General features: G+C 40.4%; 32 protein-coding genes, 1 long non-coding RNA gene, 2 other non-coding genes and 4 pseudogenes across 47 annotated transcripts; 20 read left to right on the plus strand and 19 right to left on the minus strand.

Annotated features, from left to right (window-relative positions):
- The first annotated feature begins 1,172 nt into the window (after positions 1-1,172).
- On the plus strand, positions 1,173-3,226 carry LOC103987937 (WUSCHEL-related homeobox 6-like). Its single transcript, XM_009406409.3, has 3 exons — positions 1,173-1,781; positions 2,203-2,378; positions 2,827-3,226. Exons 1-3 carry the CDS (start codon positions 1,226-1,228, stop codon positions 2,842-2,844), a joined length of 750 nt encoding a protein of 249 aa, XP_009404684.2. The 5' UTR covers positions 1,173-1,225; the 3' UTR covers positions 2,845-3,226.
- Positions 3,227-4,557: 1,331 nt separating this feature from the next.
- LOC135677451 (protein PHYTOCHROME KINASE SUBSTRATE 4-like) lies at positions 4,558-5,451 on the plus strand. The gene has a single exon (XM_065189811.1). It carries the CDS (start codon positions 4,558-4,560, stop codon positions 5,449-5,451), a length of 894 nt encoding a protein of 297 aa, XP_065045883.1.
- A 4,569-nt stretch (positions 5,452-10,020) lies between these two features.
- LOC135676368 (protein ETHYLENE-INSENSITIVE 3-like 1a) lies at positions 10,021-14,261 on the minus strand. Its single transcript, XM_065187480.1, has 2 exons — positions 14,037-14,261; positions 10,021-12,332 (listed from the first exon to the last, which is right to left on the minus strand). The coding sequence occupies exon 2, from the start codon at positions 12,264-12,266 to the stop codon at positions 10,359-10,361; it is 1,908 nt and encodes a 635-aa protein (XP_065043552.1). The 5' UTR covers positions 12,267-12,332; positions 14,037-14,261; the 3' UTR covers positions 10,021-10,358.
- A 6,495-nt stretch (positions 14,262-20,756) lies between these two features.
- LOC135676369 (RNA-binding protein P-like) lies at positions 20,757-27,710 on the minus strand. 3 transcript variants are annotated; one of them, XM_065187484.1, is made up of 2 exons: positions 26,168-27,710; positions 20,757-21,287 (listed from the first exon to the last, which is right to left on the minus strand). In XM_065187484.1, exon 1 carries the CDS (start codon positions 27,660-27,662, stop codon positions 26,178-26,180), a length of 1,485 nt encoding a protein of 494 aa, XP_065043556.1. In that variant the 5' UTR covers positions 27,663-27,710; the 3' UTR covers positions 20,757-21,287; positions 26,168-26,177. The 3 variants fall into 3 exon arrangements, with proteins under 3 accessions (XP_065043556.1, XP_065043555.1, XP_065043554.1); XM_065187483.1 differs by lacking the exon at positions 20,757-21,287 and adding an exon at positions 23,756-24,025; XM_065187482.1 differs by lacking the exon at positions 20,757-21,287 and adding an exon at positions 23,756-24,036.
- Positions 27,711-28,125: 415 nt separating this feature from the next.
- Positions 28,126-37,726, minus strand: LOC135583930 (tRNA-specific adenosine deaminase TAD2-like). 3 transcript variants are annotated; one of them, XR_010514256.1, is made up of 10 exons: positions 37,575-37,726; positions 36,715-36,780; positions 35,635-35,672; positions 35,109-35,175; positions 33,900-34,059; positions 33,721-33,817; positions 32,868-32,968; positions 30,264-30,700; positions 29,204-30,095; positions 28,126-29,027 (listed from the first exon to the last, which is right to left on the minus strand). XR_010514256.1 is itself a non-coding variant. In XM_065187485.1 (8 exons), the coding sequence occupies exons 2-8, from the start codon at positions 36,778-36,780 to the stop codon at positions 31,301-31,303; spliced, it is 576 nt and encodes a 191-aa protein (XP_065043557.1). In that variant the 5' UTR covers positions 37,575-37,721; the 3' UTR covers positions 30,941-31,300. The 3 variants fall into 3 exon arrangements, 2 of the variants coding, with proteins under 2 accessions (XP_065043557.1, XP_065043558.1); XM_065187485.1 differs by lacking the exons at positions 28,126-29,027; positions 29,204-30,095; positions 30,264-30,700 and adding an exon at positions 30,941-31,347 and having other exon boundaries at positions 37,575-37,721; XM_065187486.1 differs by lacking the exons at positions 28,126-29,027; positions 29,204-30,095; positions 30,264-30,700 and adding an exon at positions 30,941-31,347 and having other exon boundaries at positions 37,579-37,699.
- On the plus strand, positions 29,530-30,358 carry LOC135677452 (ABSCISIC ACID-INSENSITIVE 5-like protein 2). Its single transcript, XM_065189812.1, has 3 exons — positions 29,530-29,961; positions 30,060-30,131; positions 30,281-30,358. The coding sequence occupies exons 1-3, from the start codon at positions 29,530-29,532 to the stop codon at positions 30,356-30,358; spliced, it is 582 nt and encodes a 193-aa protein (XP_065045884.1).
- A 2,090-nt stretch (positions 37,727-39,816) lies between the features above and the next one.
- On the minus strand, positions 39,817-42,647 carry LOC135676371 (F-box protein At4g18380-like). The gene is made up of 2 exons (XM_065187489.1): positions 41,747-42,647; positions 39,817-41,418 (listed from the first exon to the last, which is right to left on the minus strand). Exon 2 carries the CDS (start codon positions 41,340-41,342, stop codon positions 40,188-40,190), a length of 1,155 nt encoding a protein of 384 aa, XP_065043561.1. The 5' UTR covers positions 41,343-41,418; positions 41,747-42,647; the 3' UTR covers positions 39,817-40,187.
- A 3,780-nt stretch (positions 42,648-46,427) lies between these two features.
- LOC135676372 (calmodulin-like) lies at positions 46,428-50,788 on the minus strand. The gene is made up of 2 exons (XM_065187490.1): positions 50,509-50,788; positions 46,428-47,072 (listed from the first exon to the last, which is right to left on the minus strand). Exons 1-2 carry the CDS (start codon positions 50,582-50,584, stop codon positions 46,699-46,701), a joined length of 450 nt encoding a protein of 149 aa, XP_065043562.1. The 5' UTR covers positions 50,585-50,788; the 3' UTR covers positions 46,428-46,698.
- A 2,111-nt stretch (positions 50,789-52,899) lies between these two features.
- Positions 52,900-52,972, plus strand: TRNAA-CGC (transfer RNA alanine (anticodon CGC)). The gene has a single exon. It is a non-coding gene; the product is annotated as a tRNA-Ala (tRNA).
- Positions 52,973-54,737: 1,765 nt separating this feature from the next.
- TRNAA-CGC (transfer RNA alanine (anticodon CGC)) lies at positions 54,738-54,810 on the plus strand. The gene has a single exon. It is a non-coding gene; the product is annotated as a tRNA-Ala (tRNA).
- A 273-nt stretch (positions 54,811-55,083) lies between these two features.
- On the plus strand, positions 55,084-60,036 carry LOC103987945 (calcium-dependent protein kinase 2-like). Its single transcript, XM_009406420.3, has 8 exons — positions 55,084-55,853; positions 57,101-57,244; positions 57,318-57,470; positions 58,104-58,219; positions 58,809-58,976; positions 59,093-59,220; positions 59,336-59,435; positions 59,536-60,036. Exons 1-8 carry the CDS (start codon positions 55,208-55,210, stop codon positions 59,626-59,628), a joined length of 1,548 nt encoding a protein of 515 aa, XP_009404695.2. The 5' UTR covers positions 55,084-55,207; the 3' UTR covers positions 59,629-60,036.
- A 3,292-nt stretch (positions 60,037-63,328) lies between these two features.
- LOC135676370 (F-box protein At2g32560-like) lies at positions 63,329-67,860 on the plus strand. Its single transcript, XM_065187487.1, has 5 exons — positions 63,329-64,628; positions 64,992-65,071; positions 65,385-65,563; positions 65,739-65,813; positions 67,437-67,860. Exons 1-5 carry the CDS (start codon positions 63,948-63,950, stop codon positions 67,622-67,624), a joined length of 1,203 nt encoding a protein of 400 aa, XP_065043559.1. The 5' UTR covers positions 63,329-63,947; the 3' UTR covers positions 67,625-67,860.
- Positions 67,861-68,218: 358 nt separating this feature from the next.
- Positions 68,219-73,623, minus strand: LOC103987947 (calcium/calmodulin-dependent serine/threonine-protein kinase 1). The gene is made up of 11 exons (XM_009406423.3): positions 72,509-73,623; positions 71,546-71,676; positions 71,349-71,390; positions 71,120-71,228; positions 70,889-70,967; positions 70,486-70,782; positions 70,304-70,413; positions 69,503-69,610; positions 69,367-69,429; positions 69,101-69,268; positions 68,219-68,900 (listed from the first exon to the last, which is right to left on the minus strand). Exons 1-11 carry the CDS (start codon positions 72,989-72,991, stop codon positions 68,763-68,765), a joined length of 1,728 nt encoding a protein of 575 aa, XP_009404698.2. The 5' UTR covers positions 72,992-73,623; the 3' UTR covers positions 68,219-68,762.
- Positions 73,624-79,075: 5,452 nt separating this feature from the next.
- LOC103987948 (tubulin beta-1 chain) lies at positions 79,076-82,239 on the minus strand. The gene is made up of 4 exons (XM_009406424.3): positions 82,125-82,239; positions 81,154-81,553; positions 80,568-80,837; positions 79,076-79,940 (listed from the first exon to the last, which is right to left on the minus strand). The coding sequence occupies exons 2-4, from the start codon at positions 81,545-81,547 to the stop codon at positions 79,261-79,263; spliced, it is 1,344 nt and encodes a 447-aa protein (XP_009404699.1). The 5' UTR covers positions 81,548-81,553; positions 82,125-82,239; the 3' UTR covers positions 79,076-79,260.
- A 1,374-nt stretch (positions 82,240-83,613) lies between these two features.
- LOC135676373 (uncharacterized) lies at positions 83,614-91,611 on the minus strand (annotated as a pseudogene). Its single transcript, XR_010514257.1, has 6 exons — positions 91,345-91,611; positions 91,154-91,245; positions 90,454-90,550; positions 88,258-89,117; positions 88,047-88,180; positions 83,614-87,324 (listed from the first exon to the last, which is right to left on the minus strand). The product of XR_010514257.1 is annotated as an uncharacterized LOC135676373 (transcript).
- A 24-nt stretch (positions 91,612-91,635) lies between these two features.
- LOC103988438 (WAT1-related protein At5g07050-like) lies at positions 91,636-93,592 on the plus strand (annotated as a pseudogene).
- Positions 93,593-96,931: 3,339 nt separating this feature from the next.
- Positions 96,932-98,130, minus strand: LOC103988439 (E3 ubiquitin-protein ligase SGR9, amyloplastic-like). The gene has a single exon (XM_009406968.3). The coding sequence runs from the start codon at positions 97,891-97,893 to the stop codon at positions 97,081-97,083; it is 813 nt and encodes a 270-aa protein (XP_009405243.3). The 5' UTR covers positions 97,894-98,130; the 3' UTR covers positions 96,932-97,080.
- Positions 98,131-100,100: 1,970 nt separating this feature from the next.
- On the minus strand, positions 100,101-101,616 carry LOC135676376 (uncharacterized GPI-anchored protein At5g19250-like). Its single transcript, XM_065187494.1, has 2 exons — positions 101,294-101,616; positions 100,101-100,745 (listed from the first exon to the last, which is right to left on the minus strand). Exons 1-2 carry the CDS (start codon positions 101,361-101,363, stop codon positions 100,231-100,233), a joined length of 585 nt encoding a protein of 194 aa, XP_065043566.1. The 5' UTR covers positions 101,364-101,616; the 3' UTR covers positions 100,101-100,230.
- Positions 101,617-105,860: 4,244 nt separating this feature from the next.
- On the plus strand, positions 105,861-108,154 carry LOC135676375 (gibberellin receptor GID1C-like). The gene is made up of 2 exons (XM_065187493.1): positions 105,861-106,292; positions 106,913-108,154. The coding sequence occupies exons 1-2, from the start codon at positions 106,254-106,256 to the stop codon at positions 107,912-107,914; spliced, it is 1,041 nt and encodes a 346-aa protein (XP_065043565.1). The 5' UTR covers positions 105,861-106,253; the 3' UTR covers positions 107,915-108,154.
- A 3,987-nt stretch (positions 108,155-112,141) lies between these two features.
- LOC135676374 (probably inactive leucine-rich repeat receptor-like protein kinase IMK2) lies at positions 112,142-114,566 on the minus strand. Its single transcript, XM_065187491.1, has one exon. It carries the CDS (start codon positions 113,520-113,522, stop codon positions 112,314-112,316), a length of 1,209 nt encoding a protein of 402 aa, XP_065043563.1. The 5' UTR covers positions 113,523-114,566; the 3' UTR covers positions 112,142-112,313.
- Positions 114,567-114,718: 152 nt separating this feature from the next.
- On the minus strand, positions 114,719-121,163 carry LOC103987953 (autophagy-related protein 18g). The gene is made up of 9 exons (XM_009406428.3): positions 120,706-121,163; positions 118,241-118,702; positions 117,712-118,143; positions 117,355-117,600; positions 116,440-117,258; positions 116,180-116,346; positions 115,847-115,938; positions 115,166-115,762; positions 114,719-115,078 (listed from the first exon to the last, which is right to left on the minus strand). The coding sequence occupies exons 1-9, from the start codon at positions 120,874-120,876 to the stop codon at positions 115,074-115,076; spliced, it is 2,991 nt and encodes a 996-aa protein (XP_009404703.2). The 5' UTR covers positions 120,877-121,163; the 3' UTR covers positions 114,719-115,073.
- Positions 121,164-122,703: 1,540 nt separating this feature from the next.
- LOC135676382 (BTB/POZ and MATH domain-containing protein 1-like) lies at positions 122,704-128,989 on the minus strand. Its single transcript, XM_065187500.1, has 4 exons — positions 128,297-128,989; positions 126,104-126,452; positions 124,295-124,571; positions 122,704-123,047 (listed from the first exon to the last, which is right to left on the minus strand). Exons 1-4 carry the CDS (start codon positions 128,746-128,748, stop codon positions 122,872-122,874), a joined length of 1,254 nt encoding a protein of 417 aa, XP_065043572.1. The 5' UTR covers positions 128,749-128,989; the 3' UTR covers positions 122,704-122,871.
- A 447-nt stretch (positions 128,990-129,436) lies between these two features.
- LOC135676377 (protein HUA2-LIKE 3-like) lies at positions 129,437-149,246 on the plus strand. Its single transcript, XM_065187495.1, has 11 exons — positions 129,437-129,880; positions 130,510-130,586; positions 136,442-138,532; positions 140,856-141,324; positions 144,419-144,527; positions 144,612-144,724; positions 144,805-144,992; positions 147,376-147,853; positions 147,940-148,393; positions 148,483-148,662; positions 148,941-149,246. The coding sequence occupies exons 1-11, from the start codon at positions 129,758-129,760 to the stop codon at positions 148,964-148,966; spliced, it is 4,308 nt and encodes a 1,435-aa protein (XP_065043567.1). The 5' UTR covers positions 129,437-129,757; the 3' UTR covers positions 148,967-149,246.
- A 312-nt stretch (positions 149,247-149,558) lies between these two features.
- Positions 149,559-158,404, plus strand: LOC135676380 (diphosphomevalonate decarboxylase MVD2, peroxisomal-like). Its single transcript, XM_065187497.1, has 11 exons — positions 149,559-149,611; positions 149,867-150,302; positions 150,467-150,665; positions 150,915-150,978; positions 151,201-151,264; positions 151,365-151,445; positions 152,392-152,478; positions 152,782-152,939; positions 153,088-153,136; positions 154,417-154,541; positions 154,622-158,404. Exons 1-11 carry the CDS (start codon positions 149,574-149,576, stop codon positions 154,842-154,844), a joined length of 1,524 nt encoding a protein of 507 aa, XP_065043569.1. The 5' UTR covers positions 149,559-149,573; the 3' UTR covers positions 154,845-158,404.
- LOC135676378 (isoamylase 2, chloroplastic-like) lies at positions 155,724-158,404 on the plus strand. The gene has a single exon (XM_065187496.1). It carries the CDS (start codon positions 155,724-155,726, stop codon positions 158,310-158,312), a length of 2,589 nt encoding a protein of 862 aa, XP_065043568.1. The 3' UTR covers positions 158,313-158,404.
- A 152-nt stretch (positions 158,405-158,556) lies between these two features.
- Positions 158,557-166,784, plus strand: LOC135676381 (diphosphomevalonate decarboxylase 2-like). The gene is made up of 10 exons (XM_065187499.1): positions 158,557-161,992; positions 162,157-162,355; positions 162,606-162,669; positions 162,892-162,955; positions 163,056-163,136; positions 164,082-164,168; positions 164,472-164,629; positions 164,778-164,826; positions 166,109-166,233; positions 166,314-166,784. Exons 1-10 carry the CDS (start codon positions 161,777-161,779, stop codon positions 166,531-166,533), a joined length of 1,263 nt encoding a protein of 420 aa, XP_065043571.1. The 5' UTR covers positions 158,557-161,776; the 3' UTR covers positions 166,534-166,784.
- A 394-nt stretch (positions 166,785-167,178) lies between these two features.
- Positions 167,179-170,285, plus strand: LOC135676379 (isoamylase 2, chloroplastic-like; annotated as a pseudogene).
- A 122-nt stretch (positions 170,286-170,407) lies between these two features.
- LOC103988440 (cocosin 1-like) lies at positions 170,408-172,855 on the plus strand (annotated as a pseudogene).
- An 11,172-nt stretch (positions 172,856-184,027) lies between these two features.
- LOC135676384 (uncharacterized) lies at positions 184,028-188,338 on the plus strand. The gene is made up of 13 exons (XM_065187502.1): positions 184,028-184,279; positions 185,302-185,439; positions 185,558-185,639; positions 185,753-185,829; positions 186,338-186,444; positions 186,667-186,778; positions 186,911-187,027; positions 187,118-187,209; positions 187,312-187,378; positions 187,464-187,542; positions 187,618-187,709; positions 187,797-187,940; positions 188,015-188,338. The coding sequence occupies exons 1-13, from the start codon at positions 184,127-184,129 to the stop codon at positions 188,036-188,038; spliced, it is 1,284 nt and encodes a 427-aa protein (XP_065043574.1). The 5' UTR covers positions 184,028-184,126; the 3' UTR covers positions 188,039-188,338.
- A 145-nt stretch (positions 188,339-188,483) lies between these two features.
- On the minus strand, positions 188,484-195,352 carry LOC135676383 (acetyl-coenzyme A synthetase, chloroplastic/glyoxysomal-like). Its single transcript, XM_065187501.1, has 18 exons — positions 194,997-195,352; positions 194,656-194,799; positions 194,412-194,567; positions 194,206-194,328; positions 193,957-194,125; positions 193,422-193,504; positions 193,178-193,279; positions 193,009-193,097; positions 192,808-192,898; positions 192,441-192,554; positions 191,406-191,482; positions 191,241-191,319; positions 191,022-191,090; positions 190,718-190,893; positions 190,480-190,536; positions 190,252-190,342; positions 190,069-190,167; positions 188,484-188,983 (listed from the first exon to the last, which is right to left on the minus strand). The coding sequence occupies exons 1-18, from the start codon at positions 195,216-195,218 to the stop codon at positions 188,798-188,800; spliced, it is 2,127 nt and encodes a 708-aa protein (XP_065043573.1). The 5' UTR covers positions 195,219-195,352; the 3' UTR covers positions 188,484-188,797.
- Positions 195,353-196,564: 1,212 nt separating this feature from the next.
- LOC103987960 (nascent polypeptide-associated complex subunit beta) lies at positions 196,565-200,461 on the minus strand. Of its 2 annotated transcripts, none has more exons than XM_065187505.1 (6): positions 200,396-200,461; positions 198,366-198,433; positions 198,042-198,190; positions 197,898-197,954; positions 197,705-197,743; positions 196,565-196,980 (listed from the first exon to the last, which is right to left on the minus strand). In XM_065187505.1, the coding sequence occupies exons 2-6, from the start codon at positions 198,431-198,433 to the stop codon at positions 196,808-196,810; spliced, it is 486 nt and encodes a 161-aa protein (XP_065043577.1). In that variant the 5' UTR covers positions 200,396-200,461; the 3' UTR covers positions 196,565-196,807. The 2 variants fall into 2 exon arrangements, with proteins under 2 accessions (XP_065043577.1, XP_009404711.2); XM_009406436.3 differs by lacking the exon at positions 200,396-200,461 and adding an exon at positions 199,886-199,983 and having other exon boundaries at positions 196,649-196,980.
- A 52-nt stretch (positions 200,462-200,513) lies between these two features.
- Positions 200,514-202,971, plus strand: LOC135676385 (glyceraldehyde-3-phosphate dehydrogenase A, chloroplastic-like). The gene is made up of 5 exons (XM_065187503.1): positions 200,514-200,701; positions 200,781-200,900; positions 201,098-201,402; positions 201,482-201,726; positions 202,297-202,971. The coding sequence occupies exons 1-5, from the start codon at positions 200,660-200,662 to the stop codon at positions 202,797-202,799; spliced, it is 1,215 nt and encodes a 404-aa protein (XP_065043575.1). The 5' UTR covers positions 200,514-200,659; the 3' UTR covers positions 202,800-202,971.
- Positions 202,972-207,130: 4,159 nt separating this feature from the next.
- LOC135676386 (probable BOI-related E3 ubiquitin-protein ligase 2) lies at positions 207,131-208,684 on the minus strand. Its single transcript, XM_065187506.1, has 3 exons — positions 208,497-208,684; positions 207,899-208,301; positions 207,131-207,797 (listed from the first exon to the last, which is right to left on the minus strand). The coding sequence occupies exons 1-3, from the start codon at positions 208,553-208,555 to the stop codon at positions 207,246-207,248; spliced, it is 1,014 nt and encodes a 337-aa protein (XP_065043578.1). The 5' UTR covers positions 208,556-208,684; the 3' UTR covers positions 207,131-207,245.
- A 13,839-nt stretch (positions 208,685-222,523) lies between these two features.
- On the plus strand, positions 222,524-227,372 carry LOC103987964 (respiratory burst oxidase homolog protein B). Of its 2 annotated transcripts, XM_009406441.3 has the most exons (11): positions 222,526-223,425; positions 223,597-223,756; positions 223,859-223,907; positions 224,030-224,143; positions 224,256-224,687; positions 224,773-225,159; positions 225,262-225,473; positions 225,556-225,658; positions 225,818-225,888; positions 226,114-226,676; positions 226,926-227,372. In XM_009406441.3, exons 1-11 carry the CDS (start codon positions 222,816-222,818, stop codon positions 227,033-227,035), a joined length of 2,811 nt encoding a protein of 936 aa, XP_009404716.2. In that variant the 5' UTR covers positions 222,526-222,815; the 3' UTR covers positions 227,036-227,372. The 2 variants fall into 2 exon arrangements, 1 of the variants encoding a protein (XP_009404716.2); XR_010514258.1 differs by lacking the exon at positions 225,818-225,888 and having other exon boundaries at positions 222,524-223,425.
- Positions 227,373-228,859: 1,487 nt separating this feature from the next.
- LOC135677721 (uncharacterized) lies at positions 228,860-229,927 on the plus strand. Its single transcript, XM_065190099.1, has one exon. The coding sequence runs from the start codon at positions 229,103-229,105 to the stop codon at positions 229,757-229,759; it is 657 nt and encodes a 218-aa protein (XP_065046171.1). The 5' UTR covers positions 228,860-229,102; the 3' UTR covers positions 229,760-229,927.
- A 4,392-nt stretch (positions 229,928-234,319) lies between these two features.
- Positions 234,320-238,777, plus strand: LOC135676387 (uncharacterized). The gene is made up of 4 exons (XM_065187507.1): positions 234,320-234,768; positions 234,873-235,482; positions 235,577-235,699; positions 237,136-238,777. Exons 2-4 carry the CDS (start codon positions 235,027-235,029, stop codon positions 238,426-238,428), a joined length of 1,872 nt encoding a protein of 623 aa, XP_065043579.1. The 5' UTR covers positions 234,320-234,768; positions 234,873-235,026; the 3' UTR covers positions 238,429-238,777.
- An 86-nt stretch (positions 238,778-238,863) lies between these two features.
- On the minus strand, positions 238,864-240,012 carry LOC135676388 (uncharacterized). Its single transcript, XM_065187508.1, has one exon. The coding sequence runs from the start codon at positions 239,594-239,596 to the stop codon at positions 239,030-239,032; it is 567 nt and encodes a 188-aa protein (XP_065043580.1). The 5' UTR covers positions 239,597-240,012; the 3' UTR covers positions 238,864-239,029.
- Positions 240,013-240,637: 625 nt separating this feature from the next.
- LOC135677722 (uncharacterized) lies at positions 240,638-241,552 on the minus strand. Its single transcript, XR_010514738.1, has 3 exons — positions 241,273-241,552; positions 241,113-241,188; positions 240,638-240,863 (listed from the first exon to the last, which is right to left on the minus strand). It is a non-coding gene; the product is annotated as an uncharacterized LOC135677722 (long non-coding RNA).
- A 23,601-nt stretch (positions 241,553-265,153) lies between these two features.
- LOC135583979 (nudix hydrolase 13, mitochondrial-like) lies at positions 265,154-267,925 on the minus strand. 6 transcript variants are annotated; one of them, XM_065187514.1, is made up of 8 exons: positions 267,451-267,469; positions 267,237-267,335; positions 267,082-267,144; positions 266,764-266,959; positions 266,555-266,672; positions 266,379-266,462; positions 265,605-265,754; positions 265,154-265,523 (listed from the first exon to the last, which is right to left on the minus strand). In XM_065187514.1, exons 4-8 carry the CDS (start codon positions 266,796-266,798, stop codon positions 265,347-265,349), a joined length of 564 nt encoding a protein of 187 aa, XP_065043586.1. In that variant the 5' UTR covers positions 266,799-266,959; positions 267,082-267,144; positions 267,237-267,335; positions 267,451-267,469; the 3' UTR covers positions 265,154-265,346. The 6 variants fall into 6 exon arrangements, with proteins under 6 accessions (XP_065043586.1, XP_065043584.1, XP_065043582.1 ...); XM_065187512.1 differs by lacking the exons at positions 266,764-266,959; positions 267,082-267,144 and having other exon boundaries at positions 267,451-267,925; XM_065187510.1 differs by lacking the exons at positions 266,764-266,959; positions 267,082-267,144 and having other exon boundaries at positions 267,267-267,331; positions 267,451-267,838.
- Between the last annotated feature and the right edge of the window lie 1,202 nt (positions 267,926-269,127).

Consider the following 269,127-nt stretch of genomic DNA (forward strand, 5'->3'; position numbering starts at 1 on the left):
AGGAAGTGTAATGGGGAATCTTCATGACAGGGATCATCTTTGTTTGAGTAGAGCGAGTTCATGACATTCTCATCTTTGACAGTGCAATTGCTTAAAGTATGACAACCTGACAAACAAACATCACTCACTTGACCTTTTTGACTAAGGTCACCAACCAAGATGCTTCTGTTTGCTTAATGAAGCATCATCTCCTGTCTCATGCCCTCGTTTCTAGGGTGATGTTTAGTATTGGTGAAAGTGCATGGATGACAGATTTCTCTTGCTGATTATTCTGATTCCATTCGGGCGGTTTGTCCATTTGCCGCCGTATGATGGATCCACACACACACATCAGTAAATTATAAGGATGATTTTGTTCCACGGTAACTCCAAGAGGAGCAGCAGAACTGCTGTATGTTAAGCTGGGAATAGTTCTGATGACCAGAAGAAGATGAAGACTGCACCTCTCTCGATGCGATCATGTTATCCTGTTTCGGGTACTGGGAATGTCGATCGATGGCCTGCCTTGTACTGATTTGTTGCATGGAGTTACGTAGCAGTCATGCATGGTGAGCTGAGCTGCGGTAAAACTCCCATGGAGAGGAAGACGACCGACTCTCCCACAGATTTATCTCGAGGACAAGGACAAACCATGCGTAATGGTGAACGCGACAGAGGCGACACCAACAGGCCTCCCCAGTCTCCGCTGTCACATCGGGTTCTGATGTGATAAGACGGCAAAGCCAGCCGAACTTTGGGCCAACCCTATGCCTCCATCCTTCGCCACACCGCGTATATGCTTCTGCTGCTTTCGTCTGAACCTGTCATTTCCTTCTTCCCATGGGTTCTCTGTGCCCATGCGTGCGACGTCAGCCCTAATGATTCGGTGCTGCGGTTCTTTGACCATTCGGTCTCTCGGTCCTCCCACATCCCCACGCTTCGCAGCACCCCCTTCACACTGCAATTGGACACTCAACATAGGAAACATTAGACTTCCAAGGTCAATGTTGACCAAAAGAGCCCACATTGCATGCAATATTTCATGAGAACCATGCGGAAGATAAAAGGTAGACGGTGTCATTTTGGTCATTTGAGTTTGTCCTAAGCAAAAGAAGACAGCCCCTTATCCTCTCCAACAAAGCTATCTATAAATACCTCACCCCACGCTTGTGCTGTTCAGGCATATGCGCATAGTGTTCGATCTTTTTCGATCTTTCTCTCTCTTCTCCCATCTCTTGCACTCGCCATGGACGGCCGGAACGGCAGCCCAAACCGCGGTCTCGCCGGCGCGGAGCCCGTGCGCTCCCGCTGGACCCCGAAGCCGGAGCAGATCCTCATCCTGGAGTCCATCTTCAACAGCGGCATGGTTAACCCCCCCAAGGATGAGACGGTGAGGATCCGCAAGCTCCTCGAGAAGTTCGGCTCCGTCGGCGACGCCAACGTCTTCTACTGGTTCCAGAACCGGCGGTCAAGGTCCCGCCGCCGGCAGCGGCAGCTGCAAGCCGCGGGCCTCGCGGCGGATCCCGGAGCTGCGATGCACGCACGCCAGGTCGGTGGTGCAGCTCTGTATGAACCGACCTCGACCGGCATGTCATCGAACAACTCGTCTGGTGGAGGCAGGCTCTTTGCTTGCTCTTCTTCTGCTTCTTCTTCTTCTTCTTCCTCCTCCTCATCCTCTAGCCTTGTGGGGGATGATGGAGGTGCCGATGATCTCTTCTTCTCTCGCCAGATGAGCTTCATGGAGAGTTGCCAGAATCCTTTTATGTGCTATCCTGACGTCGCTCCAATGAACTATCAGCCTGGTTAGCGCATGGCTTTGTGCTTACTCCTTTTGCATAAGATTTTAGTGGGTGCTCATTGGAGATATATAGTAGTAAGATTTACTTACACATATCACAACTAAATTAGGATTATATTTATTGTTTGGTTCTCGAATTCGACAGCTCGATAAAAAGGATTATGTCGACCTAAAAGCAAATGATTTGTGTTTCTCTGCTCAACTAAAAGGAGCTCCTTCTTTTGGAGTCAGAAAGAAGCATGTTAGCAATCACTCTCAGCATCAACTAAATCGATCGTTTCATGTTTTCTATCGATGATACCTGTTCTTCTCCTAATGTCTTCTTGTTGTTTTCTTCTGTTGCATCGATGAGAAGCATGCTAAAGATTATTTTGAGGCAATAACAAGTGAAATATTGAGTTCACCAACTGCATGTTTGAATGCAGGGACCATCACTGTCTTCATCAATGGGATCCCATCAGAAGTTCCAAGAGGACCTATAGACTTGAGAGCTATGTTTGGCCAAAATGTGATGCTCGTCCACTCCTCCGGAGAGCTTCTTCCCATCAATGAATACGGAATTCTACTGCAGAGCTTGCAGATGGGTGACAGCTACTTCTTGGTGAGCTTCTCAAAACAATTAATGCTTCTAATATCCATTTCTCTCTCTCTCTCTCTCTCTCTCTCTCTCTGTGTGCACATGTGTGTATACACACATATCTTCATGTTTATCCGAAGAACAATACATACCCCATGGTGTGAATAGTAGTACATGGAAATGTGATCTACTTCATTCCAGCTGAATGATCAGATTTTATATCACATATAAAAGTTTTTATCTTTATTTGATGCTTGTGTGTTATTTATGATTTGGAACTATATGCTATGCCATCAAAATAAGTTACTTCTTATCCATCTTCAAGCTTAGAAAGTCTCAAATATATGATATTTCACTTAGAGACCATTTAGTATTCCATGTTCAGTGGAGCTAATATTGGTCTGAACACTTCTGCTTTCATGCAATTGTAAAGTTCATGAGAAAGATTAATATGATTTTTACCTCTTGACAGGTATCAACATCTACTTAATCCATGAGAAATGGCATCAGCAGAATCAAATGCCTCTTCCAGTGATCACAATTTCAGAAGCAATCTCACCTCTTGTCATAATTTAATGATCTACCACATCCTTATGTGTCTAATTATTACCATGGCTGAAGCTGTTTGTAGCTTTCCTATTATTATTTATCATTATGGTGTTGTATGCACTTGATAGTGTTTGCTGGAATACAGAAATCTTAATTGTATTTGCACCTTTGTTTCTTCAATTGCATTGGCAGAGTGCATCAAAAACACTACATCTTGGAACTACAGATCTCCCAAGTGTTCTGGATCTTACAATTAATTTGATCGAAGGAGATCACATATGTAAGAGGATGGATGTCTGATGTCTTCAATAAAATTGTATGCTTCAAATTAGTTTTTGTTTGGGTACAGAAGTCCACTGCAAACTCTGTTTTCATTTTGTTGAAAGTTCATTTCACATTCTATCTACATGAGTTGCCAACTTTAGCATTCTCTATTACATGTGGATCATCTTATCTAAGCCTCTTTGAGCAGCATCTAATTTACTTTAGAGGTGAAGAGTAAATTTCATGACACAGTGAAACTTTCATTGCTTTTGAGACCCACATATTGGCCTTGTCTTTGCTACTGTTTAGGTCCTACACAGGGATGGACATGAAAGAGAAGTACAATAAAACAGAGATGTTTAAGACCTTGTAGTTTTCTGATGACTCAACAAGGAACAGGTGTTCTCTTCTTGCTAAGAGGAGAGACAGGAGTTTTCTTTTGAGAAAGAAAGGGTTCAGGAACTGTTTAGAACAATTGGTCATAAAGAATTCAAATGAGCCAACAAACAATTTTGCGGCTGAGAACAAATGCACTGCTTTAACATCATTTGGTTCATATGAAAATTTGATGAAGAAGATGAGATGAAATGCTGCTCTCTCTGGTAGCTTTCAGCAGAGCAAAGTGGCCTTGATCTCATACAGTTCTTCACCTTTGTCTGAGCTCAACAAGACAGAGTTAATTATCTGAAACAAAAGCCATGCAGAGGTTAACACACAGTTGCTTCATTCCTTCTTTTTCATGTATCCAATGTATTGTTCTACCCAAAGATTCTTCCCTTCCATCCTGGCTTACTGATTCAGATTCATATGAGGATCTTACATGATCTCACATGGAATCTTGGGGGAAAATGTAGCGGATAATGATCTCTCAGATGCAATCAAGGAATCTTAATCTTCTTATTGACTTGATGCAGCTGGTAAATAAAGTTTTACATGTCACATTACAAGGTTGCATTTTTGAAGTAAAACTGAACTCTACATAAGCTTCTCAGTAGCTTCAGCCATCTGCTGAATTGTACAGTCTTCAATTCGCTGCGTCTTCCCGAACTAACATCTCTCTCGTTCCGCCTTGAGAGAGGCATATCAGTGTCACGGAGAGAGCAAGCTTTGTGCAAACCACCTTCCAAAGCAGTCTCTCTTTCATCTCTCTCCCGCCAAAACCGCACCTCAGGTAACCCCCATCTGCTCGGGTGTTCCCCGATCCGACACCGCGGCCGGCGCAGACCACCGCTTTGGCCGCTGTGTGGACGACGCCGAGATCAGCATCTTCGACGCCGAGCGCTACTACAACGAAGGCCACGGCGGCATTAGCGGGACCGTGATTCTCGACGGAGCGGGCAAAAGGTGCAACCTTTCCACCCATGGAGGGAGTTCTCGTTCTCCTCGACCGATGGCTACGCGAGGCACGGCCGAACGCGTTCGTTCTACTCGACTCCGACAGGCTCGTCGGAGGCCAGCTGGAATAGCCAGTCGGGGCTCCTCTCACACCCCGCCGTGCTCCATCGCTGTCGCCGCGAGCGCCTTGCTCTTGAACGAACCAGCGAAGCCGCCGTCCTTCCCCGCTTGCCGTCTCTTCGGCCGCAACTGCCCGTGTTATGGGAGGAAGTCCGTCGACGTTGATGAGACGTGCTCGGAACCCAAGAGCTCGATTCGCTCTGGTTCGGATTTGAACGCGTCGTCCACCGCCAAAAATCACTGCTTTAGAACAGGGGAAATGGGCCTCAATAGCTTCCCGGACAGAGTGATGCCGGAAGAGATCAAGAACGAGTTTGGCTTCGAGGAGATGATCCTGGATGGTGAATTCCAGCAGCTTATTCGGCTATTCCCATGTCTTCTCCTGCCCCGTGTTGAATCCGTCCTCTTTGAACAACCTCGCCGAAGAGCCACCACGAGAATCCCTGGAGGTCTTCTGGCCAACCAGGCATACCGCAGCAGCGCTGAGCACACCACCGGATTCACAACTTGCCGCCGTGGTTTTCCCATTCTCCGACCCAGTAAACCGCCGAAGTTTCACCCGAATCCCCCGCCAGACGACGACGTGGCGAGCTACACAAGCTCAGACCTTTTCGAGATCGAAAACTTCTCCACCCGGACGACCTACCGCCGACCCGACTCCCTCGACTCCCGCGACCATCTCCGTGGGGGCCTTGAGGCGGAGGTACCGCCACCGTCCAATGCGCCCAGCGAGGCGAGCGTCGAGTGGAGCGTCACCACCGCTCCTTCCGGGAGGAGCGCGAGCGCTGCGCCGCCACGGGCGGGAGGCGGAGATGCCGCGGTCTTCTGAGCTGCCGAAACGACAAAGGCGGTCAGCGTCGGCCCAATCCCGCTGCGATTAACATCTCCGGTCTGATCGAATGCGGTGCGCAAACCCAAACCCGGTTCGAACACCCTAAACCAGTGACGTGTGTTGTCATGATTTCTATTTGGATTCTCTCATTAATAATAATCTAACGCTGAAAATTATTGGATTCTCTCATTAATAATAATCTAATGCTGAAAATTATTGACTTTCGTAATCTCTCTCTCTCTCTCTCTCTCTCTCTCTCTCTCTCTATATATATATATATATATATATATATATATATATATATATATATATATATATATATATATATATTTATAACGTTTAGATACTGCTATTTAATCTATTGACTGTATGCTGTGTGTCCTGCGGAGTACACATCTTCTGATACGTACACCAACACGAAGGTAACTCCAACAAGGCCAAATACCCTCAACTTTGTGCGGCTACAGCTATCGATTTCCAGATTCAATGTGTCACCGTCTTGTTATACCTGCCTGCATTGACAACATTGCTTGATTAGATTTCCATGGCTGCACGACACCTGTTTGTATAAATGCACCATCCAGCACCAGGCTAACAGAAGACTCCAAACAGGTGGGTCTCAATCAGATTCCACGTTGCCCCGAATCATGGAAGGGTTTGATGTGGTTCTTGAGCTTAGAGAAGACCACCTCCATGAATCATGTCATTTTGCTCACCTAACTGGCATGTGGAGTCAGCCTCATGTCTCTCTGGAGCAGGACAAGCAGCCTGGAAACAGATCCATGCTTCTTTGTGTACGAGGATATATGATTCTGCTTTGCACCTTCACATGTGGGTGACCTGCTCAGGGCCTACTGATATGGGGTAAACCTTTAATCTTTTACTCGATTTGAAGAATGAGTTGAACAACCATGACTTCTGAAACTTGCATGTTTTAGTTACTGTACATATATTTTGTTTACATTGTGTTGTTGCTGGTTGTTCTTCTGGTCATTATTTTGACATTAGTTATCTGTAGTGTCATGACCAAAAGTATCTTGAGTTGCATTCTAGTGACATATATCTATATGTATATATTCAGCTTTTTGGAGTAATTATAGTTCTAGTTCAGTTCACAAACACAGCTAAAGCTTTGCCTACTGTATGTGCATCAATCATGCATAATACAGAATTTCTGTATAATTAATGCATTTGTACCTGAAGTAGAAATGTGATACTTTCAGATTGTGTGCGCGCGCCATGGAATAGTTATACTTCATGGGTAGTTAGTACTTGAAACATTTACCAGCTTCCAGTGCTATCTAAAAGAAATAGAAGAAGAAAAATCTTATCCATGTTAGTTTGAACAGAACTAAGAACTCACAAAAATGACTGCTTACAGTTGTGCCATAAGTTTCTCAACCATCCACAATAATCTTCATGAGATGCAGAGAACTTACATGTCTTAGATGAGTAGGTTGGCTGGATATAGATTATAAGTTTGATACTCACTTAATTTTGAAAGATTTTGTAGCAGTAGCCCCAGAGTAACAGCACTCCAGTGAAATGAACTGTCCAAGCAGTAAACTTTAGATGTTTTGCTATGGAAAGAAAGAAAAAAGTATACCGTACGATCGATGGATTTAACATTGTCCAACCTTCACAAACAATGAACCACACCATTGCTATTGGACTGATTTTTATCTGGTTTTGCCTTTTGTGAGCTGGTTTCCTGATCGCATTCACATCACAAAATTGCCTGAACAATGACTCTTTGATACCTAATACATTGTTTTAGATATTGAAGAACCAATCATTCTGATGCCATGTTGTTGACATTGAAATAAGGGTAACATAAATCTCCAGTTCTGAAGACTCTCATCATTATATTGTTAGTTGTTTCATTTACTCTAGAGTAGATTACATAAGACAATGTGATCATTATATGTTGAGGGAGATTAAGAGATTATAAAGGCCATCCATGAGTTTGGTCCCTTCATGAGGTAGTTCCTGCACAGTCTAGTTATTACTGTTTTATGAGAATTAAAAGAGAGGGACATTAATTCCCACACAGAATACCTGGTCAAACACTTGGGCTCTTGAACCTTTAAAATTATCATCTTAATATATGTTCTGAAGTTGTTTTATGCATCATGACTTGCACTAGTGGAGCAGCCAATCCACTAGACAAGCAAATTAGCAGCAAACAAACCAATACCTGAACGCACTACTTCTTGCAAGATGGAGAGTCAATTAAATATTCACAGAGAGACGAGAAGTAGTATTGCAACTTAAACCTGTCACAAACTACTACTCTTACTCCTGTAATTAATACACAGTAAGAGGCACAGTTCTTAGAGGTTCCAATCCTTTTTGTTCTGCATTTTTTTGCAATTTGGTGGTTTTAACTTTGTCTCAGAAAAAGAAAAACACTATTTTATCTTTTGTTTTATAGTTAGAGTTGATGCAACCCTATTTTATCTTTTGTTTTATAGTTAGAGCTGATGCTCCCTCTTCAGAACCAAACATGGGCCAAGAAATCGGAAGACTTTCTACTCTGTGTCAGCTTGATGGTCTACAGTAGTCGATAACTGTAGGGATTATTAGCCCAGGAGTACCCACATGAAACCTTGTCTTGAATTCCATGGTGAAGGTTCCATTGTGGCACTCCTGATGACACACAATAAAGGTCACTAATATCTATAAAGACATCAATTATAGTTTAAATCATAGCTTAAAAGAATTATAAATGACAGAATTTTTGTAGGTTGATAGGTTTAATTGCTACAATGTTGACAAAATCAACACCTAATAAGTATATATTCTCTAACCTATTGTGTTCCTCTAATTAAATTGAAAGTTGTAGAAAGCCACTTTGCTGACTTCAGCTCTAAGCAGATAATGCATGTTGTTTATAGTTGCTCATCAGCCAATTAGGATGTAATTCTAGAGCCAAATGTAAACCACATCTCTGTAAGTCATACATGTTGGAATTGAATTCTTTATCTAGAACTGAACTTTCATATAGATTATTAGCTCACATCCTTATCAAATGAGTCATTTAGTAATCAGGTGTCCATGTTGTTGATGCTGAAACTTCTCTGACACAGTCTAAACCCTAGAGACATGTTCTTTGAGTTTATCTGCAGATCACAGCAATGAGGGCCAAGAGATGTTATATTCTGATCATGTATTGGACCAACAGAAAATTATATCCAATCAATGTCTGCCAAAGAAAGAAAACCACAGTTGAGGACAAGATGGGTCTGAGCAAAACCAGTGGCTGTAGTGTGTTTGCAGCCACTGATGAAAGCAATCCTCCTATCACATCTTGAACAACTGGGACTGGAATGGGCTGTCACTTGCTATATAAAGGTTTGCTTATAGAATCTTTCTTCCCCAGTATGCATAGGATGAAGTGATAGTTAGGTTCAGACCAATAGAATTTGTGTTCTCTAATCTCTTTGGACCAGTCTCCCATTTTGATCAATTTTTTGACATGATTATAGAAGTGGAATACATATTAAAATGAATCAAATGATGATAGTGTTCCATGTAAAAGACACCATACAGTCACATCTCAAGGGACTTGAATGTGTATCAACTCTTCAAGCTCTCGAAGGGAGCCACATATTTTGGAATGTGCCCCTTGAGCATATCCTCAAGGTGGCCCATGCACAACTCTACCCTGTTCATATATGGCTCCAAGTTGATTGACCTCATCCTCATCATTTACAAGAACATTTCACGTGTTGCAGAAATGCTATGCTTCTCACAGAAATCTCAATCTCAACCTTTTGGATTGCCCCTTCCCTAGCATGGCCCTCCCGAGTCATGAAGTAATAAGATCATATCTAATCTCATGTTAATTTTGAGAGTTAGAAAATCAAGATGTTGTAAGGGGTCCATCCTAGAACAGACACTTCCTTGCGAGTTTCTGTGCTCGTAACGATGAAAACAAATAATGATTTATGTCATGATATATGAGAGAAACATTGATCCCGAAACGAAGGGAGTTTTGATAAGATCATATTTAGTCTCATATTAGTTATGTCTCTATCTCCTAGAGTTTGGGGGGCTTATCCTAGAGAGGATAATTCCTCGGGTGCTTGCACCAGATAAAACCTATCTCTAAGAAGAAGAGTCACATCAGGAAGGTCAGGTAGGACTTGGCAGGTTTTAAAAGGCACTTTAAGACTTTGAGCTGCCAAACTTTGCTTTATCAACAGAACTGCAGAACAGGAGGAATTAGATGGCCTATGCAACATCAAGCATTGTGGTGAGTTTTGAGATATGGGGACTAACAGCAACAACATGAAGTTGTGCTTCAGAAGGTTTTCTCCCAGCCTTCATAAATCAAGCGATAATTGGAACATCCATAAGGTAATAATAACCAGAGCACATAAATCAAAGACTTTATTCAAGTATTTTCAGCTGGATTAAGTCCATAAGGCAATAGTAATACCGAATTGAACAAGGTATAGAAAGGTATGACAGTCATACCTTCCGATGAAGACATTTAGGCACAAGAATCATTTGTTTGTAACCAATACTAGAAGACATTAAAGTTATGCAAAACAATCCATATTGACCTAAACAACAGCAAAATTACATTTTAATTACCACAACATAAAGTTTATACATAAGTTGTCTATCGAGATTCTATTGAGAGATTGGATCAAACTACTTGGTTCATCAGTTCCTGCGATTCATACAAACCCTACAACATGTACTCTCTCCAAGTCACTCTGAAATACTAATTCTTGCATGGTCTACTAAAGAAGAAGAAACTGTGATATAGTGCAGCGAGATCACCTGAACACGAGGTTTCTATATTGAGAATCTACTCCACTGCATCATGCACGATACTTTGATCATATGATCCATTGGCTCATATTATCTTGGTCAGGTCATGACCACTTATTTCAGTAGAACCAGCTGGATCCATCATGCTTCTGCAGTGAACCCCCCATTCCTCTCTGCGATACATCAGAATAATCCATTGCAGGTATGTTTAAGCCAGATCTGAATCTGAAGCCACCACTTAATTCATTGGGTTGGTTGCTGAATTGTTGCCCGAATGGCATCATGTCCTCACGGAGGAAGAACTGTGGTTGCTGAACCAAGCTGCCAACTTGTTCGAAGAGACTGCCACCCGTTCCTGTCTCCTGCCTGAAGAAGTTGTCTTCCATCTGAATTCTGCTCTGGAGAGAATTTGACCCTTCCAACACAGAAACGCTTCCCAAAGTCAAGTTCTTGTTACCATTAACATTGTTGTCGTAGAAACCCATCAACTCATTGATCGACTTTTGTCCATCAGAAGGAATTCCCAAATCAGAGACATGTACAGGATTGAGGCTTGACCCGAGCCGAGTTGCATTAGGTTGAGCATTTGATGACATAGGAACAACCGGGGGCTTGCTCTCATTCACCTGAAAGTTGTCAGATAGCATCGTGAGAGATTGAGGAAATGTGTTCTGATACTTGCAGAGGTACTGGTGTCTGTTTCGAGCATTCCTGTCTGTAAATCCTTGGCGAAAATCATGGTGTGGGCACTTTGCATTATCGCAGGTGTAAACGCGCTGGTTCAGCATCAGTTGTGGCTCAGCAGCAGTTCTCTTTTGGATGAAATCACAGTTGATCTCTTCTTTCATTGGCACGGAGATGACAAACTTCTCGTTCCCCATGGTTGCACTCAGGCTAAAAGTATTTCCATCGGCAGCAGGATTCTGAATTACTGCATCTTCGCTCTTGCCTTCATCAGCACCTTCTATATCATAATCGCTGCAGCTGCTGTTGAAGGAGATGGCACTCCCGGAGGATGGGGGAGGGCAAGTATTCGGGTGCAGCTTCAAATACACATCCTCTTCCTGCTTCACAACAGCAAGCCATGTTGCGATCTCCTTAGCAGTCATCTTGTCTTGAAGGCACTTAGACTGCCTGACTAGCCGACGAATCTTTTCGATATCAGGAGACATATGCTTGATCACCGCAGTCAAGACGCTAACTTTCCAAGCCTTCTTCAGATCATGTGGTTTCTTGTATGGTGGCGGGCCCTGATCTTTCGGAAAACCCAATTCAGGCCACCACTCCTCCCTTCCAGTAGGCCACCACGGCGGTGCAACTCCCTTCTCCAGGGGGAACCTCCGCTGCGGTGGGTCGCAGTGCTGCATAAGAGCTGACAGGAGAGAGCCCAACGTGGTGTCCTGAAGCTCCTGCAAAGAATGAGGGCTCACAGTCCCAGGGATCGTCTCACTACTGGATCCAGGGATGGCATTATCGGCCTGGTACTTGGCTATAGCCGCAGGTCCGTTCCTGTCAAACCTGACCTTCTCCTTCCACCAACCTCTAAGGTTGTCAGAGGCGCCGCTAACCGGTTTGCCCTTCTCTGGAATAATACCATAAACGAATCCCTGAGCTTGGCATACCTCCATCATTTTCAGCATGTACTTAAGGATCCCGTCCTGTGCACGAGACATCTTCTTTCGGCGGGCTTGCTCCTGCGACTGATGCTGCTTTGCCGTGTCCCCTTGCTCCTTGTTTTTGTTCTGTTGTTGTTCCCTCAAACGCTTCAAGCGCATCCGATCCCTCCACATGCGTCGTTCGAGCTCTTCTACGTCGATATCTTCATCACTTTCTTCATCACCAGCCTCAGCAAAGTTTTCGGGAGGAGGATCTACCAGGTCTCCCTCTCCCACTATGCATTCACCCAATGAAGGCTGATGGAGGAGGCTACCATAACTAAGATTCTTCTCATCATTCGAGGCGAAAAGTTGCGCGTAATTAGGACCTCCAGGATACACCATGCCCTCCATTAATAGCCCCCCCATCATCGCTATCAGCCGAGGCGATCAGATCAGGTCTATGTACTCAGAGTCAAATGGCAGATGCAATATTCACTGCAAGAGCATGAGAAATAAAGTTCAGGCAGCGGTAATCCTCAACCATATCATGTTGTCGGGTGATATTATTATCTAGAAAACATGTGACATTAAGCAATTTGATGAAAACACATGATGAATTTTCTTAACTTAGCCAAAGAATCTATTCCCATATCGCCAAAGTTAATATGCATTTATTAAATTCATTACATGGAAATCAAGAATCATCACGTTTTCCACAAGTAACATAAATGAGAAACACGCTCCGCGAGTTCATCTCGGAAGAAATATATTTTGTAGATGGCATTAGTAGTAAGTAGTCTACGACAAGCAACCAACAAAGGTCGTACAAGGAAACAATTCGGTTCAGCATCTCGCCGGGCACATAGAAAGATACAGAGCGAGAAAATACTTTCTAAACAGATCTTAAAACACAAAGAATTCTATAAGCTACTCTCTATCCGAAAACGACAAACTCAGATTAGAACAGCAGCAAGCTTTACAGCCACAGCTCATGATTTATGATCCTCGTAAAAGAATCGGCATCAGATCTGATCCGCCAAATTCTTGATCAGAACAATTGACAATTCCGGATGATCAATTATTACTGTAAATTGAGAATCACTACCACCAACCAATTGCCTTATTTTATGTGGATCAGAGAATGATCAGAAGGCCATGTTTCAAGATCAGAAAAAGGATATGGCAACCTTTGTCTCCACATAGTGTTGCTGATACTGAACAAGCACATGAACAGTTCCCAATCCAGCATAAAGATTATATTCCATTGTCATACAAATTCAACAAGATGCAGCAAAATCAATCAAAAGATAACATCCCCCTTTACCAAATCTAAGAAAGAAAACATCTATGAAAGACCCAGCAGGAACAGTACAATGAATATAGGAAACATAGACAAATAGATGAACACTTTGTTGCTATCCATAGAACATGTAAAAGGAAGGAAGGAAAACTAACAATATCCCAATCAGTATGAACCGAAAATGGAAGTAAATTTGGCCACATAAACAAGTATCCAAGTTTCAAATCCATTCCCGAGATCAAACAGAACCAATATGCTCATCAACTCGGTGGATCTTATCAGATGCAACATGATATAGAGGTGGAGATTTTGTATGCAAGACAGCAGGAAATAACGAAGATGAGAAGAAGCAGAAGAAGAACATGCTCAAACTTCACTCAGAACTTCTCTTCCTCACTGAGACCCAAAAAGGGACTCTAATTCGTGTCTTTAGATCGAACTAAATCCTTTTTCTGCTTGTGGCGAATGAAGCAAGCACTAAATGGCCGAAAAAATCTGTTTTTTCTCTTGTAGAAAACAAAAAAAAGGAAAAAAAAATGTCAACTTTGAAGGATTTTGTTGAGAGTTTTATCGATTCGTTTCATTATCGCTTTAAGTTTTCAACAGCAACAGAGAGATAGAACGACAAGAAAAGCAGAGAGATCGATGATCTGTAGAAAAAACAGGGGAAGGAAAGGCTTGGAGCAACCAAATCGACGCCAGAATCCTTAAACCACCGATCCACAGAAGGCAGAGAAGAAAGCAAGCAACCCTAGAGATCAAAGCAGAAATCTCAGCTACTCTCGAAAACCGAGAAAAGAAAAGGAAGAGCTGACTACGAGAAAGCCGAAACCAAACAGAGGTAGAAATCAATCGAAAAAGGAGTCGCCTTTACGAGCCAAGAGGACGCAAAATCGCACCTTTTAGCTTCTATTCCCGTTTCTGGTCTCCCCTTACGCTAATATTAGCCCATACTCGCTCATCTCCAACTCCGAGCAAATTTTAGATGGGCAACAGAGATCACAGATTTTTTATCAGAGGAGGAAAGAAGCGGAGCTGGTGCTCTTCCCTTCCGTCGCTTTATAGCCCTTCACTCTTCTTTGCCTCCTGCGTTCTCTCTCTTCCTTTTTCTCTCCGTTTCTCGCCAGTGGAAGGTGGGCTTGTCGGGGTCGCATGTGAAGCGATAGAGGTCGCTGATATCGACGGGAGAGAGAGAGAGAGAACGGGTTAAAAAGAAAGAAGGAAATGCTAAGTGATGTGAGGTTGATTGGATGTGGATAAAAGTTGTCCAGTAGTGGAGACGGAAATCTAAGACGGAGCCAAAAGCCTACAGTGATGGAGTCGACGTTGCTGCAATGCCTGCCTTCCTGGAGTCTTCCCCTGGATTCATTGAATGCCATGGATTGCACTGCCTGCCACTGCTCCAGGAAGGGATCAAAAATGAGGTTGGTGGTAATCATCAGACACCAAAAAGCAATCTTTCTAACTTCATCTTCCGCAGATTTTGTTCATCTTGATACCAGTCTCAGAGTGTCGACAACTGGCTGTTCCAAGAAGTCCCTCCTACATGAACACCTTCCAACAGCTCAAACATGCAAGAAATCCAGAGTTCCTAGTTAAATCCTCCTCTTCTGTCTCAGAACAATGGTTGAAGATAAATTGTCATATCATACTCAGGCTGTGTGTGATGTAGGTAACCAACCAAGGAACCATTTTCTTCACATTATTGGACCAGAACTGTACCTCTCTGGTAAACACCCAATTAACTATTCAGATAGATACACATCATCCTATGCTCGAAAGGATGGGAAGAAGTTATTTCTAACCAGTGATGCATTACACAAGAAATACCAAAAGATTCTACAAGTTTTATGAATCCTAAATAGTCGCAATGTAAATGTCTTTGCAGGGTATATACACCACTTATTATTTGAGGACTTGTAGTATTCAGTTGAATTTTTGTACCATCCATTCAACATTAAATTTGGACCATATGGAAAGGGGGAAGAGAAAAAAGCTGGCCAGTCTTGACTAAGCTTGTGTGGCCTGCCTCATGATGAAGACTTCGATGATAAGAATGGAAGGCATGTGCAATGGGACTCCGTGGCAGCAGGCGACATCAAGACATTGACACCCAAATTGAGGTATTGGACCACTAAAATGCTGCAGTCTTCCCATGTCGACGTACCACAAGCCACAAACAAGAAGGCCAGAGTTGTGAGCAGTAGTAGTAACTCGGTGCCGACTGGGACAAGAGTGTGGATTTAATGCCCTTAAATGAGCTAAGATTGTTGTGTTTTTGCTGCTGCTGCTGCTGTAAGGGAGATGAAGATTACATTACATCCTCTGGGGATGATCAACTTAGGAATTATATTATCTTCTTTTCTGTTTATGTTTCTGATTAGGTGTTTCATCCACTTTTTTGTGTGGATGAGATGTTCTCTCTCTCTCTCTCTCTCTCTCTCTCTCTCTCTCTCTGTCTCTGTGTGCATCTGTGTATCTATCTATACTTTAATGCAGGGCGAAGTAGAGATTTAGGTGTCGGCAGGGGCTAAACATGGGAAATGTTTGAATTGTTGTTTTCTTGTTTACTTTGGATTGCATTTCCAACCAAAACCTGTGTTCATCAAAGAGTAAGAAGATGCCAAGAAATTATCATATTAGAGCTTCCCAAAATGAACAAAGCAGTGAATTCTTATTAGTCAGATGCTTACTGGTTCTTGAAGTCGACTCGATCTTGATTACAAGCATGACATTTGGTGGGTGGGGATTCAGTTGGACTCCCTCATCTTGACTAGAATTCTCCAGCAATAATAACACAGGATCCTGTGGAAAAGCAAATTGTTCCTACTCTTTTGTCTGAATTGGATGGTACAAGTGTAAAGGGTTTGCCATCCATTTCCTTTTGATCAAGGAAAGAAATCTTTGGTGATGAAGCAGCACATACAAAGGAAGAATACATTGTGAGATGAGAGCAAGGATTGTTTAGCATCCTTCAGCAAAGCAAAAAAAATTGAGGCTCTCATCGAATTCTTCTCGAGTAAAGGAACAAAAAAAAAAAAAAGATTTTGAATAAGATCAGTGATTTCTTCAGCTTACTCTTGAACTTGATAGATAATATGATGATTAGTTATAAGATCATTGAAGAATTTTATTTGATATACCTCCTACCACCAAAATAGATCTACAATTAGAAATCCAAACTGCAGCAGATGCACATGTTGTTCTGTCCAATCTGCTAGTAGTAGTCCAGCCACCCCCAGTTTGTCATGACAGATAGGAAAACATACAGAGGATGACATGATTTAGATGATTGAATTTTGTATGCCTTTGCACATGATTCTTATTACTAAAAGTATAAGATGATTGAGAGACCCTCAGAATTCAGGTCCACATCATTTATCAGTTGCACTTGTCTACAGATGATGATGAATTTCTAGATTCAAACTACAGCAGGTCAAAATGTTCTTGCCTACAAAATATTTCAAGTTGAAATGACATTTGGTTGCAAACCATTAGCCCCAATGCATAGGGAGGATATATCAAGAATGAGCTCTCAAGATGCAGAAGGTGATGTTCTTGCCTGCACCAAGCCTCACCTTACCGGTAATATATCTGAGAAGTTCGGCATCTGATCCAATCATTTTGAGACCTAGCAGATGGCATCTGTCATCTGAACATAAAAAAAGAAATATTGTGATGGAAAAATGCAACAAAATAATATTTTATTCTTCGTTCTCTGAAGCCTGTTGGATGGAGCTGAACACATTGCAGACATGATGAAATAAATATCAGGGATCAAGCCATGTGCAACTAAAAAAGAATGTCTTAGAGAAACTAAAAGAAATGTCTTCCTGCAGTGCTGCACCCTGATCATGGCAATGCACCAAAGATGTTAATTAATTGCAGTGCATTAAAATTTTATGAGTTACCTTTTTATTGCTTCATGGAGGGAATTCAGTTCTATGATTGATTTTTGTTTAGTTTCTATGTAACAAAACTATTACAATCACAAGTTTCCCTAAACCAAACTTACATTTAAAGGTCCAAAAGACCAGTCTCATCGACCATTTGATTTTGTGTTGAAGATTAAAGAGAAAAATTCTAAGCTAGTTTTACGGTATCGGCGTCTTGACACAGGTAGCCTTGTCTGTTCAGTGAAGATCAAGGATCATCCATAGCTCTCTCCTAAGTTTCTTCTGATACAAAACTCTGAAGTTGTTTGAAGAAATGGTTTAATATCACTTGCTAAATCTGGAGGTTCTTGGGCTTTGAAATAATGATTTAATTGGAACCTTTTCTAATGCTTCACTTGTGCATTCCATAAGTATTCATGGTTGGAGTCGAAAGGATGATACTAACTTGCTTTGGTTGACAACAACTCTTCATCAGAAAATGTTGACAGTTGATTAGCAGACACATCAAAGATTGCTAATTGCAATCACACAACTTGCTTAGAGTTTAATTCCAAATAAAATGAATTTTTAGCTTCAAAGCAGAAATCAAACTAATCTAGTGTTGAACTATTCGTCCCGAACTCGTATGACAGAAACAAAAGATGGTGTGATTGTTTTCGGTCAACCAAATCAAATTTTAGAATGCAATTTAGTCAATCTAAACGATCTGTTCAGAGTCGACTAAAATAGAAGGCCAACTCAAATTCTGCTCAAGATAAACCACAATCTTTTTAGCAGAATTTTGATGCCACATTCAGGATCAAGTAGATAAAAAGAACTCTATCATTTGGTCCCTGTGAAAGATCAGGAAGAACGACGTATGGTTTAGATGAAGTCATTAAGCTATAAAAGGTAAAAGCCAAAAGATCGTGCCAAAGTATACCGGTAATGCGTAAACTTATGCATTCTGAATCAAGAAGGAATCTAATGAAGAAAGTGAGGTGGATTGATGTACTCCACAATTATGCAACAGGCAGTATGGACATGTAGTTAAATAGACTTGAAGAACAAAGTAAATCACCACCGAGAGGAAAAATCATGAATTTCTGAAAGCAAGAACAGTTAACGTGCAAATCCACCATAATAGTCATAAACCAAGTTGATACAAACTCCGTTCTTATCGTGTTCTCACATAAGAGGGTTTAGTCGAAGACAATCAGGTTGATGTGAGTTATCATGCGATTAAACACATGAATCTCTGAATCAATATATGCATGTCACAATAGCATTTCTGCGAGATGATCAGCGATATATTCCTAAGGTTGTTCTCCATGTCATTCAACTGAAGCAGTATGAAGAAGGCTAGGTAGCCTTGAATGATAACAAGGAGCACTCCAAGAGAATGACAGCGAGGTGAGCTTCGTTTGATGCTTGCTAAACGGAAGAAACAAAGCATAGTGCATGTGTGATGTGTGTCTCCAGATTCTAGCTCATCTCTTTGGCTCACTGCCCCAGAGACCTCATAGTACTCTTAAAAACTTTTATGGCACATGCCATAGAACCTGAGAAGATGCAATTTAAGATGTTTGAGGAACAAAGACATGTGGGAGATTGTGAGAGAGAGGATTAAACTAAACAGGAGATGTATAAAGGGTTGATCAGGTTGATGCTCATTAGATCTCTCAAGATTTGGTTGTATCCCTGTTCCCTCGGTCCATTGCATTGTCTCAAAGCTTGGTGATGCCGGCAATGATATTTAATACAGGAAGCAAATGGCTCAGGAGAGCATGGGAAGCAAAACCAAACATGTCCATGTTCACACCCCTGTTTGGCTGTATTTTTTGGGCTCCTCCCTAATTGACTGTCATGCGTTCGTATTATCTTTAACTTTAGGGAACATTTGCACTATGACTCGGTTAAGATGAGCTCTGTGGGGCTCTCTCTTGCAGAATCACAGGACAAGGGGTTGGCCATTAGTCAGAACATATTATGTTGTTGGTGTTGAGTCTTCTTTTCCTTGGTGTCGAGTGCCCACCAAAGAAAAGCTATACTGCCACTGATACTTCTTTTCTTTTGCTCCCATATTGCTGCAGCTACTCTTAGTTGCCACTTTGGTGGTGACCCTATTGTTTTGCTTTCCTCTACCAGCATGGATAAGAACAACTAAGAAAAATGGAACTCTCTAAGACAAATTACATTTGTGCATATTGATGTGACTATGGAGCCACCCTCGTTACTGTCAAGATGATTCATGTCAGCACACGTTATTGGATTAACGAACGGAACTTGTTCACATAGCAACATACGATCGATTCTTATAGTAAGCAAATGGCTCTCCTCAGGCTGACACGATTTATTTGGTGCATACATGGCAAGCGTTGGCTTGGATTATAAAGGTTCAATGAAAACACGGATGCTCAGAAAAGGGAGCAGATACCTTGCTGTCTATGTTGCTGGAGAGCCAATCAAGTACCTCGTACAAACCCTCACCAGATGTTGCGCGAGTGCTCTGTATATACCTGCGCATAATAAGTCCAGAAATCGAAATCCTCGTCTCCTTCGCAAACAGGCGGCTAAAGAGTTTTGCAAAGGTAAGCCCCATCGTTTTCTTCGCTATTCTATCAGAAGCGAACCGTACACCCACGGATCTAAGCAAGAACACGAATGGCGCATTGGATTTGGCCAAGAAATCAAGTTCAAGATATTAAAGAGGGGCAAAATACTACAAGGTCTACACGAATAGGCTGCGATCCGAAATCAACAAGGAGAAAAAGAGACTGGCCAACCGATCAATCAAGAATCTCCAAACTAAAGGCATCCGCGATTCAAAAGGACTGTAACCGATACTCAAAAGCGATCTTCTGAGCCAACAACCAAGAAATAGAGGAGGGAGTTGTGGCTACCTGAGATCTCGAAGATCGGATGGTGGAGGAGGCAAGGATCGAGGTGAACTAAAACTGAATCTCCCGACTTAGAGGACGATTAGAGGGATGAAGGAAATCGGCAGGGACAGTGCGCTCGATGTAGGCCACATCCTCCAGTCATGTACTCAGTCGGGGCGAACGTTATCTAACAGACTGTTACAAGTAATTATCAGTTGTTGCAGTCATATAATTCGGTTACAAGTAAACCCCTCATCTAGCAGACAGTTTTGTGTTAAATTTGACTCAAATTATCAAATGATTTAAGTTAATCCTCAGACCAAGTGTCAGATTTATTCTCATAAACGCAGATCCATACTACCGGCCAAAAGATAAATCATCTGAAATGGTCCAAAGACATCAACTCCTACTTGGGACACTGATGAACACATTTTATGCATGAAAATTCCAGAAAACTGATAATTTCTCACGGGCTACATTACCACACCAAGTTTCTAATACATGCAACTCAGCACCGTATGATATCAAAACAATTGACACACATACATATGTAGGTCATCATAATCGTTATAAGATGTAATACTTGCTTCAATGATGCTGGAAGAATTGTCTTTTGAGATCATTAGATAACACGAATGAGAACACATCAATAAATTTCATGAATAGAAAACAAAAAAGAATATCGACCAGTTAGTTTCTATATGAATTCCTCAACACCAGTTCAAAGGTTGCCTTACCAGTTAGGTTAGTAGGCACAAATACCACAACCACAATTATTCTTTTGAACCCTCGACATCCAACTTGTGCTGGTTATGAGCACAAGAAAGTGGGCGAGTGACGAACTGGCAACTGAACAATCATATATCAAGTCCTGTTTCATCCTCACAAATTTGGATTCAATCATATCTTTTGAAATAATTATCTCACTGCCGACAGCCAAATTTGATAAATAGCATTAATCAAGAACGAACAGATCAGTCATATATCTCATCATCCCCACATAATGACTAACCATGCATATTAAAGAACACATTTTTCCCTTTTACCTTGACGCATGCATCATCTCTATCACCAACTTGAGAATGGCCAAGCAATTTACATAACCTGCATGCTTCACGCACTGTAGAAAATTCTTGCTGTAAAGGAATTCCCCATTATGTTATAAACATTTTCAGTAAATAATAATTAGCCATTAATACTAGTTTCAAAAGGAAAAGTGAACATTTGTTTTATGCCACCGCAAATTTCAAACTGTGGCATGGCCCATAGAAGATCAACTCCCAACAACAACCAATACTCCAATGATGCCACAAATCGACCAACAGCCTCATCTAATCTTGGGAAAATCTGGTTTAATTTCTAACAAATGGGGTTAAAGATGAAAGACAGCACCCTAGAAGAGTAAATAATTTCAGGCGGGTTTGCATATCTTATAGCTAAAGCATAGATATACCACAAAAAATCATCCTTCAAAAACTTCTTCAAATGTCATTACGAAAAGATCTAAACAACGGAGACAAAATCCTCAGCAATCAATCAATTCCATAATTACCTACAAACAATCAATCAATTAGCTTCATAAGACCTTATGCATTTAGTTTCACCTAAAGAAACAGCATTCCAAAATACCACTGCAAATCTTCTATCTACATTTTGAAACCAAGACTTCCAAATTTATTTGTCTTTAAAGGGTGATCCAGTGCTTAATTTAGAAATCACTAAAAGAGCATTAAAAATGATCTTAGTGTTCTGACTGATTCTGAAAATCATTAAACACATTTCCACTAAAATCTTCAGTTATTTTCAAAGGAGAAATAACGTCAAATTGATATGATGGACATGTCTAACATCTACAGAAACATCACAAGCACCAAATATTATTTCCATAGGCTCTCCAAAAGGGAGAAATTTTTCTAAACAATAAAAAAAATAACAACAAAATCAAACTAATTTTTTTTTCTGTCAACACATGCTATCTAACTGTTAGATATTTTTTACTGGGTCATATCTTTTTAAATACCCAAAAAATGATTCAAATAACCTTCAGCCATTTCATCCTACTCCTTGACTCCCAGCTGAATTTTGTTAAACTTAGTGATCTACGAAGACTAATGTTCATCATTACAAAAAAGTGACAGCAATGAAAACTTTAAACCACTTGATGTTCTAGCTTCATACCTCATGCTGTGATAATAAATGCTTATCTCTGTAGAATCCAAATCAGAGGGACCACATCAAGCTACATTGTAATTTCCACAAAGATGGAATACTTTGAAAGTTCAGTAGCTATATAACTGGTGGTCAAACAATTTGGTTTAAGGGCCCCTCAAAAGAAAGAAAAAGCAGAGATTCCAAATAGAACAGTATAGATGGGATTAAGAAGTCATTGCAGCATTAGATAACACCATCTCAAACGAGACAAACATGTGAATTTAAGGATCCATTCAGTGACATATGATACATCACAGGAATATTGCCCTAAACAAACAATCAAAACAGATTTAAATGATGTTAATTTGACCAGAGTTGACCCTAAAACAAAGCTCAAATGTGGGAAAAGTTCCATATAACCATCTCCACATAGTTACAAAGTAAGGGCTTTCGCTAGCATTGCTGCAGCCCAGGAATTTGTTGAAATTAAAGGAGAGCTGTTCAGCTAGAATAGATGCACCTTAGATTAATAAACAGCAATAGCAAAATATAAACACTCTCGGTTTAACCAAAGATATTGCCCTAAACAGAGCTCAGTGGCAGGAAAAAGAATCATGTATGCAACCCAAAATGGCTGACACGTTAAGGCTTGCTTATCATTGTTATGTTATGGAAATGAAGTGTTTCAGTAGATCAAACAGAAAGAGAACTGAGAAGGGAGACAGAGAGGAACAGAGATGAGATGAGAAGGAATACTGGTCCAGGGCAAAGACAAAATTACTTCGTCATGTAAAACAATTTCACCACATATGAAACAAAGCCAACCACAAGTATTTAGTATTGGATATACCAAGATTCTCGATGTCTTAGATCAGGATATCTGTAACTCGAATCAAATATATCATCAACATCCTGCTATCCCTTACAAGGACCAGCAGCCTTTCAAGCCCTAAAACATTTTCAATCCAGTTAAAATACATCTATATCAATCACAATTGATGGATCATGTTGAGAAACTAATAACAGCAATGTATGTTGGCCACTAGTGCACACTTCTAAAGGTTCCTAGATGGACTCAAATAATGAATCCATGAAATGATTTACCTGATCAATATTAACCATTGAAGCAGAACCATAAAAACAACAGTTTTAACATGACCAAACCCACCCAATCAGAACACTAGATTATACAGCGTGCAAATTGCACAGGGAGCAAACCAAAGCGTTGAGACTTCTCCATACCATCCAATCCAGTTTCAGGTGTCTAATAACTGGGTGCATCAATATACCAACAAGTACAATAAAGGTATCACTAAATCAAATAAAAGAAAGGCCTCACATGAAAGAGATGAAGTGATGGAAAGCTTAATCATGAATCAATTAGCAAACACATCAAAATTGGGACTTAGAACAAAACTGAACCTGAACAAGCATTACAAACCACAACATTTGAACTATTTCACCATAAAATAACCAGCATTTTCAAAATACAAAAGTAGGTTTCAAACGTTTCATACTCACATTTTGCAAAACATGCATATAATAATAATTAAAAAAAACCAACACCATCAACTTAAAATCAACTTTTTAAGAAAATTACATACAGAAACCAAGCCAAATAAATAAAATGCTAATGGTATCTTACCAATTAAAATAAATACCTGTAACTAGAAAAAATTAATAATATAGTCAACAAATCAGAAAAAACAGTTTAATAAACTAGAAAGGTCAATAATCTTTAAATCCGCAAGGTTCTTTTACAATTTAGCAACAAGTCATTTATAGGGCTTTTAGAAGCAAATATAGTAGCTCAAAATACTGCATAAGTGGAAAGGATAAAAGAAATTTAAGTATCACAAGGTGGTTCCAAAAACTTGAGTTTAAAATTCATTGCAAACTACAGAAAAGATGCATTTCATTGAGCGCAGAAGCAGGAACTCCAGAAGGATCATCTGCCCAGAACAAAATAGATTTATGCACCTACAAAGGATCTGCAATATAAGGAAGTGTGAAATTATAAAAAACCAAGCTTCGAACTAAAGAACTGTGCATGAAAAAAATTACTGCCAAGAAAACTTATCCATTCAAATCCACAATTAATGGATGGAAGTTACAAAAGGCAATAACAATTTGATAAAAAGGCTGTATAAGATAAAAATGAAATAATCAAATGGAACCTGATAGAATCAAAATTGAACAAGAAAATCCAAACAATATGATAGCTAATGTAGGAAGCTTGGCAATAAGTATTTTGTATAAGGGAAAAAGATGAAAGAGGATATGACTTCAAACTATTGATGCAACTGGATATGCAAATCATGCAATTAACCAGTTTTGATGCCAACTGTGAAAGACAATAAAGTTTCCAAATATGCATAAAAACTAGAAAACCAAAGGTTGTCAAGATGGTTGGCATCTTACATTTTCTAATTACTTGTCAAACAGACAACAAAAATTTAGCCTCAAAAGATTTTGGAAAGCTAGAATCAGCTGTGTTTTTTCTACCAGAAAATAATTCTAGATGAAAGCAGATAATCGGGAAAGAAAACAAATGCAAGACATTTGATGCTGAGAAATGCCAAATGTCAACTGAAGCTTTGACTAATATTACTCATAAAACTTGCTAGACCACACCATTCCACTAACGAGTTCACAATCAAAGCACAGAGACAATAGTACATGTTCACGACAAAAGAGCATATTGAAGACATTATTGCAAATTAAAATTCTTTTAACATCCAATCAATCAGTTACTTAACACCTCATCAACATTTTGCTAGGCATTCATCACAGAGATAACCTAGTAATATTTCTATGTTACAAATGCAATTAGTTGGAATGTTGAATGCTTGAGATTTGAAGGTTAACAGTAAACAAATAATCAATATTAAAGAAGAAAGAAATTGTTCAAACTAAGTTATTTATTTGAAGCAAATTAGAGTAAAGAATTCTTATAATTATTTGCCCCGATGTATCTGCTGAGTATTCCATGATGGCACTAGTATAGTATCATATCATCCAAATTCTGTCGAACTTACACAAGCATTTCAAGTGATAAAAATTTTCAAATCACCCACTGCAATACATTTAAAAAGTTACTGTATGATCCTATAAAAATATTGTTTAACTTTGACATGTCCATAACAAGCAAGTGAATTGAACTTGTTACTCCTTTTTCGCTTCTTCAAATATTCTACTTCGTTTTGTAAATCAAAGCTCTTTAATGGGATAGATATCACATTATTCATTTAAAATTAAAAGAAGACACAATGTAATTGTTCAAAGAAAAACAAATTGAAGCAGATGGATGCATAACAATCAGAAGCAACTCTGTTTTCAGAGGAAATGGAAATGAAGAGAGGGGAAAAGAGAACCAATGCAGGATATATAGAGAACGATGGTGTGTATTCTTGCATGGAAATTTTCACAGAGAACACTTTTCACTTAAAAGACCTCCTTTCTGGTGCTTCCTTGACAGAGTAATCAACCTTTTATAGCTTAATTATTTAATTCTCCTGATTTTTTTTATTTTTTTCCAAATAACATTTTCAATATATTACATGATTGAAAATATAAGGTTACATGCAACAATACATATAAATAGTAGTCATAACAAGATCTAAAATATTCTCTATATCTTTATGTAGATATTTTTATCCTTTTTATAATTTTATAATGATTAATATCTATCAATTCTCAGTTCAAAATTTTTTTACAACCGACGTGATTGTATCGTCATCAGCCAATACTGATACTGATTAATAAAGGTCATATTGCCACCTTTATAAACGTCTAGACACATAGTTCGTTCCTATACGACCACGAATTAGTTCGTAGACCAATCCTAAAAATAAAATTATCTTGACCAATCGGGAAAGAACTTCCTATTGAAGTAGAAGATAGCCATGACGAGAAACAGCAGCAAATAGATAGATAGGACAACTCTTCTGGACTTTTTACACTATATCATTATGTATATGTATATTGATGTTTAAAAAAATTGAAAGAAATGTAGCGGATGATAAAAAAATCATAACGGTAAGACATCTAAAATTGCTTCTAACTGTGATTCAAGTAAATGAGATGGAATTGTCAAAAATTGGAGTTAGCTAAACATTATACCTGCACTTAACTAACGACCCAGGTAAGGGCCTAGGCCACCCATTTGCCCAAATCCTGTTTGGTTCCTTCCAGCGCCTCCCTGTCCAATCGAAGCATTCCCATATCCACCCTGCGTATGTGCCTGTGAGCCATATCCTCCGATCACCCCCGTATTAATGTTTCCCCCAAGGCCACCACCATAACCACTGTTCAATCCATGCCCAGAGCTGTTTGCCAATGATCCAGGAACTCCCTGGTTCACGACTGATCCTGCCACAAGGTTCGTCAAGCCCAAACCAGCTCCTTGAGTCGCAAGGAATGCAGTCAGAGCCTGCCCCAATGCAGGATTCAACCCTGCTGCTGCAGCCACTGCAGCAGCAGCTGGTTGAGAAGCCTGGTTGAAACCCAATCCACTCGCTGAAGGGGCCATCAGGTGCCCAGCACCTGAGGCACTAGACAGATGACTACCGACACCTCCCAAATACCCGGGCTTGTCAGTCCTCGAAAAGTGTGAACCAAGCAGTCCACCAGCAACCTGATGCAAGCCACCATGGTGAGCCGCTGTAGCCTGAAACTGGAACCCCAGCTTGTTTGGCTTCGGTCCATCGATTGCCTTCTGGCAATGCAGAATGTGACCATCGAAATTCTTGTGGGGCTCCTCCAATGCTTTCTTTGCACTCTCAATCGTCTTGTAAACAAATAAAGCAAACCCCTTGGGCTTCCCGGTCAGCTTATCCAACCCTAGTGGCCCCTCCTCGATCTCCCCAAACTTGGCAAAGAACTGTAACAGCTTCTGGGGATCGATCTCCGCCCCAACGTTGCTGACAAAAATCTTCCTCTGGGTGTACTCCGACACCGGCGGTGCTGGTGGTGGCACAGGACCAGCGGACGCGAGCTGGCACGCGGTCACGCGGTTGCCGATCTTCTTCTGAGGCTGCTCGAGGGCGCGGCGGGCGCCGGCACGGTGCTTAAAGAGGATGAAGCCATAACCCTTGGACTTGCCGGTCGCCTTGTCCATGACCGCGTTGCAGTCCTCGATCTCGCCATATTGGCGAAAGGCGGCGGTGAGCGTCTCTGCGTTGGTGTCCCAACCGAGGCCATGGACGAAAATCTTGCGGTGGGCAGGGTCCAGGTCGGCGATGCGGTGGATCTCCGCCAGCACGTCCGGGTGCCTCACAGCGGCGTCGCGAAGGAGCTCGACCAGGTGGTCCCTGGGGAATGGCTCGAGGAGCTTCTGGATCGAGGTCGGATCGTTCTCCACCACCTCCTCCGCGTCGTTGCCGACACCGACGCCCCCGGCGGAGGCGCCACCAAGGTCTTCAGAGGCCGCGTCGGATTGGGCGTTCTCATGGACCGGAGGGTTCGCATCGGCTCCGGTCGGGGTTCGTTCCTCCTGGGACTCATCGATCGGAACATCCGGGCCGGACTCTTCTTGGACGGGCTCCTCCTTGGGTTCTACGACGGGCGCGGGCGCTTTGACGGCAGAGGAAGGCGTGAGCTTTCGCTTCTTGGCCATGGCAGCAGAGTCGACGACGGCAAGCCCTTTAGGGTTAGGGTTTGGCGCGGCAACACGACAATATAATATAATGGATAAAGGCGAACAACGTCACGTGGCGCAGGGTAATGTGGCTCGGAACAGAGTTCATCCAACGGCCAGAATTCGATCATTACTTGGCTCAACTCCTGTCTAATTAGGGGGGCTGTCGAACCGGCCTTTGCGTGGATACGGTTCGGCCCAACAGCTGACGAAGTCCCGCTCATTCATATCGTAGTCCCATTTAGTTATAATAGTATGTTCGCTGTTGTGTTGACTCGTATTAAAGACAATGGTCAAAGGTTGACCATTATTTGTTGAAATCCTAACATTCATAACCTTCATAATTTGTGGCCCATCGACTCTCTCTCTCTCTCTCTCTCTCTCTCTCTCTCTCTCTCTCAGGAACACAAAAAAACAGAAAAATGGACTTGAAATTAACATAAAGAAACAGCAATATTGTTCCGATTTAAAATTCTTTTTTTTTTCTATTCTGATGTTGTCTCAATTTATGACATTTATGAAAATGTTAATTCATTGACGCATGTTCTTGTGCATTCAAAATGGCAAGCAGTAAATGGAACTCACAGATTAGGAAGCTAAGACAGGTTCTTCAGTCGCTTTGATGGTGTAAGCTCCTTCAACCATCTCCTCAGTCATCGATCGAACTTCTCTTTCGGTCATTGGATGGAATTGTTCGACGCATGATGACGACGAGCGGATGTCTTCGACACAAGCACTCTGGTCTGGTGACCTTTTCATCTGGCTTGGGCTAACCTTGCATATGCCAAAACAGGCCACTCCAATGTTGCTCACGTCGCCATCATCTCGGGGTACGTCTTAGTGAAGGGAGACCATTTTAATCTGCTCGTCGCCTACTTCGATGGCCTTGTCCTCCGGTGTCTGCTGATTTAGGCCTTTGTGGCGTGGCAGCTCAGAGAAGTGCTCTCCGATGCGAGGACAGACTCCAATGGCATTACACAGAGGCGCACCTGTCATTTAAGCTAATTGTGCAGGCGATTACCAAGGTAGATGAAGGCCGTACCTGCGTTCATGGGAACTCGCATGCTTGACCTTGAACTTGACCTTTCTCAGATCAAGGTCATCCCCTAGCATTAGAAAACCGGCGTTCGAGAGGTGGGTTTCAGATCCATTGTCCTTTCTGCACCGGGAGCACTGTACTTTGAGGAAGAGGACGGGAGATAAAAGGGCGGAACCAACCAATGACGAGGGAGGTTCATGGTCTAGTTGCTGCTCCACTGGAATAAAGATGAGCGGTTCTCGGACGTGTCCTTGCACTGAGCAATGGCATCTCCTCACGGCTCAAGGACGAGGAGTCCATAAAAGCTGGAAGATGGTGGGAGACTCTGTCGTTAGATGATGCACACATGTGACTCGAATGCTTGGCTGTCATCGGAGGAAATCTTTGGAACATGGTATTTTAGTGGGAACAGTGAGAAAGAGAGAGAGAGAGAGAGAGAGAGAGAGAGACATCACCATGAGCGCAACATATGTCCACTGACCTTATGTAGGAGAGAGAGCTCCTTGGTGTAGAATTGAGAATTCAGGTGGGAGAACTCCTGCAGAAGACCAGTTCAGATGTCTTCTGTGTTCCTCTGGCTGATTACAATCTTGGATTTGATTAGTTCCTCTTCATTGGATGTTTTGTTTTGGTCTTGCAGATCGGAGGGGTGTCGAGTCTTGCGTGCAATCTTTGGTGGATTTGGTCGAGCACTGAGAGCAAAGGAAGTTGATGAATGAGGTTCGGGACGAGGGCAACTGAGGGCGGTGGCGACCGACAGAGATTGGTGAGCTCCAAAGCCGCCAGGGTGGGCCTATGAACCGGGCAATGATGGAAGCCGACAGAGGCTGCGGCTGCGAGGGAAGCATTCCGGCGCCTCATGCAGTGAACAGGACGATGGCGGACGAGGTGGAGAGGGACATCCGACAACGGAGGAGGAAGGAGAGTAGAGAGCAGCAGCCTGCGCTGGGTGAGATGATCCTAGAAGACTTCCTGGTGAATGCCGAGGTGGGAGCTGAAGACTCTTGTATTGCCTTCATGCCTCGCGAGCACTGGTTGCAGCATCGCCATTGTGATCACCATCATCAACAGCTGCAAGCTTCAGCGTTGGCCAGTGACAACCCAGCGACGTCCGATCCGCAGACGCCAGGGCGGAAGAGGGCGGCAGGAGGAGAAGTCTCAGAGAAGACCACGGAAAGGAGGCACAAGAGGCTGATCAAGAACCGGGAGTCAGCTGCACGGTCGCGAGCAAGGAAGCAGGTGGGTCACTCTACTTCCCCACCGTGGAGTCATCTACAGCGAAGGCAAGGTGTTGGCTTCCTCTTCTCCGTTTTAAGGTTGCTTCACTCTTTACACAGGCTTACATGAATGAGCTGGAGAACAAGATCTCCCTCCTACAAGAAGAGAATGAGAGGTTGAAGAAACAGAAGGTAAGACAAAAGATTAAGAAAAATCTTAATTTCAAAAGGATTTGATTCAACTTTAATAAAAAAAGCTCATACCACCATTATACTTCATGAACTAACATATATACATATTTGCTGGTGAAGGGTTATATTTACCTTTGTTTTATTTGCAGGAATTGGAATCAGCAATTCATGAACCACAACCAGAAACAAAATACCAGCTCCGCCGAACGAGATCAGTTCCTTTCTGATCTTTATTTTGTGGTACAGATGCTTGTATTTTGTGTTGTTTGAGCTCTCAATAAGTTTCATGGCAAGTCTTGTGGTCTTGGCTTTCAGGATGGGCTTCATTGTGAATGAAGCATTGCCTTTTTAGCATCAAGGAGTGATCGAAGTTTCTGCTTGCTAGTTTTCCTGTGAATTGCAGGCATACATAGGGCTCAAAGAGAAGGCATGGAAGTGTTCTTTACCAGGCTGTACAAATCATAAACTCTTCAAGGATGCATTTCCATGTCCAGGTCCCCTGAATAGAACCTTTCAATGCATAGACTCCAGCGAGAGACTAAAAGCAGCTTAAATCATATGTAAATGACCTGCAATGATAAGTATTTACATTAGAGAGCAACTAAAGCAGCTTAAATCATATATAATGACCTGCAATGATGGTATTTACATTGGAGAGTAAAAACAACAACAATGAGAGTCGGTATTGACATACCTATCTGATAGAGCAAGTCACCTGAGAATAATGCATAAGATTCAATTTGTAGAACTCATTATGCACAGAAATTATACTTTTAATTTGAAATACTTCAGTTCTTTCACAATAATAATGCAAGCAAAACAAATTTCACCTGTATAAAATCAGTCAGATAATGCTGCTTATGAGACAATTAATATAACTTTCTCTGAAAACATACAATTAAAAACTTAAGTTACATGATTTGGGTCCTTCGACTCTAAATTTTAATTGACTATGTTCCTTGTAAGAAAAGCACGAGGGTAACAGCTTAAGCTTAAGGCAATCATCAACTGATAAGGACGATTGTCTTGGTGCATTCAGCTGTCCTCGTGTGGAATGTATCACGCTTATGATCCCCAATGTCTCTCTCAAAAGCTTTTCAACATACAAGAAGCTGTACCAGATACATGGAGTTCGGGAAATGTGACATCAATGAATAAGAAAGTCAACTTTATTCTGTTGATTGAGGCATTCGGACAGGTCGGTGAGGCTTTGGAGCTGCAATACACATGATAAAATTTTGACAACATTATATTGCTGTAAAACAATTTAATTTAAAGGAAAAAGGTTAGTTTAGATTAAAAAAGGAACAAGACCAAACAATGTGGTCTTTGAAAAGTCGATTCACAATGATAACTAGAAGGAAGTAGCGGACCACATACTCGGATCTACCAACATAACAATCCTCTCTCATTTATTTGCTGTTTGGGTTGGAAATCTGTCATGTTATTTGTGTAGGTCATCAAGAAAATCTCAAAGTTGCATACACATGGATTAGTTCATTACATAGGACGTGACTCACAAATTGGTTTCTACTTCAAGTATGCTAATAAAAGTTGGTGAACTGAGGTCAAAATATTAATTTGCAAGTCTTTGTGCTTCACTGGATAAGCATCAAATCCATTCTTACACCATCCTGTTCATGTCACCTGCAGATGATGTTAAGGTGAATATGGGTCTTACAAAAGAACAAAAAACTGGTTTAAGATGCAAATTTTGTTCTACCATGCAGGTTAACATGGCAAAGTATCATGTTGGAGAACATGGATAAAGATTTTGATAGATGATGGAACTCGGGATAGGTGGCATTCTCACAAGAGAACGTTCAGAACAAACATGAGGCATTGTAAGGAGAAAGACCTGAAGCTTGAAACTTAGCAATTGAAAGGAGAAACAACATCAAATTATGGATGAAGCATGATAGATCATGAGGTGATGTACCATCTTCAGGGAAGTTGACTTTCAGGAGGTTTTCCTCCATAAAATAAGTACAAAAAAATATAAGGAGATGGAAATGAACCAGAAGATTATAACTGGTTGAAAAAAATGAGTACAAATCTTAAATTGATGTGAGAATACTATGCTGATCTAAAATTGATGTGAGAATACAAATCTTAGGCGAGTTTATAAAGTGAAGATGTTTCAAACTTTCAACATTCAAGCATTGACAGCCTTGCTACTGTATTGCAATCATGATGTTCCAGCAAAACTAAGGCCTTCATGAGTACAACTCGGCAAATCAATCAAACTGGCTAATCAAACTAAGGCCTTCACCATAAGAAAATAAAGAGTGATGAATAATTTTTGAAACACAATCATAAAGCCAAAGACCAAAGAAACCAATTGTCAGGCAAAGTAACACCAACCACAGGAACCTTGAAATGAGAAGTTTCATTTTTGATCCGGAATGGTAAAGTCAAATGGGAAATCCTTTGCCTTCAGAGGCTGCTCTCTGAATGTGGTGATTATTTAGTATAGCAAAGTGAAAATTATCAAGAGAGATAATATGTTGTCCTTGCGACACCGTGTTCAATATGAGTTTTATAAAGTTTACAGGAGCATATCCAGAATTTCAATGTGAGACGAGGTCCACATTAATTTGATTAATGAATTGGTAATTATGGAAGTAGGTCATCAAAATAATTAAGGGTCTCAGAGTGAATATATTGATAATAAAAGACAAATCAGAAAAGATGAAGTTAATCAATAAATGAAAGGACTATGTCGGTAAGAAGTACCATTGGGATTTCCTTGTTCATAGAAATTTCGGAAAAGTGCAACAGCTTCTTCTGACATTAGACCTCCAGTACATTTGAAACTCTTTGCTTGTAAATCACCTCTGCCACAGAACAACCAATAACAGTTATAATTTAACAAAGCAGTAAAATCTTTCATCGAGAGAAAGCAACAAGAATGGAACATTCACTGGGAGATATTCTATTCTATGTAGTTTCCTTAAGGTGGCTGATCAAAGTACATGAAGAGGACAGTTGAGGGGGCACACACACATGCTCAATTAGCTTCACTGGTATCCAGAAGAAGCTATAATTTATAACCTGAAGTATACAAGTACAAAGCTCTTTAAATTTTATTTACTGGTAAGAACAGGACATCCAAGAGAAACTCCAGCAGCTTGGATATAAGAAACTTACAAATAAGAAGAACAATGTTGTTTACATCCAATAAAAACTCCAAGCAATTTGGATAGAAGAAACAAATACAAAGAACAGACAGCAGCTTCAGAAGATTTATTATTCAACATGAAATTGACAATAAAGTATAAAAATGAAAAAAATGCCATATAAAGCATGTTTGCAAGTCAGAAGGCTAATCCAGCTACCATCCTCGATTCATTCAAGCGGTCCTCAAGCAAATTCAAGATCCATGGGGTAAATTAACCTGCCTCTGGAAGGTGCTAAATTTCTATGACCTTAAGCACAACCATAAAAAAACAAAGAAAATATTTCATGCTATTATTTTCCTAGACAACGAAAATATAAACAAGTATTATGGAACTCAGAAAAACAATATTAATTTTTCATTAAAAGAAAAAGACCAAAAATAAGAAGTGATGACAGTTTAGAAGTAAACCTGGACAATTTTTCAGAAGCACTTTCATGTAGGGATAAGACAGATCCACAACCTCCAAATTTATCATTGGAACAACCGTAAAATACTTTTCCTATTCCTAAAAAAGGAGTATCAAGAGTAATGACAAACTAAGATGTGAATGGAAGAATATCAAGCTGAAGAAGGTAGAATGAGCAAACCAAGAATGGACAAAGCCGTTGCACACATTATGCATGGTTCACATGTAACATATAGATCACATCTTGAAAATTTCTCTGCAACTTCTGATTGACCAAGACCAATCTTTTGCCACTCCTCAAGTAACGCATCAATAGCTTCCATTTCTGCATGTCTAGTAGCCTGAACATATGATGGTGATAACATTCACATTACCCTTCCTAAGATCACAGGAAGTAATTTCTCAGATACATATAAGAACTACAGTCTTCCACAATAATAAGTTAGGCAAGTTATAAGTAAGCTTTCTCAGATGCACAACAGCACACTGTGGTAGACAATCAAGGAAAAAAGAACAAAAATTGCTGGGCTTTTCCCAGAAAGACAACTAATAACAGTGAGGATACATGAGTAGAGAAGCAGAGTGTTGACAGATCACACTCTGCTGGATCCTTTCCATTTCAAGAGAGCTAAGAGAAGGGTGAGTATATTGACAATGTAAAAGAAAAATATTACCAGGACCATTGGTTAAAAGAATTCGCTTTTAATAATTGCACACAGCTTTTCCATCAAATAAATTCTGGTGTTATGAAAAGACCACTTTAGATTCTTGTATACTAACATAATATAATTCCTTTTGCTATTGATACTATTCGAGTTCAACAAGAGTGAACTTATATGTCATATATTACATATCCTGTAGAATCGATACCATTAGTTAATTACATATGTTAATGATGGTAAGATGGTGAGTGAATCATATAATCAATTAATGTCATTCATATATCAAAACTTTGTAATAGAAGGTTTTCAATGTGAGGAATATACTGAGAGTACATAGATTATATATCTAAGGAGAAAGAAATCGTGTAGTTAACATCAGTTATCTTGACTAACAGGAAGTAAATAATATTTTGACTGATTTTAACTTTCAGCCCATGACTTACATTGACATATTGTATGCACCTGTGCTGATGGTTCGACAAACACTTAAAAGTTCATAAAAATTATCCAGAAACACATTTATGTTCTGCAACAATTGTGCACATATTGAACCTAAAACTCGGATGGAACATAAATCTACATCAGAGTTAAATTTCCAATAAATAATTGATTTTTTTTAGTTTTTAGGAGTACAGAGAACCCATTGTTGGTCGACTCAATGACAAAAAGAAAAAAAAAGGTTGCTATACATAAAGATCATAATAGAAATCAACTAATTGCATACATACATTTCGTGTTGCTGAGGTACGGTTGCTACCCGAGGCTATGACTTTTCCATCCTCCACAATAACACATCTAGTAATTCAAGAAAAGATGTTCAATGATAGGATGGAATCAATTAAAATAATCATACACACAGTGCTAGAATTTGAATCCTCATTAATATACTCTAAAAATTTTAATGAGACAGACGCATGATGTCCATCTGTATCTCTAATTCCAGAAACAATTTAGTGCATGTGATAGGTTCATGATCTCTTATGTGACAAAGTATCATTCTTTTTTGCACCAAATTATATTATTAACAAGAACTTGTAAAATGTTTTCAAGTAGATAATAGTAAGAATCAGTGCACAACATTCAACCAAGTGACTAATACAACCTGAAAAGACAGGAAATGGTCATTACAAAGAAAGAAGGATTATGTTATGTAAGCTCCAAATGCATTATAACAAGATCCTCCACCATTCTTTTAAAAAAAAATTGGAAAAAAACTATTAAATAAAATCTCTTGAAAGAGGAATATAAACTTACCCAACTGGAACTTCTAGGTTTTCGAGAGCAAACCTGGCCTGACAGATATAAGAAGAAAAACGGAACAGAAATCAGTCTCCATTTTTCAAAAACATAATATATAAAATATTTGAGCAAACACCAAATAATTTTAGGTTCTATGACACTAAACCATACTAATGTACATAGCACGAATTGATCATGGCTGGTAAAGTATTATGGTTCTGAAGTTCCCATATAGGAGCGTCAATGGTTTGTGTTCATGGTTGTGTTGAGACAAGCACCAAGAACCCTATTTAAGAAAAGTGTGAAAGATACAAGGAAAAGATAATTTAAAGGTCCATGTGCCAAGAAAAATTATCTGTACCCAGTGGTTCATGACCACATTCATGAGATCAGCATGTCAAAACACTATAACACATAGGCCATAACCATCAAAACCAAGCAAATTTAGTTCTAATACAAGTATCCACAAACACAATCTCTATGACATGTGCCTGATCCAATAGTTAAACCTATAGTAAGTTCAATGAAGATATATCCATCCAAGTTAGCATCAGAATTTAGTTATCATAGACCTTAAGACTATACTTTGAAGATAAATATAATCAATACACTTAGATCTGTTCTAATGTGAACTTACGTCAACTTCTGTGTAGAAAAAAATTATAAGCACAAAACATAACAATTTCTCAATCATACATCTTTATTTTTAAAAGCATTATGTGATTTAACATTCAATATTTGTTAGGAAAGGGAGAAATACAGGAGAATGATAATCCTTTCCAGTTTCAGATTATAATAGTAACGGCAAACTAACAAGAAAATCAAAACATAAAGCACAGCAGAAGATAATTCACAAAACAAGAGTATATGGATAATGGACTTGACTTTCAAGCCTAACAAGAAAACACTTATTCCAGGTTGCACTTTGAGTTATAAATGCAAAGATGACAGTCAAAACGTAACACCAAGATATATAACACAGAAATTAATGCAAGAGGTAGAAGGAGAAATGTAGAGTGCCTGACAACAAGAAATTTTAATATAATCAGCACGTAAAGCTATAACTTCTCAAGATTAATTTAAAGTTCAAGATACCTGCTCCAAGGCAAGCTCCATGAATCTCAGTTCAGTTAACAAATCATGTCCTGTTTCCAGTGCCATCTGACGGCATAACACGGGAGTGTTAACTTAGATGCACAAAACCAAAACTAACAAATTTGCTTGAAAGAACAAACTATTGCAATCAGACATTTGATAGTTACATTGTAAGTCAGGAATTTTGTCAAACAGCTGGAGTACACAACAAACAGAACCATTTCTAAAGTGTTAAAGACCTTCGATTATAATAGGATTCAAGTTTTGCTGTTGAGTTGTTGAAGACAGAACAACTTAGACCTTTAACCCGTGTTTAGGCAGGATAGAAAAGTCCAATAATGATATCATATAAATCTAGCTTCCAAGAGTATAACAATAGAAGATTTCCAAATTGTTGAACTAAAACACAATGCAATTGAATGAACCAACTCATACAATGAGGGACGGACGGGACAGAGAGGCCAGAGGGAGGAAAGTAATTCTCTCGGTGAACGTCAACTCTAAAGCTGCATGGTTCCGCAAGATTTGAGCATGTGAATGCAGAGAATTGCTGAGTTCATCATGTATAAGTATAACCTTTTCCCCTTAAATCCGAATATCTGAGCAACGGAGACCTAAGCAAGTTTTAGAGAGGGGAGGAGAGGGCAGAACAAAAGAGGGGAAGAGAGGAGGGCATAGGAGAGGGGAGAAAGCGGGAGGAGAAGAGAGGAGGTACGTGGATGAAACAGGAGAGGGGCAGAGAGGAAAACACAGGCGAGCTAAGGTGAAGAGAGGGGAGGAGACCTTACGATCAACCAGACCTCCAAGGTAGGAGAAGATAGGGGGAGGAGACGGAAGAGAGGAGAGAAGAAAAATAGTACCGACAGTTGTCCAACGGAAGCGGCTCGGCCAGCGTCGCCGGCAGCTGAAACGCTAGGGATCGCTCGTCGCTCGTCCCGTGCACGGTGCGTCGGCTTGTGGTCTTTTATAGGAGCCCGATGAGTCGACTCGGACGAGGCGATCGTTTGCACCGAGTCGACTCGCAAGAGGACCCGATGCCACGAGACCCACGTTTGAAAGGCGCAGCCGACTCGTCAGGCTTGATCTGGGCCGTATGATCGCACGAACCTACGGCCCAGATCGCGAGTTTGATAACCTTGAATTAACAGCTTCCCCGTGGATCATCTTTTGCAGCATCAAATGCTAAATAAATATTATGGAGAAAAATGTTATTGGCATATTAATAACAAATGATGTCTCTTTGAAAGTATTCACAATCTTTGGACTCTACTATTAGATAAACATACCATTGAATCTCTCGAATCACAACTAAAACCTAAATTAAGCATCGAAAAGTTCGAGGAATAATCCGATATGAAATTGATGATCAAAAGAAATATTAACATGAAAATAAGGTGTGATTTTTTTTTTTACATATTTATGGTGATCTCATTTTTCAAGTTATTGTTAAGAGTGGCATTACATTTAGCTTAGATATGTCATTACAACAGCAGCCTCTTTAAGCTGCTACTTCTGTCTGCATGTTATCCTAATGCTCCTCTCTCTTCTCTCATGGTGATAGAGGAGGGAGAGATCATCATGATACGATAACTCAACTATTTTATTGAGCTAAGACATAACTTTAGTTAAATTAAGAGTATTTTAATTTTTTTTAATTTATTTTTACACCTCTAATGTTAATCATTTTATCACTCTCTCTCCTTACAATTGAACTCTATACATTCACATTTACATCCTACAATAATTGTTTTTTAGCAAGTCTCGATATGAAGGATTAAACAAAAGAATTGGGGCTTGATTAACATTGATCATGCCATTTTCTAATAACATTGTCAGAGTATGAGAGCCAATTGAGTTGGAGTAAATGATGGCTTCTTGTGATCATGCACAAGCCTCAAATTCTCCATATGGATTTATTTGGTCAACCTAACTCAGATTTCATTTTGAGATGACAATTTAAGTGGACATAATTAAGTTTATATCCACAAATATTTAACTGCAGGCTAATTGAATCAAGTTCATGCCATCTTAACTTTACTCTGGTCAATCACTATTCATAAGACCATCTTATTGATTCACTGATGTGGACTTTCTTCACACCATCTCTCTCTCTCTCTCTCTCTCTCTCTCTGTGAAGCAGACCAGAGTGACCACAAAAGCTCAGACATTGACATGCATTAGTGAATTGAGGCCTGGGTGAATGGGAGTCATGTGAGATCATTATGCACATCAGTGCAGTAGCAGTTGCAAACAACTGTACTATTATATTGTTACCATGTCATCCTCACATATAGTCAGCACCTGACTGCAAGTAGAAGCTTGAAACCTGTATCTACACTCATAAAAAAAGTAGTACAATTGTTAGTAAGTCAACTCTGTACAGTGTCTTTGTGGCATCCAGGGTTACATCTTACCAAATGCTACATAACATTGATTTCATTATGTATTTAATGCACATAGTATAGTAATATTCCTAGTCCTTTCACCAAGAAGCATCTAACAAGTCACATTGTTGTAACCAAACCATGTTTTTGCTGTCCACAGATTGTTTAGGTTGTCAAACTCTGAAAACAAAAGCCACAACAGATTATATGCTCATCTACAAGATTTTAGATCTGGTGCAGAGTGAGGTGGGTAGCTGCTTGGAATGAGCCTACAAACCCATGATGTTGAAATAAGAACAAAAGAAGAAGAAGAAAATTTCAAGTGAAATGAAGGAAGAAAACAAAACATGTCTGTTCTAAGGTGCATATTTACCAGGTTAGGAATAGAGAGATTGAAATGTATTGATGGCAAGAACAGAGCAAGCACCTAAGACACAAGAGGAATGGCAGATATCACAGCTCAAGCAGATGGAGCAGGAAGAACAATATTTAGCTCTAACAAAACAAAAGCACATCAAGCTGAAGCTGTTAAAATTTCTTAGTAGAAGGTAGATGTACAAAAGAGCTAAGAGATTGTTTCTCAATGATATGTGCCATTCCAAGATAAAACAGAAAGAAAATATACAATGAAAACAAGTATTGGTAGTAGTGTTCTTCTTCGAGTGTGTTTTCCCCTTGAGATGTCATTGTGAGGTTTGAAATTATCTGACAAGAAACAGGAGCAGTTAAAAGAGCCTTAGATATTATGCAGAGGTGGGTGATAAGTCATACTCTCACTCTATAGTACACAACTGATACTGAAACTTTGTGGGGGCAACACATTAGTATAGCCCAAAACACAACATGCTCAGCGTTGAGATGAGAATTCATGACTGGTACTCCATTTTATGCACTATAACATGTAGATCAGTAAATCAAAACATTCTTACTGTACAGGAATGCAGGAATGGAGGAAAATTGGATGGCTACTGCAAATGCTGATGCCTCTGTTCCTGAGGAAATGGCACTCTGCAACTGGTTCCACATAAACAAACAAAACGAACCACCGCGAGCCATAGGAAGAGAACGAAGGCAAGAGGCCGAATTGATTCAAAAACCATTCATCTCCAAGAGATAAGTTCGTCTCTTCAGTAGTGCCTTCGCTGCAGCCTGAAATGGCCCGTCAAATGCCCCACAAACAAATGCCTCAGCGTCCTTCCTGCTACAATTGCCGCTGGTGGTGCCCTCTTCTGCGGGCTTGATAGCCACCAGCGTGGCTCCCTGCAATGCCATTCCCTCGGGCAGCTCCAAGTATGGAGTGTATCTCAGCTTCATGTTTGATGCAGGCACCTGAGTCCTATTTGATGATGCAGAGGCTGCCAATGGCTTCTCTCTGAACTCTTTCAGCTGCTCCGCTCCCATGGTCAATGTTCCCTGGCCATCGGCGTCCGTCAAGACCACACTTCTCAACGTGGGGTGATCCCTAATTATCTGTCGGAGAAGATAGTGCCTTGTGGAAGCAGCAATCAAGGAGCTGATAGTCCAAACAACCCGCAACTTCAGACCTCCATTCGTATAGAACGGCTCCGGTATGCTCCCAGTGTCTTCCACTGACCCCTCCAGATTGGCTGAAGAAGGCCTGCGATCCATCTTGGTCCCACCCAATATCACACAGTTCTGAAGGGTGCTTCCGAACTCCGCTCTCCACTTCAAGAAGACGCCATCTTCCGTTCCGACGTCGCCAGCAGGGAGCTCGATACTCAGGTTGCGGACATGGGTGAACTTCTTGAGGACTTGCGCAGGGGAATGACGGGAGAGATGCGGCAAAAGAGGCTTATGCCCGGCAGTAAAGTTCTGGAGGTGTTGAAAGGGCTTGAGAATAGCGAACAGCATGAGCTTCAAGAGATGTGCAAGGAGGTTTCGAGGTTTAGGGGAAGACAGGGTCAACGCCTCCTCGGCGTCACCATCCACCGACACATCTCGGTCGATCCTAACAGACACGTCGTGAACCTGGGGGACCAGGATGTTGAAGCGTTTTGACACGGCCAAGCAGCGGCCGAGGGACCGGATATCGGCGACCTTGTTGAAGATGAGGAGGACAAGGGAGTCTGGAATTTGATCGAAGTGGTCCTGGTAGAGGGAGGGGTCTGCATGGATTCGGGATTTGGACTGCATGTTCCCTTGTTGGGCAATCAAGCACTCTCTTTGGACGCTCGCGAACAAAGATCCTCCGATGGATTTCCTCCTGTTCAACTCAAATGTCATGGTTACATTGACGATGAAAGCAAGCTGAGATCTTTTTTCCACCGGGACAAAGGAAGGAATGCACCGATCTAATGATCTGCATAACAAAAGATAACAATCCCATAATTGTGATCGATTTCAACGCCCAAAAAAGAACCTTTTTTTCTCAACACTAGCAGGTTAAAAGGAAGCCCTTCTCAGGAACGGTGACCGACGGAAAATTTCAACCTTGGACGCCGAACCTCAAAATCAAGAGTTTTGGAAGGAAAACATAGCTCCAGAAAACAAACTCGCATCGTTCCTTGATGACGAGTTCAAATCTTTTTGAACCGAATAGACCAACATTAGATAGACGATTGGCCACAAGCTCGAAATCCAAGAAGAGCAGACAAAAGAAACATGGCTTAAAGTGCAACAGAAATTACCTCAAAAATCGCCGACGGCTGCAACCTCGGAAGCTCTCAACTCCCACGAAAGTCCAATCTTTGTCCGCAAAACCACTTCCCCAAGGATCCGAAACCACGCAGCTTCGCCGAGCTTCGACTGACTCGAACGAAGCCAAATCTCAACCTGATCCGCGAGAAGGCAGATCTCGGAGAGTAGCAGAAGCAACACGAGGCGAATCTAGGGATCGATCACGGGATTTCGATGAACGGAGTAGGGCTTGGGGGAGGAGGAAGTGCTCGACATTTATGGATCTCTCTGGGTTCACCGACCCGCAGGTTTTCGTTATACCAGAGGATACGGAACATGACGAAGACACGTTAACGGCGCGACGACCGAGCGTAACGGCGCACCGAACCTGGTAAGATATTTTGAGCCGCTGCTGTCCCATCGAATCGATAACGCGGACTGTTATGTCACGCTGTAACGAATCGATATATATCTTTAATTTCACTATCCTTAAATCTAATATTTTTATCATTAAGCTCTATATAGAATAATAGTTTTGGTTAAATTAATATATTTAAATTATTATTTATAATTTCTATTATAACCTTTTGGAATTTTTTAATATATGGCATCACTAAAATCTCCTTAAAATACATCTATAATCCTACAAAAAATTCATCATAAAAACCTAAATAGACATTATCCTTGTACAATCCAAAGAGTTATATACTATAATAACATCTCCATTTGATCTTGAGTGTTTTTCTAGCAACATTATGTTCAACATTATTATAAGGTTGAGAACTATCAAATCGAATTGTTTATTATTTTAAAATATGATAAATATTTTGTGAAGGTAAATTATTTCTCCAATTTTTAGACTTGCATTTCTATTGCAAAATCTATATGATTACAATGTCAATCATTAGAAATAATATATCAAAAATAAAAAATAAAAAATAATAGAATCCGAAAAGAATCAATATGCATGGCCTTTCTTCTATACTTGGAGGCACAATTTCTTTGCCTCCAATTTTGATCTTTAATGTGATGGAGGACCTTAACATTGTATCAAGATCCATCCTCATATATGGTAATAAATATTCTCCCAAATATAAACAGCACATTATTTATCAGCTCCTTTTCATTCTCTCCATTCTGGAAACACAAAACTCTGCAACTTATCCATGGGTTTGTTGTGTGCATGAAAAACCCTGAGCATCTTGTATTTTCCTGATCAAGATTCTGTGTACACCACCCCCTGATTAGCTTGCTAGAACCTAACTTTTGAAGGATGATTGATATATGTATACCTACACAAGTCTCCCTTGGTGAATCTGTAGGACAGATGTGTCGAAATGGTGCTCCTCATGTTTAGACAAATGACTTTGCCACCTGGGGACTATCTGGGTCTTGTCCAGAGACAGCAAATTCAAATCTAACCTATCCAATGATGCAAGATAAGCTTTTGATTTCTGTGGAGATTTAAGTAAACCCAAGGGGGTTAGATCAAGTAGCTGGTTCTGAAATTGAGGCCTTGAAGTGGTTTAGCATTACTACCAAGCATCAGGTAGATGACCTACAATGCATGAGATAATATTTACTAACATGCAGCTTGTATGAGTAGGCTGCCTAGGAGTTGGGAAACCTTTTTTTTTTAGCCTTTCAATGTACATAAAAGACTTGAGAAATTTAAAGAGATCATACTTTGTAAGATTTCAAATTGAAAGCCAAAAAACTCTGAGCCTAAGTAGATGAAATAAGAAAAGTGAAGGCTTGTAGTTTATGCTTACCCACAACAAAAGCACAGAGATTTCTGTGTCCTTGCTTCATATCTAAAACTACTTGTTTGCAGATGGACAAGGTTAAACCATCACATCTTCCAAGTTATTGCCTCTGCTCACCATGAACTCTGTAATTACTGCACCAAATAAAAGAAACAGTTAAACTCAGGAAGGATGAGAACTTTTAACTGAGCTAAAATGTTCCACATGATCAAGTCAAATTCTGAGCATCTTCATGAATAACACAATAATTCAGGAAGGATGAGAGAAAGACAGAGATGATTGTCAAGAAAGATATACGGTTGAACAACGACATCGATCCAACTACCATCCAGATCAGCAAGCTGAGTTGCTCTTGTTTGAGCATGTCAGAAACAACCAACTAGCTTTGCAGTTCGAACACACATCCTTATCACCAACCTAATCAGCATCAGTGCAGCTTGGTTGCAAGTGCCAGGGAGGGAATCTCATCAAAGTCTGGTCCTGGAAGCATTGTTGCTGGCTAAGTGGTGGTCGCTTTCCACTTTTCTGAACTTTCACTTGAGAAAAAGAAGGGGAAGTTTGAATTGGTTGTGAGAAATAAGGCTGTCCAGAACTCGGACATACTCATGTAAAGATCACGATGCTGTCAAGCAGAAGCATCTCAGTGAATAATGGCAGAGCAGTTGGAAAGAGAAACCTCAGGCTTGCATCTCACACTCTTCTTACTATGATGTCCCTTGGCATTGTCACCAACTTCCTATCAGTGCCTTCTTTGTGGAAATAAAAGCAAGTGCTCACATGCTTTCGGTGTCCTCTCATCTTGTAGGTTAAGAAAAGATTGCTGCTTCCAGAAGAGCCACAGTTAAAATAATGTGATACTTTGGAAAAGCATTAGCTGCACTGCTTTGTTCAAGGACAAGAGAATATAGTGGAAGAAGAAACAGACAATCTAGGCTGGTGTTTACCTTGTGGAAAAAGGAAAAATCTTGATCAACCACAGGCAAAAACCAAGGATGGTAAGAAGTTAGCAAGTTCTGGCTTACAAGAAATGCTTGAAGGATCCAGCTGCAATTTCATTTTTGTCAGAAAGAAACATTGTCATTGTCATATAAATTTTCTCACTACTGATATAGGCAACAAATAAATGAGTAAATAGTCAGTCGAGAAGAAAATTTTCTCAAAAGCAGGCTTCAAATTGCATTTGCAAATGTGTCCAAATCAATTTCCACAACATATCTAAAATGAGTTAGCATAGTTCGAATATGATCAACAGAATTCTAAGCAGTTTGAGACAGATGACTTGAGATCCAAGAAATCGAATGGGTAGGAAACAACCATTCCTCATGTATGAAAATATAGAAATCTACAAACAAAAATTTGAACTTTGATAAGAACTAGGGAAGAAAATGCCAGTTGAGTGATATAGAGGGCAGTCCAAAGCATCTAAAAATGCAAAAGGCAGCAGCTCATACATCCATCTCCAGAAACAGACATTGATTAATGAAGACCAGAGCCACAGATAATTCGTATCTATCATCCTTGAAAATCTTGTTATAACTTTTCATCCTGAGTTGGGTAGAGGTAGTGAAGATAACTGAGACATCAAAAGCATGTAAGAAAAGATAATTCCCATACAGCAACACGATCGAAGGGCTTCAGAAACAAACTGTTTCCTATCTTTCCATTATCCAGGGGACTTCTGTTGAATTAAAAACACTATGAAGGGAAACAAACATTGATGCAAGTCGAGCAATCCAAATACAGGAGTGAATGCTTCAGTAACCAAGAACAATTCACCAGGCCCATTGAAATGCCTGGCCAAACATATGCCCAAGTTACAGTGCTCCTATATCTTTTGAACTGGCAAAGATAAGATTGTATCTGCCAGTTTGTTTTCACCAAACATAAAGGAATTGTAGAGTTGTTGGAATTCTTGTATTGTTCAGTCGTATTTGGGTCTTTCAAACACAAGAGACTTCTCTTTGAGCAGCTTTGTATATATGTCTTCACCTTCTCATGGCTAAACATTCTTAGAGAAAGGAATAAGTATCATGATTCTATCTGGAAGTCCATGAGAGGCCAAGTCTCACCACTTGTTCTCATAAGGTATACTTTTTGTTGGTGGGCTGACAGCATTCCATCTCTCGTTCAGAGTTCCAAAGCCATGGACACAGACCATTGGGCTGATTTTTATGAGACTATAAGTGCCATGTTTATGTATGCAGATATGCATCATTATGCAAAATTTGGAATTAAAAATTATTTATTGAATTAATTGCATTGTGTAACTTTCTAACTCTGCCTCCCTAGTTATTCATACATTAGCAGTTAGTGGTGTGCTTCTAATTGACCATTTAAGCATTTTATTTTCCTTATAATCCCCATTTAGCACTATTACATTTTTCCAGTTCTTCAACTTTTATCTGGTTAATTATTTGCTTATGTTTCTGCAGACTATTTATGAGAACTTTTGGTACCATTATAGTGAGGAGGAGAATCCAATTACTAGAAAAGGAAACAGAACCATATGAGCGAAAATTGAACTGACCAAATGCAACCTAGCTATGCTCCTCAGTCCATGCTCAAAAAACACAGAAATGGTATGCCCATCTGGACCATAATTTCAGATTAGAACTTCAGACCCTGCTTCAAATGATGGAATAGAAAGCAGTTAAACCAATTGATATGTGACAAGATGAGCAGACATATAGAATCCACCAATATAAATAATGAAGCATACATAATACCTGGTAAAAGCAAGCTGCAGTCTTTGTAGCATTACCTCCAGTAGCTGGCAGAATTAACAAGAAACTATGGAGGTTTAAGATAGTCCATCTAATTGCAAAGATTTTTAAGTGCTATGAGTAAGACAACCATCACAAGGCAGCAGTTTGATAAATAAATATGATAGCAAGTGAAAATGAATTTGCATATAAGAAGCCAAGGCTTGATGAAAAATTAAAGCAGAACATCTTCAATGCTTTTTAGGGTGAATCGTTTAGAATATGATGAGATGGAGACAATCAGTACATATTGGTCTTCATAGAGATGCAAGTGAGACCTGAGAATTCTGGAATAAAGAGACAAATCAACAGAAACAAGATAAGACATAGTCTAACAAGGCACAACCACCACAAGAGATAGGAGAATATATAAGAGAAGGTTTTCCTACTAGTGTGCAATGATTTTTTCCCAACATTTATCTTATCTTGTGGGATTCACTTTGCCATCATGACTTTAACAAATTCGTCATAGTTGATCTGACCATCACCATCAACATCAGCCTCTCGAATCATCTCATCAACCTCCTCATCAGTCAGCTTCTCACCAAGGTTAGTCATGACATGACGGAGTTCTGCAGCGGAGATGAAACCATTCTGATCCTTGTCAAATACTCGGAAGGCCTCTTTCAGCTCCTCCTCTGAGTCAGTATCCTTCATCTTGCGAGCCATTAAGTTGAGGAATTCCGGGAAGTCAATTGTACCATTGCCGTCTGCATCAACCTCATTGATCATGTCCTGTAGCTCAGCTTCGGTAGGATTCTGGCCAAGAGAACGCATCACAGTTCCCAGCTCCTTAGTTGTAATGCAACCTATTTAAATTCCAGCAAAAAAAGATGCTATATTAAAGTATCCACATGAAGAGTGAACTTGATAATTCCAAACATTCTTTTGGGTTGTTATCAATTTTAAGGGCAAGTTACTCAAAGATCTACCCTTGTTCCATCCAAACTAGCATACATCGTTCACGGGGAACTGGAAACTTGCATGTCAATAAAAAGGAATAACATTATTATAATACTAAACTAGTAGTTTAACAATTTTTGAAAGCACAAGTGTAACTTTGAGGTAGATAATTGAAAGGCAAGGTCAAGCTTTAAGAGTGCAGATATTTTTCCTTTGGATGTGGAGTGATCAAGCCTAGCAAATGATGTTCTTCACGTTTCTTTTAATAATACAAACCAAGATTCATTCATCCATGAATACTCTCAGGAAACAAAAAAGTTGTTTAGAATATTTCTCCCTAGTACATCACTAGTCGTACGTGACATTGGACCATACTCCCAAACAACAGCTACATGTGACATGCAATAGATGTTTAAAAACAATATCTGCTAGAGTGTTGAAAAGTCTACCGAGAGATGCTCTTGACAAAAATCCAATGGATTACACTGATTTGACAAAAAGCAACGATCCAATGAATCATAAGGATTAAACAAAAAAACATGGCTCATTGAGTCCATGAGCCACTCTCTCTACATATCTGCCTCACCATAGAAACCCACTTATTTCACCTAGAATTCATTCCTAATGATTCTTTCATCAAAACTAACACAGCTTAGTCAAACGAATACGCGGATATTGATGGTACGCCTCATAATTCTCCTGAATACAATTCAAATTATTGAGTACTATTGAATCCATATTTATATGAAAAACCTATGAAAAAATCAATGAAAAGTTTCAGAAATTTTCAGGTCATGAAGAAACTACCAGAAGTAATTTTCTTTAACTTACAATAAAGATTAATCAAACCCATCAATGATAAGTTTCACAATTTCATGTCAAGAACAAAGTATCATAAGTAATATTCCTAATCAAGGATAAACTTTTACTTTCATCTTGCTAAGCTACAAGTTAAGTAAGTTGAATAACAGCCATCCTTCATTAGAAAAAGTAGATAAAAAGGAAGAGTTGCAATGATTCAACAAATATGAAGATAATCTGATCACTGACAATGATGCCACCTGGAGTCTGGCTCATGGTGAAAGCTGTGAGATTTCCATATATTCCTGTGCACAAGCACATATTTTCTAACAGGCAGTACACTACAAAATCTAGCATGTTCAGCAGTGAGAATTTCTACAAGTGTTTATCTGGTAACAAAAAAGTAATTAATTGCATATCCCAACATAAGGAACGTATGCTACATGGACTACCTCAGTAATAAATATTACTTGGAATTTGAAAACAACCTTGATGATAATACCAAAATATTTGTGTGGCCTTTGGTTTTTGTTTCATATAACATAACCAGATGATCCTGATCAGATGGTTGCAAAAGACATGATTGCAATTTGTCTCTTCCATTATGTTTTAAGAAAGAAAAGAAAACTAATTATGCTTCCTCATACAAAGTATCCCTAGAATATTGAATGACAAAATTTGAGACAGACATGCAGGAAGGACATGGCCAATCACAAGTGGTAGCCTCCCAAACTTTGCTAACCAATTTGTTGGTTTATAACATCCTTCCATTATGAGAAGAGAAAACAGGAAAGGAAATCCAGTGTGTGTTGTGCAAGGCAAGTAGATATTTCATATCTTCCGGATAAGATTATCAGTTGCACCAAGTCCTACTTTACAACTATTAAAAATTAGTTTACCTGTTTACTAAATGGTTATGGGGGGAAAAAAGGCAAAAAGAAGATCTACTAACATTTCTATCATGAATCACTTGTTAAAAGAAAAAAAACATGTTGAAAGTTACAAGCATCATAGAAAAAACAGAAATCACTAGTTCCACCAAGAAACCAGTGTCTACTAGTCATTTTATCAGGATTTGTTGAGAAACTGATTGATCATCTGTTGGTCTGGCATGGAAGATAACTAGCATGATATGCGCATGTCATTGCGTGCTGGGTCATAATGTGCACATGCTAACCTGTATAGCTAGGCATGATACACATGTAATATACCAGACACCACTGACTCTATTATTTCTACTGCTACAAAAGCTCTTATCATCGACAACTCTGCATGATGATCTCTTCTGCCAACTTCTGCAAAACCCAGTAGAGTGGAACTCTTATCTTTTGCCAATCTCTGAATAACCAATCTAATCTCTTAATCTAATAAGGTTAGGCTGCACTTGCACTTGTGAGAGTTCTAAATGAATTCCTATGTTGTATGCAGAGGGTTATAAGCTTTTAATTGCTGTAAGAACCGAAGGGATAAATAACTAAAATGTAATGTCGAATTGTGTTGTAAATGGGTGAATTAGTGAAATGCAAAGGTTAGGTGTGGTGCTGTAAGTATAAATAAATTCAACATATGCAACATGAGACACATGTATTCCTCTAAACAGTTTGCACATAAAAATAATGGTAAATTATTTGGTCCGGGCATGAAGTCTAATAACTATTGAACCCTTATCATATTCTGTGAATAGACCCTCTTTGACATATATCCAATAATCCAAAAGAGTGACAACGCATGCCTCTCACAATATGGCCAAGTATATGTTCCGGACAAAAAGTAATTTCACATCATTGACATGTGAAAAACGTAAAGTCAAGCGTATCAGTCACTCATCTGAGCAAATGCCACCAAATGCCAACCATATGACGAGTGGACGAGTTTATCCGGACGGCCATGTCAATCGTCCACACTTCATATTTTCCCTATTATACTACTACGGTTTACGCCAAATTAAACAAAGATGCAAGAGGAGATCAAACAGCCACATGGATCCTATCGTTTATTAAAAAGTTAATAGTGTCCATTAGATATGTACTGTGACAGCGAATGCAAAGACATAACCATCAACATAGTCCACCACACAACAAGAAAAGAGCGGTCACCCACGAAACCTGATCTTGATGAGATCGAAATCGATCAGGAATTAATGCATGAACACCTAGAGTAACTATAGCTGAAATATACCAAATTATACAAAATGTTCAAATCAAAAGGAGAGGAAGGTCCTCTAAGGTTTAAATCGATTGCATCTTAAACAACCTAGCCATGTCTATCTACGACAGGAAAGATACCCATATAAGACATTCTGAAACACGGATCACAACACAAAAGATCAAAGCGAACCGATCGAGCAATCCAAAACACAACAAAAGCATCAAGGATCCACATCCCAAGATACCAGAAAAAGAGAAAAGAAAATCATCAATCAAAAACGAAGATTTCGACAGACAAAACCCTGGATCGGCAAGCAAGATTCGATCCCAAGAACTCTCGAATCGATAAAGAAAATGATTGAAAGGAATCAAGGGATCGAAAAATGGGTCTGACCATCGCCATCTTTGTCGAACAAGCTGAAGGCCTCCTTGAACTCGGAGATCTGCTCGTCGGTGAGCTGCTCCGCCATGGCTCCTCCACCCAGCAACGATCGACCTCAACAGAGATCGAGATGGAGAGATCTCTTGGTGGGACGAAGAAGCGATCGATATCAAGATGGAGAGAGAAGAGGGAAAGGCCTCGAGCGCTTCTGCCCTCGAGTTCGGAAGAGGTTTCGGTTTTGGTCTACCTCGCTCTCCCCTTCCCCGGCGTCCAAGTAAAGGCCCCACCGTCTTGAACGGACTTCACGCTACCGTCATCTGACACGAAACGAACCCTATTCTCCTTTCCGCTAACGGTTCGTCAAAAACTCCGTTATATACAACAGCACAAATAATAAAGCTATTAAGTGCATGAATAAAATAATTTTCATGAATAAGATGAACATCATGTTTTATTATTATTAAGTATACGTGGAGTTGTGATAAGGGACCATTTGATGCCCTTTGAGTTTTAAAAAGAAGACCCTATGCTCCTCGATCAATGTAGAACTAAATGGTCTTATCAACGCTCCCTCCCGTAGCTCGGTCGAGGTGCAGGCCAAGGGTCCTTCTTTTAATGCCAATCTAATAAAGGATTATTTGGTTGGGCGGTCATGGGTGTAGCTTGTAGGCTCACAAGGAATTGTTCGATTTGAGCGATGGGCGTATCTGTACGATTTTACCCTTTCGGAGTATGTAAACACTAAAAAGAGCCTCTAAGGAGGTTTCGGTTTTGGTCTACCTCGTACTCCCCTTCCCCGATGTCCAAGTAAAAGCCCCACCATCTTGAATGAACTTTATGCTATCGTCAGCTGACACGAAATGAACCCTATTCTCCTTTCTGCTAACGGTTTATCAAAAACTTCGTTACATACAACGGTATAAACAATAAAGCTATTAAGTGCATGAATAAAATAAATTCATGAATAAGATGAACATCATGTTTTATTATTATTACATAATCTTGTGAGTGGAGTTGTGATAAGGGACCATTTGGTACCCTTTTGGAGCATGTGAACTCTAAAAAGGAGACTTCATACTCCTCAATCAATATAGGACTAAATGGTCTTGTCAGTGCTCCCTCCCGTAGCTCGGTCGAGGTGCAGACCGAGGGCCCTCCTTTTAACACCAATCTGATAAGGGATCATTTGGTTGGTCAATCATTGGTACGGTCCGTAGGTTCGTAAGGAATTATTCGCTTTGGGCGATGGGCATACCTATACGATTTTACCCTTTCGGAGCATGTGAACTTAAAAAGAGTCATATCATATTTTATTATTACATAATCTTATGGGAGGAGTTGTGATAAGGGACCATTTGGTGCCCTTTCGAAGCATGTGAGCTCTAAAAAGGAGACCACATACTCCTCAATCAATATAGGACTAAATGATCTTATCAAATGATTGGTCGGTCATTGGTGCGGCCTGTTGGCTAGCGAGAAATTATCGACTTTGAGCGATGGGCGTACTTGTATGATTTTACTCTTTCCGAGCATGTGAGCTCTGAAAAAAACCACTAAGGGTAAAGGAGACATGACGGACTTAAGAGCCCTTTGGTTCTCATACTCTTTAACCAATGTGAGACTAAATGACCTTATGAAGTTAAAACTATTAGTTTTGTAGTAGTCATAATAATTTATGATAATAAATTAATTATTTTAGATTGACTATATGTATTCCTTTTGTGATAGATTTATAAAAAATAATATGTTTAGTTAAATTTTAAAATATATGTATCTATTTATAATATTTAGATATAACTTGTCTTCATCTTAATATTCTTATCTCAACTATATAATATTTACACTTAGTGGTTCTAAAAAGAACACTAAGTGTAAAGGAGACCCGACGGACTTTTGAGACCTTGGTTCTCGTACTCCTCGACCAATATAGGACTAAATGACCTTATGAAGTTGAAACTATTAGTTTTGTAGTAATCATAATAATTTATGACAACAAATTAACCCATAGCAATCTCATCTCATTTATATATTTATATTGGCTTAATCATTTTAGATTGACTATATGTATTCCTTTTGTGATAGATTTGTAAAAAATAATATATTTAGTTAAATTTTAAAATATATGTATCTATTTATAATATTTAGTTATAACTTATCTTCATCTTAATATTCTTATCTCAACTATATAAATCTTTTACATATTTATTATTCATAAAATATCCTTGTCTAATAATTTTATTTTTTTACTTTTTTTATTAATCTAAAATGTAGTCCATCATCACATTGTCTTTCTCAATTTTAATCGTTTAATTTATATAAATAATGTATTTATCAATCTCTTTATTAAATCTGGTTAGCTAATATTTGCTTTAAATATATTCAATAAGAACACTCAATCACCTTGGGGGTGTAGCTCATATGGTAGAGCGCTCGCTTCGCATGCGAGAGGCACGGGGTTCAATTCCCTGCACCTCCAGTATTTTTAATCTTTTTTTTTGGTTGAAGAGTTTCCCTACTTAATTAATGTCTCTATGCAATTTTTTTGGAACCAACCCTAATGATTAGTGCTGTAAAGCCAAGTTTATACGAAGTTATTAGTGCTGGAAGGTCAACAGTTAGTCAAACCCCAACAATCTTAACCTTTAGGTGGAGTTGTGATAAGGGACCATTTGATGCCCTTTGAGCTCTAAAAAGAAGACCCCATGCTCCTCAATCAATGTAGGATTAAATAGTTTTATCAGTGCTCCCTCCCGTAGCTCGGCCGAGGTATAAGTCAAGGGTCCTCCTTTTAATACCAATATGATAAGGGACTATTTGGTTGGCCAGTCATGGGTGTAGCCTGTAGGCTTGTGAGGAATTGTTCGATTTGAGCGATGGGCGTACCTGTACGATTTTATCTTTCGAAGCATGTGAGCTCTAAAAAGAGCCTCTAAGAAGGTTTCGGTTTTGGTCTACCTTGTGCTCCCCTTCCCCGACGTCCAAGTAAAGGGCCCCACCATCTTGAATGGAATTTATGCTACCGTTAGCTGACACAAAATGAACCATATTCTCCTTTCCACTAACGGTTCATCAAAAACTTCTTTATATACAACAGCACAAATAATAAAGCTATTAAGTGCATGAATAAAATAAATTCATGAATAAGATGAACATCATGTTTTATTATTATTACATAATCTTATGGGTGGAGTTGTGATAAGGGACCATTTGGTACCTTTTGAGCATATGAGCTCTAAAACGGAGACTTCATACTCCTCAATTAATGTAGGACTAAATGATAAGGTGCTCCCTCCCGTAGCTCGGCCAAGGTGCAGGCCGAGGGCCCTCCTTTTAACGCCAATCTGATAAGGGACCATTTGGTTGGCCAATCATTAGTGCGGTCCGTAGGCTCGCAAGGAATTATTCGCTTTGGGCGATGGGCATACCTGTACGGTTTTGCCCTTTCGGAGCATGTGAGCTCTAAAAAGAGTCACATCATGTTTTATTATTATATAATCTTATGGGAGGAGTTGTGATAAGGGACCATTTGGTGCCCTTTCGGAGCTTGTGAGCTCTAAAAAGAGTTACATCATGTTTTATTATTATATAATCTTATGGGAGGAGTTGTGATAATGGACCATTTGGTGCCCTTTCGGAGCTTGTGAGCTCTAAAAAGGAGACCCCATGCTCCTCAATCAATATAAGACTAAATGGTCTTATCAAATGATTGGCCGGTCATTTGTGCGGCTCATAGGCTCACGATAAATTATCCATTTTGGACGATGGGCGTACCGTATGATTTTACCCTTTCCGAATATGTGAGCTATGAAAAAGGCCACTAAGGGTAAAGGAGACCTAACAGACTTATGAGCCCTTGGTTCTCATATTCTTTAATCAATGTGAGACTAAATGACCTTATGAAATTGAAACTATTAGTTTTGTAGTAATCATAATAATTTATGATAATAAATTAATTATTTTAGATTGACTATATGTATTCCTTTTGTGATAGATTTATAAAAAATAATATGTTTAGTTATATTTTAAAATATATGTATCTATTTATAATATTTAGATATAACTTGTCTTCATCTTAATATTCTTATCTCAACTATATAAATCTTTTACATATTTATTATTCATAAAATATCATTGTCTAATAATTTTATTTTTTCTTTTTTTTATTATTCTAGATAAGTAAATCTGGTTAGCTAATGTTTACTTAAAATAGAATTAATAAGACTTGAATGCCATTTCAAGTTGGGGGTGTAGCTCATATGGTAGAGCGCTCGCTTCGCATGCGAGAGGCACGGGGTTCGATTCCCCGCACCTCCATTTCTTTCTACTTATTTATTTTTAGTTGAAGAGTTTCCCTACTTAATTAATGTCTCTATGCAATATTTTTGGAACCAACCCGAATGATTAGTGCTGTAAAGCCCAGTTTATACGAAGTTATTAGTGCTATAAAGTCAACAGTTAGTCAAACCCCAACAATCTTAACCTTTAACAGCAAGCAATTAATTAAATCCTTTCGAATCGAACAAAAGGAATCCCTATAAATAGACACAACAGAACAATCAATTCCCGCCAATCTCTCCTCACCTTCGCTTGTCATCCATCCCTTTCCCCCCTCCTCATAATCTTCACGCACGCAAACCGCCTTCTTTCCGTCCCTCCCGCTCCGTCCCCGTGCCCTCCTCTCCCCTCCCTTCCGACCCACCTCCATCCCGCCATGGGCAATTGCTTCAACAAGGAAGAAACTCCCAGCACTTCCAACGATCCCAGCCCTTCCACCACCGATGGCGCCTCCAACCCTGCCTCCGTCGTCCCTGTCTCCCCCTCCCCTCCGCCCGCCAAGACCGGCCCCATCGGCCCGGTGCTCGGTCGCCCCATGGAAGACATCCGGACCATGTACTCCATCGGGAAGGAGCTCGGGCGGGGCCAATTCGGCGTGACGCACCGCTGCACCCACAAGGCCACCGGTGAGGAGCTTGCCTGCAAGACCATCGCCAAGCGGAAGCTCCGGACCAAGGAGGACATCGAGGACGTGAGGAGGGAGGTGCAGATCATGTACCACCTGTCGGGACAGCCCAACATCGTCGATCTGAAGGGGGCTTACGAGGACAAGCACTCGGTGCACCTAGTCATGGAGCTGTGCGCCGGAGGGGAGCTATTTGACCGGATCATCACGAGGGGACACTACACGGAGCGGGCGGCGGCGGCGCTGCTGCGGACGATCGTGCAGGTAGTCCACACGTGCCATTCCCTGGGGGTGATTCATAGAGACCTCAAGCCAGAGAACTTTCTGTTGTTGAACGAGGACGAGGATGCGCCGCTCAAGGCTACGGACTTTGGACTCTCCGTCTTCTTCAAGGAAGGTCCGGTGGTGTTTCTCATGCATATCTCTTTTCCTCTCTTTTCTCTCATTTCATCCTATTTTTTCTCTAGACATCCGCTGCAACGCCATCAAAGATCACAATATCCATGGTTAATCATAGAGGAAACTAAATATCAAGTAATGAACCGAAAGAAAACAGGGCCAGGGATGCCTTGCTTTTTCTCAAAACATCCATTCAACTCATTTAAATTTAGAAGCAAAAAAAATTGTTTAAAATTTTCTTATGCTGTATACCTAATGCTCTTGCCTTCCAATTGTTTGCAACAATTCTTCTGAGACCGTCACAATTAAATCTAGCTTTTTAAACATTCTCCACAAGCGACCTGACAGTCGATCATAAATCAGTTAGCTTGAACTCCGAAAACTTATCATTCTAATACTCGGGCCTACAAGCAAATGTGTATTGACTTCTATGTTAGAAACTACTTGCTTCCCTTGCTTTGAGTTTGATCCATTTCACATACTTCAATCACTGTTAAGAGAAACCTTAACAATTGCAATCCCAAATTTCCTGATTTCCTAAAACAAAGTGTCCAAGCCTGAACAACTGCATGAACAGTGAGTTGCATTCTGGCAAGATTGCATACAATCATTGGCATTCTCGTCTGCAATATCTATAATTCATTGCAGTAACGACTTATTATGCATCGGTTGATCTGGCTCTTCTAGGCAGTCACATTTACTGGTATGCTGTAGGAATTCAGATGGGCAAAATTCGTGCATGCATGTAGCATCAGTTCCTTCCTCAAGTAAAGATGAGTGACTTATCCTGATATTGGAATATTTTCAATAAATTCTGCAATGCTGTTTTCTGTAAACTCCAATTTATCATACCATGTGTTGCTTTGTTAGAAAAAGATTAATCACCATATGCTGCTTATGCTGTTGACCTGAATAACTAAGCAAAATAAGCCCCCAATTTTTTTTAAATTTTAGTGATGACCTTTTGAAGGCACTAATATCTATGCTAGGTAATAACTTTAGGTCAACAAAGTCCTACAAAGTTGAGGCATTCATATTATAAGCAGAAAAGATGTATGCTGGGTGTTGCTTATAATGGTTCTCAAGTATCTTTAGAATTATACTCTGCAAGACGCTTGTCTGATCTCTGTAACAGTATTTCTTCATCTGAAGGCTACAACTTCAGTATTTTGTTTATGTTGTTATTTAAGCTTGTCCTAATTGCGGAATCATATGTTTGCATCTGAAAGTCTCTCTCACGAACAGGTGAAGTGTTCAAAGATATTGTTGGCAGCGCATATTACATTGCACCTGAAGTCCTCAAAAAGAAATATGGACCAGAAGCAGACATTTGGAGCACTGGGGTTATGCTATATATTCTTCTATGTGGCGGGCCCCCCTTTTGGGCTGGTAATATTACTTTGTTCATCTTATGAAACATTATGAAAAAGGATAATATTTCTCACAGTTTTCCTTCTTACAGAATCAGAACATGGGATCTTTGAAGCTATTCTACGAGGACAGATTGATTTCACAAGTGATCCATGGCCCAATATCTCACCTGGTGCCAAGGATCTAGTGAGAAAGATGCTAAATTTGGATCCCACAGAGAGGCTAACAGCATTCCAAGTTCTTAGTAATATAACTTCTTTATTTATATCGAAACATTGCTTTTCTAAATTATTGGTTTTACATGAAGCTTAAGGCATGATCATTGAAATTTGAAAATACAAATTATTTTTTCTTCCCACTTGTTATTGACATATGTCAGTTGTGGCATGTGAAGTGTGTCACTTTGCAACCATAATTATAGAACAATATTATGTTGTTTCCAACAACACTGAAGTTTTGACTTAAAAGGTTATTTCACTTAAATCTTTATGCATTCTGTGTTAGGTTTGCATGTTATAAAAGTACCCAAGCATACTCTGCTTATTTTTTGGTTTTTACCTCTTTTATTCTTGAGGGTAAACCTTTTACCTCGTCAATGTTATTTATCATGTAACTTGTGATTTACAATGCCTTATTAGCATCTTCCCTGTGCAAATAGTGAACATCTTAGTTGCCTGAAAAATCTGACTTTTGAAACATATTCATTTTCAGTTGGACATTTTCCTTTTGATTCTATATCCTAATTAGATGAGATTCTCCCAATGTGACAGTAATGATGGGCTAGAAGGGGCACAACGTCTTCCTTTTTAATGTATTATAATAGTTCATATTTGTTTGCAGGTATGAATCTTTTGACTATGTGAATGTTGCATTGCAGACCATCCTTGGATCAAAGAAGATGGAGAAGCACCTGATACACCACTTGACAGTGCTGTTTTCAACAGGCTTAAGCATTTTAGAGCAATGAACCAGTTCAAGAAAGCTGCTCTGAAGGTAGTTCCTTGCTTTGCATGCACATAATACTGACTAGATGATTACTATTTCAGGGAGCAAGTTTATAGCCACAGAAAGTACCGGGATGACTATTTTTCTTCCCACTTCATCAAGATATAGCTGTAGAATATGTTTCATGTTGCTAAAACATAACCTTGACTGGAAACACCACTTCCATCTCTAAAAGTAGCCTTTGGTGATAGAAGAAATTTCATTGCTAGGACCCTTTGATGATGGAAATTTTTTAATGCTGAAGACTAATTTTGTTGTTGCACCATATCAAACTGAATAAATCATGGTACAATGAGTGACCTAATAGCCATGACAATTTAAACTTGGATCTGATGGTGAATTCAAATTCTTTTATCATGATATCCTAAAGGGTATCTCTTTGTTTCGAACCTTAGTTCAAATGTCGCAACAAATTTTGCTTTCTGATGTGCCAAGGCATAACAGGCTTAGTAAACTTAAACAGTCTCCTAGAAGTATGAAGAGTATAGGACATTTAGAAGGCAAATTGCTAGGTATTCATAATCAAGTATTTGTACCCTTTTCATGTACTCCTACTCGTTTCCTTTGTGATGTATAGATAATAGCAGGGTGCTTATCAGAGGAAGAGATCAAAGGGTTAAAAGAGATGTTCAAGAACATGGACTCGGACAATAGTGGAACCATCACTGTCGAAGAGTTGAAAGAAGGTCTTACGAAGCAAGGAACAAAATTATCTGAAGACGAAGTCAAACAGTTACTGGAAGCAGTAAGCGGCAAATATATTTGTTATCTTATTGGCCAAAAGTGCATCCACGAGGAAGGAATCTAATGTTTTCTCTCTTCTCTTTTACTTTTGTGAATAATGATGTTGCATTGACATAGGCTGATGCAGATGGCAATGGAACTATTGACTATGATGAATTTATTACAGCCACAGTGCACATGAACAGGATGGATAGAGAGGAGCACCTCTACAAGGCATTCCAGTACTTCGATAAAGATAATAGCGGGTAATTCGAACAAGCCTGGAGGCAAACACAAGTTGTTGATAACGAAATAATCTTTTAGCCGACATAGCAGTTTGTATTGAACTTTTGTAATTGCTTTCTTCTGCTTTCACTTCAGTTACATCACAAGGGAGGAACTTGAACAAGCTCTCAAAGAGAAGGGAATGTATGACGGGCAGGAAATTAAGGATATCATCACTGAAGCTGATGCCGACAATGTAAGTATTACTGCAGACCTGACATGGCAACAACCAAGTGGCTTTTGCGATAGCTGTTTCACGGTGGAAGAGACTAATACATTTCACTTGTTATACACAGGATGGAAGAATCAACTACGATGAGTTCGTGGCGATGATGCGAAAGGGGAACCCTGAACCCAACCCAAAGAAGAGAAGGGATGTATTCATTTGACACAAAAGGGAAGGGGGATGAATGCTGATGAGAGAACATGGTACTGATATCCTCCATGTCTTGGCATTGTGGGTAAAGTGTTTGAAAGCACATCCAGAAGGGAAGCAGGCAATCATGAAATGGAACATCCAAAATCTACCTAACGGAAGCTATTCATGGAATCCATGGAGAAATATTGATTGAGATGGCGAAACCAAGGAAGTAACCAACCATAATTGCAGATATAGCCCAAAAGTGCTGGTTTTTTTCCACCTCACTTTTGTCAGGCAAAGTCATGTTATATAATGGAACTCACAGAAAGAAAAAAAAAAAAGAATGTTTCAGTAATCTCATTTATCTGAACTGTAAATGGATCTTATAATGGGAAGCTCAGCTTCAATTTATATCAATCATAACTTTAAATTTGTATGGTTTGTCTACGACAATAGCTTGTCACACCTTTTGAAAAGGTTGGAGATATGAATTGCATGTTGATCTTTCTATTTTCAACCTTCTGTAAAAGTCAAAATCGTGATGTGCTTCTTGGAGCAAGCAAAATCTTTTGGCAGATACAATTGAAGATGTTAGCTATTTTAGATTACTTTAGGATCTTAGGATGATATCTCGTCAACAACGTTTATCCTTTGCCAAAAAATCTCCAAGAAGTGGGAAACAAAAGTGAAACGTAATTGGAGTCTCGTTGACAAGTGATTAGAACACACTACTTCGGCAACGTTGACTTCGACCTCCGGTTCACCGTTGACTCTAGCTGGATTTTGGTTCTCACACTGTGCGTTGTACCAACGTGCATAAGACGAGAGCGCAAAACGGAAACGGTGGGTGGGTGGGTGAAGCATTACATCGAACAGCTGAAGGCTCCGATCCTCCGCTTCTCCATCTATGTGTTCTTCTCGCCCACCACCTCGTTTCCTTCCTCCTCGTTCCCCTGCGATCTCTCTCGCCCTCGCCTCCTGTCCAGGTCCTCCTTGTTTCCTGTGTTTAACTTGGTAAATTAGTAGGCAACTCATTCATTGCACTCACAATCGAACGTCTTATTCCTTGAGACCCAAAATTGTCACTTTCTTCCAGATTGATATGAGGAAGGAACTCATACGGATGTCTGAGGATGATTCAGATATTTCTTACTACCTGCATGACTGCATCGTTTAATTTGCTGCACTTGTGTTCCATTTCTTTGGGTGGTTTTGTTGGTGTTCTTTCATTGAAAGGAGCAAATAGATACTGTTAGGTAATTTATTGGTAGATTACTTGATGTCGATGCTTGGTGTAGTCTTACACAAATAGGCAACTCATTGAACACGCTCTCCAGTGTTCTAACATCAGTGACTATATTATCATGTAATTTTCTATGATATCTATAGGTAATTAAGACCATAATAATCTTATACAAATAGGCAACTCACTGAACACACTACTCTCCAGTTTTCTAACACCGGTGACTATACTATCATGTAATCTTCTATGATATCTATATGTAATTAAGACCACAATTGAAGGTAATGACAAACTCCAAGTGTATTAACATCTATTGCAAACCATGTATCATTGTGTCCATCAAAGTTGATCCATCTTTTTGTTGTGTTTGACTTTATGCTTTGAGTTAAAAATGTCAAAGTTTGAAAGCTTATGCCATTGGAAACTTTTCTTTGAGCAGTTCTTGGTTACAAGGAGGACAGAGTGGTTAATGAGTTCCATTGCCACTGATAAGGCAAGTCCCTACTGTTCCCTGGAGCTTGACTGAGATAGGCTTTTGCATTTTTGATGCACAGGCAAATGAATCAGATTCCACTAATTGCAGGCTGATGCAATGTGCTGCTGGTCTTCATCTCCAGAAGGAAAAGTTCTTAGGTGACACCTTAAACAAATGACAAGTGCCAGGAATCCCAAAGCTAGCTAGTTGATTCTCTATCAAACCCTTCAAAATCTTTGGAAGGCCCACAAATATCTCCCATGACTAGGGCATGTTCTCCTTGCCTCTGTCACAACCTTTCCTCTCAAAAGGTGGATGCTCAAGTGTGCATTTGCAGATGCAATTATGCCATTTAGCAAGCACCAAGCCTCACTCTATCCATTGGCATGTTGGCTTTCCACCATCTTCCTGTAACTCTATCCAAACCACAGCAGACTGGTACTTTCTTACACCACCAACCTTGTAACCTGCACAAGCTTTTGTCAAACATTGGTCAGAATCTCATATCTTGCTGCAGATTATCAACATTATAAGTTTGCACAACATTAGGCCCTGCCCCACTTTGGTTCCCCTTAGCAGAGGCTAGTTCCTTGGCAATCCAATCTCCTGAAATATAATGGTTTTGGCAATCCCTTTAGAATAGCTTGTGTCAATTAATAAATTACTTGATTCTTAAAGATGGCCACTCTCTTTATGAAGTCATCCATTCACCATTGTGGACTCCATGCTGGACTGTTTCCACCATAGGAGACCAAGCAGAATGATGATGGGGAATTTGTGCATCTCCTGAGCCTTACTTTTTCTATTAGTCTACCATCTTTAGTGCACCTAAGATTTTGAGGATAAAGACAATCCAGCTCAAGATCCCAATACCCTGACCAAGTACACTTGTTGAGAAAACAATTAACTGGGAAGAAAGGTGACAAAGAAATCTTGAAATTGTTCATGAATTGACTGCTACTTCCCCCATGTTGAAGCTTTGGTCAAATTTGAGGACTACTTGACCAAGTCACTTGTTCATTGATTACCTACATGTTAAACACATGGCTTCCTCCAGAGACATTCCTTTTGCTAAGCCTACTTTTTTAACATTGTGACTAATGTAGTGACTGGATCTGCATTTTCCTATGAATGTTCATACATTGAGATTATCATGTCAGTATTAGTTATTTCAGTATCATCTGTTTCAATTTAAAAATTCTTCAGTTGAACATTATTAGCACCAAAACAATAGGAAAAGCTTGTCAGTTCTTTGCTTGGTGCATCATTAGTCACATACAAGAATGATGAGAGTGATGCAATGGACTCCTTGATATGGTATGAGCTCACTGAAATGCATGTGCAAAGTACTGCTGGTCACTACAGCAATATATCTTTTGACAAGCTGTATTATTATTCTGTAGTAGATGGTCACTTTCAGTGTATAAAGTAATTCATCTAAAGGTCATATCCATCCATGCTTTGTCCAGTGCTTAAATGGCAACTACATGATCACAAACCATGTAATGTTTTATCTTGATCAATTTATAAAACTTCAGGCTAGCTCAAACCAGAGTAGATCAAGGATTTATGAAGCAGAAAGAGAGAGGTCATGGCTAAACTATGGCATGCATCCATTATCAGTCCTAAATCATCCATCCAACTTTACTTCATTGCTGTAGATGTCATCTGACTCAATCAAAGATGTCTGATAAATGTAAGATGGAGACACAGCAGGAGGAACCTTGCAGGCTTCCAATGCCCAATCAGCACAAGAAACTTTTACTCATCCCACCAGCAACAAGAAGACATGGTCCTTCCTCTTCCACATCAGTGATGTGCCCAGTTGTGACTTGAGCTAGTATCTCTACCAACCACATAAGCCATTGGTGGCTGAAAGAGAGAGAGAGAGAGAGAGAGAGGTGCGCATGTGTTTCTTGATAATGATTGGCTACCTTATTTTCTAATGCAGCCTGACATAACCAAAGAAAAGTAAAAGGTTAAACTCGCTCTCAGCCATTTATAGCTGATGTCCCATGTATGATTAGATAATAGTCAATTAATCCTTCTTTCAGTCTGTCTCTCCTCACCGTTTCTTTAATCTGTGATTCCCCAGGGAAGGGAAGGGAAGAAAGAGAGGGAGGGAGAGAGATTTGGCGCTGGTGGAGCTGAGGATTTGGTAGGTTGGGAGGAAGATACTGATGAACTGAGAGGAGGGGCCACCCCCACCACCATTTTCTATGTTCAGCTCCATCTTCTTCTCTTCCAATCCTCTCTTCCTGACCCCCATCACCCAGCTTATTCTTCAAGCTCTGTCCTTCTCACACCTCTGCAATCCTGGTGTTGGCTGCACCCGATCTCCTCTCTTCCATTACCTCTCATCTCCTCGTCCCTTTTCTTGTTTGTTTCATAATTCTTGCGCTCCCAAACCTGTGTTTTGGGCTTCTTTGATCCGAAAGTTGCTGCGATGGAGCTCTAGTGGGCTTCGTCGCGTCAGCACCGAGCCATTCCTCGTTCCGATACGCCTCAAATCTTTGTCAAGCCGCTGCCTTTCGAGCAATTGGGAGTTGTTTGTCTTTCTTTCTTTGATCTTCATGTGGAGAACCCAATCGAGCACCCATCGGGAAGATCTCGCGGCTTCACCTCTCTGATGCTCTTCTTCTTCTTCATCATGTCATCTTTCCCCTTCTTTCTCCTCCTCTCCAAGTCTCTTCCGTTGCAGCCCCTGCCTCCATGGGCCGGTGAGGTGAGACTGCTCTCTGTCTTGTTCTGGCAGGAGTTATTGTCCTCTCTGCTGCATTTGTTCGACAAGTGTAAGCCGATTAGTGCTCGAAAGTTTGGTGCTTTATCGTCGGTCACGACGCCTCCAAGGAAGATATGTGGCCAAAGGGTGGAGAATGCGGAGGAGATGTCGGTCTTGGATTTGCCAGAGCTGGCCCTGGAATGCATTCTGGGGAAGTTGTCACCGGCCGGGCTGTCTAACATGGCAGCTGTTTGTAGCTCTTTGAGAGAGAGGTGCAGAAGCGATCACCTCTGGGAGAAGCACATGAAGGAGAAATGGGAGAGAATGATTGGCGACGCAGCACGCAGAGATTGGAAGCTCTACTTGGCTTCGAGAGAGGACTCTTCGGCAGGCATCGCCGGCAGCAACAGCAGCAAGAAGTGGGTGGTCAGTGTGCTCTCTCGTGTGTGGCATATTTCCTGGCTGAAATCTAGGATTGATGGTGGTAGCAAGACCAAGAATCCTCTGCCTGATGACTCCATTATGTCCTGGTACCAGTCACTGGAGAGTGGCAAGTTCTGGTTCCCAGCTCAGGTTTACAACAGGGAGGTAATCATCTGTATAAATTCACCAGTACCAATAAGTTTGATGTGCAATTTCCATCCCTTTGCGCATGCATATGCTTTATGTCTTACAAGCATTAGGTTCTGATTCCTTGTGCCTGTACATTAAATTAGGCAAGATTATGATATAGATGGTGGATTCATAGTGTCAAGTTGCTAGTGATCATTATTTGTTTAATTAATATGTGAGATACATGATCATGTTTCATGTCATAAACTCCCATCTTCATGTGTTCTGTCTGAATATTTTGCTGCTTAATATTTACAACTTTTGCTGTCCTAGAAAAACTGTTTATAGCTCTTCTCCTTTTAGCTTAAATTACTAAGAGTTTGCAATGCTTCTCTGCAGCATGGGCATGTGGGGTTTATGTTATCGTGCTACGATGCTGCAGTTAGATATGATTGCCAGACAGACACTTTTCATGCAAGGTATCCATAGATTGGCCTCATTGAATGCAAAGTTTCTGCTCTTTGTGTAAAATGTTTTTGTTAAGATGCTAGCGCATCATACAAATTAAAGCTTGGTAAGTACTAAAACTGAAAATATGAGCATGAAATCACAAAAGTTTCTTACAACTTAAAGCTTTGGTAAGTATTGAAACTGAAAATATGAGCATGAAATCACTGAAGTTTACATTCATGAATTTTCGAAAGGTAAATTATGCAGTCTTGTAGTATGTATGTGTATAACTGGATTTAATACCTGTACATAGCTTTTGATATCTATCATCATCACTTGTAGGTACCCGCCACATGGACGGCGAACTACAGTCGTGGAGGAGGGAGTGCAGTGGGATAGGCTAAGGGCCCCCCCTGTTGAGACTCCTGCTCATGATCTTCATATCTCGGACTGCCTCGATGATTTACGTCCTGGCGATCATATTGAGATTCAATGGAGGAGGAGCAAGGAGTTTCCATATGGTGGGTGCTTTAGCATTGATCTACCTTCCTGGTTGTGATGAAATCAATGTAGCACATTAAGTTTTTCATTTTGTCTTTACTTCAATACAAAGACTCAATTTCTTATTTGTAAGAAGTGTCATACAGTTCAGATATTTAGGAGAATAAGTCAACAATGTCTCATTATGTTTTGCAGGCTGGTGGTATGGAGTAGTTGGTCACTTGGAACCTTGTGATGGAAATGAGCATTTCTGCTGGTGTCATCTTAGCGGTAAGTAAATTTATGCTGTTGTATATCCCAGGGTTGATCTTTTGCTTCCTAGATGTTAGTGATAAAAGGTCTGGCTAGAAGTTCATAATTTGCGCAACCTTTAAATCTTATGGAATTTTACTGAACACCGTCCTTGGATCAGAAATTTCTTAAACGGAGTTATTATAAATAGTAGATTAAACTTTATTGTGGAAGACTAAAGAGTCTTAGGGTGCTTCTCCCTTGTTTTCTTTCAGTATATCAAATCAGGATGGTCTATGAGCTGTTCTTTGAAGTTGCTCAAGTTGTTGTGGGAGTTCTCTTTTATATGACTCTTATCAATCTTTTTTTCTTATCTATTCGCTCTTTGACTATTGCTTTTTGGATACCATTTAGATTTTATTTACATTTGGTGCTGCCTTTTCTTTCAGAAAATGATGGCATGCAAGCAATTATCATTTTCGCACGTTCATTTAGATTTTATTTATCTTTGATGCATCTCGAATAATTATGACTTCTGTCTTCAACCTTTGTTAACTTACATACACAAGAATAGCATGCAAGTCTTTTCATCTTCCAGTTCAATCAGGCATCATGCATCCTTTACTTTTTTATGATAGCATATCTGACAATTACGTCAATTGGTTTTGGCCTTATGAAATCATGCTTAAGCATTATTGTAAAATAAATGAATTAAAAAGAGAAACAAAGTCTGCCTGCATTATCATACATTTCTCCTCGGTTAAGTTCATTTCAGCTGGTAATTATAAGATGATTGGCACTTGTTCTAAATCATTCGTGCACAAAGCATTTCATTTTAGGAGCTTGCTCCCAAACACCTTATCAGGATCGACTCTAAAAAGGGCAGCCCAATGCAGGGCCAAATCTGCCTTACGTTTGCAGCAGAGTAATTGTTTCCATTGCAGTTATTTCTTTGAGATATGCACGTCTGAGATTTTTAATCGTACATTCATATTCAAATTCTTGCTGCATTCTCCTCCAGTCATCCAAAAAACAGAAGTATCTTTGCAAGTGATGACTCCTCTGCCATTACTTCCTGATTTTTCTTGGTCTTAATCTACTGTTGATGGATAAGATTGTCTTTTTTTGGTTTTGGTGAATAATGGCATTCGTGAATTCCCTAAACTTAATTTTCTGTATTATTCATCAAAAAATTCACAATGATAGAAGTACTTAGGTTTGGTGCGAACTTTGATTAGCACAAGCTCTCTATCGACAGCCACACTTTACTTTTTTGACATTCTAGGAGTTCATTTGAAATAAAAACAAAATTTGGTGACTGAGGTGAGGCAGGAATAAGAAAACTGGCTTGTAGTATATTGATAGGTTGACTTCAGTACCGTCCACCTCATGTAACTTCCGAGTGCATGAACTTCAAATTTGCCAAACTATTAGCCTTCGTAATGTTATTAAAAGCTAAACTATTAGCCTTTGTAATGTTATTAAAAGCTAAACTATTAGCCTTTGTAATGTTATTAGCCTTGGTAGAATATGTGTATATGCCTTAAGCACTGCACTAAGCTTATTTTATCTCTATCAGTGCGCTGTAGGTTCTCTGATGGTTGTGATTATGATTCATCTTGAAGTAGCTAAAGTTCAATCATTTGTTATGTGATTTACCAGACACTGTTGTCTTAGAATTCAACCAGTACACACCTGGTTCGAGGTGGAGACGAGCATCAATCAACCCGAAGGATCACAGAGAAGGGGGTAATGAAACAGATGGATTTTTTGGAGGAATAAGAAAACTCAAAAGCAAGGATGAAATATCCAAGTGGAGACAGCTTTGGCCGGCAGATGCTTTGGAGTAGACTTCATCAAAGTCCTGGTTCAAGCATCATCTGTGCATACTCCATCATGCCCAAAACACGACGGAGGACGTAAAAATTATTGCTGCACTATCCATCAGTTGTAGAGATGATTAGTAGCAAACATAGCTGAAAAGCTATGAGATCGAGCCTGATGGCAATCTGCAGCTTGTTCTTGCAGATTATGGATCGTTGTTGGACACAAGGAATTCAATGTAAATTACATATTTAGCTTCTCATTTTTTCCGTTCCAACTCGAGCATTTTACGATCTTGATTGATAGTTTTAAGTTGCTGGTGAAACCCCAAGTCCTTTGAACTACTCTCTGCCAAGTTTTTGTGATCTGTTTCTGGGGTTTCAGGTTTCATGCACCAAGACATTGCAGGTTCTTTGTTCCATCAGCAACTCCACCTATTCATTCCATGAACTGCAAATGGATTGGCATTAAAGCTTTTATCATTCTTTATCTTAGATTTAGTCAGACATTGTTATTAAGCTAGAACAACAAATTTTACCAATAAGATATTTTATTACAAGCTAAAACAGTATACAGATTTTTTTTATTGCTGGACACTCGATTTTGCAAGACAAATATCATCAGCATAAGGCAAGTGGTGGCATTATCAATCATAATTTGAAATTTAGAGATGAACTCAGCAACCAATGTGTTTTAGGTGATTCAACAAACCTAAGTCTGTACCTCTAATCTTACAGTATAAACTCCCAACTTATTCTGCAGGAATTCTGCATTCTCATGCCTGAGATAGTATCCTCTATCTTTCTCGATGCGACGCATGTAACCGTGCAAAGACCTTGTTGACAGTAAAAAGAAAGTATTACAAGCTGGTCAGCAGGCCTCCATTTCCTTCAACCTTCGTCTACACATGCTGTTCTTATCTGTACATTCTTCTGGACAACCATTATAACACTAATCATCAATATGGCTAAACGCGAAGCATCTTACACAGAGGAAGTTTTCATGTGTGTCACCATGGCTATGCTATGATGATCTTGGTTTGGCTGGTCTCCTCGATCAACCTCATTAGGGGCATGCATAGATTGTCTTCGGTCTACTTCAGTCGACTCATTAAGCAATCAGCCACTGCTGCCTTATTCTCCGTGCCTGATGAAGAATGTTCTGCTAAGATTTTGGAATTGAGCGTGAAGAAACCCCATGAAGAAGTTTAACAAATCCCAGGAGGCTCAGTTTCCCATCAGAATGCTTTATCCAGTCCTGGAGGACAACGTGAACGGGAACCGACGGACTAAGGCCGAGTTCCTGTGCATGCATAGTAAAGATTGCCGCTATCAGGTACATTGCAAAAGTAGTAAAGAATGACAACAGCTAGCGCTTGTGAGTGCCAAGTAGAATGACTGCCATTAAATGAGGATTTGAATCCAAGTAATTAAAGGATCGATTGGATTTTTTTAACATATGTGCTGTATAAAAAATGTGAGGCAAATAGACATGATATGTACCGATGCAAGTTCCTCGATCATGATAGGCCTGTTCCCATCCTTCTCAAAGAATTCATATCCATGACGAGCATGCTGTTCCCAAGTATCCAGTGCTTCCATCTGAAGCACGCTTATGGCTGCGGCAACAAATTCTTCGAAATCTAGTTTTCTGTATTGAAGAGAACTCACCTAATTCCAAAAGAACCAATGGAGGATGAATTGCTAAGTTTGTAACATTAACTGACAGAATTTTGTTAAGGTAATCAGTGTGTTCCAAAGAGGAATACCGTGTTGACATAATCAAGAACTTTTGAGTCCTTCATTGCTTCTGTCGAATTTCTCGACAAGGCCTGCAAAAATAAAAATAAATTTAAAGATCTATGATTAAGGAACTTGGTGCTTATTTCAATATGAGTAACTAACCGTCTTTAAGTTTTGAAGGGAGATGTAGCCACTCTTGTTTGGCCCTAACAAAGCAAATTGTTCTCGAAGGCAATAGAGCTGATCTACTGTCAACGTCTTGGCGAGAGCCTGTTGCGTATGAAAGAATCAATAGACAACGAAGGCAGGTTTTTTTTCTTTTCTTTTTCTTTAAGTTTTTTGGTGGCTGGCATATACTCTTCGAATTGGTAGATGGCATGGTGCAGAAAAGCAAACCAGAACATATGAATACTCTAAAGTCAAACTAGTCTTCATACTAAACTGTATTCGATTACATTTTTCTGATAATCTAAATTCATCCTATTATCAGCATTAAAAATGCTTAGACATATATATGAGCTTAAACTATGTATTAATGTTAGACTATTTTACTGAGTTTCCCAGCCGATGTACTTGTCATTTACCTGTGTGCGCCATGTTCTCTTAAATTCTAAAAATTACTAACAGCACTTATTACATGATTACATAAAACTACCGTAATAGTTACATGTGTATATTTGTGAGTCTAATCATGACATATTTCAAACCCTTGAAAATTTCTGCTAAGATGCAATTTGACCCTTTGAAGACCAAATAATATTTTCATTATCTTATCTCAAAAAGCCTGGACGGTATGTAAATTGAATTTAAACTTGGGCTCATCCTTCCTCCACATGACCTAACTCATTCTTTGAAGGTTTCATTAGTTGATATAAGGCAGAGTGAGAAGGTACAAAAATCTCAATGTTCCAAAAAGTTACAAGACAATAATTTCTTCATTGTCAACTGAAAGATAGCGCATACCCTCAATGCTGATTTCCTCAGAGAAGAAGAACATATATAAGCTTTTACAAGCTTGTAGACAATAATATCAAGAGGAATCTTAACTTCAGGATTCCGCAGCCAAGGATGACCTGAGATCAGGTGATTACAGTTATTAACCAGCTTATTCCTTTTAATAAACTATACCAAGGTAATAAACTTACAAAGGGCCTGGGCAGCAGTCATTCTCTTACGATAGTCCTTATTCAGCAATTTCTTGACAAAATCTTTAGCTTGAGAAGACAAAGAAGGCCATGGAGCCTCATCAAAAGTTGGTTCTGCTTTCAGAACAGCTCGAAATATACCTGATTCCGTGCGTGCCCAAAAAGGGCGACTTCCGCAGAGTAATATATATGCAATGACACCAATACTCCACATGTCTGCCTCAGTTCCATAAGATCTATGAAGAACTTCAGGAGCAACATAATATGCACTTCCAACAATATCATTCAGTCTCTCATCTGTAAATCCAGTGATGTCAACATTGTTAGTTTACGATCTAGAACAAAAAAGAAATATCTAGAGGTGAAAACTTTATCAAGTTACTAAAATATTTTAATGACCAACCTGGCTTGACGAAGTCTGACAAACCAAAATCAATGGCCTTCAAAGTAGACTTTTCACCCTCTGAAGTAAAAAGAAAGTTCTAAACCAACAAAGTAGGAACCTGAGTTACCAAGATGGTGAAAATAAAAACTTAACATGAAGAAATGACCAAAGATTCATCAGAACACCCTTCTCAAGTTAAGACTTCTTAACGTGAAAAATTCTGGCATTCCAGTTTATAAAAGCAACTACCTCTGGCTTGAGGTCTCGGTGAACAACTCCTTGAAGGTGACAGAATGATACAGCACTCAAAATCTGCACGATGACAGCTTTTGCGTCTTCTTCTGAATACTTCCCTCCCCTATAAATTAAAAAATTATTATTATTGAACCTCCTTATTCAAGCCCAGCAAAGGGGTTGTTACAACACCAACATCCTTGGAAAGGTAATTGACAGATACAATTCTAAATACATAATTTACCTCGAGAGAATCCTTTCTAGTAATTCACCACCTTTGCATAACCTGTTCCAAAGAAAGTAGACTCAAATTGATCAAACATCGAGCGAGTTGTTTTAAATAATCAGCCGCACACAGTAGTTGAATCTATGCCCCTTCTAAGCCATGAACAAATATGGCACTAGAACCTCGAAGAAACATGAAAAGCAGCGTACACTTACTCCATCACGATATACACATTATCTTCATCCTCGAAGGAATCATAGAACTGCACTAGATTCTTATGTCCTGTGAGACAACTCAATATTCTCACTTCTCTCCGCACATCTTCAATGGCAATAGCAGTTGTCATCTGCAAAGTATTTCCACATGTGACTAGACAGAGGAAATGTGTGTTTTTCCACTAATTTAAATGAATGTTAAAGTTACGTGAAATATGCGACAGAGGATAACTGTTGAGGACAATATGCTTCAGTGGCCAAGCTCAAAGAAACAACTAGCTGTGCCTTAGGTAGATGACAACCAGCACAAAATTGTCATCAACAGAATGAAGATTTAACTACATGGAAAAGAATATTAAGCTGCATCCAAGTAATCACATCTGACGAAACTTCTATATGCCAGCATTCATGATGAAACAGAGGATCTCGGCTGCTTGCTCCCACATACTTCACATCTTGATCCTTTCCAAAGAAAAAGTCCAGTGAGTGGTGGCAAAAATGAGAAAACCTTTCCTGTATCAGCCATGTAAAAACATACTTGGCGGTAGAAGAGGAGAAGCGTACAAGAACATTCATGCACATGGGAGGACAACAGTGAGTTCCACTGTAAAAGTGGAAGCATCTTCCATCTTACCCCATTCAAAGACAGTGTCCAGTAAGTGGGAGAAAATGTGAAGAACAGGAGAATGCATGTGAAATTATTCATGTGTGTGGAAGGACAACACTGACTACCACTTTCTTCCCCAACCAGTGGATCTTACAAAAAATTATCCAGATCCTAAAATAAGTAGAGAAGAAAAAGAAATGCCCATTCCACAGAGAGCCCACAGTATCTGGTGAGACTGGATGAATGCCAATGAGATTACATGCTGAATTCCATAGATAACGTAAAGATGCATGCCAAAGGTTTCAGACAATGAATAGAGAAACGTAAGCACAGATCAACCGCAATAAAACACCAACCTTTGCCTTTGGAATAACCTTCACAGCCACCTCCTCCCCCTTCATATCACCCTTCTTCACCTTTGCGGTGCACGTATAACCAAAATGCCCGCGCCCAATCTCCTCGCCAAGCTCAAATTTTGAGAACAACTGCTTCGAGAAACCGAAGTTCTTATCCAAGCCGACTTCGACCTCGCTCCCCTCGGGGATCGGTGCCTCGTTGGGCTTCACCGAGCCATGTCTACGAGCGAGTAGGGCCTTAATGTGCTTTGCGGGCGACGGAGGAGGGAACGGCCGCTTGAGGAATCGCAGTGGCGTCGAGGTCACGCTTGAATTGGCCGGCGAGTTCTTGTAATAGCCCGGAAGGGGGCTTGGGCTGCAGAAGGGGAACTTGGGTTGCCGCGGGGTGCCTGGAACGGTTGTAGGCTCCTCGGTGTTGGGGACTGGCTCGCCCTCTTCCTGGGATTCCGGGATTTGTAGTGGCTTTCCATGGCAACCTCCCATGGAGTCTAAATCCAAGTCCAAGGAAAAAGATCAAATCTTGGAGAAGATCAGACTCTGGTATGGAGCTCCAAGTGTCAGGATCCAGTAAAACCGATCAGAAACTGAAGCATCAGCAGTCGGTAGAACATCTTCGCTTTGCAACAACAACCACGAATCCAAGTACAGAAACAAGGGGCAGAAAGAAATCCAATCCTCAAAGGAGAAGACTCAGATTCACACGCGAAAAAGACTACCAAAGAAGTGGGAAGAAAAATCAAAATTTTGGGAGGGATGAGCAGGAAAAGAGAAGACCGGAGCAAAGCTTCCAGCTTTCAGGAGTAGAGAGGAGAAAAGGAAGAAGCTTTCAAACGAAAGGAGTCACAGGAAGTGAAGAACAAAGGATCAACGATGGACCAAGATTGCAGATCTTTGGGAATTGCAGAGGAGAAAGGGCTGTTGGATTCCCTTGCCCAAGTGGGAAGATGCTGAAGAGAAGGGTGTTTGAAGGTGGGAGCGAAGCAAAAGAGAGGAGGGGAGATGGCGAAGAGGTAAAGGAGTCGCCTTTCTTTTGCTTTTACAGCTTTGAGGAGGTGATTGATGATGGCATCTGTTTTATGTCATTTGGAAGGAAATGCCACATCTCAATGTTGGCAGCTTGGGATTCTGTCTCACCCCTTTTTAAGCTGCCCAGAACAAAGAAGTTGCTGTTGCACTTGTTAATTTCCTGTGCACCTCAGTGATTAAGCTTGAGAAGAAGACAATTGAGTTGTTGTTATCTATTAAATATGAACTTAGATTTATCTACAAGTTAAAAGTGAAATCATATAAAAATATATTGAAAAAATAATTATAAATATAGATTAAACAGATGAATCGAATTATGACATTTGATCTAAAGAGTAGATGAGCCATACATGAAAAGCCACATCAAATCCACAGGATATGTCAGAGAGCAAGTTGGCATTCTGAAAGATCAATAGCTCAGCAGCCTTCATCACCCATGTGGCATTGCTAAGACATTTGCACATTACATTGCCTCTTCCTCCTCATTCTTCATTCAACTCAGGGCAAGCAGTGGAAGAAATTGCCTGATGATTTAGGAATGTGATAGGAAGAAGAAAGTGGTTCAGCAACCACTGCTTTTACAATACAAATTGTTGTACCAATCATGTGCTGCAATAGGAGACACATTTGCTTGGGGCAATTATTGGAATTCAAACAAGCCCACCCCTCTCAGAATCCAGAGAATTTTCTTGGATCAAAAGAATAGTGGTTGTCATATGGTGTCCTTGGGCAAAGTGATCTCTGTGGCAGATAAGATCACATATGTAAAGCCAAACCACATTGGCTTGCTCTCTGGTCTTAGGAAGGAACTCATGGAGAAGTAGAATGTGTCAGAGTCAGAGCCTAAACTAAAGCTTCAACTGGGGTTTGCAATGGTGGTAGCATAGGGAAGAGCAGAACCAAGAGGCTAATGTCAGACAAGGAGGCAAACCCTAGAAGCTAGGACTAGAAAAACTAAAGCTGTTCCAGGCAACTTTGATGCCATTGCAAGAAGCTCCTGAAAACCCTAAATGATTTTTTTCACATCAAGGGTTGACACTTCTGATCCAATTAGACAGCACAAGGAGGATTGATTCTATTAGAGTTCCATGTATGAAGTTACTTCATCACTAAGTAAAAAGGTACTGAGCATGTCCTTTCTCTCAGTGTTACTGTGAGAGGACTCCTTTCTGTGATGCAATTTAATTATCCCCACAATTGTGGTAGCCATTGGGTAATGAACTTTTTGATGGATGCAAGCAAGAAGAAGATGCAACACCTGCCACAGGTTGGACCATGACAGTGAGCTCTTTCCTTGGGCAGTGATTCTTAGTCCTTACACTTGAGATAGTGTCTGTGGGTTGTGAGATGTCTCCCTTCCATACTAATTTAAACACTTTGTTTAAGGTTTTAGATTAGATTGAAGTAAAAAATGTTAAGATTTTAATACAGTTATATAAAATATTTCCTACTGTGTCTCTTAGTAAATCTATTGCACTATATCAGTGAATAGAATAGAATCAAGAGACTGACAGGGTTGATATTAGCTCCATGATGGACCATCCAACTGAGTAAAGAGCTCCCTTGTGGGGCACAAGTATCATTAAAAGCTGGAGTTGGTCCTCTGCCAGGATAATTAACTGTCCATAAATTATTGTACTGTAGTTTACAGCAGAACTCATTACCCTGGAAACAAGCATCAATTCTTCTTTGAGTTCATCCATCAATGGCTTCCAGCAGGTTACTGATCTTACTCCTGCCACACAGTTCTGTCAATCGGTTACTCTGCCTGAGATCATTTCTCAGACTACAATCATTGTCGTGCTCATTAAAGAATCCAGAGGTGCAGGCAGTGATGGTAGCTCTTTAAGTCGAGAGATTTGCTATGGTCTCTTTACCTTTACTTTCGACTGTGATACTGATTCATCCTTCCAGTTGCTCACTTTTGCTTCACCTTTGACTACAAATCTACCATTTTATAGTGCCACCATCATTTGAAAGCTTGTTTGATGCATGTTGTATCTAAAGATTAGAGCTTGGTGGTGGCAAACCCTGTCGCAGCCTGTTAAACCTCATTCAACCTAATCCACTACAATCTGGCATATGTAGGTAGGCTTGTCTGAGTATAATTTGAGGTAGATCTTGGACATCTTTATAATCAAAATGCAGTTGATGTCAGCTATGACTGATGCACCAATTCATGCTTAACAGGAGAGGGGATCACAGCATGAGGACAAACACTTGAAGATAGAATTTGTTAGCCACTAAAGGTATTAGAAACATGGAAAACTGGAAGATGTTGAAAAGGAAGTTCCAGCAGCACAATATTCCAATGTTGCAAGCTCTGCAAGCAGATATCTCACTCATCTTCATACAGTAACATGGGAAGTAGAGGGTAATCAACAGTCCTAAAATGAATGATGGAGATGTAGCAGTTACATTTGCAGTGGACATGGGTTGGGTTTCAATTCAGCAACAGTTAGGGTTGAGTCCAATCCAACTCCCAAATTGCAATGCTGATAAGCTTTTGAACAATCTCAACCAAGTTTGTCTTGTTTGTTTGATTATTATGACAATGGGAGAAGACCTCAATAGGGAAAGAAAAAAATCTAAAGATTAATAATCGAATACAAATCGAAAAGATCGATATAAGATTTATGTAATCTGACACTCCTTACTTATGTTCACATAGAAAAAAAGAAAAAAAAAAAAACAAGTACTTGAAGTATCTTCTCTTGATGCTTGAATTCCTCATCCTCAAAGATACTAGCTTTAAAAATCTAGAAATACTCATCAACCCCAATATATAAAGGTCAAGATTGATTACATGTAAGATGTCTCATAAGATTGAAAGGGAAGAACACAAAGAACTGTAGACCATACCAAATAAAGAGTAAAAATAAATAAATAAAGGATTTTACTCTATCACCATCCAAAAAGTATAAAAGGGGTGAGACTTCACTTGCAGATTGTTGAGCATGAAAAAGAGTATGTGTTCTATAAATTGACATCTTCCAAGAAAGCCATCATGAGGGGACTTGTCAGATTGCTGAGCAGCTGAGGACTGCAGGGGCTTGTCTTGCTCTGTATCCTCTGCTGCTCTTCCTCATCAGACAGACCCTCCTCTTTAGCTCATCTATTCTGACCTTTCTAGGTTGACTTTGATGAACACAAGGAGGACAAGAGGATTGAACAAGGTGGACTGAGTTTGGGTTCCATAGTCCTGTAGTGTTTGATAGCAAATCCCATCTGATCCAATCTTGATGAACAAGTCTTTTTATGTTCTCATTAATTACACCATTCCAGAAAAAAGAAAGAGAAAAAAAATATTTATGTCCAATTAGAATTCTACCTGTGGAGCTCAACTAATCAAAATCCATCACATTGATAGGTGTTTGAAGGAAGAACAGATATTTATTGTTTTAAGATTATTTTCTAAACTTGTATGCTAATTAAGAGAATCATACTCAAGAATCATCGGAGATCCGTTTCTAAAGATGTGACGATGTTCGACAAATGTGATGGATTGATTTAATTTTTATTGACACAGCTCGATGATCAATTTTGACACTATAACAATGTAGTATATTATATCACTCTCAGATTAATATCTTAGTATTTAATTGAGTAGGAGATGAAGATTAACTCTTGTTTCATTGAAAATTTTGATTATTTATGTGAGATAAAAAAAATTGAGTATGGAAGATTTAATTATTTGCATTCTAGCACACAAAAATGCATGTAAAACTTATGATAATATATATATATATATATATATATATATATATATATATATATATATATATATATATATATATATGATACAAATTATATATGATACGATTTCATATAACTCGTATGAAATATATACAATACGATTTCATATATGAAATACGATTTCATATATGAAATACGATTTCATATATGGTCGTATGAAATATATGACCATACCAAATACGATTTCATATATACAAATTATATATGATACGATTTCATACAAATTATATATTTATACGATTTCATATATAATTTGTATCATATATATATATATATATATATATATATATATATATATATATATATATATATATATATGATACAAATTATATATGATACGATTTCGTATCATACAAATTATATATGATACGATTTCATTATCAACAGAAGTTTCTTTGTTGCACATAACCCGTGTTCGATGGGCGCTTTTAGATTAGCACAAGCGCTTAGAGAGCACGATTTTTAGCGTGCCCTGATGAGATATCTTCATATTTCACTTTTCAGGGTTTAATGAGCAAATATAATTTGTAGAGGATTAATATGCAAATGTGAAAAAAGGCCGTTTCCGAATACAAATTACTACACTCTTAATATTATTCAATATAGTCCAAAAGACACATCGAAATTTCACTTAAGGGATTAATTAATACAGTGGATGAAAAGGTAAAATGGAACAGGGACTAATCTGAAAAATGTCATATTTAGATAATAGATCGAGTGTCGCGGTCGATGCGCCGCGATGCTTTTTTTTCTCCTTCGATGTTGGAAAGAGGGAAGACAAATTTTGCAGCTTTGCGGCTTGGATTTTCGATTCCGTTCTTTCCCCAGTCTGGGGAGGATTTGGGCTCGTCCAAAAGGGGGAAATCACAAAGAAAAGTGATCCATTTTGATCGGTGAGAGATGGGGAGAGAGGTGTCGAAGACGTTCTTCCCCTCCTCTCCTTGCCAAGAAATTTAGATTCTTTTTTGTGCAATTAACTGAAGAAACCTCCGTCGAGGGAAAAAAAATCCCTTCTTTTTGTGCTCCTCCTTGGAAAGAAACAATTTTTCTTCGTTAAAGCTGAGATGAAGATTTGACGGCGCAAGGTAACGTCGATTTTAACTGATTTGATCGGCATAAAGAAGGACCGATACCTGTCCGAGTTCTCCGTCCGCGGTCAAAATTCGATCTTTGGGGTCGTTCTCCATTCGAGGACCACCTCGACTGTGTTCTTGTCTCTGGCACAGTCATCGCTGGCATGGCAAGCTCGTCCGGATCGATCCACTACCGGAGGAAGTTCTTCCGGAGTGCAGCCCAGTTGATTGGCTCAATTTGTCTTGTAAATGCAGTGATCCATTTGTTATTCATATGATGCATGCAGCCGACGATACAAGTAATGGAGTTATTGGCTGTACTCTAAACAGCTCAATTATACACTTCCACCAAGGGGAGACTGAGAAGCCCCAGTTGACTCCATTTTAATGGTTTATCATAAGATTCTGGAGATTCTGACTTCACCAACTACCTATTGCCCTTCTTTGTAATTTCTAAAAAAATAATTCAGACTTCCATGTAAGATTGTTTTATAAAGCCATTGCGTTAATGGAGATTTCTCCAGGTTCTGTAAGAGCTGATCATTGCATCCAAAATCTTAATGGAGGCCAAACATTCCACACTGGCATTAAGACATCAAATACTGGGCAGAAAATACTCGAGCACACCCTTTCGAATCGAGCACCAGCACTCATCGGCATCAAATACTGGCATCGCCCTGACAGCAATAGCAGATAATTATCTTACACCACATACTTGAACGATCATCTGATTCATTAACATACACATGCATATTAAGCAATATGTCATCATAGCAACGGATTCAGGTACATTAGCTGCTACAGTACCAGAGAAGTGCATAGCTACTACTGGCACGTAATATCAAAAGCAATACCACAAGATAATCGCTACATGCAGCAACTTGTTCGGTCTACATATCACATCTCTTGGGGTATTTCCTCCTCCTCGTCCTCGTAATCACCCTCTTCGTCGGCAGTGGCATCCTGATACTGCTGGTACTCTGATACGAGGTCGTTCATGTTGCTCTCAGCTTCAGTGAACTCCATCTCATCCATACCCTCCCCGGTGTACCAGTGCAAGAAAGCCTTTCTCCTAAACATGGCAGTGAACTGCTCACTCACCCTCCTAAACATTTCCTGAATCGATGTCGAGTTCCCAATGAAGGTGGATGCCATAGAGAGACCCCTAGGTGGTATGTCACACACACTGGACTTCACATTGTTGGGAATCCACTCCACAAAGTAGGATGAGTTCTTGTTCTGGACATTGATCATCTGCTCATCAACTTCTTTAGTACTCATTTTGCCTCTGAACATAGCAGAGGCTGTGAGATAGCGACCATGGCGAGGATCAGCAGCACACATCATGTTCTTAGCATCCCACATCTGTTGGGTCAGCTCGGGGACAGTCAGGGCACGGTACTGTTGTGATCCCCGTGAGGTCAAGGGTGCAAAACCAACCATAAAGAAGTGGAGACGAGGGAAGGGGATCAGATTCACAGCCAGCTTTCGGAGGTCAGAATTGAGTTGCCCAGGGAACCGGAGGCAGCATGTGACACCGCTCATGGTTGCAGATATCAAGTGATTCAAGTCTCCAACTGATAAGAGCAACCAAGATATAAGATTCCAAGTACCAGTTTTGCCAACAATAAACACAAATATTATACAAACAATGAATGCAAATAAAAAGCATAACAAGTCAAAGACACTACAGGAAATAACACGACCAAACCAAACAATTCAGGTTGGTTGTTTTCATTCAGTTTACACCAGTTCAACAGTGCTGCCATGTACTTTTTGTAAATTGGCTCATTAACTACTAAACCTACTGGTGTAACATGTCCTGACAATAGATGAGCATGGAGGAAAAAAGCAGTGCCGTTGTAGCATATTTTATAAACCACAATTTCGAAAAGTGCTTAAGTTGTAAAGCATGAAACTATATCTTTTCAACATCACAGAAATGTGATGTTTACTTATAGAGGGGTGAAAAAAAAAAAAGGGTTTTGTTTCTCATAAAGTGCCATTGTGGCCTTCCTCCGCATAAATGCTGTTGTATCATCTTCACGACAACATAACTATTAAACGTGCTATCATTATCAAGAAAACGACTCTGGCACAAAAGCAACTCCTCTTTTTGTTGCTAAATTGAAATAAAAACCATAATTCATAGTTTAACCACAAGTTTGAACAAGGATAAGAAAACATTCAATGGTGTGACTTACAGCTGGGAGTGGTTAACTTGAGAGTGCGGAAGCATATATCATAAAGTGCCTCATTATCCAGTACCATGCATTCGTCTGCATTCTCAACTAACTGGTGGACGGAAAGGGTTGCATTGTAGGGCTCAACAACGGTGTCTGAAACCTTGGGTGAAGGGAAAACAGAGAAGGTGAGCATCATCCGATCAGGATACTCCTCCCTGATCTTTGATATCAACAGAGTTCCCATTCCAGAACCAGTTCCTCCACCAAGAGAGTGGCATACTTGGAATCCTGAAAAGAAAAACACATCTACTATGAGTGAAAGTGCATTTTAAGTGTTAAATATGTGTAATAAACAAGCTCATGATATCTAAACAGTAAAGAAAACATCACATTCTACCAACTTTTGTAATAGCAAACAAAAGAATAAAAATGCCAAGATTAGAGAAATTTCTTAAGATTAAGTGCATTTCTACAAAGAAATTGAAGTTTAGGCGATAAGAAAGGGTTGAGTTCACTCTGAAGTATCAATAAGTATTGCTTTGATTTCATGGGATAACAAATCAAATCAAAAAGATATCAGAATGCAGAGAGAAGGCAATTATACCCTGAAGGCAGTCACAGTTCTCAGCCTCCTTCCTCACCACATCGAGAACCGAGTCAATTAGCTCAGCTCCTTCAGTGTAGTGACCCTTAGCCCAGTTGTTTCCAGCACCAGACTGACCGAAGACAAAGTTATCGGGGCGGAAGATCTGGCCATAGGTCCCAGTTCGTACGCTGTCCATGGTACCAGGCTCCAGATCCATCAGCACGGCCCTGGGGACGTACCTCCCACAGGAAGCCTCATTGTAGTACACGTTGACACGCTCCAGCTGGAGATCTGACGTCCCAGTGTACCTCCCGGTGGGATCGATCCCATGCTCATCACACACCACTTCCCAGAACTTAGACCCGATCTGATTTCCGCACTGACCGCCCTGGACGTGGAGGATTTCTCTCATTGTTGCCTAAATCAAAGAAAACGAAGCAAGATTAGGACTGACAACGGAATCGGTTTCCGAAGGTTCTCCAAAACCCTCAGAGAATTCAAACCCTAATATTCAATTGAAGCGTAAGACAACAGATCCAAGCATATTCACCCAAATGCAAAGAATCATGTAAGAAAATAGAAATCCTCGCATTCCTAAGCATTGGCTCTGGGATCTCACCACGATGGTGAAATCAAGAACTGTTCTGGGAAAACTCCCCAGTACAAGCCAAAACACAGAACAAAATGCAGATCCGTATCATCCCAAAGATCAAATCAACCAGATCAACAGTACAACATTCATCCATATAAAGCATGCCATAGCAATTCACATGAACTCAAACCCATTAAATTGAAATTTCAAAGATTGTTCTCAAAGAAATGTGGGTAAAACCAAAAACCCACTCATATTCAAGAATTATACACGGATCAAAACAAATTGGTTCGAAATCTCGTGCAAAAACCCAAAGACTCTGTTTCCTCGATCGGAACGAACCATTCACCACAAAGAATTGCAAGAACCGTCGGGAAAAAGCAAAAGAACTCCATACCGCAAAGATCTTGGAGCAATATGCCGCGAGTGGAAGGATGGATGGATCGCGGAATGGAGGGCTCACCGGCGAGAGCAAGGGGATCGGGGTGGCTTCGAGAGTGTCAGAACGGGGTTTTGAAGGGCTCGAGGCGAGGCGAAGCCTTGCAAGGGGTTCATATAGGTGACCCAAAAGGATCGGACGGCCAAAGCTCTTTCCCTCCTTTTTCTCCTGACGAACTCTCGGATGCCGTCCGATGTACAGATCGGACGGCTGTCGGACGCGGGTCTCGCTTGCGGGAACCGGTGCTTTGAGTTTTGAAAATGATAGAAAATCTTAGATGACGATAATGCCCTTTCGAAGGATTTCAGTTAATGGCCATTCTGTCCTCCATTTGTTTCGGGGTTAAGTCCGTAATTACGTGGCAGTTACACCGCAAACGTTGTCTCGTGGCGGTGCGCATCAGCTTGACCTTTTTCTTCCAGCCGTTGGATTCAGAATTGGATGGCTCAGATGTATTGTCGCGTCAAGGTCCAAGTACACCCCCTCAATTGATCAATTTTGTTCAAATTTATTGATTATGAAAACTTACCGTAAGAAATTGAATACCATCGGCTGGTGAGTCGGCTCCAATCGGCATAATTGGTTCACTGTCAAGGGTGCTAGTTCATCCTTGTGTCTCTTTCGTATTGATTGATGTGGGAGTCTTGATGTGATGAACTAGCATTGAAAGTCTATAAGAGAGACGGTTTAATAAGACGATTTAACTTTGGAGTGGTGAGGCCAAATAGAGGAATTGGGATCTTTTGGATCGTGAGATTCTCTCTTGATTATCGTGTCATCTTCAAGCTATAGGAATGTCTCTTGGTCGCTAATGATTATAAGATTAATGTTGAGGGATTTTTCGACTCGACCTCTTTGATGTTTAAGTAAATATAAGATGGAGAGGATAAAAAATAATAATAATATAATCTATGTAAAAATAAGAGAGTAAAGAGTAGGTGCAGCTCTTATACCTGGGTGCTCTACACTCTGGACTTGTGTTAGTCGAGGTGGTAGAGGTATTAATGAGGGTGTACCCTATGTAACAGATGAGTTAATATAGGTAATTTACTGTCAGTTATCAATGTAGAGTGTTGTTAGCTATAGATATATGATTCAAGATGTCTGGAGATGAAGAGGTTCGAGCCTGCTATCAAGGATGGTTATCGATTCTCATGCGTTTGTTGTCATTTAGTTGGAAGGGAGCCAGAGGATATCAAATTTATCTCTATCACATGAAATATTATATATATATATATGCATGAAATTATACTATAAAATGTGTAGGTAGTACAAAACCTTCGAAATAAAAGGAAGCATTTATTTCAAGTCCGAGTGGCTCAACCAGGTTTAGGAGATCTTATTAATCATCATTCATGCAGTAAAAGTGTATTTTGATTTTGTCAGTTGCAATCCTTCAACTTGTTATATACTACTCATAACTTGCTACAGGCTAAGTATTACTAAGTTGAGGAAGTTCACATCAAATCATTAAATGTGACAGATGTATTTGTTTTCATATAGAATTTCATCTTAAGTTTAAAAGAATATATGAAATTCAAAGTGTGTGAAAGGCTGAACATCTCTTTTCAACTTCACCTTCAAACCATTACTTGGAAAGACTGCTTAGGCAACAAAAAGGAGAGACGGGACATTTGGTCTCCATGCAAAAATTTGTTTTATCCAGCTGTGATATGTTTTGCTGCCACTGGATGTTGATGTGTGAAGCACAAGGAAGAAGACAAGAAGCTGGCACTGGCACTGACACTGACAGTGAATTTCTCAGAAGTGTCACATGAGAGAAGACATGACAGCCATGTGATCTGCTTTCTACCCGAGCCTCTGTCTCAGTAGTTTCTCTTCACCCCCACCTCTGGATTACTACTGCTGTTTATTATTCATCAGCTCCTGACACTGAAGAATCCAACCATGGTTGAGGTGTCAAGTGGATGAAGAAAAACTGTGGGGGAGGTAGCTGTTGGATCACACTCAGATCCTTGAGTAGTTTAGAATCCAAGCATATTCATGACTTCATGGCAATCATACACTGTTGAGACTGGTTTCTTTATCCTTGCCATGACAGTTCCATGTGACAAGTCCACATGAATGCAGATCACAGTAGTAGATGCAGCAATAAAGTTTTTCCAATGGTAACAAGAACTGGTTTGACCAAGTGCAACTAGGGATTTGAGCTTGGCTACTATTTAATAGTCCCTCCTGCAGAATTGACTATGAAAGTCTCTTAGAAACATTAAACAAAGTAAAAGACCACTTTGTTTGGTGCTTTCACTCATTTTTTGGATGGTCCAAATTGTAATGTGCCTTCAGTCTGTATCTGAAATTTTAGATTTTGATGACATTGGTATGTGATGGTTGTATCTTGCAATCTCTCTCTGAAGAGCCAAATGGAGATTTTTTTTGAGCTACAGAATCAGTGAGTGGTAGGCAGACAGAGCGTCCCTTTCACTTTGACTTCTTGCATCTTCCACACAAACAAAATAGTAATTCTTTCAAGATGTATTTGATCTAGCTCAGACTTTGCCATTTTCTCCAAATGTTTCCACAAGCTTTGACTGCTGGATTAAACTAGTTGCATGATGTGGTTACTGTCTCCTCTTTGAGGTATACCTGTCATGTGTTCCCTGAATTCCATGCATCTTGATGAACATTTAAAACAAAACTTCAACATCTTTAATGGATTTTGCTGGCTTTGACTTCTATCTGCATCTGCCAACTTGACTACTTGGTCATATGAAAGACAATAAATCATCATATTTTGCAGGGCAGTATCTTTATTGCTTTGTTTGCAGAAGTTCATCCACTGTGAGTCAAACCTGAAGACCAGCAGACATCTGAAACCCATATAATGTCAACACAAATGCCAGCACATATGTCATGGTTCCATTCCATTTGGAAAGCCTTTATCTATAAAAATAACTGACAGTCTTCATTCTGCAAACCATGTCAGTGATGAGGGATGAGAGATTTCCCACCATAATTTCGTTACAGTCATTTGGCAATTTTGCTAGCCAATGTTACTTTACAGGAAATTCAAACATATTTCTATTTGGCACTTGGTTACAAGCACCACAATGGCAGTGTCACTTGGCACTGCACTGATACTATGATAAAAAAATATTTAAGAACCAACACCAACCAAATACCCAAGCAAGAATACAAAGATAGCATTCTCAACAAGCATAACAAAATTGATCTTTTTAGTCTAATTAAGCATCATTATCATCATCATATCAAACATAGCAAAGCTGTCTATATACCATGATCAGTAGGAAGATGTCTTGCTAATCCGAAAGAGAAATAACATGGTAAACATACGATGAATTTTTCCCAATAACTCGAACATGGATCATTAGATTGCTTGTTTGGGCATTCATTATGTGTTCTTATATTGGCAGTGACAGCACAGGTCACATGCTGCCTGTGAAACCTTTGGACATGGCAGTACACTAGGGTCCGCGATCCATGTTAGCTCATGAACAAGGAGCTCCTTGAATAGTACTCAATTATTTGGCATGACCATGTGAACTATATTCTCATCCTGATTAAAGTCTAGATTAGGTTATGCAATGACAATTATCCTATCATCATGCCGTCATGCTTTTATGAACTATAAAGATGGAGTGTGTAAGAGACAGATTAAATGGACATGCTTCTTCTGACACCTCAAAATTTAAAGGTACTAGAAATATGGAGCATTAATTGTGGTCCTATGTGTGGGTTGGATTGGCAGGACTCAGAATCTCTGTGGTCAACATGAGTGCAGTAGCCAAAGATCCTTGCAACTGACAGGCATTTCTTCATTCATTAAAGATTGAAGAATACTAAAACAAGGCAGCATTAATTTTCATTGCAAAGGCCAGCATGTGAGACACATGATCTTGGAATTCAACAAGCAACTGGAAATTGCTTTGGTGCTGTCCCATTATGTTCTGAATTATCAATTTTTTTTCTTGAATTATTTGACCTTTTTACTTGCATGTAGTGTTTCTCCAATATTATTCTGGATCATTCAACATGTTTCGAGATATTATTAGTGACACAGAATCTCCAGCATATATCGAAATTCTTTTGTTATCATGCTTTGTATCCAAATGACAAACTTGTGGACATGCTTTGCAGAAATAAAATTAACTATATGGTCATGTTCAACTCCTCCCAAGGCATTCAACATGTTGAAAGGGCGAGCAATGGATCAGCAAATATCAAAATCTAAACAGTTAGTGTCAAATTACGAATCAAAATAATGCTGTCAGAACAATTAGAACCTCTTTTTCTCTCTGGAGTCATCTTGAAAGGGAAATCTTTTTCGTACAATTCTTCAGTGGCACGAGATGAATAGCTTTTGCTAAAACTCCATGCATTTTTCCAATGAGCTTGAGTGGCTTTCTATAACAAGAATTCTCCAGTATTTGCTCTGCAACTGAGTGATCCCATAATATGACAATATCAACGGCTTCAAAAAACTGTTCATGGTTTGGATGACCTCCCAATACATGGATAGAGCAAAATATGCAAGCAAAGAACCCAACAAGGTAGATGAATCCGTAGTAGGTACAGGTAAGTGGCGCTGTTCCATGACCATAAGAGCTGTGACAATTCCCAGAAGGTACCGATACTTGTCTTTCCAAAATCCTCAAACGAACCTCTAGATATCAGTAATGCAACTGTTGGAAACCCAACCACAGCCAGAGCTAAATTGCAGATCACCAGTAGTGCCGACTTGAGACAAACACTTGCCTCCACCTGCTTCCTCAGAGGTTGAACTAACAAACACATTGGAACAATCAGCATGGCCCCAGTCTGTGCGGTTGAGAAAATTATGACTGACATTAAGCTCAGACCCATTGAAGCAGCAGCAATCATCACAGATTTCAGAAGTTCCCATCCACAATGGGTGGAACAAGTGCCCAAAACCAGGTAGCAGATCAGCAGGGTTCCGATGGCTATTGCAGCCCAAACTAACATGAGATTTGTTGGGATTATAAGGGGGGGTTGGGAAAGAATGCTCGGCAGCAATGACACGATGATCCCCCACAAGTGAATCATGAATACCACTTTTGCAGCTTGAAGCCATTTCCATGATCCAGAGCTGATTTCTGTGTGACTGGCACATCCAGGTTCTGGGTTCATTTCATCTGCTGAAAGTCCTAATTTATCACTACCAGAAAAGAGAGCAGCAGTGACTATTGGAAGAGGAGCTATTAGCAGTGCAAATGGAATCATGTAAACTCCGACAGACACAAACTTATGAGGAGCTGTTAAGAGATAGAGGAAAAATGACTTATGAAACTTCTCGAGAAGGTTATTTACTGAGCGGATGACTGCTTCATTAAGTGTACCACCAATGCTCTAATGCAAAAAGTTAAGTATGTCATCTTTCAAAAAGAAACTATTTTTTTATCGAATATATCAATGACCATTCCGCATTGTAAGATTAGGCAAAAGTTAGAAGCTACTAAAATTGGAGTAAGCCATGTAACTGAAATTTTTACTCTATAAAACAATTTAGTAGTTAATAGCCTCCTACCAATTGGTTTTCTTTCGGTTCCTGTTTCTTTTGAACAACCTTGAATAAAAAAACATATGATGGGATATTGATATTATTACTTCAGAACATGAAAATGCATAATATAAAATGCCAAACACTATAGTGTATCAGTGATCAGAATAGACATCCTTAAGAGCTACCATCAAAATCATAAATTAAGCCAGACAATGAAAGAGGTGACTAATTAAGAGCTAGCAGTAAAAGCACAAAATAATTTGGACAACCAAAGAGGACCAAACAAGAAAAGTCTTGAATCACATAATAATCCCAAGGCATCAAATGCCCAAAGCGACATGTGCAAATGATTTATAAAGATGCCTACGGAAACTAACCTGCCACTGCTAAGAAGAAATGCAGATCGACTGTTGTCATTATTAAGAGGGAATCTGGGGGAGAGCTCAAGAGTAACTGCATCCACTTGGTAATCATGGAAAGCCCCATGGGACCCAGTTGGCACACCAATGGCCTGCAAAAATGAAAAGCAACTCACTAAGCTTGGCAAGCAAACCAAAAATCAGCAAACTCAAGGTCTATGATTTCAACCTGATAATAAATTGAGCTTGCAAGAGTAGCAGTGCCTTCAACATATTCGGCAGCTGTAATATCAAATTTCCATTTTGGATTAAATTGTTTGGCCAGTTTACCAAACCATTGCAGCATTTCACCAATAAACTTGAGCAATGCAGATTTAAGTAATGATTGCATGGTTTCAATCTTTACATGCAGACCTTGTCTGTGAACTGCCAAATAACGAACAATACTAATAAGATCAAGATTAGGCATCTGGCCATTAGATGCCTCTGCATGTATAGTAACACAATCTCTTTCTTCCTCCTTGTCCACGATCTTAAATACAAGAGCAACAGCGATAGTTCCAGCACGCTTAAAAACATTACACTTTGGTCCATTAACCTTTAATTGATCCATAAAATGGTGAATATTTTCTTCAAAACATATACCAGCAACTATCTTCCCTGAATCACTAAGGAAAGAAGGATTATGGTAGTCTTTTAGCCAAGTATCAACTGCTATATACTCTCCATATCTGGAATCTGCAGCTAACCAAACTATATCCTTTGCAAGCCATGTAACTCTGCTAAGAAGTGAGAAAATTGAGAAGGCAAGCCCTAGTGATAAGGCTTCATCCTGTCTGAGATTCTTTGCATTGTAAGGAGTTACCAACACAATCGATTCTTTCCCATCACCACAAGGCGCTCGTATAATTCCAACAGAATTGAGACCAAATGATGTGCAGCTAGAGTTATCTTGCATCCCCAAAGTATTAGTGATGGAAGAGAAAAAATGAAGAGGATGGAACTGATTGGCATGAGGTTGGAATTTGTGGTAATACAATTCAGCACCCCACATCCACCATCTGCTGACCTATCAATTTTGCTATTTCTCTGAAATTTTTGGGCAGTGTAAAATTAATAATAACCAAAAAAAAGTGCAGTTATTATTGGAAAAAAAAAACCAAAACTTGCAATAATCAAACAGATATAACAGAACATGCACTTGTGTGATGTGCCTCTAAGTTGCTGGCACTATTGTTAGTGTGCTAACAAGCTTGTTATCAAGCATCGAGAAAAGCATTTTAAGCACCAAGCAATTTGTTTTAAGCTTCAAACGATGTAAACATCAAGCTATTGTGGAGGACTCTTCCATGAGTTTCCCACTTCATATTCTATAGTTTTCAAATGATTAATTCTTTAATATGCTCTTCAAGTGAACCTCTATGAAAAATGTTGCACAAATTGCACGAGTTTTCATTTCAAAGAACAGAAAAATAAAAAAAAAAGAAACAGATCAAGTGCCTCATAGATCTAATACTTCTTAAATTCCTAGTTTAATGGAAGATGTTATGAGATTATCTTCAATAAACACAAGTAAATTTTATTGACTGATTCCAAAACAATGTCTGATAACCTGTGGAAAAGGCAACGGTAAAATAAATGAGGTATAACAAGCAACAACCTCTATCTAATCACTCAGATTTTCTTTATATTATAAACTACCCTTCTTATTACTTGTGTCCATGTCATACAAGGTAAGTCTCTTAGTTACCATGCCTTAAAACAAAACAAAGAACCTCCTCAAGGATTGGAACTGTCTAATCACCATTGCGCATGTGTGAATAGAACAGTCATCATTTGTAATACCAACTACTAGATCATACCCAATCCCCTAGCTAGACCATCTTCTAAACCATCCCCAATCTCCTAGCCAGACCATATCTAGACCACACCCAGTCTCCTAGCCAGAAAAACATATATCATCTTGTCCATAAACATGATATGTCAACACCTTATTAACTGGCTATCCAGTTTGTCAATTCACATGATTTTCTATAAAAATCATGTGAATCAACAACAGATAGCAGTCATGCATGTAGGTGTCATGCATGTTTCAGAAAACAAAAAATTAAGCTTGACCAAATGTTAACAGAACATATATAGTAATTTTATCACATGCCATAAAAACCGTGTGAAAAAATACACATTGCAAAATAGTATTGATTATTGCAAGTCAGTGTCCATGAAAAAGCATGCACATGGCAACCGAAAACAAGTGAATCAGTACCAACCTAAGAAAACACACTATGGATCTGGTGCCACATGTTTCAACATCTCATTTATAATAAGGCATTAAACTTCCAGAGAACGACCAGGAAAAACCAAAGTTATCCATGAAAAAATCAAGTTTATAAAAAACTATGTACACAGAAGTAAACGGACATACATTCCTGTAGCTTTTGTGTTTTCTTTATCAATCATTTCCACGACAAATCTGTTTACTTCGAGTACGTCCTGAGAAGAAAACATTGGATTGGCAGAACCTGTTACCAGATCCTTTTAGTGGTCAAGTACATTCAATGCTAATTAATCAGTTATAAACTTGAGCAATAAATGCTCATAGAAAAGGTATTACAGTCAACCATTCATTAAGAATGAACGACATGCTCAGTTCAGAATTTTTACCAGCTTATTTTAAAGGGACATGCATCAAGACTTGGTTCCATCTCTAGATGTATGATTCTACATAAAAGACATGCTAAAACATACAAATCATTATTTCAACGAATATAACAGGGTAAAAAAAAAAGATCATTTCGATCAATGTAGGTTGGGTTTGGTCATTGAGTTGTTATCGTTTTTTCACTTTCCTTTTCTACAAAATTGAATTTTACAAGACACGATGGCTCTCCCATCATCATATGTCCGTTTTAGCCTGAGCAACATTCCCTTCGTTTTCCCTAGAGTTCTATGACCTAAGAATTTGACACACACTCAGAGGATCTGCAAATCATAATGAGACTATCAAAGAACAACCAATTGGAGACAATTAAGTAGGCATTCGATGCATAAAGATCCAACGCAGGGAAAGAACCGTGAATTGATTAGGGAGGCAGGGCAATTTTCAGGTCGGAGAAGGTACCAACCTGGCATCAGCGCGTTCTCGGAGACGTAAGCGTTCTTGGCCAGTAAGGGGAGGAGGAGGAAAGCGATCGACCCCGCTATGCAACACACCACGCTTGGTTTCAACACAACGATTTGGATCGGTCAGAACTCCAATAGCATCAACCAAAAAGAATGTAAGAGAGAGATAGAGAGAGAAGGACGAAGAGAGTACCTGACGAGAACGCTGTGGGCGACGAGGAACCCGGCGAGGCGGACGATGAGCCTGGATCTGGGCCTCGTCCTTGGTTGACGTTTCTCTTCCGCCGCCTCCGCGGCCATGATCGCCGAGGGAGGACTCCGCTGATACTTCCTCGGGAAGCAACCGAAAGGAGAGGCGCAGACGAGGGCGGCGCTGGAGACGACGACGGAGCGAGGCGACGAAACGAACGGCTGGCCGAGGTGGCGTTACTTCCACTCGAGCCAAAACAACGGTTTCGGAGCCCGAACTCGGCCTAACGGAATGATGTCGGGTCTCGCTTTGATCCACGGCCATATCAGACCCGAGACCCGTTTGTTATGCAAGTGGAATTCCAAGACCTCCATCTTAATGCAAGCAGGGATGCAAAGAATCCCCTGCTTCTGCCCACGGCCAAGCATGCCTCCATGAGGATAGGGAAGACATCGTCAACAGCACGCACCGGCATCCCCCACATCGTATGGGTGCATCTGCCATCACCCACCACTGAAGTAGCGCCCAAGACCTAACCATGCTCCTCCTCTTTCTGCCACTGTGATGACCTCACTGGCCAGTGCTGCTTATAAATGCTGGCTCCAAGTTGCCACATACAGTCCTCAGTGGTGCAGAATCCAGAGACACACTCTCCTGCTGCGATGAGGAGGCAAGGGAGCTGCAGCAAGTTCTTCCGTCGCCATGATCTTGCTCCAACTCGGCTACGCCGACATGAACATCATCACCAAGGTCTCCCTCGACGACGGGATGAGCCACTACGTGCTGGTCGTCTATCGACATGCCTTCGCCACCTTGTCCATAGCCCCCTTCGCCCTCATCCTCGAGAGGTAAAGGAGCACAGACTTCCGATACAGAGTTGTGAGCTCTTGCACTCATCGTGCTTGCTCCTAATAACAACAGGGGCGTGTGGCCGAGGATGACCTTCGCCATCTTCATGCAGAAATTTGTGCTAGGGCTAATAGTTTCATGCAGATAGTTGTACCTTAGCTTGATGACATAGTTGTCAGCTAATAGTTTCTGCAAGACTTGACGCCATGTTTGACATGGTTTAGGCCGGTCATAGACCAGAATTTCTACTACGCCGGGTTGAAGTTCACGTCGCCAACCTTCTCCTGCGCGATGAGCAACATGTCGCCCGCCATGACCTTCGTGCTGGCCGTCCTATGCAGGTAGACAAGTTCGATCGCAGCTCTCATGGATCCATTACAAGTGCAAGTGCTGCTAATCTAATGCGGTCGTCCAATGACAGGATGGAGAAGGTTGATCTGAAGAAGGTGAGATTCCAAGCCAAGGTGGTCGGGAGGCTGGTGACTGTGGCCGGGACCATGTTGATGACCCTGTACAAGGGGCCTCTTATGGAGATGGTGTGGACGAAGCATATGCATGACCGTCCCCACCAAGCCAACGTACCGCCTGTTGCTGCAGCGTCGACCGACAAGGACTGGTTCAAGGGCTGCATCTTCCTTGTCATTGCAACCCTGGCTTGGACTTCTCTCTTCATCCTCCAGGTAATCCTCGTTTGATATGTAACAGTTGCAGTGCCTCATAAAGTTGTTCTTTGTGGCAATTCGTCCTGCTTCAACAAGCTGCAGCCTTGAGAAGATATGATGCTCCCCTCTCACTCACCTCATTGATATGCTTTGTGGGCACTCTGCAAGCCATTGTTGTCACCTTTGTCATGGAGCACAATGTTTCTGTGTGGCACATAGGGTTGGATATGGACCTCGTTGCTGCTGCCTATGCAATCAGTCTCCCTCTCTCCTCCTCCTCCTCCTCCTCCTCTCTCTCCTATACTTGCAAGATCTCACGGGGCATTTGCTGCACTGCCTACTATGTTCAAAGTCGGGTGATACAGGACAAAGGGCCCGTCTTTGCCTCTGCCTTCAGCCCTCTGACGATGATTATAGTTGGCCATAATGGGGCTTCTTCATCCTTGCTGAGAAGATCTACTTGGGAGGGTAAGCTTGCCACATTCATACACCACGTCCAAGAAGAAAACTGATCGCTTTACGTCCATCAAAGAAAGTTGATACAGCAATACCTCTCCGAATAATAAAATAGATCATCATCTTGACTTACACAGTTGTCCACCATATTTTCTTGTGGGTGCTGAGTAGTTGGATCAGTTCTTATTATCGTTGGCCTCTACTCGAATCTGTCGGGCAAGAACATGGCGAGCAAGGAGAAAGAGTGGGAAGCTATGGACATACCTGTCCATGGAAATCGTTAGATCGGATGGAGTTGAGCGGGAGAAGAACAATTAAGGAAGAAGATAAAAGTTATGAAAGAAGAAGAACAATGGATGGAGTTATGAAAGAAGAACAACTAAGGAAGAAGATAAAAGTTATTATAATATCTTCTAATAGTAGTTCATCTTTTTTTCAAATATCCAAGACATTCTTCTTCTTTTCGAAGATTTATGTCCCTATGTTAAAATCTTTCCTCATCCAAAATGGTCAAGTAAGACCTTTTTTTTACTAAATTAAGTTTAATCTTAATACTTCTCCTTAAATTTAATTTTTCTTTCATCGATCTTGGTCTTGATAAATAATTAAACTCTAAGTGGTTTAGTGAACATATTGACTATTTGGTTTTGAGTCAATGAGTTCAACTTTATTTGAAGTGAAATTTCAAATCAATGTGCTTGCTCCTTTCATGATGCATTAGATTTTTTGCTAGTACAATGGTAGATTTGTTGTTGATGCAAATTTATGGTGCTTCTTGTTTGATATGTATCTTCTTTGACAAGCTTCTTAACCATATAGCATTGCATACACATGATGATGTCCCAACATATTCAAGTTGAGTGTTACAATTGATTGCTTTTTGACTGTTCAAGTAATTATGATATCTCTCATATAGAACACAAATTCAGATGTGCTTCTTTTATCATCAAGGTCTCCTCCTAAATTATTATTAGAATATTCAAGAAATTAAAAAAGTATTAGAACTTGAATAGAATAAATCCCAGGAGAGAGTACTTTTGACGTAATAAAAAATTCTTTTAGTAACCTTCTGATAAATTGAAGTAGGATCTTCTATAAATCAACTTATTAATCCGACACCATATAGAATGTTTGATCTTGTACATGTTAAATATCTCAAACTTTCAATCAACTCTTATAAAGAGTCGCATCTATTGCTTTGTCTTCATCATTCTATTAGTGCGCTATTTGGGTTATAATCTTTCATCTTAAATCTTTTGAGAACTGGTGTTGCATATACTTCTTGTGAAATAAAGATATCTTTTTTGCTTCACTTGTATGCCAAGAAAATAAGATATCAACCTCGTGTAGGTCATATCAAACTTCTTTATCATAGCTTGCTTGACGTCTTGAAACATATAAGGATTATTCCTTGTGAAGATCTATTTGTCTACGTACAAGCAAATATATAATATGCTTTCATCTTCTTCTTTAAAGAAAAAAAAATACTCATAAAGATATTGCATGAAACCATTAGCCTTAAGATAAGCATCAATTCTAGCATTCTAAGTCTTCGGAGCTTGTTTTAACCTATAACAATTTTTTTTCAATCGTATCTTTATGTTCTTTCTTAATATATCCGATAGGTTGTTCAATATAACTTCTTTAATAAAATCATTTATTGATGTGGACTTCACATTTAATTGATAAATTTTTTATTTGTTTTGAGTGGCTAAAGAGATAAATAATCTAATAATTATTATTTAAGCAATAGGAGTATATACCTTATCATAGTCAATATCAACTTTTTGCTTATATCCTTTAGCTATTGGTCTTACTTTATATTTTCAAATTTCTCTTTATGTATTCTTCTTCACTTTGAAAATCCATTTGTCTCTATAGATTCATGACTTTAGGTAAAGTTGCCTCTCTCATGTCTTGTTCTTCTTTATGGTATTGGTTTTCTCATCTATTGCTTTCTTTCATTTTTTATCTTTGATTACATCGTCAAGAGAAATAATTTCTTCATTAGCATAAAGATAAACAAGATTGAGTTGGTTTGTCATCTCATATAATTCTTGTATGCTCCTTGTTTTGTTTTTCTGGTTAGATTTTCTTCCAAAGACAAGCTTGATATAGGAGATGATGAAGGTATAAGCTCTTCATTTATCACTTTGTCTTTATCTTCATGTTGCACCTCTATATTTGTGCTCCAATTCTATACTTTATCTTCATAAAACTCCACATCTCTACTCACATGTTTTTTGTGTTCTTTTGGATCAATGTATTTTGTGTTCTTTCGGATCAAATAACATCTAGATTTTAGATCGGATATTATAGCCAATGAAAATATATTTGGAGCCTTTGTTATTTAATTTTATTCTTCATTGATCTAAAATATGAACATAGGTAATGCATCCAAAAATCATTTAAGTAAGAGATGTTAGGCCTTTTTCTTTTCAAAAGATTCATATCGTTTTTAAGATGTCAAATTTTTTCTTCATTCAAGATGATCCAATAAAATTGTCTTTAATTAAGTTAAGCTTAATCTCAAACCATCACCGTGATCGATATGGTCACCACAGCCGTTTCCGATCGGGCTGCAGAAAAATCCCCTTGAAACCGAACAAGCAAGGAGAGAGACAAACAGAGTGGAGGAATTGAGTGGATACAAGTGTTGAGGAGGAGCTCTTTTGATCTTTCACCTCTCGCCTGCTTTTTCTTCTCCGGTAGTTTTCTTCTCTTCTTTCATGGCATAGTTCGAGCGCTTCATGTAACCCATGGTTTGCAGCTCGGAAGGAACGCTAATGGAGAGCTCCATGTCCCTTGATTCAACTACTCCAATTGCTTTCCATTTAGCATCCAACGAACAAATACAAGTGGCTATGGACAGAACGATACTGATATGGTGATGATACTGATATGGTGCGATATCTGAATCAACATATGAATGTCTCTTTAGAGGAATGCAAAGTCTGCATGGAAGTGTCTATGGACAGAACGATCGCATGATTCATTCAACAACAAGTCCCACATATTTCTGCAGTTCATAACCTCACCCGCTAATCCTGCAACCTATTGCGAGTGCAGTACATGGTTTGGGCCATCTTGACATGCATCAGCTCAAGTGTTGATGATTTGTATGCACAACGTGAAACAGATGGTAGTGCATGCACAATGCTTAGCGAAGCACCGATGGAAATAAGCTAAGGTTACAGTGGCAGATCTCAGCCCCAGGTCACAAGTTGACTCGTTCAAACATGTAGAACGGCCATCGAGGACAGAACGAGAAGAAGATTACCAGGCGGCGGAGGAGGAGGAAGAGAGAGAGAGAGAGAGAGAGAGAGAGGGAGAGACGTCGCAGGCGAGCTGTGCTTCGGCTTGTCTCCGTCGCAAGTGCTTTGGCTTCCCCTCAGATAGCCACGTTTCCGGGAACGAAACAGATCCGTCCGTTCGTTGTGGTTTGACGGATCTGACCGTTAGTCGAAGATAACGAGGCGGTCGAGGTTGCTTTCTTTTGATCGTCTATTACTTGTTCTACTTATCTTGTAATACCCATTTTACTACCGCGCGTTGATTCGACAAGATACATACGGGCCTTAGAGATAACCGGGGCCCACTGGTGGGCCCCACGTAAGACATAATTGGATCAGATCTTTGTGATCCCACTTCGTTCCACGTGTAGGATTTTATTGACTGACAGACGACTGTCAACGTAGCATCGATACGAGTATACAAACGCTGCAAACCAAGACCGGTTCCCACTGCGACGCCGGCCACAAACGTAGCCTTCTCATGTCGTCCACTGATCGCCCATCTTAGCCGCAGCTCGCCACAGTCTCCCCATCTCACAGAACACGTCCTCCGTCGGCAGCTCGTGCCGGCAGCATGGGCACGTGTTCCGCTTCCCCAGCCACCCCAGGACGCACCCCCAGTGGAACCGATGCCTGCACGGCAGCTCGCACACGTCCCTCCCCGCCGCCATCTCCTCCTTGCATATCACGCACTCCCACCCTCCCGTCCTACACTCCACCGACGGCAGCGCGACCACGGCCGCCACCCACGCGCCGGCTTCGCCGTCCACCTTTTGCCCGCCGCCCCCAAGATCCGAGAGAGCTTCCGTCAACCGCCGGCACTTGACGGCGGCGTCGACGTAATGGCGGACGACGGCCCATGCATCGGTTCCGAGCCCCGAGGGGCTCAACATGGAGCGAAGAACGTTGTCAGAGACGGCTGAGTGCCAGTTGGAGAGGCGGGCGACGGTCGGGTCGTAGGCGTCGCACATGGCCAGGAGGAGGAGGGCTGCGTCGAGGTCACGCAGGCGGAGGGGGTGGGAGGGACCAGAGAGGGAGGGGAGTAGCTTGCGGAGACAGGAGAGGAGATAGCGGGCGAGGAGGAGAGTCTTCTGAGGGAGGGTGAGGGAGCGGAGGTAGGAGAGGGTGAGGGAGAAGTGGAAGGGGGAGACGAGGAGGAAGGCGAGGCGACGGCGTTGGAGGCTGAGGTCGGAGGACAAGGAGCGCGCGACATCCGAAAAGGAGGCGGAGGGGAGGCCCAGGAGGGCGGCCATTACGACTTCACCAGAGGAGGAGGGCAAGGAGAAGTCCATGGGGATCGGAGCAGAGCTTGCAAGGCTGCAGAGGAGATGAGAGGGCGACGTGCCATGAGCATGACACCTATATACTGTTTGCAGAGTGGGACTAATTGGTCCAATAAATTATTTCTATTATTCTAATATCAAGACATGAATCATAGTAACAAAATAATACTAAGTTTGGCATCGACATGAATAAAAACACAGCATTCTACAACCAGCCGTAACACCAAGAAAATACATTTCGATTATAGATTTCAGACTGAGTTCAACCACTATACTCAAGTAATTCAGGTAAAAGGAATGAAGTGCTAGATCAGCTAATGAGTCACAATAGAGACTTGTAACTTTTTCTTATGCGTGAAGATGATTGTCAACATAAAAATTATAATAATGCTTATGTTATATGTAAAAAATATGTTTCTATTGTATGAGAAAATTTTAATATAAAAATTAAAATTAAATAATAATAGATCTAGATTAGGATTATATACTTTTTAATATTATTTAAAAAATCTTTATTTTATCTACAAAGAAGAGTAGACTCATCTCCTATTCTTTTCATATCCTTTATAGGAGCATTATAAATGAAATAGGGACTAAGAAGAGATAGAAAAATTCTATAATATCTCAATATATAATTTAGTGACATATATTAAATCGTTAGGATGTTCTGTCTACGAGAGCATAAAGTCTAAGATAAGTAATTAAGAGAGTCCCTTATTATGATGAGCGATCGTTCTCATAGGGTCGATCGATGAACCCATTTTATTGTTGCGATGTTCCAATGTGCGATTGTACTCACGTGCTGACTAGCCTTCACCAATGATCCTATTGCCTATGGTCACCACCAGCGCTATGTGCGATCAACACATCATAGCCATGAGTCATGCAATGCAATCCATCGTCAATGTCATCTATCGACCAATGAGCCCATCACAACATACTACTTTAACGTAGCTTGCAACGTAACCAACCCCCCGATGATGCTATGTGAGGGTGCATCGCTCACAGACTGTCATTCACAATCATAGCCACCTTCACCGTCGATCAAGGACAGTGCCCAATATGGCTATTGCTTTCCTGTGCTATTGCATGCAACCAATGTTATCGCGTTATCGTTGCATGTGCAGTGTCGCCTATAACCAAATCGTTATCACGTTATTGTTGCATGTGCAGTGTTGCCTATAACCAAATCTTACCACCATAACCAATAGCAATGCCACTACCCATGGTGGCAATTATCGCACACAATGATGTCGTCACAACACTTTCGTTGCCTAGGTTACTACACACATTAGTAACAATGTAGCGATGACTGCCATTTGCATAATCATTGCCCGCGACCATAATGGTGACCAACGAAGGTCATCGCCCTCAAAGTGCTATTGTCAATAGCAACCTGTCGACGATAGCCCGTTGAACAAATACGAACAACATATTCTGTCGTGGTTCCACCTATGTTGCAAGTATATGAGAAACACAGAGAAATAAATTCAAAGATCAAACAAGATGGACATGATAAGAAAGCATATCGACAAATAGACAAATTATTCAAGCATGATACAATAAATTTGTAAGTGAATGGTATTAACAAATAAATCTAAATATAAAATAAATTTGATATACTTTTACGATCTAAGATATTTGATTTCAAAATATGACTGATATAATTGCAAGTATAAAAACTATAATCTTACTTATGTTATGTGGAAAAACTTTAATATCATAATCAAAATCAAATAATGATACCTTAAGAATATGATTATGTACCTTTTGATACTATTCAAAAATATTTTATTTGATATGCAAGCGCACCATTGTTAGATCCGAAAAATACAGTGCTACCGATCTATAACAAGAACTAGACTCTTATTTTTTTTCTTTTTCTATCATTCACAAAGACGTCACTATAAATGATAAAATAGAGACTAAGGAAAAATGAGAGGATTTATAATCTCTCGACGTATAACTTAGCATTACATATTAAGTCCCTAAGAGGTACTATCTATTTAAAAGATGATAACAAATTGTCTAGATAAGTATGTATAATTTAACGGAGTCCCTAGAATGTCATATCTATTAATAGACTCTCACAAAAGATAATTATGATAGTATTTCATAATTAAATTTTCTTTCTATTAGTCGATAATTATAAATCAGAATTCAATCATTTCTATAATATATTTTACCTAATTAGATATGATCATACAAAGATATCATAAGATAATAACTCTTAAATCCTTTTGAGCGAACTATATTTTATGCCACATAAAATTTTTCAAAAAGTTCACAAAAAGCAAGGAAAAAAAAAAGAAAAAGAACACTTCCACTGTCACACAAGAAAAGAACTTAGCCGACCAGGTAAATGGCGAAACCCAGCAGCAACAGCATCGCATAGTTGTGATCAGCAACTGAAATGAATGAACCAGCGCTTGCATCTGCAGCTGAAGCATAGTTTCCGGTCGCCGTATTTGTGGTCAAAACTACAACAACCCAGTTGCCTTCCTCAGCAATCCCGATTCCGGCATAGCTGCTGTCGTTCAGCTTCTGGTTGTATTGAGACTTGGTGTAGTTGGCCAAGACAAGATCAGGCGCCAAGTCCGGCACACAAGCTGGCATTATGAACCCGTCTCTCGTCACCGTCGCGTTTAGATGGCATGCGGTCAAATAATCAGGGAAGTCGGGGAACTGCTCCTCCGTGCCGGGAACAGTATCTGATCCAGTGGTGTTGCTGCAGTCTTGGCCTTTGAATGCTGATGCAAGCTGTGCAGCCAAGCAATCTGCATTCTCGTTCTCTGTTAGTGATGAAAGGTTGAGGGAGACTCTGTAATCGTTGATACCTCGAAGAAGCTGACCGGTTGTATCTGCGAAGAAAGCGAGTATTAAGAAGCTTCCATCAGAAAAAGTACTGCAACCAATGAAATATATGTTGTCATTAAAGCTAATAGTTTTGAGTATTATATTGTCATTAAGCTTTTACAGAAATCATAATCTTTGCTTCTGCAAAATCATAAGAAGATTTCCTGTCTCGAGAAGTTTTGATCGATAACTAAAGAAATCTTTGTTTGAGATGCTCATGAGCTCGAAGGTCTTCTCTCTGTGTTATGCTACAGATCTAGTTCATCCCCAATTTGGTCACCAGCTTCATAATGATCAAACTGTAAGCAGATTTAGAGCAATGAAAATGCTACATCCAACTCACAGTCAACAAGTCCCCTTTTCTGCGTAAATCTATAGATCTGTCTCATCCCCTACCTCGAAGAGGAGCCTCTAATAGAGAGCAGAACAATTCCATGAACTTCTATTTAGACAGGAAGAAGGGAATCTACTATCGATCTAGTGGGGCTTTGATGAAAGGATTGATTCCATTTCCCATACACTTCATGACGTAACCATAAAGAAAGAAGCTTACCACCAGATCTGGCTGAATCAAGCAGCACAGTGAGGAAGAAGAAGGAGAGGAGGAAGATCCCGAGGCCCATCTCTCACTGCCTCCTCAGCCACCCGCCCTTCCCTTCTTCCGCTCCCTGAGAACTCGAGAACAGGAAGCAGAGAAGGAAGAGCAAAGCTCCTTTTTCTCGTTCTTTATTTACACCATGCTTTTCCTTTTCCTGTTCTTTAAGCCAATTTCACGGTGGAGGGTTGCTGGCGCGGTGTCCTTTTTCCACCAGCTGTCAGGAATTCACAGTATGTACGGCATTCATTTTCTACTGTCTCATGGAGAAATTTGCTTGGTGAGCCGAAGATTAACCACCACCTCTACGCAGGATCAGCGACCTGAATCAGTGAACAAAGCGAGCTCCGTGAGCTGCTGAGCTGAACCACTGCTTCATGGAATGAGATGTTGACCTCTAACCCACAGCGGTTGACTTCTTTGTGCATCTCTGCGTCAATCTTCGCTCACAGAAGCGGCACCGACAAGATCTGACGCGCTTATCACGATGGATTATGTGTAGACGAAAGGTATGGGTTAGGCCAGTCCATAACCCACCCACTAGTCTTGAAGAAGAAATGGGCTGCTGAGCCCACTCGTCTTGGACTACAAATCGACAGATTGTTCAGAAACAAAGAAGTAATGCGCACACACGAAGTGCAGAGAGAGCTGTAGCAGACTCGAAGCAGTACCGAACGTCGTTTACTTTGGGCAGGCTGACTGCCACAGCACAGCCTGCATCGACACATTGTTTATTCCTCCTCCTTGTACACACAGAGTCTTGCGGTGATTTATAATGGCCGGTGGCCAATTATGGTGCTGACAGAGTGCCGTGAAAGCCTCGCCGCCAGATGCCATGGACTACACAACTGTGCGGATCCGCAGGTTTCCCATCATCAGCGGTGGGAGAAGACTCGGCAAGAATCAGAAGCGGAGAAGACGAGGGAGGGGGGGCAGTAGCAGTAGCAATAGCAGTAGCAGCAGCAAGGAAAAGAGTGAGGGCCAAAAGGAACAAGATGCATGTCATCTTCCCCCACGGCAAAAGGACTCGGCCTCTGCTTCTCCTGTGAATGTACAGTATCCAACAGTGTCTCTGGTGCACCTTTTTCGGATTATTCAAAAGGCATATCTCATTGGTCACCAGAAACAATTCTGGATTCAAATTCTCCTTCAAAATAAGAACAAGGAAAGAAAGCATCATCACTAGTTCCAGACATCCTATCCATTGCTTCTCTCATGTTTCAAGCGACAACATAGATAAATGACACCGAAGATAATCCAAACTTATCCTAAAATTGACTTATATTTTGTCCAGCTTAATAAAGATAGACTTGGCAGTCAGTCAGCCACAGGCTTTTCTTATTTGTTTGTTTGTTTGATTGATATAATCCAAGCACTCTGCCATGTACTTCCAGCCTTTTCCTGTGGATCATGTTCTAGACCGAGCATTAAGTATGAACAAAACGAAGAGGCTAAAGATTCTCTCGCTGTGATCAAAACATTGATTAGGTTGCGTGATCATGACACTAAAGAGGACAACTGTTTTATAAGAAGAAAAGTAAAATAAGGTGAGGAACAAATGTATAATTCTCTTTGTCCCCATCTTTTTATATTACCATCAAAGATTGGGTTGAAGAAGCTGGTGAGGAAACGACAACCGATCATCACAAGGCATCAACTTGGCTTGTCAAACGTGTAGCCAAAGCGATTGGGATTCTTTTGTCTTCTCTCCCTTGTACAGAAGCTAAACACACACTTTTTCCATGAAGGATCAGAATTCCCACACTGTAGCACATGATTGGTGCGAGCTGATCAGACCGTTCTACTGGATCACAATCTATCAGACACTCGAGCAGAGGAGAAAGGAGGAGGAGGAGGAAGAAGAAGAAAGAAGACAAAGTGGAAAAGGTCTAAAAGAGCATGCAGCACACGTTGAGCCACGTCCAACCAAAGGACAAGGTAGGCACATGGGGGCGCACCATTAATGCTTACGTGAAGCATCCTTCTCTCCCTCCCTCCCCCCTCCTCCCTTTAATTAATGTGCTCTGTTGATGCATCCATCCATATCACGTCCAACCCGTGATCGTCCTCCCACCCCATCCATCCATCCATCCATCATCTGATGTGTGCACTGTGTGTGCATCATCCCATCACCATCACATCCCTTTGTCTCGACGTTCTTTCTCTCTCTCTCTCTCCTCTTCATCGCGATCTTAATTCATATCATCGCCATTTCAAGCTTAAGCCCTTCATCAACCTCAACAGGGGTCCGTAGGAGAAGCAGAAGAGCTTTCGGTGAGAGAGGGAGAGACTCGATCGATTCCTCGTTTGAGTTGATTGAAGTGGATCGAATCCTTGTACGAGATGATTAAGGATCCCAACTTGCATGTATGCATGGCTTCTAATTCCTTCAAGGAGGATACAGTTCTCCTCTCCTGTACCCTTTTGGGATCGTCTTCTTGGTTTCTCTCCTTAGGGTTGTGTTGTAACAGCAGCGCCTGTACCGTTGACTTGTGACGTGGATTATTTGAGTTGACCCCCGACAAAATCTACGCCAAAATCCCATCCTCGGTCAAAAGGCCTCCCCGCTTTGGTTCCGGAATCTCCATCCTCTACGCGTGGGATCTTTTGCTTGTGCCAATGACACTTTGGATGTGAACGCATGATGGGAAATACCACAGCTTCAAAGAAGAAAACCTTCTTCCCCTTTATTTTCTCTCTCTCTCTCTCTCTCTCTCTCTCCAAAACATGGGTAGTAATGAGTGCATGTCACATGCATCAACTGCATGATTCAAAGTCGATCATGCATGACAGGTCAAGTCGATGTAGATGACAACAGAAATCGAAGTCATTGGACCAAAGCAAGAAACCTTTAGAATAAACAACACAGAACAAATCCTATGCTTCATCAATGTCATCTACCTTTGTCGTTCATGTGGAACAACTTGTGAGAACATAAACTACTCTCCACCAAACCCATGACAAGTAAACAATCTGGATTATTCCGACTAACCCAAGTAGTAAATGTTGGGTTCCCAAGAAAAAGAATGTGCGACGGCCCCTAAAGTCACCACAAAGCGAGCACTTAGGGATGGCCATTATGAAGAATCACCACATTGGCAAAGCCATTCCCGTTCATCCAATTGAATTATTCGGGTGGGTTTACTTTGACTTGGCGCCCTCTTTCGGACAATGTGATCCTACCACGACAGAAAGCAAGGCACTCCCATCCCTTTCTACATGTGAAGACAAACGCTAAGGGTGACGAAGGAGCGAGGGTGGCATTTTGGTTGGGCACGTCAACACGATGCCCATTAAAGAAGGAGGAAGACAACAAACACAAGGTTGGGGAATGGCGATGGATGGGGAGGTCTCCATTTGTGGGGTCGAGTAAAGGTGGTAGGGCTGCCTTCTTTTTGTCGTGGTGTAGCGTCTTCGCTTCGTCCTCACGCAGCAAACTTTTGTCTCCTTCTCCCCCTTCCATTCCCCCCCTCTCTCTCTCTCTCTCTCTCTCTCTCTCTTTCTCTGTGTATGATTGCAGAAGCTTGCCGACAAAGGTCTTGAGTTGTATGTTCACTGTACATAGGTTTCACAAAGGTTGGATTGTATTGGACATACATATTTGTATACGTCATCGAGTCTATAAAGAACAAAAGAAGGGTCAATATATTATAGAATAGGATTATGTTTTACATTGAAGAAAGGAAAAATGAAACATATTCTTCTCTTCTTCAGAGGTTTCCCACTGACCCTAAAAGGAATTTTAAAATGGATGTGAACATTTGGACTTTTGTGGGAAAATTTTGAACTTTTGTATATTATTATTTCACCAGTATGATTTTAGCATTTCTTTTTTCTTTTCCAAGGCTATTGTTTCAACAATTTGCAATATTCATTATGTAATTTTTTGATACATGTGTATGTGTATAACACTACAAATAAAAATTTCATATTGAGAAAAAAAAAGAAATATTTTAAGCTCAATCTCTCATCAATAAAAATTCATTTTTTTGACTATTGGACCACATAAATGAAAGGAGGCCATGGCAATATTTAACCCATTTTTCAATTAGATTAAATTATTTATATGGTGTATATATAAATAATTTAATCTTTTGTACACGTGGCAGTCCACTGTGCCGAGAGCCTCCTCTTTTGATGATTTGATGTGAGTTTGATTGATCTATTTATGAGATCCAGCGGTGGACAAAAGACCCATTGTGATTTGAATTGAAAATACAATAAAAATAATAAAAAAAAAAGGTATTAAACATGCCATGCATAAAATAAATAATAATGTTTATGTAGAGCCACCAAATTGGACCCCAAAAACCGCATTAATCGACAAATAGTGTCATTATTTGTCGTTTTTGTGACGCAGGTATCGCACTGATGTCATGATGACATGGCACGATACATTGCTGACGTGGTATGCCTATTGGGGATTCTTTATTATTTGTTTCCCTTCGGCCGCCCCAATTTGTCGTCTCCTGCGTCCCTCACTCGCTACCCTTTGCCGTTTCTTTAACTCGCTCTCTCTCTCTCTCTCTCTGCTCGCGTGCCCCGTCCAACTTCTCCCCCTTAATAACTTCATTCTCCCCTCACCTCCTCCCGTGTCTTCGTTCCTACCCACATCGGTTTCTCCCTCCGTCGAGGATCTCTCCTGGCTCCATCTTGGTGCTTTGATCTCGAAAGGTGGTTCCTTTGGGCGGGATCGGGAAGCTGCGCGGTGGAAGGAGGTGAGCGGTGCGGCGGGGGTCCGTGGAGGAGCAGAAGCAGCGAGTTCGCGGGTTCGGGAGCGAGTCGTTGACGGTTCGATCCGTCAACTTCAGTTCACGAGGAAAAAGGAGAGATTTTTGTTGGCTTCCGGCGGGGCTCGTTTTGGCTCGGCTGGTTCTTCTCTTGTTCTTGGCGTTCTGTTTCCGGGTGCGGTATCGCGATGGCGGGAAGCAACGAGGTGAACGCCAACGAGTGCAGGGTATGGACCCTCTCGCCTCCCTCCTCGCTTTGGATTTGGTGTCAATGTTCCTTCTTTTATGGAATCTCTGCGCCCGTGCTTCCTGTGCCGATGATGCGATCGGTGGTTTCGCTGCTTTTTGTTCTTCGCCCGATTTTGGGGTGTATCTTGATTTCCGTGTCCATTCGGTTGGTTAAAGGTCGGATCTTTGATCGGCTTCAGTCGTTTCTTCTCTTGCATTTGGCTATTTTCTGTTCTTTCATTCGCTTGATGGGGGGACGGGGGTCTTTGCTTCGGGTTCGTGCATTCCGAAGCGAAGAAGCTTTGTCGATCTCCCATGGGCTCTATAGAAATCGCGAAAAGTTTGGATCTTTTGGCGTTATCCGAGGAGGAAAACAGTAAAACCAAACAGAAACCCTATTGATTCTCGCTCGCTATCTTCGTCTCTGTCCTCGATTCTAATGAAATGACACATGCCCTGAAGCTCCCAAGAAATCCCTCCCGGCAATTGCAAAAAGTTTGAATCTTGCTTCCCTTTCACGGCCAATTCCTGCCGTAAATGAAGACAGAGAAACCAAGAAGGACGCCTCCTCACCCTCTTTCTTGATTCGGTGTTTTTTTTGGCTTTGATTCCCTCGCAGATGGTGGTTCCCCTCAACACATGGGTCCTCATCTCCAACTTCAAGCTGGCCTACAACATGCTGCGCCGCCCCGACGGAACCTTCGACCGCCACCTCGCCGAATTCCTCGACCGCAAGGTCCCCGCCAACGCGGCCCCCGTCAATGGCGTCGTCTCCTTTGACATCCTCATCGACCGCACCAACAATCTCCTCGCCCGCATCTACCGCCCCGCCCCTCCGAACCCCTCCTCCGCCACCACGCCCCTCGCCGACTTCCACCGGCCTCCCTCCCCGGATCCCTTCCCCGTAATCATCTTCTTCCATGGCGGCAGCTTCGCCCACTCCTCCCCGAACACCGCCATCTACGACTCCCTCTGCCGGCGCTTTGTCTCGCTGTGCGGAGCAGTGGTTATCTCCGTCGACTACCGTCGCTCACCTGAATACCGGTACCCCTGCGCCTACGACGACGGATGGGCGGCCCTCAAGTGGGCTTCCACCGAGCCATGGCTCCACGGCGGCAAGGACGCCAAACTTCGGGTGTTCCTCTGCGGCGACAGCTCCGGGGGCAACATCGCGCACCACGTAGCCGTAAGGGCTGCAGAATCCGGGATCGAGGTATCCGGGAACATCCTTCTCAACCCCATGTTCGGCGGCAATCACCGGACGGAGTCGGAGAAGAGATTGGATGGTAAGTATTTTGTGACGATCCAGGACAGGGATTGGTATTGGAAGGCGTATCTCCCGGAGGGAGCCGACAGGGACCACCCAGCTTGCAACCCCTTCGGTCCCAATGGCGTCCCCCTCGAAGAGCTTCCTTTCACAAAGAGCCTCGTCATAGTGGCAGGCTTGGATCTTGTTCAGGACTGGCAATTGGCCTATGCCGACGGGTTGAAGACGGCCGGCAAAGATGTGAAGCTCGTCTACCGGGAACAGGCCACCATCGGCTTCTATTTGTTGCCCAACACTGACCATTTCTACGAAGTAATGGAGGAGATCAAGCACTTTGTTACCTCTAACTTATAGTCCATGTGCAGCAGGAAGAAGAAGGAGCTGTTCTATCATCTTCCTATGCCTGATTCCATTTCCACGAGGTTGGAAGATGGTGCTAACTCTATAGGTAACTTGCCTTTCTTCCTTCTGCTGGTGCCTTCAGTGGTATCTGTTGGACACCAGGGTGTATAGTGAGTCAAGTCCGGGAAGATGGATACAGCATGTAACATGGATCTTGTGTTGGTATAAAGATGCCCTCCTGTGATTCCTTTCTTTGCATGTAACATTGATCAGAAGAGAGAGGGTTTTGGATCTTCCTCGGTCCATTTCTTGGGAGGAGAAGCCAACAGGCAAGGCAGCCAGTGGCTTCTTCGCCTTGGTTTCCAAGTACATGGCCACCACTGGGACCTGTGGGCACTGTTGCTTGACTTCTGATGCCTTCTTCTTCCTTGACAAATGGGTGTTAGTTGGCTCTCTCTCTCTCTCTCTATTCTTCGCAGGAGTAGTAGTTTAATGCACGCAGTCCATATTCCATCCACAGTACTTGGTGTGATATGATACATACATATAGGTCATATAATTAGGTGCAGGGCAAATTATTATTGTCCTTTTGACTGGACAACCTTTGTCTGCTTCCAATGGCAGGGCAGCCCTGTAAGCCATGCTGGCTACATTTCCTCGTTACCAGTCAATAACCAGTCCTTTTCAGAGTTTTATGTGTCACTGTTTACTGCAAGTCCCAACAACAAGAACAACAACAACAACAGCAACAGAAGCCTGCTCTGCTCATTGCTTCAATTGTAAGCAGCAAATTGGAGCACGTGGAGTGAGAGTACTTTTGTTGACGTGGTTGTCAAAGACCAAGAACCAAAAAGTCAAAAGGAAAGGGAGTGCCAGATGTTCTCCTCATCCAAAACAGATTAGATTAGGTCAATTCGAGGGTTCCTCCTCTCTCCAAAACTCTACAATTTAAATCTTATGAAGTTGATTGGGATAATCTCAAGTGTTGGGGATCAGTCGTATCCATCTTCATCGAGTATGTCATAACCAATCTTCTAATCACGAGTGGTTTGAGAGCCTTCAAGCTTTCTCTCGGGAGCACCCACTTCGGTATCACTTCGTCGAGTTTGGGATTGGATCTCAACTCCACGTTAGCAGAATTTATTCGGTTCGGGTCAACCTTCCACGTTGGGCTCGGACGTGATCGCGTCCGATCCCTCATTCAGAGACGACTACGGAACCACCAGAGGTAGAATTGATTCTGGAACAAGCGTTGCATTTTTTGGATTCCGAGACATTTCATTTCTTGAGTGTTGGGAGATAGCTAGTCCTGTCAAAAGGTTGTTTTTTGTGTCATGCGTCGTTGAATACTGAAGTCGTTTTTGGCTTGTTGGTGTTATCTCCGGGGTTTATCATCATCAAGAAGGTCAATGTTGGGATTGAGATGAAAAAGGAGCATTCTTGACTAAGATGGGCTGAAGAAGACCATCCGAGGATGGGTCATGGCATGGGCACGTCCGACATGGATACCGACAAGAACGACACTATGCGTGTTGGTGATGCTGCTTGATCCGGTATGGAAATTGAGATCTTTTATCTGACCCGCCGATTGCTCCCATGTTCTTGACCAGTACTTGTCTGTCGATAGCCCGTGGCCTGTGGACAGAATGGATAGCCGGGCGTATGTTTCGCAGTTCTCGGAGATGGTTCACCGTTTGTGGTTGCGCTCCAGGTGCTTGCTGGAATTACTGACCGATATATTCATTGCAAAATGGCATCTGTTCATGTGTCTAACTTTTCATGTTTGTCGGTTATGTGATAGGGAAGCCGTGTGCTAATATACAATGTTGATAATGAGTGGAAAGTGGGAAGAACATCCGTGCCAAAAGCTTGAGGTGGACAATTGCCGATAGATCTCTTTCTCCAGATCAACGATACATTGTGAGTTCCTGAAACAGTCTTAGTAAAAGCTTCCGGTTGCATTGCTTTAACTGTTTGTGCCCAAAGAATAATTGTTCCGTGCCTTCTTCTATGGATAGTTGATGGCCAGTGGCAATTCTGAATAGATCAAGATTTTGTTGCAATCATTTAAGGTTTAGACATTCTTACCCTACCCTGCAATTGGGCAAAGCTTTCTGGGATAGTGGCATCTATTGCCACTATCCCAGACCGCTTGTCTGGTTGTTCTTGTATACATGTGAGGTGAGTAATAGTGAAGCGGCAGAGGTCTTTTGAGTGGCGGTGCAGAGGTGATAGGAGTACTCTGGTGGGGAGAGAGAGAGAGAGAGAGAGGTTTGAATCCTTGTGAAGGTGATTTTCTAGAATGGATTCACCCCCTCCTTTATCCTAAATTGGAAGAAAAAACAGCACCAGATAGAATGTCACCGTGACTGGTATCCAATTGGATAATAAAACCTTATTCATGCCTTTTTTTAGCATGACTAATATTTGCATGCATTCCAATTGAAATCTTGTTGCACTTGGGCTACTTAGAGGTGTCCAGATATCTCAGTTTTCTGTATATATTATGTTCATTGCTACGATGTGAATCTTTAGGATTTTACATCCAGTTAGTACCTGAACCGTCGATGCTTACGAGATTGTGTCTGCTTACCTCGACCTTTATCAGCATCATTAAACTAGAGTGATTTGCAGAAGGAGCTTATGAAAAATACTATAATTTGCGACAAATGTAATTATTTGACATCTATAATGTTGCAGTTCAGATACTTGCTAGCTTATAATTTTGGTGAGGTTCTAATTAAATAACAAGCCTGGATCTTTTCCTACTATCAAGTTTAGAGCAATATCGCTAGCCAAACTACTTCTTTTATTCTTCTAATAAAGTTTTTCTTTGGCGACAACCATCAGAAACCTTTCTCAGATATTACAACCCTGAGCTTAACTAATGTTGTCGAAAGGCTATATCATGAACTTCGTTAAACTTTTATTATATAGATGGAAAATAGCACTTGAAATTTGTTGTCTTTGTAAGACATATATCAGTTTGCAGATGAGTCTACTGTGGTTGTCGGTCCACCATTTGTCATGTGATTACTAATGTTGCAGTAGAATTTCAGAAGAACAGTCGTAAAAGGACAATGATTGACCATATCACAATTCCAAATTAAACCTGTAAATTGCTATTTACTGCTTTGGGTAATTGATACTGTCTCCTGAGAAGGCTCAAGCCTATTCAAGCTTCTTTCTTGAATAACCTAAAGCATACATGCCTTTCTTTTTGTGATTATTTTTATATTGCTGACTTAGCTGTTCCCATTTAATAGATCCAAAAGTTTATTTCTTGATTCAGAATTCACATCATCCTTGGTTATTACAGGCATAATCAATAAGTTGGTGGCTGGATCATGGCAATGCTATTATTCCCCTTCATTCCACCTTGGCTTGATGGTGAAAGATCCAGTTTACAGAAAACACACAGTAAAGCATCCATCAGAAGAATTTTCAGATACAACTCTTAAATGATAGTGCAACACCTCAACTTGAATCAAATGAGCACCCAAATGTCTTCTGTATAAGCTATAGTTGGTGATCTTTCAATTATTATGACAAAGTTCTTTAGGCAGTCAGAGAACTCAATTGACATTCTGAAACAAGATGCTGGTGAGAGTGTTCATGTAAGATGCCTTCATTAACATCCATGGAAAGAGTCCACAGTGTACTACCAGACCTGGTGGAGCTGCAAACTCTCGGGGAAAGAAATTAAACAGCCTGTTCTCTCTTAGGGAAGAGCATGATTGATACATGGAGATGAAAAGGTTTGGAACAATCACAGCAATTCATTCGGCAGCAAGTATTCTTCATGTTGTTCGATCTCCTCACAGATGTGTTTCTGGTGTTTGGATATTGCAGGTGGTGTTCTAACATGCCACCTCGGTTACGCTGCTGAATCCAACCAACCTCTTCCTACAGATCCAAAATGTCACTGAGATCTCAAAGGCATCAACATCACCCATGGATGCACTGAAGGGTACAAAAATCACAGATCAATCCAATTGGTCATATCAGCTCGACCGGACCAAACAAACACCAGTGGATTTCGTACCGAATCCAACGAAAGATTGACGAGGATTTGCTCACATCGGACTTCTGCAAACGACATCAATATACACGGCCAAAGCTCGTAATCTCTCTACACAGCAACTTACATTATCTTACAATAAAGCATAATTAAGGAGAACAACATGACATTACCGTCCTTAAATCCCCATGTATATATATATATATATATATATATATATATATAATTGTTCGTGCTCTTCTTCCACAACCTAAAATTAATAAAAGAATTTTATTATTACCGTATGTTAATAAGCTACTTTTTTTTATCGTAGTAATTCTCTGTAAGTCTTCGGCTGACTCGATCGTGCTTGCGTGGAACAGGTGGTGATGGTGGTCACGAAGGGGCGGATTAGCTTCTCCAGTTGGGGCACTGGTCGACGGGGCGCATCTTCTGCGTGCCGGCCTTGAGCGGGCAGGGCGTGTCGAAGGGCGGAACCATGCAATTGTACTGCAGGCACAGGGCCGCGCCAACGGGGATGGCAGCTGCCGCAGGGCCGAACTCGATCCCTGTCAGGAAGTTGTGCTGGAGGTAGAGCAGTTGCATCCCGTTGCTGAGCCGCTGCACCAGGCGGCTCGGAACCTCCCCGGTGAACCGGTTGTTGTTGAGGTACAGGCGGTCCACGCCGGCCAGCTGCGGCGGAACGGATCCCCACAGCCGGTTGTAGCTCAGGTCTACCACCGGGATGACCACGTCTCCCTGGGGCACCACTCGCCCGGAGAAGGCGTTGCGCTGGAGTTGGAGAGCCTCGAGCCGGAGTCGGAACACGCATCCGGGGATGGGGCCCTCGAGCAGGTTGGAGCTGAGGTCCAGGAAGTTGAGGCGGGTGAGGCGGGGGAGCACGGCGTCCACGCTGCCGGTGAGCGCGTTGGAGCCGAGGGCGAGGTACTGCAGGGAAGACGGCAGCGGCGGGATGGGGCCGGAGAGCTGGTTGTGCTTGAGGTCGAGGCGGAGGAGGGCGGCGGAGCGCGGGAAGCGCGGGATTGGGCCGGAGAGCTGGTTGTGGCAGAGGATGAGGTTGGAGAGTGCGGAAGCGGCGGTCAGGGCGGGGGGAACAGGTCCGGAGAGCTGGTTGTAGCTGAGGTCGAGGGTGCGGATACGGCGGAGGGAGCCGAAGCCGGCGGGGAGGGGGCCGGAGAGGAGGTTCTTGCTGAGGGCGAGGAATCGCAGGCCGCTGCAGCGGGCAAGGGCGTCGGGGATAGGGCCGGTGACGCGGCCGGGGACGAGGGACAGCTCGGCGAGCGCGGAGAGGCGGCCGAGGGCGGGGTCGAGGCGGCCTTGCAAGCCCGGGGAGCCCGCGCGGGGGTCACCCAGGGCGAGCGCCACCACGCGGTCCCCGGCGCAGAAGACGCCCGGGAAACCGCAAGGGTCGTCGGTGAAGTCCCACGCGGAGAAGAAGTCGGACCCGGGCATGTCCTCCAGTCGCTTCCGCACAGCCTGCAGCGCCAGGAAGTCCACCGGGTCCAATATCCCCACCACGCCCTTCGACGACGCCAGCAGCAGTAGCAGAAGTAAGAGACCCCCCAAGAAGCAGCACCGCAACGCCATCGTCACAACCATCACCGCATCGGCTCTGTACAAAGTCTGCTCTGCTTTCCTTGGCTCCCCTCCTTTCGACCGCTCCTTTCCTTTCTTTCCTTGAGCTGCAAAGGGGAAAAGAGGGGGTTTTAATAGAGAAGACGGAGGGTTCACGGTACACCCTTTCTACGTTGGCCTGCTGGCTTTCTCGTGGGGAAGGGCGTGAGCACTTTAATGGCGGAAACCGTAAAGAGCGAAGACGTGGGGGAGAAGCCTCCCTCTCTTTTCTATTCTGCGGTGGGTTGGTTGCCGGCGAGGGTCTCGTGTCCCAGAAGATGGTAGTAATCGATGCTGGCTTGAGGAGGAAGGGGAAATCGATGTGGGTACTCGATGCCTCCTCCCGCCTCTGCAGCGAGCGGACGGTTCTTTATCGTCGTCGTCATCATCATCGTCATTATAAGCGTGGTGCGGGGTTTTGCCTTCTAATTATTGTCATCTTACTGGTGGTTTTGGTCCGGAACAATAAACGGCTGTCCGAGGCAAGTGGTTCGGGGGTCGGTGGTGCGGTACGGGGAACAGAGGGAAGGACACCTCAGTGGCCACGTCAGACAAGGGCGTGGCGGCCATGTCGGAGTCGTCCTTGGAACGCCACGTGCCGGTTGCGCTCAATTGGTACAGAAAGGCCCTCATCTCAGGTGGGAGATGTCTTCTTCGTTCGACTGACTGCAACTCTGAGACATGTCATGTGACGAATGTGGGGCTAAGGCAAACCTGGTGATCAGATCAGCCGACCGAGAAGACGACAATAGAGTGTCACGTCGATGCGGTGGCCATGTTTGCGGGGGGAGGGTCTAAGCTTGTACGCGCCACTGGCAATTTGCCCCCGGGAAGATGGTCCATGATATGTGCGTCGGGTAGCACGCAGAAAACTAACTGTTCGACGTAAGGCAGCCAGTTTCCTTGAAAGAGAGTGGCTTTACTTCTTCGTTCCCATCGTGTTTCAGATGTCAGGAAGGCCTTGTCAAGTATGGTTCGTCTTTGGGGCCGACTGATTCCTGGCCAAGGATTGATTCCCTTTCTCGTTCTGAGGATTCCTGGCCAGCGAATGCGAATCTTAAGTTACCACACAGTGTGTTGTCACAGAAACGAGTAACATAAAGCACACAAGTCTTGATAAGCAACAAAGTCCAGCTTGTAAACATAGAAAACTAGTTTGAAGTTTATTTCACCACGAAGAGGAAAGTGAATCGCCCTTGAAACTAATTAATGGTGAATACTTGTGTAAATGTAAACAGGAAGGAGAGCTCATGTGGGAAGCACGTCCAACTACATGAACTAAAAATCCATATCTACAGAATGTACAGTGACCGTGGTGGTCTAGGTGGTTGGATTGGCAGACCTTTTGCTTCCATCTCCATAACTAAAAATGCATTATCTACCTTTGATTGCAAAATGAGAATCAAATAGAAGGAGCAAGTGTAGCTGTAGAAGTACATGTCGATAGCTTCCGGTTTGTAGGTTGTTTCAGCCATCCAAGATAGAAATTTGCTTGTAGAAAGACATCGTATGATGAAGCCACCAACTTCCACATCATCAACCTGTTCCACATCATCAAAAGGTAAAATAATTGACACAGAAAATTTAGATTCAGTGCTGAACAAAAGATCTTGCGAGTTTAGGTTCACCTTCTTCGCTGAAGGCAAATATACCTCCCACCATGTTGTCGTCGTCCCCATCTTCCTCGGGCTTTTCTCTCTCGCAGTGGCTGCTGTTGCTGTCTGCATCTGTTACAGCTTCAGTCAACTCGCGGCAGTCATCGCGTTCCGATACTTGGCAATAACCCTCATTGAAATATTGGGCAAACTCCACTGAATTGTGGGAATCAGATCTTTCAGCGTGTTCCATGTGGGTGTTTGTAGAACATGCCTTTTGAACTTTACCACTTCCTTTATCGTTCATAAAGTCATTATCTACAACCAGTAATCTACCACTACATGACAGGCTACTTGATCTTGTCGACACACCATCAGTGACAGAGTCATCCTTGACAGAATAGCTATTGGTGTCTTCTGAATGAAGTCGGGTGCAATCTTTAATGGAGTCCTTTATTGGCAGTGTAGTGGATGCTTTGGATTCTGATAATGCAGGAATACCTTTGCTGATGATTGAAGGCGAACTGTGACCAGATTCATCAGCTGTAGTCTTCTCTATCGCCTGCAAGCTAACAGGTTCACAAGATCCTGTTTCATCAAAATCGAGCAAACTTTGTGTAGTTCCTGACCCTAGAATAAACATTTAGGGATTAGTAAGTTTCTGATTACCAAATTCCATATCAAAGTTTCTTCAAATTCAAAACTTTTACTTACCAAAATCCGATCCACATGCAAAAGATACAGGCTTAAACTCATCTGTAGCTTGGAAAACCCCTGATGATGAAGTTTGATATCTACCTCCAACCCTGAAAATGTAGATCATGTAATGGCCAGGTTGTATCCTTGGTTAGTACTCATTGCTTATTCTGATATTGACTTCAATTATTTTCCATTTTGTTGGGTTCTTCAAGAGTCAACGCTCAACCCAAACTACCAAAATGGTGTCAAATATGTAGACGAGTAACAAATAACAGAAACAAGACTCAGAAACTCAAACTATTGAACATGATTGGCAATTTGAAAAAATGAATGGGATAAAGTCTGTACCTATCATTCCAGCTGGATTGGATACAGCGAAATTGCTCAAAAACAGGAAGTAGATCCTTTCGCCTTATTTCTATCTCATCAAAAAATAAATTTTCAATCTCAATCTCTCCACCATCTTCTGTAAAACCTTCACTAGCTCTTGGTGGATTCAACACACAAAAACAAATCTACGATAAAAAAAAAAGATTAGATACATCATCAAACAACTTGGAGAAATTAGTCGTTTTTATGAACAGCTCAGAAACAGAAAAAATGACCACCTTTGATTTTTGCCATATCGGGATCTTTCCCGAGTTAATCTGTACCTCTGCATTTGAAAGGTACCAGTGGAATCTTTCACTTCTTGCCGACTCTGCTCCAGGTACACTGCCAGTAGTCGACATGGAACATGAAGTTTCATTATCTTCACTATCTCCGGAATCCATAACTGTCTCACTAGTTTGCTGATCATTACAGAATATTCTGGAAATATCTTCCTCTCTCTCATGCCAATTCAATCTTCTGCAGACATCCCACCATTGAACTGGCTCAGCATTTACACGTAAATCATCATCTTGAAGTTGCAACACAGAAGTAGGTATTGTTTTCGAGCTTCTATCACAAGGCTCCACAAAAGAAGATGGAAGAAGTTTGTGTTGTATGACATGACCAGATGGAGAGTAAACTAGAAGATGCTCCAACGAGTTGGCCTTGGAGGGACCCCGTGGAGTGTCATGATACAGAGAATTATGAAACACAGCAGCAACGGCACCTGATGGTACAGATATCTTGCCTGCTGCAGAAGCAGCAACATTGCTAACAGTGCTTAGCCAACCAGAATTAGCATTTTTAATCCTACTAACTACAGAATATGTAATTGGAGGTGGTGGTTGTTGTAACTGTTGATGGATCATGCAACAGGAAGCTGCCCACCATGGCGACGTGAGATTAGGAGTAAGAATCGGTCCATCATGGATATTTTGCGGTTGAAGGCTAGCATCACCACCGAAAGGCGATATAACATATATGTGACAAGTTCCCCGGGATGAAATAATTGAAATCCACTGACTATAATGACTAAATGAGATATCCTGTATGACCTGGTACAAGGAAAAAAGAAATCCATCAAATATACTAAACAACTGACATGTCAGTTGCCCTACAAAACATTATAAAGATAACTCTTAGATTCATACAGCCGCTGTTAGCCCACGATATAGTTTGTAAAGATGAGCATGTGATGATGTCCAATCATAATGTGCTGAGATAGAACCATTATGTACACGGGTAGGCATAATCCGGAAAATGTTTATATTGTGCCCATGTATTGAAGCTGTAACCAAAAGGGTACCACTTGGGTTAAAACAGAGAGCAGATATTGGACTGGTGTGAGCCCTAAATTGTGAAATGACATCCTTCGAAATGAAATCTTTTATAACAACCTGCATAGAACCATTACAAATAATTAATTTATCCAAAAAAAAGACCATATGATTTCAAATCCATCTGCATTAATATAAGAGGAACATATCCAACTTTGATAATATACACACCGTTCCTGCATTGTCAGGTTCAGTTGGAAGTCCTGTTGGTGGAAATCTTCCGGACCTGTTGGAATGTGGTGACAAAGGAGAACTAGAACCATCAGGAAGTAACTCCTGACAATATTTTGAGAGAGTTTTGTAACCTACATCTCCCAGATTAAGAATTCCAGCAGCCAACGTTTTACTAGATTCCATTGCATAACGAGCAACTAAATTTCCACTGCTGGGTGAAGTTGATGGGCTTACGCTTGGAGAGGGAGTAAGATTTTGAGGACTAAGGCGGCCTGTACTTGGTACAAGAGGGTTATTGGAAGCGTAAGCTAACCACCTAGGACCAACAGCCATCGGACCATAACCAATGTTAACACCAGCTGTTCCTTGTAAAGGATAGGTCAGAACACTGAACTTGTTCTCGAGAGTAACAGCATCAAAGCAGTATATCTGCCAAAACAAAATTCAAGCAATCAGAAAAGATAAATCATTATGTTGAATCCCATATCAACATGATACTAAAAAATATAGTACATTTCTTGCTTACTTGTGCAGCAAGCGCCACAGCAACTATTCTAGGACTGCACCGAATCATATATACAGCAGAGCGGAATCTCAGAACATGAACATAGCTATGATATTTGAGTGAGTAGAACCTAACAACTGAAGGAGTAGTGATACTATTTCCTGCCTGAGGTTCATTGACGCTCTCTCTAATTAATGCACTCAGACGGCCACCTTGGACCATACCTGTGCCATTGGTCTCATCACCAGCAACAATCAAGAGCAAAGGATGTGAGGCTCTGAATCCTTCAGTAGCTTCAGACATCATTGGCGTGGGCTGCATCTGTAAAAAAGTAGCTGGGCCATCACGCTTGGATACCAGTTCGCAGACATTAGAGGCATCCTCCACATCAAGCACTTGAAATCCATTAGAATAACCAAGAAGTAGAACATTCTTGAAGGAAGATGGACTAAGCTCTAGTTTATCGAAGCCAGCCCATAAAACCTGTTAGAGAAATAATTGATTATGATCAAAATGAAACACAGAAAATATATGGACGATGTTGTGGATGATTCTGGTGAAAATTTGTTATACAAAAACGGCTTAATAATGCCCAATAAATGAAATATGTTTACTAACCAAATATAGCATAAATAAGGTAAACTAGTCAAAACTACGTAACCACAGTTACATATGCCTCATAGTTCATTTTCTTATGCACAATTTAAATAGTTAATATAATCAAACTATTCAAACTAAGTGCACCTTCACAAGCCTCCCTAATATCCCTCACTCTCTTTACTTTCCGAAGCAAATTACCAGCACAAATAAGTTCCTGTGTAAATCTGCTTTTGCATATGGAAGGCCGCTATGTATATCTTTAGTTACCAAGTTAACTAGGCCAGTTTGTTGTGGAACCTCTTTGTCAAAGCTAGGAAAAAATATAGTGAAACTTTTGCTTTTTGATGGCAGTAAAAAGGTTATGAGAAATCCACTTCATGGAGTACTTTTTTTATAATTAATTAATTAAATATATAGGGTGAACAGTGAAAATTAAGCCAGTGCATGGTGGATTGACACTCCACTACCATGACCACTTGGTTACAACTGCCCTTAATCTCCTCTTGTGGTTAATATACACCAACTTTTAATTGTAAAAACATGCAAAAGTACTTTGGCAATACTATAACATAGAAAAATGAGTTTATACCCACCAGCTTATATATACCAAAACAGTAGCAGCAGCACCACCACCAAAACTCAAGATGACAATAAGTTCCAACTTGACAAGTTGTATTCATAGTGCCACATGCCTAGTAAAGAATTTTGAAAAGAACGGGCAAGCAACCAGTGATCCTATTCTCATTGGAAACTGGACCTACCTGTAATCCTACAACCAAATCAAAGTAATTACTATGGTTTTTCAACCAGGATGTGAGGCACTAAGATTCCAATAGTTCAGAGTAAAAATATCACCTACTCTTGCATTAATAAACTTCATCAAGACCGAGATCCTAACTCAAATAAGACTAGAATAATTTAAACTAGTAAAACAGGACTTTTCTTCTAAAAAATTCATAAAAATTCTCATCTGGAGGAACATCTAGATCTTTTCAAACTCAAATCCCATTGACCCAGCAATATAACTAATCCAAAAACTCCCCTGATTTAGGATCTGTAATCTATTACTCAGAATACCAACAAGATAACTAATCCAAAAACTCCCCTGAACTAGGATCTGTTATCTATTACTCAGAATGTGGTTCTAAAGCCAGTAATAGTATTTATCTAAACAAACAATGATAAAAAAATGTAACCTATATATTGTTTGGACTGAAACCTGTTACTCATAACCCAAGCTTAGCCTCCACTGTGCTTTAACCCAAGGGTTAAAGTTATTGTACATGTAAGTTTCCCAGGAAAAAGTAAAAGATCTCAAGATTCTTTTACTGAATATACATGTCAGTGTTTAAACTGTGCAAGTTGGCTCCTTATGTGCCATAAGGCTCAAGAATTTGAAAACAGCATCAAGAATGAGCAGCATACAAGTGTTTAGTTTCCCTGACACGAAACAAGATGCTTTTGGCCAACAAAATTACCTATTTAAGATGGATAATCATTTACATTCTCCCTTCAATTATTTTTTACTTGTTCACAAAAATGAACCATAAACTCTTCCATCCTCCTGGGTCGTCGTTCCTAATTAAACTCTAGGTAGGAAAAACTGTTCCACGGAAGCATTGACAAACCCAGCAGTTGATATTAAGAAGCCTGAGCAACAAACCTAGAGAATCAAGAAGCTTGAGAGAGCCATAGACCTAAGTCCTATCAAGTACCTATCATGCATCACAGTTCATTCCATGAAAAAAAGTAATCACACAGCAGTAATGTCATCGCAAGCCAAATTGAAAACAAGACTGTCATCCAACACGGAAATCAACATGCCATAACGCCTCTCTTCCGTCCAAAAGCAAGCAAAAGGGGAGATATGTATTTTCGATAGCAACCTGGTCCTTCTCATCCTCGGCCGGCACGGCGATGGATGCGGCGACGGACGCCCCGGCGGATCGGACGCTGCTCGCGACGGACCCAGCGTTGGAAGACACGGTTTTGAGGCACGACGAGATGATCCGCAGCGAGCTCGGCAGCAGCCCGCTCTTAACTCTCCCCTTCCTCATCCTCCCAACCTTCCCACCTTGCACCTCCTCCTCTGTCTCCTCCTCCTTCTTCTTCTCTACCAACAACCACCCACCGCCGCCCCGCCGCCCATCGCCGACTCCCACCGCCGATGATCAATACCATCCGACTCCAGCGCACGCCGCCCTCCTCCTCCTCATCCTCCTCCCAACAATCTATTCTTCCTATTCTTTCACCTCCTACCCTCAAGGTTTGACTTCATCTCCATCGTGATCATCGTCTCTCTCACGTTCACGACTCGCCCCAACTCACAACCAGCAAACTAAAACCAACCCAACCCTCTCCGTCGGCCTTTTATTATTATTATTATTATTATTTATCTCTTCTCTCTCCTCTCTCCTCGCTGTTCTCTCGCTTTCGTGTTCGCTTATCCCTCCCTCCTAATTAATGATGGTGAATCTGGTTCCGCTGAACCGCTGGTAGTCGTTAAACAAGTGCACCCTCAAGGTGATCGGGTCGGATCATACGGAAATCCTCCGTCGGATGTGCATCGCTAACTGGGCATCACCCGCTAACTACACATTCTCCTCCGATCACGCTGCCGGGACCGCTATACAATAAGCAAGGAACAATATAAGGACGGCGCAACCGCGGGCTACCGGAACCGGTGTTGCATAGAGAACCCTGAAGGTAGATCCGCACGCAACGGGAATATGTATGAGAAATTTACGTATCTAACGAAACAAAGAAAACGAACGGGTCCCACTTCGCCCGCCAATAAGAAGGCAGGTAGGAGCATCGCTCCATCCTCCGTCCTCCGTGCTGTTGTTTATTTATTTTTATTAAAAAGCAGAAAATATATTACTGAATAAGTCAATTTTTTGGTCATGTAAACCTCCAAAATTAAATGGATTTAGATTAAAGAATAAAAAAAAAGTAAAATGCGCTAACCAGTTAGCACTATTCTTTCAATACATGGCAAATAAGATTCGAAATGACAAGTTCAACAATTTTAGGAAGATGTTTCCTTTTTGCTCAATAGTTTCTTCAATGATACACTAATGTGATCTCTAACTACCCTACGCAACAACTCATCACAATTCCAATTTATAATAATAAGATTTTATGGTTAGTAACGCTCCTATGGAAGATTGAGTCTCCACAAGAGTAGCATGAACACGAGGAGCGGTGGCTTGTGAGCGCCGACAAGGGTTGCAGCGTGATCACATCAAGTGGTGGGGAAGGAACCGCTCGGATTTATATGGCATCATTAAATCATGATCTTATTAGTCTTTTAAGTCTAATAATAGCACATAGAAGGTATTGTGAATCAAAGCTGAGGAAACAATAGAAAACATTTTTGCAACATAAAATGGACATGGCATCCATCATCTGTTCTTTAATCGATACATTGCCAGACCAAGATAGGAAAATGATGAAAATTAAAAGACAAGGGAGAAGATTGTGTGTTAATCAACAGGATTTGCTTCCTTTCAGTTGAAAGATAAATATGTATAATTATTCTCTGAAACAAGATAAAATGTCAGATTACATCAGAGACTAAACATCTGCAGAGATTGAAGTAAAATACGGTTTAGTAATGCACAATCACCACAAATATAATTCAATCAACTACAATCGAAGGAGAAGGAAAAATCTCACAAGAACCTGAAGACAACTTGCATGCTAATGGCTGGCCGCACGCATCAATGGTGTATCTGAAGGGGCCACAATAGCAATGCAGTTCTTTACAAATTGATGCAAACAAATAATCTGAATCACGCTGTCCATTTTGTCCAACATCAAATTTTCAAAAGGTGACAATTATTACCAGAAAGCTGTAGGATCCCATCATAGCTCACAATACATCCGGTGTTTCATGGTTCTTGCTATGCTATATTGACATTTATCTTGTTACGGTTCAACAAAGATACAAGTGTATTTGAATTAGGAAATTATAAGTTGAAAGCAAAAGTTTACTACATAGCACAACAAACAATGAACTTACAGCCATAACAAATTAGTCATTGCATATATCAGATCCGAGGCTTGACCCGTCTACCCGTTATATCACAGCCGTCAAGTGCATCATTTGCACATACATTGGAAACTGATGAAATTTCACCAATCCTAGCAACATACTGCAAGAGCTCCGTCAGAATAGATGGACAACTGACCTTCAAGTATTCAAATCCCTCGGTTTGCATCACAGCTGCAAAATGCAGCACAACCAAAATATTACCAGAATTAGGAGGAACATCAACGGTTAAGGAACTTCTAGACTACATATGGTCGCCCAAACAATGATTAAATGTATCAATGGAATTTTTACTATGTGCAGTTATATATGTGTGCAAAATGCTTGGCTTCTCACTGACCTTGGACCAAAACAAAAACAAGGCATTTAAGTCTGAAAAGAAAACATCATGTAACAAGGCGATACAGTGTTTGTTCTTACTATACCACTTGTGATACATGGTACTACAGTAGATATGAAAAGCCAGAAATACATTGGATGATGATGGTACACGGATTCTAGTCAAACCAACACACAACTAGAAAAACAGAAGATATTTCAGAAAGTAGGCATAAAAAGTTATAATCAATCACTCGCGTCAAATGATTGGAAAAATAGGCTGTGACCTTACAATTTTCAAATTTCAGAGATCGACATGCATCAGAATAAAATTGAAATGGGATCCATCAGAGCATACACTCTAACTAAACATGATGTATGCCAAGGAAATGCATGAAAAGCCCATTGTTCAGAGGGGGCCATATTTGCCTGGTTACCGAAAAAAGGACACAGCAAATAGTGGATGAGAATAAAAATCTGACCATGAGATGCTCTGGCAAAATGGTTTTGTGATGCCATAGAGGGAGACATGTACGTACATCTAAAATTCATGCCCATATCAACAGTAAGATAACTATGTCGAACAATTTTAAGCATGCAAAAAAAATTGTTTCAATCAACAGTGTGTACCTTATGATACAGCAAGCCTGTATTAAAAAATATGATAAGTTTCAATCAAATTATCTTGCTAGCAGAATTTGTCTGTTTACCATGTCTGTGTGCACCTTTCGATTTTTTATATTGCTTGTACATATCTCATAATTAGAAATTAATTGCAAATACCCTGTTATGGAGATGCAGTTTTAAATTGACCTCTAAAGCACTATAAACATAGCAGTTCTTATGTTGAAAGAACTAAAGCTAGTTTTATAACAATGAATAAGATAAATAGTACAAAATGGAAAGAGAACTTTTAAGAAGAGTCCCATGGAAATTCATACTCCAATCAAAAGATCACCTGTGCGATTCATGCCACTAGATGATGGCGAACCAGCACTTGTGCCTGTCTATAAGTATAGTGTGTTGATACTGGTATACTAAAGGTGCCACTATCAAAGTGTATTTAGCAAAATGGAACCCTCAAGATAGAATGCTGATTATACCTCTCAAATTTTCAGGCAATGCAACAAATTTGAGACAAACAGATTTGAGCTGAATACAGTGGTGCTGCTCAGCCAGAGCTAAGGTAGTGGCCACTGTATTTATAGCAACATCCTCACATAACTTGACTTCACATAGTAATTTAAGCCTATCCAACGCATAGCAGTCAGCAGCAGCAAGCAAATGTTGAGACATCAAAGTGGAAGCACACTTTGCATTCAGACCAGTAAATTCTTCCATGTCAGGTAGAGAATCCCAGTATATGAAATGGAGTAGAGCCTGAAAATAAGAATAAGCAATTTTTTTGGCGCTAAATTGATGATGATGATAATAATGTGCAAGCATATCACTTATGCTACAATACACAATAAATGATTTTAAAAGTAACAAATTCCACATTTTCCTTACTGAAAATTATAGTAATAGGAAAAATAGATAACATTATCAAATAATTTCCCGTCTTATAGATTGAATTCCATGTAACAAGCCCTCAGGCATGCTCAAAGATAACAAATTTCTATGAAACGGAAAGCTCACTATTGCAAGCAATATTACCAAACAACTTGTGCTGTTTCTGTTCATCACAGTCACTGCCTAATATGAGATTCCAATGTTTTCTGGACAAAGACATGCTGGGCATTAGATAACTTAAACAACATGGAGAAGCATATAGAATTAGAGTAGCAATAACGATGGAGTAAAAAGTGGATGTCACTGTCAGAGATGATAATCCAAGTTAAACTGACTGCAGAATAGCTTGTGAATGAAATGCCTACAATTATGAACATGTGTTTTATCCAGCCAATATCAAGTGAAAGAGACACTTAAAAAATGTGTAATATAAAGGGTGTTGACTTTAGACCTTTGGGAAGATAAATTATAAACAATAAGTCCCAAAATTATGAAAAGTAAGTTCCACAAACCCATTTGGGTTGTAGAAAGATCTTGGACTGATTTTTTTTTAATTCAGAACTCATTTAAGGGTATCTTCCTACGTTGAGTGTTCAATAATGTGTATGTGTCGAGAGTAATTGCAATGTCGCAGAATCTCAGGTTTAGTGGATCCTCAATGGCACGTGAAAATAAATAAAAATAGAAATGCAGATAATTATATTATTGCTTCAACATCCATCAGGATTAGTGTTTCTTGTGTCAAATAAAACCAGAAAAAAAAAAGGCTTAGCACCAAAAGAAAAGGGCACAGCCAATCACCAGCCTCCATATTTAATAATATTGTTTCAGTTGATGATAAGCTTAGGTTTCACTTTCATTACACAAACTGGTCGTTAATTTTTTTCTTCTTAACCTTGCTCCCTATAGAAAGTGAAGTCACACAGTTAACCATCTATGTGTCCTTAGAAAATCCATCTACATATCAAAATTTAAAAAATCTTCATGCCTTATTCATAATGATCATCATCAGCATGTAGCAATAAATCAATTTCGGCTGAAACCATACATTATGGTGCTAGTGGTAAAGGTAAGCTCTATGAAAAATTTTACTATGAACAAATGAAAATTTGGCAACAACAACAGAAGTTATTCCCTTATTGCAAAAAGTAACTATAGTAGAAAGTGGCGTGCTACGAGCCCAAGAAGCAACTGGCAAGACCAAAGTGAAGTAAACTGATAGTCTGATACTATTGGAAATGGAAGTTATAGAGATGCAACAAGAGAGTATATACTCCCATCTCTAGAAGAAAAAAATAATTATAAGAGCTTAAACAAAGGAGGCAAGGATTAAATTAGAAAATCAGGTTAATCTAAGTAAAATAGTAGCAAAACCCGACATCATATTAAAACTACACTACCTTAAAAACTGGAGCTTCCATATCTTCAATCTTTATGCAATGCGTGTTGCTGTCTTTCATTGGACCAAATAATTGTGCCCTGAACACAGGTGATCGAGCTGCAAGTACCAACTTGTGGGCATTGAAAATCTCACCATCAACTTCAAAACTTATATCAGTTCCCCTTCCACTCTCTAAAAGCTGTCCAAAATGCTGAGCTATATTAGGTGGTGGCACTGCTATGGTGTAAACCTTGGGTCCTTCGGTGCGTGATCTAACAACACCAACGCTACAATTAACCAGAAGACAATCATCTTTAAGATACTCTGATGTCTCCAAAGCAGTTCTTCTGAAGAAACGCTTATAGCCCCTGCAACATTTAAAGTGTAATATCCATGTGTAAGGTCACTCGTAATACTCATTCCTTGCAGAAATTTTTATGCACAGAAGGCACATAGTAATAAATTCCAAAATGTACAAATTACAAATCCAAGCAATGAAAAACAGAAAAGTACATTACCTTATTAAAAGCTACTTTTGAAGAAAAAAAGAACCACTATCCCATTATTGGTTATGAAAAACAATAAAAAAGAGAATCAGACAACAAAACCAACAGTTGTCATGTTTAAGGCACAGAATCAATTTCTGATCCAACCCACTTTAGCTGTTAAGCTGTATGATAGTTGATACTCTTGATAGTTTCCTTCCCCCTCATGTGCATATCTTTGATTCTGAATAACCATTTGAATTATTCAAAACTACCCACATGACATCAGCTAAATAAAATTTACAGTGACATGCTCAACCAAAGATTAGGAGGAGCAACAGTGCAATCGTAATAACCAAATCAAGTGTCCAATGGAAACTGCAGTTTTACTGATAGTCATGAACCATGGAGAAAGCTTTATTCTACATGCTATTGGTAGTTCGAGCATAACTCAGATTATGAGTTAGTTTCCACTTTAGAAGTACGAGGAGTTAAAAGAAATCTTATTCAAGAAGATAATTAGGTCATTATGATGGCAAAATTGGACCATATTATGCTGAGACAACATCATATATGAGATTCAGGCAACCTGGCCCATACTTGGGACTGAAATAACTAATCTGAAAATACTATGAATTGACTAGAGAGCAAGTGTAACAGAGAAGACATCCAGATACAGAACAATACCCCATAAGCGTAATATCTATTCTAGAGACGGCAGCTAAATGGATCTTCCACAAAACTATAGTGTTGCCAAAATTTTCTCAGGATGTTGACTAAATCTTGTCTAGTTGATCAATTAAAAGTGCGAAGCCATATGGTCCACAGAGTAATCAGTTAAACCCACCAAGGCCAATAATAGTTATAGTCCAAAATGATTGTCTAAGGATTTCAATTGTCAATAAATCTGAACTACCAAGTTTGGCTCTAATGGACTGTCAAAGCTCATAATGACATATTCAGCAGTTTAAAACTAGGCCTTGGTTTGGGACCCGTAATCTACTGTTTAGAAACAATTGGACAAGATCAAATATAGCTCAAAAGTTTACTAACAGAGTCAACTATTTGGGAATTCGATGAAAAATTAAACATTAATTTTGTTGAAGCTAGCAGAATAAAAGGTAACCCAGCATTGTTGCAAACAAAAATCTGATGGTGTACTAAATGTGTACAATTGTTACCAAGAAGCAACAATCTAAAACATCTCATAACATAACACAGTATTTATTGCCAACTTTGTTCAAGTAATACACTAAATATTGTTGCCCAAAGAATGAATCTCTGATAAGCAAATAAAGGCAATATGACCACAAATTTGGAAAGAGACAAACAAATATCTTAACAATCAAATTTGATCAACAAACTTCCTCACTTGTGAACTCCTCTTAGGTCAATTGAACCCTCCACACACCTTCTACAAGGACATAATTTTTTCCACAACACAATCAATTGAAACTAAATTTTGAAAAGAAAAGACATAATACATATTTTAAAACATGGTCATTTTACATCGGAGAAACAAAAAATCACCATCCACTAACCATAGGAATATTTTCAGAGATCGATTACTTGGTTACGATGCCATCTCAACGAATGTTATGTGGCAACTCATAGACAAAATCAAATCACATGCCCCGGAGATGCAAAATATAAAAATAACTAATAATCAACGATCAAAGAAACTATTAAAAACTTGTAAATAGCCAATTCACATGAGCTTCACTTACCACATGCTGCCGCGGTACTTGAGAGTGTAGGGGCCACCCTCGAGCGTCCTCCCGAAGTGGCTATGGACCTTGTGCTGCTCCTTCCCGCTTTGATCCAGAAGCGTCAACTCGAAAAGCGCCCTGACGTCGGTCCCCTCGCTCGCCAGCGCGATGAACAGCGACACGTACGTGGCGCCGTCCTCCAAGCTTTTCCCGTCGGGGTAGAAGTAGATGGCCCAGTCATAACCGCCCACCGTGAACGTGTCCGACGCCGTGTACTTGCCGATGCCCATCCCCTTGAGCAGCGAATACCCATCGATCTTGAAGTGGTGCGAGCCGTTCACCGTGTCGGTAACTGACGTCGACGCCGTCTCCGTCGGCGGCCCGGGAGGGGCCGAGAGGTGCGGCGACGAGGATGAGGACGAGAACGGCCGGGCGAAGGTTCCTCCTCCGCATACCCTACCGCTACCCATCTCGATGAGCGCAGATCGATTCGATCGGCAAGCGGAATCGATCTCGGAAGGACGGATCTTCGAGGAGGGCACGGCGAGGCGCGTCGCGGGGCCTCGGGGTCGAATTGACCTGGGGCTTTGCTCTGAGAGATCGAGCGATGGAGATCTCCCAGGGTTAAGACTCGGGATCGGCGTGGGGCGTTGGAGATCGGGGGAAGAAAGAGGGAAGAAATCGGCAAAGAGGGGAAGGTGCGGCCATTAATGTGTTCTCCAGGGTTGGAGTTGGGCAAGGACCGATTCATTTGCTACTCGTATACAAACGCACCAGCGTTTCGTATCTTCCGTTTGATTGGTAAAACCCACTCGGGCCCACCTATAGAGCATTAGCTTCTCCAATCAGAAGGAAGATGCTAAAGGTGGGTGAAGAACTCGTATCGGATGATGACAGGCAATTGAAACGAGACTTGGGCACCACCGCGTTCAGTTTCACGCATGTTCTGGTTGTGTCCGTTGGAATTTTGGTGGCACTAAGGCGAAGGATGACGACAGGTTGACCATGGGCTGGGTTGGGCTCATCTCACCATGATGATTTAATTATTTATTTTATCTAGTCGCCATTACATATTGATTGCATACGTTTGTTTATACGGTGTATGTGCGAGCGTATGTATTTCCAGCGTGCATTGACATATCGAGTGACGGGAGAAATAGGGATATGAACGGACTTCCGCACACCATCATAAAGATCCCGTCGCCGCTCCGCTTCTCTTGTAGACATAATAATAGAGGGGTTCTTGTTGCTTGAGAGGCCACATCGCCACCGGAACCGCCCCTCTCCTCCGGTGCCGCCGATTCGATGCCTGCGCGCCCCTCCGCCGACTGCCGAGCCCTGTCGCCCGTAGTAAGCTCTCCTTTTCTTTGCGAAGAGAGGAGGGGAGATCTCCCTGGGCAGCCCCTCGGTCCCTTGTTCAGATCCGGGAATCGCATGACCTAGCACTAGGCGGTCGGGTCGGCGGCTCTCGTTCTCGCGATGGGGACCTCTCGGAGGAAGGGATCTGGTAGAGCCGCCGCCGCCGTCTCACAGCAGCAGCAGTGGAAGGTCGGTGATCTCGTCCTCGCCAAGATGAGGGGCTTTCCGGCGTGGCCGGCCATGGTATCCTCTTGGTCCTTCGATCCATCCTAACTTCTGCAACGGAGTTTAACTCTCTTCTTTTGCTTTGCTGCGCTGTCCTTTCTTGATTTCGTACCGGTTATTAATCTTTTCTTGACTTTGTTTATTTTTCTCTCCCCTTTTGTTTTGCTGGCTCCCCTCGTTTGATTCTGTAACTATTACGCATCTTTTTCTTGACTTTCTTGATCGAAGTAAGTGAAGCAAAAGAGAGATCATCTTTCGGGCTACTTCAGTTTCAATTAGAGATCTGGGCTTGAGAAGAAATTGCTTCGGTTGCCCTACGCGATGCTGTGTGCTTGCTTTTCTGTTGATATGGATATGAACCATTGTTTATTGTGTAACCTAGGCGAAACCTGATTTACTCTTTGATTTTGTGACCACGAAATGCACTCTGAAGATTATGCTGTAAATATCTATAAACGTTGTTTCTTGTTTGATTTAAATACCTCTCTGTTGTTGCGGAGCCTGATTTTTTCTATTCCTTTTTTATCTTGAAGTGCACAGGGATATATATATGCTGTAAATCTTCCAGTAAATTTGAATTTTCTTTGCCTTTTCTGGGTTGTGGACTTTGACAGACTTTGCTCATTGATATTTTTGATGGTTGGCAGATTAGTGAACCAGAGAAGTGGGGCTTCTCTGCTGTGCGTAAGAAATTGTTTGTTTACTTCTATGGAACTAAACAAATGTGAGTACTTTAGCGTTGGATGCTTATTTTATATATGCCCTCAAATGATTTGACAGAAGTTTACTGGAAAAAAATGGTTTCATATGTGTTTTTCATTTACATGTGAAGCATCTTTTATATAATTTGTGCCGCTAGAGACTACTACAGAGGTTTTCTAATTTGTGTGTTTTTTTTGGATAGCTTCTACTGCTAGAGAAATTAAGGTTTAAGATGCTATATTTTTCTAGGTTTCGTACATGCAAACTTACGTTAGAATGTCCCTTTTTTGTTCTAAGAGCAACATGTAACTTTCATGGAAAAGCAATGTGAAATATATCACGATCAGATGCAACAATCTCATTCTATATTTTTTGAGACCTTGGCTTGGGTTTTGTAGTCATGGTTCTGTCCATTTAAGGTTGAACTTTTCAACGAATTTTCTGGCAGTTTAAAGTTGCTAGATGTCATACACATGGTTTATCACTACCAGTGAGCTTTAAACTTGGTGTTATGTTCTGATGTCTTGTCTTTGGATGATAATTTGCAGTGTGCAATACAAGCCATGTTTTGGTGGAAAAAGTGGGACAAGGTGTTTAATTATTGCTTTTTTTGTAGAATGATTTTCAGAGTTTGGCAGAAGCTTTGAACCAAAACATTACACACTGAGAAACTGAGAAAAACTGAGACACATTCAAGTCAAAATTCACATCCATAAAACCTGTATAGTTTATAATCATATATCACATCACTCAAACTTTTATGAAAACCTAAATTAATTAACAAAATATTAACCACACTTATAAATCCATAAACGTAAGAATTTATATAATCAGAACTCTAATGATTTACCATAAGTTCATATCATCGTAAAATAAATATTTCAAAATTTCAAACGTGAGAGGTCTTTTAAAACTTTTATACGATATATCAATTCAAATCTGTCGACAACATTTCATTACATATAAAATATGCTTATACAATAACCATAATATATCAACCAACAAGGCTAAAGACAACATTTCATTACATACAAAACATTATATTTTCCTAAAGCATAACTACTCCATGACTTAATTTCAGAATTTTAAAATTTTAAAATTAAAATAATTTTGTTTATTTGATTATTTTTTTGTTCTTCAATCATCTCTCACATTTTGATGGCATCTTTTTATATGTTGATTTAATTACACATCTAAAAAATTAAGGCGGGTACAATACCCTTTTTCGAGGATCATAGAGCCTAGAGGCTAGTTTCATGCATAAACCTTTGTAAAATTATATATAACTTTGGTGTATGAAGCAAACAATGACATACAGATCTAACATTTTATGAATCTCAAGTATAAATGATGTTCCTGATGTAATCATAATACTACTTGCATTGTGGTAATTAATAACTTAGTTGATGATGAATTATGTTTCACTCTTAGCCGTTCCTTCCCATCTCAGACATTACAGACTGTCACTTATTGATTGTTCAATCATGGTGGCTAGGGGATTTGTTGTCAGATTGTTTGATTTTTTTTTTATAATTATCTGAACTAATTATGTAGGATCTTCTATTAAAAACTATATACTGTTTTTTATTTTGAATTTTATTATATATTTATTTTTAGAATTGATGGTTGGAAGAGCTTTCTTCTTTAAGATATTAGAGGATTCTTAGAGTTCAACTATCAAAGATTCCCCATGTCTCATAGGAAATTTTGGCTATGCTAATGTGTGTTGCCACTTGCAACTTATAAGAAGATCCAGTTAACAATGTGATCAAGTTTGTAGAGTGATAGAGAGGGGAGCTAATTTTAGAATCTATAGGGATCCATTTGATACATCACTGAATCAGTGGAAGCAGCAGATATGGAAATATCTGTCGGATGGCAATTCAATGTCTATCGATATGTCTGAAATGTGAGATCTTAGGTACCAGTGCTTCTGTAAAAATCTAAATGTTATATTTTTAAAATTTGCATAGTTTTAGTTCAATGCCAAGGTGTTTCCAGTTAAATTCCAGCTGCTAATTGGTTTATGAAAAGGAACTTCTTAAGTTGGAGTTTCAGATGAAAATTCATAATATGAGAGGGTTAGGCGTTAAATTCATAATTTAAGTTGGAGTTAAATTCCCCGTGACATTGCCGAGTCTTCTTCTCCCCATGCGGATGAGAAGTCGTCGATGACACTAAGACCTCATCGCCTCATACGAGGAGGGGATGACATCTCATCTACCGCGTTCGACGAGGGAGGGCGGCGACGGATCGAGATCATCAATGGAAAGCGGTGTTGGATCTCCATGTTCTCCCTTTTCTTCTCCCTCTTCTTTCTTCTCCCTCGGCTAATACCACTAGGTAGCAGGCAGCGACGGTCGAAATCGATCATCTTTGACCGATTTAGGGTGGTGACAGGACGAAGACAGCCCCATTCGATGGTACTGCCCAGTAGCTGGCGATCTATGTACCGGTACGTACTGTATGGTATTGGCAGAATTATTCAAAATTAATATCCTTAAGTCTAAAGACCTTTGCATATCAGAGGCTTAGGGGAGGACTGTCCGGTATTGGCAGAATTATTCGAAATTAATATCCTTGGTCTAAAGACCTTTGCATATCAGAGGCTTAGGGGAGGTGTTGGAATAGAATCACTAGATGCAAATCATGGAGACCCTCTTCAACAATTAACAACTTCGGGATATTCATCTTATTTTTCTTTTGGTCGCTGCTTTTCCATTATTCTGACTGGTCAGTCCTATTTTTATACTTTGGCTTCATCTCCTCTTTTTCCCTACCCATTGACGTTCCTTATCTTTTGTCTACCTTTCTTTCCTTGTTCATATTACCTCATTATGATAAATAGCATATGTACATCTAGTAGCTTACTTATAGAGCTGAAGTTTTTTTATATTATTTCCTTGACGTTGTCAAATTATGCTCGAGCTAGACATCAAAATATTTGTTGTCAGTCTTTTCTATATTGTAACATTTTTGTTGATTAATACCTAATTCATTCACTACTTTGTTATACTAACAATATCATACTAAGGTAATTACTAAAAATACAATGTATAGACATCTTTAGCTAGATATGGAATTGGGTGCTTTAATAGATCACTCTCCAATTTATTTTTTCTTAGAGGTTTGTGAAAATGAGTAGAGAGAATTGCACATTGATTTTGAAGCTGATATATCAAGGCAGCGACTGAATATTTTTCTGCATATCATAGCATGGTATTCTTAGAGTTGTCTTCTCGAGGTCATGCTGTTACAAATGAAGGCTTTATCTTTTGGCTTCTGGTGTTTTAAAAGATCATTGAATCCTATAATTTGGTTAGGTTCTAATTTCAGTTTCAGTCTGAAACTTTTTTATTTTAGACCAACTTTTTTCTGACTGTATTGTGTTTGTCTTTTTTACTATGAACTATGAAGACATATTTTTATTTCATTTTTACAAAGATTGCCAAACTTTAAGCACATACCTGAGTGGTAAATTACCTCATCAATGTAGTTGTAGTGGGGAAAATTCTTAGGATAATTTGATGTAAGTCAACTTGCCCAAAGCTATTTTGTGTTCTAAGATATAGGAATGCAATATCCCATGATATTCCCACATCCCAATTAATAGACTTGAACTTCTGTGAATGATTTTGGGTTAGAGTAATGAAGCTATCTGGTTGGATTTCCCATATGGGGGTGAACTAAATTGACTAAAGACGATAGGCCTTTTTCTTTAAAAAAAGTGAAAACCTATTCAGTCAAAGAAGGTAAAGAACATCTTCAGGAATAGAGTAATGTGGAGTTCCTCTCCCTGGCTTAAAGATTTTTTACATTTGATGCATCTAACATTGGCCAATTGATGGGTAATGTTGTTCTGTGAATGTGGCTGAATTTAACCATTCTAACTAAATTAACAAATTTCAAAATGTCCTTTACAATGGATTGAACTTGCCAAGTTACGACAGAGAAACCATATAGAAAGTTCACCTCCTCCGACGAATCTGATTGCACCCAGACATTGCTGAGCCCTTCCCGTCTAACATATTTCAGGCCTTCCAAAATTGCCTTGTATTCAACATGCAGGGTGTCTGACTGCACCCAAACATTGCTGAGCCCCTCCCGTCTAACATAGTTTGGGCCTTCCAAAATCACCTTATATTCAACATGCAGGGTGGTTTAGGCACATCCAAAATTGCATCGAGCTGCTGCTGACCTGCTTCGCCTCATTTTGATGACAAAACCTGTACCTGAAAAATTAGATTGTGTGGAAAGATCCATCACATCGCATTATATAATCAGATAGAGAGCATTCCTCTCCAATGTGTTGTGTTTGAACCATGGTTTGCAATACCATACCATACCGCTCGGTACGAGTGGTACGTACCAATCCGATACAGGATTGGTATGGGCAGTACATTGGTACACCTTAGTGTACTATGTGTCAGTATGCTTGGTGCAGCTCGATACGTACCGTACCGACAGCTGATTGGTACACCGGTATAGTATAATATTTATAACCTTGGTCTGAACAATTCTCTCGTTTTTAAATATACTCTTGGTGAATTCGTTGGTGGTAGTAACCAGTAACCACCTTAGTCCAAATAGAGATGATGTTGCCTTGGCGGTTGTGAAAGTTTCATCAATAAGCCAAAGGACCATAAGGAGATACAAATAAGACTTCTGATTTGCCAAGTAATATTTCTGTCTAAGTCTGTCCCCTCCTGCACCCATGCTCTGGAATGGCATTCATTAGAAGAAGGATAATTAATGTTGCAGCTTAGAGGCCATGAAATCCCAGAGTTGATCCAAAGACCTTGAGCAGCCAACAATAAACTGCCAGTAGTTGACATCAACCTGAGGTTGATAGGATAACAAGATTATAAGTTTGCGCTCTATAACCCTAGTTGGAGTTGTGTAAATTTTAACTGTAATATGGATCTAATCTTGCCAGGGAGAAATTTCATAATTTGTCACTTGTAACTGTGAATTTATTTGGGTTGTAATGTTCAAAATAATTAAAACTTACAGGTGCAACCCATATGATATTCATGTTATTTGTAGTATAGAGTATAATGGGTTTTAGGCATTCATCATTGCTGTAACCAATTCACAATACAGGCATTCATCACCTTATCTGAATGGCGATTGTTTAGTTAGCTGGAAAGTATTTCAGATGTGTAGGATAGTAGTGCTAATTAGCATCCCTAAGCTTTGGCTATCCAGCTGAGTATGTGGATTCAACCGAATACTTCCTGTTGCCATTTTCTGCAGATCATTCTATATACCACACAATTCTAGGAAGAGAGAACTCTATGGAATATAAAAACAGATCTTACTGGATGGCTAGCAGCCTGTTCTCAAATTTTAAAGAACTACCTACCACATTAGACGACACACCACATTTGAACAAGAGATAGATTTTAGTACTGAAGGCTAGTTAAGTGGTTAAAGAACCTGCCTTGTGGTTGTTTCTCAGCCTATATGAACCTGCAGGTCATTCTGCTGTTTTATTCTCTTGTACTGAAAATATCTTAGAGACTCGTAATGGGAAGTATTGATATAGAGCAATGGCAGTTTTTAAGTCACAAATGACTACAAAGCCAATTTTATGAATCTGGAGCAATATAATGTTTAACAATTTTTACAGACATCAAATATTTTCTAGTCATTTACATGTTTTCTGTTATGTAATATTCCAACTTTAGCTTACTTTTATTCTTTTTTTCTTCAAGCATCTGACTTGCTGCTCAGGGTTTATTCCACTTTATTCTGTTAGATAAGTTCATGTTTATGATATGTTCTTAAGGTACCTTGTTGCTTGTAGCTCTTTACTATGTCTCTTTTTTCACTTTTTTGAATAGATATTCTTTTTTGTTGTGATCTTCTGTGTAGCGCCTTCTGCAATTATGCTGATATTGAAGCTTTCACCGAGGAGAAGAAGAAATCTCTTTTGCTTAAGCGCCAGGGCAAAGGGGTTGATTTTGTGCGAGCTGTTGATGAGATAATTGATATTTATGAAACTTTAAAGAAGCAGGATCTGTATGAATCTAATACAAGCAATGATAAAGTCGAGCCATGTGCTGAAAATCTGAAACTTGTAGGAACTAGAAGCAATTCTTTTAGCTTTAGGAACCGTTTGGAACTTGGCTCACATGTAGATTCTGACCGTAAGTTAGAAACTGCCTGTGACATGGAAGAAACCAATGATACGGTGGGTTCTGAAGAAGTTTCTGCAACCTCAACTGCAGATGATTCTCAAAAGGATTTAGTGATTGATGAGGCACTTCAAATGGTAACCGTTCTTGATCAACTTAGACAAAACTCATTAGGTGCTAGTATTACTTCAAAGAAGAAAAGATTTAGGGATGATTCCCAGGATAGCTCATTTTTACGGAAAAGTGTGCCATCACGTAGGGGGTTTAAGAGTTCATTGGTTGCTGATTCCTCAATAACTCAGGAGTCCACAGTATATGATTCTGATCTATCAGGTGATTTGATTCCTGATGTGAATCTTGGTGTGAATGCAGAAAGCAAGACTAAGCAGCATGCATCTCATACATCTAATTTTCATGTCACGGATGTGCCTTGTACTGCTAGTATGCCTTCAAATGGTTGCAGAGAGGAAACTGGTACTGAAATTGTAGCAAAAGATTATGAGGCATGTCAACTGAACATAAGTGTTGTAGAATCCAGTTGTCTTCATGAAGCCTCTACAAATGGATGCTTGGGTGACAAAGATAAGTTGAATCGAAATATTGAACTCCCCACAAAATCTTCTGTGCATAAGAAAATAAAATCAAATAGAAAACAAGTAAATGATGCTGCAGAATGTGCTGTGTTGAACAAGGATGATGATTTACAAGTTGTGTCTGGTTACAGTCCACCAAATTCTTTCAACGCAATGAAGGAAATAAATCAGAAGGCAGATGGAGATGAACACCTTCCTCTGGTGAAGAGAGCTAGGGTCCGGATGGGCAAACCGGTTGCAGTGGAGGCACAGCATGGTGAGCTCATCTGTGGTGATGAAAAATTGGAAACATTAACCGTGGTGACTAGTTGTGACGAGCAGCATACATCCCCTACTTTTACAAATACTAGTCTTCTTGAAGGGACATTGTTAACAGGTAAAGAAGACTTAAATTCGTCTTTACTAAATAATTGCTCTCCACCTTCAGGAAAGGTCCTTATGTTTTGGAAGGCCAAAAATTATCAATTAAAGAATTCCATGCTAGATGTCGAAGCCGCTTTGCCTCCATCAAAGCGCCTACATCGTGCTTTGGAAGCTATGTCTGCTAATGCTACTGAAGCTACAGAAAGTTGTACTGAATCTACAAGGGCTATAGAAGCTAATATCTTCATGGCTTCTGATGCAAAGTTCGGAAACCCTATAAGATTGCGGAGCATATGCTCATCTGACTGTGACACACATGCAATTAGTCAATCAGGGTCAGTCACACAGAATTTAGACATTCCTTCTTTATCTTCTTCAGAAGTAAAAACACATGACATTCTTGCCGACATTGAAATTGTTAGGAGCCCACAAAATAAGGATTGCAATAAAATTCTACAGAATGTTGCTGAATGCAATGGATTTAGTGTATCCAAAGCTGTTGTTGGTATTACTCAGAAGGAAAGTCCACAGCCATGTTCTTCAAAGTTCACCGAAGAGGTTAATGTCACACCCTCTGATAATTTGGCTGATAAGGCACGTCTATCATTGGATAAAACAAATAAGGATATGATGGAAGACAAGGATGGAAACCACCATGTTTGCATGGACCACATTAATAGAGATGAAAGTGTAGAACTTGTTGTACATAAGCAGGATGCTTTTTTAAATGCTGATGGGGGTATTCACTTTGTGCCTCCTGATGAAGCTGTTCTAACTGTATCAGCTGCAGATATGGTTTCAATAGCAAGCAGCACATCCGGGGCCACAATGTCTTCTTTTCAATCTGATGAAGACAGTCAAACTGTCAACATGTAAGCTTTTAGTAATTATTGTGTTATTTAGTTTGCGTTGTTTAATTATAACTGCTCTTAGTTGTAAATATTTCAATTATATACTAATTTATTTTGTATTAAAGTTTAATCATTGGGTTAGGTCGTGTTCAAGATTTTTTAGTATATAAAAGAAGAAAAATTGTGCAGTAGGACATTTCAAAAATGCTTTTAGATAAGAAAAATTTACTAACGAGCTTAGGATGATCTAGAAATATTCACATTCAGTGCATACTTAAGATTTGCTTGTTAATCCCAAATAAAAACTCTCGCTTTTCCACTTTAGATATGATTTTTTTTTTAAATTTAGTTTACATGAATTTTTAGGTAAAGTTGATCTAGCTTAATTCTGGTCAAAACTCATTTATGAGTGGTTGTAAAATCCTTAATCTTCACATATTGAAACTGCTAAGAGCATTGCCATTCTCTCTCAAGAGTCTAATTGGGTTAACATAGTAACTAACCTGGATGAATCCAAGATTGAGCAAACTATCTCAGGTTCATGTCAGTTTGTTTTCAGATGCTTCTGCTGGTTGTCATTAGTTGTTTTTAATCACCATATATCCTGAAACATGTGTTGTAGAAAACTTCTAACGGACCATGCTACAACAAAAAGACTCCTAAAAGAAGCAGAAGCATATCAGGAGACAACAGTCTATTCTTCACTTGTTATCTGTTTGTGCTTCATAATTAGATAATAAGTTGTTATCTCTCTTTTTTTTTTGTTTGGCTTCAAGTAGTTTACTATTATTTTGTGAAATTATGTAATAAGTTGGTCTTGAACATTTTATTTTTGAAGCATACTTATCAGAACCCGACAAACTGGTTGGTTGAATCGAAAAAACTGAGAATCAGACCATTAACCGGTTTTGGTTCCCTTATTGGATTTATTATGTTGAAAAACTGGAATGAATCAGTTGAACCGATCATTTGTTGGATGACACGCATGAATCGATTGATTAAATAAAAGCGATCATATATACGCTTTCGATCTCTTTCTCCTCTACCCCTCCCCTCTCATGTGTTCTCTTCATCTCAACTACTTCGCATCACTCTTTTTTCTTTTTGTATTTTCTATTTATTTTTCTTTCTTCAATAATTTGTGGTCTGCTCCTCTTCTCCCAATCGTTCTTGTTCATGTGGTCATCGTCTCATTGTCTTCTCTTTTATTGTACTTCACTACTTCATTTTATTAATATAATTTTACTTTATTTTCATCATAACATATGTCACATCCATATCCAAATTCTTAGTTCAGCAATTTAATTACATATTCACACTTTAACTTTTTAAATTTTATCACATATTATTTAATTTGGATATAGGTTTATGTTTATAGTGTTGGTTGATGTTAATAATTTTATCATATTCTATTCAACTGAAATTTTGTTTTCATTTGTCTAACATTGTTCATTAGTAATTTTGGCATATTAGATTTGTACTATATAAATTTGAATTGTTATATATGTTTTGAAAAATATATTTGAATTAAATGTGCAGTTGGATCAGTTGACTCACCGGTCCCACCAGTGACCCAGGTTTTGGTTGGGTTGCTTTCTAGTCTGGTTCTGATTCCTTTGTTCTGAAGCTATACATGGGATGGTTCCACATATAAGTTATTATTGTTCTGTTTGAACCTAAAGACAGCTTGATCTTCAAGTTTACACTAAGCAAAAGACCTGTTTAATGTTTGAAGTAGTCCAGCTTTTAAGCTGATCCCACTTGTAATTCAAGTAGGTCTACAATTGGTAATGAGGTATGCCTGGAAAAGAAAACATCAAGCAAATGTAATATTACTATAATGAAAAGCTCAAGTTTGATACAAAACATCATCACAGGCTGGCAAATTTCTCATGATCAGTACATTTCTTCCTAGCTTGATCAACCAGGAATAACATGCATAGTTCAACACCTCTTTTAAGCTTGATCTGTTAGAAAAATTAGCTGAAGCAATGTCACCAAACTTAAAAATCAGGATATGAGTTTGAACATTTATATCTGATCTTGCAATGAGCCTGATATCAGAACATCAATGTTTAAGCTAACATTGTAATGGTGAGTTTATCCTTGTGATATTATTTTTATAGGGCAAGGTGGTAAAATTGCTCTCAACAATATTTCCTCTAAGCTGGACATCAGAAAGAGGACATAGTTTACTTATATGTTTATGGGTGCCTTTGGTTCATTAGCTATTTTGTCTGCTTTTATTCTGTTGTCCAGTTTGCATTTTTTTACACTAATCATTTGGTATATCTTGATTTGAAAATTTGAATTATGAGGAAACATTTCTTGTCATTGCATTCAGGCAAGGTGCTGTTAAAGAAATTCAACACAGACAGACTCCAAAAGGTAGGTGTATTTCTCCTGATTTGATGCCCATGAAAGAACTGATTGCTGCAGCTCAGGCCAAGCGAATTTTGTCTCGCTCCACTTCCTTTTCTCACAGCTATTTAGATGGTAAAATTGTTCCAGATGCAATAGTAAGCCCATCTCTAGTCCATAAAGGAGACTTTTGTGGGCAAGGTTTTCCTCCAAATAGTTTGGTCAACAATACATCTACTGGCGATGATATGAGCAATTCATCCCAGAATGGCGGCAAAATTTCTCACATTAGTTTGCAACTGAAATGCACAAACAGATCTAACCATGTAGAAGCAAATGCAGCATGGAAAACTTTTGAAGCTTTACTTTGTACACTGACTAGGACAAAAGAGAGCATAGGCAGAGCAACACGGCTTGCAATTGATTGTGCTAAATACGGGTTGGCTGCAGAGGTCAGAGTCATTTGCGCTTTACTTTTTTGTTTTCTTGTTAAACATTTCTCATTTTTTCTGTATTTATGTTCCAATCTTTCCTGCTATAATTGTTTAATCTATTTATGAATTATACTCTTGCTTTGAATATTCCTTTCGTTTGAAGGGAAAATATAAGAGTTTTGCTGATTAAAATTTAACTAAATATTATGCTAAGGCTATACTGTTCAATAATTGGTTTTTTTGTATGCATTTCACTAGCATGATAATTTAGCAATTTGTAACAGATTGTGGACTGGTGTGTTCGCAGGTGAAAAATATTAAGGTTTAGTATTCAGTTAACAAACAGAACAGTCTAGCAGGTTCTTTTCAGTGTAGCTAATTTAGTGAATGATTCTTGTTATCTGTCTGTGTGATCGCTATTTGTTAGATTGGATTTCAATTTTTGAAGTGCAATACCTTTTTCTTTCTGCAGATTTACATTCTCTTATAGCAGATAGGTATCAAATTTCAACTGACACTCCTATACCTGATAGAATTTTACCATTTTTATGCTTTTGGAAAAGCTTTCTCTCTGAATATTTTGTAACTTGATGTTCATTTTTTTGTTTTTAATTGCATATGCTTGTGGTTTATTGATAATAAGCGGATTCTTACATTGTCGTAAAGTTATTTACATGAGCCATAGCCTACTTGAAGAACGTGTGTGCACCTTTGTGCTCTTAAATATGGTTCAATTAAATGGAATTTAGCAGATGTAGACCAGCTTTTGTTTGAGAACAATGGTGGTAGAGAAGCTAGAAAAATCCAAAAAATCACATGCTTAATATTTGAGTTTTTTGCCACTATGAATCAGGAAGTGGAAAATGATTGATCTCAGGGACACACCCTACATAAAATTAGTGAAAAGCCAAACAACATATGCCAAATAGTTATTACCTAATCACTACTTTGTGTACTTGTCAACTTGCACTGCATTCTCTGGAGGATCCCTTTATTGTTCCCTTCAGAGTTAGATAAATTAAAATTATGCATGTAACTTTTCATTCAAAATGTATTTTTGTTGCATTTGGTTAATTGCTTTAAAAAATTACCTTCTACCTCTTTTATTTGTGCTCTAAAAATGTGTACCTTAACCTTTTGGATTAAGTATAAAAAATGAGGTACTTTATTTTTGTTCATTGTTCTTAATAAGATGTCTTTATTAGATTCATTATAGAGTATGTTATTATTACCTTTGGAGTTTCAACGTCCATCTGGCAAGGTTGAGCTTAGGTTTGTTCCACTTGCATGCTAATCATTATCTGTCAAACCAAGCCTGAGACTCAGGCCAGGTTGCAGTCCATGCTAGTTGAAGTTTTGGTATAATACCAGAATAACGACCTTATTGGAAATATTTAGAGCAGATACGAGTCTCATTATTGTCTGGACATGGTCCTTGTTCATGGGGTATGGGCAAAGCTAAACATTTTAAGGGCTAAAAATAAAACAGCTGAGCCCAGTTTTGCTTTCTAATATGATGTTTGGTTGAACCCTGCCCTTGATCTTTAGTTTTATTTAGTCCATGGAGTTTGTTTTTCATGGCATCATGTTGCTAGCCTGTTCTTGTATAATTGTCTCGTACCATTCACTTCGGCTTAAATATGTTGTATTTGTGTTGACCCTTGATGAAATTTTAGTTGGAAGTTGCATTTCATCACCTCCAAATCTTTGGTTATGATGACAAGATATAGTATCCCTTCTATGGTGATTATCATGATCTAATTTAACATGAATTATTAAGTCATGAATAAAATAGATACAAAATGATGTGGGAGTTTACTTAGAAAACATTGAAAGAAAATAATTCTCCCAAGATGCTAAACTTGATATGATTACTGTTAGTACTCTGCTGTGGCCAAGAAGGGTGTCTTAAATTGATATTTTGATTCTCATATATAGTGCTGTCTTGAAATTCGTCAAATGTTAGCAAGTAATGTTTGTTTAATAGCTATGATTCATACACATGATCATAAAAGTTGATAAGGAAGAAAAATATAGACAAAAGCAGGAATAATCATTTACGAAAAGGAGATAGATATCAATAGGAGAAGAGTACATTAAGGTGATTCGTCCCACAATGTTCTTTCGTGCAATTGAGACCCTATTTTTCTGAACTCTTTAACCATTTTCTTGTTCATACTTAATTGAGACTTGCTGGATATTGAAAATGATTCTGCTCGTTGAGCTGTTAATTTATTTTCATATAGCCTTTACTGTAAATGGAAACCCAAACAGTCTTCATTTTCTTTCAGAGCATGCTTATGAACTTAGGTTGGTGCAAGGCAATGTCAGCTTGAATTGCTCTTCACTTGGGATACTTCCCATGTCTGAATCTTGGAAGATGTTTTTTCTGTGGTCTAGCATTGGTAGAGCTCTACATTGCTGAGAAGTTATTGGTGTTGTTCCTGTCATTATAATATGGGAAAAAGAACTTTTTTTTTCCAAAGGGTTAATGGTGAAAGCAGGACCTTACGGTGAGCTAGCACCTTCAGGGGAAAAGAAACTTTATTGAAGAATTATTGAGCCTTACCTAAGCCCAGTGTCTTACTAGTTCTGCGAATGCTTTTCCTTTTTCATTTGTTTGTGGAACTTCAGTTCCATTTTGATTAAGAGCAGGTTACTTTATTGCTTGCTATTGGAATAATTCTACTGAGTTAAATTCTTCTCTATGTTGTCATTTTGAGTGCTTATTTTTAATTATGTGTTTCAACAACAGTTGCCAAGTGTGTAAAAGAATAATAATTTTGCTAGTTCGTCAAAGATGGCGAAATTAAGTGGCCTTTTGGTTTATGTTTTCATGGAACTTATCTAGTCTTTTAGTATAATTACATCTATTATGTTGCTCTGTGCATATCCATAGCTAATGTGCAAGTTGTTTCAGGCTCGTAGTCAATTGTGGGAACTTAGTTGCCAATCTGATATCAAGGCCTTTTGGTGTCAAAAGATTGTTATTATGTTCATGGAATAATGTGAATTTGTTTGAGATAATTTTTAATGCATTTTTGTCATGGTATATATTTTGCATTAATATTGACAATTTCTTGTCTGTTTACATTCCATATGATGGTACTAGGTAATTGAACTTCTTCTTCAAAACCTGGAAAAAGAACAGAGCTTGCACAAAAGGATAGATCTTTTCTTCCTTGTAGATTCAATTACTCAGTGTTCTAGGAGTCAGAAAGGTACTATAATTAAATATGTTTCATATAGACCATTATCTTTGGTTTTAAGGTTATAAGTCAAAATTTGCATCTTTTAATTTCTAGGTGGAGTGGGAGATGTCTACCTCTCTCTTGTCCAATCAGTGCTTTCACGTTTATTATCTGCTGCTGCACCTCATGGAAATGCTGCATCCGAGAATCGCAGGCAATGCATTAAGGCAAGAACATTAAGCAATTGCTTTCGACTTCTGTTTACCGTGTAATGCTAATGCTTATCAAGTTATACTTATTGAATAAGGTTTTGAGATTATGGCTCGAAAGGAAAACCCTTCCAGAATCAATTGTTCGTCATCACATGAGAGAACTTGGCATCACAAATGAACTGTCATATAGTAGTAGTTCTTCTCGGCGTCCATCAAGAACAGAGCGGGCTCTTAATGATCCTCTCAGGGAAATGGAGGGAATGCTTGTTGACGAGTATGGAAGGTGCAGTTCATACTCTTCTCTTGCTTACTTTTTTCTAATGTGTGATGCATGCAAAATTTAGTCAACCCTTTTGGAAAAGGGATTATAAAGCATGAAAAGCAATACTTGGCTCCCTTGTTTCTTGCTCTTAAACATGTTTGTCCTGATGCTACTAGAATTGGCCTCGAATATTTGCCTGTGTGGCTGCCCTTTTAATGGTACTGACAGCATGGATTTTTGATTTTGGTACTGGACACAGTACCAGTGACCTGACACTGGTACATAATACCCACTGTTGCAGTGTGAATCGAAAACTAATATAAAGACAAAAACTGAAAACTCTGTCTCATTCTAAATGTGTGTATACATGTGTATATATTCTTGCTTGCTTGTTTAACTAGCTGCTTCTGTGTAGTTCGTCAGATCATAGTGTGTGGAGCCAAACTGGTATTTCTGCCTGTACAATGTACCCTTTCGCTGTTTTGGAAATATATAAATATCTTAACAAATTCAGGTTCCTCCATTGCACTGAATTGCAAATAAACAAATTAAGAAACTATTTTCTTTTGTATCGTTAAGGTTGAAACTCGATCACAATTAGTCAACATTAACTAAAACCTGGTAGAATAATCTGCATTGTCAGCTAGCCATTGAACCATGGTTTGCAGTACCGAACTGTACCGCCCGGTACAGGCGGTATGTATCGGTCCGACAGGTTGCCGGTACGTGGGTCATCTGTTACCGGTCCGAGTGTACTGTAGCAGTATACTGTAGCACTGTAGCATAGCTACAGTACTCGACACACCTGGATGTACTGCTCGGTATACCGTACCGTACCGGTACCGAGCCCAGGTCGAAACACCGGTACGGTACGGTATTGCGAACCTTACATTAAACAACCATCAAACACTAAGAACGGAGGTTGGAGTACTGGATTGGTGCTGGTCCATGGCCAGACTGACATACCGTGTACATACTGACAAAGAGTAGGCTGTTCTCTTTTGTGATTCTTTGCTTATGGGATCACTTGTCTGCTTCAGTTTGTTGCATTTTGAATCCTGATTTGATGAAGTTCCAACATTGCATTATGAATGGTCATCTTAAAATTGAACTTCAGTGCATGACCTTTTTTGCAAATTTTTGGCTGTAAACCATGTGAGAAAATAGTCATTAGAGAAACATCATTCTTAGTAACAATTGCTCTGATTTTTCTATTTATTTAGGGCCAATTAGATATCACTTAAAGATCCCAGTGATGATTGTAAACAAAGTTGTAAATTAAATTTATGCTTATAAGAGGATAATATTGTGGTTTGATGGTGTATTGTAATGGATAGGCTTCACACAAATTTTTGATCGACATCAAGCTACAGAGATTGCTAGTTGATTATAATATAAACTGTTTTCATTGTTGCTCGAACTATGTGGTATGGTTCAGCAAATACCATAATTGTATTATTTGGTCCCACTTGTTATTAAAGGAATCAGGGATACCTTCAGCAAATAGTTTATTGAAGAGTTAGTGTTGAACAAGTCGAAAATCTAAGTTTATCGGAAGCTTGGTCGAAAAAAAACACTTTTTAAGATTACAATGGCAATACTCTGAGAAAAGGAGGATTATTGAGTGTAAGGTCAATGGACAATAATAATGAAATAGCTTTTGGAATCTTAGGGCACCCTAAACTTTTTTGGTTTACTCCGACACTATTCATTTGTTCGACTAAGCAGTTTTCAGTTGATAAATGAATCTCTTTAGATGGTTATCTTAATGTGGCTGATTTATCCTCATTTCAATCAGTTTCACTGTGGCACCTGCTGCACTAGCTAATTGCCCACCCCTGTGTGATTAGTATTATGTATGGTCGAGCCTAATTGAAATATATTTTTTTTTATCAATGGAAATCCTTTCTCAAACTGTGCAAGCTTTTACTAAGGCATACAAATTTCTTGACGTATGTGATTATATCTAGATAAATGGATCTTATATAAGCCCTACGATGAAGTGCGATGTGAGTTTTCACATATATGAATCAAAACCTACTGAATCACTCATGCTGTAGTCTTCTACATCCTACTCTCCCCATTCGATCATTTGTCTTTTATTCTTCATGTAGCATTTGGACTGAATGGCTGAAATTCAGTTAATACTTTCACTAATGTAGGAGACATCTCTCTCTTTTCTCAGGTGATCTTAATTGCCTCTGCTTAATTTCCACTAATTTAGTTGATCTTGTACTTTTTTGCCCTATATATGCTGTTGACTGTTGATTTTGAGGATACTATTTTTACGTAAACAAAATGGTTCTTATGTTTATACATCCATGGTTATATTTAGATATGTTGGTTGTTTCTTGATATAAGCAACTGTTTATTTACATGATTTTTTTTTCTTTGTTAACATCAGCAATAGTAATTTTCAACTTCCATTCCTGGTGAATACTAATGTGCTAGAAGATGAAGAAGGAAATGCTTCTGATGGGAAGAGTTTTGAGGCTGTTACTCCAGAAAGATGTGCTGAAATGGATGGTGAGAAGGGGACAATTCAAACTTCTATAGAAAAGAATCCCCATGTCTTGGAAGACGTGGATGTTGAACTTGAGATGGAAGATGTATCCCCTCCTGTGAAAATGAACTCTTCAGGATCTTATACTATTCACTCCCATCATCAGACTGATCAGCAACATTTATTACCATTTGCTCCGCCACTTCCGGAGGACAGGCCACCATCTCCACCCCCTTTGCCATCTTCTCCTCCTCCTCCGCCACCACCACCTCCTCTTGGTTCCCCCTGTTCAACCACACATTCTGTTGTTCCACAGTGGCAATCAGGAGTTCATGCCCTTGCTGATGCCATTGATTTGCACCTGCCTAGAACTGATCCTGTGAGTATCATTCAAACAAATTGCAGGAGATTTTGTCAGATTTTTAGTTGCCTGTGTTTTAAGCATTTCTGTTGTGTTATGTGCAGAACATGCAAAATCAACAATCCCATTATTTTAGCCAACAACCTTCTAATCAAGATGCCCATTTGATGTCCAGTAAGCCTGCGCCACAGTATGGCCCCAGTTATGGATGTCTTCCTGGAGAGATGCCACCACCTGCTTCTGTTCCCTATGGCGGTGTCACTACTTCTCATCCGTGCAATCGGTATCGGAATGACTTTCAGCCATTAGCCAGCACTTCTTTGATGGACACCGGTTATCGCTTGCGGCCACCTCCACCAACGGTTTCAAATCAATTTTCTTATGTACAGGCTGAACCTCAACAAAGGGCACATCCTTGGGGTAACTGTCCATTTCCTGAGAGATTTCAGTATGCACATGAGAGCCACAGGGGCAGTTTGCATGGTGATCAAGTGGCTACAGGGCAGTTGTATCAGGATGTTGTTGCAAGAAACAGATTATCTCCAGTGCTTCAGCCTGGTAGTGCATTATGATTTACCCTGACAACTTTTTTTTTTAAATGAAAAAAATGTGTTATCACCAACCAGGAACTTCTGTCCCCATTATAGGTTCATCTCTTGGTGACAAGGTTGGAGTATCACCTGCTTCTCTTCCCCCCTATGGCTGTACGTCAGAACCCCCATCAGTGACATGTAATAATGGCTGGTCACATCCTCCAAGGATTTCAAATTACTCTATACCTACATCAAGACCATCAATAGAGGGTGCAACTTCAAAAGTGGCAGGAGGTGAAACACTTGAATACAACCTTTTCTTTTTTTTCTTTCTTGAATGTTTCATCAGATGTCTCACTACCTGGTATTAAAATCATCTAATCGAAAGATGTCAACTAGTTTTAACTGATAAAGATCTTATCTACATTGTTGATAGTAAGGTCGTAGGATAACTTACCTTTACACACAAAAAGATAATCTAATCTTGACTATGTTATAGTCTATTTCCAATTTTTTTTAATGGAATGACTTTTATGTGGTGGAAGATTCAGTATTCTGATTTAATTTTGCAGCATGTGGCTACTGGAGACCAAGATAAGAGTGCAGGTGGTAGGTTCAACAACTTTTGCAACCTGGAGTTATCCCTTTTTTTTTTCGGAAATACTCATCTGTTTTGGATGAATATGAGATTCTTCCCTTTCCTGCTGGAAGATGGGCCCAGTGATCGGCCTCCTTGTAAATATTTATTTTAGAATTATTCTGCAGATGCAGAGGCATAACAAGTAATTGTGGCAGAGGCACATCATCTCTGTAGGCAGTCTTGTATCAATCTATTTATGGTAGATTTAGTCGGATAGTTTTATACATTCCGACGAGAAGGATCATAGCACTTATGTCCACCAAAGACTTCCTTTTCCTTTTTCTCTCTTTTTTAATTTACTGTTTTACAAGTCCCTTTTACAAACTGCAAGGGCTCCACATATGGAAAAGCAACATTAGCGTAGATCTTAATTCAAGTTCTTGGTGTATAATTTCCTTGAACAGCTCCTCCTTATGACTAGTACTGGTAAGTTTCTCGAGGTTGGTTATTTCAAAATAGATTCTTGTGTTCTCAACTTTCCAAATAAATTGTGACTGCCCTTTTCTAATTGTTATTTTGTAGCGATCGGGAGGGAGTTCCCCTCACTGTTAGATTCTATACATACATGATTGTTTTAAGAGAGGAAGATGAGCAGACGGGTAGGTAAGGTTCGCACGTTTTATGCATGCCCACATTTTTCGCCGAACGAGTCAGATATCTTCTATGAACACAGCGAATCTTGCAGTGTCCTCATGCATCTCTTTAAATGATAACATGGACAAAGCAAATTGTACAATTTAATTTTCTTATATATATATATATATATATAGAGTGGATAAAATTTCAAAATCGTTACCATTTATGTATTTAAAATATACACTAATCATATATTACATACATATATATTCTTATTTGAAGGAGATCAGCATATATTAAATGGAGATACATGTATCAAGGATGCCTCAGAAATAAGAAGGGTTGCGCCAGTCCAGTTAAGCGGACAGTCAGCTGCTTGGTGACTCCGTCCTCTCTCTCTCTCTGGGGATCGAAATATAGACGAGGCTCCGGCTCTCCCTTCCTGTCGCTCGCTGCCTTCTCCCACCAGCAAGGTTTGCTGCTGGAGTCGGATCGGAGGGGGATGGCATCGGGGACCGGGAGCTGGATTCTGATGGCGACCGGAAGAACTCCCACCAACATCGCGGTGATCAAGTACTGGGGGAAGCGCGACGAGGCCCTCATCCTCCCCGTCAACGACAGCATCAGCGTCACCCTCGATCCTGACCATCTCTCCGCCACCACCACCGTCGCCGTTAGCCCTACCTTCGACAGAGATCGGATGTGGCTCAATGGCAAGGTAGATCCGATCCTATGCTTCTGTGTTTCCTTGTTTGCTTTATTTTTTTGGGTTTCGATGGATCGCCTTCTGTTTGGGGTTTTGAGGGTAAGAAGATTAAGGTCGTTTTGGTACATCGATAGTGTTTGTTTGGCTCGATGTCTGAAATTTACGGGTTTCTGTAGGAGATTCCACTCTCCGGAGATAGATTCCAGAGCTGTTTGAGGGAAATCAGGAAACTTGCCGATGATGTCGAGGATGAGAAGAAGGGTATCCGTATACGGAAGGATGATTGGCAGAAATTGCATGTCCACATTGCTTCCTATAACAATTTCCCCACAGCTGCAGGATTGGCGTCTTCGGCTGCTGGCCTTGCTTGTTTTGGTTAGTACTGGTCGTATTTGATCCTTTACACGAGAGTTAAACATTTCTTACTTAATAAGAAATGACTAATATTCTTAATAAGGATATTGCATGACTGATATTCTTACGACGCCCCATTTTGATAAAATTTGTTAACTTTTTGTAGCTAGTTTTGCCACTTAATAAGTCGGTATTGGTTTCGTTATACTGACAAAAAACTGTATGAAATAATCTGCATGAGATCATCTTATAGAGTGTTTTTCTTCACAGTTTTCATTCTAGCAAAGCTAATGAATGTGAAGGAAGATTGTGGAAAGCTTTCATCCATTGCGAGGTCTGTGCATATTACTTCAACTGCGTGTTTATTCCGATGAAATAATGTGTCTTGCACTTACAGTGTATAATCATGCCCTTTCACTCTGCACTTTTAACTCTCTTTGGTCCCACTTGTCAGACACTGATATTTTTAGGCGTCGTCTCATAAATCACTGCGGTTAACCATATAATATTACTACCTATAAGTGAATCCCAATTGAAGTAACATTCTCATATGTAGGCAAGGGTCAGGCAGTGCATGTCGCAGTATGTATGGTGGTTTTGTCAAATGGACCATGGGTAAGGTAAGTTTACACTATGAAAAGAACATATATAACCTGAAAGCACTATATATAGTTCCAGAGGCACGGTTAATGATTATTAATTAATCTTGCTGATTATCAGGATGCCTGTGGAAGTGACAGCATTGCAGTTCAGCTTGCTTCAGAATCACATTGGAATGACCTTGTTATTATCATAGCAGTGGTATGTGGTCACCGTACATCAATGACATCGTGAATTGATAAATGTTTTTATTATCTTAGTCTTTGGTGATAGACTTTTTTTTAAGTAGTTATTGTGTACATCTGTTCTTTCATGGAGGACAAGCTTGACTTCTTTCATACACAAGCTCATTTTTTTTCTACTCAGAACATATAGTGAGACAGTGGTCACTGATATGAGTTTGGTCATCTTTGGTAATTTTTTATATACTTGTGATATATATTGCTGCAGAGTCTTCTAGAGCCAATAAAAAATTTCTCCAGATACTCAGATATGATTATTAGGGCTACTAGCTTTCTTCTCCCATCTCTGAACATCCAGAACCAAAAATTTTACTTTATATATCCTTGAAAACTCTCTAAGGGTAATTTTCTTTTGTTGGATACATTATGGACTATGGATCCTTTCTTTGCCTTGTTATTTTTTGAAGGACGTTGATTTTGTTCACTATATTACATTTGAAATTTAATTTGTTGTTCAGTTGATGTTTTGAGGAAGGATAACAAAGGTAAGAAACACCCTTTTTTCATTTTTGAAAGATTTTATGCTAGATCATAATATTTCTGTTATCATTATGTTGAGAAATTACATCAAACTTGTAACCTTTTATGATATGGACAAACATAGATTTGACCAAATTATTTTGCCAGAATATTCCTGTTCAATAATTTGATACTTTTGCAGAAATATGAAACATGCTAACATATTATGACTAAAATAAATATACTGAACAATGGCACTTGTTGTCTCGTCTTATTTTGTATAGCTTAGTAAGTCTGGTAAATTATTTGTCATTTAATTTGACTGCAGTGGTGACCCTGAACAATCATCAATTCATAAAATAAGTTGAATGCACCAATTACAGCTTTTCACTCTGGGTGCAGTTTTGCCAAGTATATATATCTCATTTTGTTAAACACAAATCCAGGTGAGTTCAAAGCAGAAGGAAACTAGTAGCACCACTGGCATGCGTGACAGTGTTGAGACAAGTCCGCTCTTACAACATAGAGCCCAGGTTTTGTTACACTTCATTCCCTTGCACTCTCTTTGTAGTTAAATCTCTTCTTCAGTCAATTGATGGAACTAGTCTTTTTATAGTTAATTCTTTTTGTCAGTCAATTGATAAAATTGCATCTTTTTTATGTTCAGTTACTAAAAGTTCTTGTAGCATGTCAGCTGAGATTACTTGCTGTCCTTATTGTTAAGTGTTTATTCTTATTAGAGCTCGTACAACTATTTCCCGAGTCTGACATCAATATTTTGCAACTTGTTCAAGAAGAATTAGTGCCAACTTACAATCTTTTGTTGTCTATTCTAGACTGTCGTACCAGGTCGTATTTTGCAGATGGAAGAAGCTATCAGAAATCGTGATTTTGCATCTTTTGCTAGGTTGACTTGTGCAGACAGTAATCAGTTTCATGCTGTTTGCTTGGATACTAGCCCCCCTATATTCTACATGAATGATACATCACACAGGCATGATCTTCTCTACCATAAAGATAAACCATTCATACTCAATTTATATTTGAATGATAACACCATTGAAAGCATAGTCATATGTGATTTAAGTTATATTTTCTTGGCACTAACTGTGACTGACTGTTTTGCATCAATCGTATCTCAGGATAATCAGTCTTGTTGAAAGATGGAACAGGTCTGAAGGAACACCACAGGTATGCACGAGCAATTACATGGGAGATCTATGATGAACACTAAACAATTGAATATAAAGTTCTACCATCTATTTGGATTAACCAGAGCACAAAAAAGTTTTGGTTCCTGATTTTTGTTGGTTAGTTTCGTTTTTTATTAATAATTACTGCTAGATGCTTAAGTTTTGCATCTGTACATGGATGGATTTGCTTGTTAAAAAAAGTGAGTAACTAGATGTTGATTTCAAGTGCTGTAGCAATTAATGATAAGCTGTATCCTAGTTTCAAAAGAATTAAATGATTACGAGAACATTGTTTCCATCAGACTGAAGCCATCCTAAATTGACTTCTGCATTCATGAAATCTGGAAATAGATAGGGTCTTTGATAAAGTGAGAGGAGGAACTCTTGTCAGACTTCTGAAGGATGATGTTCTCAATCCTAACATTTCAAAAGATGCAAAAGAGAAAGAAAAAGGGAATAAGGGATAGGGTAGGGTCTTTGATAAAGTGAGAAGAGGAACACTTGTCAGACTTCTGAAGGATGATGTTCTCAATCCTAACATTTCAATACATGCAAAAGATAAAGAAAAAGGGAATAAGAGATAGGAAAGTACAGGGAAAGAGGATAATTATGAAAAGTAAGTACCACAACTAAGGAAGTTGAATCTCTTAATTGTTCATGATTTAGGACATGGAAGGATGGTGGCTAAATTTTTAAATAGTAAATCACTCAAAAATTGAGGATTTGTGGAAATTTTGTCTCAGAATAGGTAAAACTACTTAAATGTGGAAAGACCAAGTCATATTGTATTATAAACAATTTTTCTACTTAAAAGGATATGAATATTAGAATCTAATTGAATTTATTCAGGAACTTACGACTATGGGATCTGAAATTAGAGTAACACTGGTTTTTTCACAAGCATGGAACCAAAGAAGTTAAGTTAATATAAGAAAGTATATATCTGAAAGTGAATCTTTAGGACTCTGACATGATCCCCACATCTTAGGTTCTTCAAAGATGGCTTAAATTAAATAGGAATGTTGCTTAAATTTAGTCTAAATATCTTGAGGAAATTTGAAAGTTTAACCAAGGAAGAAAATCATCTTTGTCTCTTAAAAAAGGGTTAAGGTGGCCTATGTAAGGCCATCTGGAAATCACTTCTCCACTGATCTCTCACTATCGTTATATCGTCTTTGCACATTGCATTTAATCTCAGAGAATAATAAGTATGATACAGAAGCTATATGCGCGCCAATTCATCAAAGCTTGATGTTTTATGAGATGGCTAAATTTCAGGCAGCCTACACTTTCGACGCGGGGCCCAACGCCGTCTTGATTGCACCAAACAGAAAATCCGCTGGTCTTCTGCTTCAGCGCCTGCTATTCTGCTTCCCGCCACCAGCAGACAATGAATTGACTAGGTCACTGGGTTTTCAGGTTCTGCAACACCGATACATTGGTTTGATCTGATGTCAAATTTAATCGCGTATCTTCCTTGCAGTTATGTAATAGGAGACAAATCAATTCTGCATGAAGCTGGTCTACAGTCCATGAAAGATTTTGAAGCCCTGCCACCACCACCTGAGAGCAAGGACAAGTATCCATCTCAAAAGTTCCCCGGCAAGGTCAGCTATTTCATCTGCACCAGGCTTGGGAGTGGACCAAGGGTGCTTACTGACGAAAGTCTAGCTCTGCTAAGTCCCACTACTGGACTCCCAAAGTGAGTTTGCTTACAAGAGAACATGATGGTCATTGGAACTACTTTGTGAGAGATGCTCCCTCTATAATTCTTGGGTTTTGCCGGAATATCTTAGTATGATCCTTTTTGGATCGTTCCTCTCTCTTTCTCTCTTTTTGCTTTGGGAAGAATCGATGCTTTTATTTTATGTGAGGATTGACGAACTTCTTGCACTAGCTATTTCTCTGCATATGGTGAGGTCAAGATATAAACAAGTTGCTCAGGTTTTGCTTTCGATTCTTGCGAAGATTGCTATATATTGTTGTTGAGAATGTTTGTGACGGCAAACGTAATCCAACTTGAATCGTATTTTCATTGGGAAGAAATATAGAAGCCGTTGGTATATGATATATTATGCTATCTACTCGTGGCGGGGCCTGCGCGATCGAGAGGTGGTTGCGGACAGGGAACAGGGAATTAGATATGAGTGTAGCCCTCTGCCGGTCCGTGGTGTTCCGGTGAGCCCGATGGGAAAAGGCTCCCTGTCATGAGACAGACACGTGATCCTCGACCTTGTGGGTCCCACCGACGAAACGACCACCCTTCGTTCACGTGATTCCCAGGTGCGTTGTCTTCCTCCTTCGAATCATCCCCATCCTCTTCTTAAATAAAAAAAAATCCAGATTCTTATTTTGTGAACGAGAGAGCAAAACAGTCTCCGTCAAACATATCCCTCCTCCTCCTGCTTTGTTGCCTTCACCATCTCCCGTACCTCAGACCGTTTCGCTTCGCCTCCATCTCCGTCCTCCGAAAGAGCCACGTAAAACCCCTTTCCCTCAACCTCCCCTCCACCCAATGCTTTCCCTTATTGATTAATCCCGAATCAGACTCATTTCTCACAGCAGGAGGCCTGAAAGGCTTCTCTATGGCGAGCATTTGGTTTCCTAGTGCGGCGGCGAAGACTCGCGGCCATCCACATAATGGCGTCATCTGGCAGCGACGGAATGCGGTGACGCACGGACGGTGCAGTTGCAACCGGAAATTCTCGCCGAAAGGCGCATCATTTGGTCCCCCAACATGCCTTAATTCAGTGGTCCGTGCAACCTCCCCGATCTCACTCCGACAATCGCGGCCGATGGCGGTGGCGAGTGGCAAAGCTCAAGTACTCGAGGGGAGGGAATTCCCCTACATGTTCAGGTCCGAAAAGGGGGACCTTGTGAAGGTGGTGGTGGTGGGAGCCGTAGGTGTGAACTTTTCTGTGCACATTGAGGTTTTGTCTGTCTCCCAGGACGAGTTGGTGCTGATCTATGAAATGTCGAGATCTGATCCTCCGGGATCACTAGTTGCAGACATCGAAAAGGGGATTGGTGCCGTCATAATGCCCTTCGTTCGCAATTCTTCTGGAAGGTATACGTTGGATCTGGATTTTGATTCAGCAAAGGCTCCCTTTTATCTATCATTTATGCTGCATTTGTGTTCTGATGCTGGTGTTGTTGCCTCGGAGATTAAAACGCACAGAAAGACAAGATTTTGTGTGCCTGTGGGTTTAGGCCCAGGATATCCTGCGCCCTTGGGTGCTTCTGTTTCCGATGATGGAATGGTCAATTTCTCTTTGTTTTCGAGGAAAGCTGAGAACGTTGTACTCTGCCTGTATGAAGGGAAAACAGAGGTTCCGTCTTTAGAGATCGAACTGGATCCTTATGTCAATCGTACAGGAGATATCTGGCACGTCTCGATGGAGAGCATCGAGGACTATGTGAGCTACGGTTATCGTTGCAAAGGACCAGTAGAGAAAAGAGGTGGATTTGATATGCAGCATGTGCTGTTGGATCCGTATGCCAAAATGGTTCGAAATCTTCTTTCTGTTCAGGGTGATACAATGAATCCAACCAAGTGTCTTGGTTCTCTGGAAATGGAACCTATATTTGACTGGAGTGGTGATGTTCATCCGCAGTTGCCAACAGAGAAGCTGGTGGTTTACAGATTAAATGTTGGGCAGTTTACAATTGATAACTCGAGTGGGCTCCCAGAAGATGTTGCTGGGACTTTCGGTGGTGTGAGTGAGAAAGTAGAGCATTTTAAAGAACTTGGTGTCAATGCAATCCTGCTAGAGCCAATATTTCCCTTTGATGTTAACAAAGGCCGTTACTTCCCCTATCATTTCTTCTCGGTAATGGATGAATATGGACAAGAACATAATGCTGCTTCAGCAATCAATTCTATGAAGGAGATGATCAAGACGCTACATTCCGAAGGTATAGAGGTCTTGATGGAGGTTGTTTTTACTCATAGTGCTGAAGGTGGAGATGCGGACTCCCATGTGATATCATTCCGAGGTATTGATAGTTCTTCCTATTACATTGTTGACAAGAATGTTGGATCAGGAACCAATAGTCTACTGAAATGCAATAACCCCATTGTCCAGCAATTAATAATAGACAGCCTCCGGCATTGGGTGGTCGAGTTCCATGTAGATGGCTTTTGCTTTATTAATTCTTCTTCAATGGCTAGAGGACAGAATGGGGATCATTTATCTCGCCCACCTTTGGTGGAAGCTATAGCATTTGATCCAGTACTTTCTAGGACAAAGATTGTCGCAGACTGCTGGTCCCCGCTTGACATGTCATACATGGAAATCCAATTTCCTCATTGGAAAGCATGGGCAGAGATGAACATGAGATTTTGCAGTGATGTAAGGAACTTTTTGAGAGGTGAAGGGCTCCTAAGCGATCTTGCTACTAGACTTTGTGGCAGTGGTGATCTATTTTCTTCCAGGGGCCCAGCATTTTCTTTTAATTTTGTGACAAAGAACTTTGGACTTCCTCTTGTTGATTTGGTCAGCTTCAGTACTGCTGAGCTTGCTTCGGAATTAAGCTGGAACTGTGGCGACGAAGGTCCAACAAACAATAATACTGTCCTTGAGACACGTCTTAAGCAGATACGGAATTTCTTGTTTGTCTTGTTTGTGTCACTCGGTGTTCCTGTTCTAAATATGGGGGATGAGTGTGGCTACTCCACTGGTGGTTCTCCATTGTATGATGACAGGAAGCCTATCAATTGGGATAGCCTAGGAACAGGCTTCAGTAAGCAAATTACAAAATTTATTGCATATCTAGGTTCACTTAGAATCCGAAGAGGTGATATTTTTCAGAGCAAGCACTTTCTTAAAGTAGAAAACATTGTTTGGTTTGGAAGTAATCAATCTGAGCCAAAGTGGGATGACCCAACATGCAAGTTTTTGGCTTTGGCTCTGAAGTCAGAAAAGAACTTTGACATGTCAAATTCAAACTGCGGTGACTTGTTTATATGCTTTAACGCCAGCAATAATTTAGAGACTGTTGTTTTGCCCGAACAGCCAGAGGGAAATGTTTGGCTTCGTTTGGTCGATACCTCCCTTGCATTTCCAGGAATCTTTTCAAATAGTTGTGATCCAAATGTTCAGAAGGCTGAAGGATCATCTTCTTATGAACTGAAGCCTCATAGTTGTGCCTTATTTGAAGCCACTGTGGATTGAACTTTGTGCCTTATTGTCTTATATAACGGCAGGAGTTTCTTGCTGTATCTATTGTCTCCTGTTATCAATAAAATGAAGTATCCTTTCTGTTAGCACTGAATAAGTGCAAAATTTTCTAAACCATTTTATTTCGCATGCTTGTTTTTGTACAGTCTCTTAATGTATGATTTTTGCAATACATCTTATGATATGTCGATATTTTTATGTGTTACCACACAACCAACTATTTTCTTAAGGCTCTTCTTTATCAGTAGCATATTCCAAACTTCAGTGTTTAATTCAAAGCTGCATGGTTTTATTCTGAAAACTGATTTTTGTTCACTTCCAATGTTTGATTCTTTTTCCCTTCTTGTTTGAACTTTCTTAATAGTATATTTTGCAAAACATGATTCTTCCTTTCTCCATCATTATGTTCTATCATCATCCTCTTGCTGTTTATTGAATCATCATTTGGATAGTTAAATTTCGTTTGTCAAAAACCGTTATATGGCACTAGTTTTACAGTTAGATTTGGTTCCTATTTGACATGCTCAACCAAAGATTAGGAGGAGCAACAGTGCAATCATAATAACGAAAACAAGTATTTAAACACCAATGGAAACTGTTGTTTTACTAATAGTCATGAACCATGTAGAGAGCTTTATTCTACATGCTATTGGTAGTTCAAGCATAACTCAGATTATGAGTTAGTTTCCACTTTAGAAGTACAAGAAGTTAAAAGAAATCTTATTCAAGAAGATAATTAGGTCATTATGATGGAAAACTTGGACCATATTATGCCGAGACAACATCATATATGAAATTCAGGAAACCTGGCCCATACTTGGGAGTCCCTTGACTAATCTGAGAATACTATGAATTGACTAGAGAGCAAGTGTAACAGAGAAGACATCCAGATTAAATACAGAAGAATACCCCATAAGCATAATATCTATTCTAGAGAAGGCAGCTAAATGGATCTTCCACAAAACTATAGTGTTGCCAAAATTATCTCTGGATGTTGACTAAATCTTGTCTAGTTGATCAATTAAAAGTGCCAAGCCATATAGTCCACAGAGTAATCAGTTAAACCCACCAAGGCCAATAATAGTTACAGTCCAAAATGATTGTCTAAGGATTTCAAGTGTCAATAAATCTGAACTACAAAGTTTGGCTCTAATGGACTGTCAATGCTCATAATGACATATTCAGCAGTTTAAAACTAAGCCTTGGTTTGGGACCCATAATCTACTGTTTAGAAAGAATTGGACAAGATCAAATATAGCTCAAAAGTTTACTAACAGTGTCAACTATTTGGAATTCGATGAAAAATTAAAAAGTAATTTTGTTGAAGCTAGAAGAATAAAAGGCAACCCAGCATTGTTGCAAACAAAAATCTGATGATGTACTAAATGTTACAATTGTTACCAAGAAGCAACAAACTAAAATATCTCATAACATAACACAGTATTTATTGAAAATGGGATTGGTGCCGTCATAATGCCCTTCGTTCGCAATTCTTCTGGAAGGTATACGTTGGATCTGGATTTTGATTCAGCAAAGGCTCCCTTTTATCTATCATTTATGCTGCATTTGTGTTCTGATGCTGGAGTTGTTGCCTCGGAGATTAAAACGCACAGAAAGACAAGATTTTGTGTGCCTGTGGGTTTAGGCCCAGGATATCCTTCGTCCTTGGGTGCTTCTGTTTTCGATGATGGAATGGTCAATTTCTCTTTGTTTTCGAGGAATGTTGAGAGCGTTGTCCTCTGCTTGTATGAAGGGAAAACAGAGGTTCCGTCTTTAGAGATCGAATTGGATCCTTATGTCAATCATATAGGTGATATCTGGCACGTCTCGATGGAGAGCATCGTGGACTATGTGAGCTACGGTTATCGTTGAAAAGGACCAGTAGAGAAAAGAGGTGGATTTGATATGCAGCATGTGCTGTTGGATTCGTATTGTCACGAACTGTCTTCGCGCACCCACAGCAACTTCGTTCAATGAACCATTCGTCACTTTTGCATATATGTACGGATTCTTAGCAGCATGTTTTGCCATAGTTTTGTGTGCTTTTGCTTGTAAAAATGTAAGTTCGAACAGGTTGCAGCGTTACAGTGCAACCGCTCACTGCGCCTAGCGAAACAACCCCTAAATGGCTCCATTTTCGCGTCCCACGGGCTATTTTCTGCAGCCCGTTGCTGAACGCGAAACGTCAGCCATCTCAGCACCCTGGAACCACCCGGGTGGCACCATGGGGGATGGGGCTTCGATATAGTGTCGGGCGTTGAACAATCTTTCATAAATTCGTACGTTAACTTGACAGGGACTTGTCTTCGCGCCCAACACCCGGTGAACAGCTGTTTGTGGACTTGCATCTGTTCGTTCAACCTTCTAATGTCCTTGTTTTTCCTCTTTTCTCTGTTTTCTCTCATGCACGCAAGTGCTCGCTGAATTGCTTGTAAAGCTTCCCTTTCCGCGAGACGTCTGGACTTGTCCGTCGCTCATTCTTCGAACTAATCAACTTTCTCTTTTACAGGTCCTTCGGGACCTGAGTGAGGTTGTAAATTGGCTGACCTTTGCGGACGCATATCGCAAGGGCGCATCATGACTTAGGCAATCCCAGCTAAGTCCGAGAAGTTGGCACAAGGGCGTTTCGCGACTTAGGCAACTCAAGCTAAGTTTACATCTTGGCCACAAGGGTGCTTCACGGCTTAGGCAATTCCAACTAAGTCAGTGACATTGTGGTATCAGAGCGGGCAAGCAATTCGAGCAAGCAACGAAGGACCTTTGCAATTTCGCCATGGAAAAGCATCATGGCGAATCAAGCAAGACGGGGCATGTCTGACCCTTGCCCCAAGCAGTCGCAGGTGGGCTGCAAGTGCATACTCACTCTCATACTGTTGGTGCCGCTCAAGAGGAGCGCGGCAACGAACATGATGAGCGAGAAGTTGGCTACTCTCCGCGAGCGGAGGAGGTGCAATCTGGAGCGCCAACTGGGAAAAGGAGCCATAAGGAGAGACTCACAAACTCGCTTAGATGTTCTTGGAGCGAGCTTGGAGGAACTCTACTATGGCCAACGAAGGCTTTCTGGGGTAGAGAGCTCACCAGAAGAAGTTGAATCCCAGATCGACAAGGTAGAGGCCCTAGTTGACCGACTGTCAGACGACACCAAAGACTCCGTGCAACATCTGCACGAAGTTGTGGCGGAACTCACTTCCAGGGTGACCATGCTCACAAGGGCACTGAATGCGGGAGGAAGCAACACCTGCATTGCACAAGAGAAAAGAGAGAGAGGAGGAAAACAAGGACTTTAGAAGGTTGAACGAACAGCTGCAAGTCCACAAACAACTGCTCACCGGGTGCCGGGCGCGACAACAAGTTCTCGTCAAGGTAACGTGCGAACTTGCGAAAGATTGTTCAACTCCCGACACTATACCGAAGCCCCATCCCCTATGGTGCCACCAAGGTAGTTCCAAGGTGTTGAGATGGTGTCGGGAACCGAGAGCAGGATTCTGACGGCGACCGGAAGAACTCCCACCAACATCGCGGTGATCAAGTATTGGGGGAAGCGCGACGAGGCCCTCATCCTCCCCGTCAACGACAGCATCAGTGTCACCCTCGATCCTGACCATCTCTCCGCCACCACCACCGTCGTCGTTAGCCCTACCTTCGACAGAGATCGGATGTGGCTCAATGGCAAGGTAGATCGGATCCTATGCTTCTGTGTTTTCTTGTTTGCTTTATTTTTTTGGGTTTCGATGGATCGCCTTCTTTTTGGGGTTTTGAGGGTAAGAAGATTAAGGTCGTTTTGGTACATCGATAGTGTTTGTTTGGCTCGATGTCTGAAATTTACGGGTTTCTGTAGGAGATTCCACTCTCTGGAGATAGATTCCAGAGCTGTTTGAGGGAAATCAGGAAACTTGCCGATGATGTCGAGGATGAGAAGAAGGGTATCCGTATCCGGAAGGATGATTGGCAGAAATTGCATGTCCACATTGCTTCCTATAACAATTTCCCCACAGCTGCAGGATTGGCGTCTTCGGCTGCTGGCCTTGCTTGTTTTGGTTAGTACTGGTCGTATTTGATCCTTGTACACGAGAGTTAAACATTTCTTACTTAATAAGAAATGACTAATATTCTTAATAAGGATATTGCATGACTGATATTCTTACGACGCCCCATTTTGATAAAATTTGTTAACTTTTTGTAGCTAGTTTTGTCACTTAATAAGTCGGTATTGGTTTCGTTATACTGACAAAAAACTGTATGAAATAATCTGCATGATATCATCTTATAGAGTGTTTTTCTTCACAGTTTTCACTCTAGCAAAGCTAATGAATGTGAAGGAAGATTGTGGAAAGCTTTCATCCATTGCGAGGTCTGTGCATATTACTTCAACTGCGTGTTTATTCTGATGAAATAATGTGTCTTGCACTTACATTGTACAATCATGCCCTTTCACTCTGCACTTTTAACTCTCTTTGATCCCACTTGTCAGACACTGATATTTTTAGGCATCGTCTCATAAATCACTGCGGTTAACCATATAATATTACTACCTATAAGTGAATCCCAATTGAAGTAACATTCTCATATGTAGGCAAGGGTCAGGCAGTGCATGTCGCAGTATGTATGGTGGTTTTGTCAAATGGACCATGGGTAAGGTAAGTTTACACTATGAAAAGAACATATATAACCTGAAAGCACTATATATAGTTCCAGAGGCACGGTTAATGATTATTAATTAATCTTGCTGATTATCAGGATGCCTGTGGAAGTGACAGCATTGCAGTTCAGCTTGCTTCAGAATCACATTGGAATGACCTTGTTATTATCATAGCAGTGGTATGTGGTCACCGTACATCAATGACATCATGAATTGATAAATGTTTTTATTATCTTAGTCTTTGGTGATAGACCTTTTTTTAAGTAGTTATTGTGTACATCTGTTCTTTCATGGAGGACAAGCTTGACTTCTTTCATACACAAGCTCATTTTTTTCTACTCAGAACATATAGTGAGACAGTGGTCACTGATATGAGTTTGGTCATCTTTGGTAATTTTTTATATACTTGTGATATATATTGCTGCAGAGTCTTCTAGAGCCAATAAAATATTTCTCCAGATACTCAGATATGATTATTAGGGCTACTAGCTTTCTTCTCCCATCTCTGAACATCCAGAACCAAAAATTTTACTTTATATATCCTTGAAAACTCTCTAAGGGTAATTTTCTTTTGTTGGATACATTATGGACTATGGATCCTTTCTTTGCCTAGTTATTTTTTGAAGGACGTTGATTTTGTTCACTATATTACATTTGAAATTTAATTTGTTGTTCAGTTGATGTTTTGAGGAAGGATAACAAAGGTAAGAAACACCCTTTTTTCATTTTTGAAAGATTTTATGCTATATCATAATATTTCCGTTATCATTATGTTGAGAAATTACATCAAACTTGTAACCTTTTATGATATGGACAAACATAGATTTGAGCAAATTATTTTGCCAGAATATGCCTGTTCAATAATTTGATACTTTTGCAGAAATATGAAACATGCTAACATATTATGACTAAAATAAATATACTGAACAATGGCACTTGTTGGCTCGTCTTATTTTGTATAGCTTAGTAAGTCTGGTAAATTATTTGTCATTTAATTTGACTGCAGTGGTGACCCTGAACAATCATCAATTCATAAAATAAGTTGAATGCGCCAATTACAGCTTTTCACTCTGGGTGCAGTTTTGCCAAGTATATATATCTCATTTTGTTAAACACAAATCCAGGTGAGTTCAAAGCAGAAGGAAACTAGTAGCACCACTGGCATGCGTGACAGTGTTGAGACAAGTCCGCTCTTACAACATAGAGCCCAGGTTTTGTTACACTTCATTCCCTTGCACTCTCTTTGTAGTTAAATCTCTTCTTCAGTCAATTGATGGAACTAGTCTTTTTATAGTTAATTCTTTTTGTCAGTCAATTGATAAAATTGCATCTTTTTTATGTTCAGTTACTAAAAGTTCTTGTAGCATGTCAGCTGAGATTACTTGCTGTCCTTATTGTTAAGTGTTTATTCTTATTAGAGCTCGTACAACTATTTCCCGAGTCTGACATCAATATTTTGCAACTTGTTCAAGAAGAATTAGTGCCAACTTACAATCTTTTGTTGTCTATTCTAGACTGTTGTCCCAGGTCGTATTTTGCAGATGGAAGACTCTATCAGAAATCGTGATTTTGCATCTTTTGCTAGGTTGACTTGTGCAGACAGTAATCAGTTTCATGCTGTTTGCTTGGATACTAGCCCCCCTATATTCTACATGAATGATACATCACACAGGCATGATCTTCTCTACCATAAAGATAAACCATTCATACTCAATTTATATTTGAATGATAACACCATTGAAAGCATAGTCATATGTGATTTAAGTTATATTTTCTTGGCACTAACTGTGACTGACTGTTTTGCATCAATCATATCTCAGGATAATCAGTCTTGTTGAAAGATGGAACAGGTCTGAAGGAACACCACAGGTATGCACGTGCAATTACATGGGAGATCTATGATGAACACTAAACAATTGAATATAAAGTTCTACCATCTATTTGGATTAACCAGAGCACAAAAATGTTTTGGTTCCTGATTTTTGTTAGTTAGTTTCGTTTTTTATTGACAATTACTGCTAGATACTTAAGTTTTGCATCTGTACATGGATGGATTTGCTTGTTAAAAAAAGTGAGTAACTAGATGTTGATTTCAAGTGCTGTAGCAATTAATGATAAGCTGTATCCTAGTTTCAAAAGAATTAAATGATTACGAGAACATTGTTTCTATCAGACTGAAGCCATCCTAAATTGACTTCTGCATTCATGAAATCTGGAAATAGATAGGGTCTTTGATAAAGTGAGAGGAGGAACTCTTGTCAGACTTCTGAAGGATGATGTTCTCAATCCTAACATTTCAAAAGATGCAAAAGAGAAAAAAAAAAAGGGAATAAGGGATAGGGTAGGGTCTTTGATAAAGTGAGAAGAGGAACACTTGTCAGACTTCTGAAGGATGATGTTCTCAATCCTAACATTTCAAAACATGCAAAAGAGAAAGAAAAAGGGAATAAGAGATAGGAAAGTACAGGGAAGGAGGATAATTATGAAAAGTAAGCACCACAACTAAGGAAGTCAAATCTCTTAATTGTTCATGCTTTAGGACATGGAAGGATGGTGGCTAAATTTTTAAATATTAAATCACTCAAAAATTGAGGATTTGTGGAGATTTTGTCTCAGAATAGGTAAAACTACTTAAATGTGGAAAGACCAAGTCATATTGTATTATAAACAATTTTTCTACTTAAAAGGATACGAATATTAGAATCTAATTGAATTTATTCAGGAACTTACGACTAAGGGATCTGAAATTAGAGTAACACTGGTTTTTTCACAAGCATGGAACCAAAGAAGTTAAGTTAATATAAGAAAGTATATATCTGAAAGTGAATCTTTAAGACTCTGACATGATCCCCACGTCTTAGGTTCTTCAAAGATGGCTTAAATTAAATAGGAATGTTGCTTAAATTTAGTCTAAATATCTTGAGGAAATTTGAAAGTTTAATCAAGTAAGAAAATCATCTTTGTCTCTTAAAAAAGGGTTAAGGTGGCCTATGTAAGGCCATCTGGAAATCACTTCTCCACTGATCTCTCACTATCGCTATATCGTCTTTGCACATTGCATTAAATCTCAGAGAATAATAAGTATGATACAGAAGCTACATGCGTGCCAATTCATCAAAGCTTGATGTTTTATGAGATGGCTAAATTTCAGGCAGCCTACACTTTCGACGCGGGGCCCAACGCCGTCTTGATTGCACCAAACAGAAAATCCGCTGGTCTTCTGCTTCAGCGCCTGCTATTCTGCTTCCCGCCAACAGCAGACAATGAATTGACTAGGTCACTGGGTTTTCAGGTTCTGCAACACCGATACATTGGTTTGATCTGATGTCAAATTTAATCGCGTATCTTCCTTGCAGTTATGTAATAGGAGACAAATCAATTCTGCATGAAGCTGGTCTACAGTCCATGAAAGATGTTGAAGCCCTGCCACCACCACCTGAGAGCAAGGACAAATATCCATCTCAAAAGTTCCCCGGCAAGGTCAGCTATTTCATCTGCACCAGGCTTGGGAGTGGACCAAGGGTGCTCACTGATGAAAGTCTAGCTCTGCTAAGTCCCACTACTGGACTCCCATAGTTAGTTTGCTTACAAGAGAACATGATGGTCATTGGAACTACTTTGTGAGAGATGCTCCCTTTATAATTCTTGGGTTTTGCCGGAATATCTTAGTATGATCCTTTTTGGATCGTTCCTCTCTCTTTCTCTCTTTTTGCTTTGGGAAGAATCGATGCTTTTATTTTATGTGAGGATTGACGGACTTCTTGCACTAGCTATTTCTCTGCATATGGTGAGGTCAAGATATAAACAAGTTGCTCAGGTTTTGCTTTCGATTCTTGCCAAGATTGCTATATATTGTTGTTGAGAATGTCTGTGATGGCAAACGTAATCCAACTTGAATCGTATTTTCATTGGGAAGAAATATATAAGCCGTTGGTATATGATATATTATGCTATCTACTCGTGGCGGGGCCTGCGCGATCGAGAGGTGGTTGCGGACAGGGAACAGGGAATTAGATATGAGTGTAGCCCTCTACTGGTCCGTGGTGTTCCTGCGAGCCGATGGGAAAAGGCTCCCTGTCGTGAGACAGACACGTGATCCTCGACCTTGTGGGTCCCACCGACGAAACGACCACCCTTCGTTCACGTGATTCCCAGGTGCGTTGTCTTCCTCCTTCGAATCATCCCCATCCTCTTCTTAAATAAAAGAAAATCCAGATTCTTATTTTGTGAACGAGAGAGCAAAGCAGTCTCCGTCAAACATATCCCTCCTCCTCCTGCTTTGTTGCCTTCACCATCTCCCGTCCCTCAGACCGTTTCGCTTCGCCTCCATCTCCGTCCTCCGAAAGAGCCACGTAAAACCCCTTCCCCACACCCTCCCCGCCACCCAATGCTTTCCCTTATTGATTAATCCCGAATCAGACTCATTTCTCACAGCAGGAGGCCTGAAAGGCTGCTCTATGGCGAGCATTTGGTTTCCGAGTGCGGCGGCGAAGACTCGCGGCCATCCACATAATGGCGTCATCTGGCAGCGGCGGAATGCGGTGACGCACGGACGGTGCAGTTGCAACCGGAAATTCTCGCCGAAAGGCGCATCTTTTGGTCCCCCAACATGCCTTAATTCAGTGGTCCGTGCAACCTCCCCGATCTCACTCCGACAATCGCGGCCGATGGCGGTGGCGAGTGGCAAAGCTCAAGTACTCGAGGGGAGGGAATTCCCCTACATGTTCAGGTCCGAAAAGGCGGACCTTGTGAAGGTGGTGGTGGTGGGAGCCGTAGGTGTGAACTTTTCTGTGCACATTGAGGTTTTGTCTGTCTCCCAGGACGAGTTGGTGCTGATCTATGAAATGTCGAGATCTGATCCTCCGGGATCACTAGTTGCAGACATCGAAAAGGGGATTGGTGCCGTCATAATGCCCTTCGTTCGCAATTATTCTGGAAGGTATATGTTGGATCTGGATTTTGATTCAGCAAAGGCTCCCTTTTATCTATCATTTATGCTGCATTTGTGTTCTGATGCTGGTGTTGTTGCCTCGGAGATTAAAACGCACAGAAAGACAAGATTTTGTGTGCCTGTGGGTTTTGGCCCAGGATATCCTGCGTCCTTGGGTGCTTCTGTTTCCGATGATGGAATGGTCAATTTCTCTTTGTTTTTGAGGAATGCTGAGAGCGTTTTCCTCTGCCTGTATGAAGGGAAAACAGAGGTTCCATCTTTAGAGATCGAACTGGATCCTTATGTCAATCGTACAGGTGATATCTGGCACGTCTCGTTGGAGAGCATCGTGGACTATGTGAGCTACGGTTATCGTTGCAAAGGACCAGTAGATAAAGAGGTGGATTCGATATGCAGCATGTGCTGTTGGATCCGTATGCCAAAATGGTTCGAAATCTTCTTTCTGTTCAGAGTGAGACAATGACTCCAACCAAGTATCTTGGTTCTTTGGAAATAGAACCTATATTTGACTGGAGTGGTGATGTTCATCCGCGGTTGCCAACAGAGAAGCTCGTGGTTTACAGATTAAATGTGGGGCAGTTCACAAGAGATAACTCGATCGGTCTCCCAGAAGATGTTGCTGGGACTTTCGGTGGTGTGAGTGAGAAAGTAGAGCATTTTAAAGAACTTGGTGTCAATGCAATCCTGCTAGAGCCAATATTTCCCTTTGATGTTAACAAAGGCCCTTACTTCCCCTATCATTTCTTCTCGTTAATGGATGAATATGGACGTGAACATAATGCTGCTTCAGCAATCAATTCTTTGAAGGGGATGATCAAGACGCTACATTCCGAATGTATAGAGGTCTTGATGGAGGTTGTTTGTACTCAGTGTTGAAGGTGGAGATGCGGACTCCCATGTGATATCATTCCGAGGTATTGATAGTTCTTCCTATTGCATTGTTGACAAAAATGTAGGATCAGGAACCAATAGTCTCCTGAAATGCAATAACCCCATTGTTCAGCAATTAATAATAGACAGCCTCCGGCATTGGGTAGTCGAGTTCCATGTAGATGGCTTTTGCTTTATTAATTCTTCTTCAATGGCTAGAGGACAGAATGGGGATCATTTATCTCGCCCACCTTTGGTGGAAGCTATAGCATTTGATCCGGTACTTTCAAGGACAAAGATTGTCGCAGACTGCTGGTCCCCGCTTGACATGTCATACATGGAAATCCAATTTCCTCATTGGAAAGCATGGGCAGAGATGAACATGAGATTTTGCAGTGATGCAAAGAACTTTTTGAGAGGTGAAGGGCTCCTAAGCGATCTTGCTACTAGACTTTGTGGCAGTGGTGATCTATTTTCTTCCGCGGGCCCAGCATTTTCTTTTAATTTTGTCGCAAAGAACTTTGGACTTCCTCTTGTTGATTTGGTCAAATTCAGCACTGCTGAGCTTGCTTCGGAATTAAGCTGGAACTGTGGCGACGAAGGTCCAACAAACAATAATACTGTCCATGAGACACGTCTAAAGCAGATACGGAATTTCTTGTTTGTCTTGTTTGTGTCACTCGGTGTTCCTGTTCTAAATATGGGGGATGAGTGTGGCTACTCCACTGGTGGTTCTCCATTGTATGATGACAGGAAGCCTATCAATTGGGATAGCCTAGGAACCGACTTCAGTAAGCAAATTACAAAATTTATTGCATATCTGGGTTCACTTAGAATCCGAAGAGGTGATATTTTTCAGAGCAAGCACTTTCTTAAAGTAGAAAACATTGTTTTGTTTGGAAATAATCAATCTGAGCCAAAATGGGATGACCCAACATGCAAATTTTTGGCTTTGGCTCTGAAGTCAGAAAAGAACTTTGACATGTTAAATTCAAATGGCGGTGACTTATTTATATGCTTTAATTCCAGCAATAATTTGGAGACTGTTGTTTTGCCCGAACCGACAGAGGGAAATGTTTGGCTTCGTTTGGTCGATACCTTCCTTGCATTTCCAGGATTCTTTTCAAATAGTTATGATCCAAATGTTCAGAAAGCTGAAGGATCATCTTCTTATGAACTGAAGCCTCAAAGCGGCGTTTTATTCTGAAAGCTGATTTTTGTTCACTTCTGCATCTTCCAATGTTTGATTCTTTTTCTTTTCTTGTTTGAACTTTATTCTTCCTTTCTCCATCATTATGTTATATCATCATCCTCTTGCCGTATATTGAATCATCATCTGGATGGTTAAATTTCGTTTGTCAAAAACCATTATATGGCACTAGTTTCACTGTTAGATTTGGTTCATATTTGACTATCTCAATGTTAATCTTTTTGAAGAAATGCTAATGTGGGTGCAATATGTTGTACTTACAATCTGCTTAAACCGACCTCTGGTACATTTTGATCACAGCAATGTTCCATGAATCATTGTTCTTCTTTTCCTCTCTTTTCGTTTTTATATTTGCTTTTCATTATCATCAGAAATGTATTGTTTCTTAATTGTTGCAAGTCCACACCACGGTTGGTTCCTTCCCACAGATCTCCAGCAGATACTGAAGCTGCTTCACCATTAGTGTGTGTATCTCGAGGCCCATGAGAATTGGGTTTATGAAATTGTTTGAGCTCAAATTAATATTACGACACTCCTCAATCTCTCTTATAAGCGCAGATATCTTCTGTTTGATGCTTGCAAGAATTGACTCTTGGAAGTTATGGTGAATTGTGTATGGTTTCTTCCTCATAGGAGAACATGGTTTGCTACTTTGATTTAGTGGTGGCTAGGTTTCTTCTTGCAAGTTTACAAGGGAGTTGGTGAGGCATTTCAACATACAACTTGGCTGCTCTTCCGCTGTTGATTCCATGGCCAGGTTTTCTACAGTGGCAATCCATGTGCCGACTCAAAGGTGGAGGTTTTGTGGTCTGGTCTCGTCTGGATCGGTTCCATTCTTTAACGGGTGCAAACGCTGTGCAGGGTGCTGCAGGGAAGCAACCCAACGCACTGTAGCTGCTGAAGACCACCGCAAGCACCACTTCACCGCTACCATCCAACTGCATGCCGCTGTCCCAACCCACTGTTTGCATCGCAGCAAGCGATTGGGCTCTCTCAACATATGTCCTCGCCTTCTTCCAACCCGGGCCACCTGTGCCTCCCTTCGAGCTGGTGCAGCGACACGCGAGCGAGCGAGCGAGCGTTCCAGAGATGCGCGTGACCAACCACATCGGGAGACTATAAGAACCTTCCTCGCACCCACCCTGATGCATGGCAAGCTCTGCACTCATCATGCTCTCTTTCCCTCTTTGCGTGTCACTACTCCTGCTCCACAGCGCTCAGGCGCAGCTTGGCTTCGGGCAGCAAGAAACAACAGGGCAACCGGGGGGGAGCCGATGCCGAATCGAGAGGCTTAGCGCTCTGGAGCCCACGATGCGCGTGCCCTCGGAAGCTGGCTTCACGGAGTACGTCGACCAGAACCACGAGCAGTTCCGGTGTGCGGGTGTCGCCGTTCATCGCCGTACCATCCTGCCGAGGGGCCTTCTCTTGCCTTCCTACTCCAATGCCCCAGCCTCGTCTACGTCGTGCAAGGCTCGATCATCACCTCGGTCGTGTTGATCATCAGTCGTCCTGTTTGACTATGGTGTGACAGTTCGTCGTCGCTGGTCCCTGCATGCAGGAAGGGGTATTGCCGGAACAGTGATACCTGGTTGCCCAGAGACGTACCAATCGTTCCAACAGCAACGGGAGGGGGGAGACGAACACCAGAGGATCCATTCCTTTCACGAGGGAGACATCATCGCGTTGCCCGCTGGAGTCGCTCATTGGTGCTACAACAATGGCGAAGCACCTGTCGTAGCCATTACGGTCTCCTACACGAGCAGCAGTGCTAACCAGTTGGATCGTCAGCACAGGGTGAGAGTCCTGATGAATCCACCAACCAATTCTCTACTGCAACATACAGAGCATACTAATTTGGTGAGCAAACATATTCTTCACGTCTTCAATGGCAGTTTCTACTGGCTGGAAGGGAGAGACGAGCACAACAAGGTGCACATACAGAAGAGATATTAGAACAGCAAAAGGGGGTCAGCCTCCTTAATGGTTTCGAGCTTGAGCTACTGGCGGAGGCGCTCGGCGTCGACAAGGAGGTGGTGAGGAAAATCCAGAATCCAGACGACGGAAGGGGTGAGATAGTCCGCGTCGACAGAGGGCTACAGCTGCTACAGCCATTACAGAGGAACGAAGAGCAGGAGAGACAAGATGGCGACGATATAAGGCGACGTGAATCGAATGGATTGGAAGAGGCATTCTGCACGATGGATTACAAGCAGAACATCGGGGACACGACGCTCTCTGACCAATACGATCCGAACGCCGGAAGGATCACCGTACTCAACAGTCGCAAGTTCCCCGTGCTAAGATTCATGCAAATGAGTGCCGTGAGGGGATCTCTCCGCCCGGTAAGGTCATCTTCGATGCATATGATCTCAAAAGTGTCGATCGAGTAATGTGACTTTGTCTGCCCGCAGAACACCGTCGGCGCACCGTATTGGAACATCAACACTCACGGCATAGCGTACGCCCTAAATGGAAGCTGCCAGATGCAGGTGGTGGGGCACGGAGGGCGGACCGTCTTCGATGGCGAGCTCCGTCAAGGTCAGCTTTTGGTGATCCCACAGCAGTTCGTGGTGATAACAAAGACCCGGAGCGAGCATTACGAGTGGGTGTCGTTCAAGACCAACGACAATCCCATGGTGAGTCAGATCGTCGGGAAGGCATCGGTTTTCCGAGGCATGCCGGTGGAGGTGCTCATCAACTCGTATCGTATCTCCAGGGACGAGGCCAAGAGGCTCAAGTTCAACCGCGGTAACCTGATGTCCATGTTTCCTCTCGAGTCTCACGGCGATGTGAGGGAGACCTGAGCGGAAGAGATGGCCCGTAGTATGTTCTCTCGACTACAATAAACAACAGCCCAAATTAATAGTTGCTGATAGTGCAATATTCGTCACCCAAGAAAAAAAAAGAAAAAGACAAATATAATTCCAATTATTTCAAAGTCTTCTTAGAATATATTAGAAATTGAATATATATTAATATTAAATTTCACAATATTGCGTCGTATGTGTAGTAGCTATTAATGGCATACCTCACTCACACACATCATATCTTCTCGAGTGTTCCCCCATATCCTCCTGCTTTCTTACCTTTTCAGATATGTTAGAAAAGAAGGGGACGAAGAACGCGAGAGAGATCTCGCGTCAGCTCGCTCCTTCCTGTTGTCCCTATAAATAGTAGGGAAGGCCACAAGCTAAGAGCACAGATCAAGGCCGACGGTCCTTTCTCTCTCCATCTCCTCTCGTCCTTCGGTCCATGGAAGAGCGACGGGGACATAGGAGCTCATCGATGGTGCAGGGTGCGCGTACAGGAATGCAACCCAATGCATGCATTCCTTGTCTTCCTAGTCCATGGTTGGGTCCCTAGAAGAAGTCGTGGATGAGTCCAAGCACGGCGGTTTCACCACTCACAAAAGACATCAATGCAAGCACACGAAAGAGGAAGGCAGATTGATGACACTACATAGATTGATGCCAACATAGAGAGCGGAGTGACACCAGCACCCGATGGCGAAACCCTCTCCGATGAACTAACTACTCCCCCACGCACGCTTCTCAGGCGGCGAGACGGAGGACCATGGTTTGCCAAGCACAACTCTCATTCAGCTGTGTGGCTACGCATCGATGGTACCCTGGGGTTCTTTCCCTTTCAGCAAACCAATGTGGGGAGATAGACATCTGGTTGCCGCGGTTGTCGCAGTTCCTTGGTCTTTGCTCTTCGACGTAAGTTGGTTGATGCCGCCGAAGAGCAAAGAACAAGGAATCGTGAGAACCGCCGCAAGCAGATGTCTGTTCCTCCATATTGATTTGGAAGGGAAGAATCCCATTGTAACACGTATGTGGAACCACATCAGCTGCTTGAAGGCTGTGGCACAAGAGAAACAAACAAAGAACAAGAGAGAGAAGAGTTCGTCGGTGAAGAGGAAAATAAATATCTCTCTCTCTCTCTCTCTCTCTCTCTCTCTCTCTCTCTCTCTCTCTCTTTCTCTCTTGCACAAAATTCCCTCTACTCTTCCTCTCTATCTTTCTATTTCTTAATCTTAAGAACATGTGATGGATGGTGGATGTTAGGACCATCCTTGCTTCCTTGGGCTCTTGCAAATCAAGGTTTTGAATGACTCCATGGTAGCAATGCCATTGTGCTTTTTAGATCGTCATTAATCTATTCGTTCTCTTTCATGCACTGACTCGTTTTTGAGTGGTGTAGTTGTGCTTGGATCGCTCCACATCTTCTTCTTGGGTCCCAATGCATCGGGTTGCTCCTCCAATAGGTTGGGAGAATAGGATCACTCGAACTCTCCCACCAAATTTGTTGATCCAAACTCGAATTTGATGATAAAACTTTGTTGAGACTCATAAGTTGACTTCATATTATGTTTTATGAACAGTCTCATTTATGAATTTTGTATAAATTTATTTATATATAAAAATTCTTCCTGATTTGTTATACGAGAGAATGTAAATAGAGATTTGGGCATAAGTTTATATTGTTTATATAATATAATTTATTGATTAAAAATTTATTTTTCTAAATGGATATAGAGAAGTTCATAATAATGTGTCTTACGTCGATTATTTTTTTATTTATATTTCAATATTGAATCTATAAATTCTTCTTTTTGGCTTAAAGATCTTCTTTCTATTTCATTTTTTTTTTTTTACGAAATAGTTTATTTAGGTTTGGTCAACCTAACTAAATTGTTTTGAAATAGAATTTTTCTCTTATCATAATAGAAAAAATTAGAGAGAGACATCGATATACCATTATACTATTATCTAGGTCTATCATTTGCAATCATTAATATAAGAGCTCGCGACGAATTGTCCATTTTAAGTGAATTCACATGATTTTATCATTTCAGGTTACTCCCAATAAGTGCCTCTAAGAGTAGAGGATGATGCGGGTGCTTATAAGACATTAGTTTCTTTGTTTCTCAATTGTTATATGATTAAATATACCTATCAATGTCTCAGCAGCAGGGGAACCAAGGCCTTATGGGCCCTGTTAGTACTAAAATGACAGAGATAAAGTCGACAATATTCGAATCAACCCAACTCGATTCGAGCCCATGTGTGGAAGAAACTTAATAAGAAACTTAATATATAACATGGCTTAAATGCTCTATGAGAGTTTAGGTGGATTCAAGCGAGCATGTACTCCATAATTGACTGCATGAAGAGTGAAATTGAGTGGATTTTCTAACTCAATCCTTCCGACGCTTAAGTTAGTAACTAACAATAGTAGAGTATATATAATAAATAATAATTAACTTTGATTATCATATCCATAATAGCATTTTGTAGTAGGTTACTAGAAGAAAATATTTCATACAATGTTCCTCCCATTGTCATATATAGGCATGAGTGAAATAATCCTTGACTAATATTTTGAACTGATATCCATGTGGTCTAGCTATCGATCAAATCTTATCCTCTCAATCGATTGTGTTGTCATGTGTACTACCACACCACATGTTGAATCGTTATTACGAGAGAATATTTTTTCTATCAAGAAGATTATGTTTTATTAATATGTTGGCTGGATATTCACCGTCTAATGGACATCAAATGGTGGTTCAGATGGATTCAAATGAGTGTTTATTGAATATGATTCGCAAATTATCATTAGAGAAGGTTTGCCATAGAAGTCTTCAATCCCTTTGGTTGCTGCAAACCATTGTTGATAAAACTTGAACACTTTTGGTTAATTTTGATGTATATAATTTCTCTGTCTTTAGAGAGAGAGAGAGGGAAATGCAATGATCAACTAGTTGGCCAAGTATTCAAGAAGATAAATCTCTCTTCTTCTTTTTTAGTTAGTAAGCAGTCCTCTCGGTTAGACTTTTTGTTCCATTCTAATTTTAGGAGTACTTTTTGTTCCTCTCAAATATAGTAATTCCTTTCATAATATGAACATATCATTAGTATCATTCACGTAAATGTCATATATATAATAGTGTGTATTTGGATCTTCCTCGACGTCTTAGCTATTCATGGAATATGAGAAGTAGATGAAGAATCATCTACTTTCGGAAGATATTAAATAATGTTTGGTTCAAATCATGTTGAAAGATCCACTAAAGATCATAAATTATAATTTTTTTAAGAAAAAAATAAGATATTTCATCTGAATGAGAAAGAAATGATGGATATATTATTGTATATTTACAAAATAATTCATAAGATTACATTAGATATAGATATTAATGAGCCGATTGGTAGATATTCTTATTGTCATCTCTCACCAGCACAAATCTTCTTACGCATTAGCACATGTAATATATCTTCTAATGTGTCTCTTCGTCTCACCTTATAGATAGACCAGATCACATGCGAAAGAAAGTAATTTTTTTTGGAGGACTCCTTCCTATCCCTATAAAGTAACAGTAAGAAACATAAAAGCATGATATGTAATTTAGAATGGTACCGTCCGGTACGGGCGGTACGTATCGATCCAACGACATATCGATACGTGGACCGTGCTACAGTGCTATAGTAAAAGGAAATCACTTAGTAAGCCCTTGTGTACCGTTCGGTACGCCTTGGTGTACCGCTTGATACGCCGGTACCATACCGTACCGAGCCAATCTCGAAACACCGGTACGATACGGTATTACATACCTTGCATAAAAGGTCATAGTCTCTCTATTCTCTCCATCTCTCTCTTACTCCTCCTAATATCTTCTTTGCAAGGTATAGGAAATCAATCCAATGCTACGGGATAAAAAGAACAAGAAAATTATAAAAATAAATTAAATTAAAAGAGAATAATATCAAATAAGAAAATCAAAATAATATCAAACAAGAGATAAAATTAAGAGCACTTATGAAATATTGTCCGGTGGACACATATTTACTTCATGAATCATGAACCTATTGATAACTTTCTTATCCATAATTAAATTAGGTATAGGAACTACCCTATGATAAGAACTTCTAGTCACTTGGGTAAAACTACTTAGATTATATTTAGAAATATCTAAAATCAAGATTTACTATTTTGATCCAATGTACAAGCGCCGCTCAATTACTGCTCAAAATAAGCTTAAAGCCTTCAAAACACTTAGAAATAGAAAAAATAGAATAGAATTTTTAAATTATAAATAAATATAAATTTAGTATAATTTTTATAAAAATAAGTTAGAATAGGATTTTAATGTCTACGTCGTATAGTTTATGTTGTATCTACTCAAAATCATATAATTCCTTCCTCTTTCCCTTATGTTTATAAACTTGGTGTACCTTCTTGAGTTCCACGATTTAAATTTTTGATGACATATATAAAATACTACTCCTCAGTCTATGCACTACCCTTAAATTGTGTAGATGAGACCATTGATTTCTCGGCACCGTTGCCATCGTCGATTGAGGTATTACTGTCCACGTTACTGTCATGTCTATAAATTAAGTAGGTTGTTGAATGTGATTGATAAAATATTTCATCACTTGACTCGATTCTTTTCAATAGTACGGTCGATGCTACTATCTTCCCCTTTGTCTTTTCCTTTGCACACTAGATGAATGATTGTGATAGTTGAGTGTCTTTAGTTCCTCAAGTAATCTGACTTGATGTTGTCCGACTCCTTCCATCACGTTCTAACTAGAGGGGATCTTCCTCTTATTCCTCTCAAATTTGATCCAATCCATAAATTATAACTTTATTGAGTTTAAAAGAATAAAAATGTAAGAATGAGAGAAAAATATGAGTGAAAATGAGTTTGAGAGAGCCGAAAAGATTGAGATACTGATATGAATTAAAAGAGAGGGGCGGAAAGGATTTAAAAACTCTTTCCTATAGTTCAAACAATTAATTTGATCATTTGAAATAGGGCTATCATGTCCCTTGATCGGTAACAATAGAAATTCGATAGTTACCGATCAATACAAGTCGATAACGATCATATTTCAATCATTACCATATGGTACAAAACTCATATCGCTCGATATAGAGTTATATTATGGTATCGCTCACTAGAGGATGGTCTGCATACTGGTCCAATGTCGGATCGCCCATACCGAGCAGTACACATCAGTATTGCAAACCTTACCTAAAATATAGTAACTACTTAAGATAATTACTTATGAATCAATCTTTAATACTCTTCTTTGATTCATAGTTACATACATCAATTTGAGACCTAAAATAAATATATTTCTAAAGTGGAAGAGACCGAATGAGAATATATGTAACTTATTCATTTATGCTATAATACTTCATTGTTATAGCTCCACTTACTACAAGATTCTAGATAAAATGATAGCATATCTCTATATACTTTACTCTCCTATGAAAGGTTGGACTTTTATCATTGTAAGTATAGTTTTATTGTCACAAAATATTTAGTTACTTCTTTTTGTTCTTGATGAAACCTTCGTCAAGTCTTCTAAATCTTATTGCTTGATAAGCTAATGATGTTGCAACTATATATTCTGCTTTCGATGTTGACAATATAATTATTATTTTTTTCTTTGAACCTCAAGATAACTTCATTCAATATCAGGCTTCAAAAGGAGTTCAATTCATAATAGTCTTTATTAGTAAAATATTCCACACAAAAAATATTGTTATATCCAAAACTGATTTAGAAGATACCTTCCCTTAAGTAAACTTCTTATCATTTCAATGATAGTCTAATTCTTACATTTAACTATACTATTTTACTTCAGTATATGTGGTGCTATCAATTCCCAATAAATATCATTTTCTTCAAAAAAAATTAAACTCATTAGATAAAAATTCATGATCTCTATCTATCCGAAGTGTATGTGGTGTTGTTAATTAACAACATCACATATACTTTAGTGTATACGTTATTGTCAATTCCTTATTAATATCATTTTCTTTATGAAAAAATATATATATTAAAAAATTATCACCTTTATCTATCCGATATATATTTATACTATTGAATCTCAGATTTTGATGATGAACCAACTTATAAGTGTTTATGATTTAATCTGCGTTTTGAGTGACATAGGATGCTTCGACCAGGGAGAGACAATTAAAGCATGAAGAATCATGTTGAGCCGGAGGAAAATATGTCAAAGGATTGGACGTCGGGTCGAAGGATCGGTCGACGTATCGACAGAAGGCTTCGGGCCATTGATTTGGGCATCGGGCCAAGAAGAGCAGATATTGCGCCAAGGATATCAGAGTTACGGAGGTCAATTGGCTAATTGGGCAATAGGCCGCAAGAGAGGATTATACGCCGAAGAATCGGATGAAGCGTCGATGGACCAATGACATGCCAGACAACATAATTCATGCTTAGCAATAATTGTCTAGATCGAAGTGTCTTTTTGTGTGTGCGGGATTAACTACGATAGCAAGGCATAATATAAAATGAAGTCTCGGAGTCAAGAACGCGATTTCGTTTGGAGTTCTAGAGTTCGTCGGAAGTTCGGACGTTCGTTGAAAGTTCTGCTGGAACCAACCGAGAAGTCCAGGAGCTTGCCAAAGAAGCTCGTCGAAACTCTCCAAGAAGATCATCGTGAAGTTCAGGAGCTTGTCGGAAGTCATTGCCGAGAGATCGTCGGAAGTTCGCCGAAAAGATCGGCGGAAGCTCACCGGAAGAAATCAGACTTATCTTGCTTACAATATGTCTTAAGAATCATAGTTAGCATATAATTATAGTTGGGATTGGGAGGTAATCCCATCAACTCTGTTAAGGGCCAACTGGGACCGAAGTTAGACTGGTTTGGGCCGGATTCAAGGCCCAACCAGGGTGCTGAATCCTTGGCCGGCGGTGGCACCGCCTAGGGAACAACACCCTAGGATTCCTGAGCAGTGGTACCACCGGTAGCAATGCTGCCAACGGTGGTACCACCCCTGCTTGGCGGTGGTACCACCTAGTACCAGATCCTACAGCGGTTGTACCGCCCAGGAACAACGGTGGTACCGCTAGTACCCAGGAAACTTGGGATGAGACCTTTTTAGGCTTCAAGTTTGAATCAACTTGAAGCCTATAAATGCCCTTCTCATCCCTGGTTAACAAATATAAGCACAGAGTATTTAAAAGTGAGAAAACACTATTGCAATAACTAGAGAAATCCCCTCCTATAGTCTAAGTTTAGAATTCTGTTTAGGAGGAGTGTGTGCTTGTAAGGGTTGTCTCGTAAACCCGGTAAAAGGAGAAGAGGGGTGTTAGAAGGAGGTTGATCTTCGCCTATTAAAGGAAGATTGATAGTAGATGCCAGTGGCCTTGACGGAAGAGGAATCGGAGGAGTGGATATAGGTCACGACGACCGAACCACTATAAATCAGTTTGCATTTTTATTTTACCATTTATCTTAACTGCAAACTGTCTTCCTTGCTTTACATCAACTACACTTCTATATGCTTTTAATTTAAAGATCTTTTCAAAATAATTTTCATCGAAATCAGATTTTATCGTACGAAGGTTTTTCTAATCGACGTAATTTTTACTACTGCACTAATTCACCCCCCCTCTTAGTGCCAACTTGTTTCTAACATATACATCTATCATTTTGTCTTTTCACAAGTGCCTTGAATTTTAAAAAAAAATTAAATATTTTATATTTTAATTTTAGAAAATATACCTAACTCATACGGCTATAATCATTAGTAAATAATATAAAATATCAATTTCTACCTAATAATGTTTTATTCATAGGTTTATATAAATCAGCATAAATTAATTCAAGATAATTAGATACTTTAATGCTTTTCCAATAACAAATGGTTTCTTGTTTTATTTATCATAAATACATCCTTTACATATATCAAGTATATTAATTTTGGATAATTCAAAAATTATGTTATATTTACTTAACAACCTTAAACCCTTACTGTTAAAATATCTATATCTTAAATATCATAAATTAAACTCATTCTTTTAAGTTACAATAAGAGTATACTTTTCAATAACATCAAGTAAAAATATATTGTTTTGAATTATGCAAACACTTACTATAATTAGACCAGATTTTTTATTTTTAATAATACAAGAATTATTATTAAAAATAATTGAATATCTATTATTTATCAATTGGCTAACACTCAACTAGTTATATGATAAACCGGAATAAAAAAAATATTATTAAGGTATTTTACCTTCTCTTGACTTGTCTTCAGCTCAATTATTCCTTTTCCTTCTACTTAGATTTGTTTGTTATCTCTAAGTCTAACTTTCAACTTGTGAGCTTTATCAATATCACTAAACATTATTCTTATATCTAATATATGATTAGAATATCCACTATTCAAAAATTTAATATCATTTGAGATATCATTAACTTATGAATGAGTCATAAATAACTTACTATTTTTTTATTTTTCTCCAAATAACTTTTTTTTTATTTTCTAGCAATTTACTTTAATGTGACTAAACTTGTTATAATAGTAGCATTAAATTCTACTCTTGTAATTTTTGTGATTATAATTTGATTACTTTTATTTATCATATCAATCAAAGTTTCTCTTCCTCTTCCTCTTCTTCTTCTATTTTCTCTAATAAGAAATTCTCCGCTATCACATTCTTTTTCTATTGATTTTTTTTATCAATGAAGTAGAAGATTCCCCTTTAATCTAAAATATTTTTTCTTTACTTTTCTCAGCGATCTATTCAGCTTTACTTCACGTGCTTTCAAAACCCATTAGTATATCAAATGAAAAAATAGACAAATATTTTGACTCTTCAATTGCAGTAATAATATATTTAAATTTTAGAGTTAAACTTTTTATTTTTTTACAACAATAATATGATTATGAAAATGATTACCATAAGATTTTATTTGATTGATAATTTTAGTCACTCAAGAAAAAAAATATTACATTGATTCATTGTTTTCTATAAACAAAATTTTAAATTCATAATAAAAAGTTTAAAGTTTTACTACAATCATTTTTGCTGAGTCTTGAAATTCATTTTGAAGTGTTAATCAAGCTTGCCTTGAAGTTGTAATTACTATAATTCTTGAGAAGATTGTCTCGTGTATAGCTTATTAAATGAATAATAATGATTTTGAGTCATTTTGAGTCATTTTATTTATTCTCTCTCAAACTAGTTTCTTCATCAAGATCTATATATTCATTCTTTATTAAACCTAAAAAAATCCTATGTTTTGAATAGTGTTTTTATTTTTATACTTCAAATTTTATAATATTTATCTAAAAAAATAGGAAGAAGGGGTTGAGTAATGGGATTACTACCCAATTCATATTAAACTCGGCTCTGATACCATATTGAAGATGGAGGAGCAACAAAATGATACAAATAGAATTTTATGATGCAATTGAAAGAAAATACTTTCAAGCAAGAAAATTAAAGTAATATTAAACAAGCGATAAAATTAAAAATACTTATAAAATATTTTTAAGTGTGTATACCTTTTCTTTTCTTCATGAACCATGGTCCTATTTATAGAACCTAATAATTACTATCTCATCATCTCGTCACCTATGATTAAGTTAGGTATAGGAACCACCCCTATAAAAATAACTTCTTAGACCATAGATTACACTTAGGTAGAATTACCTAGAATATGATTAAAACTATCTAAAATATGATAACTACCTTAGATAATTATTTATGAATTAATTCTTAACATGAAATTCCTTACGCCTTATATGGTTGTGTCCTAAGAAGAATAAGCCGTCATGGACCAATCTAATTATCATAACTTCATCGGCTTATGTTAAACATTAAAGAGAACGTTGATAAGGAAGACGAAGAGAAAGGTGCATTAGGGAGACTATAAATATCCACCCCTCACATACTCTTCTTTACCGGTGTCATGGCGACCTTCACTTCTATTTTACTCTCTTTTATTCTTTAATTGTTTAGTATATGTCGTGACTCTTAAGCTATTGGTTTCGTTGTACATCGTCGATCTCTTAGGGCTCTCCACTCTCTAGTTGAGATAAAGAGATGGATATCCATTGTCACAATTCTTATGATTGCATTGTTCATTCCTGTGATGAACAACAAGGGAACCATGGGAAAGGGGACAACCTCAAGAGTGATGATGATTCATTGATGTGTCATTGATTCATTAACTGAAAATATTCATTGATGTATCATTCATATTATGATTGAGGTATTTATCATATTACAATGAAACATCAACCGAGTAATATTGATGTGTCCATCGAGTGATAGATATGTTAAGAAATAATATGTCCATCATATATTAGTGAGGTGTTGATCATTTGTACGTGTCATTATCTTGTATCACCTAGTTTTTCATTAAGTTCAAGGTTGATTCATTTCCATTCACTTTGGTAGGAGAGATCGATCGATCGATCGTGTGAGTGAGTCTTTATCCAAATAAAATTGATAGTTTGAAGTAATCTCATGCATTAAATCTCATTAGGTGCTACAATATACAATACCAAATTTTATACTATCATGATATTTAATAGATCAATTAAGAGAGAAACTTTCAATCTCCTCCCACCGAAATGGGAATCTATAACAAAAACAACAATATATATATATATATATATATATATATATATATATATATATATATATATATAATATCTTAATTATTTAGGATCGACTACATTAATCATTTATCATTAATCATTGAAATATATAAATATATATATTTAATTACGTTTATAATAGTTACATTTTTTATTTATATATTCTATTATGGTATTTTTAATTTTTTCTTTATCTCTATTCATATCATTAACATTAATTATTTTATCATATATATTTTTTACTACTGCATGTAAAATAAAAAATGAATGAATCGCTTAAGTAAATATTAATTAGATTAAATGAATGAATCTCTTATCCGAATATTAATTATTTTAAGAATGGTTATAAGGTCTAAATGAGTATAATCCCCAACTTGATAATAATTTCACTATTTGTGTGCGTGTATGTATATGGAAACATCGATGCCATACGATATGTATTCACGTGATTGTCACGTGTCGTATGAAATAGTGTGTATATGCTGTATAATGACCTGTATCTTCCGGTGCATCTCCCGTTCCTCCCAACGAAGCCAAAGAAGATATAAGAGAGAGAGAGAGAGAGAGAGAGAGAGAGAGAGAGAGAGATTTCATGCAGGAGGAGAAGACAGGCCACGGCGTCCGACACACACAGAAGAAGCCGCGAGTAGGAACCTGAAGGTCTCCAACGCTCCTCGATCCATCGAAGAGAGATGAGGACGTACGAGCTCATCAAGGACAAGGACGACCTGGAGGCCGGCGTCAAGTACAACCGGAGAGCGTCGCGGAAGGATGAGGCGTTCGCCGGCCAGAAGCAGGGGCAGCGCCTCGTCTCCCTCGACGTCTTCCGGGGACTCACCGTCGCGGTACGTCAGCCGTCCACTCCGCATTGCTGTATTCCCTCACGCCTTTTTCTTCGGTCTTATATTTAGTAACTGTGTTTTCCCAATCAATAATTGGGATAATAAAGGATTCTGTAATTATTCGCTTGGATTCTCCATTATTCCTCTCCCAAATTAAAATATGGATAGATGTCGTTGTGATTTTACAGAATACTTTGTTGGAATAATTTATAATGATTTTGATAGTTTATCGTAAGATCCTAAACTCAAATCTCATCACAACATTGAAAGGTCATAGTCACTTTGCTTTGAATCCATTGCTTCCGGAGAAATGGCCGAAAAGATGCACACGGACACGGTAGTTTGCTTGCTGCAAAGTGCACTGCGATGCACCAGCGTCGTTTCCCACTTCCTTGCAATGTTGCAGGTGTTTTCTGCCGCCGACAGACACCATCTTTTAACCGGAACGGATTAACGTAGCGGTGAGTCCCACTAGGATTTGACAACACTGGAGGTTCGTATGAGTTCCGACGGTGGAGGAGATCGATCACCAGTATGACCATACGAGCAATCCACCAAGAATAGCAGCTACTGTAGTGGACAGCATCACACCCGCCTTCGGTGGGCCGAGAAAGTATGAGCAGGTAGAGAGTGGAAGCATTCTGTTCTAGCAAACAGCATATATCTCTTTTGATGGCAGAACCAGGATTTGCCATTAAGGCCTCCGGGGCTCCCATCCCTGTACTTTTGCGTGACTTGATGTGTTGCATCCCCGAAGAAGATGAGTACAACAGAAGTAATGAGTTTGCTACATTTGCCACTGAGAAGACATGTGGTAGTGCCAAAAACTTTGACCTGTGCCCGGTGGCCTCTGTTCATCGAAATCTGAAGATCTCAAACTCAGTCTTCTTTACGGAAAAAAATCATTAGGAGAACAGTGAAATAGTAATGCATATTTGATATATAGTATAACATTTGACTCATATTATACTATTTTTTCTTTTAGTCTCATCACCTCTTAATAATTTACACATCATTTACTGCAGCTCATGATATTTGTAGACGATGCTGGAGCACTTTTCCCTTCCATCAACCATTCTCCATGGGATGGTGTAGCCCTTGCTGATTTTGTGATGCCATTTTTCTTGTTTATAGTTGGAGTTGCACTTGCAATTACACACAAGGTAGGCCTAATTGCTTGTCGAAATGCTTCATCCCGTTGCGGAATTTGTCACTTTTCATAGAAGTGTGTTAAGGATTTCAATGCAAGAAAGATGCAATTTACACTTGCTTTGTGCTCAGGGAGTCACAAACAAAGTTGTAGCAACCAGGAAATCGGTATTTCGAGCATTGAAGCTCTTTGTTGTAGGTCTTCTGATTCAAGGTATGCAACTCTTTTAGCTTTTCCTACTGCATTTACTAGAGGAAATTTGGTTCCTTTCTCAGTTATCTTAAATTCATATTTGGTTGCTTACTGAACTGTCACAACTTTCTTAGGTGGCTTTCTTCATGGCCTTCACAATTTAACTTATGGAGTTGATCTTTTGGGAATAAGATGGATGGGAGTGCTACAGGTAGGATATCCACAATGATGCTTGCATATGCTACATAGATTGTTGTCATTCAGCTTTATGATGATTTGTAACAGAGCTTATAGTTCTAAGTTTGCCTACAAACTCTCATGTTGATTTCAATCTAAAATGCCTTAATTTTTCTTCTGATATGTATAACTGCATCTGTTTCATGGAGATCAGAAGTTCTTGTAGTCATCAGGTCCTTCTCAGAGTCAGCTAGACCTATCAGCAAGTGAAACTATGAATAAATTGTGATCAAGAAATTATCATCCACAACCTAATAATCACTATATGCTCCAATCATGCTACCAAAGAATACATAATCATCAAACCCAAATGATCCTGAAGAGTTTATACAAGATAGCTGCTGATTGGACGCTAAAGATTATATCCTCTCTGTTGCAAATATTAAAGAGCTGTATTATTATCTACTAAACATTATTTATTTGATTAATGAACTTCTATGTTTCTACAGGTTATCTGATCAGCTAAGTGTCTGTTCTTGCAGAGAATAGCAATAGCCTATCTGTTGGCAGCAATATGTGAGATCTGGCTTAAAACTGATGATAATGTTGATAATGGATATTCCTTAATCAGGCGATACCGATTGCAATTGTATGTATGACTCTGAATTTGGGAAATTATCAAGTGTATTTTGTCATCATTTCTAGATTACTCTTCAATCATGACATCATGGCAACTGTTGAAGTTTGTGTTTAACAGACATAAAAATGCTTCACTAAAAATAAGAAAAAGAAAGGAACTGATACATAGAGAGAGATGAATGGAGAGAGGCATTAACCAGAGATTAATTGCAACATTCTTGTGTCTGAATAGGTTGATGGCTTTGATTCTTACAACCATTTACATGCTTCTTCTGTATGGCTTATATGTACCTGATTGGGAGTATCAGATAGCAGTGGGAGGCTCCATGTCGAAATCCTTATCAGTGAGTCAAATGCCTTGCATCACACACACATTGATTTCTACTCAACTGATGCCCAAACACTATGATTTCTTACTTTGTCAACTCTGATCAAGTTTCTGCATTCCCATTGATATTGATATATACGAAAATTAGGTCAGATGTGGAGTTAGGGGTGACACAGGACCTGCCTGCAATGCGGTGGGAATGATCGACCGTCGGATCTTTGGCATCCAACATCTACATAGACGTCCTGTTTATGAGAGAACAAAGGTATCACTTGTAGTACCGGATCTACTTCATTGATCAATCCATGGATTCTTGTTCCTCCATAACCTTGTAGTTTCTTCCTCTTGTCTTCAGCAATGCAGCATAAATTCACCAGATAGTGGCCCACCTCCACCTGATGCTCCTTCATGGTGCCGAGCTCCTTTTGATCCTGAAGGACTACTCAGGTCAGCTATCTCTCTGCCTCACTGCCGACAATTCGGGAGATTCATCCTATTGGCCTTTTCTTTGGGTGTGTTGCTGCAACTAAAACGAAGTCAATGCTGCAGCTCTGTAATGGCAACTGTTACTTGCTTGATTGGATTGCAATTCGGGCATGTTATCATACATTTTAAGGTGATGGATGGTCTTCCCTTCAATCTGTTCTTGTATGAGGAATCACTGTGTGTGTCAATGTTCAACACTCTTGAACTAAATGCAGGTTCACAAGGATAGAGTTATCCAGTGGATGGTTCCTTCCTTCTGCCTGTTAGCATTAGCCTTTTCATTGGACTTATTCGGTATCCACCAGATTACCCCTTCTTCTTCTTCTTCACGTCAATTTGGTTCATGTCTTGCTTTCATCTTTGTTGTAGGAATGCATATGAACAAGCCTCTATACACAATAAGTTACACATGCGTCACTGCTGGAGCTGCTGGAGTGCTATTTACTGCAGTGTATCTGCTGGTTGGACATCCATAACCTTTTTCTTCTTTGACATGGCCATATGCATCTGCGACACTGCTCAGACTTCAACATTCTCGATGTCGACAGGTTGATGTCTATGGCTACAGGAGGCCAGTGTTGGCCATGGAATGGTTGGGGATGCATGCGCTCATGGTCTACCTTCTAATAGGTTGCAACATCTTGCCAGTTTTCATCCAGGGGTTCTACTGGAGGGAGCCTCAGAACAATCTCGTGAGTAAACCTAATCTGATGAACCCTTCCACTGATGCTAAACACAACTTCTGATGTCTCTGTTTCCAAAACAGTTGAAGGTCATTGGCATTTCCTAACTATTGCGGAGGATTATGGTGAGGCATGCACGTAGTGGCCTCGTCTTCATCGATTGCTCTGTGCAGAGGAGGTCACAAGCATGTCTCGAGAGACTGCTGCAATGGTGGAGAGGCTTACTCACCAATTATGCGAAAAGGTGGTTAAGTTGCAGACCACAGAATCTGATTTGCGTGCATGCAGTACGTAATGTGTATATACCAATGTCAGAGGAAGGAGTTATGGGTCTCCATCTTTTCTGCTATGTATTGATCTCTTTTAGGGATTCTAACCTGAAAGTATATTTGTCAGTAAGACTCATTGATCTAATTCAAGGTTTATGAAACAGGATAATACGATGCAGTCATCATATGGTCATGTAAAACCAGTTTGAGTTCCTGACATATAGTACCCCTTTTCAGATCCATCAAAGAGAAAATAGCGTGGCAGCAGGGCATCATGCAAACCTGAATCCAAATCATGGAAACCTGAGTTCCACACTTTTACTGATTGATTCATCAAATGTTGGAATAGACAGAATTGATGCTTGGAATGATTTGAAGTAGCATACAGACAGCTAAACTATTCTAGCACTAAAACATCAGAACCATGAATCACACTTGGCCCAATTGACGACTCCCTCCCACACATCTCTTGACTATGTTGAAATACCCCGGCCGGGCATGAAAAAATAGGCATAAATAAATTTCTAGAATCACATAAAACCACGCCACAAATGTATCGACATTTAGGAAATGGATGATCATCATCAGAATCTTTTACTAGCATTCACCGAGTGCAATTAGTTGGTCCACAACGTTGGGGTCAGCAAGCGTACTGGTATCTCCAAGCTCATCCAGCTGCCCGGATGCAATTTTCCGTAGAATCCTTCTCATGATCTTTCCGCTCCTCGTCTTTGGCAGTGCGGGTGCCCAGTGAATTTTGTCTGGGGCAGCAAATGCACCGATCTGAAGAGGAATTCCTTTAGTTAGTACAATGGACAAATGAGCTCACTCGTTTTCGTGTCGAACACAATAATCCATTACAAAATTGATATGTAGTAGTTCTACCAAGATGATGATCTACATCCATATGTAATTGAGTGAACAACGTGATGCTATCATTGTCCAATGAATAGTAAAGCACAATCTTCTAAAAATGCCAATCAGACAGGCAATCAAGTATTTATTGTTTACTTGAACTTCAAACTCATTACTTTATACGCTAAGATGCAAAACGATGACAAGCTGATACTGGCACTTAATTCACCAAAAATTATCCTCTTTTTTTCAGAAAAGGTCTGTGAGATCCTTGTCATACTTGCAGAACTCCATCCATGGCAATGAAGAGTTAAGAATCCAAATTTAAAAGAATGGTTTAACTTCCATAACAAAGATAGAAAATGTAGAATTACAATTACTTGTTGAACCACAACTAAAACGGTATAGTTCTACAAACTAAACAAAAAATGGATGTTCTATAGAGCAACTGATACCATGATCAGGAAATAGACTTGATACTTCATCATCAATTGGTAAAAATACTGAATATATAAAATAACTTAATCATGCTTAAACTCCAAACACAAGCTATCAGCCAAATACTCTACAGGACTCCGAATCCTTTTTAAGTTAAATTAATGACTAGAAATGACTTTTATAGCCAACATTATTAAGACCCTTTCTTATGTGTCTTCCCTCATCTCTGTGCTTTTAACTCTCTGTCACCATATATATTATAATGGTTCAGCGATTCTTTACTACATCAGACTGAATACAAATTTAAGCCAGGAGAAAGAGGTCCTGCCTTGCCAAACAAGGGCATGCAGTTGAGTGGATGGAGCACAGATCTGAATCTAGAGTTTTTTAACTTGATACATGCACTAGCAGTAGGTCTAAACTAGTACTTTATCATGATATTGTATACTTATAGCCAGACTATTGGAGCTGGATTAAAACACGACATAAAGCTGAAAAATCAAGCCAATTCATTTAAGATGCCTGGTTAATCAGATAACTTTGATAAGATACTAACATCTCTAAGCAAAACACACCTGGTTTCTGACTGCCAAAATGAGGCTTTTCCGGATTCCTTCACTGTAAGAAACACCCTCCACTAGACTGACAAAAGCATAAATGCTCTGTCCTTTGATCTGAAAACAAGGAAGGTCATCGGATCAAATTTGACAGATGACCGATACTTACTGTCTAGAGTGGTACAGCCAGCACTGTCATACCTCATGTTCAACACCAACTACGGCAGCCTCTGCACAGTGGGGATGTGAGACCAGGGCAGATTCTACCTCGGCGGTGCCAATACGATGTCCACTGCAAAGAATTGATGTGCTATAATCTATCAAGCCCACAAGATTCAAGCAATAACCAAAATGTCGACATATGTCATGCTTTGATGAAGATATCTCCCACTGTAACAATATGGTAAGGATGTGTTAGTTTTAAAGTACCTCACATTAATGACATCATCAACTCTTCCAGTAAGCCAAAAGTAGCCATCCTTGTCCCTAACAAATCAACATGATAACAAAACATTATAATCATCAAAATCCAAGTTTTCCTTAATTGCATTGCATAGAGACCTTTTGTCAGAGTTGAAATATCTTGAATGCAAAATCATTTATTAAATGTATATTGGTGAATATGAAAGAGGAACTTTGGATCAGTTGATGCTCTGAAGAAAGTAACCTGCTGCATCCATCTCCAGTAAAATAATAACCAGCAAATGGTTTAAAATAGGTGGTTTGATATCTCTCATGATCACCATAAAGTGTACGGAATGCACCAGGCCATGACTTCTTGATGCAAAGATACCCACTGCATTCACCTTCTATCTCATTCCCTTTCTCATCAACTATGACTGGCTGCAGTACTTTCTCACAGTATTAGAAAACTAAAAAAGATATTTCACATTTACAACATGTATTTCCTTAAGTTGCTTGCATTAGTACATATCTGAATGAAAATTTATTATTGTCACATCAACACATACCTGAACTCCAAAGAAAGGAAAGGTAGCAGAACCAGGCTTCTGAGGCCAAGCACCAGGCAAAGGTGTAATCTGTATATAAATTATTCAAGATAAAACATTGTAGATTGACCAAGAACATTTAATATTAGGAACTGAACCCAAACTACCACATATGTTTTATACCAAAACAGCTACTGCAATTAGCAAATCCATGGACACAGGTATGGAGCATTCACTTACCATGAAGCCACCAGTTTCTGTTTGCCACCAGGTATCTGATATAGGGCATCGTGAATCCCCGACAACATTGTAAAACCACCTAGTAAATGTATATAAAACATTTAAGGAAGTTGTTAAATTGCAAAAGCAAAATGCAAAAAGCTAGCCTAAAAACAGTCAGGCAACCTCCATGCACTAGGATTAATTGGCTCCCCTACACTACCAAGAACACGCAGGGATTTTCGATGGTAGCGAGTGACGTACTGCATCAAAGCACCGAGGGGTCAATAAAAATTGATAAACAGATAATAGAATTGGTTATTCATAGCTCTCTCCAAGTAAGCCATAATATCATCTTAGGGCCAGTTTATTTGAGGAATATGTATTAAGAGATTAAGTATGTTGTTCCATACCAAAAAAAGAAAAGTTATACCATTCTTTTTGTTTTGTAAGTACGTCAGAAAAAAAAAAAGCATTACCTTTTTTGCATCGAACAAGATTAGGAATGGACAATTTAAAGGAAGAGCTAACTATATCATTTTGGTAGAATAGGTTATTTTGTTGGCAACAACAATTAACCCGATAAGTAAAGCAACAATTGACCCGATAAACATATGCCTTTGGCTAGTACTATGATAGGGTTATTTGGCAGGTTATTGCAGGATAAGTTCATGTCCCACCACAAGATTAACAACCAAACAACCCCTTAATCTATCACTAAATAATGGATACACATGAAAAGGTGTGCCTCATGAAGGTGAATTAAACAAAGAAGGGCTTCTGGAATGCAATTTATAAAGCTATAGTGCTGGTGAAATAATGCCAGGATGTTACAAGGAAACACATGCACAGTAGATGGCAATGGTTTAAGGTCCAAGAATTCCATAAGACAATTTAAGGTGAGAGGTCTTGGCAAGGAAGACTTGTTCAAATGAGAACCAATGAAATCCTCAGGAACCTGTAGTTTGTATTGCATGCACAAACAAGTCAAGGATATGCATAAGGGATGAAACTTGTTTGATATGTGACAAGGCACATCTTTAGTGTACTTGAGACAAATGTAGCATCCACTGGAACAGGTGCTGAAAACATAAATCATTCTTCACATTCTGAAACTAAGCAGATATCAGCATATATTGCGAACAGGAGATGAAACAGTTCAAATTGAAACTAGGCAAGAAAACTGCAATGATTATGAAGGAAATATATGAAGACTCATACCTCATCACCTTCACGCATTAGGGAACGCACTAGCGTTGGGGCTGTGTAAAATAATGTCACCTTGTATTTATCAACAATATCCCAACATCGTCCAGAGTTGGGATAGTTTGGGGCCTACAGGTATCATTCACAAGGTATTACCAAGATAAAAATATTTTATTGACATGAAAAAAGAAAAAGAATCCTGACGAACAAAACATCTATTACAAAATTATATACGAAGGACAAGGGAAAAAAAAGTTGAGTTTTATTTATCTGTCAATTTGCTGAATGTAACAATATAAAAATCAGAATTCTGAATGTTGTTGTCAGAAAGCACATTTAAACATTGTTAATGTTCAAGGAAGAGACATTTTCAGATCGTTACCCCTTCAAATACCACAACAGTAGCTCCATTCAAAAGAGGGCCATATGTAACATAGCTGTGTCCTGTTATCCAGCCACAATCGGCAGTGCACCTGAGTTTGGAGAATAAATGATATGAAGGCATTGCAGAACAGGTAAGTTTTACAGAAATGACTTAAAACACATTCTGGAACAACCCGTGACCACATAAACACCAGCATACCAATATATATCTGATGGCTTATGGTCGAATGCATACTTAAATGTTGTTGCAGTATATACCATATATCCCCCAGTTGTATGTAGAACTCCCTGCATATTGAAGCATAAGTATCCATCACTTATCAATCAAAGAATTAATAAAAAAAATAAAATCAAGAAATATCTGTAACCTTTGGTTTTCCAGTGCTACCACTTGTGTACAGGAGAAATAGTGGATCTTCTGCATCAACCCATTCCACAGCACACTTTGTCGGAAATTGTGGGACTACATCCTGAATATTGCAACATTTAATGCAAATTAAAGATGTAATCAAGATACTAGTTCTATTGCTAGTGTTCAACGGCAGAGATCCAATCATATAACTAAAAGTTCCATCTGCGATATGCCAGCACTGAACAAATTATTGGACTAACCTGCCACCATACATCTCTTCCCTCCTGCCACTTCGTATCTTCTCTCTTCATAGCTGACTGGTTTTCAAAAGTCAAACACAGGCCTGTTTAACCAGGAGGAAAAAAGAAGTAATCAGATCGTTCAAATGTGAACAATGCAGAAGTAGATAGAAAAAGCTGACAATAGAAAAAAGATCCGGTTCTGCGACATGTAAAGATGTTTTATCATACTACAAGTGAACTTTATGATTTCATATGGAGAAGTTTAGTGAACATTAAGAAAATGTGAGAATGTCGTGCTCCGTCTATCTCTAATTCTGCATAAACTAGTTGATTAGCATATATTTAATATTCCACATATATATCATCCAAAAAATAAAAAACAAATCAAAAGAAAATTAAATAAATTAAAAAATAAAAATCAAATATGAATGTAAGTCGTCAAGGATGAAAAAGGACTGCCTACATTCAGAGGCAGATAATTCAATGGTCTACAATGATATATGCATATTGTTCAATAATATGTTAAAACTGATCATTGCAAAAACTAACATACCTACAGGGACTCCACTTTTGACAGATTCATTGATAGCGCTGTCAACTATGTCTTTGAGATGGATGGCTTTGGGGCCTCTCCTCACAGCATTACATGTTATTACAACCTTGGGTTTGCAGTCAATGATCCTTTGTGCAAGGGATTCAGCAGAGAAGCCCGCAAATACAACCTGAGCAGAGCTTGTAAACATCTCACTTGTTAAATCTGATCTCGACAACACAGATCTGACAAGAAAATTCACCAGCTTACCGAGTGGACCGCACCAATACGGGCACACGCTAACATTGAGATCAGCAACTCCATCAGCATAGGGAGGTAGATCACCACTGCGTCTCCTTTGCGAACGCCAACATGTTTCAAGTAATTGGCAAGCTATCGCAGAATAATTATATGATCAATTAAACAACAAAAACTCATGGTTCTTTAAATTCAATTTGGAATGGGTCGAAGCATACCTGGCAAACCTTCTCCAACAGCTCAGCATATGTTAGCTGCTCATCGTCACCAGGTTCGTTGCCTTCCCAGTAGATAGCAACTTTTCCACCATTCCCTGCCTCAATGTTCCGATCCAAAGCATTGTAGCTTATGTTCGTACTGGCTCCTTTGAACCACTGCGATCAGCGATAGTACTACACGAATTCAGCGTCCTGTGCAGATCATCATTTCGAATAGATCAAGCTTACACATTAAACAACCGACCTCAAACTTAACGGTCCCCTTCCTCACATCAATGTTCTCGTTGTAGACCTCCGGATCCCATTTCTCCTTCCAGTAGAACTGGGAAGCGATCTCAGACCAGAATCCGGCAGGATCTTGAATCGACCGCTCATACATTTTTCGATACTAATGATTTACGAAATCAATGCAGAGATCATAAGCAAATTAATCAATTGAAGAAAACAACATTGGCTAACATTGCAAGTAATGGAATCTTTTCTTATGGAAGCAATGGAATCTTCAACAAAAGCCAGATCTTTTGTTGAAGATTCCATTGCTTCCACGAGAGTTCAGATCAGGGGCTCTGAAGACACGGAACGCACCTGTTCGGGGGAGGAGACGAGAGCCTGACGAGAAAAGTCCTGGGAGGGGAAGACGAGATCGTTCTCCTCGGAGGCGAGGGTCTCGCCGAGGATGACGGCGTTGAGGTGGGAGATCTTGCCAGCTCCGGAGGGCAGCTGGGCCATCGACTCCACGTGCCGGAGGTGGTCCGAGGACGCGAAACTCCGCCGCGGAGACGCCGTCGTGGCCTCACCCGTCGTCATCCCGAAATAGTGACGCCGTCCACAGCCGCCTCGGCGGAGACCAAAGGTGGTAATGCGGAAGCGGCGGCGGAGAGTTTCGAGGCCGGAACGCAAGGACAGAGATGTCGTCGCCGAGATCTGAGACGACGTCTGTATTATAAGATGCGCATATTCATATTACCAATTAATAATTGTAGAGATGATTAAATAAAAATCTTTTTTTTTGACATAAATATCCTTATGAAGTTTGGAAATAAAATATCTTTCCATTATAAATTGTTAATATATAATGAATGATCCATCCATCAAGAATCAAGAGATTGATTCTCCATCTCTAACATCTATCCGTAAAATCTAGGACGACCATTCCAAACTATCCTGTACGTTATTAGACCGCATTCCAGTGAAGGCATGCATTATCAATCAGAACGGGAAGAAGGAAAAGTCAAGAGGGATTTGGGGATGATCATTGCATGGCTTTGGACCAATAAATGTTAGGTAGAAATCTTGGATTACGGTGTGCAACGGAATGGGTTGGTGGCTAAACAAGTGGACTGACTTATGTTGGTGAAGAAATTAATGGCAAAAGACGGCCGAAGATACATTGACCACTGTTTTATTCGGTATTTATTGCCCTGCGTGGCATCCACGGAGTTCAGATTCCTACGGACCACTCTGAATCCGAGCTCGTCATCTTGCCTGTACCAGTACGGTTCGATGTTTCTTGGATCTCACGTACGTATTATTATTGTAATAGATCTTGTAGCTTTTCAGATCGGATCTATGACGGGGTTTCAATTGAATAAGGAGAATCCGTCCATGTAGTCGACACTTCAGATTCACGTATATTATTTATTATCCAATATTAATCTATAAATCATATGGGAAATAACCATTTTAATCTATCCAAAATAAAAATCCACGTCAGAAATCTCGAGTCAGATGTTGGATTATGGAGTCGCAACTAACGTCGTTTGGTAGACCAAAAGTGACGTACTCGATTTGCCAGAGTCGTAAAACTGACTGCATCAGGCTTGTCGTCGCTTTCCACCTACCTCAAAGTAGTAGGTAGATCTGAAAACCTTCAACCACTCATCAGATATAATCTTATCTTCAATTATGCAGATCTAAAATGGATGATATAGCAATAAATAATTTTAGAAAAATTTCCAGAATAATAACCTTTCAGATAAAGTCAGGTATTCATGCCAATCAACTAGAACTAAACAATAGCATAAGCACTTACCACTTGCAATGTCCACCTCAACATCAGGATCCATGAAACCCAAAAAACAACCCGAAAGAACTGCTTGTACGAGTAATAAGACATCAAGATCTGTCTTTTGACTCGGTCAGGAACCTGAAACTTGGTAAGCAATAAGACAGGTTTATAATGCCTCTGGGCAATTCATAAACTGGCCCAGGTGCATATCATGCGTGCAATCCAAAAATAAGTATTTGTCCATCATTCTATTGAAGCAACGAATGACGATTTGCTTTTTTCGTACTCCACTTAACATAAATGGCACAATCTACTTCCATCCAGATGATCCAAAATGAGAAAACAACAGCGTGAAAGGAGCCAGAATTTATCTGGGTGAATATATTCTCTATGAAGCTTGATTTTCGTCAGCAGCTGCTTCAAATGTCTCCCCAGGCACCAGTTCTGGGACATCATCATCATCATCATTATCATTATCCTGTTTGGCTGCGGCACCAGTGCCAGGTGCCTGTTTCTGCAAGTGTTCTGCAAGCCTCTTCAGGTTCTCTAAGTTATCAGGGCCTGAAGAAAAGAATATCATCAGTAAGTCATAAAATACAAAACAATCAGAAAAATATATAACCATTATAAATGCAAGCTACAAAGAGCAGTAATTTCATTGGCTATTTACCAATTCCATTGAAACAAATGCAAACAAAGTAGAAACAACTGCATACAATGAGCTGGTAGATGAAGAAAATTTGATAACCTTATCATTCAACGATTTGGAAGTAAACATAGTAAACATGGAACAAAATGATGCGGCAAAATTAGACATTAGATATATAAATATTGAAGTTCTGGTGCATATGCGTTTGCAAATTAGAAGATTAGCAATGACAAAAAGGTCATGATGGAATAACATAATGTTCAAAGTAATATCATCAGTAAGTCATACAATACAAAACAATCATAAAAATATGAAACCTTTAAAAGTGCAAGCTACCAAGAGCAGTAATTGCATTAGCTATTCACCAATTCCATGTAAACAAATGCAAACAAAGTAAAACCGATGGCATACGAGTTAGTAGATGAAAAAAATTTGACAACCTTAGCACTCAACATTTTGGAAGTAAACATGGAACAAAATGATGCAGGAAGATTAGACATGAGAGAAATAAATCTCGAAGCAATGGTGCATGTGCATTTGCAAATTAGCAGATTATCAATAACAGAGAGATCATGATGGAGGCCAAACTAACAAGGGCACTAAACAGCAAATAAGAGCTTATGGAAGTAAAAGTACCAAGTTGGTTAATGATCCCAGGTAGCACATCCTGAAGTTCTGTCAAACAGAAAATGCAGTGCATGAGATGTATCAACTCAAGAATCCAGGTATGGAATTCAATAAAATCCAAAATCAAATTGTTATAAACTATATTGTTAACATTGTTATTCAAGATCATAATATTCTGATAGTTATTCATGAAATTACATACTTTTTGTCTGAGGAGAGCCACTGACAACCCATGTATTGGCTGCAATAGAAGCTTGGACTGCAAAAAAAAGGAAAAGGAAAAAAAATGAGTAGCCCCTTTAGCATATATATTAGTGTTTCATTTTATGCATATGATGTTCTTTACCCTTCGGATTAACGAACTGAATAACGAGATCATCCTTAAAAATATTCACTTCTTCTATAGCAGGAATGGCATTAACGCCTATTCTTTTCAGTGTGCTCTGCAGCCTTTTGTCATCTGTTGTTGTAGTCTTGTGAACTGCCTTCTTCTTCCTGATCAAAATGCAGGTATCAGATTAAGGCATTTATAGTGTGTGCTCCAGTTGACCTCTAAAATTAACATTACAAATCACACATTTGCAAAAGTTGTACCCTCCAATTTTAACAATAAACAACCAACTAATCAAGGCACTATTATTCGTAAGAAGGCAATAGAACAATTTTGAACCTGCGCATACTGCCCTTTCCACCAGTGCGAACAGCACCAGCCATCTTCATAAGCTTCTCCACATTCATCTGCACAGGAAAGAAACATCAAATGGAATTAGAAAGTACTGTAGTTAAGCACAGGTGAAAACATTATAATCTGATAAAAGATTTTAGTACTTAGCACCAGCAAACAAAAGCAAATAACTAATGAAAGCTGCAATGATACAACACAACAAGGCAAAATGTGCAATCTATCTATTTAATTTCGTTTGGAATTACATCAAATATTGAGTTTCTCCAACATTTTGAAGAGTTATCATAGCAAACTCCAATTCTTGTAAACCATAACCAAAATCCCATTGTAGCTTTTTATTTACAGGATTAGATATTTCACATGTATAAAACCTCAGTTGAGCATGGGCACATCAGATAGGTCCCATATGCATAAAAGGAGATAAGTTTTGGATCTTTTTCACCAAGGACTGATGTCTTCAGATATCTCATAATAACAGATCACTATCAGAGTGCGAGATATCAGGCACCAAATAGCCCAAAAATACTACAATCTGCACATCAAAAAACGTAAGGGTTTAATTCTGTTGATATATCGTGTAACAGGGAAGAAAGACAACTGGTCTATTTCCTAGTCCTCAAAACGTTCACAATTGCAATATGCAACTCTGCAGATGACAGCTGCAGATTTTCTGCTATTCTCCTTTCATGAACCAAGCCTGATGTCCGCTACCATTGCATCCAAAAATTCTTAACCCGAAAGGCACAAATCTCAAGTTGCTGAATCTCAAAGCTCTCAACATCGACAACTTGAAGGTAATGTTTATTCACAACAGGGTCTGGATGTTAACTAGCGATTTCAGAGTTGTCATAAACAGCTCATATATGAGTTTTCTATAAGAATAACATTCATAACAACTCCGTTTGCTTCATCCTATTAGATCAAAAGGACGAGGATCTCTGCTGCTACCTCTTCACTATTCTTATACACTGCCAACGCCTAAAAGCTGAAGACATATATCTGTTGCAAAAACAATAATTTGGTGGATCATCAAGAACCTGCCGCAATAAACTCGAAAGACGCTTTACCGCAATAGGCCCATACACAAGATAGAATGGTCATTAGAGGAGCACCAACCATCTAGGATCCAACATCTCGATAGAGCTTGTACTCAGAGGTAGCAAAAAAGTAAGCATCATAAATGAACAGATAAAGATCAGCATAGATCTCCCATCTACAAGATGACATCAAAAATAGTAACCCTAAAAGAAAGGATGCCACCAAAACCAAAAACCAAATTTCAAGCCCGATCAGAATCATTTCCGGAATGTCTACGTACTCCGCAACATCGAGTGTAACAGGTAAAACCCCTAAACCCTAATCTTTCCCGAACGGCTAAATACCACTGGAACATCGAGGGAAACAGGAGAAACCCCTAAACCCTAATCGACGAGGAACCCCCGAGTTTTCTGGAAGCACATGAACCTAGCGGCATGAGTGGATTTATGATGGATCACGGGAATTACCTTTGCAACGGGGAGAGGAAATTACGCGAAGGAAGAAAGAGGGGGAGGGCGAGGAGGAGAACGCCGACGCCGCAGCTTTCGCTTCGAGGAATGATAAGGGTAGAGCGGGTAGAGTATATTTGCGGTATCGCTCAGTAAATTACCTTAGTGCCCCCAAAACTTGCTGAGAATTACCGCCTTGGTATATCTCATTTGAATCTAATACCAAATTATCGACCCCCAAATAGAAAGTGAGAAAACTTATGATGATCTAATTTAGAATTAAGAATCTTAAGCCGTTTAACTATAAATTCACCAAATCTATGAATCAATTTTTTGAATGGGTCGGATTGTAATAACCTTGCTATTTTAATTGGTTTGTATTTATCCTTTGTAATTAATATATGAATACTATACATCTATAGTAATTAATATGAAGGAAATCTTATAATCACTAACATTACCACACCAGAAAAGGAGAGCCGAGGAGTATGATGATGCGATCCCACCATGGAATGAAGCTATACTTACCACCAATCATCAAGCTCCAAGGCGAAGCCGAAGCCCATGTCTACGGTGATGTGATGAAGGAGCTCTTCCATCCATACATTGCCGGATGAGCTATCCAAAATATCATCTCCTCCTCGCCTCTCGATTCCCTCATGCGTCCATGCACCACAACCTGCCCTCTCTTCCTATCTTCCCCGCTTATAAGCTCTCGTGCTGTTGCTGCCGCCGCCGCCGCCGCCGCCGCCGCCGCTGCCGCTGCCGCTTCTGTTCTCCCGCTCTGTTCCCATGGCTTCGGCGACTCTCACGGCGGCCAATGCCTGTCTTCAGGTGGGGTCCTCCCTTCTTGCTTCAGCTCTAACGTTAAGCGTAGACAACTGATAGTGGTTCTGTTTGGCTGTGGCGGCAGGCGAGCGGCAAGGGGTTCTCTGACTTCTCCGGACTGAGGAGTGCTTCCTGTTCCATTCCCTTGCGAAAGATCCACTCCTCTGATGGCTTCCTCTCCACCGTCGCCTTTAGAACCGCCGCGGTGAGCTGCTCGTGGCTTTTAATGGGCTTTAAACACCAATAGGCTAAATCCAAAAGTGTGCATTGGGCCAAACATGAGATCTTCGTTGGACTGTTTCGGCCCTGAACATGCACTTTCTCTTATCCGGAAGCCTGACGTGGTTGTGGGGTCTTCGGGTGGCGCTGCTTCACCCCTGGGTGGTCGAGCGGGCGGCGCAGGTGAGCAGCAGTGGCGGGTACCGAAAGGGAGCGGCGGAGGCGAAGATAAAGGTGGCGATCAATGGGTTCGGCCGCATCGGGCGCAACTTCCTGCGGTGCTGGCACGGGCGCAAGGACTCGCCCCTGGACGTGGTGGCGATCAACGACACCGGAGGCATCAAGCAGGCCTCCCACCTCCTCAAGTACGACTCCACCCTCGGCATCTTCGATGCCGACGTCAAGCCCGAGGGCGAGTCCGCCATTTCCGTCGACGGCAAGGTCATCAAGGTCGTCTCCAACCGCAATCCCCTCGACCTTCCCTGGGGGTACGTGCACGCCCATGACACTTCCCTCGAGTCCCGCCGCGTAGCATCTCGAATCCAACTAAATCTGTTCGGGTTGTAGGGAGCTGGGCGTGGATTTGGTGATCGAGGGGACGGGAGTGTTCGTGGACAGAGAAGGAGCAGGGAAGCACATCCAGGCCGGCGCCAAGAAGGTGCTCATCACCGCCCCGGGCAAAGGCGACATCCCCACCTACGTGGTGGGCGTCAACGCCGACACGTACAACCCCGATGAGCCCATCATCAGCAACGCCTCCTGCACCACCAACTGCCTCGCCCCCTTCGTCAAGGTCCTCGACCAGAAGTTTGGTGAGCATCGCATCTTTGTTTACCTCTGAGATTTTAATCGAGCTTTGCAATTTGTTTCTATCTGCCATATGAATAGACTGCTGAACACAACTTTCTATAGAACAAAAACCAACTTGCTATTTTCTCATTATGATCTGTTACTTGAATTCATAGGTTAATAATCTTTGTGACCAAACCAATATAAGTTCACCAAACCAATCTCAAACGTTGACTTGCATTTCCTTTGTTAGTAAGTCAAACTTAGTCTCTTTGTAACACATTGCTCAGTAGAGTACATAAGTTCAAATTCTGCCTCATGCACATCAGATATATATATATATACAAAGAAAATGACAGTCATCTGATGAACTCCTGTAGATGGTGTATTTGAGATCGAAAAATACAAAACTGGCGAGATCTCCAAGCTGATTGCATTCGACTTCGTTTTTGTGATCTTCATGTGGATGTCGATGTGGGATTCACAGTTGCTGTTCGATCTTTGAAGTGCAGCTGATATATAGATGCAAGTGTTAAGATTTGGTATCTACAGGTTTTCCTGTTGCAGAGTAACGTAACCCCATGAATCGACAGGAATCATCAAGGGAACGATGACCACCACCCACTCCTACACCGGCGACCAAAGGCTGCTCGACGCGAGCCACCGTGACCTGCGACGTGCGCGAGCTGCTGCTCTAAACATAGTCCCGACCTCCACAGGCGCCGCCAAGGCCGTGGCCCTCGTCCTCCCCTCCCTCAAGGGCAAGCTCAACGGGATCGCCCTCCGCGTCCCAACCCCAAATGTCTCGGTCGTTGACCTTGTCGTCCAAGTATCCAAGAAGACTCTGGCGGAGGAGGTCAACGCTGCTTTCCGGAACGCTGCAGAGAAGGAGCTGAAGGGCATCCTCTCCGTCTGCGACGAGCCTCTCGTATCCGTGGACTTCCGCTGCTCCGACGTGTCGTCGACCGTTGATTCGTCACTGACCATGGTGATGGGCGATGACATGGTGAAAGTGATCGCATGGTATGACAACGAATGGGGCTACTCACAGAGGGTGGTCGACTTGGCTGACATCGTAGCCAACCAGTGGAAGTGATCGGGAAGCATCAGAGAGGACGATTAAGTTTGTAACCTTTCTGTTTCTTCTTCTTCGTCGTCTCGAAGTTTCTGCTCTTCTAAACACAGTCACCCAAAAATCGATTTGTTATCAATCTTTTGGTATATTATCCACTTCTGCTATCAGCAATATATATATCGTGTAAATTTCATGTGGTTTTCGTGTTCTGCTTTAGAAGGCAGAGAATAGTCGCATTCAGTTGTATATGTTCAAAGAAGACCCAATATATGTTCTCAGAAGTAAGCCCATCAAACACATCAGCCCAATTCTATGAACACAAACTGGTAGAGAGATGTTGATTCTGGTTCTCTGTTGTGCAGCCCAATCGATCCAATGCAGCTTTGATCTTTAAACTCGAGAGTTTAGCACTAATTCATGAAAATACTGAGACCTATATGTCATTAGGGAAACCATAATTAATGTGCTGTTAACCATGCATATCAAGACCTATATGTCGGTGTGTAGCGTGCCACCGACGGCAAGTCCGGCAACGATGGCCGCATGGCTCGTCTTCTTCGTGGAAGTCTGATTCATATCAACCCCACCGACCAATGTTATTAATCTTTGCAGAATTTTGTACAGTTTTAAGAGCCCTCATGGACCATCTCTCTCTCGTAGGATCAGCTGCTGCCTCCAATCGTGACCTTGGAGATGGTGGTCCCTGGCATCAGCCTTTCGTGCAGGCAGGCGGCCCATTTATTGCGATCTAATCACGCAACCTTCCAACTGTTGTGGGTTGGGGAGTCGTCCCTCTTCTCCCAATACAGCACCTCCTCTTCCTCTGGTGCTGCAGCTGCAGCTGTGGCCCGTCTTCCCGGCTACTGTCCAAACGACTCTTTATAGGTAGCACGTCTGTGTTGTCCGCTCTCCGTGAGCTTGCATCTTATCCTAATTTATCCTGATGACCCGTTTCCATCAATGTTTTCTCCCCTGTAGCTCATGGTATCCATGGAGTTTACCCCGGTCTCCCATTCTTTTATTATGCTGGGTGTCAGACTGTGAATAGGTACAAGTACTGGTGGGGATTATAATTTGCAGGAGGGAGACAAGAGACGGGACGCAGTTTGGTCCCGATCGACTCTAATGCATTTATTCTCCGGTTAAAGAGTTAGCATCGATGGAGAGAGCACATCGACGATGAGGCCAGACAAGTCCGGCTGATTGAACGCCGAGTAGTCAAAGGACCGATGGCTTCTGCTGCATGATTATTCATGAGGGAGATGAATGCGTTCAGGGACAGTACTGCTTGGCATGCACGCTGCTCCCATTATGGCCACTTGAAGAAGAGTGGCGAAAAGGTTCCTCCTCCGTCACATGCACACATTTGTCTTCCTGTAGAAAAAGCGCATCCTATCTTACTTCTCCTTCCTCCTCCTACTCCTTCAGCATTTGACCTAGTTACTGCGTGGAAGCCGAGGGTAGATAGACCAGCTCTGTTTTCTACAAGATGCATCTTCGAAATCGAAAACCCTACGTGCACTCCAAATCTCTTCTCGTGTCTTGCTTTCTCTTTGACCAATGGATCATCATGATACCCGATCTAAGGATTCATATAAAATGTTCTGCACATGGACGGACACCACCCTGTATCAGCTCAGGATCAGATCATCAGGCGTGAAGCCATGTTCTGACAAGAAATGTTGGGTGGCTCATAAGGTCTGATGCTTCAAATCTAAACAAAATTTCATGACATGATCATGGAGAGGACCAAGAAATGCTTCGTAAGAAGTGTGGTGATCTAAGAGGAAGCTGCCTCGAAGGCACCAGAAAGGCATCCCTGGCTCCCCAGATGAGTGTTCTCATCCGAAGAAATAAGAAAAGGTCCATTGAGATGGAGACATTTCGCAAGCCAATGCAAGTAAAACTCAGAGACATTGGGAGGGGAGGAAAAGTCACCAACTTTTTTTGGTGGACAAGGTTGTGAGATTCGAGGGAGACCTATTGCATTAAATTTTGGAGCCTTGTTGGTAGAGCTACCCAAGTGGATCGAGGAGGCAATAAAGAAAAGCCAGCACACTGTGGCCTAAGATTCAGTGGACAGAAACCTTGGAGAAGCTACAGAGCATGGAGCAAGACAGGTCAACTGATGTCCATGTTCAAATAACCTCAGCCATACCCCACCACGCACACCAGACCAAGCCAAAATCGTTGATAGGGCCGATGGATATTGTAGTGTTTTCAGACATTTTAATTATATTTAAATTCATTAAATATAATCTTAATTAAATTAAAAATTGAGATGAAGATTATTATGATCGATAAATATTTTTAAGAATTATAATTATATTTAAATTTAGTTGATAGAATTTTATTTAAATTAAAAGTTTAAAAAAAAAGATTGAGAGAGAGAGAGAGAGAGAGAGTTATTTAGAAAAATCATATTTTAAGAGAAATAAATAGTTAATTTTATATATTTAAAATTTTATTTTTATAAGTGAAAAATAAAAATGTTTATGACTCTTAGTCGATCTATTTCTCTCGCTCTCTAACTGCTGCACTGACGCCCCACCCACTGAGGCCGAGATCAGAACTGTTCACCTGTCTTCGTCTCAACGCATCTATCTCAATTCCCCATGGCGGAGGCTGTCCAAACCTTGTCCACATCCGCTTTGTAACCCGCTCGGCTTCGGTCAATTACCGCTGCTTTATTCCGCCATGGAAACAGCCAGAAGAGTGTCGGACGAAAGAGCGAGGTGCTTCTTTAATCTACTGTCACAAGGACACTGAGAGGGCCGGTAAAGATAAGGAAGGAAGAGGTGATGGCCTGCCTTTTTCTCCACCGAACCCGGGGACAAGAGGAAGAAGAGTAGGTGGGCTTAATGGTTTCACCACTTCACATGCCATGGGCCATTACTCCAGTGGAAAATGACAGAAAGCCAGCGTATGGATGGGCAAAGGAAACTGGGTTCAGTAGGGTAAAAGCAGGGCATGTGAGAGAGAGCTTTGCCGGTGGCATCTGATGCCATCGATGAGATACATGTCGCTTTTCCTTTTGCCCTGCTCCGTAACCTTCGAGCTCAACGGAGAAGCCACGAAGACGAGACGAGGAAAAGGAAAAGGAAGCTTGAAATCATGGAGGCATCCACGGATGCTGTCAAATCCCTGCTCCCACTGCAGCCACTTTGCCACAGGGCTTCCGAAAGGCTTCTGCACAGTCATTGACCGTAACTTTACGCGGATCTTTCGTCAGTGTTCACAAGGAGATCGAACGTCTACAGTCCAAAACAATCCACAGCGTGAGTAATAATTGCCAACGCGATTCCAGTACCACTCAATTTTTACGAGACCGTGCTGTACTGTGCGCCAGTAAACGTCGGTCAGAACAATCGACCTGTGAGTTCGAGCAGTGTGTACCCAAATCTTCATGTCCAGTACATGACATTAATTGTGGCTGGAAGAAGGCATTCGCGCAAGGCGTGTGAAGTGAATGAAACCAGCAGCCCGTGTTGCCTACGATCTCACTGTTGTTTTATGTTTCATGTGCGACATGTACCGGTAGCCACTTATGGCATCCGTCCATGTCCACCCAAAGCTTAATTCCTCTTAAGTTTCGCCATTGCGAAGAGAAGAAAAGCCTCCTTCTACGCACAGGGTTTGAAGGTAACTTCCAGCTGCAAGATGAGGACAACTAGACGCAGAGGGATGATCTGTTCGTGACATCTCTGCCACCTAAGTCACCACCACCTCCACCATCCCCTGCTTTGATCGATGCTCCCTCCATCCACCAAAAGCTAAAAACAAAAGAGGGAGTGGAAATAATCGATGGCATGAGGTGGAGAAGTCCTCCTCCTTGATTGTCTAAAAAGATACATACAGCGGCAAAGTGCATTGCATCTTCTCGATCGGTTGGCCTGCAAAGCTTAGCCATGACGTTAAGCATCCATTACCTATTCATCAAATCACATGAGGCAGCATCACCACGATAAACAATACAATACTGCCGCTCCTGGTGTTCCTCCCATGTCATTATTCTCTCCTACAAAGCCTATATAGTACACAGACCGAGAGGGGCTCCACGAGATCTTTCCTTTTCCCTTGCATGCTCTGCTACACCTCTTTGCCTCTTTAATTAATGGAGTCATCTAACTGATAAATAATATTAAACTGTAGGCAGTGAATATTAAGAGAGGAAACAATGTGGAGTATCTTTGCTATAGTAGATCTGACCAGGTTTGACAAGCCAAAGGAATCCTCCAGCATTAATTCTCTGATCTTCCTCGCTTTAGAACGAGCATTGAGGAAGGGTAAAGATCTTACTTTGCAGACAAGAAATTTAAGGCAGTCGTTAATTTGGTGAGGAGGAAACCACAGAAAATAATGCGAAATCTATACCATGAAACAAATCCATTTGTTCAGTCAACTCGCGGCGGCGAGCCTTACAAAGAAAGAAGGAAAGAGGAGGCCATCGAACGAAGAAATGTTTGTCTACGGCATAAAGATTTGAAGGCATGCGTTCTTGACGGTGCCGCAGCAAGGGCAGGCGTGTGTTTTGGATTCGCAGCTCTTGCATAAGCAGAGGTGCTTGCAGGGGAGTAGCAGAACGCACACGTCGCCCTCGGCGCACGACTTGCATGCAGCCCGGGGCCACCGGCGGACCTCGTCAGTCGGTGCCGGCGCGGGCGCGATAGACTTCCGCCCCGTCGCCTCGACCGAGCGGCAGGACTGGGCGTCGTCGTCTGTGTCGCCGTAGCCCTCCTTGACCTGGGCGGCCGCAGCGTTACGGAGGAGGATCTGCTCGAGATCAGCCCGCAGGCTGGCGGCGATGGACTCGTTGTTTCTGGCCACAGCGAACCACATCTCGCCCTCCGTGGCCAACTGCCGCACCCTTTCCTCCAGCTCCGCGTTCTTCCGCCGTGCTTTCTCGAGCTCCGCCTCCTTCTCCCTCAGCCTCTTCGCCGCACGCTGCTCCATGCCCCACAGCAGCGCCTTAAAATACTTCTTCCGCGCCTCTTCCACCCCACTCTGCAGCCGCTCGTTCTGCTAGCGATACGGATATGACGAGTTAGACACCGAGAAGACCAAACACGAATCAAACACATGCAAAAGGATAGAGCGCGCGGAACAGATCGATACAGTACCTGAAGGCGGATGAGGGAGTCGATCTCGACGCCGTGGTGAAAGATCTGGGAGACGAGGTTCATGGTAAGAGGGGACGCGGTCCGGCCGCTGGTGGAGGTACCGGCGGACTCGAGCAGGCGGCTCTGCTGACAGCCGGCGGCTGATGCCGTGATGTCGGGGTAGCAGATCGGGGACAAGACGGAGGCAAGGTTGCTGTCGTAGTCCGGGATAGGTTGCGGCATCACCATGGGCGGCTCCTCCAGCGGCCGCTTCCTCTTCCCGGAGGCGTTGCACGTAAGCTCGCTCTGGGGATCGCTGAACACAGTGGCATTGTGAATGCCGCCGAGGTGGCCGCCGTACAGCCCTACCGTATTGCCCTGGTCCTGCAGCATCTGGAAATCTTCTATCGCAAAGCTTCCGCCCCTGCAAACACACATATATACAACTAATGGTAAGAGACAAAAGCCGAAACGCCTCGAATTATACGATCAACGTATTACGCAATAAAGCCTTCCTAAACCGCGCAGAGGTAGACAACATGCAAGATAAGGAATCCCATGCACGAAAGGAAGGAAGCGCTCGTGAGCAAGTAGAAGTAGGAAGGTAAGCTGAGCTCACCGGTTGCGGAAATCCGGGGAGAAAGCAAAACCGGAGGGATGCTGCGCTTGCACGGCCATATCCCTTTTCCGCACGTAACCAATCCAAAAATCTCGCCCTCCCACCACCACCACGCTGCTGCTCTGTTGGCACAGGAGGAGGACAGACTCGAGAGAGGAAGGCAAGGGATGACGAAATGGCAAGAGGAAGGTGTTGCGGTGCACTATTTATAAGACGACATAACATGAGAGGGAGGAGTAAAGACGAGAGAGAACGGACAGATCAATTGTTTAATGACACAATTATTTACGCCATAAAACTTCTCTTGGACTTCGCATCGATCGCGTGGACGATAGGCACTGAGAGTCGCACGGCGACGCGTGGGGGAGAGGCGGTCAAGAACCGATAAGGAAGAAGGGAGAGAAGACAACGACGCCCTCGGTAAACGTGAAGGAAAAAAAGGTGAAATCACAGGGAGGGGAGACTAGAATTCATGCTGCGTCTTTTTGTCAGGTTCATGCAGATGACATTGAATTGAACATCTCTTTTACCGCTCTGACCGTGCTGGAAAAGTCGGGGGAGAGTATTTGATTGGTTCTTCTTGTCTCGTAACACGGTGTGAACCAACGTTTGCTTGCATCAACGCGACAAAGTCAGTCTGTGGATGCTTAGCCGCGAATTTTCTACGAGTGACGGGAACATGTTTTGGACTGTTCTCCATATCGTCACAGTATTTTGTTCCACCTGTTCTTATTGTGCTTTGTTCGACGAATTGTCTCGCAATCATATTATATTGTGACTTCAAATTATAGTTGCCAGCTTGCCACAATGAATCCCACCGTCGTCATCACTTACCCTAATAGAAAGAAGTTATTATTATTCTTGCATGATTTTATATTTAATTGTATTTAAAATGAAGCATAATTTAGCTATCCAAATTTTTCTGGATATCAAATTGTCAACTAATACATGAATCCAATAATTAAGGCGTGCAAGGCTTTGGTGCAAAAAAAGCAATTTACGTGTTAAAAAAGGCTACGAATAATAATAAAAAGGAAAATCAACTGTTTTTAGTCTGTGAAATTTATGATTAATTTCAAGTCAAATTAGTAAATCACTTATTGAGACATTTTACCACTCATTTTATTAATTAAAGGAATGGAAGATATTATTATTATTATTATTATTATTATTATTATTATTATATATATATATAGGATAACAATTAGAGGATGGCAACTCTGTGTGTACGGGTGAAGGTAATTGAAGTCGTCTGACAGAACACAGCCACGTCAACGTCACGTCGCCGGCGGGGGCACGTCCGTGCCTTGGCCACCACGGAATCGTGGCGGTGTTTGGGTCCGCGATCCCCAGCATCGCGGGCCCAGTGGGTGGTGGTCTAGGTGATGGATGGATGATGATGTTGTTTGCCGCTGCACCCATCACCAATCCTTTTAATCCCCTCTTTCTTTGACAACACTGCGTGATGATGATTAACGCTACGTATGTAATATAATAGAGAGAGAAAGAGAGGGTCAATCTCTCTTCACCGCGTACATATATTAACGCTTTCCTATCTACCGTTCGCCCTCGGTCATCACAAGTGCTGGCCATAGGCATCCTTGCATCTGCAGCGTACGAGGACGGTGTGGCAGTAGGGGCTGAGGGACCGGGCAAGAGGACCACGATCGGTGGTGCTCTTGTCCTCACCGTACAGTAGCAATTCCATCTCTATACCGCTGCAGTAACTGCAGCACGAAGGCGTTTGAAGATTAATTAATTAGTGATGTGAGAATCGCGACGACTGCTCGATGGCGACAACATAAAGCAATCCTGGAAGGAAGTATCAGTTCGCCTTCCTGTGAGTCGTGCAGCCAACGTTGTCGATCCATACATCATCCGGTCTGGAGGATCACGAAGTTTCACCAAATCGTCGTGTTCTCTCTCATAATTCTCCCGTCCACACGACATCAACATTGTTTATTCTGGGCGACAGCCTCTCACATCTCTCTCGGGGTGAATGGATCCATGGATAGCCATGGGGCTGCGTGACTTAGTGCCAGGGCTTTAATCTGTCGCCATCCTTTCCCCGTTGCATTCTTCCACAAATCTACCCGTCTCCCTTTTCTCCTTGTGCATCGATCGCGCCATCACTTGTGGACGACATGGCCTTCAAGATGTCGCTCACATGTACGTCTATAGATCTGTCCACCTCACCTGTCCCTTTCCTGTCTTAATTAATCCAACCCTGGACGTTGCTTACGCTTGCCAACTCCATAACCCTTCCGTCCTCCTCCAAGCAAGAAAGAGTGCTACGACGTGGGAGTCGAATCTTCCAACGCAACTCAATTCAAGAAACATCCCACGGAGATCCAACGGTTCAAGGAAGGAAAATTACCTTGGTGTGACTTTGACATGAGGGGAGTTGGGGAATTCAGAGCGAAGTGGCCCTTTGTGTGGCTTGCAAGGGACTGAGTACCACATTGCATGGTCCAATGCCGTGAAGGCGAGATCAAGATTGACCTGGGGTAGAAGAAACATGGTTGTTCAAGCAATTAAGAAGGACCAGTTGTGATGACCACCACCCACCTTTAATTTTCATTTCTCCAACCCCTGAAAAGTTGTTCTTCTTCTTCATCATCTTCCTTTCTACCACCAAATGATGATGGTAGGCTCATGAAGCTAGCTGTGTGTTAGGTCCACTTACCAGTGCTTCTCGGACACTGTTCACAGCCATTGACTACAATATTCTATAGATCAAGTGTTGTAAGATTGCATGCTGGCTTGTTTAACAAGTGTTGGAGCACGTTGGGGTTGATAATTACATCGTGATGATTCGATTAAGATGGTTTGTCCAATCGTGTAAGCCTCTGCTTTGGGCGCCATTTGGTGGGATCGAGCACAATTAGAACACACCAAACAAGGACAGGTTTCCATGGGGATCAGCAGCCCTCCATGTGAAATATCTGTGAAGCACAAGATTGCATATATCCATGTCTTCCTTCTTAAATGAGTTGTGCTTTGCCTTCCACGGTCCGTTTTTGTCGTGCTCGGGCTGCTCTCGATTGAATATGACATACTTTACAGGAAGGATTAGAAGTGCATGCATGCATGCATGCATATAAGGTTTAAGCTTTTCTACAGGTATGATTTATGGATCAAGGAAAACAATCTCGAAGGGAGAGAAAACATGAAATGGTATATGTGAAGTTGATGCATCGGATCAAAATTTTTGACTCCGATCTTTAGTGAAGTTGCAGTCGGCGAATCACGCTGGATAACATCTCAGGGGCCCTCCACTGGGGTGCAAAGGAACACCCACCGTGGAAGTCCCTCTCTGAAATCATTCACACGAATTCCTTGTCATGGTTGGAATAATCACACAGTCATCACTGTGGAAAGAGACCTGAGGGTCCAACCATGAATGTGAACAGTATACATATACGTATAATATATTCCCACTAGCAGTACAAATGTTGTCAGACGTGTATGCACATAGAGAGAGCCATTCTGCCTTCACTGTTCACATGAAGACCGGCCAAAACAATGGCCCCTCAGTAGTAATCGATACATTGTTTCCTTCCATGTATTGGTTCTCTCGAAAGGTGACAGCCCCAGATAGAGAGAGAGACGTTGATAGGGTGTGGTCATCTGTCCTCTACTGCTTTAAATTTGCGCATCCCACCACCTATCACGTTCCAAGGGGTCACAGATGACCACACCATTTCAACCTCTCTCTCTCTCTCTCTCTCTCTCTCTCATACACACACAGAGGGCACGGTTGAGTAGGAAAGGGATGGTCATGGCTGTCTGCTTTGTCCTATGGAGATGATGGAGTCCTCCTCCGGCATGCACTTGCAGTGGTCCGCTTCCTACTTTGATTAAAAGTGACAACATGTCCGTCGGTTTCCTCGTGGCTTCCGTCCTTTGGAAAACACAAAGAGAGAGAGAGAGAGAGAGAGAGAGAGAGAGAGAGAGCGCTACTTTATTTACCATCTGGACTTGGTTCCTCTCGGCCTGATACGCATCCTGCAGCATTTGTTGGAACGTAGCTTCGAGTGGCCACAGACGTAGTAATCAAAGGTAGATTATCTCGTGTGCTATCATCATGATCGGTGAACACATCAAAGAAACGAATGGCAGTGACAATGACCAAAGTGTTGGGTACGTTACGAACAACCATGGCTTCGAAGACACGCATGCATTCATTGAACTTGTCGCTTGATGTGAATCTCCAGACTTGAGGACCGAGAGGGAATCAACCAGAAATTTCTTGCAACCAAGAACACGGCGAGTGATGGAAACGAAGATCACATGCAACGTTTGCTTTTGACCATAGCATAAACACAGGAAGAATCTGCTCGGATCGTTCGGGTGGGACATCATGTTGAATCAGTCGTCTGCTCCAACCACCCTTCTTCTTCTTCTTCGCCATCGATTTAGCTTAAGCTTGAATTCTGTGTTTTCCGAAATATGGTCATTACGAAGCCGATTACCGAGCATTTGTTTAATCGCACGAAAGAGATGTCAACATTATGAGGCATCAAAATAATTCAAGGTTGGCTGCCTGCACATTCGACAACATCTCACATGCAAGAACAATTGCCATCGAGCTCATTGCTGGGTCCCACGAGGGTGACCCCCATGTCAACAACAGGTAGATGGGACATTATGGCATGCATGACCATCTCATTACAACATTTCACATCATCGTCTAAAGCATGAGATTACGTCTAACCTTTGCTGTTAATGGAACTGTCGGAAATATTACGCTACAAATAGAAAGAAAAAAAATTATTATATTAAACTTTACGGTTAGATATGATTTTAATTTAGATAAAAATTCTTATCATAGTTAGATACATGTTGGAAGGAAATTTATTGAACTTTGACCTCCCTACTATTTGTTTTCATACAGACAAATGAAGGAAATGTCATCAATCTACCTTAGTCGGGACCAGTGAAATTGGACTTCGACAACTATGGGGAGCAGTACTGATGTGAACAATATGTGATATGACTTTTAGGTGCAAGAGAATACAAAGATTCGGATGATGGACAGAGCATCTTTTACATCTCATCGATACGTAACATATATTTCAAAAGATGATTGGGTTGCTGCTATTACATCATATCCACATTCTAAATGACTTGTCGTGCATGCTTCGCTATCATACAATTTTCTTGTTTGGTTGTAATCGTCGTCTTCTTGGATAAAATAGATTTCTTCTAATGATGCCTATCACGTATTTATTGCACTTTTCCTAAATGAAATGAAAAAAAGTGTAAATATTAAAAGTATAAATATTATATACATACATACACATGCTAAAATAATATATGCAAAAGTCTTATGGTTATCGATGCATTAATAATTTAATTTTAATTTAGGATACATTTCTTTGACTCAAATAAATTTTAATGTCATAATTTCACAAATAATATGAGTTTAATTTCATAAATCTAATTATGTTGATGTAATTGGATCAATATTCTAATTCGGTTCGATTCATTTAAAATATATATATGTTTTTTAATTAATTAAAATTATAATTTGATTAACTAAACCGGATTAATTAATTTTTAATCGATTCGACTAGATAGATAGATCCAAACTAGAATCGATTTAAATCTAACTAATTTTAGTCAAATCAAACTAAAAAGCCTTAATAAATGAGATTTATTATATTTTAATCAAATCGAACCAAAACCCTTTGACGATTAGGTTACACGGAGGTTATCGTAGCCATGAGATAAGACTCGAAGAAAGAAGCCAAATAATAACTCTTCTCGACCAACCCCATCATCACGCATTATGCCACCCCCTTCGGTCGCTTTCTACAGCAAATCTCTCTCTCTCTCTCTCTCTCTCTCTTCCTGGCCTTCTTCATCAATCCTCGGTCCACATGAAAGCAGCCATCAATTACTCGTGAGAACGAAGGAAAACGACAGAAACATGGCATTCAAGATGTGCAACAAACGATGGACATGTTTGAGAGAAAAGGAGAAGGATCTTGAAAACCAAAGGAAAAAAAATCAAGGGGATAAAAAGAGAGAGAGAGAGAGAGAGAGAGAAGAAGAAGAAATGAGAGATTTGGATTCCAATGTGACAGAGAAATGACACGAGATGGGAAGGTATATAATATGTCAAACATTGCAAGTGGCCCCTTCCCATCTCCCACCCGATTTAGACTTTGAATTCTTTACAATCTAACGTAGAATAGCAGTGTAGTTTCTTCGACCATCGTTCGAAGAATTCTTCGGCTTGAAATCATCACAATGTCTCGAGCAAATGATGGTCAAACGTTTTGACTTGCTATATGATGGTCAAATTATTTAGCCTAACTATGGCTTCTACGAGTTCATCTTGACCCTGTAGATTTTTAGACTTCTGATACGACTTCGTGAGAGAAAACTCAGTAATCAGTGGTGAGGTTTCCCCATACTCTTCTTCATCCACAAGCTGTCAATGTCTCCTGTTGTCATTGCGCTGCATCATAAGCTCTGTGGACCATTCATAAGCTTTGACAAAGATGCTACTGAGGAAGACGATCTTCCCGATAAAGACCTCTCATGATCCAAGAACCTCAAGCTTCTTCCCTTCCACATCTCTGTACAGTGACACAAATTACTGCGAGAAGGAAGAAACAGGTGCAGTGGCGGTGGTGGATGCCCTTGCCGCTAGATTCTGAGGCACATGGCCAACCCTTACCAATCAGGCGAACACCACTGCGTGTCACCTCAGCAGACCTGCCTCCAGCTCTCGCTTCTGTTCTAAATCTGAGGCATGAGTCGAATCAATCAATCGTTGTTCCTATCTGTTGATAGATAGATAGATGGACGTATAGTCCTCGATCCACTTCCGTCTCCAAAGCATCTTACTGGTGTCAGGGATATGATACATCATGCTGTACAATACACCAACCATGGTTGCATGTAGACGAAGCTGACATATACTGTTGGTTTGAGCACGCAGCTGTGTATATTCCATGACATGATACTATTCTAATGAAGAAATAGGGTGGCTTGTTTGAAACGGTGCCTCCACTGAGTCGCCCGCCCTCATTGGTCATATGGATCAAAACTGGGAACATCAGCTAGTGATTCCAGTGGTTGATTCCTGAAGCAAGCAGACAAGTATGCTTGAACAGATAATGTGTGTTAGGATTGAGTAATGGAAATTTTGTTTAAAATGTTTTATTTATTCTTTTCATTATCATCCCATGAGGACAAGATTTTCTTTGAAGAAACATCAAAAATAATTTTATATTCTTTAATAATTTTTATTTTTAAAAATACTTTTATTTGATTTTTTAAATAAATTTATTCAAGTTCATCCTTAAGTTAATAAATATGATTCTACACATAAAAAAAAAAAAAAAGTTTTCTTAATGCTATAAAACTTGTTAGTATGACAAGGTATATTAAACAAGGCACATAGGGCAAGATGATGATGGTATGATATATCACATAATTTAAACTCGATTAGCTACCTAATAGGTCATCATCTTATCTTGTTTGATATTATGTCTTATACTCTTATAGCATAGGAGATAAATCTAAGTATCATAAATAATCTCCTTAATTATAGAGGTAAAGTTGAGTACGTTAGCAAAAGCGTCATATACTATTATCATCTTTACCAAGATAATTAATAAAACAAAATAATTTGGATAATAAATATTACAACATATAATGAGTATGATGAGAATAAATAGATTGTTATCTCAATATGCATGATTACTAGAATTGTGAGGTATGCAACTCATGTGAAGGATCAAATCTGGTAGAGTCAATAAAACTCATGATACCATTTCATTTTTTTTCTCCCCACACATCATAGATTGCAGAATGGAATCAGATTCAAAAAAGCCCCATCCATAAAGCTTCAAACTTTAGCCCCCCCTCAGCTTTGTTACTTAGCCTTTGGGACAAAAGGACTCCTATTTATCCTCTCCCCACACTTTGTTGCCACCCATCATGCCACTTTGGATAAATGGATTCAAAAGATCTCTTCACTTTCACACACTTGTGTCTGCGCATTGTACACATCCTATCTGGCTGCTTTGGACACACCACCAACCTATCATGGTGCAATGTAGCAATGTCTCCTCTGATTCTTCCCACCATGTCTTGTGGATTAGGAGGTTTAAGCTAGACAAAACGATCAGCACACTTCCAATTACTGATGGTATCACGTTCTTAGAAAGGCCCAATTAGAGCCCAAATCAATGAGTTGGGCCAGCATTTTCATGTTTATAGACTTCATGAAAACCCACTATAACTAATTTCTACATTTCCAATGTTTCATGAAGGGCATGCAATTGGCAGTTTGCATGACATATATGAAATCTTAGATAGTTTTCATATTTCCCATAACCATCATCTTTTGTTTATCCTTTGCGGCGTCCTGAAGGGATTAACGTCGATCTCGACTTAATTATCAAGATGCGATTAAGATGATTGATCATTCATTAGAAAATATTTCCCGTAAAAATGATTTGTTCTTGCATACTCTAATTTCTGAAGAGGCAGATTGGTTTGCAATTAGAAAAGAACCTTTGATGTGTATTTTCAATTAAAGTGTTAATAGAGTCTCTTATTTTACTTAAATGAGCACCTAATCAAAATTTTCCTCGTAACTTAGTTGAGCACTTGCATTATTGTGATAGTAATCCAAGCCCAACAAATTTAATATGTCAATTATCACATCAAGCTAAGCCATCTATCTAGTATTAGACATAACGAAAGAGTTCGAGAAAGAAAAACTTACTTGCGAATGAACTATGTTGGTTCTTGATGAGAACGTTAAGCTCGTATTATAAGCGGGTCAAATTTAAATTAACTTATAAAATTTAATGAGTATATTAATATTAAATTATTAATAAGTATATATGTTATAAAAACGATCTAATTAGAGCTCTCGACACCTTAGGAAGCTTCTCACTAATTTGAACATCATCGGAAGAGTTGCATCCACAAACTTTTAGCATCTATCTCGTGGAATTGTCCCTCCAAATAAGGAAGAACAATGTTCACCATTGGGTTTCCTTGATTGTGCTCTTGACATTGATAGACTTGAGACTTCTTCCCAAACAACTCATAGTGACGATGACCTTCATCCGGTGGTAAACTTACTCCCATCACAACTTAATATTGTCATGAGAGAACAGAATAATCCATAGGGCCGACACAACAATATAAAGCATAAACTCCACCTTTGAGAAAAGACAACATCACATCATGAGGCGCATTGATAGCATTTTTGAAGGAAGGAATGGTATTTGGAAACCAATCACATGCCAATATGTTACCAACTAAGTTAGCATATATATTGGTGATGGCTATGCAGTTACCAACTAAGTCAGAGGTATCAATCTATATTAACCTTTATTACTATTGTCTTGTTGGTCGTTTACGATGAGTTCAGTTGAAAGAATATTTTATCTTATGAATAATTTTTTTTTAAATATTTTAGATTAAGATGATATTCACATGATTCGATTATTGACTCTATCCTCCTTATCTTACTGTTGAGTATCGACTGAGTCCTTGTCGATTGAGATACTATATGTTAGGATCGAGTCGGTATTAAGAAAGGAGGGGAGGGTGGTGAATTAATACAGCGATAAAATCTCGTTGATTTAAAAACTTCATATGATAAAAGTCAATATCGAAAATGTTTAACTTTCAAAACATACGAAAGCATAACGAAAGCAGTAAGTAACACAATTTGCAATAAAGAAAAATAGTAAGAACAAAAATACAAACCAAGTTTTATAGTGGTTCGGTTATCATGATCTATATCTATTCTCAATTCCTCTTCGATCAAGGCCACCGGCATCCACTAACGATCTTTCTTCAATAAGCGAATATCAACTATTATTTTACACCCCTTTTCTCTTTTTACATGTTTAGAAGATAATCTTTTATAAGCACTCACTCCTCCTTAAACTGAATTTTAAACTTTAGGACTAGAGGATGAGTTTTCTAAGTGATTACTATAGCATTTTTCTTACTTTTAAGTTCTCTATGCTTATATAATTTGAGCAGAGATGAGAGGGGTATTTATAAGCTACAAATGAATTAAAACTTGGAGCCTAAAAGTGTCTTATCCCTAGTTTTCGGGATACTGGTGGTACCATTGCCTATAGCATTAACATTGAGCGGTACCATCGCTTAGTCTGATAATACCACCTCATAGGAGACTATGTCTAGGCAATACTATTGTCCAAACTAATGGTACAATCGCTTGACACCTTACCACTAGGTAGTACCACCGCCCAATCTGGTGGTACCACTACCTAACATAGTCTTTGAGACTATGCTACTAATGGTTCCACTTGTTTAGTCACTGTTTAGGCTTTTCACTTGACCTAACATAGCCCAAACTTGAGCTTAATTGACCCTAATTGAGTTGGCCCAATTCCAACCCAATTACACCTAAAACCTACTTCGATCTAGACAAGTATTACAAAGCTAAATAAAATGTTGTTCGACATATCATTTGTTCATTGGCGCTTCGTCAAAATCTTCGGCGCATCGTTCTCTCTCACAGCTTATTGTCCAATCGACCAGTTAACCTCTATAACTCTGATTTTATTGGCGTAATTTCTGCTCTTCTTGGCTTGATGCTCGAACTCATGGCTCGAAGCCTTCTGTTGATACATCGATCGATCCTCTAGTTCGATGTCCAATCTTCTGACATGTTCCACTCTAGCCCATATAATTCTTCCTACTTTAATTGTCTCTCCTTGATCGAAGCTTCTTGCTTCACTCAAAACGCAGATCAGATCATAAACACTATCAATTGGTTTCATCATCAAAATTTGAGATTCAACACGTCTAGCGGCCAGTCCAATACCTGAGCCATGCCATGCGGCCAGTCCAATATTCAAGTCATATCTAGGCCAATCCAATGCCCATGCCACGCCTCGCAGCTAGTCCAAATATTCGAGTCACATCTCGACCAGTCCAATACTCGAGCTACGCCTCACAACCAATCCAATGCCCGAGGCACGCCTCGTGACCAGTCTAATGTCCGAGTCGCATCTTGGCTAGTCCAATGCCCGAGCCACGCCTTGTGGCGAGTCCAAATGTCTGAGTCACATCTCGACCAGTCTAATGCCCGATCTATGCCTCGCGGCTAGTCCAATATTCAAGTCACATCTTGGCCAGTCCGATGCTCGAGCCACGCCTCAGTGGACCAGTCAAATCCATGCCCGAGTCACGCAACTTGGCCAATCGCTGCCCAAACTACGCCTCAGTAGACCAGTCGAGTCGATGCTCGAGTTAGGTATCTTGGCTGACGGGTCTAGTCTTAGTCCGAGTCATGCATCTCAATCGGTCATGATTTAAATCATGCATTAGCAAAATCACCTCGCTCCTTGTTGAACTAGTTCACACACGACCAACAACTGAACCGATTAGCCCCAACAAGACGTTCGGACCAACCACCACGAAGAAGCTAAGCGATGCCCCTGGAGCATGACTCATGTGGGGGGGGGGGGGGGGGGGGGGGGGGGGGGAGAGAGAATGATAGGGTATATTTTGGTATCGCCCATGTGGACCTAGGCAAGCAGACACGATGATTGTGAAACCTTAAGTATGATGTGGCGCACAACACACACGAGGCAGGCAATTGCTTACCGCCCCTTCTGTACGAATGACATCATCACGGTACAACCATCCTGGAAAGCTCGGGGCGACATCGTGCGATGTCGATCCGTGCTGGTCAATCAGCGCTTGTATAGAAGCTTAAGTCAGCCGTATTTAATTGACCCCGTAAGACCAACTCATCCTCACAGGTATAAAAGCTAACCCTCCTTAATCAGGAGGGAGAGATACTTCGAACACTAAACTCTCTCTTTTTTCATTAAAAGCTAACTTAAGCTTCGGAGGGGTTGAGTCAGGAAATCCCCCTCCCGACCTCAACCTATGTGCAGGAGTCCAGCAACGAAGGAGCACATCACTTGTCAAGAGAGAAGACAACGCTTAGGAGACGAGGCTCGAACCTGACCCGACTCGATGCTCGCCCTCACCACCCGAGCAACCTGCATTGGCAACCTTGTACATTCTAATTAATTTTTTAATCATATACACATATATTATTATTGATTCTAACTAACTTTTTCTATATATATCTCTCCGAATATGATCTGTTCCTAAGTTTTGCCTCTTTTGAAATATCTGAACCCGTTGAACCCATTGTGTGCTACTAATCTTAAGCTTCTGATGTGAGTCTCGAGGGTGACAAGTCTCAAACTAACCCTTTACGGAAGTTTAGTTCATTATGATTTTTTTCTGATTTAATTGTCAATTCAATCTTATAATCCAAAAATCCAACTTAAAATCTCATCCCGAGTGTCTCGCGAAAGACATGAGAAACATACCAATAAGATTCTTTCAATATTCGAGTTAGTATATACTCAACGTAGGTAATATCCAAATAGATTTAAGAAAGTTAGAGAAATTATTTTATACTAGAGAAGTCTTTTTATATTCTCTTAATCAAATTTGAGTTGTAATATATTTATCATTTTGATGTGCTTTCATTGACTTGTTTTATCATGATCAGTGTGATTAGGATCCACATGTCAAATCTGAATTGGCGAAATAATACTCACCATATCAATATAACACGATACAAAAGTCTTTGACGACAAGATAAGAAATAGGATTTTGTGTTGGTTTAGAAAGGACATTAATGTTAGGAATTTAACGAATTATAAATATGAATATATCAACACGGAGAGAAATAATACAGCACTTCTTAACGTATTACATATGTGTTATTGCTCTAACCATCGTTTTTTCGAATGCTCAAAACATAAGACATAAATTGGTCATCCTCCTTCTCCATACATCTTTTCCTCAAAGGTGGTGATTAACCCACGCCATACATCCATCCCACATGATCTACTTTCCTCATGCCTCGTTACGTCTACCCCACATAACATATTAGTCGATTTGAGATATCGATCAAGTGATCATGATGCATCAATTGGAGGACAATCATATATCAACCATATGATAATGTTTTTTTTACCTTGATATATATATACATCATAATGTAATATTAGACTCCAAATGATACATATATCTATTGTACTGCTGTTATCTCGCATATTGTATGTAATATGCAGCATAGAACGCCGGAAAACTGTGACCGGCTTTCACTTGTTAATCTCTCACGTTTCTTTCGCATGCACAAAATAATTGATGAGTCGTCCTCTCTCTCTCTCTCGCGTGCGCGCGCGCGCCCACACACACACACACTGCTTCTTTGCACAACCTCGAGCCTCGTGCGTGCAGTGCATGTCACTCCTCACTGTCGGCTGGACATTAGTTAGGATGTCATCTGCGACACCGAGTCTTCGATGTATTAAACGACAAGATAGGTGTAGTTCCTCATTGTTGTCACACAGAACAACAACAAGATGTGTGTTGTTCCTCATTAGAAACCCTCAACATTGACTTGTAATGCGGCGAAAGCAACAACTGATGTCTAAGAAAACTCTCCCCGGAGGCGGGGGAGGCGGGGGAGGGAGGGATCATTAGCTCGTCCCTCGCCATGTGGTCGTTTTCTGCCACCCGATGGATGCTTGCACTCCACATGATCGACGAAATGCATCGCCACTGCGGCAGCCACCGACACACATTTCTTTAGCAAACCCCCAACTCATCTGCGCCAGCCAAGCCATCATCGATTTGGTTGACTGAATGATATCAGTCGCGACCTACTCACTCGAACAAGACGAGAAGAGATCGATAGCATGTGCTGCCCACGTCCTTTTGCCATCGCCAGCCACAGATCCTCCCGATTTATGACTCCGATCGCTTCGACACCGCAACGAAACCTTTTAGCAGGAATAAAAAGGATCCCTCGTTTTCCGACCCGCAACTGTACCACTCGATGGAATGCTTATTTGGACTTTTTTTTTACCGCGGTTGGACCCTTTTACTTCAACATCGTTGTTCATCAGCATGTTTCTTAGCACATTAGAGTGCATTAAATATCCTAGTCCCGCGGGTCGCACTTGATTGGAGAGAGCCACATGGGATATGAATTCTTTGGATCTGCATGTTCGAAACGCGGAACGCGGAGGGTTATATTCCCAACCACCTCGTCGGAAAGCTGCATTACTCCCGGTTTGCTCCTCCCACACCACCGCTACTTGTTTTTGGATCAGTCCCCAAAAATGAAACCAAAAGCGTACTTCTTCTCCCCCTTCGTCGTCCTTTGACGCCTCTCTCGGTTTGGCTAAATCTTTAGTGCCAGTTTTTTTGTTTTTATTGGAGTCGGATCGGAGATTTGGAAGCGCAGATCTCAAATCGGGGATGAAGAAGACGGGATCGAACGAAGAGGGAACAGGCAGCGAAAGCCCAATGGACGCTATCAGCGCGCAGACCGCCGGCGGCATAAGCTTCAGTGGTCCCTTAACCGGGCCGCTCGGGGACAAGAACGGCGCCCGATGCAGCGTCCCGGACTCGCCGTCCTCCGCGGCGACGGCGAAGGGGACGGAGGAGGAGGAGGAGGACGGGACGTACGTGGAGATCACCCTGGACGTGCGCGACGACGCGGTGGCGGTGCACAGCGTGAAGGCGGCGGGTGGCGACGGGGACGGGGAGGGGGACCCGGAGGTGGCGGCGCTGGCGCGGGAGCTGGAGAGGCGGTCGGCGGCCGCGGCGTTCGGATCGTCGGTCATGCGCACGGCGTCGTTGAAGTTCCGGCAGGTGTCGCAGGAGATCCGGCGGCTGGCGTCGTTCGGTCGGCGCAGCGGGGTGGGGAAGCTCGATCGGACCAGGTCTGCCGCAGCCCACGCCCTCAAGGGCCTCAAGTTCATCAGCAGGGCCGACGGTGCCGCCGGATGGGCTGCTGTCGAGCGCCGCTTCGACGAGCTCGCCGTCGATGGCAACCTCCACCGATCTCGCTTCGCTCAGTGCATCGGTTTGTTCCCTTTCGTTTCCCCTCTTCAGCCTCCACCAATTCTTCCATTTTTCCTGATTCTCCTTTTTATTTTTTCGTTTTTTTGTTACTTAATTTCTTGTTTCCTTGGAGCGAAAACATCATACATTTTTATGATATTAGATTTAAAATCGACAACAATGGGATTGACAGGGATGAAGGAGTCGAAGGATTTTGCAGGAGAGCTGTTCGATGCATTGTCCAGAAGAAGACACATCAGAGGGGATAAGGTCACAAAGGCTGAGCTGAGAGAGTTTTGGGATCAGATTGCGGACCAGAGCTTCGATTCCAGACTCCAAACCTTCTTCGACATGTAAAAACTAGATTAATTATACGTTCTGTTCCTTTGCAATTTGAATAAGAGATTAGAATTCGGAATAAGTTCGCGGTCATTAATTTGGCATCCCATAAACAGGGTGGATAAGAACGCGGATGGAAGAATCACAGAAGAAGAAGTCCGAAAGGTAATCGAGCTCGAGATTCAGTGCTCTGTAGTGAAGACGAGCAGATTGGCGTCTTAATTATCACTTAATTTTGGAACATCATACTAGTATTCGTGCTCAGCAAACACATGGTTGGCAAACAGATCATCTCGCTGAGCGCTTCGGCCAATAATCTCTCCAACATTCAAGAGCAGGCGGAGGAGTACGCCGCGCTTATCATGGAGGAACTGGACCCGGAAAATGTCGGCTACATTGAGGTAAGAGAAGTCTTGTTGGTGCGCTGGAGAAATTGCTTGGCAGAGTTGGGTCGTGTGGACTTCGGCGATCTGAGTCTCGCGGGTAACTAAGTGACGGTGATCGTGGCCTCAGATATACAACCTGGAGATGCTGCTGCTGCAGGCGCCGGCCTACTCCGCGCAAATCGGCACCACCAACAGCCGGAACCTGAGCCAGATGCTGAGCCAGAAGCTGAGGCCGACGCGGGAGCCCAACCCACTGGTGCGGTGGTACCACGAGGCGCGCTACTTCCTGGAGGACCACTGGAAGCGGGCGTGGGTGATGGCGCTGTGGCTGGGCGTCTGCGCCGGCCTCTTCGCGTGGAAGTTTGTCCAGTACCGGCGCCGCGCTGTGTTCCATGTCATGGGCTACTGCGTCTGCGTCGCCAAGGGCGGCGCCGAGACGCTCAAGTTCAACATGGCCCTCATCCTCCTCCCTGTCTGCCGCAACACCATCACCTGCCTCCGCACCAAGACCAGGCTCGGCAAGGTCCTGCCCTTCGACGACAACCTCAATTTCCACAAGGTACACAACTGTAAGCCCTGTGGCCTGCGTCTCTTGGGACTCCAACCTCATTTCCTCCTCCTGTGTCGTTGGCTGCGTGACACAGGTGATTGCAGTGGGCGTGGCTATTGGCGTTGGGCTACATGCCATCTCGCACTTGACCTGCGACTTCCCGCGCCTTCTTCATGCGACGGACCAAGAGTACGTGCCCATGAAGCGTTTCTTCGGCGACACCCGGCCCGACGACTACTGGTGGTTCGTGAAGGGCACGGAGGGGTGGACGGGGGTGGTGATGGTCGTCCTGATGGCCATCGCCTTCACGCTGGCCTCCCCCTGGTTCCGCCGCAACCGGCTCAACCTGCCCACGCCCTTGAAACGGCTCACCGGGTTCAACGCTTTCTGGTACTCCCACCACCTCTTCGTCGTCGTCTACATCCTCCTCATCATCCACGGCACCTTCCTCTACCTCACCAAGAAATGGTACAAGAAGACGGTACGTAGTCAGAACCATCCCGCAAATACATGATGCAGCTTTGCCCTTCCTCTTCCTCCGTCACTGATCGACCACGACGCTGTCCATGTTTACTCGCACCAGACGTGGATGTACTTGGCGATCCCGGTCATTCTCTACGGCAGCGAACGATTGATCCGAGCGCTCCGATCGAGCGTAAGGGCGGTCAAGATCTTGAAAGTGGCGGTGTACCCAGGCAACGTCTTGACTCTTCAAATGTCCAAGCCTCAAGGCTTCAAGTGCAGAAGCGGCCAATACATCTTCGTCAACTGTGCCGCTGTTTCCCCCTTCCAATGGTAATTACCCACATTTAATTGCTTGGTACCTTGCCATGATGATTCAACGTTCTTACCAATAGAGAAAAATAATTGAGAACAGGCACCCATTCTCCATCACGTCGGCTCCGCAAGATGATTACATCAGTGTTCATATACGGACGCTGGGTGACTGGACCAGGCAGCTCAAAGCTGTTTTCTCGGAGGTATATTTCTCTGCCGTTTGTGTCTGTCAACTCTGTGGTAAAGTGGATTCGGCACGATTAAGCTCGTTAGTTAGTGGTTTGGCGAATATTTTACATGAACCAGGGTACCATCTTCTTTTTCTTTGGGCTCCAAGATAAACGTGGATTTGGTGTGTGTAGGTATGTCAGCCACCGACGAGCGGGCAAAGCGGTCTTCTCAGATCAGACCACGAGAGCCGCAGCAGCCTCGCGTAAGTTCAAATTGAATTATTCTTCCATGGCATGATGTTAGTAGGAACGGTAGGAGGCTTTGCCTGCCGTCCCCTCGTTATCCAAACAATCTTATCGTAACCATTAGGAGGATGCTGCTTATAATATCTCACACGAGTCTCACTTGCACACGCCAATTGCAACCGCACCACTACACGCAGAAAATGTTCTCATCTGCCTCCCCTAACGAGTTAGTGAACAAACAGCTTCCCGAGGGTGCTGATTGATGGTCCGTATGGTGCGCCCGCCCAAGAATACAAGAAGTACGAGGTGGTGCTGCTGGTGGGGCTGGGCATCGGCGCCACCCCCTTCATCAGCATCGTGAAGGACATCGTCAACAACATGAAGCAATTGGACCCCGACGAGGAGTCGTCTGACGATGGCAGGTCGGAAGAGGATGGCAGCGGCGGCGGCAGCAGCAGCCACCAGAGGAAGCTGACATCGTCGCCGTCCTCATCGTTCAGGACGAGGAGGGCCTACTTCTACTGGGTGACGCGGGAGCAGGGTTCGTTCGAGTGGTTCCGTGGGGTGATGAACGAGGTGGCGGAGGCGGACAAGAAGGGGGTGATCGAGCTGCACAACTTCTGCACCAGCGTGTACGAGGAGGGCGACGCCCGGTCGGCCCTCATCGTGATGCTGCAGTCGCTGAACCACGCCAAGCACGGGGTGGACATCGTGTCGGGGACCCGCGTCAAGTCCCACTTCGCCCGCCCCAACTGGCGCAACGTCTACAAGCGCATCGCGCTCAACCACCGCGACCAACGAATCGGTGCGTTCCTTCTCAACATCTTCCGTTACATCTATAACTACATGCATACATATCATTACGCCCAAAAAATTTAGCGTTATATGCCATTTTCCATCACAACAGTTCGATGATTGCACCTTACAGAGTATAATCATGATAAGCATGTGCGTCTGTGTCATTGCCCATGTAATTAAGACGCATGTGGGGCAGTTGCTATAAACCATCTATCAGAAAGAACATTGTCTTAGTATTGCTTCGTCGTCCTCGCAGGTGTGTTCTACTGTGGAGCCCCGACCCTGACTAAAGAGTTGCGCCAGCTGGCCACGGATTTCTCGAGGAAGACAAGCACCAAGTTCGACTTCCACAAGGAGAACTTCTAATAGTCACCCGTTCCCCATCTCAGTATATCATCCGTCGTCACACAGCCACCGTACACCACCTTCCTGCCTTTTGTACAGTTGTTCGCCTACTGGTTCCACCTCCAGAAAACAATCCCAAGAGTTCATCACCACGACAACTGCAAAAACCCCAGAGATCGTAGGATGAGATATTTTAATGATACTACTTAATCGATTTATTTATTTATTTTTATTTTGCCCGGTTGTACGTACTTGGCATCGGTAGCATCAAGTTATTGTGATGTGTAACAAAGACACGTATCCTATGTGCATCAAATTATTGTATTTTCATATGCATGAATGTGACAAGTGTTCTTAAGTGCCATGACTTTAATTCAAAGCCCGGTGGTCCGAAGGAAGTACGCCTCCAATTAAAATAGTCATAGTGGTGATCAAGGTCGAACCGAATAAGGGCGTTGATTCCACTAAGGACTCCCACATATATCCTTATCCATCATCAAAAGACGAAATCAACAAAATTATTTTTTGCTAAAACATAATTTCATACTGTTTGTTATATGGGTTCGAACTAAAGATATATGAAGTTTGCTACTTTGATCATGCCTACGCCCACAGGATAAAGCGATCGGAACTGTCGGCCCATTGGCCCAAATCTGAAAACAAAGAAAGTGAGCCCATTCAATTTGGTCGAATTTGAAATTACTGAGAGCAAAAAAAGAAATCCTAAATAATTTAAGCTACATCATCTTCATCCATCATTATAAGCACAAGCCTGCGCCTTTAATGGCGAAATCAGACATAGAACACAACAACACATCAAACCAATGAAAGCAGCTGCTTTGGTGGTTGGTTCTATCAGTTCATGCTTCACTTCTTCGGGTAGAAAATAAATATAACATTTCGATTTATTCTCACATCAAAAATAAATTAAGATTTATTTATAGGGGCATGATGAATATATAATTATTAACTTAAACTTAAATATTTTTGAGTCAATAATTCAGACTTAATGAAAATAATATATCGATTATCCCATTTAATCGACTCATAATAATAAATTACAGAACCGACTAAATAATACTAAATATTAAATTACTAATGGCACCCATTAAGTATACATGGATGGATTGTATGATATAGATGTGTCTTTTTCCCTTTTTTTTTTCTGATATGAACACGTTGGCCAGAGTGACGATGAGGTCCACAGACTTGTCATCGCTGTCGTCGTCTCATCAGACCGATAAAAAGAAGAGGAGAAGAGTGCCTAAAAAAAGATGCCATCTGCCTCTGAAGCTTTTGAACACTTAAAATAAGACTTTGTCTAGGGTTGTGGTCACATCCCCACTTTATTTCAAAGGGTAGGGGGAGGGGAAGAAGGAGCAGTAGTAAGTATTGAGGTCCCCTCGTGCAGTGTATTGGGTGCATAAAGCTTCACATCCGGGTTTTACTTATCTTGGGCTACTCCAAACTTCTCCAGTGGTCAAACACCCTATTTTGAATCAACAATGGGTGGCGTTTGACCTGCTCCTGACCTGACTCACCAACAAGTACCGGTAGGTGTCCGAGTTGAATCCAATCCGTCGTCAGAAATATGCCTTTCTGAGTTCATGTTAGCTCGTGAGTCCATTCTCGTCTTCATCACGTGAATCGAGACACAGAGAAGAAGGCAAAACCAAAGGCCGCCGGTTGAAAGCAGGAGGAGGAGGAGGAGAGGGAGATAGAGACTTTGGAGAGGTCGGTCAAAGCGTCAAACCTGCCACCAAACCTCGACGAGCGGTCCTAAAGAACAAAAGCCTACTGTGGCAAAGCGAAAAAGATGTGGAACCGTGCACAGTCTCCGGTCAGACAGCCAAACAAAAAGCTATTCCCACATCTCACGCGGTCCTCCCCTCGTGCCCACAAAAAACGATGCCCAAATCTGCCTTGTATAAATCCCTCCTCCCCTCTGATCTCATCCTTATCATCCCCTCACACTGTTCGTCCAGTCTCCTCTCATCTCGTCTCTGTTCTCTTACTCCACGGTGGGTTGTGTCAGTCGTGTTGCATCGATACAGCGTGCGTACGAGGAGAAAGATCGTAGCTGCGTAGATGCGGTTGAAGTCGCTCGATCTGCAGATGATCCCGTGGTGCTTCCACGTGGTGGGCTTGGCGTGCCGGCCGGCGGCCTCCAGCCGGACTAGCCCGACTCCTCCGGTCCAGGCGGAAGGGGTCCGGCTCATCGGCAGCGACGGCCGGGTAAGGGTGTACCACAGACCAGTGGCGGCGGCGGAGCTCATGAAGGAGCACCCCTGCCACCTCGTCTGCCGCTCTGACGCCTTCTTTATCGGCCAGAAGGTCCCGCCGCTCGCTGCCGGCGACCAGCTCCAGCCCGGCCACTCCTACTTCCTCCTCCCCTCGCACTTCTTCCACTCCGTCCTCTCCTTCGTCACCCTCGCCACCTCCCTCCTCGCCCCCAGCGGCGCCGGGAAGCGTGCTCTCCTCAGGCCCTTCGACATCCAGAAGACGGCGTCGGGGACGCTTCAGATCAGAGTCGCCGATGAATTCCTCGAAGAAGAGAGCCGTGACGGTACCAGCAGACTCGTCACCACAGACGCGTTGGAGAAGGAATACAGGACGTTGGTGAGGTGCAGATCGAGTCAGTGGAAGCCGAAGCTGGAGACTATTAGGGAATCCGAGAGGAGAAGCAGAGGAGTCAACCCATTCGGTGGCTTCAAGAGGAGGAAGAAGAAGAAGGGTAGTCTTTGAGTTTGGCAGTAGCAGCAGCAGCTAACTCTCCTGTGTTTGTAAAAATGAAATAAAAACATAAAAAAAAAACCTACTTTTTTTTTCTTTCTTTTGTGCTACAAAAAAAATGTCTTGTAAATTGTAAAAATGCTTGATTAACTGCACATCATGATAGAAGACAATTCAACATGCATGCTTTGTAGATCTTGATATCTTTTGATTAATCAACCATGTTTGGATCTGGTTTCTCATGATAATAAATCATATAATTCACATGCACATACAATAAGGTAATGGTGTCACAGAAGATGGGTGGGTTATTGATTGGACAAGGCAATGAATCATATCTGTTAGCATTTCAGGTGTGTCACATGAAACTTTATGTGAATATGATTAAGCTTGTTATGGTTATATAAATGAGATTTATCTAATTTATAGGAAAGCTGAGGCTTTCTTTAGCTTCATATAGTCAACTCCCACTTGTTTGGAGGATTCTTTTGAGCCAAAATTTGTTTTTGTTCTCTAATTATGTATCCGATAGCCATATTATAGAAAAAATAATAAAAGATCTCAATCGATATCTTCTTAACGTCGGTAGAATTCGAATAGAAAATATTTTTTAAAAATATTTATATAATATAAAAATATAAATAAAATAGATAAAAGGTAGACATGAAGATAGATTAATGAGTTCAAATTCTATTTTACTTTATTTATATTCTAATCCTATTTCAAGAAAACATCTAAGGGATTACGATAATAGTTCTCTCGTAATATCGATTTTCATATACGAAAGATGTCTTAAAATTAATACGAGAAATCAAGATGTTGAACGAAACCAAAATTAGTCGCATGAGTCGAACTCGAATCAAGTCGTACTACTATAAAAAAAAAAAAAAAAAAAAAAAAAAACACCGACAGTCACCTAATTATCATCCTTCGTGTAGTGTCCAAAGTCAATGTGACATTTGGTGAAAGGAGGAGTTGTTGGCGGTGCGGCAGTGCGCAGCTCACCCACTAAAGAATTGCTACCAGTGGGACTCCAACGAGGAGTATTCTCACTCCAACTCGGGAGACGATCAAATAAAAGTCAAAGTTGGTGATCTTAATCTCGACACACATTAGGTTAGATTTGGATGGAGATGATATCCGTCACCGCCTTCGATGGTATAGTGTGACGATCGATAATTGACGACATCCAACGCTCTCGAGTAGTAAGTAGAAGAAGATGTGTGATCGGATGTTAATGTATGTCGATCCCATTTCAAGAAAGCATCCAAGAGATTACAATAGTTCTTCTTTCGCGACATCGATCATTATCTTCCTTCTTGTATGAAATGAAGGATATCTTGAGATCGACACGAGAGATTAAGATGTTGGGCGAGACCAAAGGGTCAAATTCAAACCAAACCAGACTACTAAACCAAAAATAAAATCACGGACAGTCACCTCATTATCATCCTTCATATCGATTATAATTTCAGTAAAAGTGATGTGAAAGGAAAAAAAAGGATAAATCGAGATTGATTGGGATTCTTCGAGTTTTGTGAATGAATAGATCCGGCCCAACACTGTTTCGAATCGGCCCATGTCATTCCCCATGCAAATGTTCACACCCACGTAGGATTCATGGCGATCACGCATATATATATATTTTTAATATATATATATATATATATATATATATATATATATATATATATATTTCTAACCCTCTTTATTTTAGTTAGAGAGTAACTCAAGAATACTCCAAATATGTCCTTATATTCCTACCAATACATAGAGTTGCATATGATTTCAAAACCATGAAATCGTCCTAAGACACTTTCTTCGTGAATCTAAAAATACTTATAAACCCCATTATGTAATGCTAAAAATTGCATCAACAAAAATGTACATCTTCTTTTAGTAAGATATAATTTAAATGTTGGAATATTAGTAAACTTTATGATTTGATAAGATTTTGACTTGAAAATTTTAGTTAAGATATGAGTTTTTGTCATAGTTAAAATCAAAATCAATACTATATGGATCAAGGCTAATGTAATGCTTTGGATAGAAGAATTGAAGAGAAATGAGATAGCCTCGTAGAGATGTAGACATTCAAGATCTTAGATCTTTGAGATAAGGGAGAGAGAGAGAGAGAGAGAGAGTCATGCTTGATATGAGTTTTTAAATTTAAAATTTATTTATTCTTCTTCCATCCTTTTATCTTGATGCACACCCGACATATCTCTTCATTGGTTTGAGTGAGATTTGATGGAATGTGGTCCTCGACATGAGAAGTACCCTTCGATCGATGCCAAGCTATTCCAATTAGGTGAGGCTGACAATCCATTGGACATATTTTGGTTTATGTTGATCGGATTATAACATTAAGGTAAACTATTACTTCAAACCAAAACATGTCTTGTCTTTTGTAGATTCATCGATATCACGTATCCCGCTTCATTAGGCATACATTTGGATCATATCCTATCAAAAACATATATTCTCAATCGGTTCGTAATATTATATTCCTCAAATTAATTTGCTAATGACACGAAGGATGTGAAAGCTGATATAGAGTGTATCGTGTATGGATACTCAATGATTGTTGGCTTATATATAGGTTATTAGAGGTGAAATGAAACATACACTACCGTTAATCTTCTTATTAATTATCCATATAAACAAGAGTCAACTCGATTCGATTCGAAGTCGAGATTAACATAAAAGTCGAAGATGCTTTCGATGTCGATCCTAAAGATATTTGAGAGGAGAAAGACAAAGAATAATTCTTCTAAAAAAATAAAAAGTTAAATATATCATGAATCTCTTTTTATAATAAAATGTAACGTCGAATTTGTGTTCATAGGAAGAATCAAAATTCAATCGAGTCAAGAAAAAATTAGAAAAATATTCTTCGTAAAATACCAATGAATTAATGTTTTTGCCCTTGTCAATTACTACTATACATCAATTCATTGCAATAAATCATCGGAGAGAGAGAGAGAGAGAAAAGAAAAAAACTTAGAATTCATGAATGATCTCACCATCACCGCTGCTACCACCACCACCACCACCACCATCTCCATCATGCACACTAACTCGACAGTTCCTTGCCACCTCGAGAATTGACCGGTGGACAAGCGTGTTTTTGGCCTCATCGACGTTGGTGATAAGCTGACCATTAGTGTGCAACGTGAAGTGGGGATAGGAGTGCTTCCTCGGTGCAACTCCCCCCATGTGTAGTAATAGCCTCCTCATACCTATCGACACCACCAAAACTCCTTCGCTCTCTTGTCGTTGCATCACATCTCATCCTTTGCAAAACTACAACGGTTTGGTCGCTGAAAGATGTTTGTTTTGGACTTAAAACAAGATGATGACATGATATTAGCTTGTCTCTCATACCTAAATCTTATCATTAAAAATGATTCTCTTATTTTTTTTCTTTTGACATTTTTGGCTCTTTTTTTTTTTTTGTTCTTGTTCTTGTTGTCGTGCTTTGATGGCTCCGAGTCGATTAGGTTTGATCGATAACCATCATGCGATGTTATTCGATGTGGACACAGTGGTAGCAAACAAAGTAGAGAGTAATAACCTACACTAATAATTCTTATTTTTTTATTTCTTTTTTTCTTCACAATCACACACCTTCCTATCCAATAATTATTGTGGAACAAAGACGGTATGTCAAAAGGAATAATTCAGAGAATTAATAATAGAATACAACAACGATAATTAATTATTTGAAATCGACGACACAAATCTTCTACTATCACTAACTCAAAGAATTAATAATAAAATACGATGACAATTAATTATTTGAAATCGACTCTATGAATCTTCTATCATCGTTGATTTCGAAAATTAATAATAAATATAATAATAATAATTATTATTAATAATTTAAAATCGATTGCATGAATCTTCTGCGGTCATTAATGAGATCCAAAAAGAGACATTAATTAGCTAAGAATATTTAATTTTTTTATTTATAATTTTTATTAAAATCTTCTTTGATAAAATAATTTTTTTGATAATACGAAAGCAAAATATAAATTATAATTTTGTAAAACTAATATAAAGTCCGATGTAAATCTTGTTGTATATTCTCTCAATGTAAGAACAATAGAATTATCTTACATTTTTCTAGATTTACTAGTGAGAAATTTTGGAAGCACTAAGAAATAGAGATATATTAAGATATTTATAGAATAATCAAATCTTAATTCTCTATCATTTTTTTTATACATAGAATTTTTTTTTTTATGTTTGAGTTCATTATCCTTCAAGAATCCAAAATTATTTACCAATCCAACAACACTTGCTTATCAATCTTCTAAAGAATAATTAATATCATGGTCTTCCATATTTAATGGTAAAGAGCTTCTAAAGAATAATAAAGAACTGAAACAATCATCAATACCATGGTCTTCCATATTTACTCCTAAGTTGACAACAAGGTAGCGATGGATTTGCATGATCATAGACTCTCTCTCTCTCTCTCTCTCTAAGCATCACTGTTTGGAAAGGAATCAAAATGTCATCACCATTGCCAAAAAAAAAAAACTCTATTTTAATTACAAAGGAACTGTCAATAAATTCCCCTGCAACTCTATTTTAATTGCATCTTCTTCCTCCCCTCCTCCTGTTTGTAATCGAAGGATAGCGAGGGGTTCGAGGAGTCGAATCGGCCTCCATCCGTGTGCGCTCCCTCTCTCTCTCTCTCCCCCTTCGTCCGGTAGTCCCTTCTCCTTTCCGGAATCGTCTTTAAGAAGCCGAGCCTTCACCTGCTTCCCCCATGTCATCAGCCGCTGCGCTGTAGCAAAAGGCGACGCGAGGAGAAAGCGAAAGAATGTTGGTTGTCGTGTCTCTTTGGCGGGAATCGAAGGTTTCCTGATCCAAAGATGCCATCTTTAACAGTTCTTGAGGGTTCTTCGCAGGACTCGAGGTCTCGCCCTTTGATCAAACCCCGCCCTTTATCCTGGTTGTAATCCTTCGCCCAAGAAGTTATATATATAAATATATAACTCGTCCAAGAGGTGAAGATCCTGAGCCTTCGGTCGCTTGACATCCCTGTTGAAAGATCATTGGCTTATCATTCCACCTTGAGATTTTCTTGATAGAACCCATTTTTCCGTCGCAGAAATGCTTATCACGAGTTAAAGAAGCCTTCTTTACTTGTGCCAACTTCGCCTTGCCTTCGTAACTCCCATCTCTGCTGTTCCTGCAACTGGAAGATCCTACAAAACCTGGGCTTTGTATGTTGTTTCTGAGGGAAGCAGAATCGCTTATGCAGAATGCCGAGGCATAATTCAGGTGGGAACAAATTCCTCCATGGACATTGCAACATCCGAAAGCGAGTCTGCTCATCGCCTTCGTCGGCATCCTTTGCTTCGAAGAATCACCGCATTAAGAGGGAGATCTTTGTCCCAAAGAAGGGGCCTTCAACCACACCGGTTCCCTGTTGGAGGTTGCGTGCTCTATCGCCACATTCGGCCGCAGGGTTTTCTGAAGCATCCCGTCACCAGAAAATCCAAGATGTTGTCAAAGATACCCGAGCATCAGTGTCAGCTCGGAAGCTGGGCAATGCTCTTTGGGAACTGAACAATACAGCTTCACCGAGGATTCCTAAAGATTTACAGGAGAGAAGGTTGATGACAGAGATCAACACCAGAGACAGGACATCAGGGTCATCCATGGCTGGTCGTCTGCTTCATCGGTTATCCGATTCGGCGCACAATCCAATCTCAGAAGTGAGTATGTGATTCCTCAATTTGTGTGTCAGCTTCTATGAAGTTCTGTTCATCCATTCTTTTGGTCATATGTCTTTGATTGGTTGTTCTGTAGTTGTGTAATCGATCACGAACAAGTGGTCACAGGAGAATGCTGCCACTGGTTCATCATAAGTTTCATTGCCGGGACAAGATTCATGCAGCTGTGGATTCTCAGAGCAAGGGCAGCTTAATGGAGGTAAGCCGACTCTTGTCGTCACTTCTTTTACTTGCAGCTAGTTGTTTCCATCTCATTGTTTTGATTGGTATATTGTACTTGTGGTTGATAAGCAGTTAATAGGAGATCATACACACAAAATTGAATCTTTCTTGGTTATCGAGATCTTAAGAAGCAGAATCCTATTGACCTTTTCTATTGAACACAAACTTGGGAGGTCAAAGAGCTCTTTGTTAGGAGAAAACAGAGAGGAATTGGTGCATTGAGTTGTTTAAAGTGCAATCTATAGTTGATCGAAGATTTCACATGAGTATCATTATGGTTGCATAAACAACACCAAGACATGGCAGGGATCTTGGAGGCGGCTAATTGTTGTTTAGCTGATGTACTTGACTAGTTTAAGTAACACAGTGGTAAGAAAGTTGAGTAATTCTTATAGTCTGAATTCCAAATTCTATTGGACAACACTCAACCTGCTTTATCTTCAACAAGACACACATTTCAGACCATTATGACTAATCAATTTTAGACTCATTTGCATCGGTGCATAAAAATCCAATAAACAAAACATTTCAATTCATATGATTCAATAATTATTGCATGAACAAGTCTTAATCAAATTGTTGGATAGTATTCTAATTTCCCCTCGTAAAATGATTGTGAAAATACCTGTCTAACAAATGTCCAGTTGTCTTCATCAAGATCTAAGATAGGTAACAGAAAGCTCGGTAGCATGAATAAAATGCCTAAAAGATGTCATGGCTGGCTTAAGTTCTTTTGGAGGTTATTCCAATCTTAAGCTGCAAATTCCAATTTTTTAGGAGCAATATTGGATTCCATGATCTTGGAGTACCTTGAGAATAAGAGAGCAACAGCGTTAAATGGCTCCTCCCAGTTTTCTTTTCCTTTCTTCTTTGCAACTCTTGATGGATGTAGACATCTCATGGATAGCATAATCCACCATAAATAGGAAGCAGTTGTTTTGTATTTGCTATGTGATCAATTTCTGCACAACTTGGTAATTGGAAACTATTCTTGTGCAATTTGGAGGTAGATTTACTACTTTAATGTGTAAAAGGTGTTTCTTTCCCTGTTGTGAAAGCTTTGCTTGATGATACTAACCGGAGAACTTTTTTGATTATAATCGATGACTACTAGATTAGTCAAAAATGGATCTGTAAAAGATCAATAGAAATTTGCTGGTGGGTGTAAAGTAATCTGGTGTTAACTCTCCAAATTTAATGTCAAATTTCTAGATATCATTTAAGCTTATTCAATCAACTACCATCCTTCCAAGATTTTAGGATGGGAAGGTACTGCTTTGCTAAAGAGTTGAAGTAACCCCTCATCTTCAACAATTTGCCTACATAATGCAATCCAAAACTAATGTTTTCGCATTATCTCTTACTTTCCCTTCCTTTGCTGCATGCTAATTGGCATGCTTTTATTTGTCGCAGAACGAAGCATGTTTTCAAGGCCGGGCACCAAGAAGTTCACTTGTAGGAAGCAAGAATTGTTTGAAGGACTTGCAAAATGGTTTGGTGACATCAAAAGAGCTTGTGAAGATATTGATCCGTTTCGGTGGGATAGGGAAGCAGCAAACATCAGCAATCTCTCTTGCTACAGCCCTTTACTGCGAGCTAGATCAGGCACTCGTGCAGGTTGTTCAGCTTATCCAAGCAAAAAATTCTGATCACGGTGAGAATAGCCATCTAGTGAGGCAGTTTGTTGAAGAAAAGGAAGCGTGGAATGGCAAAAAACAGGAAGGGATCAGAGTTGCAGTTCAATCCATGATTGAGGAAGTCAAGAACGAAAAGAAGTTGAGAAGAAAAGCAGAGAGGATGAATGAAAAGCTCATAATGGAGATGGCGCAGATGAAAGCTTCGCTGGCGAATGCAGGTAAAGAACTTGAAAGCGAGAGGAGAACAAGAGAAATGATTGAACAAGTCTGCAGTGAAATGCTAAGGGGAATTGGTGACAACAAAACTGAAGTAGAGGAAATGAAAAGAGAGTCTGCCAAGATACGAGAAGAGTTGCAGAAGGAGAGAGAAATGCTTCAACTTGCTGATGAATGGCGTGAGGAAAGAGTTCAGATGAAGCTCTCTGAAGCCAAACATCAATTCGAAGAGAAAAATGCAGCCGTTGACCAATTGAGATTTGAGCTTGAAGCATTTCTTGCAGCTACGGGAAGAGAGGATCTTGTGAATGCGCAACGGGATGCTGCAGATAGCTTGGACAGTGATTGCCAAAGACGAATGGTTCATCCAAGCAGAAGCAACATGGCGACTTATCCAACTATGGACAGAAGAGTTGCTGGTGAAGAAGAGGATCAAGAAGAGAGCGATGGAACAGACTCGGAAGACAGTGACCTGCATATGCTTGAGCTCAATGTGAACAACAACAATAATGGCTACAGCTGGAGATATGCTTCTGCAGCCACTGGAGATGAAAGCAAACTAGCTTCAACCAAGGAAAAGTATCAGAGGAGCCCAAAATGTGAAGTATATGGCAGTGCCATTTTTCCAGAGAGAGTCATGACAGAAGGAATTAAAGAAAGCATTGTGAGAAGCTTTCAGAATTTGAATGGTTATATGGATGAAAGAAAACCAGTTGGCCCAAGTGATAGGCTGGAGCAAAATGTGGAGAAACACAAATCTGTAGAGATACTGGGCAACCATAACATAGCTAGTTCTACAATTCTTCCACACGGTGTACCGAGCTCAACAAGACGTAAACAACGACCAAAGTAAAGGTGATCAAGTCTCTGTAGGATCAAAAGTTGCTGAGATGGTCAAAGCGATCAGGAAGAACAAATCCAAGGCAACTGCAGGTAGCTCCCATTCAGTAATTCTTTTGGTAACATACTCCCCTTCCATCATTTCTGCAATGTCAACGTAGCAGATAAACTCCTGACTCTTTGTGCCTTCAAGAATGAGCTTTTAGCATCACAGACATGAGAGATCACTTCCTGATAGCCCAGTGGTGGATGTAATGATAAGGCATGCGTGAACACAACCATCTTATATCCAACTATATGTTACAACTCTTACACTATGTTGATAAAATGATTTGTTTTATGAATCTTTTCTTCTTCTGCAATGGTTGAAACTACTGGTGTGTCATACATACTACAAAGAACAGAGTGTCCTTGTTGACATAGCATCTTTAGATCATAGTACAAAGCATTCTCCCACCCATATACTATCTTGTATGATCTTTCCGGTGTTACAGTTGTATGAGAAAGAATGACTGATAACTTGATGTAATAGTAAAAATATGGAGCACAGATCCAAATAGCATTATTTATGCAGTTCCACACTCGAGACAATTCTGAGACCTTTGTTGGTGCTCTTACACGCTCCTCTGCAACATCTCCTGATACCGCTTGAAGGATTCCAGCTTCTGCAGCCTCATCTGCCTGTGAAATCTCCTAATGAACACGTCCGCTACGTGGTCGATCTCGTCCTCCAGACTGAACTCAGAGCCATCCTCCCTGGAGTTCCTGACGAGATCAACGACGGATCCAGTGGTGTTCACAAGCTCCTCATCATCTTCGTCCTCCACGTCGAAGAGAGAATGCCTCAGATCTGGATAGTTATCGTCGTCGTCACAGTACGAAGGTTCCGCGCTCGTTGGACTCGGCAGGGCTTCGTTCTTAGCAGCATCGTAGAGCACGATCGCCTTGTTCTGTTCCTCGGCGGAATGGGCACCTCCTTCACCTCTCTCTTGGCCCATCAGCGCATGGATCTTGTGGTTGATTGCCTTCATCAGGACCTTCTTGTTATGAAGCAGCCCCAAGACCAGGAGCCTGGTCTTCAGGGCACTGGTTTTGCTCTTCACCGCCATCGACTTGGCCTTCACCATGGCCACCACAACGGAGTATATCCGCTTCAAGGCGGAGGAAGCCCGGATCTTCATCTTTGGACGGCTGAGGACGTGTAGAACCCACGGCAGGAGATGCGAACAAAGTTGTGGACGAAGGATCGATCAGTGGACAAAGTGGCAATGTGCGAGCATGAAATGTTGATCTAGAAAGAGCGATTTGGGAGGAAATGAATTGTAGAGAGTTGAGATCGGTTCTCAGCAACAGAAGCGACAGAGCCGAACACGAGGAACTCAAAGTGACCGCTGTTGCATGGGCTTTGTCTGGTGGGATATCATGGGTATATATAATCATACAACACTGGAGGATAGCTTGATTGGGACTTGACGAGGGAAACTTAATGGCTAAGTAGTGAGCACAATGCATAGGCAGGAAAGTGAAAGCTAAAGTAGGAAGCAAAAGTGGGAGAAAGCAACCATTGCATGTGAAGGAAAATATTCCTATGGAGTACAGTTGTGTTGGTCTCTCTCCTTTTGGAGTATAGGAGGAATTGTTGGGTGGATAGAGGGAGGAGATGGGTGTAGCAAAATTAAAGGCTTTGGTGCTTTAGTATGCCTCCACACATGTATTCCAAAGCCCCATGTGTTTGCCATTTTCCTTCTCCAACGTTTCTTTTCTTTCTCGGTGCAGAGATGACTGTAATGTTCCTATGTTAGGGTTGTCTTTTTTCTGACTCCACACCATATCTTTAATGGAGAAACTTTTGATATAGACACATTATTAGTCCTCCACATTATATATAATGGTTCAAGCTTGCCTAAATGCTTTTGAATCTTTAGTGTTTAGGGGCCAGTGATGTTTGAACATCCCGACTCAATTAAAGTTTTGAAGCATATAAAAAATTTGATGAGGTTGAACTAGATGCTCGAATGCTCGCTCGTTCGATGACTAAAGGTTGCTTGAACGTTTGTTTTGTGATCAATCTATCTAGATTCGATGGATTTCTTCATGTGATCCATTTGGCCCTTAAGTCATTAAAAAAAATATTTTATACATATATGTATATATGTATGTATATATGTATGTATATATATATATATATATATATATACTTTTTTCTCTTTTATTAATATATATAATTTAGAATTGAGCTGATTGTTCAAAGCAAGCGGTTTACAGACTCTGATATTAATCTACTAATCCATCCAAATCGAAGCATCACTAATGTTTCCTCTGGAGTGCCTCAGAAATCCAATGCAGAAGAGCTCCTCCATGTAAGATACTGAAGCATCAATCTACTGGTATGTCTTTCCAGTTCCCCGCAGGCAATATGAGAACAGAGCGATCCAGTATGGATGCTCCCTGCACAAGAAATCCAACAAAATATGGTCATAGACTTGGTTCTTTCACCCAACCATGCTCTCTAACCTAATGAAACAAAGCCAGAAAAACGCAATTCAACTTTTCCAAGCCACCTAATGTAAGATCAGATCAGTATAGGCCCGTGAAACATAGGTTAATCCTTTTGGAAAATGTAAAATGATTCAAAGATTGATAATAGAATCAAGTAAAATATTTGGAAAATAAATAGGAATCTATCGTTTATCTTACACTCAATAGAAGAGCAGTTTCAAAGGCATATGGCTGCCGAAAGGTCACAAGAGCCGTTTGGGACTGATCTCCATCTCTGACGATGGCCAAAAGATCAGCAGCAGCAAGTCATTGAAGTCAGCACGTAGAGCATGAAGAAAGGAAGAGGGTGGCGAGTTACCTCTGCAGCTGGATTTCATCGACAGTACCACAGTACGAGAAGAAGAAAATAAGATCCGCTCGACTTGTCTTAGGGGAAACATTTGACACCTTTACGGTCAGGTCTAGAGCACCCATGAAGTGCGCGACTCTCAAACTTCGACACCACCTCCATTTGATGCACCAGAGCAGGTCTTTAGAAGAGGTGATGATGGCAAGGATCTGCACCAAAGAGAAGGAATGAGGGTCCAGATATGATGGAACAAAGCACTGGCAAAAAATTATTCCTCTTGTTCCACAGTTGCTTCCAAGACAAGATAAACATACTACTACTGCCTTGTGCGATTAAATGCCAATAGCTATCAACACGAATCTCCACCAAATTGCTTCTATGACAAGATTACACATATGAGATTATTCTAACACTGTTATGGCGATCACTATGAATACATTTGGTAGGTGCTAAAACAACGAAATCCACAATCTCATTTGGACAAAAAGAAAGAAGTTATTGATGATGCGATAGGTGTATGATTAATATCTTCTCTGATAAATCAACGCGTAATTGGATGCCACGCGTGACAACGGATATTTTGGAACAGCAAAGAAGACATGAAAAACATATATGGCATTTAAAGGAGGAGGATTAATTTATCTACATATTCATGCTGTTAGGAAGCAATGAATAATAATAATAATAATAATAATAATAATAATAATAATAATAATAATAATAATAATAAACACCATCTTTTCAAAGAAAAATAGAATTTATGTTAGATTATGTATAAGATATATTATAAATATAATTAGATTTTGATTACGGTTAAAGAAGACTAATAAAAAAAAAATTAATTATTATAGGATTTTTTAGGAGATGATGGGAGGGACTCTCCTAATTACTTATCCTAGATCTTCTGCTTTTGTCTATAAAGTGATAAAATCTCTTAAAGACAAAATAACATAATTAGATTATAGACATTCTTAATTTATTACTTATAGTGGTTCTATGGTCCTGGATAAGAAGAGATGAGAAGACGAGTCTAGTTTTCTTTACAAATTGATGTCGCATTGTAAATATGATATATCATTATTTAATTTTAATTTCTGACATTAAAGTTTTATGCATAAAAATAACATAATCACAGTTTTTATGTTTACAATTGGTATTAGACTCACATTTTGAAATCAAACACTTTAGATAGTATAAGTATTTTATATCTATTTTATATGTAGCTCTATTTACTAGTACCATTCACTTGTGAAAAGGTATTATCCGATTTTGATTTACAATACTTAATGATCTGCTTGTGTCGTTGATTCGTGTTCATATTCGGTTCATCTTATTGCTTGCTTGTAGGCGACACGAGATTCCTCATGTTTGATTGGTGGATCACATTTGACAGCTTACTATCGATGATAGTATTGTTGAGGGTGATGGTTGCCAGCCCAGTCATGAGTAGTGACTACGAATGGAACGAAAGTGTTGTAGACTATGACAATCGATAGTGGTTGCATACACAGTTGCTTGTGTGCAGCAATCTTATTGTGGTTGGCTTGCCTTGGTCATAGGCGACTATAGTAGCACCGCATGTCACTGTCCACACCGTTGCTTGTGATTGTTACAATAGTGTCGTTGCGTGTGGTGGCTACAATAGAGTCGTTATGTGTAGCAACTATAGTAGAGTCGTCGCGACAGCGTTTGTTGGTTGTAGTTGGTGCCAAAGGTTGTAGTATCCAATAGTTGTATAGCGAACAAGTTGGCATAGCAACACACCGCGATGACTATGGGCTGTCATTAGTATACACATGTGCACAGCTACGTGATGGGATGATCCGTCGGTAGTGCTTTATTAAAATTATAGTTTTGATCTTTTAATTCCAACATATGTCCTTTTAATAGTTCTGCTCTTAAAAATATATATATATATTTCTATTATATATCCCAAGTAAAATTATAGTTTCACTCTTCAGAAATTAAATTTTTTTAAATTGTCTTTGTTAGGATCGGAGCGGCACTAAGAGGGGGGGGGGGGGGGGGTGAATTAGTGCAGCGGATTAAAACTTCGGTTTTAGAAAAATCTTTCGTACGATAAGAACGGAACTTGAAAGGCTTAACTTGAAAGCGTATTCTTGAAGTTGCGCAGCAAAGGTAATAAGGAACTAAAGCATGTAAGAAGGTTTGCAGTAATGTAAATAGCAATAATGAAATGCAAACCAGAGATTACGCCGATTTTAGAGTGGTTCGGTCAAATGACCTACATCCACTTGCGAGGCCTCTCTTCGATGAGGCTCCCACCTTCCACTAGCAAATCTCTTGAAATAGAAAGGTAAATACCCCTCTTACAACCTTTTACAAGCAGTTCAACCTCTTACAAATTTTCAATAAGAAAGAATGAGGAGAACTCTCTAGCAAATTGAAAACAAGACTTGGTAAGACTTTCTAAGACTTTTCTCTCAATCAAATGCTTCTCAAAAGTTGTAATCTCAGCTGAGATTTGAGGGGTATTTATAGGCCTCAAGAGGATTCAAATTTTGGGCTCCAAAATTTGAATTCTCTTTGGGTTCCCGATGCTGGCGGTGCCACCGCCCAGCCAAGCGGTGCCACCGCCCAGCCCAGGAGGTGTCACCGCCCAGCTCTCGGGTGCTGGGCGGTGCCACCGCCCAGCCAGGCGGTGCCACCGCCTGGCTCTCCGGTTCACTGGTTTGGCTTAATTTTAGCCCAAACCAAATCTGACTTTGGACCCAGTTGGCCCCTAACCAGGATATAGGATTATCTCTTAATCCTAATCCTAATTACAAATGAACTACATAACAAAACACATCCTAAGCAAGTTTTCAACCGCGAACGTCAAGTCTTGTTCCGACGAGCTTTCCGACGAACTTTCTTCTGACGGACTCCCATCAAGCTCCCGATCTTGTGATGACTTTAACGAGTAGCCGAGCCTTCTCGGTGATCTCCGTGAACCTCTGACGATCTCTTCGACGAACTTCTGAAAATTCCGATAGGTTCCCGATTTCTTCTCGGTTGGTTCTGGCAGCATCTCCGACGATTCTTCGGACTCTTAAACGTCCATCGATCTTGACTCCGGTATTCTTGCTTTGTGTTTTCTGGTTATCGTAGTTAATCCTGCATACTTAACTCAATAATATGGATTAGATCAATTAACCCATCAATTGATTTCATCATCAAAATCCGAGATTCAACAATCTCCTCCTTTTTGATGATGACAAATCAATTGATGACGGAGTTAAACATAACTCCCCCTATCTATATGCCATATTATGAGAAGATGAAAACACTTGAATTCCATCCATAGAATTCAAGCATAAACCGATAAGTTCTAACCATAGAACTTATCGTCATTCTCGTTAAGCAATAGTAAATACAAAACTTCGATGAAAATCATGATAAGAGACAATTTTTACTACGATAGAAATAAAGATTTTCAACATGAATTTCATGATGTAAATGTAAGGCATGCCTTCAATACGATCAAACAATCTTGCGATATTTTCAAGGATTTTGCAAGGCATATAAGACATTCATATCACACAAGTTTTTGTAATTCATATAAGTCATGCTATCGTTATGGTGTAAGTCATCACTTCTCCCCCTTTGTCATCAACAAAAAGAGACAAGCCAGCTAATTGATGATCATAGAAAAAAAAAAGGTTTAGCATTTAATAGGAACCAAAGTTCATTATTCAAATTTGCCAGAAATAGTTTATCCAAAAGACATCATCATTTATGCAGATCAAAACAGTAGTTATCTAAAAGGAAGGATCAGTTATCGTTCAATCGATGACTGCTAGTCATAGGTGCCCAGCAAGCCAATCACGTGAGTGATGGTACGTATGACTTGATACAGAATCTTTTTGCTTATTATATTTTGGCGTATATCACTTTATAACTATTGCATAAATGCATATATATTGTGATGTCCTTGGATTTGTGCAATGGAATCGGATCGTGATGAGATCACGATAATGAGATCGATTCACCTTTAAACACATATCCTAAATAATCCCGGTCATAGGTTACTCGAGAGGGACATCGTGATAACCGGATAGACTGGTGTGCTGTATACCCGTCCATATGATGGATGCAGCTGGTCTCATAGCTGCTCGTGTAGGGACACTAGGGATACAGTACAGGTGCTCATTGGAGAATGAGTTCACTGATTGATCCGCTTACGGAATGCTGGATGGTTGATGATGCCTTATTGTCAGACAGCGATTCCATAGTCCTAGTGGTGTATCTGGTCCTTAGACTTGAGACACCAAGGATGTCCTGTATGAGTGCTCCACTCTTTGATACCAGACTTATAGGTTTGACTGTTCTCAGATCTAGTACAGCTGGTCATTGGGAGTGGTAGTCGACCTTACGAGGGCTATTGAGTGTCGACAGAGGATCATCCACTCTCGGCGTCATGAGAGGAATATCCTATGTGTTCTTGCTCAGACAAATCCCTGGCCAGGGTCATTCGGGTTGAGAGAGAAAGAGTTCTCCGGGAGAATCCGATTAGAGCGAGACTCGAGTAGAAACCGTATGGGTCTGACAGCACCATGCTCGATATACGGTCTCTGAGATATTAGATGGATGAGGGACTATAGGTACATGGTAACTGAGGACAGACAGGTCCAATGGATTGGATTCCCCTGTATCGTCTGGGGACTACGGCGTAGTGGCCTAGTACTTCCGTAGTCGATGAGTCGAGTGAATTATTACAGAGATAATAATTCACTCAGTCAGAAGGAGTTCTGACAGGTATGACTCACGGCCAGCTCGATATTGGGCCTAGAGGGTCACACACATATGGTAGGCATTGCGATGAGTAGAGGTTCGGATATGAGATATCCGACGGAGCCCTGTCTTATTGGATGCAGATCCAATACCCACTAGGGAAAGGACCCATTAGGGTTTTGACACGGGATCTCTATAAATAGGAGGGATTCACAGCCTCATAGGCTAGAGTCTTTGCTTGCCCTTCCTATTCTCCTCTCCCTCTCCACCTCAGAGAAGGCCTGGAGTTTTGAGGAGCGTCGTCGCAACCCTGCTGTGTGGATCACCGCTAGAGAGGAGGACGCTTGACCTCCTTCACCCTCTCCTAAGGATCTGCAAGGAAACAGGGATATACGATCTCCCTAGGTAACACAATCTCTATACGCAGTTTTGTGTTTTTGCGGATTTTGCGCACCAATCTTCGCACGACGATGAACATCTTTTTGGGAATCGGGGATTTTTGTTTTCTTGTTCTTCCGCTGCGCATATGATGTCGCCCCCCCCTATGATTTCCCAACAGTGGTATCAGAGCCAGGTTGTTCGTGCGAATGATTGGTTTTGAACTGCGTGTATTGTGTTTAGGAAGAATATTGACGTCAAAATCGTTGACGCAAAAGCGAGGAAGGGCAGCAACAGTTGCTGCCCTCGATCTGCATGCCTGCAGCCACCTGCAGCGGCAGCCGCAGTCGCAGCCAGGCAGCACAGCGCCGGCGCATGCGCAAGCGCTGTGCCTGCAGCAGCCGGCCGGCGGCCTGCTTGCAGCAGGCTTGCGGCCGGCGGGGCTGGCAGCGCGGGCTGAGGCACCGCAGGGCAGCGGCGCCTGTGGCCGCTGCTCCCACGGGCAAAAACCCCGCAGGGGCGGCCGCCAGCGAGGCAGCACCGCCTGCGGGCGCTGCCTCGCCGGCAGAACTGCCCGCGGAGGCGGCGACGCCCGTAGGCGAGGGCAGCGCCCCGCCCCTCGCCGCACAGGCTGCCGCCGGCAGGGTGGCGGCGGCGGCAGCAGCGAAAAGGGGAAAGGGCATTAGGGTTTTCTGGGAAAAAGACAGTTTTGCCCCTCGGAATTTGAGAAATTCCAGTTTCTGTCTTTTGTCCAAATTACGAAAATACCCTTAGGAATTGAGAAATTCCCTACATGTCCCTGATTTCAGAAAAATATTAATTAATTAAAAGGTTTAGTTGATTATTATTTTTTTATTATCTAGTAGTCCTACATGATGATGATTATTTATACATGTGATGTATGATGTGTGGACGGATGATCATGGACCGTGTGATGTGTGTACTTGTGATTATTATTATTGAGGTCTGCGAACCTCCATTATATTTCTCGTTTATTGTCGGGCCTGCGTGCCTATGATTAAGTTGTAATCACATGAGGAGGCGCAGCGGGAGCGTGGATGCGACAGCGGGACCCACGAGACGGACGATCGTGATGCATGGAGATGCATCAAGATGTCGACGAAACCGACGAGGACGAGATGGACGATCACAGGGCATGGAGATGCACCGTTGCACACATAGATCTTGATGTGAGTGATTAGGCCTACTGGCTCGGGCCTAATCATATTAGGTTGTGGTCCATGATCATCTGATGTGATTGCTTATACACATACTAGATAAGTATATATATTTGCATGCGATGTAGATATATATTAAATATGTATATGTGTGACATGTCATATTAGGAGACCAAATTATAGAAACATCTCTCGATAATATTAAGTCGGTAAACGTGAGGCAATTAGATTGACCCACGTGGCCTTCCATCGTTATGAGTAGGAACCGAATCCCGGTGTAGGTTGAGTTAGTCGAGTCCCTCGAGACTCACCTATATCGCGATTCGCTATCTTGCTTACGACATAGAGATGTCACCGGTAACCTGAGGGCATGGTATGCTTGGTCGAGTCCCTCGAGGGTATATCATCAAATCAGACTCATCTTGTAACGAAGGTGTTGACTTAACCGAGCATCATGGTTGGTCGAGTCCCTTGAGGCCATGGTGATTCGGAGGCCAAACAGGACGGGAATCATAAGGAGTTGTGATCGGCAAGAGTTGCCTACCTTTTAGGCTTAGTGTGATTGGTCGAGTCTCTCGAGGTTACACTAAGACGCTGATTGGATCCTGATCCCCACTAGAAGTCTACTGGAGACTTCCGTTTCACGTGCTGAGGGTGTCGTGTGACTCGTTAGTAAAATAGTGGGAGCATATTAAGATAGAAGTCCATATCTTGATAGTTTATTTCTTGCAAAATCTGCATGTTATTCATTTTTTGTTACATCTTTATTTTCAGAAAATGTCGCTTTCAAATCCCTTACGTGGCATACTTGATGTCAACCGCCTCACTGGTCCAAATTATACGGATTGGCTCCGTAACTTGAGAATTGTTCTCACAGCGGAGAAAATCGTGTACGTCCTTGATACAGTGATGCCTACGCCCGAAGAAGGGGCAAGCGAGGATGAGATCGCTCGCTACGTGAAGTACATTGATGACTCCACTCTTGCTCAGTGCTATATGTTGGGCTCTATGACTCCAGAGTTACAGAGACAACATGAAAAGATGGATGCCAGATCCATTCTCCTACATGTCCGTAAATTGTTTGAGGAACAGGGAAGGACTCAACGATATGAGATATCCAAGAGCCTTTTCCGCGCTAGGATGACTGAGGGGACACCGGTTCAGAACCATGTCCTAAAGATGATTGAGTGGATAGAGAAACTCACAGGTCTAGGAATGGTCCTAGAGGATAACTTGTGTGTGGACATTGTGCTTCAGTCCCTACCAGATTCCTTTTCACAGTTCATAATGAATTTTAATATGAACAAGCTTGAAGTGACTCTCCCAGAGCTCCTCAATATGTTGAGGGAGGCAGAGAGTACTATTAAGAAAGAGAAGCCAGTTCTCTACACTGGTGAGACCAGAAAGAAAAGGAAAGCAGAAAGGTCCCTTAAGAAGGGAAAGGGCAAGGGCAAACAAGGTAAAGCAAAGGTTGCTAAGAAAGACCCAACAAAGGACAAAGGCCAGTGCTTCCACTGTGGTAAAGATGGGCACTGGAAGAGAAACTGCAAAGAGTACCTTGCAGAAATGGCGAAACAAAAGCTTGATGAAGCTTCAGGTACATTCATGATCAGTCTCCATTTGTCAGACTCTTATGATAACACATGGGTATTAGATACCGGTAGTGCTTATCATATATGCAATTCGTTGCAGGTTCTGGCAAGGCCTAGGAGACTAGAGAGAGGCGAGATGGACCTCAAGATGGGTAATGGAGCAAAAGTTGCTGTATTAGCTGTTGGCGAGGTCGCTCTACATCTGCCTAGTGGAGCTTTTATTGCATTAGATGCATGTTATTTTGTTCCTTCTATTATCAAAAACATTATTTCCATTTCATGTTTAACAGTTAGTGGATATAAATTTGTTTTTGAGAACAATGGTTGTTCGATATTATTAGATGATAAGATCATCACGAAAGGAACATTGCATAATGGTTTATGTTAGACACTACTCCACATATCATGAATGTAAATGTGTCTAAGAGGAAACGAGATGAGGTGAACAGTGCATACCTGTGGCATTGTAGGCTAGGTCACATCCATGAAAGAAGGATTCAAAAGTTGCTAAATAATGGATATCTAGATCCATTCGACTATGTGTCTTATGCAACTTGTGAGCCTTGCATTCGTGGAAAATTGACCAACTCTCCATTTAGTGGAACTGGAGAGAGAGCCACTGAGTTGTTGGAACTCATACATAGTGATGTATGTGGATCCATGTCGACTCATGCCATTGGAGGTTACTCCTACTTCATTACATTTACTGATGATTTCTCAAGGTATGAATATGTGTACTTAATGAAGTACAAGTCCGAGGCCTTTGAGAAATTCAGAGAGTATAAGAATGAGGTGGAGAACCAGACTGGAAAGAGTATCAAAACTCTTCGATCAGATCGAGGAGGTGAGTACTTAAGTACAGAGTTTACTTAGTTCCTCAAGGACCATGGGATATTATCCCAATGGACACCTCCTTATACACCTCAGCTCAATGGTGTCTCTGAAAGGAGAAATCGTACATTATTAGATATGGTACGATCCATGATGAGTTTCGCTGACCTACCCATCTCATTCTGGGGATATGCCCTAGAAACCGCAGCTTACCTTCTGAACAGAGTTCCAACTAAGTCGGTAGTGTCTATACCATATGAGATATGGAAAGGGAAGAAGTCTGATCTTAAGGTTGTTAAGATTTGGGGCTGCCCAGCCCACGTTAAAAGACACAACCCCGATAAGTTAGAATCAAGGACAGAGCGATGCATATTTGTGGGATACCCCAAGGAAACTTGTGGGTATTATTTCTATCATCTCGAGAACAAAAAGGTCTTTGTAGCTAAGAGAGCAGTGTTCCTTGAGAAGGAACACATTCTTGGCGGAGACAGTGGGAGAATGATAGAGTTGAGCGAAGTTAGAGAACCAAGCTCAAGCACCACTCTACAGCCCGAGTCTGTTCAGGTACCTAATACACAAGTTTCAACTTGACGCAGGTCTGATAGAGTATCTCATCCTCCTGAGAGATATGTGGGACATATTAGAGGAGAGGATGCTGAGGATATTGATCCTCAGACCTACGAGGAGGCTATTATGAGTATAGACTCCGGGAAGTGGCAAGAAGTCATGAATTCTGAGATGGATTCTATGTACTCCAATAAGGTTTGGAACCTAGTTGATGCACCCGAAGGTATTGTACCCATCGGTTGCAAATGGATCTTTAAGAAAAAGATCGGAGTAGATGGAAAGGTAGAGACCTATAAAGCAAGGCTAGTGGCTAAAGGGTATCGTCAAAGACAAGGTGTTGACTACGACGAAACCTTCTCACCCGTAGCAATGCTAAAATCCATCAGAATTCTATTGGCTATTGCAGCACACTATGATTATGAGATCTGGCAGATGGATGTAAAAACCGCATTCCTCAATGGGAACCTCGAGGAGGAGGTGTATATGATGCAACCTGAGGGATTCGTGTCCAAGAACTGCCCAGATAAAGTGTGTAGGTTGCTTAAATCCATTTATGGACTAAAGCAAGCTTCCCGAAGTTGGAACATAAGATTTGATGAGTCAATCAGATCTTATAACTTCGTTAAGAACGAAGATGAGCCTTGTGTGTACAGGAAGGTAAGTGGGAGCGCTATCACCTTTTTGGTGTTATATGTGGATGACATCCTCATCATTGGGAATGACGTAGGAATGCTATCCACAGTAAAGACATGGTTATCTAGACACTTCTCCATAAAGGACTTAGGGGAAGCATCCTATATCTTGGGGATTAGAATCTATAGAGATAGATCCAAGAGGATGCTTGGCTTGTCCCAGTCCAGGTACATAGAAACCATTGTTAAAAGGTTTGGCATGGAAAATTCCAAAGGGCAAACATGAATATGATACCTTATGCCTCAGCAATAGGGTCTATCATGTATGCCATGCTATGTACTAGGCCTGATATAGCGCATGCTCTGAGTGTCACGAGCAGGTATCAGGCGGATCCAGGCTTGGAGCACTGGAAAGCAGTAAAGTGTATCCTTAAGTACTTGAGAAGGACTAAGGATCTTTTACTAGTATATGGAGGTAATAGCCTTAAGGTTGAAGGCTACACTGACTCAAGTTTTCAGTCTGATGTCGATGATAGCAAGTCGAATTCAGGGTATGTGTACACCTTGAATGGAGGAGCAGTGTGCTGGAAGAGTTCCAAGCAAGATACCACTGCTGACTCGACCACAGAGGCGGAGTACATTGCTGCATCAGATGCAGCAAAGGAGGGAGTCTGGGTGAAGAAGTTCATCACATATTTGGGAGTCGATACAGATAGCGACAAGTCGACTTCCTTATATTGCGACAACTATGGGGTGATTACTCAAATAAGGGAACCCGGGTCTCATCAGAAGTGTTCTGAGAAGGTTCCAGCTTATAAGAGAGATCGTAACCCGAGGAGATGTAATAGTGGAAAGAGTTCCATCCGAAGATAACATTGCAGATCCACTAACAAAGCCGTTGTCTCAAATTGTCTATGAGCGTCACAGGAGTCTGATGGGGATCAGACACATAGGTGATTGGCTTTAGGTCAAGTGGGAGATTGCTAGTCATAGGTGCCCAGCAAGCCAATCACGTGAGTGATGGTACGTGTGACTTGATACAGAATCTTTTTGCTTATTATATTTTGGCGTATATCACTTTATAACTATTGCATAAATGCATATATATTGTGATGTCCTTGGATTTGTGCAATGGGAATCGGATCGTGATGAGATCACGATAATGAGATCGATTCACCTTTAAACACATATCCTAAATAATCCCGGTCATAGGTTACTCGAGAGGGACATCGTGATAACCGGATAGACTGGTGTGCTGTATACCCGTCCATATGATGGATGCAGCTGGTCTCATAGCTGCTCGTGTAGGGACACTAGGGATACAGTACAGGTGCTCATTGGAGAATGAGTTCACTGATTGATCCGTTTACGGAATGCTGGATGGTTGATGATGCCTTATTGTCAGACAGCGATTCCATAGTCCTAGTGGTGTATCTGGTCCTTAGACTTGAGACACCAAGGATGTCCTGTATGAGTGCTCCACTCTTTGATACCAGACTTATAGGTTTGACTGTTCTCAGATCTAGTACAGCTGGTCATTGGGAGTGGTAGTCGACCTTACGAGGGCTATTGAGTGTCGACAGAGGATCATCCACTCTCGGCGTCATGAGAGGAATATCCTATGTGTTCTTGCTCAGACAAATCCCTGGCCAGGGTCATTCGGGTTGAGAGAGAAAGAGTTCTCCGGGAGAATCCGATTAGAGCGAGACTCGAGTAGAAACCGTATGGGTCTGACAGCACCATGCTCGATATACGGTCTCTGGGATATTAGATGGATGAGAGACTATAGGTACATGGTAACTGAGGACAGACAGGTCCAATGGATTGGATTCCCCTGTATCGTCTGGGGACTACGGCGTAGTGGCCTAGTACTTCCGTAGTCGATGAGTCGAGTGAATTATTACAGAGATAATAATTCACTCAGTCAGAAGGAGTTCTGACAGGTATGACTCACGGCCAGCTCGATATTGGGCCTAGAGGGTCACACACATATGGTAGGCATTGCGATGAGTAGAGGTTCGGATATGAGATATCCGACGGAGCCCTGTCTTATTGGATGCAGATCCAATACCCACTAGGGAAAGGACCCATTAGGGTTTTGACACGGGATCTCTATAAATAGGAGGGATTCACAGCCTCATAGGCTAGAGTCTTTGCTTGCCCTTCCTATTCTCCTCTCCCTCTCCACCTCAGAGAAGGCCTGGAGTTTTGAGGAGCGTCGTCGCAACCCTGCTGTGTGGATCACCGCTAGAGAGGAGGACGCTTGACCTCCTTCACCCTCTCCTAAGGATCTGCAAGGAAACAGGGATATACGATCTCCCTAGGTAACACAATCTCTATACGCAGTTTTGTGTTTTTGCGGATTTTGCGCACCAATCTTCGCACGACGATGAACATCTTTTTGGGAATCGGGGATTTTTGTTTTCTTGTTCTTCCGCTGCGCATATGATGTCGCCCCCCCCTATGATTTCCCAACAATGACAAACTTTGAACTTGTTGTTAAAAGCAAACAGAACAGAATAAAAAGATACATCAATTTAATCCTTAGGAGATAATCCATAGTGCTGATACAGGATATCTATTTTTTCATTCATTTGTCATAGTGTCTTCAAAATTTCAACTTGTTGATTCTGAATTTGTACTTGCTGAGATTTGATCTGAGATAGTTCCGCCATAATGAGATCTTCAGAGGAGGAAATAGGAGCTGAAGGTGCTGCGCCAAAGGGACTAGGAGGAGGAGATTCATTTCCCATAAGAATTGGTGTTTCGGGGTGTTCTATTGGTTGAGGAATTGGATCCGTCCTTCTAGGCTGCCTAACCCATATGCCATTGCTAAAAGTGCACCTAAGTCTTTTCAGTAGGTTTTTATTTATTATGTTATATCGATCATTTTGAATAGATTCTTCATCGGGTGGAATGCAAATGTTACAGGCATGAAGAAATCTAGTGATTAACCTCCCATATGGCAATATAGTATCTTTAGCCATAATATCCTGCATGTGTTGGCGAATTAAGTACCCAAAACAATTATGCTGACCGGTCATAATCCAATACATGGTTCCTATCTCTATTTGACTTATTTCGTCAAGATGAAATTGTTTGGGGAATATGATGCTTGTGATAATGTGATGAAGAATTTTAGAGTTGAAAGGCAGTAAGTGTTCACAGCTCTTGGGTAGGAAGTCAAGGTTTGGATTTGCAAAAATTGTTTCTACGGCTTCGGTATAGGTTGCTCCTATTGTGTTGACGTCCCATTTACCTTTAAAATAGCATCCCCTATCTTTTTCAGTTATGTCAATTAGCTCACAAATAGTGCTATCAAATATTCTAATGGGTGTTCCTAGAAGGTAAGTGCTTAGGCTATCGTTGTCCTCATATAGGTTGGCATAGAACAATCTAACTAATCGCGGATAGATTGGTTCATCTATTTGTAGTAGAGGTAGAGCTTCTAGGTGTGCAAACCACCTAATGGGTTCTAAGTCCTCTAGTTCATCCAGATCAACGTATTTTCCCTTATGGATATATCGTGTTTCAAATTTTGGAAAGCTAAGGGCTACATCTTTTGATCTAAAAAGATCATGGTCAAATGAATCTCCTTCAATCTTTTTTCCTTTTGATCTCTTAGGAGCCATTATCTAGACAAGATGATGATGAAATTGTGAAAAATAAGCAAGGGAAAGAGGAAAGAAAAGAGGGAATGAGATATCAAAAAGAGGGATTTCAAGTGTTACCTTATGGAGATTATGTTGAGAGATGGAAAGCTTGGACCACCAAGAATCCTTCTCCAATGCTTCTAAGAGTTAGAATGAGGTTTAGAGGGAATGGGAGAGGGTTTTGAGAGCCTTTTTTTTCGGGTTGGGGGCGATGTCACCGCCGGCCCTAACCCCTCGGGTTAATAAGGGTCGCTCGGTCGATGCCACCGCCAAACCGAGCGGTGTCACCGCCTAGCGCCCAAGCACCAGGCGGTGCAACCGCCGGATCTGGCGATGCCACCGTTGGCATCCCGCGGAGGAAAGAAAATTTTTTTTTCTTCCTCTTGTTTAGCTTATTCTCTCAAGATCATAAGTTATACTTTAATGGATCATTTTGAATTGAAGAAGAAGGAAGAAATAAAATCCACAAAAGAAAGGAAAAGGACAAGTCATTTTTCGTGAAGCTCATTTTAGGGACAATTTAACATGCCTAATTCCCTTCTAATGAATTCAAATTGATCTTCATTCAAAGCTTTTGTAAATATATCTGCTAATTGATGCTTTGTGTCAATGAATTCTAGAACAATATCATTGTTAAGGACATGATCGCGTATGAAATGATGCCTAACGTCGATGTGCTTAGTTCTAGAGTGCAGAATTGGATTTTTAGTAAGACATATGGCACTAGTATTATCACATTTTATGGGAATGTTTTTAAAGTGAATTCCATAGTCTTCTAATGTATTTTTCATCCAAATGACTTGTGCACAACATGCACTTGCAGCAATGTATTCGGCTTCCGCCGTAGATAATGCAACTGAATTTTGTTTCTTGGAAGTCCAAGAAACAAGTGCATGTCCTAAAAATTGGCATGTTCCGGATGTACTTTTTTTATCTATCCTGCATCCGCCAAAATTGGCATCTGCATAAGCTATTAGATCGAATTTTTCAGATTTTGGATACCACAATCCTAAATTTGGAGTTCCTTTAAGATACCTAAATATTCTTTTAACACTCTTTAGATGAGATAATTTAGGATTAGATTGAAACCTAGCGCAAAGTCCTACACTAAACATAATATCTGGTCTAGTCGATGTGAGGTAGAGTAGACTACCTATCATTCCCCTATATGTTTTTTGATCGAAATTTGCACTATTTTCATCCATATCTAACTTAGTTGTAGTACTCATAGGGGTGTTTATTGCTTTTGAATTATCCATGTTAAATCGTTTTAACAATTCTAATGTATATTTGGATTGGTTAAGAAATATACCATCACTAAGTTGTTTGATTTGTAATCCTAAAAAGAAAGTTAATTCACCCATTAAACTCATTTCAAATTCATGACTCATACATTTGGCAAATGATTCACATAGTGATTCATCCGAAGAGCCAAAAATAATATCGTCAACATAAATTTGCACAATAAGAAAATTATTTTCAAAATGTTTAATAAACAATGTAGTATCAACCTTGCCTTTGGTAAAATTATTTAAAATAAGAAAGGAACTAAGCCTTTCATACCAAGCTCTAGGAGCTTGTTTCAAGCCATAGAGAGCTTTAGTCAATTTGAATACATGATTAGGAAGAAGAGAGTTTTCAAATCCGGGAGGTTTAAGAGTCCGAAGTTGAATCTCGGATTTTGATGATGAAATCAATTGATGGGTTAATTGATCTAATCCATATTATTGAGTTAAGTGTGCATGATTAACTACGATAACCAGAAAACACAAAGCAAGAATACCAGAGTCAAGATCGATGGACGTTTAAGAGTCCGAAGAATCATCGGAGATGCTGCCGGAACCAACCGAGAAGAAATCGGGAACCTATCGGAATTTTCGGAAGTTCGTCGAAGAGATCGTCGGAGGTTCACGGAGATCACCGAGAAGGCTCAGCTACTCGTTAAAGTCATCACAAGATCGGGAGCTTGATGGGAGTCCGTCAGAAGAATGTTCGTCGGAAAGCTCGCCGGAACAAGACTCGACGTTCGCGGTTGAAAACTTGCTTAGGATGTGTTTTGTTATGTAGTTCACTTGTAATTAGGATTAGGATTAAGAGATAATCCTATATCCAGGTTAGGGGCCAACTGGGTCCAAAGTCAGATTTGGTTTGGGCTAAAATTAAGCCAAACCAGTGAACCGGAGAGCCAAGCAGTGGCACCGCCCAGCACCCGAGAGCTGGGCGGTGACACCTCCTGGGCTGGGCGATTGCACCGTCCAGCACCCGAGCACTGGGCGGTGGCACCGCCAGCATCGGGATTAAGAGATAATCCTATATCCTGGTTAGGGGCCAACTGGGTTCAAAGTTAGATTTGGTTTGGGCTAAAATTAAGCCAAACCAGTGAACCGGAGAGCCAAGCGGTGGCACCGCCAGCACCGGGAACCCAAAGAGAATTCAAATTTTGGAGCCCAAAATTTGAATCCTCTTGAGGCCTATAAATACCCCTCAAATCTCAGCTGAGATTACAACTTTTGAGAAGCATTTGATTGAGAGAAAAGTCTTAGAAAGTCTTACAAAGTCTTGTTTTCAATTTGCTAGAGAGTTCTCCTCATTCTTTCTTATTGAAAATTTGTAAGAGGTTGAACTGCTTGTAAAAGGTTGTAAGAGGGGTATTTACCCTTCCATTTCAAGAGATTTGCTAGTGGAAGGTGGGAGCCTCGCAAGTGGATGTAGGTCATTTGACCGAACCACTCTAAAATCGGCGTAATCTCTGGTTTGCATTTCATTATTGCTATTTACATTACTGCAAACCTTCTTACATGCTTTAGTTCCTTATTACCTTTGCTGCGTAACTTCAAGAATACGCTTTCAAGTTAAGCCTTTCAAGTTCCGTTCTTATCGTACGAAAGATTTTTCTAAAACCGAAGTTTTAATCCGCTGCACTAATTCACCCCCCCCCCCCTCTTAGTGCCGCTCCGATCCTAACAAGTGGTATCAGAGCAAGGTTATCTCTCATATTTGGTTTAATACCCAAGAGAGATGGCTTACTCCGGCATGCAAGAGGGTCATTCTATTGCACGACCACCTTTGTTTAATGGGTCGGATTACACATATTGGAAGACTCGCATGAGGATCTTCCTCATTTCTATGGACTTTGAGCTTTGGTCTATTGTCGAGAATGGATTTCAAAAATCTTCTCTTCCGATGAGCGAATGGAATGAATCGGAGAAGAAGGTTTTTGCTTTAAATGCAAAGGCTATGAATGCCTTGTTTTGTGCACTAGACAAAAACGAATTTAATCGTGTTTCAATTTGTGATTCGGCTTTTGATATTTGGAGAACTCTTGAGGTCACTCATGAAGGCACTAGCCGAGTGAAAGAGTCCAAAATCAACATCCTTGTGCACTCTTACGAAATTTTTCGAATGAAACCAAGTGAGTCCATCGGAGACATGTACACCCGGTTTACGGATGTCATCAATGGACTCAAAGCTCTTGGTAAAGAATTTACTAACTTTGAACTAGTAACTAAAATCTTAAGATCCCTCCCTAAAAGTTGGGATCCAAAAGTTACGGCCATTCAAGAGGCCAAAGACCTTAAAGCATTCCCTCTTGAAGAACTCATTGGGTCTCTAATGACCTACGAAATGACATGTCAAGCTCATGACGAGCTCGAGAACCCCCTTCCAAAGAACAGGAAGGATATGGCACTCAAATCACAAGAAGACCACTTGAAAGGAACATCAAGTGATGAGGACAGTGACAATGACATTACACTTTTGACTCAAAAATTTTAAAAATATTTAAGAAAGAACAAATTTAAAAATAATATAAAAAATAAATTTGAACAAAAGAAGGACTAAGTGATTTGCTATGAATGCAAAAAACCGGGACACTACAAGAACGATTGTCCTCAAGCCAAAAAGAGAACATCAAAGAAGAAGGCGCTCAAGGCAACGTGGGATGATTCAAGCGCGTCCGAAGAAGAAGAGTCCAACACCGAGCAAGTTGCTCATTACGCGCTAATGGCTTTAGGAGAAGAGGTATGTGATTTATTTAATGAAGATTTATCTTTTGAAGAACTCTCTATCACTTTTCATGAATTATTTGATGAATGTATAATTGTTAGCAAGAAGTTAAGTATCTTAAAGAAAGAGCATGCTTTGCTACAAGATAAGTTTGAGAATCTTCAAACTCCTCCATGCTCTAAGTGTGAGAATTTAGAAGCAATAAAAAATGAAAATTTGCTTCTTAAAGAAACCTTAAACAAGTTTAAGGTTGGTAGCAAAGGATTAGATATGATCATTGCACACAAGGGTCACATCGCAAATAGAAATGGAATTGGATTTGTAAAAAGATTACATCAAAATCCTACAACTTTCATAAAAGGACCTACATTACATGTTTCCTCTTATATGAAATGCAACTTCTGTTGCAAATCCGGACATATTGCCTACAAATGTCCATTTAGGAAAATTAGTTCACAAAAATTAATATGGGTTCCTAAAGGAACTATAAAGGATTCAATAATAAATAAAAAATTTAGTGGGTCAATTTTTGAGGCACCCAAAATCAAATGGGTACCTAAAAATCATCCTCTTTTGTAGACAAACCCACAAGCTAGGAGCAAGAGATGGTATCTCGATAGTGGATGCTCAAGACATATGACTGGAGATCCATCTCATTTCTCTATGCTCACTAGCAAAGAAAAAGGGTACGTCACCTTCGGAGACAACAACAAAGGCAAAATCATTGGCAAGGGAACTATTGGTAACAAATTTAGTTTTTCCATGATGTTTTACTAGTTGATGGATTGAAATACAATCTCTTAAGTATTAGTCAACTATGCGATAAAGGTTATATCGTTAGATTTGAATCAAATATGTGCATTATTGAAAAACTAAATCATAACATGACTATGATTGCTTTAAAACAAAATAATGTCTATACCATCAATCTTGATGAACTAGGTCATGAAATGTGTTTCTCCGCCGTAAATGATGACGCTTGGCTTTGACATAGGAGATTAGGTCATGCAAGCATGAAAACAATATCTAAAATCTCATCTCAAGAATTAGTACGAGGGATTCTGAATATGAAGTTTATTAAGGATAAGATATGCGATGCATGTCAACTAGGCAAACAAATAAAAACAAGCTTCAAACCAAAAAATCAAATTAGCACCACTAGACCATTACAATTGATCCATTTGGACTTATTTGGACCAATTGATACAACAAGTCTAGGTGGAAGCAAATATGCTTTTGTGATTGTGGATGACTACTCTAGATACACTTGGACCTATTTCTTAGCTCACAAAAGTGATTGCTTCAAGTGTTTCTCTAAATTTTGTAAACTCACTCAAAACGAAAAAGGCTTCATGATTTCATCAATTCGGAGTGATCACGGTGGTGAATTCCAAAACCGTGACTTTCAAAATTTTTGCGAAGTTAATGGGTACAATCACAACTTCTCAACTCCAAGAAATCCTCAACAAAATGGAGTAGTTGAAAGGAAAAATAGAAACCTATAAGAAATGGCAAGAACTATGTTAAATGAACATAGTTTACCCAAATATTTTTGGGCCGAAGCCGTAAATACGGCTTGTTGCATCATGAATAGGGTCCTAATAAGACCATCTCTATCAAAAACTCCCTATGAATTATGGAATAATAAAAAACCAAATATTTCTTATTTTAAAGTTTTTGGTTGTAAATGCTTCATTTTAAATGAAAATGATGCCCTAGGTAAATTTGATGCTAAATCCGATGAAGGCATTTTTCTTGGTTACTCCTCCGTTTCTAAGGCCTTTCGTGTCTTAAACAAAAGGACCTTAGTAATAGAAGAGTCTATTCATGTAGTTTTTAATGAAATTTCTGATTTAAAGAAAAATGATTTTGATGATGATCTTGGTTTTGATAATTTGAATTTAAACGAACCCCCTCCTCAAAATAGCCATTTGAGCATCTTCTTCCGAAATTTCTTTACCCAAAGGATGGAAGTATGTAGATGCTCATCGAAAGGAGCTAATTATAGGAGATACAACAAAAGGAGTTCAAACTCGTTCTTCCTTCAAGAATTTTTGTGCTAACGCCGCTTTCCTTTCTCAAATTGAACCTAAATGCATTGACGAAGCCTTAAAAGATGATTTTTGGGTCATTGCAATGCAAGAAGAATTGAACCAATTTGAGAGGAATGAGGTATGGAAGCTTGTTCCTAGACCAAGTGACCACTTAGTCATAGGTACTAAGTGGGTCTTTAGAAACAAGCAAGACGAAAATGGTATCGTGGTTAGAAACAAGGCTAGATTAGTGGCCAAAGGTTTCAACCAAGAAAAAGGTATCGATTACGAAGAAACCTTCGCTCCCGTGGCTCGATTAGAAGCCATAAGGATGCTCCTTGCCTATGCTAGTAGTAATAATTTTAAACTATTTCAAATGGATGTTAAAAGTGCTTTCTTGAATGGTTTTATTTCCGAAGAAGTATATGTCGAACAGTCTTCAATTATAGAATTGACTAATTTAATTTATTTTAATCAAATACTTCGATATGACCTAATCATGATGGTATTTTGGTTACTCAATTAGATTTAAATCAATCTAGTTTTGATTGAATTTGGGAAAAAGTTAAATCTTAATCAATTTTTTACTTTGATCAATTTTAATTTTGAGAAGTCTAATTGAGCAAATGGTTATCTCAAATCTTTGAGCTCAATTTGGGTAGCTCAATTTTAGTCCTACCCAATTAAATATGGTTGACTGATCTAATTTAAGAAAACTATAAATTATGATTTTTTATAATTTTCTCATATGAGATATTAATAAAATTTTATATATGATAATTAAAAATCTAATTATTACTTTTGGATATTTACTTGGTTATTCACATATATATGTTTGAAATTATGAAATAATATTTATTTTTATATAAAAGCATGATTTATGATTTATCATAATTGTATTTATTATATGAGTTTTTTTTAATATTAATTAATATTTGATAATTATTACAATTATTATTTTGTTACTATTGAATTGTTTCAACATAAATTAGATTAAAGAAATTTGATAAATATTATTTGTAACTCACATCCCTAAATTTCATCTAATTAGTAACTGACAAAGTAGCATGAGATGATAAACTTATTGGATGTGAATTACAATAAAAATTTTATCATTTATAAAATTTTTAAAGTATTATATTGGTCTTATAGCAACCAAAGTAGACTAGACTAATAACTTATAAAATTACATAAAAAATTAATCATAAATAATATTAAAAAAATATTCATAATGACATACATAATTAAGAGATTTAGATAATTATTAAAAATAATCTACTTTAAATAATTATGTGATAGAATAGAATGATATTATTTTGGATATCTTTCTAGTTTAGTGTTTGTTGTATATTCACATATAGTAATATTATTCTATGAGGATGGTATCAATCATACATAAATAATTTTATGTGAATACTAGATATGTTAATATTTCATCATAAGGTAAAATATACATAGAGATGATATCAATAGTTTAATATTTATTAAAAAACTTAAAGCATTAATGTTGTTTTATTTTATTACAATGGCACTTTCTTCAATACATTCTAATAAATATTCATATATTTTTTGTATTAAATTATTATAAATAGTCTGAGCATGTATTATTTATATTAGGTATGTTAGACCTTGATCAGACTAATTAAAAAAATCATAGACATAATTAATGAAAGTTCTATGAAGCTAATAATTAAAATAAATGATCAAGAAATGTCTAAAGGATTTAATTTTATGATAATTACTAATAATATTTATATTTCATTACAAGTTATAACTAGTATATTAGAATATTTAAAAATTAATTTAAATTTATTAACAATTCATTAGATGCCTGTTTGGATCAAGAGCACTAAGAGGAGAGGGGGGGGGGGGTGAATTAGTGCAGCGGAAAACTTTCGACAATTAAAAAGGTGTTCGTACGATAAAAGCGATTTCGATAGAAAAGCCGATTCGTAAATCTCTTTAACTTGTAATCAAGCGAAATGTAGTTAAAGGAAATCTATGAAGGCAGTTTGCAGTTATGATGAAAGTTAAAATATAAGCGCAAACTGAAATATGATGTTCGTACGATAAAACTGATTTACGTTTAAACGTCGATTCAGAAAATACTGAACTTTAAAACACGATCGTAAATGTGCAGAAGGCAGTAAGCTATTAAGGAGGTTTGCAGTAAGGATAAGATGCTCAAAGTAAATGCAAACCGAGATTTAGAGTGGTTCGGTCAATCTTGACCTACATCCACTTTTGGCTTCCTCCACCGACGAGGTCACTGACGTCTACTAGAGGCCTTTCTTCAATAGGCGAAGGCCAACCACCCTTTTACAGTTTCACTCCTTTTGACGGGCTTAGGAGACAACCCTTACAGAATTTTCTCTCCTCTCTTTAAAGATCAGAACTTGGAAGAAAAGAGAGAGAAGAACTTTTGGCCTTAACAACAATTTTGAGCTCTAAAAATCACAGAATAAGATCAGGATTTCGGTGTGTTTTTGGTGCTCTTTCAGTGCTGAAAGGGTGGGGTATTTATAGGCCCCAACCCAGTTTGAATTTCGATCTCAAAACTGTCAATTCCCGGAATTCCGGGATCTGGTGGTTGCACCTCCTGACTGAGGCGGTTGCACCGCCTGGCAGAGCTAGAAGACTGAGCCTCTCGGCGGTGCCACCTCCTGTCAGGGGCGATTGCACCTCCTGCCAGAGCTCGAAGACCGAGCTCAAGCGGTGCCATCGCCTGACTGAGGCGGTTGCACCTCCTGCCAGAGCTCGAAGACCAAGCTCAGGCGGTGCAACCTCCTAGCTGGGGCGGTTCAACCGCCTGGCAGAAATCAGGGTCCGAATGGGTTGATCCATTCAACCCAATTTGGGTTTTTCAGGGGCTCAATTGCCCCAAGATTAAGTTAATGGGATCACCTCCCATTTTCAACTTAATCATTGTGTTAACTACGATATTTCCTAAGACATTTACTGCAACTTGCTCCGGTGCGTCAATCGCTTCTTCCGGCGAGTTTCTAGTGAACTTTCGTCGATCATCCGATGAACCCTCGGTGATGCTCCTGCGGACTTCCAGCAAACTCCTGGACTTGCGACGATCCACTTGGCGAGTTCCGACGAGCTTCTTTGGTAAGCTTATGGACTTCTCGGATTTGTTCCCGCAGAACCTCCGACGACTGTCCGAACTTCCGTCGAACTCTCGAACTCCCAACGTGATCTTTGTCTTGATTCCGGCGCAACTCCTGCTGCATATCTTACTTTCATCGTAGTTAATCCTGCACACTTATCTCAACATATAGATTAGATAACAAATGATAATCGACTTCATCATCAAATTCCGAGATTCAACAATGTCATCTTAATAAAAGAACTAACTAAAATTTAGTATAATAGTATTTGAGGAATTCAATATTATATCCTCAAAATTCTTGACAAAACTATAAGCTTAAGAACATTGGCCATAAATATAGTTAACTCATCTCTTGTATACTTTAATCTTAATTCTATTTCTTCTTAATTTGTCTCATTTAAATTTTACTATAATAAAATTAAAATAAGTAAAATTTTCATAATCTAACTAGTATATGTGTAAAGTTATAAAGACTCACTACAACCATTACAATCGTCGCTCCTCCTTCACAATCAAAGACTAAGATAGGAAACCTCCTACGTTACCCTCCATTGCTTCATCTTCCTCATGATCGAAGATAGGAAACCCTTTAGCTTTAGTCACAAGCTTTAGTCACAAGGTTTGGTTGTGGAGGCAACGACGATTATAAGTTGATGATGGAGGATAGAATGATATTTTTATCAAATTGATAAAAAAAACAATAACCTTAGGTAAAAATCAATTATTGGAGCGTTATTGGGCCAAAGTTCAAAGTGAGAACTTTTTTAGAAAATATATCCAAACATATTAATATAAGAAAATTATTATTTATAACCCCCTCTTTACTATTTATAATCATATTTTTAAACTATCTCTTTATAGATAAATATAAATATCATCTTCTTTCTTATTTTCTCGATACTCTTCTTCTTTCTTATCGAGAGGACAATATCAAGCGGTCGATGATAACGAGTGATGTCAATAATAAACGACATTAATAGCAAGTGAGCATGATAATAATACTAAAGTTATAAATAGTAAAATAATATATATTTTTTTTATTTTTTAAAGGATTATCAATAGGAAGGAGTTGTGCCGTTATGAATAGTAAAAAGATATTTAGGGTTTAGTATACTACAGGGAGATCTCTTTTCAAAGAACCACAGAGAGAGAGAGAGAGAGAGAGAGAGAGAGAGGAAAATTAAAATTGAAATATTTATCGCGGTCCTCTGATTCATTCTGACGACACTACTTTACAGCATAAAGTAGTGTTGTCACAGAAATGCCTGCAACTGAGACTCCACACAGCAATCACTTCACCGGGTTACAGGTCGCCATGGCACAAAGCCTAGCTTCTCCTCCACCCTGAAGGGTCGAGGGAGACCATCAGCACAGTGCGATGGCATGATCAGCTGCGGAAGGCTTCACGATGCACAAGCTCGGTGGCTCGGATAACTCAGGAACAGTAGGTATGCGTCTTCCTCTGAGAAGATCTTTGAACGAATCGAGAGCTTTGCGCATCCAATCATATCGACAGAGCTTATAGGCTTCTCCCACAGGCACCTTTAGGGGAAAGAAAGGAAGCACGGAGTTTGTCAGATGATGAAGATGATCACAGTATGTCGTTTGTGATCAGAGACTCACCCATTTCCTGTCACGGCTGTCCTTTTCGGGGTAGCAGTCGAGCTCCTCAGTGACCTCCAAGGCAAACATGTAGCCTTTGCAAGTTCCTTCCAGACTACAGGCCTTCTGTGTGCTCTTGCTTCTGAACTCCCAAACACCAAGAGCAGTGTCCTGGAGCAACAAGTGAAGAAAGAGATCAATGACAACTTCATAGTGATTCAAATGGTCGATCAGTATGTCCATAGACATAAATTCCTGTAAATCTATCGAGGAAATGTTATTTGGGAAGTGATTACAGTGAATATGACCGACAACAACCACAGTCACCTGTAAAAAACCTTGCATGAGTATTAGCCTCCCATTACCAGCAGACCGGAAGTGCAATAGTTGGGGAGACAAGAAACACATCACATGCATGGTAGTTGGATCGAGTAGCACATTAATCTTACTAAAATCCAGCTGACTTGAGGGTCCACGCAGATTACAGGAGTAAAAAATTGTTCTTGATATAACATATATCAGATATATGAGAAAACTGTACCCATTGGGTTGATCTGATCACACTAATGAAAGTAGACTGATGAGAAGAGCACCTGATTTCTTAGAAATCAAATGCATGAATGTGAATAATAACTTGAAAAAGAATTTTCTCAAAGTTCTCTTGCACAGTGCCTCATTGCCTTCAAATAATGGCTAATCTATTTTCTTTGAAATGAAGCTAGGGAAATGGAAATCTAAGAAGTCCATGATCACAAATTTTATCTCATCAAACGAAATGGTTTGATGTATACTCACATTCAAAGTTCCCCTCACTCCTGCTTCTTCCAAAGCTTCACGGCATGCTGCTTCACCTGCAGTCTCATCATTCTCCCATCCACCCTGTCACAGCAGATGTATCAGACACAGAAATCCCAAGCCAGAATAACTTTTCTGTGAGAGCTGACTGCCAAAGGAGAACAAGGATTTCTCACCTTTGGGAAGACGAGATCAAGTCGACCTGGAGAAGTGACCATGAGGACTTCCACTCTATCTAGCAAATCACAGGATTGGTTATCCCCGTCTATGTTGTTTAGCTTGTAAGGAATACATCTGGTCAGATCAAAAGGAACACGAGTAAGAAACTGAACATCGATCTATCATATTGTATATACATGGATCAGTCATTTCCTTGGCATGCAACCTTGACACTTGGTTCAGATGAAGCAGAATCCACATCAGAACATCACACAAACGCTTTACATGATAGATCTGGAGCAGCCATGTTGCTACGACTGCTTCTAGTGTTGTCACTTCCAATCCAAAACCAATTTTCACTCCACAGCTTGGAATTGGGAACACTTTTGCTTCTGGTTGGATGTAGGACAGACATAGACACACTACAAATTGTTGTTCCGATCACAGATTAGAACAACAATTCCACTGGTGATTTATTTAGGTATCTGAAGGTAACTTTCATAGGTGGGCTGGATGCTTTGTGTTCTCAGCCACATCTGCTTACCTCAAGAATACTATACACGACCATCTAGCAGTAGGTGGAACAAAATCATCTTTGTCCTTCTCACTGGAGCATTACTACAGTAAGTCGAAGCTCATCCACTCCAAAACTGAGAGCTTTAAGAAGAATATATAGGAAAGGATAGAAGTGCAAGGTACCCTGCGACAAGCCGGAGCTGGTTGTCATACCGCTGTTGCTGGCGGCCCTTGCGAGCGAGCAGAGGAGAGGACATGCTTCCACGACAAACGAGCTCCTAACTTTAACCAACAAAAAGGGCACCAAACGGATCAGAAGAGTCCGGTAAAGGCTAAAAGACATCAACTTGTTGCGAAAGATAAGCCAAAAATGCAACATGAACACCTTCCATCTCACCTGAGACCGTCTCGAGCAGAACAACAGCACCGTCATAAACCCCTCGTAGAAGTCCCACTCAGAGGCAAAAATCGCATCTTTCTTCTCCCAACCACCCTCGCTTGCTCTCCGAACCTTCCTCGCCGTCGCATTCGAGGATCTCCAACGCTAGGTGGATTGGAGAAGAGAGGAAAGGGGCACTGTAGATTCCAAACCGACCGCCATGTGAAGGAGCCGCTGCTGCCTCTTCTTGCCGCCGAATATAATGCCTCTGGGGTCAACCAACCCGCCCAAAGACCCTATTTTTACGCGACGAGTCTCGAGCCCAACACCGACGGTGGGAGGAGACAGGAGCAGATCAGAGCCCGCGCGCCCAGCAACGAAGACTCGTTTAAACTATATAGCTCCAACACGAGAAGTGGTTGGGATCTTTCAGCGAAGCCCGCTCTGCCTGCATACAGACAAACAGAGAGAGAGAGAGAGAGAGAGAGATTTGGATTCGAGGGGCGACACCAAATCACATCTTGAAGGAGACGGCGATAAAAAATGAATTTTTTGTGTGGGATGGATGTGAGGACAAAAGATGATCTTATTATCCTCCTCCTATGGTTATGCACATGGAGTTTGATAAGACTCCTTTTTTTTATTTATTTTTGAGAAAAAAAAAATGGAAGAGATGAGAGAGAAAGGGAGAGAGTCTTTTATTGATCATACTGTGCACTTTCCTTCATCACTGATAAAAACTAATCAGCTTTTTTTTTTAAATCAAGGAAGAAGAGAGAGAAAAAATAATAGAAATAATTGGGAAAAAAAAAGAGGGAAGGAGGGGTCTATTGGAAATAATAGAAATTTGAAAAAATAAAATAGAAGAAGAAAAGATTTTCTTATTAGATGTATCCAATTAGCTAAACATTTTGTTCAAAAAAATAAAAGGAAGTAAAATGAGTTTGAATATTAATAAACTCCATAAACAAATTGCCGAGGGAGTAGGGCTTCTTCTAGCTTCATAGGGTGTGAGTCAGATACACATCAAATTCAACTCACATGAAAACAAATAATTGTTTTTATAATTCATGTTTATTGTAAAGATAATTGGGTGGTCAAACGATTGATTATCAATCATTTTTGTACGATGTAAATAGCCCTTTACTTCTCTCTCTCCTCAATTTGCTTCGATATATGCAGCAATACTCGCCTGCAATCTATTGTTGGACTTTTTTCTCTTTTTATATATATATATATATATATATATATATATATATATATATCTATATATATATATATATATATATATATATATATATCTCCTGTAATACCTCTCGTACCATCATAAACTTGTCACATTTATCCCATCGCGACACCTCTACCCCACTACTCTATCCTCAGTCTCTACATACAACCTTTCCCTTATTGGATCATGACACTATCGACTCTTCATTGACATATGAGTAGTGGAGGTCTATCGGGTTTCAATATACTATTACGGACTTAGCTGATTTTGCATACGTCATGCGACACCCTTTTGTGTAAGGGTCAATCTTTCAAAAACCTCTTATGGTTCCTTAAAAACCTATAAAAGAGAAAATGAGTTAAAGAAAGCATTCAACTCGGGATCTATAAATAATCATTTCAGTAAACACCTGATAGACAATGCATGTTATAAATATAAACTTCGTAAGTTTTGAACGATCACGCGAC

The sequence above is a fragment of the Musa acuminata genome, chromosome BXJ1-6 (genome assembly GCF_036884655.1).
Source record: "Musa acuminata AAA Group cultivar baxijiao chromosome BXJ1-6, Cavendish_Baxijiao_AAA, whole genome shotgun sequence".
Classification (NCBI taxonomy): domain Eukaryota; kingdom Viridiplantae; phylum Streptophyta; class Magnoliopsida; order Zingiberales; family Musaceae; genus Musa; species Musa acuminata.

What these genes read in the sequence shown, in the direction of transcription:
- LOC103987937 (XM_009406409.3), top strand. Translation starts at nt 1,226, where the DNA reads ATGGACGGCCGGAACGGCAGCCCAAACCGCGGTCTCGCCGGCGCGGAG. An exon ending in TCCAATGAACTATCAGCCTG is followed by an intron (nt 1,782 to 2,202) that starts GTTAGCGCATGG and finishes GTTTGAATGCAG; the next exon opens with GGACCATCACTGTCTTCATC.
- LOC135677451 (XM_065189811.1), top strand. Translation starts at nt 4,558, where the DNA reads ATGGCTACGCGAGGCACGGCCGAACGCGTTCGTTCTACTCGACTCCGA.
- LOC135676368 (XM_065187480.1), bottom strand. Translation starts at nt 12,266, where the DNA reads ATGATGGGGGGGCTATTAATGGAGGGCATGGTGTATCCTGGAGGTCCT.
- LOC135676369 (XM_065187484.1), bottom strand. Translation starts at nt 27,662, where the DNA reads ATGGCCAAGAAGCGAAAGCTCACGCCTTCCTCTGCCGTCAAAGCGCCC.
- LOC135677452 (XM_065189812.1), top strand. Translation starts at nt 29,530, where the DNA reads ATGATGGAAGCCGACAGAGGCTGCGGCTGCGAGGGAAGCATTCCGGCG. An exon ending in GGTCGCGAGCAAGGAAGCAG is followed by an intron (nt 29,962 to 30,059) that starts GTGGGTCACTCT and finishes CTCTTTACACAG; the next exon opens with GCTTACATGAATGAGCTGGA. An exon ending in AGAGGTTGAAGAAACAGAAG is followed by an intron (nt 30,132 to 30,280) that starts GTAAGACAAAAG and finishes TTTTATTTGCAG; the next exon opens with GAATTGGAATCAGCAATTCA.
- LOC135583930 (XM_065187485.1), bottom strand. Translation starts at nt 36,780, where the DNA reads ATGGCACTGGAAACAGGACATGATTTGTTAACTGAACTGAGATTCATG. An exon ending in AACCTAGAAGTTCCAGTTGG is followed by an intron (nt 35,176 to 35,634) that starts GTAAGTTTATAT and finishes TTGAATTACTAG; the next exon opens with ATGTGTTATTGTGGAGGATG. An exon ending in TGAACAAGGAAATCCCAATG is followed by an intron (nt 31,348 to 32,867) that starts GTACTTCTTACC and finishes TGTGTATTGCAG; the next exon opens with CTCCAAAGCCTCACCGACCT.
- LOC135676371 (XM_065187489.1), bottom strand. Translation starts at nt 41,342, where the DNA reads ATGACATTTGAGTTGAACAGGAGGAAATCCATCGGAGGATCTTTGTTC.
- LOC135676372 (XM_065187490.1), bottom strand. Translation starts at nt 50,584, where the DNA reads ATGGCGGAGCAGCTCACCGACGAGCAGATCTCCGAGTTCAAGGAGGCC. An exon ending in GTTCGACAAAGATGGCGATG is followed by an intron (nt 47,073 to 50,508) that starts GTCAGACCCATT and finishes GAATTTAAATAG; the next exon opens with GTTGCATTACAACTAAGGAG.
- LOC103987945 (XM_009406420.3), top strand. Translation starts at nt 55,208, where the DNA reads ATGGGCAATTGCTTCAACAAGGAAGAAACTCCCAGCACTTCCAACGAT. An exon ending in TCAAGAAAGCTGCTCTGAAG is followed by an intron (nt 58,220 to 58,808) that starts GTAGTTCCTTGC and finishes TGTGATGTATAG; the next exon opens with ATAATAGCAGGGTGCTTATC. An exon ending in CTGAAGCTGATGCCGACAAT is followed by an intron (nt 59,436 to 59,535) that starts GTAAGTATTACT and finishes TGTTATACACAG; the next exon opens with GATGGAAGAATCAACTACGA.
- LOC135676370 (XM_065187487.1), top strand. Translation starts at nt 63,948, where the DNA reads ATGCTCTTCTTCTTCTTCATCATGTCATCTTTCCCCTTCTTTCTCCTC. An exon ending in CTCAGGTTTACAACAGGGAG is followed by an intron (nt 64,629 to 64,991) that starts GTAATCATCTGT and finishes GCTTCTCTGCAG; the next exon opens with CATGGGCATGTGGGGTTTAT. An exon ending in GAGCAAGGAGTTTCCATATG is followed by an intron (nt 65,564 to 65,738) that starts GTGGGTGCTTTA and finishes TATGTTTTGCAG; the next exon opens with GCTGGTGGTATGGAGTAGTT.
- LOC103987947 (XM_009406423.3), bottom strand. Translation starts at nt 72,991, where the DNA reads ATGGGAGGTTGCCATGGAAAGCCACTACAAATCCCGGAATCCCAGGAA. An exon ending in AATGTGTATATCGTGATGGA is followed by an intron (nt 71,391 to 71,545) that starts GTAAGTGTACGC and finishes TCTTTGGAACAG; the next exon opens with GTTATGCAAAGGTGGTGAAT. An exon ending in GACTGCTGCCCAGGCCCTTT is followed by an intron (nt 70,414 to 70,485) that starts GTAAGTTTATTA and finishes ACCTGATCTCAG; the next exon opens with GTCATCCTTGGCTGCGGAAT.
- LOC103987948 (XM_009406424.3), bottom strand. Translation starts at nt 81,547, where the DNA reads ATGAGAGAAATCCTCCACGTCCAGGGCGGTCAGTGCGGAAATCAGATC. An exon ending in GAACTGTGACTGCCTTCAGG is followed by an intron (nt 80,838 to 81,153) that starts GTATAATTGCCT and finishes TTTTCTTTTCAG; the next exon opens with GATTCCAAGTATGCCACTCT. An exon ending in CAAGTTAACCACTCCCAGCT is followed by an intron (nt 79,941 to 80,567) that starts GTAAGTCACACC and finishes TGCTCTTATCAG; the next exon opens with TTGGAGACTTGAATCACTTG.
- LOC103988439 (XM_009406968.3), bottom strand. Translation starts at nt 97,893, where the DNA reads ATGGACTTCTCCTTGCCCTCCTCCTCTGGTGAAGTCGTAATGGCCGCC.
- LOC135676376 (XM_065187494.1), bottom strand. Translation starts at nt 101,363, where the DNA reads ATGGGCCTCGGGATCTTCCTCCTCTCCTTCTTCTTCCTCACTGTGCTG. An exon ending in TGATTCAGCCAGATCTGGTG is followed by an intron (nt 100,746 to 101,293) that starts GTAAGCTTCTTT and finishes CTTTCTTCGCAG; the next exon opens with ATACAACCGGTCAGCTTCTT.
- LOC135676375 (XM_065187493.1), top strand. Translation starts at nt 106,254, where the DNA reads ATGGCGGGAAGCAACGAGGTGAACGCCAACGAGTGCAGG. An exon ending in TGAACGCCAACGAGTGCAGG is followed by an intron (nt 106,293 to 106,912) that starts GTATGGACCCTC and finishes ATTCCCTCGCAG; the next exon opens with ATGGTGGTTCCCCTCAACAC.
- LOC135676374 (XM_065187491.1), bottom strand. Translation starts at nt 113,522, where the DNA reads ATGGTTGTGACGATGGCGTTGCGGTGCTGCTTCTTGGGGGGTCTCTTA.
- LOC103987953 (XM_009406428.3), bottom strand. Translation starts at nt 120,876, where the DNA reads ATGAGGAAGGGGAGAGTTAAGAGCGGGCTGCTGCCGAGCTCGCTGCGG. An exon ending in CCGAGGATGAGAAGGACCAG is followed by an intron (nt 118,703 to 120,705) that starts GTTGCTATCGAA and finishes TTTCTCTAACAG; the next exon opens with GTTTTATGGGCTGGCTTCGA. An exon ending in CTGTGGCGCTTGCTGCACAA is followed by an intron (nt 118,144 to 118,240) that starts GTAAGCAAGAAA and finishes TTGTTTTGGCAG; the next exon opens with ATATACTGCTTTGATGCTGT.
- LOC135676382 (XM_065187500.1), bottom strand. Translation starts at nt 128,748, where the DNA reads ATGGGTAGCGGTAGGGTATGCGGAGGAGGAACCTTCGCCCGGCCGTTC. An exon ending in AAGTACCGCGGCAGCATGTG is followed by an intron (nt 126,453 to 128,296) that starts GTAAGTGAAGCT and finishes TAAATGTTGCAG; the next exon opens with GGGCTATAAGCGTTTCTTCA. An exon ending in TGGAAGCTCCAGTTTTTAAG is followed by an intron (nt 124,572 to 126,103) that starts GTAGTGTAGTTT and finishes TCTTATTTTCAG; the next exon opens with GCTCTACTCCATTTCATATA.
- LOC135676377 (XM_065187495.1), top strand. Translation starts at nt 129,758, where the DNA reads ATGGGGACCTCTCGGAGGAAGGGATCTGGTAGAGCCGCCGCCGCCGTC. An exon ending in TTCTATGGAACTAAACAAAT is followed by an intron (nt 130,587 to 136,441) that starts GTGAGTACTTTA and finishes TCTTCTGTGTAG; the next exon opens with CGCCTTCTGCAATTATGCTG. An exon ending in ACCTGCCTAGAACTGATCCT is followed by an intron (nt 147,854 to 147,939) that starts GTGAGTATCATT and finishes TGTTATGTGCAG; the next exon opens with AACATGCAAAATCAACAATC.
- LOC135676380 (XM_065187497.1), top strand. Translation starts at nt 149,574, where the DNA reads ATGATTGTTTTAAGAGAGGAAGATGAGCAGACGGGTAG. An exon ending in TCAAATGGACCATGGGTAAG is followed by an intron (nt 151,265 to 151,364) that starts GTAAGTTTACAC and finishes GCTGATTATCAG; the next exon opens with GATGCCTGTGGAAGTGACAG. An exon ending in GCAGACAATGAATTGACTAG is followed by an intron (nt 154,542 to 154,621) that starts GTCACTGGGTTT and finishes TCTTCCTTGCAG; the next exon opens with TTATGTAATAGGAGACAAAT.
- LOC135676378 (XM_065187496.1), top strand. Translation starts at nt 155,724, where the DNA reads ATGGCGAGCATTTGGTTTCCTAGTGCGGCGGCGAAGACTCGCGGCCAT.
- LOC135676381 (XM_065187499.1), top strand. Translation starts at nt 161,777, where the DNA reads ATGGTGTCGGGAACCGAGAGCAGGATTCTGACGGCGACCGGAAGAACT. An exon ending in TTGTTATTATCATAGCAGTG is followed by an intron (nt 163,137 to 164,081) that starts GTATGTGGTCAC and finishes ACACAAATCCAG; the next exon opens with GTGAGTTCAAAGCAGAAGGA. An exon ending in ATGAATGATACATCACACAG is followed by an intron (nt 164,630 to 164,777) that starts GCATGATCTTCT and finishes ATCATATCTCAG; the next exon opens with GATAATCAGTCTTGTTGAAA.
- LOC135676384 (XM_065187502.1), top strand. Translation starts at nt 184,127, where the DNA reads ATGAGGACGTACGAGCTCATCAAGGACAAGGACGACCTGGAGGCCGGC. An exon ending in CACTTGCAATTACACACAAG is followed by an intron (nt 185,440 to 185,557) that starts GTAGGCCTAATT and finishes CTTTGTGCTCAG; the next exon opens with GGAGTCACAAACAAAGTTGT. An exon ending in GATCCTGAAGGACTACTCAG is followed by an intron (nt 187,210 to 187,311) that starts GTCAGCTATCTC and finishes TCAATGCTGCAG; the next exon opens with CTCTGTAATGGCAACTGTTA.
- LOC135676383 (XM_065187501.1), bottom strand. Translation starts at nt 195,218, where the DNA reads ATGACGACGGGTGAGGCCACGACGGCGTCTCCGCGGCGGAGTTTCGCG. An exon ending in AGGGGACCGTTAAGTTTGAG is followed by an intron (nt 194,568 to 194,655) that starts GTCGGTTGTTTA and finishes CGCTGATCGCAG; the next exon opens with TGGTTCAAAGGAGCCAGTAC. An exon ending in ACTGGAGATGGATGCAGCAG is followed by an intron (nt 190,537 to 190,717) that starts GTTACTTTCTTC and finishes TTGATTTGTTAG; the next exon opens with GGACAAGGATGGCTACTTTT.
- LOC103987960 (XM_065187505.1), bottom strand. Translation starts at nt 198,433, where the DNA reads ATGAATGTGGAGAAGCTTATGAAGATGGCTGGTGCTGTTCGCACTGGT. An exon ending in GGAAAGGGCAGTATGCGCAG is followed by an intron (nt 198,191 to 198,365) that starts GTTCAAAATTGT and finishes CATTTTGATCAG; the next exon opens with GAAGAAGAAGGCAGTTCACA. An exon ending in TGGCTCTCCTCAGACAAAAA is followed by an intron (nt 197,744 to 197,897) that starts GTATGTAATTTC and finishes TCTGTTTGACAG; the next exon opens with AACTTCAGGATGTGCTACCT.
- LOC135676385 (XM_065187503.1), top strand. Translation starts at nt 200,660, where the DNA reads ATGGCTTCGGCGACTCTCACGGCGGCCAATGCCTGTCTTCAG. An exon ending in CGGCCAATGCCTGTCTTCAG is followed by an intron (nt 200,702 to 200,780) that starts GTGGGGTCCTCC and finishes CTGTGGCGGCAG; the next exon opens with GCGAGCGGCAAGGGGTTCTC. An exon ending in TCGCCTTTAGAACCGCCGCG is followed by an intron (nt 200,901 to 201,097) that starts GTGAGCTGCTCG and finishes CGGGCGGCGCAG; the next exon opens with GTGAGCAGCAGTGGCGGGTA.
- LOC135676386 (XM_065187506.1), bottom strand. Translation starts at nt 208,555, where the DNA reads ATGGCCGTGCAAGCGCAGCATCCCTCCGGTTTTGCTTTCTCCCCGGAT. An exon ending in TCCCCGGATTTCCGCAACCG is followed by an intron (nt 208,302 to 208,496) that starts GTGAGCTCAGCT and finishes GTGTGTTTGCAG; the next exon opens with GGGCGGAAGCTTTGCGATAG. An exon ending in ACTCCCTCATCCGCCTTCAG is followed by an intron (nt 207,798 to 207,898) that starts GTACTGTATCGA and finishes TATCGCTAGCAG; the next exon opens with AACGAGCGGCTGCAGAGTGG.
- LOC103987964 (XM_009406441.3), top strand. Translation starts at nt 222,816, where the DNA reads ATGAAGAAGACGGGATCGAACGAAGAGGGAACAGGCAGCGAAAGCCCA. An exon ending in ACAACCTCAATTTCCACAAG is followed by an intron (nt 224,688 to 224,772) that starts GTACACAACTGT and finishes TGCGTGACACAG; the next exon opens with GTGATTGCAGTGGGCGTGGC. An exon ending in AGAAATGGTACAAGAAGACG is followed by an intron (nt 225,160 to 225,261) that starts GTACGTAGTCAG and finishes TACTCGCACCAG; the next exon opens with ACGTGGATGTACTTGGCGAT.
- LOC135677721 (XM_065190099.1), top strand. Translation starts at nt 229,103, where the DNA reads ATGCGGTTGAAGTCGCTCGATCTGCAGATGATCCCGTGGTGCTTCCAC.
- LOC135676387 (XM_065187507.1), top strand. Translation starts at nt 235,027, where the DNA reads ATGCCGAGGCATAATTCAGGTGGGAACAAATTCCTCCATGGACATTGC. An exon ending in CGCACAATCCAATCTCAGAA is followed by an intron (nt 235,483 to 235,576) that starts GTGAGTATGTGA and finishes GTTGTTCTGTAG; the next exon opens with TTGTGTAATCGATCACGAAC. An exon ending in GCAAGGGCAGCTTAATGGAG is followed by an intron (nt 235,700 to 237,135) that starts GTAAGCCGACTC and finishes TATTTGTCGCAG; the next exon opens with AACGAAGCATGTTTTCAAGG.
- LOC135676388 (XM_065187508.1), bottom strand. Translation starts at nt 239,596, where the DNA reads ATGAAGATCCGGGCTTCCTCCGCCTTGAAGCGGATATACTCCGTTGTG.
- LOC135583979 (XM_065187509.1), bottom strand. Translation starts at nt 267,486, where the DNA reads ATGACGGTGCTGTTGTTCTGCTCGAGACGGTCTCAG. An exon ending in TTGATCTCGTCTTCCCAAAG is followed by an intron (nt 266,463 to 266,554) that starts GTGAGAAATCCT and finishes CTGCTGTGACAG; the next exon opens with GGTGGATGGGAGAATGATGA. An exon ending in GAGTGAGGGGAACTTTGAAT is followed by an intron (nt 265,755 to 266,378) that starts GTGAGTATACAT and finishes TTGTTGCTCCAG; the next exon opens with GACACTGCTCTTGGTGTTTG.